At 48.8% G+C, this 279,464-nt stretch overlaps 12 protein-coding genes across 28 annotated transcripts; 8 read left to right on the forward strand and 4 right to left on the reverse strand.

Moving 5' to 3' along the window:
- Window positions 1-2,584: 2,584 nt before the first annotated feature.
- SUFU (SUFU negative regulator of hedgehog signaling) lies at window positions 2,585-101,235 on the reverse strand. Of its 4 annotated transcripts, none has more exons than XM_027738637.2 (12): window positions 100,969-101,235; window positions 95,199-95,333; window positions 71,267-71,403; window positions 48,924-49,066; window positions 46,380-46,465; window positions 44,199-44,271; window positions 39,450-39,603; window positions 37,899-38,010; window positions 27,280-27,414; window positions 25,704-25,842; window positions 12,517-12,585; window positions 2,585-9,340 (listed from the first exon to the last, which is right to left on the reverse strand). In XM_027738637.2, exons 1-12 carry the CDS (start codon window positions 101,148-101,150, stop codon window positions 9,251-9,253), a joined length of 1,455 nt encoding a protein of 484 aa, XP_027594438.1. In that variant the 5' UTR covers window positions 101,151-101,235; the 3' UTR covers window positions 2,585-9,250. The 4 variants fall into 4 exon arrangements, with proteins under 4 accessions (XP_027594438.1, XP_027594437.1, XP_027594439.1 ...); XM_027738636.2 differs by having other exon boundaries at window positions 39,450-39,606; XM_027738638.2 differs by lacking the exon at window positions 12,517-12,585 and having other exon boundaries at window positions 39,450-39,606.
- A 1,696-nt stretch (window positions 101,236-102,931) lies between these two features.
- ACTR1A (actin related protein 1A) lies at window positions 102,932-117,782 on the forward strand. Its single transcript, XM_027738622.2, has 11 exons — window positions 102,932-103,068; window positions 108,798-108,862; window positions 109,740-109,815; window positions 110,517-110,642; window positions 111,338-111,462; window positions 111,777-111,993; window positions 112,909-113,001; window positions 113,727-113,901; window positions 114,762-114,823; window positions 115,195-115,235; window positions 115,622-117,782. Exons 1-11 carry the CDS (start codon window positions 103,021-103,023, stop codon window positions 115,722-115,724), a joined length of 1,131 nt encoding a protein of 376 aa, XP_027594423.1. The 5' UTR covers window positions 102,932-103,020; the 3' UTR covers window positions 115,725-117,782.
- A 681-nt stretch (window positions 117,783-118,463) lies between these two features.
- Window positions 118,464-132,302, reverse strand: MFSD13A (major facilitator superfamily domain containing 13A). 3 transcript variants are annotated; one of them, XM_027738620.2, is made up of 9 exons: window positions 131,924-132,036; window positions 125,901-126,169; window positions 125,376-125,455; window positions 124,118-124,567; window positions 123,110-123,227; window positions 122,087-122,183; window positions 121,195-121,366; window positions 120,456-120,649; window positions 118,464-120,260 (listed from the first exon to the last, which is right to left on the reverse strand). In XM_027738620.2, the coding sequence occupies exons 2-9, from the start codon at window positions 126,063-126,065 to the stop codon at window positions 120,007-120,009; spliced, it is 1,530 nt and encodes a 509-aa protein (XP_027594421.1). In that variant the 5' UTR covers window positions 126,066-126,169; window positions 131,924-132,036; the 3' UTR covers window positions 118,464-120,006. The 3 variants fall into 3 exon arrangements, with proteins under 3 accessions (XP_027594421.1, XP_027594420.1, XP_039246607.1); XM_027738619.2 differs by lacking the exon at window positions 131,924-132,036 and adding an exon at window positions 132,233-132,302 and having other exon boundaries at window positions 120,007-120,260; XM_039390673.1 differs by having other exon boundaries at window positions 120,247-120,334; window positions 131,924-132,041.
- A 1,816-nt stretch (window positions 132,303-134,118) lies between these two features.
- CUNH10orf95 (chromosome unknown C10orf95 homolog) lies at window positions 134,119-145,794 on the forward strand. Its single transcript, XM_039390675.1, has 2 exons — window positions 134,119-134,168; window positions 144,166-145,794. Exon 2 carries the CDS (start codon window positions 144,230-144,232, stop codon window positions 144,902-144,904), a length of 675 nt encoding a protein of 224 aa, XP_039246609.1. The 5' UTR covers window positions 134,119-134,168; window positions 144,166-144,229; the 3' UTR covers window positions 144,905-145,794.
- Window positions 145,795-176,308: 30,514 nt separating this feature from the next.
- On the forward strand, window positions 176,309-206,813 carry SLF2 (SMC5-SMC6 complex localization factor 2). 2 transcript variants are annotated; one of them, XM_027738708.2, is made up of 20 exons: window positions 176,309-176,533; window positions 181,339-181,382; window positions 181,864-182,570; window positions 183,305-183,362; window positions 184,575-185,755; window positions 188,853-188,935; window positions 189,892-190,005; window positions 190,282-190,449; window positions 192,266-192,368; window positions 193,861-193,936; window positions 195,227-195,368; window positions 195,800-195,908; window positions 196,988-197,164; window positions 197,705-197,802; window positions 198,456-198,543; window positions 199,051-199,182; window positions 199,996-200,073; window positions 201,651-201,737; window positions 203,091-203,159; window positions 204,313-206,813. In XM_027738708.2, the coding sequence occupies exons 1-20, from the start codon at window positions 176,424-176,426 to the stop codon at window positions 204,346-204,348; spliced, it is 3,660 nt and encodes a 1,219-aa protein (XP_027594509.2). In that variant the 5' UTR covers window positions 176,309-176,423; the 3' UTR covers window positions 204,349-206,813. The 2 variants fall into 2 exon arrangements, with proteins under 2 accessions (XP_027594509.2, XP_027594512.1); XM_027738711.2 differs by having other exon boundaries at window positions 181,864-181,988.
- A 13,042-nt stretch (window positions 206,814-219,855) lies between these two features.
- Window positions 219,856-239,285, forward strand: SEMA4G (semaphorin 4G). Of its 3 annotated transcripts, XM_027738664.2 has the most exons (17): window positions 219,856-220,026; window positions 230,520-230,760; window positions 231,933-232,081; window positions 232,642-232,704; window positions 232,783-232,881; window positions 234,071-234,164; window positions 234,399-234,512; window positions 234,705-234,871; window positions 235,021-235,190; window positions 235,359-235,503; window positions 235,581-235,803; window positions 235,890-236,005; window positions 236,303-236,454; window positions 236,668-236,729; window positions 236,824-238,087; window positions 238,297-238,415; window positions 238,498-239,285. In XM_027738664.2, the coding sequence occupies exons 2-15, from the start codon at window positions 230,634-230,636 to the stop codon at window positions 237,666-237,668; spliced, it is 2,526 nt and encodes an 841-aa protein (XP_027594465.1). In that variant the 5' UTR covers window positions 219,856-220,026; window positions 230,520-230,633; the 3' UTR covers window positions 237,669-238,087; window positions 238,297-238,415; window positions 238,498-239,285. The 3 variants fall into 3 exon arrangements, with proteins under 3 accessions (XP_027594465.1, XP_027594457.2, XP_027594459.2); XM_027738656.2 differs by lacking the exon at window positions 219,856-220,026 and having other exon boundaries at window positions 230,233-230,760; XM_027738658.2 differs by lacking the exons at window positions 219,856-220,026; window positions 238,297-238,415 and having other exon boundaries at window positions 230,233-230,760.
- A 55-nt stretch (window positions 239,286-239,340) lies between these two features.
- Window positions 239,341-240,782, reverse strand: MRPL43 (mitochondrial ribosomal protein L43). The gene is made up of 3 exons (XM_027738668.2): window positions 240,247-240,782; window positions 239,760-239,866; window positions 239,341-239,573 (listed from the first exon to the last, which is right to left on the reverse strand). Exons 1-3 carry the CDS (start codon window positions 240,558-240,560, stop codon window positions 239,359-239,361), a joined length of 636 nt encoding a protein of 211 aa, XP_027594469.2. The 5' UTR covers window positions 240,561-240,782; the 3' UTR covers window positions 239,341-239,358.
- On the forward strand, window positions 240,441-244,924 carry TWNK (twinkle mtDNA helicase). Its single transcript, XM_027738665.2, has 5 exons — window positions 240,441-241,856; window positions 242,375-242,615; window positions 243,263-243,370; window positions 243,725-243,866; window positions 244,462-244,924. Exons 1-5 carry the CDS (start codon window positions 240,602-240,604, stop codon window positions 244,714-244,716), a joined length of 2,001 nt encoding a protein of 666 aa, XP_027594466.1. The 5' UTR covers window positions 240,441-240,601; the 3' UTR covers window positions 244,717-244,924.
- A 2,465-nt stretch (window positions 244,925-247,389) lies between these two features.
- Window positions 247,390-253,181, forward strand: LZTS2 (leucine zipper tumor suppressor 2). The gene is made up of 6 exons (XM_039390681.1): window positions 247,390-247,470; window positions 248,256-248,324; window positions 249,382-249,828; window positions 250,182-250,697; window positions 251,198-251,467; window positions 251,558-253,181. The coding sequence occupies exons 1-6, from the start codon at window positions 247,408-247,410 to the stop codon at window positions 252,230-252,232; spliced, it is 2,040 nt and encodes a 679-aa protein (XP_039246615.1). The 5' UTR covers window positions 247,390-247,407; the 3' UTR covers window positions 252,233-253,181.
- Window positions 253,030-262,007, reverse strand: PDZD7 (PDZ domain containing 7). Of its 3 annotated transcripts, XM_027738721.2 has the most exons (17): window positions 260,865-262,007; window positions 259,817-260,224; window positions 259,501-259,641; window positions 258,919-259,093; window positions 258,417-258,593; window positions 258,049-258,196; window positions 257,759-257,819; window positions 256,897-257,322; window positions 256,214-256,417; window positions 255,985-256,026; window positions 255,639-255,796; window positions 255,371-255,462; window positions 255,131-255,222; window positions 254,962-255,033; window positions 254,015-254,506; window positions 253,712-253,812; window positions 253,030-253,559 (listed from the first exon to the last, which is right to left on the reverse strand). In XM_027738721.2, the coding sequence occupies exons 2-17, from the start codon at window positions 260,007-260,009 to the stop codon at window positions 253,410-253,412; spliced, it is 2,724 nt and encodes a 907-aa protein (XP_027594522.1). In that variant the 5' UTR covers window positions 260,010-260,224; window positions 260,865-262,007; the 3' UTR covers window positions 253,030-253,409. The 3 variants fall into 3 exon arrangements, with proteins under 3 accessions (XP_027594522.1, XP_027594524.1, XP_027594525.1); XM_027738723.2 differs by lacking the exon at window positions 255,985-256,026; XM_027738724.1 differs by lacking the exons at window positions 259,817-260,224; window positions 260,865-262,007 and having other exon boundaries at window positions 258,919-259,088; window positions 259,501-259,637.
- On the forward strand, window positions 261,118-267,127 carry SFXN3 (sideroflexin 3). 6 transcript variants are annotated; one of them, XM_039390684.1, is made up of 11 exons: window positions 261,118-261,396; window positions 262,775-262,941; window positions 263,160-263,330; window positions 263,484-263,582; window positions 263,853-263,928; window positions 264,382-264,467; window positions 264,808-264,935; window positions 265,061-265,110; window positions 265,260-265,309; window positions 265,774-265,821; window positions 266,112-267,127. In XM_039390684.1, exons 1-11 carry the CDS (start codon window positions 261,265-261,267, stop codon window positions 266,206-266,208), a joined length of 1,104 nt encoding a protein of 367 aa, XP_039246618.1. In that variant the 5' UTR covers window positions 261,118-261,264; the 3' UTR covers window positions 266,209-267,127. The 6 variants fall into 6 exon arrangements, with proteins under 6 accessions (XP_039246618.1, XP_039246616.1, XP_027594529.1 ...); XM_039390682.1 differs by having other exon boundaries at window positions 261,120-261,396; window positions 262,684-262,941; window positions 266,112-266,208; XM_027738728.2 differs by having other exon boundaries at window positions 261,120-261,396; window positions 262,761-262,941; window positions 266,112-266,208.
- A 6,027-nt stretch (window positions 267,128-273,154) lies between these two features.
- Window positions 273,155-278,661, forward strand: KAZALD1 (Kazal type serine peptidase inhibitor domain 1). 2 transcript variants are annotated; one of them, XM_027738718.2, is made up of 5 exons: window positions 273,155-273,260; window positions 274,778-275,378; window positions 276,461-276,621; window positions 277,629-277,776; window positions 277,991-278,661. In XM_027738718.2, the coding sequence occupies exons 2-5, from the start codon at window positions 274,871-274,873 to the stop codon at window positions 278,074-278,076; spliced, it is 903 nt and encodes a 300-aa protein (XP_027594519.1). In that variant the 5' UTR covers window positions 273,155-273,260; window positions 274,778-274,870; the 3' UTR covers window positions 278,077-278,661. The 2 variants fall into 2 exon arrangements, with proteins under 2 accessions (XP_027594519.1, XP_039246614.1); XM_039390680.1 differs by lacking the exon at window positions 273,155-273,260 and adding an exon at window positions 273,466-273,533.
- The last annotated feature ends 803 nt before the right edge of the window (window positions 278,662-279,464 follow it).

The raw sequence follows: 279,464 nt of genomic DNA on the forward strand, positions 1-279,464 counted from the left end.
CAGGAGGCTTCCCTACAGTCTTTTCCCACTTCTGCCAGGTCCTGGATTCCTGCATCAGAAGGTGAGGCTGTGACTAGCAGTGGAGCAAGGATGCTTGCTGGCTACCTAGTGTCGCCGAAGCTCAGCTGTGGAGCTGAGGGTGCTTGTCCTGTGCCAGGAGGAGCAGCAGGACCCAGCCCAGCCTGGCTGCTTTGGGCCCCTCTCAGGAGCCTGGGGTGTTAATGTGTTAGGTCCTGCACACCGGGTTGTGTTGGGAGCCTTTCCTCTGCACTGAGGTGCTGCCACAGGTGACTGTGCCAGCTGGGCAAGAGAGCAAGCAGGAAAGAAACAAGGCAGAAAGAGCGGAGAAAGAAAAATCCAAAGGACCTAGTGTGCTGATCCCCTGCAAACCCATGTTTCTGGGTGCTGCATGACACATATTTGTGGTCCTGGGGGCTAAAGCATGGAAAACCCCTCCTTCCCATATCTGCACCCTCCTACCATGAGCTGGGCAACATGCTGTGGGATGGGGACATGCCATGGGAAGAGACATGCTGTGGTGGTGATGCTTTGGGAGGGGGCTTGGGAGTCAGAACCATCCCTGGGTGCCCAAGTACAGCACAACCAGTGCCCACGTTGGCTCTGTCCTGGGTGGGAAGGGAGCACCGCGGGAGTGGGAGCCCCTTGCCTTGGGAGATGCTCCTTTGTTCCACCCATGGGGCCCCATCTCTCATCCCATCCCATCTCCTCTCCTGCTTCACAGGTGCACCCTCTTCACCACTGAGGTTCCCAGGCACCACCATTCACTTTTCAGACGGGAAATGAGCCCCAGCCCTCCCTTTGCACTCCAGAAAAAAAACACCAAGAGAAGAGAGAAATAAACAAACAAATCCCTTCCCTCTCCTGGCTTGGCATCTGCTCACAGCCCTTCCATTATTAATTAGAGAAGCTGCCGGCATTATTAGCAACAAACCGCTCCTAATGAAGTTCAGAGCCGCAGATCCAGGAGGGGCTCCCAGACACTGCTTTTCAGAAACCTTAATTAAATTCACTGCCCGAAGGTGCTTTTGGCTGGGGTGGAGGCAGAGCAGTGAGGCTGCCGGAGCTGGGCATGGCCATGCCGGCGGTGGGGTTCGAGGAGAAGGGTGTCAGCAAGAGAGGGGCACCCCATGGTGCCGCAGCTCCAGGGACACCCCATCCCCTCTGGATTTGGGGCTGCACAGAGAAATCAGCTGGGATGCAGAGTTGCAAAGAGGGTGCTGCCTGGCCACCCCAGGAATGGGAAAAGTGGATCATTTAATTCATCGATTAAATCAACCGAGTGGCCGGTGATGAGGGTTCCCAGCACTATGTGAGCAGTGGGGTCCCTTGCTGGTCCCAGCTCTGCTGTCATTGCTGAGATGTGCTAAAGGGGTGACCCTGTGCTTGCACATGCTTTAAGAACTGGGAAGGCAAGAGGCACAGGGGATCTTTACCAATGGAACAGCTGTAGGTGGCCTCTCACCCCCCAAACCGCTACCTCTGTAAAAAACCTTGCTGGAGAACCCAACTGACTGGCAAGGTGTCCTCAAGTGACACGATGAAACCTGGCCAAGCTGCGGTGATGTTCCCTTCAGCATGTCCAGCATGGGCTGCTCTGCACTAGCAGAGCTTGGAGATCCCACTGCTTTGCTTTGGGGCTGGGGCAATTTGTGTCTAGATATGGCTGTAGGAGGTGTTCTTAAGGAAAGAATGGTTTTCACCCCAAACTTCAAAAGAAAACAAGTCCTTGCAGAAACCCGTTCCACCGATTGCTCCCCTTGTGATGCAGGGTGGGCTCAGATAACACCCACAAAGAGCAATGGCAAAACCTGCCCAAAGTTGGATTTTGACTCCCTGCGCATCCTTTCTTTCCCCTACCACCCTTCCTCTGCACGCAGCGATCTCCCTTCCCCCCCAGATATTCCACCCTTTCTCTCTGACCTTAAAGGCATTTATTACTGAGGAGTGTAAAAATATTACTGCAAAATCATTCTGCGTTACTGGGAAATCATTGAAACATTAGCTCAGTAATATTTTTTCATAAGTGTTTGCTGTGTCTCTTCCCTGACACATTCAGTCTCTGCGCGCACATCCACACCCCCACAAATCCCGTTGAAGCCAGGAGGTGCTTGGCAGAGTGCAGGATCACGGACCTGACCCGGCACTCACCCCAGCTCCCTCCTTCCCGTGCCAGTGGACACGGTTGCCATCCCTCAGCCAACTGGCTGCATCCTTGGACCCACGTGCAAGCATTCCGGATCCCAGCTTGTCCAAATGGCATGGAAAACTCTGGCTGTCAGGGCACTCAGGCTGCCTTGGCTCAAGGAGTTTTGCCAGAGGATACTCATGGAAGATCCTAAACCTGTTAGGGCCTGGGACTGGCTCTTTTGCTGAGTATTTTTGGGAAAAGAAAGATCCCCTTCCCTCTCACACTTGCACTCAAGAGGTCTGGGCAGCAGATCTCACTCCCCCGGGGCCAGGGGGAAAAGGTGCCAATGAGGAGAAGGGGCTGCTGAAGCAGCCACGGGGCTGAGCAGGAGACAGTCAGTCCCACTGAGTTGCTCACAGAGAAGGACACTGACAATTCTGCAAATACGTTTAATGCACTTAGAATACACGAGAGGAAAAAATCGTTTAGTGATTCACAAAAATATTACAAAAAGTCATGTGCAGGCGAAACACACCCAGCACTGCAATAACAATGTAAGAATTTACATTAGAAACTAATATAAAATATTTTAAAACCTCTGCTAGTTTAGCTTTCCATTTGTTTTTTGTCTTTTATTAAAAAAAAGGAGGAGAGAGGGAAGAAAGGCCATCTACAAGGTACTGATACACCGGCTGCAGAAACACAGGCTCCTTCCAGACCCCTCGGGAGTGTCCTGGGGTTCCTCAATCCACATGACCCTGTGCCCGCAGACCACACACACACACACACACACACACACACACACACACACACAAACACACTGCTTAAGTACAGAAAGGTTCACCTCCGGGCTCAAGGGCAGCCCCAGCGGTCAGGGTTCACTGTGGTCCTGGTCACCCCTGTGTGCCCTGCCCAGGGAACCTTGCCTTTGCTCTAGGATTTACAGAAATCAACCAGCACACAAAACAAGGAGTGTTCCCAGCGAGCAGCAAAACTTCTATAACTTTAATAAAAGGGAGAAGTTGGTATGTCCAGCCTACGCTAGATGAGAGAAGGGTTTTGAATGACTAAACTTGGGTTTGGAGCATGACTGTGGACAGTCTCAGAGTATCAGGACTACAGGAAGGGATGTGTGGAAGGAACATCCCAGCATGAGGGCCAGGGCATTGCTGTTAGCCCCTAGTGGGATGCTGCCTGCTTCCATGGGGTTGCACATTCCCACTCTGGGGAAAGCCAAAAGCTCAGAGCCCCCCAGCCTGTGATCAGCCCCTACTGGAATGACATGGCCACTCACACCCACTTCCCCTTCCTCTGCCCCCACGGGTTTTGCATCCCGCTCGCTGCCACAGGAGGAACGGTGCAGGAGTCTTGTCACCAGCACCACAGAGTCCTTCTGCGCCCATCCTGCTCCCAGCATTGTCAACACATGCCGTGTTTACGTAGGACCTACCGCACACGGTGACAGCTTGGTCCCTCCCACCCTCACCACTCATGCAGCAGAGGGTTTCCGGAGCCGCACTTTCGCTGCAGTTGGGCCCCAGGGAAAGGAACAAAGGAGCCATTTTCATCTCCAGCCTCGCTGGGAGTGGAGGGAGAGGGCAAGAGAAAAGACCAGTGTTTGCAAAACACAACAATCGGCAGGAAATTTTCCTCTGGCTTTTCAGGGTTGTTTTTTTTTCTCTCTCCCTCTTTTTAAAGAGGGCAGACACAGGATCAGGACAGTTTAAAAACAACCAGGCACTGGCCTGTCACATCTGCCACATGCAGCCCTTTCTGGGCTGATGTTCCTCTCCTGCTGTCAGGGCTCTAAGAGCCAAATGGTGAACAGTCTTTCAGTGAGGGAAAGAGAAGGGATACCCCCTTCAGAGCAAACTAGAAATGATGTTTCTGAACTGATCTGCCACTTAGGATGATTTTATGGTCTGTCAGCGATTTTAGGGGAAACAGAACTACGGTAGAAACGAAGAGGTGGTGAAGCACAATACACTCCAGGTTCTCTGCCTGAGAGAGACAAGTCAATGCGGGACCAGGTTTAAAACACATTTGCAACCTCAGGCCTATTCCCCATTTGAAATTTTGGACTCATGTCAAACACAAGGGTTGTTTTTTTTTTAAAGAAAAGAGAACAAGTAGACACTGCACAACAGAAAAAATGTCATAAGAATAGGAGGTTGAAAGAGAGCTCATTAGGTCCCAGAGACCTAAATCCAGCTTTAAAATCTTGGGAGGTGAACCTCAGAGGCAAATGTGGATTTTGAGATTGTTTTGGATACAGTCCGGCTGTTGTGCAGGCTGGCATTTATCGATAGGGACAGATGCACAGAAAGGAATTTCTGGTTGCCCAACAATTCGAGCTGCCCTTGCAGCCTCACTCACAAGAAAAATTAAGGCACAATGTATTCTCTCAGTGGAGGGCAGTTACGTAGAGGACCGAGTCCCCGGGAGGTGGAAGGGCTCTCCTGGTGCTGGAGCCCCTCCTCAGCTGGCTGTGATGGCGCAGGGGTTGAAGCCTAAGACTTCATACAGAGGAGCCACAAGGTGCAAGGCCATGCCCTGGGCAAAGGGAAAATTGGACACATGACTCTAAGGGTTTCCTCTGGCCTGTAGCTTTTCTCCTCAGTTGACACGATGCTGCCCTGCCCTGGCCAGATACAAGCTGGAAAAGCGGGACTCTGGATGCCCATCTAGGAGGAGGGAATAGTCATCAGGACAGATTAACAGCTGAGCAACCACAATCCCATGCCAACCTGTGAGCTAACCCAGCATCCTGTGAAACATGCAGTCAGCCAAACATTTTCCGGTGAACATTTTCCAACACAGCCGTTCACAGAGACATTGAACACGGTGGGATGTGCATGGCTGGATGCTTGCACCTGTGCTGGACCTCTGTGGGTCCTGGCATGGAAATGAAGACTGGCCTGCAGGGATCCCATGCTGTGCTGAGGGACTGATGATTCCCAGTTTGGTTTCCAGCTTCCCTTGCAGCTCCACTTGCAGCACCCGAGACGCGTAAGCACTGCACTGTCTTGAACAGGCCTGAGCTGTGGGTGCAGGAGGGGGGCTGCTCACCTGCTGCCCCACATACACCTCTCCCCAGCAATCTGCCCCCACAAGCCAAGCATCACTTTCAACTGGGTTTTTAAAAGATATTTCTACTGGTCACAGATGAAAAACAACACAACCCTCACTTCTTCCAAGACTATTTGATGACCTGATGGTGTAATTTCAAAAGCCATCCATGAGCAACTGAATATCTGAAGTGAAGAGCTTCAGAATATTTCAAATCACTGTTGGCAAATTCACATACAGTAGAACTAGCATATTACCATCCTCAAAGACATTAGACGCAGCAGGCACCACCTATCTAAGCCACTGAAAATATGGGCACAGCAGCTACAAGACTGACTGCTCCACTCAGATCACATCCTACATACTTTAATACTGAAATGATACACTCCTTGCCCTGTTTTTAATCAGAAATTGAGAAAGAGAGTAGTCCTGGCTTTTAGACCTTCTCCTGTTTCAGAATTGCTGTCACATGTTGGATTTTCAAGGCTCTTCATCTTTCGAAATATCCTGATTGACCTGCATCGCTGGATTTCTCCAGAAGGGAGAAAACCTGTACGTGCCGCTTTCATTTCCATCCAGGTCACTGTCTTTAGCTAACACAAGCCTCAGAGGTTTTGGTTCCATACAAACCTGCTTCAGACCTTCTACGCAATCTAGGAAAAAATCAGCACCAGTGGACCTACCATCTCAGCAGGTTTGGGCTAGAAAAATACTGTGGCACTTATTAACACTGATGCATTTCCCTGTTTCAAACTACTTGCTCACTAAAATACAAAGGTTTCTTTTCCATTTCCTTCACACACAGGCATATCCTCTTGCCCCAAGATGAAAATATCCAGACTTGACATCTCATTTACTTGCCAATGAGTAAGTTTGCACAGTTGCAAACTTGATGTGAATTGGGGAGGGGAGGTCCTGTGGGTGCCCAGCTCTTCATGATACAGAGTAATGTGCAACTTTCTTATTCTTAGATAACTTGCTGAGAGGCAGCGACATGACCTGGCAGCTTAAGGGCTGACTTTCACCAGCTTCTCTCTCATAATTGGTCTACCAATTAGACACATATTTCTATTTTAGCAGTTATTTGTCTAATATTTTCCCCCTTAACTAAATAGGAAGATTTCACTTCCTTCCCTTCAAGCCTTCCCCTCAATTGTTATCTGGCTACCAGCAACGATCTGTGAGAAAGTGTCTCAGAAATAGAGATTTCTGGCATGCCACCTGTTCATAACTCAAATACACAGAACTATATATAAATACATGACATGGAACAAAAATACACACACACAAGGATCCTGGGTGGATTATCAAAATGCATTCAGCCTGCTCCCTCTGAAGTCAATGAAAATCCAACCCAGAGTGTCTGATGAGAATAAATATGGTGAGGAAAACATATGCATGAGAAAGGCAGAACTGAAGCACAAGGCAGCTTGGAGGAGGTGCTTTCCCTGCATACAGCACCACATCCCTGCAGCGAAGGCTCAAAGAGTTCATAGGGCACGAGGTCCCAAGCTTTCCAGATGTGTGTCAGAGCTCAGAGAGGGTCTGATGGACTTCTCTCTGTTCCGTGCTGATCTCTGCAGGAACAGCAACAATTGACCTTCCCAATGTCCGTTCTCCACTAAGATGTGGATTTAAAGCTCCTTTTAATGAGAGCTAGCATCTGGAAACAAGGAAGAGCAGCCAGCGTGGTGGCAACAGGCCAGCTCTGCTGCAGGCACCCCCAGCAAGCTCGTACAAGAGCATCCATGGGCTACTGTTGGCGGATGGCTTTGGGACAAAATTGTAGTTGCTGCCCTTGCCTTTTCCCCCACTGCCACAATCATCTGTTTGTTCGTTATCTTGCAGCGGGACACTTGGGCACGTCGTTTTTGAAGCTGGACTGGTACATTTTCATGCCGCTTTCTCACCCACGCTGTCCCTTGCATATACGTCTACAGTACAGAAGGGATGCTTACTGCTAACCAGGACAATGAAAACTGGCCAAGAGATCCCACGGATGAATGCAGCCTGCCTCAGCACAGAACTCACTCTGGCTGGCACATGCAGATATCTGAAAGTTTGCTCTCTCACAGCAGGATTTTAAGATGATCCTCTGAGTTCAGACAAAATGACAAACTCATTTACATGTAAATTGCTTCGTAGCTTTGCAGAAAGGAAGGTTCTGCAGAGCAGTGTTGGACTCTGCATTTGGCCTGCCTTAAATTATAATATAAAAACAATTATAATAGTACAAATACTACTTGGTACACAAAGCACGCCCTCCCCTGCAAACCCTGGCATGCTTCGGTAGGTCCTACAGCCCTCTAGTCAATAATCACCCTCTCTGCACAGAGAGACATTGAGTGACTCGCCTGAGGCCACAGAGGAATTCTGTAGCAAGTCCAAGGAAAGCTTTGTGGCTCCTAGCTCTGCTTCTTGACCAACATTAACCAGCCTCAAATATATGCAAAAAACATCAAAGCTGACTGTGCCGGGAAGAAATTAAATCAGAAAACAAACAGAAAACCAACCCTGGGGTACTGTGAGGCCTCCTGGACTTTGCTGTTTGATCAGGGGAGTTAAGTGTTAAAAGCTTTTGTTATACTTGTATTATGATCACACAGCAATTGTGCATAAACCGCCAAGTTATCTTTTAGGCAGAAAGGGGTGGAAGGAAAGCTGCACCTCCCCTTGACAAGGAGTGAAGAGTTGTCACCAAAAGACAATGGGAGAGGAAGGCTGGGGAATATGCATCAGAAACAACCTGCAGCAGCAGCAGGGGGTAAAGCCTGCGGTGGTTTGCTGCAGCGTATCCACGGGGCCAGCAGCTCTATGCAGAGACACAAGCTGGCACTGCAGAGACCAGCTCCTCTGCACACCATGTTTTGCTCCAAGGAGGAAGCCACAGGGATCTAGAGAGAGGGTCTCTTCAGACCGATTTTGATGCTTTCCAGTTCAAGCCTATCTGAAAGGAGGAAGGTCAGCAACAAGAGCCACCATAGCGAGGCTAGAGGGGAAAAGAGCTGCATTAGGGCAGAACCCTGCTGAACAGGAGAATAGTTGGTTTTCGTGAGGCTGAGTCTCCTCTCTGCTATGCCAGGGCAGCGGAGATCTCCACTTCATATGCTTTCAAGCAGCCCCCTGGATCCTATAGAGCTGCTGAAGTTGTCCCTGTGAACAAATGATCCTTTCTAGCTTCTAAAATTCTGTACAATAGCAAGGAAAAAATACTTGACAGTATCTCTTTAAAGATAAACACACTGTAAACAGGAGATCTCCCCCGCCCCGGTAGCTTTCTTCCTCCTGCTTGTGCAAAACCAGAGGTTGCGACCTTCCCTGGGGTTCAGGCACAAGGACAGGATGCACGAGAATAAAGTTGCCTCTGTTTGCAGTGATACCATAGCTAATAGCACCAAGACCAACACTTAAAACATGCCTAACTTGAGGGCAGGGAGGATCTGGGTTTGTTTTTCTTGACTGAACTAGAAAGTTCATCTTTAAATCTGTTCAGCTTCAAGCATGTGAGCTTTTGGCCTCCTTTAAACAGGGGAAATACCATTCTGTTTCTGAAAAGAAAAAAAAAATAGCACATGGAAGAACAGTTCTGCAGTCAGTAAAAGTTTGGCTAACAAAAGGACTCCAGAGTCACGTAAAGAACATTTAATCCATGGATTATAGGCTCGCACCTGGCAGAAATGTATGTGTAAATACAGGCGTGCAGAGCGTCTACACCCTGGGCTAAGGCAGAGGGGAGTTCTGCAGCTAGAGAGAAAAAGGATTCTTACTACTAATTTTCATAGTTAAATATTTCTCACTCGCACTCACACATACGCAGGCTGCTCCCAGAGAGTTCAGCCTTGGGAAGGATAAAGGAAAGGGCTCAGTTCGGTCTGGGCTGGTGCTGAGTAGCTCCTCTTCTGTTTGCAGTGGTTGTGCAGCAAACTCTTTTTATTTGCAGGCAGAGTTTTTACTGCATTAATTATCCTGTGAGTCACTGGGTAATGGACAGTAACTTGGCTCTCCCAGTTGTTAGAAGAGTGTAATTCAGCTCTAATGCAGCGGGTTGTCGAACACGGCATCTGGCAAGATGGAAACTTTCAGTTTCTTTTCAGGCCAGCTGTACTCCTTTGGAAGTTTAAACTGTAAGACAGTAAAGAGAAACAGTTAATGCACATTGCTGCAACCTGCATAGAAAAAACCATACTTGTTGCAAAGGCAGGCAGCCCCATGTTATTATTGTTTTTTAAAACAAGAGGCCACTAAGAAAACATTTCCCCATCAGTATGTTTTGGACAGCAGTGGACATTAGATAATGTGGCCTGCGCCACAGCTGCCAAAGTAAAGTTCTGAGCTTTCAGCCCAAGTGCTGTTTATTTCATCAGATGAATGCTGGAGGGTTTCTGCCCCCCGCCCCCCCAATTTCCCCTTCTCAACCTCTCTGAAGATTTGCAGCCAGAAGTGTCTTCCCTCTTACCTAACCATGTCCCTTTCATTTCACCTACCCCAGCCCCCAGAGCCCACATTTGCTTTAAAAGTAGACTTCGGGCAGCTTTGAAAGCCCTGCTTATTCAAGGGTGGGATGCAGGTGAGCCAGCACAGCTCTGCTGGAGGACAGGCTTGCAAATGGCCACCACCTCCAGGAGGACAAACTGTATTGCCCTGGCTGTGGAAAGCCAGAGTGCCTGCACAGCATCTACAAAGGCTCCACGGAGCCATACAATGCCTCGTGCTCTCACAGGCACTCAGCTGCTCAGGCTGTTTTGCAAATTCTGGTTGAAGCACACAGAATGGAGATTTTTTGGCCCAGTCTGGTTTACACAGCACTGGCTCTGGCCAATGTTTCCCAAACAAGACAAGTGCACTGGTCCCATCCTGCCACTCCAGGGCACCCCACCTTAGGCTAAGAAGTCACTCCAAAATCTCTGATCCCAAACACAACCATGCAGGGAGAGACCTCCTAGGAGCCTTACCACCAACCCTTCTCACAACCACATGTGACCAGTGGTCATGCATTCACACAGGTCTCTCAAACACAGGTCTGTGGAGGGTGTGGGATGTGAGAGGTGGAATCTCTTAGGCTACAAATCTGCCCCATCCACAGCTGAATGGCAACAAGTTCTGCATAGGCATTTCACACCATCCCAGACTGAGGATCCAAAACATGTGGGGGATAGGTCTGGAAGCCAGTTTGCAGGATCATTTTGTTTTCAAAACTCTACTGCACCCAGTGTTGCACTGCCTTGCATTATAATATTCTCTGACACCCTGATGAGACTCCCACTGAGGAATCACACCAGTGACAATCTGACCTGGAGATGGCTAATTCAGAATGGTTATGGATACAGTGGTGCTCTCCTAGGAGAGTCCTCAGACCAAGGCCAGCAACACAATAGGTTCTCAGGGGCAACATGAATTACAGTTGGTACAAGAGGAGAGCAACCTGCAAATCATCCATCTTTATCCAATTACCTGTCTTTCTTTCCAGAAGTACCCTGTTTCTGAAGGACCTTAACACAGGCTCAGTGGCAGGTTCCTGCTAAAGCAGATGCCCTCCAGCTGCTGCTCCACAGCAAGGGCAGCTCTGTCACGAATTTGCTCCTGACCTTGCTCCACTTGCAGCTGCCCACGAGGGTAACCTGTTGTTAGTATCCATTGACCTTAGTATGCTGGCCTGCTGGTTCAGGGTCTGACCCATGATCTAGGGGCATGGCAGGAGGATTCTTCAGGATAGGGGCTACCATAAACTCCCAATCTTTATCCTCTAGGAAACAAACAGCCCAAGTCCCATTTATGGTTGTTTTTTATAAAGTCAAGCCCTGTGTACAGCTTGCACCATGTAACCTAGTGGCCGTGCACTGCCCAGGAAATTCTTCTGAGTTCACTGTCTAGGGCATGTAAAAAACATGCTAAAGATACTCAGACAGATTATTTCACTTAATTTCACCTAACACATTGCTCTTTATGCAGCAGTGGAAAGACTCTCCTCACAGCACTTTGTTCTACCACATGAACATCATCAGCAACAGTCAGGGCTGCTGAGGAATGCCTTCAGTTGGCCCAGCCTGGGATCCTGCAAGTTACAAATCCTTGGAGGAATCTGGATGCTGAAAGATCACATTTCATCTCAAGTATTTTCTTTTTTATAAACAGCAGTGGTTCCAAAGCAATCTTCTTGGAGAAGCCATCCTTTGCATTTGTTTGTTTTTCAACTTTTAATTTAGCAAAGTCACAGTAACTCGGAACCGAACACTCGGTCGCGGTGCCAGGAGCTGCCATGCTCCTTGCCTCTCAGCGGACAGCAGAGGAACATGAGCTGTCCAAAGCCTTAACTAAAGGGCCTTCAAACCAAAGTGCTACTGGGCTTCCATGTCACTAGCAAAAATGAGCTTCGGATTAGGTTTAACTGGATAAAAGCTGGCCTGAAAGTCACTGCACAGCCTGCAGCGTGCTCTCCCCACTCACACAGTGAAGAACACCCTGGCATTAAGTCAACTCTGGATTAAACAATTAGAGCCCTGAGATTTTCCTGGGGGGAGGGGAGCAGGGCAATGGATGGGAGGGCTTCTCTACAAGCCAAGGAAAGTTTCTTTAGAGTCTGCAGGGAGCTGTAAAAAATGGGATTAAAAATATTACATGTCATTTCTGCCACTGCTCTTTGAAGTCAAGCAGAATATTTATATGGCATGCATGGGAGACGGGGTGTTAAATGTTCCCCAGGAAGAGATCACATGGCAGGGGGAAGTTTAGTACCACACAGCAAAGCTTTATAAAGCTCCCCTGGCTGCTGCTGTAACGTTTCCAGGCTGGTGATGGTCCTCTGCACGCCGTGCAGGGGCAGCAGGTGAAGGCCAAATAGCAGATGTGAGAAAGCCCCTGCCTGTTTCCAAAACCAAAAAAAGAGGCTCATACAACAGATTGTTCAGCAGTAAATGTGCTGCCACCACTTCCAGCCTTTCTGAAAGCAGGGAAGGTGATGTACTTGGAGCTGCTTGCAAGGACACTATCTATGCATGGCATGGAGGAAACCCCCCACAGACAGGGGCTGCACTGGTTTGATTTGGGATGCTCAGATATCATGTTGGGAAAGATGCTGGTGGAAAGGAAATGCAGAATCTCTCTTAATATCTATCCCTGTCCTGTATTTCTTGCAATCCTTTCTCTCAGTGCCTCAGTTCACAGCAGATGTGAAGGTTTAGCAAGGCCTCAAGTCTGTGGGGCAGGCCCACAGCCTGCAAGCTGAGGGGAGGATCAAAGGCAAACTGCAGGATGGGCTGAGCTCTCTGTACACGGAAGATATGGGAACGATGCAGCCTTACTTCCTCTGGAGAATTCAGATCTTCTAAATCTTCCAGCATTCTCTCTACGAACTCTTCGGTCAATAGGATCTGCAATGGAAATACAGTAGTTTATGCCTTCACACTCTTAGTTTTAGCCAATTGCCAGGAGACAGCATGGCTTCTGCAGAGAGCAGACTGTACCAACTCACTCCTTCCCCTATGTCCTTCTTTCCCACAATACAAAGGTTTGAGGGCAAGGAGCTCCTAACTTTGCCTTCCACCCCAACCACTGAAAAAAATGTTGAAATTATACAGCAATCTTTTTTGACCCTCAATTATCTTCCTCAGTCTAAAATTAGAGGCTTGGCTTTAGACAGACAGAGTGGGGAAGGAGGAAAAAGGGTCAAGATAACAACTGTTGGAGAGAGTGGGAGACAGCCACTTTTATCTGATCCATTGAAGTTAAGCTCACAGTTTAATCAGGAAACAGCAGCACAGGAAGAGACTGGGACCTGTGCAGAGTTGGTGCTCCAGGCATGGGGAAGGCTTTGGCCCCAGTGCAGCACATTGTTCAGATGAACCAGATGCTGGCTATGGGAGGTGTTCCCAGAGGTGCCCATGCTCGGCACCTCCATGTTGGGATGGCACATGCCCATCTTGCATGCCTGTGCTGGGAAAACTTTTGGCTCATCTCAAAGCCAGCTGGCAAGCATGAAGCAGCCCAAGAAAACAGCTGCTGTCAAGTCAACAGTCCCGGATGCAGGCCAGGACCCCAGCTCCATGGAGTCCCCCAAGTTACAGAAACCAGAGACACCATGGGGGAAACCAGCCCCAGGAATTCAAGTGGAGGAACTCCCACCCTCTTTTAAAAACCACGTGATAGCCAAAAGCAAACACATCCTGCCCTCTTCACAACAGCCGCAAAGGCCAGAGCTCCAGGCAGGACAGCTGGTTTGGCACAGGAGCAGAGCCGGCAGTGCAGGACCAGGCAAACATCCCCACGCAGTGAGGGGGCCTTGGAGCAGCATTCCTGGGAGTTAGGTTGCAGCAGCATCCAGTGGATTATTATTCCCATTTTAGCCTACAGGTTTATTTCTTTTCCCCTGCTCCTCCTTTCCTTCCTTCGGTCCACCCTTTCCTCCATCTCTGGCATTACTTTCCATCCTGAAGCAACCACCATCCCCATGCCCCCTTTTGCACCCCTCCCTTTCCCTGTTCTTCCCAGTCACGATCCACATGCTCCAGAGAAGGGACCTGTCTAGCACTAAACACTGCTGGAACTAAGTGCCCAGCTGCACTGCTTCCCAGCTCACATCGGGAAGAGGGGCAGTCAGGCTGTCCCATCGCCATGCAGGAAGCCACCTCCCGTGCCCACCGGCAGCTTGGTGCCAGGAATATCAGTGGAGAGCAAGTGACTGCCAGGGTGCCACAGGCATGTGGAAGCCTCTGGGCTCCATTTTGGCAATGCATAGGCAGGACTATTGGACAGAAAGAGAAAGGGAAGATTCTGGTCTCCTTCCTTTGTTTGGCAAGAGAAGAGATCCAAAACCACCAAATCCAGATCCGAGAGCTAACAGGTGTGTGCAGTCCTCTCCCCTCAATCATGCCACCCTGCTGTCATTGTACACAGATTTCCCAGGGGACGAGGGAACCACTAGCTCCTTTCTCCACTGCATTCCTCTCTTCACTTAACTTCAATGTGCAGCAGGCTCCAGCCGGGGTTTATGACCAAGCTGCTCAATATGGATGCAGGCACCTTCACCAGGCCTTTTTAATCATACCTTGAACCTGAAAAAACCCTGCTTCAGCTAGGAGCCAGGAGCTTGCTGCTTTGGACAGGACTCTGCAATCTGGCACCAATCTGCAGACTGGCAAGCTGAGGAACGTTGCACTGAAACATGCAGTACCACCACAAACTGCTGCAGTCTCCTTGCAGGGGCCTGTAACTATTCTGCCTGTTGAATTGGAGATACTCATTTGCTGACTGTTTGCAGGAGGAGGGAGACGTCTGTCCATGTTGGAGGCAGGAGAGCAACCTGATCGCTCAGCTCAGAAGGAAGAGCTGGGTGGGGAGCCGGGGCTCTGCGCAGAGCAGATCGCTTTCTGCGGAGGTGCAGTCTGCAGTGGGGTGAGGGAATGAAAACAATTTGGCAGACATCAAAATCTACAGAACAGCCGGAAAAAGGAGGAGGAATTGGTATTCACAGCAATCAGGCCAAGAGGAAATGAATATTCAGCCATCCACGGATGAGTAAAAATGCCAGAGGTTGGGATGGGTGAGAGAGCAGGAATGAGGAGCTGCAGCTTTGGCAAGGAGACTAGAAGACAAGTGCAGCAGGAAGACCCCTGGGTGCTCCCAAGGTGCCAGAGGCAGGAGAGAAATGGGAACCACGTGTGCGAGGCAGCCAGCTGCTCTGAGGCTGGAGGAAAACAAGACACGGTATGAAGGGGTAAACAGCAAAGGGTGGAGACAGGGAAAGAGGGGACAGGTCAGGTCCTGGCTAAGCCACAGACTGCCAGAGTACCTACAAACCTATGTGGAGCACTGTGGCTAGCACTGAAACTAGGTGCAATGCCTTGAGATGGCTGAGCCCATCTGCAGCTCACTGCCCCCTCTCTGAATGCTGGTAATCCAGCTGAAAAAAACTCCCAAATTCCAGTAATGTACTGAGCTGAACTGGCTCCCTGAAGGGTCTGACAAGTGGAGTGGGACAGGAGTCCACAGCTCAGCTGTCTGGTGGACTACATTTGGGGGTTCAAAGCAATGGCAGCCTGCTCTACACTGAGGAAAGATCACAGTGCTGTTCTGCCAGCCCTGCATGGACAGTTAACTTTGGCGGAGGGCAGGAATCACAGGCTGCAATGACAAACTGCTGCAGTGACATTCACACACACAGAGTGTGTCTCTCAGAACCCATCCTTAACAGTCCAAGTCAGAAAAAAAACTCACCCCAAACCCTACTACCCCATGCTGCTGGGAGACCTGCCTTCCTTCCTGGAGAAGCAGGAAGACTCTAAAGTGCTGATGTAACCAAATGTACAAGCAGCTTCATCCCTCAATACAGGAAACTGATACTCTTGAGCTCTCCTGAGGATGCAGGGGGAAGGCATGTGCCAGCAGCTCACCAACTGCTGAAGAGGGCTTGGAAGCGAGAAGTATTGTCATCCTGGATTCGCGTCTAGACAAGATTTCTCCTGTTAGAAGTAGCACCGTCAAAAAGGCCCAAGAGCACTAAGGCCTGTGCTCATAGATCAGGCTACCATACCCACCTGCAATCAGCAAAACCACCTTCATGCTGGTGAGTGAGTCTTATGGAGAAGGATGAGAATAAATCCAATCCCATCTCAATGTTCCTCACTCACAATATTTCACATTTCCAGTTCTTGTAGCATGCCTGCTCCTGCACAGTATGGTACCCCATTACATTAACACACACACAGACACACACACATATTATATGTGCATGATATTAAAGGTGACATTCCCAGGAAATAAACATGACAGGCTGCCATTGCTCTAGGCACCTAATTTAATTTCCTCTGGGATTTAAACCTTAGAAGCTCAAATTAAACAAATAGGCCCCGTTCACTTTATACTTCAGACCTGAATCTACAGTTTTCCTCTGATGCTTTTAACTGATCTTATCAACAGGACACTCCACAGAGATCCCAATGATGAAGTAGCTTATTCCCTTCCCAAAGGAAAACAGAGCCTCACTGTTGTGCTGCAGCCATGGGAAAAGCCGGCGCAATCTGCAGGGCAAACGAAGCCATCCCATGCGCACTGAACAAGCCTTTTCTCCCATGAAATCTCTCGGCTGGTGCTGAGGAAGCAAAGGAGCGGTCCTCTGCGGTGGTGGGCGTCCCGGGTGCTGCAGCAGCCCAGTGCTCACAGGGTTGTTTTCACAGCCCTGTGCAAACACTTGGTCAGCCCAGCCTGCCAAAGCTGGTTACAGGGTGCAGCTCAGCACTGGCAATGGTCGTTTGTAGTATGAACAGTGAACGGCCTTGCCAGCCAGCTGCGGATATCTGAAACATCTCCTTGGGTGCTGCACAGTCCTGCTCGCACCAGGATCTCTCTGACCTGACCTAGAGAGGCCTGGACACATGCTATCCCATTGCTAGCAGATCTAGATTCCATTTGCCGTGTGTTTTGTGGCACCTAGTCATGCTACAGATGCTCGGAAGATGATCACTAGACAAAAGAGTTTTCTATCACAGGTACCTCCTGCACGGCTGAGGTCCGAAGTTTGGGTTCTCACGACTTCACTAACAGCTGCATGTGTCCAGACATGTTACAAAATACCAGGCTAGGCTGTCTCATTCAGGTGGATGTGTTCAGAGAACACATGCTGTCTCCCTCTCGTGGCAAGTCTCACCTGAGCTTGCTGAAATCTACTTCTTACCTACAGGGTTTACCTATGGGTCCTTACCTGAAGGAGTTTGTGTGGAAGCTTTCAGTGTGGAAGCTTTCATACCTGCAGCTGGCTGAGAAACCTGTACCGTGACTCATTACAGGTACATGGCTGCAAGTGTATGAAAAGAGGTGAAATCTAAAAAATGTGCACAAAGTCATGGGGCTCCAGATGAGTTCAGCTCACTTTGAAAGCAACTGGTGCTTAGTAAAACATTAAAGACTTTATAGTCAGCTTACAGGTACGACCCCACAGTTAATTCCCCATCTCTCGCTACAGGGTTCGACACTCCCATGAGGGCTTGAAATTGTCTGCTCAGAAAACGCTGCTAAGACCAGAGGTCACACTGATGTTGAATGCCTGGTACAGCTGGAAAGACTTCAATGAAGAAGTTGAACTAGGAGTTGAGCTGCAGCTCTGTCCAACCTCAGGAAACACACTTTGTCCAGGGCAAGACACAAGCAATTGGCCCAGGTACAGTGAAGCAGAGGTGCTTTTACTGACAATACTCTTTTCTTGCCTACCTAGGAAAAAACCAAACAATCTCACACTTTGCCCTAGTGCTTTGTTTGCATTAAACACTTGCTCTTCTAGCAGGTTTGTCAAAGAAAGAAAACCATGTTTTATTAGTTCTGGACTTAGTACAGAGCTGGCTTGTATGGCCTAGCCAGAGAAGGTGGGGACACATTGCAATAAACCCCTATGTAAACCATATCAACCCTTCTAAGAAATTGTTCATCCATCAGGCGCTATCCCTGGAACAGGTGGAGCAGTTGTATCCTGAGCCACATATCACCTGTTACATCTGCAAATATCCATCTACTTTTAGGAGTCCTTTGCCCTGAAAATGTTTCAGCTTAATTTTTGTCAGCAGCACAGCAAAAAGTGAAGTAGAAGTGTGTCAGCATTTCCCACTGAAATTCCCACCAATAAAATGCCCTGATGAATCACATGCTGTGCCACAGGCCCCCCCAGGCCCATCTCTCTGCTCTCCCCTTGACCCTGCCTTCTTTGCACTGCTTTGCTCAGACTGCAAGTGGTTCAGGGCAGAGGCCTTGTCACATCATTGTTCTACGTCACGCTCAGCCCTGACGCCGTCTGAAGAGGCCACCTTGCTGTGTGAATCCACCACAGCTCTCATTACAACCTCAAAGGCACCAGTATTGCAACAAACACCTTTGATGGGAAATTCCACCGTTGCTCTTCCAGGAAATTCACAACCCTCCTTGCAAGGAGAAACATCCACTCACAGATGCCTCAGGGACTCTATTGCTTCACTCTGCTATGTTACTACCCCAGAAGAGGAAGTATATGATGACATGGAAAGATTTTGACCTTGTGGAATCTCTCTATGACACTCCCAATTGCAAGGACCTGAGATCCTTAGAACCTAGACTGATGAGATCCGTATTGCAGACCAGGCTGCTCTGATTCAACACATAAGTTTTGGCTCAGTTGAGGACAGGGCTGACAAGGGAGCCAAGACAACAGGCAATAACAATTTTTTCAGAGAGAAAAAGCGAAGGAAGAACAGGCATTTCAAGGAATGCTCCAAGTGGGTGGAAGAAAACCTGTACAAAGTAGCCAAAAATGTAGTTTGAGTGGCAAGGGAGGGGCATTAGGTGGCTGGATAGACAGTGAGCTTAAGAAGGATGAAAGAACTTGACTCATCCAAAACTAGCCTGGACAAAGTACCAGAGAACACGTTGCAGGAGAGTTGATATCGGGAGGATCGTGATGTCCGAACGGGACATTTCTACCCTGGAGTAAGTTTCTCTCAGTGTCTCATTCAGCAGTGAGGGAGAAGAACACAAAGGGATAATGCAGTGAGGTTTTGAGGAGTGTTTGGGGAACATGATAAACTTACTGGAAAAGTGTTACCTTAGATTCCCATGACCTGCTTAAGGATTTGGGGGAAACCACCCAAAAGATTCTGAAAAAGTTTTCTTGAGTGGACAGCTATAACTTCTTTGGAGAAGACCAGGCTGCAGTTGTACATTTCTTAAAACAGCTTCTGGGTGTTGTCCTTGAGCTCACCATGCTAGGCATAACACCGCTATTCAAGTTTGTGGAGACCAAAAATCAATCCTATCTCTTCAAAAGAGGACTCAACCCATAGCTGCCACTCACAAGTGAGCATCTCAAGCATCAGAGTAGCTGTTTCAAATGTTGCTTTGAACCTCTGCTGCTGCCATTATGCCAATGTGCATAAATGATTTAACATGTGGTTTAGCAGAGAGAAGAACCAGATGTGCTCATTTCCAGGGGAATGTCCTGACTCTACTGGAGGAGAGTCATTCTCTTGTGCACTCTGTCTCTTGACTAATTCAGTGTTTTATATGATGTGGAACAACTCCAATTGGACGAGCTGAGGAAGAACCAAAATACCCTATAGTTATGGCACCCATAAAGCAAAGAAGTAGAAATAGGGGTTCAAATTAAAGGAAAGAAATAAAATATGAGTTTCTCATATCCTACGCAAGTATTATGTCCCTCAAGTATTGATTAGAGAAGGCAAAACTTCTAAACAACTCCAGCCCTATTCTGCAAAACTAGATTTTTCCCCTCTGTTTTTATTGAGGAAAACTTTCTTATTTCTGGTTTCATTCAACATAAAAGGATTTTATTTCAGCTTTTGGTCTCTTTAAGGCTTTTGTTTCAGCAAGAAAAACTGAAAATATTTCAAGATTGGCCTCAGTTTGATCTTCTTTCCCAGATTTTTCCCTTAGGTTGCCAAACCAAAAGAATGGATCGTCCCCCATGACCCTGCTCACAGTAATCCCCCCTCTGCTGTGACTGCCAGCATAGATAGCGCATGTTGATAGCTCCTGCATGCTGGATGCTTCCCACGGCTTCCATGTACCTATCCTGCCTACAGGCACATTTAACATTTTCTATGAGAGGTTTGACCTTGCTGTCCTAAGCCTCAACTTATTTTTCCATGCCGGATGCCTTGTTTTTGATTTTTTTTCTAAAGGTTTTTAGGGAAAAAAGGAATCGAGAGAGGTATTTTGGAAAAAGTGTATTTTGACAGGACTAGCAAATGCGTATGATCATTTTGTTGCAAAGTACAAGAACTACCCCTTACAAGGAAGGTGATGAAGATTAGCAAACAAGTGTTCTGGAGGACAAGTCTGACAAGCATGAAAATGCTTTGCTAAGTCAGAAGCCTCTGAAAGTACTGTTTGTCCACAGCCTTTCCAAGAAATGCAGAAAAATGTACTGAAGAGCCCTTCTTCATTGAGCACGTCCCAGCCCAAGGCAGCTCTGTCCCAAACACAGGGCAGAGGTAGCTAAGGAGTGATTTTCACTCTGATCATTCCTCTGAGCAGCAAGGGATTGCTATGTCACCAGGCATACCAGGATTAAAGGCAGGGAAACTCTCCAGTACTCTCAGTGTTTCTGTTGGAAGTCAGGCCATGTGGAGGAGCAGGAGAAGGAATCTGCCAGCTTCAATGAAGGGAAGGAGAAGAAAGCAAGAGACAGGCCAGGATGAGGGAAGACAGAGACAAAGAAAAACAGGATGAAGGTCAGATTAGAGGTCAAAATGGAGGCAACACAAAGGGCAAGGAGACTGGAGAACCCCATTTCCACAGCCTCAGCATCCACGTGCTGTCTGATGGACATTGTGAACCTACTGGCATAGGAATCAAGCAAAGAGCATCCCCCAGCAGTGGCTGGTGTCAGAGGGTAACACCCCACTACTGCTGTGAGCTCCTCGGCTCATGCAGAGACACAGACTTTGTGCTGAGAATCAGGGGGTGCCCAGTGACAGTGAACCATAGCCTCCATCTGCCTGACAGGATTCGCCCTGAAATCAAGTAAATTACCTGGAAAAAGACCCTCTGCACTCAGAGACCAGTGACATTGGGCGTATAAAGCTTTGGAAACTGCTGCACAGAATTTGTGCCATGCTAATTTGGCCCCAGCAGATATATCCGCCTCATGAAATAAATCTGCAATCACAGGATCACCTGCAGTTTTTCTCCCACAAGACCTCTGCCCTCCTCAGTCCTCAGGATGGTTCTGCCCACTAATGCAGCATTAGTCATCATTGCTTTTCATTATCATTCAACTTGCTTCTCCATTCTCTCTTACTCTCTTCCCTTTTATTTAATATGCTCCATCCAACTACTGTCAGCATGGATAACACTGGAAGTACCTCATCTGACTGTCTTTATCACTCTCATAGTCTCTGATGTGCTTGGCCTCACATTTCTGTGAGGCAGGGAAGTGTTGCTCTCCATACAGCAAATGGAGGATGGAGGCTAAAAGAAGGTAAGAGACTTACAGTCACGGAGAAAACCTGTAAGAGCAGGAAGCTGAATGTGGGTCTTTGACATGGCTCCCAGGCTGACCCCCTACCCCAGAGAGATCCTTTTTACTTGTTCTTGATCCTGACCTGCATGAACAAATTTTAATCTCGTCCTGAAATTGTTTCTAGTGTTCATCTGTGGAGCTGGAATGCCTGGCAAGCACTGAATTCATTACATCCTTCACAGGATGACTGGAAGGAGGTCTCCCTGAAGAGACATAGGAAAATCAGTGAAGAGAAAAATGAATCTGAAGGTCCACTTCTCATGGGTGCCCATCTCAAGACTTGCAGGTCTCTGTTTTCCAGCCCAATCCTGTGGGTCACAAGGATATCTGCAGGGGAATTCCTCCTGGCCTCCTCCTGTCACTGGGAACACAGATCAGACCTCAGGTTTTGAGCTGGGCATCTAGAAAATGAGCAACACAAACTCCCTTGCCGGGTGAGAAGTTTTTAGCTTAAGACACTGGAATAGCATCACGAAAGAAAAGTGCAGTAGAGGCAGAAACGGGATCCAATTCTCCAGGGCAATATTTAACAGGCTTTGCTGTAAGACTATCATGATTTTTCTGCAATTAGCTGCCTCATTCACTACACACCTTCCAATTTTGAAAAAGAAATGAAGTGGAATTCCTATATGCAACAGCCTACTTTACTCCACATTCCTGATTCATCCCCCAAACACACTGCATCTCTGTGCACTGAATGAGGCAGGCACACTTTGTTAAAAATAGCTGTAATCCTTCAATTAGATATTGTATTGAAATACACGTGTAACAGGGGCAAGGCTAAAGTGCAGAGATATTTCTTAAATTCTGTGTGCTAGATTTTAAAGTTAACAAGGACTCTTTAACTATAGGTTTGTTTTTATTGCACTGTATTGGCTCGTATGTCAGAGTCTGCAGCAATATCTGATGCGTAACATGTACGCTGCACATGATCAAAGACTTCAGTGTCATCTTCTTCCCTAGAACAATGAGTGCCTAAAGCAGCAGGAGCAGAAATTATCTAAAGGTAATGTTAAACAAACCTCCTTCTCCCCTCTGGGGAGAGTAAGCAGTCCAGGTGAGCAAGGCAGGAGGAGAGAACAGCATGCTTTGTGCTAGACAGGCAGAGAGCTCCACATAAAAGCAGAGGAGCTTTGCAGAAGCATGTCCTGACTCCCATCACTGGAGACTTAATGATGGTAATTCCCAAAGGATGATGCATGCTGACAGGCTTTGACACAAACTACCCCAGGATAATATTAATATGTATTAAAGGCTCAGGCAACTTTATTGGGACGGGCTTGATCAGTAACACATTTCAACACAGCGTCTCTATCATCTGTTGGAACAAAAGTAAGAGAGGGAGGGAGGGAGGGAGGGAGAATACACGCACAACCTCACCTTGCTTTGGGAATGTTTTTGAGACAAACAAGGTCAATCTGTGATGAATTGCATGCTTGGCACAGCTCAGACGTTGGACCAAGAACCTTGGACACTCCACCACAAATACGAATGTCACCGTGGGGCAGTTTATGTCGGAGTCTGTCTGCATGATACGCATCCTTAACCCTCCAGCATGGGGCCAGACATCTCCTGCACAGTCTTTGCCTGTGCATCTGGAACATCTACCCCTTGGAAAGGAGAGGTGCTTAGGAGGCAGTGTGGGGGCTCTGCTGCCACACCACTGGGGGGAGTGGAAGAAAGAACCCGCTGAAGCCTTTGATCATGTGTAATGTTAATGCAAGTGTTACACATCAGAGACTTTGCCACAGTAACTAGCATATAAACAGGAGTCTAGTGTTAACAAGGAGGACTTGAATATGTTTGTACATTTCTGAGTTAAAGCAATTTCCCTATTCAACAATACATGACACAGTGGAAGAAGTTCAGAAATAAACCAGCCCGACATGCTTAGACCTTTAATAGAATTTAGCTTCTTAGAACTAATTAAATGTTACTTAAGTGAAAAAAAAAATTCCAAGTACTTGGGAAAGGTGCCAATTTGACAGTTCTGGAGAATGAAATAATCTAATCATCCCCGGAGCATGGGCAGCAGCAGGACAGGCTTCCCCCACTAACATGCCTTAAACGTGACCTGGAAAGACTGTTGATACAAATGGGCCGTACAATCTCTGTGGTTGAATGACTCCTTGCTTTTTCTGCTGAGACTGCTAAAGCAGTTCCCACTGAGTACCAGCTGTGGTGGTGATATGGACACCTGTCTGGTAGGAATGGTGCTGGGACCTGCCAAACTCCTGTCATCTGCTAACCCTCCACTGGAGCCCAGCGACTCTCAGCTCATTGCTCAGCCTGGGCAGTGGGGGCTGAGCAGCAGCTCTCCGGGTGCAGCAGCTCTCCAGCCTGTCCCACCTTGGACACACTCCACTCCAGCCCACAGAATGTAAACAGGAGGTACTGTGTTTAGTCTGCAGGTTTGGGCTTTCACTGCACCAAAGCTCAGGCTCAAGAGAAGTCAGCCTCTGGCTGCTGCTGAGTCGAGGTCAGGATTTTTCAGGCTCTTATTTCTCCCCTAGGATAGGGAAAAAGTCCACAGGAGAAAAAGCCTGCCATGTCTCCTCTTCTCCACAGTTTCTTCATTTACTTGTCTTTGCAACAAGCCCCTGCATTGCAGTGATCTGCTTTCAGCCACCAACTCTCCTTGGAGCTCCTCACTTGCCTGGGGTCCCAAGCGAGGGAGGAAGAAAATCCTCTCTGGGCCTTGCTGTGAAAGCTTAGCAGGGCTTGCCAACTCAGCCAGCCCAGGCTGCAATGGACTAAACCAAACTCAGCTTGCCTCCTTGGAAATTTCATGTACCACAACTTCTTTTGCTTCTGAAGCAAAGCCACATGAACCTCCCCCTCCCCTGCTCCCAACACCACAAGGGACTGCTGAGCATGGATCAAGCCTCCCATTGCGTTCTAAGCCAAAAGCCTCAGACACTCCCACATGTATCTCACAACCGGGTGCTACTCCTGTTGTCCCAGGCTGCTTTCAGCCTCCCTTCCTCCCCCATCCAGCCTGTCCTCCTTCATATTCATCAGGACGGGGCAGGGGCCAAGAGCAGAGCTGGTCCTGCCAGACAAGAAGATCTAATACATTGACCTTGTGTAGGAGACAAGCGAGGAAACTTGTTTCTCCCTGCCATCTGAGCCAGCAATTCGTCACCTTTCCATCCCATCTTCGCCAAAAATCTTACACAGTTTTCAGCACCAAAGTAACACGCATGAAAACAACCAGGTTCATAAGGGTTAACATGTCTGAATGGTGACATAATTATTGCCATTCTTCACTGTTTACAGGTTACCTGACTACTCTACACATCAATACATTTCGAGATGTGATGTAAATGCAAACAAACACTCATGTTTGGAGTTAACACAGTCACAAGATCCTGTGTATCATGTGTTGGCAAGCACAGGAACCAACAGCAAATGACCCACCCTTAAACCTGACCCTTTGCTGTTAATCATTATAGGAGAGTTGCACTTTCCAGTCAGTACAATCAAAGCACACAGGTTCTTTGAAAATCCCTACACACGAGATGCTTCTGGCCAAGATCAGCTCCTTTACAAGTCATACAGCTTTCAAGGTATGATGTCCTCCAGACATATGAACATGGGTTGTGGAAAACCTTAAAAACAAGTCACTAGAAGGCAAACTGCAACACTGCAATGCTAAAACAAACCCCTGCCTTCAAAACAGAAGGGGAGGTAGGACTGCCACAGTAACAGCGAAGGCAGAGACATACTGCACACATAGTTCCTCAGAGGTGGACTTTTCTGCATTAACACATTCCTCCAAGCTTTTTTATTTCTGCAATATGTTTATAACCATGAAGAAATTCAAGGGTAGAATAGCGCTATGCTGTCATATCATTAGTGCATCACTGCTCCATAGGGCTGACCCTCAACACCAAGCAGATGGGGATTTTCCACGGAAAATCTGAGGTACTGAAAACATCTGGGTGCAGAAAACGTGTGGGTGCTTCAAGCCATCATGAGCTTTTGTCAAAGAATCAACAGGAAAGAGCTAAAACTGAACGAAACAGTGCTCTCTGTGCTGCTCTCCCATTTGGGATGATGTTTAACTGAGATTTTGGCTCTGTAGGATCACAGTCCCACAGCTTTCTAGCTCTTCCGCTTTGGCTCCATTCTTGTTTAGGTCATTCCACTCTGCCTCCCCAAATTCCTTTCTGGAAGAAATCAAGAATAAATACAGCCTGTAAAGTGTTTGCCATGGACTTCAGGAAATGGACACTACTGTATTCACAGATGATTTTTGAACTTTCCAGCCACTGCTTATCAATGTGAGTTCCATTAATACAAATAGTAACATTTCACCATTATTTTTTGAGTCCATAATTACCAAAATTATTATGCAAGAGCTATGAGAGATGTTGCAGCAGAAAATACAGGTTTGTTACACTTCTAAGTCACATAAGCCCTTAGCAGGATCATTTTTAGGACACAGTAAAGGAGGAAGGGGGAGAAACAGGAAGGAGGCTTTCTCACTTGTAACCAAGGTCCATGTGCTGCATAGGGGTGCTCCTCTGTAGCAAAGGCTCCTTCTACTCCTGTTGATACAAACGTGATTGCTGTATCTCCTGTAATACTTTTATACGTAAAGTGCCGTCCATGTAAGAGCCTTCCCCTGGAGAATTAAACATATGTGCATGAATTGAGAGGGTGTGCACAGCATTCAACACAACAATGAAGATACAGCACTATATAGTTTCTGCCATCAGCGTGGGAAACCATTTTGAAGGCAGTAACTGTTAATTTTTCAGGAATATATGAAAGATTTTCTCCAAAAAGCAGGTCACAAGCCTCCTTCTGAGGCAGGGAGCTACCCCTCATCTCTCTCCTTAATCTCAGGGCCTTGTTACAGAACTAGAATACATCTAAATCCCACTGCATGCCTATCCCCATGATGAGGTGCTTACGTAGCTAAGGGCAGGAGACTGCCAGTAAGATGAAAACTGCAGAAGAGAATCCAGACTCCACATCATGTGGGAATGTGAAGATGCATTTCTAAGAAGGCTCATTGCTGGAGGCAAACTTAACTACTATGACAATACCTAGTAATCAATTGCCCTGGTGCTTGACAAATGTTAGCTGTATTACTTAGGCTCATGCCTAGAAAATACACATACATGGCCAGCTACAGTATCCCTTCTGCTTTTTTCATTCAATGCAAGGGAAAATCATGGTTCTGGTATTTAGGCTGAGAGCATGTGTGACATGCATGCACGGCTGCTAACATGCAAGAGGGAAAACTTCAGGTAAGACATTTAGTGCCTAACAGAGTCACAGTTGATGAGTTAGTGCTGGCCAGCTGAGCTGTGGTAACTGATCAAGATAGGCTGTTTACACATTTATGATGTAAAATAAAATATGTTTGTATTAACTATCCCATTGGTTTCTCAACAGGCACAGGCAAGTGTGCACCTGCTGCTGATAACTCTGATACTACCAACATGTAACTCATTAAGCTGAAGTAACTCAATCACCTACAATCATTTGTCTCTACCCCACAGTTCATGTTAAGGACTACAACACTTGCACAGGTATTTCCTGACTGAAATTGTGGAAAACTAGAAGGCAGCCTGAACCTTCGAAAGACAACATGTAGAGTATGCATGCAATGTTTTGCTACTTCACTAATGTGACATAATTTGTCTAACAAACACACTCGTATGGATAAACTGACTGGAAACAGGCTTCGCACAACCACTTATTTGAGTCCATAAGTCAGAATTAACAAGTTAAGGGATTTTTTTGACAGAGTATGTTAAGACATCCCTTCTTTATCACACAGTTGCTAGCATTAGACTAATAAAACCCCCCCTATACTAACCATGTCCTGCTTCAGCACTCAAAATACACTGGAGGACATAAAAAGAATGAGAAACAATCTTGCCATAATGAACACACGTGCAAAGAATCATCTGTTTCCAATGTGTTTTGGCAAAATATGTCAGCTCTGGCCTTTACAGACCCATTGCATGCATGTCTGTAGGTTGAAACAATGCCACAAGGCAAAAGCAGCATGCTAGCAGAAGCTGAGGGGGAGGACAGCTTCACTCACCTTAGACAGAGGGGAATGAGTGCTCCGGACTCCTGGTTAAATTTCAGGTGTACGCTCTCCAGCTGCCTTGTGCGGATTAGCTCGTGAGGAATGATGGCTGCTGAGCTCTCGCTTTCTAAACTGTCCTTACGGCTTCTAAGAGAAGAGACAAAATGCACATTTATTCAGGATGCCAGTGCTGTGTGCTATTTCTGCTGTGTTTTGGAGCAACTACAAATATTGAAGGAAACAGAAACAAACTTATGAAGACACATCTAAATTTTCATCACCCCTACAGAGACAACCTCCCTCAGACTACCAGTCCCAGCATGCAGCTCTTCACCTTGATTTGACAATCTAGGATCTGAATTGATGCGTACATGCGGTGCATCGCTTTCCAGTACAAAAGAAATATTTTTTCTGGAAAGAACTGGAGCAAAACTATACTCCCTAAACCCCCAAACACAATAAAATGGTTTGGAAGAATTAACAGGTGTGCCCTCCCTCCTGGTTTTGCTTTATCTTCAGGATTTTTCAGGCAGTGGTCTGTAGGAAAGAGTTGTCCAGTCCTTTGTGTCCTTGCTCAAATATCTTTGAGGTCTGTGGCATCCCTACAGTTGTGTTCAAATCATTCCTTCGCACAGTTCAACCCAAAGGTTTTGAGAATCCCCTGCTTCCACCAGCATCAAGTGCAACAGCCAAAAGACAGACTCTACATGTGACGAGTAGGAGATCCACAGATTGTTTTCCCTTGTAAGTGGGGCTGCTTTAAGACAATGGCAGCTTTGCTTTCTTATTCATTCATTTCTGCAAGACCAGCATATTATGAAGCTACGACTAAAGGTTATGTTGTTATATGATTAGGAACGTTGCCAGACAAAATCCTCTAGATAATAAAATGGTCTATATCAAAATACTTGACCATAAACACTTTATATGTTCAAAGAGCATCAGTGTGATGCCTCACTTGGCAGTACAGAACAAAGAATGAAGGACAGGGTGGGGTACAATTTTATGGATGACATGGACTGATGTGAAGTGTTTGATATGTGATTTATCTTTTTGTCACCTGGCATTCCATGTGAATTTAACAGAGGTAAGACTTTTTAAAGATAGTTTCTATAGTACAGAATCATCAGAGGAGAGGGACAGGGAAAGCAGGAGGGAACTGAGATGCCACATTGAAATGTGTCTCCATTGTGCCAGACATATCAAAAGCCAATTGAGGCTATCAAGCTGTGGCCCCATTTGGGAACATTTAAGTGTGGATCCTTCCTCCATCCAAGTTGAACCATCTTTAATGTACATCTGGAAATGATTGTAAAGAAACAGCCTGACCCTTGTGAGCTGACCTAGATGACACCTTTACTTGATTTTACCTTGGAGTGTTGTCCCAAAATTACTCCCATCAACCACACACATAGTAGTGCAGTTCAGTGTGAATTCAAGTGCAGATGCTTCTGTCAGGTCACCTAGTCCCAGGTGAGCCCTTCACCAAGCAGCTGAGCCGCCCACTCTGAAACAAGCTAAAATCTGATATCTCACGGTGCAAACCTGCATTGCCAGGTCAGAGACATGCAGGAGAAAGATATCAGAGCTCAGCTCCCTGCAAGATAAAAACTGTAAAACATGTTCCATGTTCTGCTCTAGCAACACAAAAGAGCAATAATGGATCCAGCAGGGACACAGTAGGTCAGGACAGAGCTTATTCACAGGGTGGGCTGATGGACTGACAGTCAGCAGAGTATCAGTTCAGTGGGTTAACCCTGAAGCGAAGACACAACATGCTTTGTAGTCCATAGGTGGCACTTAAAGTTGTGTTTAATCTACTTCAGCAAACATTTTACAGCTCTTTGTAGGTGGGGTCTTCAAAGAGTGGAGTGGGCTAGCATTTTGCAGGCTGATTACCTGAGAAGTGCAGTTACAGTTGATTAATGATCAGTTGACCTTAAGCTAAGCTTTGTCTCAACTTCCTTATCAGATCTTATATACACAGTGAGCTGTGGGAAAGTCAGCCTGTGGTCTACAGCTTCCAATCATTCATTTATCAGCCCCTACCAAAAGGGTCAGCCATTAGCAACGCATGATTTTCAGGCAAGCCATAAGCTTGCACTCCTAAATGCAGTTCCAGAGCTTAGGCACCCTGCAGCGGATCAGGAGTTTTACAGCAATGTTATTGCTACAGACAAGAGACTGTGCCCTGCTCACAATAAGCATTCCGAGTGCGTCCCATAACACAGCTGTGGGTTCATGCTTCTGCAGGACAGACAGCCGCAGGACAGCTCCCCATACTCCTGGGCTGCAACCCCTCACCACGAGCTGAAGGTGGGTTTTTAGGTTTCCACCATGCTAGCCAGTACAGCTGCTACAATGGGGCTGCAGTCCGGAGGGGAAACAGCCTTCGGTTGTTAATGCAATAATAGGAATGACGACAATATTCTGGAGGCAAGGGGCAAAGCTTTCTAAGTCTTATTAAAAACAGCAAATGCTGTTTGTCATTACATGCTCAAGAGAAGATGTTGACTAATGTATAACTATCAAACGGAACTGTCATGACTTTAGGGCTGTCAATAATTATGACTTCACATTAATATGTAACCAGCCCTTCTGTCAAAAAGGTGAAGCAAAATGGTAGTTAATACTTTGAATGACATGAAACTATTAATCCTTTTCACAAAATTTTTCCAAAATAGTCTTTGTTTCTTATTTCACTTCAGTGGAGCTCACACAATTTCAGATATTTAAAGTTAAGGGTGAAACTTCAATAGTAGAAACCAAATAACCTTTTATCTAAGCTATACCTTTCTAAACAAGAATTATGTGTTGTGGACTGCAGTTAACACACCCAGAGGCCACAGTGCCATCACTTTCAAACATGGAAACATGTTGCATGACATGGGGACTCAGCAAGACCAATTAAAACTCTCTCTTTGGAACTGGAAATCCTTGTGCTGGCCCTTCCAAAGGATGATAGCCCAGATGAAGGGTTGGCAGGACCTCTAGGTTGTTATTAACAAAAAGTTCATGTTGTAACACACATTGCCATCTACAGCTTGTAGTTTTCAGACTTAGAAAAAAACCATAGAAAATGTTTGCTTTTTAACACTAACATGCCTGGTTTTACGACTGTCAGTTACTCCTAAGTCATTGCTTCCTCCACCCCATCACCAAATAAATCAGCAGCAAAAGTCAGTGGAGTTTTACTTGTTATGACTAAGATCTAGCTGACTATCACGTAAAATGTTGCGAACTTTGTCTATTCCAGATTTAATACTTCATCCAACCCACACAAAAAAATTTATGTTTCTCAGTGTCCAGAAAAAACAAGTCTGCAAAAGCCAGGGCTGCTGCATTAGGAAAGGCAGCAGATTTAAATGGAAGCAGCATGCCGGAAATGCCCCAGTTTAAGGACTACACATCTCATGTTTTGTGAAACTGGAGGGGAGTTGGAGAAGATTAAAGCACATTTCCCTCTGATTGGGGGCTTGTGGGAGGTGTAAACGTGGGCAGTTGTCAGATTAATTCTTTAGATGATTACATTCTTTTTGTTTCTTTAAAGCTGTTTGTAGTCGGTTTTGATGTCTCCTGTTCTGGGCAAGTGTATTGCTGCAGTTACCAAGGTGACTTTAGCTGACTTTCAACTATTTTTTCCAGCTTTGGTTTCTACCAGTAGTCTGCTTCTGGGTGGAGGAGAGCGGGAGGAAATTATGTTTGTTGTTTTTTTGTTAAATCTCATGAATGCTGATTAACATGAACTTAACCAAAGCCATATTTGATTTTTTTTTCTATTTTTGAGAAAGAGAGGGTGGTCAAACCATTGCAAAGGTGTCCAGTGTGGCCTGCAGCTTCCCCAGACCTCTGTTAACAAGGAAAGGGCCTGAGAATAATCCACATCCCAGTGTGCTGTGCTCCTGGAACGTGTAGCCTCCTGGGGGCCCTCTCATTGTATTAAAGATAAGGGTGGCTGCAACCTGCTTCATTTTATGCCAACTAACAGCAGCCCGTGGGGATCCTGGAAAATTGCCAATGTAATCACTGGATTGCACAAAGTTTGGATGTCCCCTCCTTCTAAGTCATGTTTATAGCAACCCCTTCTCAAGCAACAACTGGCAGTTATTTTATGGGATTCAAGAATAACCAGGTTGATCGGATTAAGAAAGGTTTATTTATTCTTGCACTTGCATTTCACTTTATGATCAGAGCACTTGATCTCATGGAGCATAATTTTGCTGCATTTCCAAGCTATTCTCTGGTACCAAAATCACTAGGGATATGCTGTTGGAAGCTGGCCGCGGTAGGGGCTCTTTGTAGGAGTGGGTGCCCACTGCATCAGCAAAGTTATTTTCTCTCACTGGTCTTTGCTTCCTCCATATAAAACCCAGCACTGTGAGTTAGCAAGTGCAAAACATCAGTGCAAGCTTACACAGCTGAGAGAGAAAGGTCGGACCACTTTTTCTTCCTTCCCCGCCCTTCTTCCCTTTCCAACCATGGCTATTTCAAACCTCCTCAATCCCTCACTAAGATATGGTCAAAGATCACTTAAGTGCCAACAATCTTCCAGAGTCTTTCCCACAGTTTCCCCTGAAGGGCAAACCAGCAGTTGTGGGAAAGAGCCTTAAGCATCTTGGCACACAGAGCTACAGCAGGTCACGAACACACAGAGGCAAGTGCAGAACTGGGGAGGACACGGTTACACAGCTCTTGCAGTGGTCACACTGGGACAAGGCTCGAGTGCTCAGACCTGGGTGCTCCTCAGCCTGGTTAAACAGGATGGTGACGATGTTCTGTGTGCATTTCCTGGCATGGAAGGGCTGCAAGGACAATGCCAGTAGCAACAATCCTCTTGCCACTCACATATCCCTTTGGAAAGCTGCATAATAATTACTGTCAGAGCTTGCAGGGGCCAGACTGTTCTAAGACCTGCAGCTGAACTGGGATTGAGAGATTTAGGCTGTTCCACTGGCACCCTGCAGACTCATGAGTGAAGTCAAACAACTCTTTTATGCTTCAGGTTCCCCGTCTGTAAAACCGAGACATTTTTCCACATAGGGGTGTTGCAAGGATTAAGTCAATGTTTGCAAAGCACTTTTGGATTCTTAGATGGGGAAAGCTATGCAAGAGTGCAAATTATTAGCATGGTGACTGCTCTGCACTTCTACTGACACTGGTTTTCCCGACATTTACGTTTTCAGTTTGCAAGCTTGTCACCCAGCACTCAGCCTCATGCTGAGAGACACTCCCTGAAGTATATCGCCTCCCCCCATTCAGCATTCCTGACTCAAGCAGGACACCACTGAATGGCATTGCAATGAGAGAGCATGCCTAAATAAGCAGGACTGGATTGGAAACTTACTGCTTATTGGTTGCAGAATCAGAAAGCCTAGCCAGAACCAGACAGTTTCAGAGAATGCTGAAATGCTCCCCTTTATGTAAAGTTTGCCTCCAAGAACTGAAGACAGGAAACGAGCTACACAGACAACAGCTTCCCTCCACCCAAGTGAAGCAGATTCAAAACCCAATGCAACTGGGAGAAGCAAAGGGCAGACTCGTCTCGAAGCAAAACCTACATCTCAGTATTACTGTCAGAGCTTCCTCAGAAATGCTGCTCAGATGGAGCTCGCTACCCCCTGACAGGAGAAATCCACACGCCCTATTTACCAAGTCAGAGGAACTACAAGGGCAGTGGACTCCAGTCCTGGAAGTGGTGCCACTATTACTCATGTGCTCCAAAACAGGCACATCGTGTGACAGTCTGGGGTTATCCTGGGAGGAATTCTGGAGTGACACAACTCCTCCTTCTTCCCACAAGCACCTGAGATGCTGAGGGTGCAGTGCTCCAGCAGATCACCGCCAGGACAGTCCTGCCAGCCCCACCTGCCGGAGGGGTGGTCCCTACTCTGATTGCCAGGAGCCTGCCTTCATTTCCCTGCACAGCTGCAAACTGGTCAGGGCTGGATGGTATATGAGCTACCAGATGTTCAAGTTTCCCTATACTCAACCTGTCTTTCTGCCTGGAAGTTGAATGTAGATGGGATTTGAGGTCTTTGTGGGTCCCTGGATGAATGATCACAGTGCATGAGGGGACCAGCACAAGCACAGTTACCTGGGAAATCCCAGACAGAAATATGAGAATTAGGCATATTGAACCACACCATTTGATCCTTCTTAAGAAGGGGGAGAGTGATAAACAGCAGAGACATGCTGGAAAAACCTTGTCAAAGTAATACAACCTTGGGAGACCTTTTTCTATCACTCAAACCTCATCTTCAGACACTGGGGATGTGCGTGGGCAATACCTGAATCCCGGTAATCCCAATGAAATGCAAAAATTACAGACAATTTTAGCTTCAACACGTGCAGTAATGCAGTGTGCTAGCTCTAGGTTTCTATTCCATGTCTCAGCTCGCTGTAGAACAGTCTGAGTCAGCCAAGAGGCAGAAAAACATCAATTTCAGCAATGCTGTATGATCAAGGGGACCCTTGAGGGGTAGAAAAGGTCAAGAATTCCCCTATCCCAACCCCGGTTCTCACGGCAACTGTGGCAAATTAACTCCTCTGTCCTCATCTGTAGCATGGAGATACTACTCACCTACCTCACAGGAGAGCACAGAGCTAATTACCAGGGACAACTAAAGACTCAGCCCCAGCAATTGTTACATCAAGATATTAAATAGTGAATGAAGCAAGATTCCACAGGTGTCACTGAACTTTGACATCTGGAACTTCCAGCCCACTGAAGTCTTAACAGCAGCAGTGTTTAGTCTGACATTTAAACATCCCCTATGGATAACAGCTCTCCATATCCAACAAGAGTGAACCTGCATGGCTCAGGAGACTGGGAGCCTTGCCTTTCTGTCTGAGCGGCACCTACTAAGCTGATGGGTCCTAGGAAATAAATAATGTGCCACTGAAAAGCACATTTGTATTCACACACGCCTTATTTTTCCAAGAGGTATTTGGTATTTGGTTACCTATGGTTGAAATGATTAGTCATGTTTCCAAAGATTAATTTACATGTTCTTTTGTTTAAGACGTATGAACTGATTTAATGACTGCTTATGAACTGAGCTAACAGTCATTTTGAGAAACAGATGTCCGATGCAGTTTTAAGCTTTAAGAGTGCTTTTATTCATATCCTTAAGAGAAAAAGGGCTACACAGTCTACAGTAATAACACTAATGAATCAAAGTACTACAGCTGCCCAACAGGGTTTTGACAGAAACCAGCTTTTTCTCAAAGGAACTTTTTTTTAGGGCTCTGGGACAGTGAACAACTAGTAATATGCATGCTACATGTAAGTATGTGCTTTGCTGGAGCCAAAACACTGAATCAAGCCCTATCTGCAACCAAACAATGTGAGGCTTTTGCATAAGTGGTGAAAACTGTAGCTACACAAAGACTAAGAAATCTGTATGGAATCTGGATCCTCTATGTTTTATATAAATAAATATTTGAAAGTTTGAGTGTTTCTGATACTATTTAGTGACACTGAAGGCAGAACAGGTTGTCTGCTTCAAGCCCTGATAGATTATTGTGTGTGGGTGGTAGGGTTAGGATAAAAGAAAGGGAAGAAAGCTACTAGGAAAGCAGTTGGTGGTTGCAAACCCATGATAAATAAACAGCACATTCCTCTTCTGCACAAAGCCATTAGAGTCTGTGTCAGACTTTACCATCCTAATGTCAGCTGGGTGCAAATTTGACAGCCTGGGGTTCTGCAGTGCTCCCTATGGAAAGCAGATTTGAAACAATTTGCCATGCCCCAACAGAGCATTTCTGTCAAGTTCCTAAAGAGCTTCTAATGCACCAGTTATTCACAGGACTCTTGCAAAGAACCACGGGTTTGATATTTTATGGTCTGGTGTGTACAGTGCAGGATATGATTACACACAAGCCTGCTTCCCATCAGCTAGCACCTCGTAATCGTTAACATATTTATCCTTGTGGTGCCTCAAGAAGATGACATTGTTATTAGTCCCATTTTATAGATTCAGAAACTGAAGCTCAATAGCTAAATGACTTGCCTTTGATTACACAAGATTTATAGTGAAGGACAGAACTGAGTCTCAGCCCTACCAGGCCCAAGCAATCCAAGCAAGGATCACACCAGAAGGACTAGATCTATGTGCAGAATCATCCTTCATCTCAGGTGCTCGTAAGTCCTACGAAATGGTTATATCTGCATTGGGATTTGTGCCTTTCGTGTCTCAGCCTTTATCCCTGTAGGTACCTATAGGGAACGTGGATGTAGATACATTACTGCATGTAAAAGCTGAGCTCGTAAATTACATTCCTCTGCAGCAGCTGGAGATGAGAGTCTCCATATCATACTCTTGTACTTAATAGCACATTGAGCAATTTCGCTCAAACGCATAAGACATGCTGAGACAGTGTATTAAGAAAGGCTGAGACATAATAAGATCTTCCTCTTCTACTTCATCTATACCACACTGTTCTGGAAAATATGTTGACTGATCAGTTTTAGCCGCAGTAAGGGTAATCATCAGTACCAGTTAGTTAGGGGTTGTGAGTAAACACTGCTTTCCAGCACAAACCAGCCCTTTCAGTACGGTCAATGCATTTAACAAGTCCCATTGTATCTGCTACATGAATTTGAGAAGAGAAGCCACTGCAAAAGTAAAAAAGACCTTTCTTAAATTCCTCTCAAAGCAGTCAGTAAGATGGAGGAAGGAAGTATTAGGACACACCACTGTTTTGAGATCTCCCCTATCCCTTCAATAGTATCACCAGTGTAACACAGCTGATAGCTCTTTCCTTAACTGAAGCGCTGTCATGGAGAAACAGGGTAGCTATCAGTTTCCCCTGTGGTAACCATAGACCTCAGTGAAATGTATTGATCTTCTAGGAGGCAAACACTGGGAACCAGCCATTCCTACCACTCAGGCTTCAGGCAGGGTAGGTGTGCAGCTGCTGCAGGTTAAGGGAGATTTGCAACAAAGAGCACTGTCACAGATATGAGGCTCTGAATTTGACCTGCCTTCCTCTCTGTCTCAGAACAGTTAAAAATCCAGGTAAATATTTGTGTTCTTCATCTTAGACCTCTGCTAACCTTTCATCACTCTGTCTCAAGCCTATCTCTGTTTATCTTACCCTCAGTAACGTAAAGCTCCCTTATCTAAGCAACAACAGCCTCCCAGCATTAAGGCTTACCCATCAGCTGCCTCCTCGACCTGATGTGCACCTGAAATGTTTCTGGTCATCCCCAAACACTGTGGACTCAGAGGTCACACTGGGCATGCAGACGCATGCAGGAGCCCAGCATCTGTGAGAAATCCTGCCCACTACTTTTGAGCCTTCCAAGTCTGCGTGTGATTTGTGCAAATCAGATGGTATAATTTTATATTTTTTTCAGTGCGGCCAGCGGGACCAGCCAATGATCCAATGTGACCAACCTTCAAGCAGGGAAATACTACTCAAAACCTGAGTCAGATCAGAATCTGGCTCAATTTCATTACTATATAGTAAAAGTAAGATTATTCCTAAAGCAATAATAAAGTCACTTGAGATTTTTTTTATATAAGCACCAATATCTCATATTAATTGTTATTACACAGCATCAGCAGTTGATATAATACTTCCCCCAAAGGATTAGGCAACTCAGAAAACTTCACATATAAGGCAAATCAGAAGTCACCCACAAAATGGAACAAGAAAGGACAGCTACGAGAAATATTCTTCTCATGAAATGTTTGAATCAAGAATGAAACAGGAATTGAAACAGAGCAGAATGCTGTCCCTGCCTGGCACTACAGGAAAGTGCTGATTTCATGACAATTTTACTCTTGGAACAAGAAAGCACAAACATTCATCAGAGACTAAGAAACCAAAGGAAATGGCAAGATGAAGGAGTGCAGCAAAGATGTATGTCTTTCTGTGTCATTTAGGTGAAACCATTAAAATTGATGGGAAAACACTTAACTAGCAACTGAAGCCTAAGAGGAGAAGGGGAGAAAACCAGAAAGACAGAAGTGCAGAAACTACAGATGGCTTGAAATCACAGGTAATTTCCTATGGATTCACTGTATTCAAAAGTTACAAATGAGAGATCTACAGGTCCACCTAGTCCCACTTAAATCACCTGTTAGACTACAGACTATTAGAGACTAGGGTGGTATTGGCGTGTAATTACTGACAGAACACACCTGTTTCAGCAAGGCAAGATCAAAGTCACTTGAAAAAAAGAAAAGAAAATCAACAGTTTAACCAAAAGGTTTGTAAGTTTGAGCTTGAAAACAATATACTCAGGCAAAAATATCAGCAGTCATCTATGCCACCTAGCTCCGGATACTGTAGCCCTTTTCAGCACGGTCCATTTTATAGGGATCATTCCAGTCTGATTTCAAACACAGTACACTGTGAACAGCAGGTTCTACAGAACACAGTCAGAGCCACTCTGCATTTGCAAGGTTTGTCCAAAACCCCTCTCAAAAGCTGCACTCCTGAGTACTAGCCCATTAATCCAACCTGAACAACTCTTCTCCCTCAGTCTTTGCACTTTGCAAGCATTCACTGCTAGTTTCCCTCTCCCCTTGCCAAGTCTTTTCCCACCCGCCTTTAACTTTGTTTTCCATGCTGAGCTCTTTAGCTTCCCTCTGCCACTGAGTGCGCAGGGTGAAACTCACGGTGCTCGGTCGTGGTTCAACCCATTCTGTCTTTGTGCATTGATTGGAGGTAGGACAGGTTTGCTGTTAATCTCAAGCCCTCTCCGCAAAGTCTCCCTGATTTGCTCTGTATCTGCAAAGAGAAATTTTTTTAATATAGTTTAGAGTCCCCAGAAACATCACAGACACAAGGAGATATCAGGTGTGTTTCATCTAAACTCTTCCCCTTCAGAAAGAAATGAAGAGATGCTAAGGGTTAATACTTAACTGCCCTTCCTGCACTTCCTTAGGAGTTATTTCACTTTATAAAGTTGGTTTAAATTCTCTTGGTTTGGGCTGTGATGGTATGTCAGGCAAGGAGAGCAAGGTGTTTGCTGTTTCTGTAGCTCTCACAGAACCTCCTCATACTTCCAAGCCTTTGTACTGGAAATCATTTTTCCCATTAGGCATAAACAGGAATTTGTTCCTTTACCAAACCAGTGTATGAAAATTTGAAAGGTTTTGCAATTGGCTTTGCAAATCTGTTGATTAATTTACAACAAGATTCACAAAAGAGGGGAATTTTACGCAGAGCAACCTTCAGCCTCAAGCGCACGTCTGAAAATAAGCTGCAAATTATGCAGTTCAGATGAAGTCTTTTTACTTCTGCATTTTTCTAAAATGCCTACTGGCCAAATACTTTCAATAAAGATCTTTCCTGCCTTTCTTAGAAGTTTCCTCATATTTTTTTGAGAAATGTGAGAATTGGGTAGACAAAAATATATCCAAATTATTTCAAAATTTTTTGAAGGATATGCAAATTTCACCATGTATGCCTGTCTTTGGCTTTTCCTTTGCAAAGCTGAGGAAAAATCACCTTTTTAGATCCAGTGCAGGTCAAAATATTTGCACAGGAGCCAAAAAGAAACTATATATGCATTTAAATAATTTCTACTGTGGACTAAAGAACAAGTAAGATACCATTTTTGTGCAAACCGTTGTTAATTCCAGGAAATCTCAAGCCCTCAAATTTTATGTTCCTTCACCCATTTGAAAGGTAACATGTATAATTTCAAGCCAGTGTAATGGCTATGACATCTGTACCCAAAGAGGGCATCTCACTGCAAAGGGGAACTCCACTGTATTTTATTTCTTCTTTCCAGAGTTCCGTATTTGCGAGAATGCCTTGAGTTCAGCTGAATCAGTGCAGAATGAGTCCAACTTGCCACCCAAGAAGTGACAATGTTAATAAGGAACAAAGCCTGGGAAAATACAATTGCTTCACCTTGCAGGTGTTTACAGTCCTGGTTTCACCAAGTGCTCAGTTTAATTTTGCAGATTCAGATTACAATTTGCTTAAAAACTGAAAAAAGCATTTAGACAAAACAAGGCCAGGATCTCTTTTCCTCTCTCCTGCCTTCCTCAAAGAGGCCACACCAAAATTCATTTCACTCCCCTGAGACACACTGAGCCTCCCAATTACTTGGGTGTTTGTTATGAACTCGAAGATGCTGCATGACTCAGTGCACTGCCCAGACCCACCACAAAACAAGCCAAAAGGTCGTGACAGTGACTTGGCCCAGGACATCTTACCCTTTCCAGAAAGCCGCCGGGGCTGCGTCCCAATGCAAATGCTCCTGCTGTCTTCATCATCCTCCGGTGGCCGGCTGAGGTCATCCCAGGCACATTTGGCACTCACTCCACTCAGGTTTGAGCCATCTGTCTCAATCCCTTTATCGACTCTCTCCTGCTTGAAAAGATCCCAAACACCAAGACTTTTTTGGGTGTGGCTTGAACCTGAGCAGGAACCCACCATGGTGCAGCCCAAACTTCAGCAGCTCCTGCAGATCCCTCTTTGTGGACAGTTTCCACCCTGTGGCCCCTGTGCTTTGCTGTGTCAGCAAACAGTGACTGCACCTGGAGCCAAATCTGGGAGCTGGTCAGAACTGAATAAACCTTTTCCATAGCCCGTTGATCTGAACTTCCACCCCTTACCCACTGCTTCACTACATGGTCCTGGCAGGCCCAAAGGAGGGTAAGAGAAAAGTGGAAACCTGGGGTGTACAGGGTTGCCTCTTTCAGTGTTAGCACTGATTTACACCAACTCAAAGTATTTAAGACACTACATTACACACTCCTGTATGAAGCACAGCTTGGCAGTCGATCTATTACATGTCAATGACAACAAATCCCTGAATAACTAAAACTGCATTCTGTTTTCAACCTTACCAAGGAGTCCTACAATGCAAACAGCTCACGGAGAGACTAATCATTCACAAGGGTTCTTCATTTGCAAACTGCCCAGACAGCCCCTGCTTTCCAGTGTGCTGGGGTGTCCCATCAAGGACAAACGTACAGGTTTGGATGTGCAAGGAGATACAGGTTTGTTCCCAATGTCAAAGCTTTTGCATAGCTTTCTCTATTGGCAAATAAACAAACTCCCTCCCTCACAAGCTGGACTTTCCAAGCACACAACTAGCGTTTGGGCGTTGGAAGGTGTCACATACCAACCACAAGCAGTTGGATGCTCTCAGACACCGGGCATTTTCTCCACGACGTGCATCTGCAAGACTGCCCTAACTACAGCCAAAACTTTCACAGGACACCACCTGCTAGGACACTGGCATCAGTCTGACTTTCTACCTGTGACCCACAAGGGGGTAATGTTGAGCTGAACAAACTCGGGGCTGAGCTTCACCGAGGACCGGCTCTTACCGCTGTCACCTCTTCCCTGGCTCCAAACCAACCTGGATTGTTTCCCCCTTTTCTGAAGGGGTACCTCTTCTGGTGCCGCTCAGTGGCACCAGCAGGATCTCCATCTCTCTGCATACATCTTGGTCACCTCAAAACAGGCAATAAGCCCCAAGAAACATTGAAGATTTGAGGAGAGAGCAGAGCTGTGTTAGACACAATGCTCCACGTTACTACTCTCCAGCTTCACCTTGCCACTGGAGACGAGACACTGTGTGAGTATTCAGTGCTTTGCAAAATCTGTTCCCTAAGAAAGTTTCCAGACTAAACCCACATATATTCCTCCCCTTGCCCAACTGTGCACACTCTGCCCTAGGAAGAGCATGGTCTGTTCTTGTGATCATTCAAGAAAGGATCTGAGCAGCTCAAAGATAAGCACAGGCACTCAGGGTGTGGTTGCACAGCGGTTTAAGTTGATGTAATTTGCAGTGACTGCAGTCCCACCCTCCTCCATGTGCTCCTACCCCATTCCTTGAGCCAACTCTTTATTTTTTTTCATCTGGATCACCTCCCAAAACCCACTCTTTGGCCCAGAAGTAGAAGCAGGAGCCTGTGGCTGGGGGCAGGACCAGAGCAGTCTTGACTTAGACTTAAGCATTCAAAAGACTGCCTTCGTTCCGTCTCTCTCCCTGAAAGACTGTTCCTTGTCAGGATCTTCCTCCGGCGTCAGGGGAAACTGACTTCTTGAATGCGTAATAGGAAAATCTGAGAAATAATAAATCTGCTGGGATTTTCTTTTGTTATATCCTAAATATGAAATCAGTTGCATCACCCAGAAATAGAAGTTGTGGAAAAAGAAATAAAAATACATCCGTTCCTACATATGCAAACAATGCTTTAAGTGAGATTTAGCACGTGGCTCCTCCGGGAGCCCTCTGTGGTGCTCTGCGAGGACCCAGATCAGCTGGCATGGGTGGGTGTAACTTGTCAGCACTGTTATTTTTCATCCCAGTCATAGGGGAAGCATGGGAGAGCCACCAAACTTGCCCTTGAGCAGGGAGCAGAAGAGCCCAGAGAGCCCTGAGGCTCCGGTGGGACCTGCTCCTCCATCCCTGCAGCCAGGGCCCCGCTCAGAGCCACAGCCGGGCCCTGCGGACAGTGCGCACAGCCTCGGGGAGGGGGAAAGGGACTCTCATCTGCAGCTCAGCTGGCTTGCAGAGCACTTCCTCAGGGGAAGAAGTGCTGCTCTGTTGGCATCCCTTGGAGATCAAGGGGAGCTGATGGAAACGAGCTGGCTTAAGGCAGCCTGATTTGCATGCCTGTTTTATAATGTTTGCAAGTATTGATGTTGAACGGGAAAAGTCCAAAATAACCCCAACCAGGTCAGATTCATCTGTGGCAATTCACAGTTTTACCCCATCTTTAGCCAGCAAAGATTTGCTTGGACTGAGGGGCTGTTCTTCCCTTGAAAGGGCAGCCTGAGCAGGAGGTTGGAGGAGCCCAGGGCAAAGGAGGTTCAGCTCTTTTCCTTCCTCAAAGGATGTTTCTGTCCTATTTTCCTCTCAGCATGTGGGAGGGATGCTCTGAGGCTCTTATAAGTCATTGATCCCTTTTTAAACGAGCCAGAGCACTGCAGTGTGACCCGCAGAGCAGCAACCACAACTCAGGAAATTCAAATCAGCTTTATTCTCTTCTGAGATATCTGTTAAACAGAAGCAAAGCACTGAGAATCAGTGCAGAGCTGGGGACCGACAGGGATTTTTTGACAGTGCTGCCAGAGAAATCTGAATGGCCTACAGGGAAGCCTTGGCTGAACAGAAAACAGCCAGCCGTTGCCACAGTGTTAATTGCCGACATCCTGGGATGACATCTTAGTTGGGATCCATTCTCAGCAACTCCGAACAGAAAGTACAGCTGCTGCTGCCAGGGCTGGGTTTAGGCCTCAACCAATTCCCACAAGAGACAATGCAGCCACCAAACAAGCTCTGCCTGCTTCCCAGGCAGACAACATGCTTGCTGGCTCCAGGAAAGTTGTCCATTTTCTCTGCCTGCTCCCTCCCTCCCCTCCACCTCTCTTCCACTGCTGCCTTTCTGGTCTCACACACCCTGTACCACCACTAAGAAAATAACACTTTATTCTTTCCCCACTAATTAGAGCAGGAGGCACATGATGTGGCTGAACCCAGCCTGGCACAGCCTTGCTCCCTGCACTCAGCAAAGGCTCTTTGCAGGACCCAGCAGTGGGTTTTGCCCTATGAATTCCCAGGGGCTGTGGCAGCAGAACAGGAAGGAGGTGTGCACACACACACCTGAACATATGGACTTCTGCAAGGGCAAGTGAGAACAGAAACAGGAATGTCTTCAGTGTGAAGAAGTCCGGAAGGACCACAGACATAGCAGCTTTCAGCAGCAGGACGCGCTGGTGAGGCAGAGGTACTCTTCATTTGCCTTAACTTGCCTTGGCTGACTCAGATTCCAGTTATTTTTCATTTACAGTAAATTGAAGAAAACCCTATTATCATTAGGAATCACCAGTGTGCAGAGAACAGAAACACCTCCAGGAGAGGAGAGGGCAAAGTTCTGAAGAGCCTAAAAACTTTATGGGACTTGCAGTTGTATTAGCTCCCTTATTGTGGAACATTTGCTGAACATTTTTTTCCTGAGTTTCTCAGACTGGGGTTATTTTAGATGAACAAGTCCTTAAAAACAGTAAAAGTAGAATTTGGTTTTGTTCTTAAGCTTTCAAAATAAAAGATGTTGTGAGGCAACTGAGGGTAATCAGATGCAGACATGCAGACCATGAGCAAATGCAATAGCTTGTACAAAACGTGCACATATGCACGTGCCCTACCAGGCTAAGCCATAAGTTCTCTGTTAAAGGCAAATACTCAGTGATTCACTGAAACATGGCCAGCACCACACTGGATTTGCCTGTGACCCATGTACTCCAGAACCATAACTACGCTGAAGGGATGCAGAATTGTCCCTCAAATACATAGAAGTCCACAGGAGAGCAACCTCTCCATAGAGGTCCTATTCTGATCTTTAAATGTCAGAAATTAACTTGAACTCTGAAGAAGGTTCAGTATATCTTCCTGCATGGATTATTAATAACTGCATGTGATACTTTTGGCTTCCCATTATTTCACTCCACACTAACTACTTGGCCTCAAGTGTCATCCTACGGGAATAAGCAACACTATCACATTTGCTGCGAAAAAATAGGACTTAGGTGGGTTTGAGTTTTCTGTATGTTATATCACCTTATGCTTGCATATAAAAAAAAGGAGGAATTTCCTGGTGTACCATTTTAAAATATTTTATTTTTCTATGTTCTGTCATCTTCTATTTTCCTCCTTTCTAAAACATCCAGTCTAAATCTTACCAATTTGTTTCACATAGGAGATTCTGTTTTCCTGGTCTCCCTTCTCTAACTTTTTTCCTAGGCCTGCCATCCACCTAGGGCTGGACATGTGTTCTCTTGAACCACCTCTGAGAGGGAAAAGAGTTTCTAGGACTTTTACAGGATTATTGCAAACACTGAGAAGATCAAAGCACCTTTAGAGAAGATAATAGAACTGTTGTATATCATTAAACCAATTCTCTCTGGCTACTAAAAAAGACACGACATTTTACAAACTAAAGACATACTTGCAGATGTGGGTCAATCTCGAATATTGTCTCCCCTCTTCTCATATCTGTTATCAACCAGGGGCCTCCAGCTCTACAAAGAAAGACAGATAATGAACCAAACAAGTCCTTTAGCTCCTTAGAGTCCTTAGAACTCCCCAACAGGGTCCTCGGAGTGGAGCTGTACTGGAAGGAAGACAGAAAGTTTAAAACAAACCTAGAAGCCCCTTTATGCTGTATATACCTCCCATAGCATGCATTTACCCTTTACATTTCCCAAATACTTAATAAAATTACTTAATACTTAATAAAAGCCCTCCATGACCTAGTGGTTAATCTGCTTAGTGTCTGGCACCACCAAAAGTTGCAGAGCAGTCAGGACTGGTACACGTTATCATGCCCTGTGCAGGCCAACTTAGTCATACAAGACTGAGCTGGGTTTTAATCTTTACAGGTAACTGAATTGGGACTGAGAAGTCCAGTGTAGCCTGGGTCTAAGACAGATAGGCAAGGCATGAGGTCAAGATTTATACCTCTATTATGTATCTAAAGATAGAGCAGGGTCCCAGTGGGACTGCATTTTTTGCCAAGATCATCAGTCAAGTTCGGTACCATAAAGAGTTTATTGCTCTGATAATACCCTTGCAACAGGCATTTTGCTCAGTTGGTACTTAATGGCCAGGTACTCGGATGGTTCAGGAAAATCTTTGTTTTCATTTCATAAGCAACAGAAGTTGGAAGGGTCAAGATGTTTCCTGACAAAAGTGATAGAAAACAGGTTAATGTGAAGATGAACTACTAGGAGACTTTGCTTTGGGTCTCAGTGCAGCCAGACTGCAGAAGTCAGCCCTAGATGGTGCTTTCTTCATTTGAAGTAAAAACTTAAGTCTCTTGGAACTGCCATAAAAAAATTCATTTTTTTCATGAGACACTTTGTTATTGCAGTCAAAAGCCCCCTCCTCTGGCCCAGTCTGTGTTAGTCTCCTAAAGCACTTAGAGTGGAAGCAAGAAAAGTTAATGTTTTATAGTTTTTCAGATGCATCGATAGCCACTCTTTTTTCACATCACTTTGGAAGCTGTGAATTATTAACTGCAGAGGTGTGACCTGCTTCAGTTCCTCACTGGGATGCAAGAGAATTTTACCCTGACTCCACATCAATGGCTTAGTAGTTTGCATCTTTGCCTTCAAATCATGCACATTTGGGACTTATTTTATTCATGGAAAGGTGCTTGTACCACAGCACAAAAGCCAAAACCCAGCATGGGAACAGACTGAGGAGAGGGGTGCTATATCTGCACTGACTTAGAGGAGCTAAGGGAGCTTCAGAAAGTGTTTATTGTCTTAGGGACCCAGAAACAAAGCTTGCAGCTGGACTAATACACTTTACTCTAGGGCATTTGCAAGAATTATCTGCACTTGTGCCTAAAAAGGGAAAAGTTCAAGTTTAAGAAGTCCAGCTTTTCCAAATGATCAATCAATTCAAGGCTATTGTGACACTAGAGAGTGTACTATTGTGCCCAAAAACGCATATACAGAAGTATTTTGTTTAAAAAAATGTCTTTTGAGCTACAATCACATGGCAACAACTTCCACTAAATTTAAAAATATTTAAACAAAACACCTGCAAGCCAAAAAGGCTTAGCTGTAACCTGGCACCAAATAAAGCATCAACATATCATTTACCATTTAAAACCCATCTCCTCCTTAACCCAACAGCATCTTTGTTATTTCTCCCATGGCGAAACAATGAACTTCACTTGCATGAGTGCTCCTCCTGTTGCAAACTGGCCCACCAAGAGTGGGACCAGCTTGAGAGTGACTTTCTCACTTTCAGACAGTACCCAAGCTTTGTAAGCCAGACCCTCTCCTTCCTTTCTTTTGAACTACACAGAAAGGTCACCAGTAACAGTTATCCCAGCTCTCTCAGGAAGAACCAATGAGAAAACCCTGGAGGCATGAGAGGGAGGAAATTAAGCTTTCAAGACCTCATTCTGTTTCACCCTGAACATGTGGACTTCCACATGCATTAATTTGCCATCTAAGTGTCTGTGCGTGAGAACAGATTTGCAATGAATTCCCATCTCTTGCTACAGCACAGATTAAATAAGTGTCATCAACAAGTTAAAGACTGTTAATAAAAATAAACAACTGAATTGTTCTCTATGGAAATGCTCCCCTATATGGGCTATATGACCACTTACACTGGGACAGTCCGAAGCAGTTCCAAGATCCCTTGACCGTTCCACTGCTGAGCCGCATGCAGTTCCTCCGTGCAAACCCCAACAATCTGGAATAAATACAAACAGAGATATTAAACTGGATGGGAACCGTGCAAGAACTGTAGAGAAAATATACCACATGGTACTAGACCAAACAGTACAAATACAGAGAAGCACCATTTCTTTAATCTAACTAGATGAGCTAGGACAAATGGAGCCTGAGACAACAGTGGGATTCTGCAATTCCTTACGCTCTCTCTACACTTACCCTGAGAAGCACCTCAGTCATGTAACAATCTTTCACAGTGTGTGAACTTTACAATGAGGATGGTCTGGTGACAAATCAGGGTTTATACACTAGCCTGCTCTGACTTTTCAATCTAGTCCCCACAAGACAGGACTGAGCAAGACAGGTTAGGGTCTGAGCATATGCAAACACTGCTCTTTCAGCCAACTGTTAGGAGCCAATGCACAAGCAATTGCAACCAGGCAAGGGACTTGCTGCCATACAGGATTGCTTTGGTGCTCATAAAATCCTTGACCAACTCAGTTTGCTGACTGGTTACATCTTACCCAGCACCACAAAGCAAAGCTGCTTACACACCACATAATCCACTTGTCACTGCAGGCAACTGCAGACTTCTGCCTTCCTGTATAAGGCAGGATGTGTTTGCTTTTCAGGATAGGAGCTGCCACACTGAGCCATACCAGATGTCTCTCTCATAGCAGCTGAGATCAGCCGCTTCAAATGAAGGGGTGAAACACCCTTCAGCTGATAGGGGAAGGCAATTTCTTCCTGCTTTATCAACCTCTGACTTGTGCCTTTGAGCACAATGATTCACTCGGAGATGAAAAATTATTTTATCCACAGCCTTCTATTTTCTTCCTCAATATTCTAAGCCTTTTCCAACAACACTGAATTTTTGGTCAAAATCTGTTCAACTGATGTTTTATCAGAAAATAGGAAAACTAACAACTGGAGAGCAGCAAGCAGAAGTGCACAACGTGCCTCTGCTGCAAGCGTGTATCTGCACTGATAGAGATCTGTGTGGAAAACCATCAACGTCAGCATGTACCCAGCTCTGCACACCCTACCTCCCCTGCCCCTTGCAGAGCTCACTTTCTCAGGATCCAGCCCTTGGAGATGCATTTCATCCCCACCCATCTCCCAGGCTTCCTCCATCAACAGCCTGAATCACCCTTGCTTCAGGACACCCCTCCCTGGGCCTTCACTCAATAATTACACATAAACAACAAGATTCTAAACAGGAAATTATTTTGTGTTCATTCTTTGCTTTTTGCAATCATTTATCCTCATGGGTCAAAAGAAATCCATAACAACAAGCATCAAACAAAGGGGAAAAACAGGTCAACTGTATGTGTTGTGGAAGATTAGAGTCCAAGGGCCTCAGGATGAAGCAAGTTGAATGTCCTTTGATCCAGGACAGCTGGGCACTAAAGAAGAGATAAGGACTAATGCAGCACAAACTGGAGAGTCAGCCAGGAATTGCCCTGCTTAGCTGGGCACTCTGCCTCTCCTTCCAGGTCCCACAACTCACCTTTCATTAATTAATCAATCTCACACCTATCTCTTTCTTGTTGATAAAACACAGACTTTTGGGCACCTCAGAAAACTCAGGAAGTTCTCTGCCCTTGCACAGCAGTTGCCTTGTCAGGTTTGTGGTAACAGAGGTTCGCCTTACATATTGCAAACTACAACCAAAGACAAATGGGAGCAACTTGAAGCTTAAATTGTAAAATACAGACACTTGCATTTTCCCACAGGATGGAAGCTTTTCCACCAAGCAGGGAGAAATTAGCAGTTGGCATGAACTCTTCCACTAAGGTTATTAACTCCATATGCAATTTAAAAGTATCCAAAGCAGCCTCTATCTAAGAGACATGGCTGAGAAGAAGGACTTTGGGAAAGCAAGCAAACCTGTTTGGCCACAGAAGCTCCTCACACTGAACAGCAGGGTTAACTGACAAGGGATTTTTTAAAATGTTTTGTTTGTAAAGCAAACCTGAACATTTTTTAAACAGTAGATCAATGCAGAAAAACTCAGTTTCTAAAGAATCTTTATGCCAATGCTTCCATTAAGCTGCTAACGCAGCTCCAAGCTCTTCCTTTTCTGGACCTCAAACCAATGGATCAGTTACCGATACTACCATAGAATCAATTTGAATTTATCTTTACATTAGTTTTTAAAAGTGTTTCGCTTAACATTTTTTCCTACGCTCACGTTTGAAATATCAGAGCAGTAATCTAATATTCATTTCCAGGTGGGGTGTAAATCTTCTCCCTATCTCAAGACCTCTGTCTTGAGAACTGCATGTGCCATTGCTCAGTCCTGGTAAAATGCTTACAGAATATCTCCAGAGTAACAGCTCAAAGATGAGATCCACAGTAATTAAATAAGGAAGAAAGCTGGAAGACAGGATAACAAACATCTAACTTATCCCAGCTCAAAGCAAGGTTAGCTGCATTCCATGCCCAGGAGGTGGCAGTCAGAGCCAGAGTCATACCTGTAGGAAAGTAACGACCCCAAAAGGAGTCTGCACCGGCTGCATCTGAGGGTCTTCTGTCAGTAACATATGCTGGATTCTAGATTCACTGTTATCCAAAGGGCTATGCCACGATACATGGTCACCGCTGCAGAAGGTGTTTTCTGCAAGGAAGAGGAACAAGAAATATTTAGTCTGTGAAGTCTGTTAGAATATTCCTTCTGTTGGCACCTGCTCCTGACCACTGTCAGGCAGGGACCCCAAGCTGGGCCCAGGACAGTCACTGGTGGCTATTCACAGGGACTGCCTCCAGCCACCTCTGCTGAGTCTCTGAGTCACCTGAAGCAGGAGTGAAGTCTCATTGAGCCATCTGAGTTCAAGCACTGTGAATTAACCACTCTTGAGTCCTGTGGCAAAAAATAGTGTCCTACCTTGATATTAAGCCCAACATAGGAATACCAAAAAATAAAATTAGTCTGTCTCTCACTTACTGTTAGTCTCCTTCTGTAAGAGGGCACAGAGAGTCATTAGGCCATACTGGGTGCCCATGGGACAGCGATTCATACTTAATTTGCAGCTCTAATTTGCCGCTGAGAAAATATTCTGAAATGTGAATTAAACACAAATACTACTCTGCTATATCTAATAAAAATCCATATTCTGCTGCCCAAATCGTGACGGTCTAAGTCAAAATCACTGTCTCTCCCAGTTGTCTGGCGGCTTTGGTGCAGAATAATTAATATACTCCTTCTTTCTCAAACAGTGAGAAAACCAGCAGGCTATAAATTTCACTCTATGTCTGCATCAAAACAAAGACCCAGATATTATCCTTCCTTCTTCGTGACTGTAAGCATTCCTTTCTTTTCCTCCTCTCCTACTCAGAAAGACAAAACCTCAGATAATCCCATGTTCCACACCTAGTGCATGCCAGAAGGCACACCAGAACCCATCTGTATAATGCTGCCCCATCACAGGAAAGGTTAATGCTTGCTTTCTGAGTGAACTAGAAGTAAAACAACCAGCCACGACCATGTTCACACCAATTAAAGCACGTTCCATTTGCACACAGTTTCCAGAGCATGTGTGCAGTAATGCTGCCCAGCCGACTGCCTTGTTCTCGGGTCTTGTGTTTGCCCCGCTCCAAGTACAGCTTTTATAGCACATACAAATAAACAGCCTGGAATACATATTCTGCTTCTGCAGTGCTCCAGGGATGTACAGAGTACTGCCCATCTTCCTCCAAAGTTAGTGGCAGGCACAGTGCCCCTCTCCCTGACCAAACTCATCGATGAAGGCAGTCCAAGCTGCTGTCCTTACTTTGGCCTCTCCCAAGGCCACACTTACAGGACAGTGGGAAAGGAGGCCTTGCCCACCAGGAGGACTAGGACTTCTGCTGCAGACTGGAAAATGTTAGTGGTTACTTGAGTTGCTGTCTGTCAAGACTGGGGCATCTTACATGCTACTGACTAGGATCCAATTCAAAGAAATGCTCTCTGCCTTGCAGCTACGAGCAGATGTGGTTCTGGATCTTCACCTAACCTTCCCACACCACATGCCAATAGGACATCTCTTAAACAACTACAGGACTTATCTGAGAATCCATGGCAGCTTCTGCAGCAGCAAGAGAGAAACAGCATTTGCCAGTAATTGCAGCTTTATTCCCAGTCACATTAAACAGCACACACCGAGGAACTGGGCGCTTGCACACCACCCATCGTGCATCAGCACTGCCACGACTGTGTGCACGCACTTGTGCAAGGGCAGCAAGGGCAGGATGCTTTGAGGGAGCCCTCAGCAGCAGGCAGGTAAACTAAGGAGAGTTCTCTCGGAGTTGCTGTCGTTAAAAATACTCGCAGTTGTCTCCCTGACGAGCCAACTCGTGCTCGCCCACTCCTGGGTGTAATGCAGCGCGTCCTGGACAACTCGGAGTGTCTCCACTGGGTGTCCCCATTGGTGTGGGTTTGAACATTTACTATATATGTATTTTCAGATGAATTTCCCGGACAGCACATTTGATTAAGAATTTAAATGAACTCTAAATACCATAAGGAACTTGGCCTGAAAAATGAGGCATGTAACAGAAGTGTTGTGATAAGTAAGGGAATGTTTTCCGTAGTTAAAATTAGGAAAGAAAGAAAACATAGTGAATGCAAGCTCCTTGAAAGAAAGAGTTTATCAATATGTACACTAAATTACATGCTTTCAGCTCCGTGACTGAAAGGACTAGTTCAGATATTACTTTACTTTTAGAGTTGAGGAAATATAAGCAGACAAATCAAAATATGATTTTTTTTTTTAGTATCAAAATCAGATTAAAGAAACAGTACTTAGAACGTTGGATCTTGCATATTTTCCAAGTTATGTGGAAATGTGACTGATTAATTTTTTTTTAAATGATAAAAGCCTCTCAGTCACAGTTTTCAGGAATGAAACAAAGCCACAAAGAGCTTATTCTTGGGCCCTGTCTTTATACCACAACATTTTGCCCATCAAATGCTCACACAATTCTATGCTGATCGATCGCTGCGTTTCACTGTTGGTGCTGCTTCTGCTGGGAAAGCCCAGCTCGTTTAGAGAAGGTTTTCAAATGCAAATGTCTCTGCTGGAAACCCACCTGTTTATGTCCATGTGAACACTGAACACTTACAAAATCTCCCTCTCCTTTGCATGCACAGGAACACCACAAAATTCACACTGACTACTCAATTAAATCACACACAAAAAAATTTCTGCAAATAACATGAAGCCAAATTGAAACCTGTGAGAGTGCAAGAAATTTGGAATTACAGTCTGGAATTCAGCTTTCCACTTGTGGCATTGTCACCCATGTGGAATGTAAGATCAGCTCTTGTACAGAGACCATTGCAGCACTGAGAACAGCCTGAATTGCAGGACTTGTAGCCACAGAAGCTAAGAAGTTACAGAAACAAAGGACTAGATAACCACTTTCTATTGCCTCATGCTGGAAACAGGGAAAAGCATCCTCCCATCCCACCTTTCACACTCACGTTTTCAAAACAGAACAACCAAAATATTTTCAAGTACTTAAGTTTTAAACAATGTTTTAGCTAGAAAATCTTGAAGTTTTGATAGATGATTCCTCCAAAGTAAATTTATAATGAAATTTGCGCCTTTTACAAATGTTGAATTAGAACTTAAAACTGATAAATCCTCAAAGTCATCACAGCACAGATGGATGTGGAAAAGTCTCCTGTGGTTTTTGTACCTTTCTATCATTTGCAGTGGTGTCAATAGCACACTGTACAACCTGCCTTTCATCCACAATGTGTGCCATGTGCTAGTATTTGTGACATGGACACAGGTGTTTTCATAACACCAAGAGGTGGGTAGGCACAGGATACATGCACTCATCTCAGGTACGTGAGGAGCACAAACACCTTGCAAGGAGCAAGGTGTTTGCAACACACTTCAGGTAGATATGGCTAAAGACAGGTCCTTTTGTTCCCAAAAATGCATCCCCACATCTTCCATACCATGCAGACTGACTGGAGAAACAGCCTGCCATCTCCAAACTGATTTCCGAGATCTCTGCTTTGCACTGCTCTGAACCCAGCACCTGTGGCACAGTTTCTTACTGAAGCACAACAGATGTTAAGGAAGTCCTTTTGTACTGTATTTATTAATGAGATGAAATGCATTTGCATCCAGCATCCAGGAAAAGTTGAGATGGCCTTCAGTGTTTGCTGTGAAGAATGATGGGCTTCTACTGAACAAGCACCTTCTCTACTGTTCCAAAAAGGAAACGATCGGTCTGGGAGCAGCAAATGCTCAGACTGGTGTCATTTGCTGCTGCAGGTTTCTGCTTCTTTGAACTTCTGTGTTATCTGAATCCACAGCAAAGACAAAAAGAGATGTGACATGTCCAAGGAAATAACTGTATATAATGGAAGGAGTTTGATATATTCATGTAATAAATAGCAAGCTTCAAAGCAGCTGGTGTGTTCCCATGCTCAGGAGTAAGGTTGGAGAAGACTTCTATGAGCAGGAGAACTAGGGACACTCTTCTCTGCAGATGGACCCATCATTGCTTAAGGAGGAAGGAGCTCTGACTAAAGTTTTTACTGCATCTGTGGCACAAACAAGAGGACCCTATCTAGGTTCACTTGTGTCTAAGATCCAGTGTGACACATCTCCACTCTTCTCCACTATAGGGGCAACAGCGTTTTCATTTGTCTGCTCATTTTTACAATCCTTTAAACACCAAGTCTCTCCAAGAGCTCTACCACTCTGTTATGTCTGACACTGGCCAACAGGTTCAAATACCATTAGGGTGGCACAGTCAATCTTGGAGGCATGAGAACACCATGACTGCATAAACCTCATCTTAGATGAACACAGCAAAAACAACAGTCATCAGAAAAAGTACCAAGACATGACCAGGGAATTGTTAAATCCGTAGGACAGGTGCCAAGGCACAGAAATGATCTAGCCATCAACAGGAGAAATTAAATAGCCAGGGAACTGAAAAAAAATATGTTAAAAATTTGAATCCGAATTATTTTAGTGTATGGATAAATTGGCAAATCCTCAGGAGCAAACTAAGGCTCTGATTTACTGCATACAAGCTGACTGCTGCTGAATACTTCTGTCTCATGGTAAACTTGAGGTGGCTACATGTTCCCTCTATGGAAGGAAGAGCTAAGCTACCTTATCTGCCCCAGGATAAATTCACTCCCTTCAGCAGTTACCATGGGAGCATGGGATGTGTTGTAAATACACAGGTTTGCTCACAGTATCCTCTGGGACATTTGCACCCTTCCTGCTTGGCAGGGCCACTAACTAGTCTCAAACCTAGCACAGCAAGGTGACCCATCCTCACAGTTTTGAAACCGGTTCTTTTCTGCAAGTTTGTGTTTTAACAAAACTCACTGATTTTTCTTTCTTTCTCTTGGGGAATAGTGATTCCTTGAAATCCAACTGCTTCATAGGGAAACTTGATTTCATAAGAACTCAACAAGGAATTCAGTAAAATATTTAATTTCAAACTCACTATTTTATTTCATAATTTATAAAAGCAAATCTGAAGCCTCTCTCTAGCTCTAAAAAAATGAAAAGTCTCTAAATTTGCCATAGACCAGCTTTTATACTATTCTATTATGCAAAAGCAGCATCTATAAGACAGTTATACTAGACCACTCTGTTCAACTAGCCATATTTTGAAGTCTTTAAAACGTCATTATTAATTTTCTTTTACAGCCCACATAAAGCAGGTGAGGTTCCTTCATGCAGCAACGGTCATAATTCAGCTGCACAATCCCTCCTAACTTTACTACCCAACTGCTTTATAATGAGAACTGGGGAAATAACTCAGAAGGAACCACTGCACTATAGACTAGTAAATTTTCTTTGTCTAACTTTGCTTATGTATTTTCTCAGAGCGCATTCCTCCTCCCTCCTTTAATTTGGCTAAATATAGCTGATGCCTAAAGAAATAAAACCAAGTCCTATTCTTGGCCTCAAGATGTTTTATAAACAGTGTGAGGTATGCAATCTATGCTCAAGAGGTGTTACTTAGCTCTAGACACAAACACTGACTACTTCTCACTGTATTTTCAATTTCTTTTTTAAACCTGCCAGTTGGGCACATATGGCATCCTGTTAGGAGTCCTTACTCCCTTAACTGCCACAGGGAGCAAGTTGAAAAGAATGGCAAACAGAGGGGAGCACTGGGAGCTAACAGAGCTGCATCCAAAAGCTGGATGCATTGGGCTGAAATTGGGTCAGGGAAGATCTCCAGTGAGCTGGCTACCTTGCATGCAGACCAAATGGCAAATGGGCATCTGGGAGTTAAGTATCTTCTCCTGCACTGGAAACTTAAGAAGGGAAACAAAGAGCTGATGCTGTTCTACCAGCAAGGTGACAGCAAGGGCCTTTCTCCTGTCCATAAGGACATGCATGGCCTGGCATAAAGTCCCCAGACTGTCTGGCTCTGGGGCAGTTTGGACTGCACCATCCTGGTTCATCCAAAGGCCATAAACTTGCTCCTTCTGACATGGTCACACCATGTAATTCTTAAGATAAATTTTCAAATTAGGAGCATAAATTTGTAGCCTGACTGTTCCTCTGTATCTCTTCTAAGACACCTCCTCCTTCCAAATGCCAGCTAAAACTGGCAACAGAGGGGTTAAACTGCCCTGACTAATCAGTCAGATAAAACTGCCTGGACAGTGTGTTACAGGTTAGGAGGTGATACTGCATAGAGTGGGAGAAGCCCTAAGTACATTAACTGCTAAGTGTCCTTGGTTTTAAGAAAACAGCTTCTCTATTGCACTCATATCTTTCAAAAGCAAGTTTTTATGTTCCTCCTGTTTCTAGGGAAAGCCAGGCCATTATTACAAGGTCACACATAATATTCAGGGATATGTGCAAAATTACACTGAAAGATATAATCCTCTTTGTCCCCCTGAGACAGCAGGGCTACTTGGATCACCTCCTTGAGGGAGTGATGTTGCTTAGCTATGCTAGCACAACAAGGGGCAATTCTCCGCTACCTTGGTCTAAAAATTAAAACCCCAATAAATTTGCATGTGGCACTGGGGATGCTGGCACGCAAACAAGATGACTACATCCTCACACGAGCCAGACCTACATTATCTGCATCATTCAGCAGCTTGAAAACTCGCTGCTCTAAGGGGTACAAACATGCATTTTGTATTTGACCGAGAGATCTCAGTCAAACTGCAGGCAGCAAGTCACAGATGTCAGCCTGCATAACTCAGAGAAATTCTGTATTTGAGGGCAAAGGAGGATTTTTACTCCATGACTTATGGGTGCAGGAATGTTAAAAAGGCCCCCAGTGACTTCCTGACCAGTATGACAGTGATGCAGCCAGACATTTAAATTGAACGCAGCTTATCCAATACTTACAGAAACAACGTAATTTATTGCATTGCCATTACCCCATGCACAGTCTGGATAATTTATTATATAAATGTATTTTCTCCAACACATTTTTAATCTTCAGTCTGGCTTTGTTAAAATAAGTAATCTGGCAATCTGTCGCAAGTAAGATTTGATACTGTTTTTCAGTACCGTTTCGCACACCGAACGGCTAAAATTAATTGTGAGAAACTAGGGGCAAACACAAGAGTCCAATGCTGAAATGTATTAACTATATTTTTCACCAGAGCTACTTAATGTATTTCTAACTAGTTCAATAATGGCTATAAGCACGTATGCAAAGATGTTAGCTATAATAAATAGATACAAAAGCTAAAGATGAAAGTTGTGTTTAAAAATCTCAAAGTAATACTGTTATTGCAACTCATTAAATAGATGGAAATTTTTAAAAAACAGAATATAAAAGGAAAAGACTTTATTTGGACTCATTTGCCAGTCATGTTAAATTATGATAATTAATGCTAAATTCAGTCTGTCTGCTTAGTTTCCTAACCTAATAATTGGGATATAATCTGTAGGGCCCACTGGCAGTTAGTTTAAAATTTTGTTTTCAAGTCAAGATGAATGTGTTTTAAGAATATACAAGGAATTAGCAGAATCCAAGCCATGATGTATTTGCATTACATTTAAAAAACACTTTTCCTCCATGTTTTTCTTTTTGAGTTCAGTTTTGCTGCCCCATATCTCCTGCCTGGGAAACAGGAACTGCCCCAGCCCTGGCACTCCAAAGAGGTGCAAATTCACACACTGCTGCTGCCTGATGCAGACATGCAGCATAGACAAGATGCCTTAGGAAGAATTAAATCCCTGGAGTACAATTAAACAATAGCTCCGCTGCAGGGATTCAAATTGGGCTTTTAGAAACAAGGGGCCTAGGCAAAAGGTTCTTTAAAGAAAAAAAGCGGGGTAAAACCCAGATTATCACTACTGTAAGGACTGCTTGACCTCTGAGGTTTGAAGACAGTTTCAGAACGCAGAGAAGTGTGATGCAAATTTTTTTAAAAAAATTGTTTAGCAGGTTGAAAATACAAAATTGGTTACTGCACAGCTCCAAGGTGTTAAATCTGGAAAATTATCAGGCCTACCAAAAAGCCCCATCAATTTATGCAAACACATAAAAACTTATTTGATCACTTAATTCTCCTGGACTGAAAACCCAATGAAGAGCCTTCCACACCTATCCAGTAAGACAAGGTGATTCCTCACTTCTGTGTGCCCTGCTCAGAGCCATCACCTTACTACTGGCAGTGAGATGGTGGAAAATGTGTCTCACTGTACTGCAGCTTCCACTGATGGAGTTGCAAATAATACTTTTCTTATCACAAAGTAGATCCCAGGCACCCAGATGCCTCATGTGACAATGCAGAGTGCAATATTTTATCCAAAAAAAAAAAAAAAGAAAGCTTCTGTACAGTAACCACATTGGTTCTGAGCCTCCTCAGTCTTCTGTTTTTCAAGACACTTCTTTCCATCCCTTACACATCTGCATATCTGGCTTGCTCCTTCTCCCTGCCCATTGCTATGTGTGTACACAAATTCCATGACTGCAGACTCTGGGAATTTCTCACACAGCCTCCCAGAGAGTGACTCCCATGCCCAGGGCAGGGCATGCTCCCACCCTCTGTGAGCAGTGGGCCTCCTGTCCTCTCCCTGACTCTGTACAGCCCTGCTCCATCAGCCACTTCCTCCCACACTTCCTCTCCTCCCCACAACTTTATTCAGCTCTTCCACTCTGCTCCTTACAGCCTTCTCCAGTCCTTGCAGTCAGTAGAGGCAGGAGCTGGCATCCCCTCAGTATAAGCATTGCCCAGGGCAGGATGCATCTCCCACCTTGCTTTTGCAACAACAGAGTTCTCACCCATCTAACAGATTTATGTGCATGGATCCCTCCCACAGGGAGGGAAAGCTGGAGGAAGGCATGGCAGCATGAAAGGACTTACCTGGCATTGCTGGGTATGGCAGAGAAAGAAAACGAACACAGATGTGAGTTGCTCCTTCTGAGCCCCACTTAAGTTTCCTCCTCCAAGCTCTTCCTCCTCTATACCCAGTTACTCAGACCCGTGTCTCTTGGGTGCTGCAAGGCTGGGCTGCTTTCACCTCCTCCAGTCTTCCCCTTGCCTTCTCCACCCCCCATCCCTGCAACCTCAAGGGAGCAGGAGTGATGCACTTGCCAAATTCCAACAAAGATCCTTCCACTTCTGTCCAGCTGTGCTGCCACCAGCTTTCTGCATCCTTCACCTGAATAAGATGTGCTTTGCAGTTTCCCTTCAAAGGATGGTAGTTATGCCTTCAATAGTTTGAGAAAGTGAATAGCCTGAGGATGAAGTGGAGGTCCAAGAGCAGGAAAGGATATTATACAGCAGGATCTCTTGTCAGATAAGGACTCAGCTCAAAACAGGTATTTAATGACAGTTTATTTACAGATCATGTGGTCCTAACATGGCCAATCTGAAGAGATACTTGCCTGTCATTTAAAAACCCTATCCTGTGTTCTGAAACATGAAAGCCTGAACCTTTCCCAGCCAGGTGCAACTAGAACAAAGACTTATACCCACTGCATTTAGCAACCTTTAGGTGTCCTCAGTGAGGGAAGAGAATTGTAGCAGGTTTTCAACCTTTTTTCCTTGTCGTTGGACTCTTACATACTTGCTCAGGTGCAGGGCTCTGAGAAGGGAGGATGCTTAGATGGACACACAAGCACCATAAGCCCGTACAGTCACTTGTGATCTTCCCCTAGATATGTACCTATACGACATTCCTGCTGAAGAGTTTTCAAGGAGCTTGAAAGGGAACCAAAGGCAATATCTGCTTCTGAAGAACCCAAAGAACGTGCAAGCAGCTCTGTTTAATAGCCCTCATAACACAGACATCTGACAGAGGGACAGCTACACTGCACTAGGGTATTATTCCTTTCAGCAAAAATGACTCAAGAAAGGGCAAGAAAGGGGAGATGGTCTGTGAGAAAACATCCACAAAGTTATCACATCATAACCCCTTCAGAAGAGTTCTGATTACCCAGGCATTAGTTCTGGGGCTTGTAATGGACAAAAGGGCAGAGGTCTTTGAGAGAGCACTGTGGCATTTTTCTCAGTGGTTGATTATTTTCCCTTAAATTTTCAGGAATTTAAAGCTTGCACAGGCCAAACTTTTGTTTTACTTTGGCAAAGCAGGAGGCTGAAGGGCAGGAAACAGAGGAACTTTGCATTCACATATACTTGCATAAAAGTTATGCATTGAGCTCTATGCACCCATTACAGTAGTATAAGAGAAACACACTTCGTCCAAGAGTTGTATTTATGGTTCAAATGCAAAATGGCCAGCCTCTTTATGGTGCACCTTTTGAAATGCCATCCCAAATGTTCTGAGAAGACTCAGAACTTAAGCCCCTAATTTTAAACCAAAAAGCACAGGAGTCCACTTTTCTCAGGCTCTGGGCAGCCTGCAGCCTCTGAATATACTCTCCCAGTTTCTCTTCCCCACCAAGAACAAAATGCTTCCCCTGCTGTGCCCATTTGCTGCCTCCTGGCTTAGCAGGCTGCAGAGGATCTTTGCATCTGAGGCTTTCAGAAGACAGTCTGTAATGAGCTCCGCACACTGCCACTCTCACAGGCAGAGTGAGTTAGTCAGAAAGCACAGTTTGAGCACCACTTGCTGCACAGATCTTCAATAGAATGTGTAAGAAGGTGGATATGTAACAGTGAACCCAACTTCCAGCTCAGTTCAGTCTTCTTTGCAGTTTCATCTAACATGGGCTCGGCAGTTGTCAAGGGAAAACACAGTCCTTTTCAGAAGGCTACAGTACATGTAACCTTCAGACTCTCTTCTGTGCATCCCAAACAATTGCACACAGGCAGTGAGAGAGGATGCTCCTGCGACTGCGGAACAATCCCTCTGTGTTGTGGCTTTCAGCTCCTCCATAGGAGGAGGCAACACTGTTCTCTGCAGAAGCTTTTAACTACTAAAGCGGCTGCTTCCGTTTCCCAGGAAAGGCCGGGTGGGACAAAGACCTCATATATAAGAGGCCAAAGGACCTCACACCAGCAGGAGGGGGAGTTTTCTGCCTTCCCCACGCTGTTTCCTTTGTCCTGAATTCCTCCTTCAGTACAGGGGACAGAGCCTTTGTCCGAGATTGGGCTGACCATGTGCAGCTTCTCCCCTGCCTCCTTATCCCAGGATTAAGAGATGCTCTTCATAACAGGGCTTGCTGGTCTCCATCACGTGGATTCCTCCTCATCCTCCTGCAGCAGGGAGGCTCCAGGCAGGATGGAGAAAAGGCTTCTTCCTGCAGAGAGCTCAGCTCCCCTCCACTTTGGGCAGAAAGCATCAGCAAGATCAGTCCCGATCCTGAACTGCAGCCCCTCCAGATGCATACCTGCTAAGGGCCAGCACCCCGGCATCCCAGGGTGTGGGGCCTGCTGGCTGTCCCTCTGCCTCTTTGGCTGCTGCAGCCCTGCACAGAGATGCCTCACACAGCTTCTTCCGGGCCTCTGTGTCAGCTTCTTTCCCCCCTCTCCCATAGCAGCTCAGGTGCAATGTGAAAACTAAACCAACTTGTGCACTTATAAGTGTAACCATGTATCAGAGTTAAAAGTCTTGCTGCTCTGTCTATCCCTGACATTTAGGAGCAGAGCCAGGGCACATGGACTGATGCAAAGCAGAGAGAGATAAGAGAGATTTTTGACTCCCCCATGCCCCCCTTTTTTTTCTCCCTTTCTTTTTTTTTTTTTTTTTAACAAACCAACTGAATGAACTGTACTGAACAGCTGAAAAACAACCAGCCAAGTTCAGTTCCCAGGCAGGAACAGGACATGAGTTGACAGAATTAAAAGGGACAGCATCAGCTGAAATCCAGCCAAGTCAAACCAGGCCTAAACCTACTTTATCTAAATTGCAGTAGCAGCTACAAACAAGCCTTCTCTTTCAGGCTGCACTGAGATCCCTCACTTACTGCCTAGAAATAGTATGCAATCAGTAAAGCAGTCGGGGAAGACAGCTTTTCTTCTATTTCAACAAAGTCTTTTATAAGGAACAAAGACTTTCTGTGCCTCTGCTCCTGGCACAAGGTCTCTCCACGCCTTAGTGTCAACCTATCCTTTGGGGCTGGAGAAGGTCAGAAACCTGTTCCCAGCCAAGAGCTAGAAATTGGAGAGACAACAGTAGCTTCCACGGCAAGGCACAGGAAGTAACCTGCCTGACCCATGAGTCCTGCAGGAGTGGAAAAAAGACCAAACTTCAGAAGATTAGGGAGGTGGAGAAGAAAAGGCTTTAATTTATGTTATATAGCCAGCTCACTGACAGTGTAACACATAGACTTTTCATCCTCCAAGTCAAATGAGAGTACAGATGTCCTTGGAAACTCTGGGGTTTTCAGTCATGCTTTCCTACTGCTGCACTTCTGACTGGGAGGAAGCTTGGAGGAGCCCAGCCCAGGTTCACATCACCAGTGCTAACATAGCAAAAGGCAACGTTGCACAGCAATGGTGCTGGTCCCTTCCTCTCATATTCTTGAGAGAGTGTCCTGCACTTTTTAAACCTGGTCAGAGGGCTGCAGTGGCTTTTTTATCACTGCAGAAATAGAAATTTTGTGGAGAAGAGATTTGCTGGTGTGGCAAAAGGGCCCAGCAAGTCCCAAATTAAGGCCACAGAGATGCTACTCACCAAAAGCAGCAAAAGCTAAATAACTGCCAGCTTGTGCCATCAGTGGCTGATGAAGGGACAGTGCTTGAAGGCACAGGGCAGAACTGAGCCTGGCACTGGGGTGCCTCCAGTATTGCAAAAGGGCAGCAGCCTGCCCATTCTGAACAGGAAGAGAAGTCAATATAACCAGCAAAATCTAAGGCCATGCAACTCCATTTATGCTGTCAGGAAGAACAGGGGCACACCACCCACGTGGTGGCATAACTGCACTCAGCAGCATTCACAGCTGTGTTCCTGCTCTATGTGCTCAGCTAACCACCCACACCTGAAACCACTCTGACCAAAAGAGGACTCACAGAGAGGAAGGACAGTGTGTGCTAGTTCACAGCCTGGGAAGTCTCAGCCATGGCCAGGGCCACTGCAGAGTTCCTCTCTTATGACTGGCAAAAGCCTGTGCCTCAGCACCCACCAAAAAAACAGAGGTGGGTGTTTCCCTTCCTCACAAGTGAGGATAAAAGCACTGGACTAGGAAGGTCCCACAGATTAGTCATACAAACTGACAAATAATATTAAACTTTGCCAGCCTGCAGAGAGGGGCTGCATTAATTTAATTTAGGGAACCCAGAAGCACCTCTGCATGCTGACCCAGGCACCAGTCTCAGTGTCACCAGCGCCAAGATCTGTCCTCTCCATCTTTTTCAACTGAAAAGCTCCCTCCACTGAGGAGCCTGGGTGTTGCAAACAGTCAATACGGGTACAGCTGGTCCTTACAGACCCCTACTGATGGTTGGCAGGACCACCTTAACGTTTAAAACAAGTGCTGGAAATTGCAAGTTTCTTGAGAGGGGGGAAAAGAAGAGCTATAATAATGAGTTCCAATGAGTTCTGCTGGACCATACCCAGTCACAGAAAAAAACCAACATGGATTAGAGGAAAAAGTTTGATACCAAAGACTAAACAATGAGAAGGTTTCTTAAGACTTGCTATGCCAGGAAAGCGGGTAGGACAGAAGCTGCCCCATTCTTCAGCACTCAAAGAAAAACACAAATAAAGCCACACCACAACACTAATGTTTCTCCTCTGAGAGCTCAGGTACACAGTCAAGTCAGCATGCACGCACAGGTTGAGATGGGTGTGAGACTTGGCTCTTGAGCTGCAGGAAGGGTTTCTTGCATCTGGCACTGCTCCTGTGCCAGCTGAGGGATGCACTCACACAAGGAGAGCAGAGCTGCCACAGTAGGATGAGCCTCATCTGGCGGGACATGCAACAGGCATCTGACATCCAGCATTGGACAGGGCAGGGCACGGCAGGGCAAGCACACAGCAGGCAAGTTCCAACCCTTGAGCATCCTGAGCAGTAACAGCAACAAGATGGTAAGAGTAAATCTGGTCCCATCTTCAGTGTTTTCCCTGCACAACCCTGGGACAGTATTTCAAGAGAAGATGCATTTATGTGCTTGTGGAACGTCTGCTCTTAGAGTCATCCTTTCCACAGACAAAAACATTTTCCATGAGGTCTCCTCAGTGCTGTCTGATTGACAGCTTTGCAGACAGATGCTTCTCTCTGGATTACTTGCAGTGCTGCATAAGATTTATTTGTGATCTACAGTAGGGAGTAAAAAGGGCCAGGTCCATCTGCAACAAGCACTTTGCTGCAATGCTTTTCAAGGTCCATCTGCAACAAGCACTTTGCTGCAATGCTTTTCAAGGCTATTTACAAGAGTTACATTTGGCAATTCTCTCCCTGACAAATTCAGAGCCGCCAGCCAGCTCTGGAGGAAGCCAGCAACAGGTTTGAGACCAAAGCACGAGCTTGATAGCTGCCTGTCGTGCCCAGCACATCAGCCAACCATTCTGCACACCAGCAACCGGCTTGTTTTATCAGCCAGCACATTATTTGGTACTGGTCACAGCACGTACGTCCCAGCTGGAAACGAGGGGATGTGACAAGGCTGGCTTAGGAGACGAGGGGAGGGATGGGAAGCATTGGGGAGATGGGCTCACAGGCAGCAGTATGAGGAGAAGGGGATTTGTTGCAGCAGTGCAGAACACAGAGGGGCGAGTGCACAAAGACACAAGGACTAGGCTTGATCCGAGCTGCTGCTCACAGAACAGCTTGTTTTATGGGAAACATCTAAGAGGAATTAGGCTAAAACCCAACCAATTTCTCATGGACCACTGAATAACTATCAGATGATGAGAGCTTTTAGCCATGACAAACTTGGGTTAAATTGGAACCAGTGACTTAATGTTTCCATACCCCTTTGCAGAATAAGGGCATGCAGCCTGCACACTCGGGTGAGTCCTGTTCACCTACGGCAATTTACTGTGCTACAGTTTCAGTGTTTGCGGAGCAGAATTCACCACGCAACAGGTTCTGCTGAAATGAAATTGATGTTGATTTATACTTTGTAGAGCTAAAAAATGCAGTTAATCCCCCTCCCCCCCCCCTTGTTTTTAATCTAAAATCCTGGAATACTACGGAGGAGCCAGGGCCAGCTCTACACTGGAAACGGGTCAATATTACAAACAGATGATAGAAAAAATATATATATTTTACAGAGCCATAGCAACCAGAAGAGAATAATAAATCAGCCTGGGGTTGGGGAAAAAAAAGATAAAGGCACAGTCAGGGAAAAATATATATGAATTACTGGGAGATTTTATTTGGCTTTAGTCATCCTACTGGGAAGAAATGAACACCGTTTTACAAACAAGCTAGACAAGCTTCATTTGTATTCAAGGAAGCAAGAAGTTTGTTTTGGGTTTGGAGTTTGGTTGTTTTGGTTTTTTTTTTTTTCCTTTTTACATACAGAAATTGGCCTGTGTCAAGAATATTTGAAAACATGTTGGCAAAGAAAGAGTCACTGAGGCTATTACACTGAAGCTTTTGGACTCCAGAAGATCTGAAGATGAGGCCTAGTGGTTACGGCAGGGCAGCAGGTGTCAAGTTATCTGCTGGCTTAATGGCTGCACGTCTGTGACCCCAGTCAAATCACTTAATCCCACTGAGCCCCATTTTCAGAGTAAAAGTTATAGTGCCTGTCAAACACGAAGTGCCTCTGTGGCTCAGACTAAACTAACTTGAATCAGATGAAAACTGCTGAATAAGAAGAGTGCATCTATACCTGCAGTCCTTACAACTTCTGAAATGACCCTTGTTTAAAAAAGAAGGGGGAAACTGCAGCATACAGAGATAGCATAATGGCCCCAAACTGATGCACTGGGACATCAAGCACGTGGGCAGGAACAGTGTGTGCGTGTGTGTGTGTGTGGGTTTGAGTGTGTGTGCTCCCTCAAACTGGACACAAGCTGTCATAAAATAATTTCTACCTAAAGAAAGTATGACATGTAAGAAATTACTAAGGAAAGTTAGATGTACCCCATTTTGGGCTTGCTTTTGAGCCTGGAGGCCGGAGGCTTATGCAGCTGTGCTGCCTCAAGGCACTTGCAGGCGTCAGAACCATCCTCCTTTCCAGCTTTGGGAAATTGGCCCACAGACTTGAATCGTGACAGAGGATAGAAGCTCGTGGATACTAAGTCCCTACAGGTTTCACAGAAGTAACTAAAGAATAAGAGAATATATTTCATTGCTTATACTCTGAAAAGGGAAATCCTCACTATGACAGTGCAGAGGTGTCTGCAGGGAAAAAAACTCCACATAACAAACCAGCTACAGTTAGTTAGATCACTGTTTTGACATGTTGTTATCAACATGTATAACTCACTATGTACCTACTGGAATTGGTTGTCCAATCCACTTTTCAAAAGTAATAAGTTTTCTAAGAAATAATTAATGTAATTTTCTCCTGAAGTAATCAGCTGAAATCTACATTAAATTGCCACTGTTGAACTTAACATCTTGCATGCTTACTTTCTTTGCCTGTACATTTGGTTACTATTGTTTTGCAACCCCCAAGACACAAACAGCTTCCTACTACTGATTAGTCAAAGATTAAATACTAAAATTCAACTTTTAAATTAGTTGAGACATCAAACTCACATTTAAATATCTTTCAGTGCACTAGTAATCAGGAGACTATGAAAAAAGATAAATTATATATTTATGGAAACATAGAAAATTATATTTAGAAGACCTAGTCATTCAAGACATAATTATAATATAAAGGAGACTTAAGAAGTCTCCTTCTTTGCCCTCACCTAAAGAAAGATCAGCTCTTCCTGACAAATATCCACAAAGAATAGTTTGACTTGTTCTCAAAGGTATGCAGCAGTAGGGAATCTGCAACTATTCAGTGCTTCACTGCACTTGCCATTCAAAAGTTTTCCTAATGACAAACTTTAAGCCTATTTTACAGAAATTTTCGTATTGATAAGTCTCTCCTATCCTCAGTAGGGGATTACTTTATTTATTACTTTGTTCCTTACAGCAACCTTTTGCATGTTTGAAGACTGTTCTCTCATCTTCCTTCCATCTTCTCTTCCCTAGACTAAACAAACATAACTCTTTTGATCATTCCTCCACAGGTCATATTTTCTAGACCTCTGGATCATTCTTACTGGTCTCCTCCAGGCTCTCTCCAATTGGGATGCATCTGACTTGAAGCCTTTCACCTAAAATGAGATATAGTGGTCTCCCTTTCTCTTGCAGTGCCATCTATCATATGCCATACACAGAACATTTCTATTTGTACATCAGAGTAATTTCACTTCTATCTCTCAGTGTGAAGAGGATGTTGGTTTAGGTATAGCTTATTGGTGATAGTAACTCCAAATAGTTTTCCTCTCCTTTCAGATCTTCTGCCTTTCCCCAGCTGATTTCACTGGATTACTTCTGTCAGGACAGGACTTCACACCTGTTGCACCTCCCTGCCCTTACTGCACATCGGACTGTTTCTGTAGGTTGTTGGAATTCAGGCTGTTCTGAATTCCAGCCCTCTGTGCCATAGTGCTTTGCTGTGTCTGCAGATTTCATCAGGATACTCTGCATTTCATCATCCTGGTCGATACCAAACTGCATGAGCTCTACAAGAGATTTTAGAGGAATCCAAACTCTACACAGCTTTTGTGGTTGATGACTACACATTGCCAATTACTCAGTCTAAATATCCAACCAGTATTGTATCCATCTTCTTTACCTTTTATCAAGATCACATTTCCTCAGCTCACTCACATACTTGTTAGAAAGGACAATTAAAAAAATCTCACTACTAACAAGGTAACCAACATTCACTGCTTCCCACGGTGCCTGGTACTTTGTCACAATTAATTTGTTCTGATTTAATCTTGATAAATCCATGCTGGAACAACCTTTTTTTTTTTTTCTTTTGCATTTTGGGGGTTTGGTTTTGTTGTGGTTCTTTTTGTTTGGTTGGGTTTTTTTCCAGTATATTGCTCTCAGGACACATATCAGTCAGGCCCTTGAAAACAATCTAAATTTACCTTAGAGAGAAAAAAAAGTGCAGATTTTAATTTCAGAAAAACACAAACCATAGTCTCTCTATAGTGAGCAAGTATTGTAATACTGCAGTGCATAAAGAGTTAAGCTCTGGATAAGCTTTCTTCAGGCAAAGCGTTCCTTCTTTTTCATTTGAATTGAAGTATAAATTTGTTCTACCATGAGATATTTCGAGTATAGCCACGAACCATGGCAAGCTAAGGTCATTGAATTGTGCAGTTTCATTTTCAAGGTTTGAGGGTTTGGAGTTTTTTTAAAACTAAAAATAACAGAGTTGGAATTTGTGGTCATGGTCAAACGGTGATAAAATTAAGAACAGATAAAGCCACAAATAAAACTTTTTGAGACTTTCAAGCTTGGTTTTGTTGAAGGAGGGTAAGTAGTGCCCTTTAATCAAAAGCACAAAGCATCAAGTGCTTGTTACAGTGAACAGAGAAGCCAAGGCTCAAAGAGGTTTGAAATTCAATGCAAAAGACTGCTTTTCTAAAGCACAGCCACAGCGCAGGAGAGAGAGAAACAAAGGAATGCAACATTCATTTGCCTGAAAGTGTTTGTTACAAAAATACACCTTTTGCAATGAGACATACTTTGCAACTGCAATACACAGGAATAATATTTAGGACAGCAGTAGCTGCTAGATGAGTATTCAACTCAGTCATCACCACCTGAAAACGCTCAGGTTCAGCAGGAGTATAACTATACCTTACTCTCCCCCTGCTTCAACTGGACTCAGCAAAGCGCCTCTCTGATAACTAAAAAGTTGGCTTTTATCAAGAGATAAGAATTTAGCTCTTAGCATAGCTTTCAGAGTAAACAATCTTTTGACATGCGAAAGTGCTTGGAGCCTATCCAAAAAGTTTCTGCCGGTTTTATTCTTTTTCTTAGTTCTTGTTCAGAGTGGATTCATAAGCATTAGTTGTTTCAGTTCATCAAATGTTTTTAAGGCTACTTTGGAGTATTAAAGAGACTCCACAGATATTTTTTTTAAACAACCAAAGAGGACAACGTTAAGGTACGTACACCAGAGGCAAACAACACTTGTCACTGTTGCATTTGACAAATGCTTTAAGTGGTACAGTCAGAAAGAACTTGAGCAAAAAGAAACCTTTCATCATGCAAAACAATGCTGTTGTGCCACAGCCTGCCTAGTGCCCAATGAGCTTCAGAAGAGCCAACCTCTCAAATACTTGAGAGTTTTAAAGTTTTGACATCTAATCAGAGAAGTCCTGTTAAAAAAAAAAAAAAAAAAAACCAAGGAAAAAAGATGATGGCAGAAGCTCACTTGGCTTTTCAGAGTGAGAATGTCAAATTAAGGGAAATCCTATTAGGCCAAAAAAACCAAACCAGTAGCATTGCTGAGGAATAGGTGCCTGGTTACCCAGGAGTGATGCAAGGGAGAACATGGGAACTGCTCTGAAGATTGCCAGCCTTAGAGGTGACAGCTTGTGGAGGTAAAGCAAAACAAAGTGGGACACAATACATGTAGCAGAAGGATTCAGGACTCTGAAGAGCAATGGAGTGAGAGTGCTTTGACTAAATTAGAAGCTTACTGCATCTAGCTGTGGTCAACTGGTATGGCCCTGAGAGATCAAGAAGAAACATGATAAAGTATGCCCTATTACAAGTCTTAGTTTTAAATGCACCATCTTGTCAGGATTAACCTTGATGTCTTTAGAAGATTTGAGTCTGAGAAGGTTTTTATTCAAAAGAGACATGATATCCAATTTGTACTGAAATAAAACTAGAGCTTGTTCACTTGTTGCAACAGCACACAGATTCCCTTTTTACAAGGCAAGGAATGGTTGGTAATACTTGGTGATAGCACAAAGCTGCTTGCTTAAGGGCATAAAGCACTATGAAAAAAAAAATCCAACACTTCTGTAATATTTTAAGAAGCCTCTGCAGGTCTCTTGTCCAGCCTGCCTATTTGAAGTGGAGCCATCACCAATGCTAGATCAGGGCCAACTTGGCTCTTTTGAACCAAGTTCCGAACATTTTCGGAAACAGAGATCCAGCATCTCTCTTATAAACCATTCCCTGTCCTTTCCAACTCTCCTTGTGCATGAATTTTCCCTGAAGCCCTTCCAGGGCCTCCCACACTGCAATTCAGAGCTGTAGTCCCTTGATGTATTATCTAGGGCTTGACCCCACAATCTTGTAACTACTCTCCCAACAGCTGTAGGCTCTGATTAGATCACCCTGGCCTTCTCTTCCCAGGCTAAACCGACCCTGCTCCCCCAGCTCTCCTCATAGCTTATGTGCCCTCGGACCCTGATCACCTTGGACTACCTCCAGTTTTTCAGTATCTCTTAAACTGGAAGGCCCAAACCAGAACACAGTATTTTAAGTGAGGCCTCCCCAGTGCCATGCCAAAGAGTTAATAACTTCCCTTAATCTGTTGCTCATGCTCTTCCTAAGGTAACCCAGCATGTGGTTTGCCCATTGTCCAATGAGTGTAGTGTTGGCTCATACCCCATTTCATAGTAAAAGAAAAAAGTCAATTTATGATTCATACACTCTTGTTTTTCATAATGCAAATTGAGAGCTAAACACCCAGAGGCTAGAATCCATTAGCGTGTATTGGAGCAGTGCCTTTAAAGAGTCATGGTGGATAGAAAGTCAAAACCAGCATGGATAAGCAGTGGATAACACTGGAGGGCCTGAGAAGTTCACGCCAGATTGATATGTATGGGCACAACCACTCTTTTCAGTCTAAAAACAGTTCTTTGGCTTTGAGGTCAAAAAGGTGGGACTGCATTAGGGCAGGAACCAAACAAGGGAAGTCTCTGCCTCAAATGCCAGCTCAGCCACCAAGAAGTTTGCCCTAAAGTACCTTACCAAATCCTGTTTCACTCTGCAGACCTTCTCTCACCCACGAAAAGACAGAGACAAACAAGCAACTGCTATAAAGAGGCTGCTTAGTGGGTGAATAGAAGGCATGGAAACTACTCTATCAAAGAGACAGTTATGAGAACCTACCATGGACTAGAAAATTTAAAAGCCTCCAAAAGGGGCCTTAATGTAAGATAAGTTAACATGAAACATGTATGTTATTTTATATCTAAGAGGGAGACTTTAGACACAGATGTTTTCTTTGGACTCTGCAATCATTGCACAGAAAATGTGGGTATGAATTCATCACTGCATGGTCAGTATCAAAGAGCTATTGTACAATACAATTTAGGCAGGAATGGGAACCTCAAACAATGGCAAAAATAATGACAGTCACATGGATTCAGATGCTTAACAGTAGCAAAAATCAAGACAGAAAGGTGAGCCAAATTTTGGATGGCAAATGGGGAAGAGAGCTACACAGCAAAGGTTACAAAAAGACAAGCAATTGTCTGTGCTGGCACTGGTCTACGTCAGTCAATATTTAGAAAAATACCCCACAAGAGTTGCCACTGCCTCAGAGATTTGTCACAGATGTTAGCTGAACAATCCTGTTCTTATCCAGACCTTTTCCCTTCGAGTCAGCCAGCTGACTGAAAACCAGTGACAGAATCAGAAGTTACTGAGCAATTTATTAACTAGTAGAGCAGGTACCAAATGTTAAAAATTCAATAATCATTGATTTAGAAGGTACTTTACCTGCAAAGGACCTCAAACTAGGTTAAAAAATGTTCTTCACATGTTTTCATTCAGATCTTGTGATGCTGCAAAGTGCCTTTTAAGTACATTAGGAACTTAGCCATTCCACAAGTCTTCATGTGCTAACACTGAAACTAACATTCAGTCTACTGATATAAATGAAACCCTGAAAGAACAGTGCAAGAGGGTCATTTGTAGGCACCTTGGTTCCCAGTTTTCTGGCAAGTCTCTGTCTGCATTAATGATTCACAATTGTTAATTCCTTGGCCCCCTCAGCCTTAGCATCCCTTAGGACTTTTACATTTTCACATCTCAAGAGCTCTGTGTTTACATACATTGCTACTCCTCAACTGCAGGAACCATTGGAAGAGATTTGGTTGTCAAGGAGCTGCAATGTTTTTGGAAGTTATAACCCTTCTGCTGAGAAGTGAGACTTTATCAGATGGCTGCTCCTGAGCCATTCAGGATAAGCAAATGTACTTTTCTTGCTGAGAGAAGATGAATCCAACTATGCAGAAAAGAAACAAAGAGTCACTGGGCAGAATTCCTATAATTACTGGCTGTTCTGTACCTTCAGCTTTTCAGTACTTGGGACTTGCAGTTACCTGAACAGCAGTGCGCTCTGTCCCAGCAAGCTGGGCTGATGGAAGGAACACATTCTTTTGGGTTCCCACACAAAGACAATTCTTAAGATTTGATTGGGTGCCGATGAGAAAAGCGTCACACGGTGTAACAGATGTGCCCCTTCAGAACCAGAGCAGGAAAAAGCGAGGCCGTGTATCGAACCCTGTGGTACCTGACTGGAAGACGTATCTGGCCAAGCCCTGCATCAGCTCTGCTGGCCACGTGGGCGGCGCCGACTCCCCTGTTTCTCTCTTCAGTCGAAATGTCAGCTCAAATCCGAAACCACTTGGTCCATCTGTTCCCGTAAACCTGGAGGGAACGAAAAGAAAAAGTCACAACGTACTTCTTGTAACCAGAGTAGGCTTTAAGCTTAGGACCGTGGAAAAAGGATGAGTGTTCTCCTCATAGAAAAGATAAATTTAGAACTTCTCTTTCAGCCTACTTTGGCTCAAATGGCATAACACGGTTAGATTAGCTGAGGCAATACAATTTCAAAGATAACTATCAGAGTAGTGTTTTCAGTTAGAATAACGCAGCCTTGGAACCATGACTTCTTTCCTGGGACTGGTGGGATTTTCAGCAACCTGAATTTGTTTTTGAAACATCGTTGTAAGTTTTGCACTGATAGCTAAATGGGAACACCGAAGAAAGTGCATAACAGAAAATAATGTTATTCCACCCTTGTGAATTCAAATTTCTATGCATTGAGAAGTGGCATGCAACTGAAGTACTGGGTAGAAGGTTTCTGGGTTGAAACAGCTGAACATTCTGATGAACAACACACAATTTCTATGTTGTGGATGGTCAGTAGGGGAGGGAGAAACAAGGAGATGCAGGCAGAAAGTTAATAAACTCTCCCACAATGCACTAATTCCTAAATCCCCAGCAGCTAAAAAATGCCACGTTTGCCTGTGGAAAATAAGAAACCTCATGGAGAAATATATAAGCTTGCAAACTTGAAAGCAAGTTGGGAACATTTATATGATTCCTACCACTGTCATTTCATCCCTCGCTCATTTGCTGTAACTGTTCCACAAAGGCAAAGGAAAGAAGGAAGGATTTACACTGAGCATAAAGACACCTTACAGAAGCTTTCATAAACTAGTATCATTCTGCAAGTTCAAATCTCCAACACCTGCAGCCACTGGCAAATTCTCTGGAGAAAGTTTGCAGATGTCTTGGATGCTCCTACCTTGCTGGCACATATGAAAGATACGATGCATAAAGGTTTAATAACACTGTACTACTTCTAAAAGCAGACAAACAGAGCAGTCTGGAAAGTAACAAAAGCACTTTCCATTTGAAAAACACAGCTCACCAGCAGTGCAGTGACCAGCTGCAAGTGTTGGAAGGACTGTTCCAGTAATACAGGTTTGAAGCAGAAATGATTTATAATGACAAGGACGAGTCTTAAAACTGATCAGACTTAAGCATCGATGCAAATCCACCATGCAAAGTAACTCTGAGGATTCTCCAAGGAAAGTGTGATTGTAGTTGACTATCAAATGTTGTAATAAAAGTAGCTGAGAAACAAACCCTAGGACAGAACTAGACTATGGGACAGCCCAAAATGGTAACAACAGTAATTATAATTACAATGCATCTCAGACGATCTGAGATAGAGCATATGCAGGAAGGAAACCTCAAAATTAGTATTTTTTACCTGCATGTGGCCCCAGGTACAAAACCTGAAAGCTGCAACACAGCATTAAGTTTCTGTGTTAAGAGATCTGAGTATTCCACATGGTTTGCTTTATGCTGAACCCTCCTGTTTTGAGTGAAAGCTTCTTTTTTTTTTTTAAATGCTAAGGAAAAAAAATTTGGAAAAAAAATCTGTGATTGAAAACAATGAAGTATTGAAAGTCATTCTGACATCTGCAATAGAGGAATAAACAATATAGCAAATATTAGTATAACAATATACAAGATGCCCATTTTTATTTCTCTCAACATTATCCTCAACAAAGAATTTGAGAATTAATACTCCAGAAGCAAATTCTCTATGAACAGGGCAGAAAACCCATTTCAGAATGCTCAGCTGGTACATATAAAACCTCTTTTAGGAAAGAAATACACCTTTAAGCAACAATCATTACATTTGGTTCTCAAACAAAGCAAGAGATTATTGAGTAACCAGCCATCCAGGAGTCTGGATGTGCAGTGAATCCTGTGTCCTGCAATCATGGAGGTCTACCAAACAGACTGATACAGTACAGTGACAGCCTCACCAATGCAAAGTTGTACTTTGTACATCCAAGCACCCCTCTAGTATTTTATTAGTTTCACATATCAGCTAGCAAAGGAAAAATACAAATATTTCTTAAAGGGAGAAACAAAAACGCTTCAAAGTGGATAATTTTCAAGGATTGATTCCAGGAAAAACCAGAAACTGAAACACATTATGAATGGGTCAATTTTAAGAAAGATCAAAGTCAACAAAAAGCCTTCAAGCGGATCTTTCACAGTTAAATTTTTTGGAAAGTAAGATGGCTCCCTATTGAATTTCCTCCTTTCAAGGCATGTTCTGAAACAACACAGCTTTACTTCTAATATGCAATGAGCTAGAGTTTAGTGGGCTTTTTTTTTAACTTCTTGGATCTCTGCTTCTCAAAAGTAACTGTTAAAAGGAAGACCACGCACGCTCTATATTGATCCCTATGAAAGTTACTGATTAACAGAAGTGTTCAGGTGAGCATCCATCAAAGCAACATTTAGGAGAACATTGCTGCTCAGCAACATACCAGTAGTCACAAAGCAGTAAAACTGACAGGCGATGTCACCTACATCGATTTGTTCATATAGCAGTGAAAGTCTCTAAAACAGAGAACTACTAAATAGTATAAAAGATAAGGAAACAAGCACTAAGTTACTTCTCTTCTAAGATTTTAAAAAATTCCTGAAGAATCCATATGTATCTTCCAAAGAAAACTCAGAATATACAGCAGCATCAGTATACAATGCTTCTAATTTTCAAATTCTTAAATTACCAGTTAAATATTAGAAAAATCCTATTTGCACATAAGATTTAAAGATTAGATTTAAAATGTTTTTGAATAGTTAATGGTCACAGTTTGCTGAAAATACACAGCTTTGTTACAGGGAAAATTTGAATGCATGCAATTCACTTGCTCTATGCAGCTGTTCTGAAGTAACAGTCTATAAAGTAAAAGTCTTTGATCTGTTTAATTTTAGGTTAGTAATCTGGTTTTGAGGAAACTGTGACACATGGCTTTAAAAACTTCTGATTATTTTGGTAACTTTTTGTGTCTAATTTAGACGAATCTTTCAGAGGAAGAAATATTAGTATTCAGAATGTAATTAGGACAGTAATTTTCAGCTAGTATTTTTTCCAAAGCTTTTGCTTTTATCCTCCAAAAAGGTCTTGTATTTGACAGTAAATTGAATGTAGTTTCAACAGCTGCCATGACATTTCTGTCACTAAACAACGGACCATAATCCAGGATCAGAGCTCCTGGCCGAGGTTAGGAGGATGCACCTGAGAATGGAGGCAGACACGAGCTTCAGGAGCTACACAAACCTGGTAACCTTACCACATGCTTCTGACCCTTGGTCTAATGAAAATCACCGAGAAGTATCCAGTAGCCAAGTTATGCAGCTTGGCTTCTCTTATGGAAGTCCTTTTCACTCAGATGCAAGTGCTTACACTAGCCCTAACTCCAAAATTTGCCAGTGTAAGGATACATCAGTCTCCTGGTGGAGAGGCAAGTAGTAGGCACAGCCATCAAATGCATGGGAAATGATTTTGCCCAGTTAGAAGCCCAAGATCTCCAGATACATGTGCCAACGGAAGACAGAGCAAATGGCTCATTATCCTTCACAAGGACAAAGAGGCTCCTCCCTCATATTCCATGTGGAAACACTGGAATCTCATGGCAGCCTCCTCCTCGCAGAGTACGCTGCTTGAGAATTATCTTAGGGGGATGACAAGGAACTGGATGAAAAAAGGACCACACCTTGCAGGCTTGTGTGTGTTTGAACTCATGCTTCTTCCCACAAGTTCCAAATTTCCCTCAGACTTCCAGAAAACTTCCAGAGAAGTCAACCACCTTCAGCCAGCCACAGTGAAAGAACAAGCTAAAAAAACCAAACAAGAATTCCAGAAGAGAAAGACCAAACAAGCCTCATTTCCACAAAAAACTGAGTAGAGAGGTGAGGATAACCCATAGATGGAAGAAGTCCTGCTAAAGCACACGGAAGCTGTTACCTCTTCCTCCACTGACCTTCCCAAGTTCACTGCTACCTGTACCTGTTCTAACTTGCTCCCTTCCCCACCCAGCAAAGTGTCCACAGCAGGTCAGTCTAACCCCAACTCCTGTGTCAGCTGCAGAGGCAACACACTTTGATTACACACTTTGTGATGTACAGCAGCAAGATTCTGGCATTATTTTGGGTTGGTTTCTCTGCAAGTTAGGGAGACGAGGGTGGGATTTTTTGGTCACAGTTAGGTTGGTTGGGTTTTTTTTGTTTGTTTTTTTTTGGTGGGGTGGTGGTTTTCTTTGTTTGTTTTTGTGTTTTTGTTTGTTTGTTTAATCTGAAGGTAACTGATTCAGACTAAAGCCAATTTAGATCAAAGGCTTTGGAGCTCAGTTCAGCATCTCAACACTGAAGTGCTTTGCAGGTCATTTCTTCAGCAAAACGATTACAATGTAGCAGTCCAAAAGCGCCTCAGTTTTACAGCAAGATGATGATCTGAGGGCGTGCAGGAAGGAAATCTCAAAATTAGTACTTTGTGTCTGCGCGTGGCCCCAGCTTCGCAAGCTGAAACACAGCATTAACTTTCTGCACTAACAGATCTGAATATTTAAAATAGTTTTACGTCCTGGTTCTGGTGAACCCTGCAGTTTTGAGTGAAAGTTTCTTGTAAACACTTCTAAAATGCTAAGAAGGAAAAAAAAAATAAATCCATATATTGCCCCAAGACCAAAGATGCTAACTATAAAGAGTCAGCATGGGTCATACTGTGCCCACCACTGCTTTGCCCCCTCCAACACAAGGACACATCACCTTTATAGGCAACCCAATTGCAAAGCAACCAGCTAAGTTTTCACAAAAATAAACACTGATGGAGAAATTCTTGGCTTGCTGCATGGCCACTGGCACATATCAGATAGTTTTATATTATGACTACAGCGGTAATGGAAGGCTCTGGTATCTGCCAAGTCAAATCCAACCCTATATTTAATATTAAAACCTTATTTTGTCGCATGAACAAAAATAAACCTTTTGAAAGCCAAGGTCATATATTACATGCCATTCTTTGGGTTAAAACTCCCTTTATCTGTTCAGCAAATCAGCTCAGCAGAACAAACCACGCTGCAACACTGCTCATACGCTGGAGGAGTCTGGCTTGTTCCTTTAATGAGGTAAGAGTTTCACTGATCATGATATTTAGTTCCAGCAAAAGAATCCAAAGAAATAGAGGCCCCTTTATTTACAGAGCCGTGCAGCCGGGCCCCCCGAGCCCCCCGCCACCCTGTGCTCTGCCAGGCCTCTCCTGAAGCCACACACAGAGAACTGAAAAGCTGCTCCCCTCTGCAGCAGAGTACCCAGGGTGTTTTTCACATCAAATAACCCAGCTTAAGAGGATCAAAAGCCAAAGTAGCCCTTTGCTTTAAAAGCAGCTCTGAAAACCAGAGGCTTTTCAGTTTAAATCAAAGCTATTTGCCAAAGCATTTTCATTCTCACTTCTGCAAGGAAGGAGAGAAGGTTTGCCTCACTGCAGTGCAAATGGCTGTATTTCTGCAACTCTGTTTTTGAAAGCTACACAGCTCTGGACAAGGAACAGAGTGTACTAGATGTTTATTTTTTTGAGAGTTTAAGAGTACGTGTATATAAATATATTAGGTGAACCCATCCCGAAAATGGGAGTCTAGGTAGGGAAATGCTGGCCCTTCACTGTGATTATTTCAGCCAGGGAACAACAAGAAAGCCCTTTCAGGGTGTTTGGGGATGGTTAGGACTACACTTTCAGAAGTCTTAGCTGCACTCCCAGCGGCTCCAGGGAGATAAGCCAGGTCTCTTCTAGGAAGTGAGGTGAGGCTCACAGTACTCTGGACTGACTTGTCCCAGCTTCAGTTTTCAGCTCCATCACCACTACTTTCGTGAAGCCACTTAAGATGCCTTTTGCTTCAACTCCCTAATTGCATGTCCCTACATCATCTACAGAGACAAAGCTCTGCTGCTGGTGAGCTGCTCCAATACCATTTTGAAGGCTGCAGAAATCACTACATTCCTAAGCCTGATATCAGGAAGAGCCGCTGTTATTTCCATCAAGTAAGCAGTTTTAATTCTACCCCCAATACACATCCCACCCCCCAAAAAAACCCCAACACAGCAATTGCCAATCCACAGCTTTCAGTACTCCAGACCAGCCTATTAGGACCTTTTAGAAGTTCGAGACACTGGTCAAACCAAGCTGAGGGGCAGTATCCACCACTCTGCTTGACAACACCAAAGCACTTCAGAGCCCAGCCCTCAATAGTGTAAGACTGCAGATCCAGTACCCATTCCAGATTTTTCTATTAGCTAGCAAAGAGACTACTGTTAGCAACACAGAGGACTGGCATAACAAAAAGCATCAGGGTACCCACTGACTGACTTCACAGGTCCTCACTGAGAGAAATCAAGAGAATCACTTCCCTTTCACTGCCCACATCTGCTTACAAACAAGCAACACAAAGGGTGACCTCCTCTTTAAAACCCAAGAAGAAGCCTCCAGCAGGCTGTTACAGCCACTGAGCCAAACACTTTAGTTTTTCCATCTCCTAGGAAGGACATCGGGCAAGAGCTGTTGTGCCCCGAACAAGATAATGCACAGTCGGTCTTCAGAATTCAAGCTCCAGGTGCATTACACAATATCTACCCACTATGAGCTAATGACTCTCAGATTCCAGAGCTTCAGAGGGAAAAAAAAAAATAGGGGGGACTCTACCTAGCGCTTCCAGCATCTTGCCTAACAGGAAACAGTTGTTTTTAGTGCAGCTGTCAAACAGTATAAAACTCTCATCCGAGAACCCCGACGGCAAGCTGGGAGGCTCCTGTGAAGCAATTTCATAAGAAAACAGTCACAGCAGCCCCCTTACATAAAAGATTTAAAAAGTATCCAGAAAAGTTATTTCAATCAAAACCTACCTGCTTACTCACATATTCTCCTGGATTGTTTCCTGGCATTCAAAAAAGCATCACTTCACATAAAGACATTTGAGAGAAGCAGGGGTGGTTATCTGGATGTCAGATGGTTATCTCTTCACAGTGCTCGACAGGAAATTCCATGAGCTCTTGCCACCCCAAACTTGCGTACACGATCTTACTGGGCTCCTTTCTAGCTCAATTTAAGAAAAATCAAGCATAAACAGGGCAAATACAACTATAATAGGAACCCATGTTCAAAGATTTCTCTTCATATAAAATCAAGGTTAGAAAGCAAGTGACATAGTGCTCAGAGATGTCAGTCCATGGCAGTTGCTGCTTAGAGCTTTCTCTTGCAGTACCTCATATCAAATGTGTAAGCCATCAACCAAATGGAAAACTCTTCTAGAAACAGCAAGTTAAATTGTTTTTAAAGATTTATTCCAACATCTAAATCCAAACATATGCAGAGGCACTCACTCTGCAGTTATTTGGTGATGGGTTTCTCAGCTTTCTGAAATGCTCATCTAGGATCCACTTAGAAAGCTTACATTGAGATAGATCTGAGTAAAATTTGTGAATTGATTTGTGCTGGCCAGTATGAAAATAGAGCTGTGATTCACTGACCTACCATTCAGAGAGTGAAGGGCTATTACAAGGCAGAGGGGAAGAGGAGACAAGTTACAGTTTCACTCACATATACACAACACAGATTTCAAAGATTTTACTATTCAGCTTCTTCAAAACTCATCTGGTGACAATCTTGCCCCTGAAGCCTGCAGACTCACAGTTTAGATTTTGCTTTTACAAAATCATTTCTGTAAATAACAAATGTTGACATGACAGATAAATTGATTTTTCCTCTAAACCTTCATACTACAGAGTCAAGTTAACCTTATTCCTAACTCTGTAGACATAACTGTCTTATGTAATGTCACTAGATAGTGATCAAACTCTGGAATAGGATCCAGGGATGCAATCCAGGGAAGTCAGCCCTCTGAGAAAGCATCAGTTGGAAACTTTCAGAGGTCCCTTGCAACCCAAGTGATCCTATGAAGCATCACAGCCAAGAACACAGGGATGAACTTTTACTACTGGTACCCTGTATCCAGAACTGAGCTGGCAGGACCCACAGCTGGTAATTCTCAAACACTTAAGTTAAACTCGTTTTGAGAGCAGTGGTTACTGTATTCAGCTTCTGCCCAGCTACATGGGAAACAGCTCCTGAACTACACTATCTTCAGCCTAGGATGTTAAAGTAAACCACCATCAGTTTTCTGGTCACTTTAATGTGTTGGGCTGCAAGTTAAGGCAGTTTAGGGGTTGCTTCTTTGAGGTTGCTGCTTGCTGTCCCTGTCATGAAAGTAGTAGCATTTGGAAGGAGGACAGGATCATGTTTAGCTGCTGGAGGTTAATTCCTTTGAGCTCTAGAGGCTTGGAAGCATTATTGTCTCACTCTGGAGAGTGCCAACACACAGTCACACACATAGGGATAGTGCAGGTAGACCAAGGAGAAAAGGCTGCAAAGGCCCTACTGGTGCCAAAAGGATCAATCTGCTTCATTACTAAGTCAGGAAACTTCAGATGACTCTTAAAGCGCTAAAACAGCACCCACGCAAGCTAAGTCTGAATCTCTTGTCTGCTACAAAGTTCTCATCCTCCTCAACAAGTTACTCAGGAATTTGATTTTCAGATGTAAATAATGATACTTCCTTGCTTCAAAGAGCAATGTGACACACTCACCATATAGGAAATGCTTATATACTCCATTTATCAAGGTCACAAAAACTGGGAAATTAACTCCACATTCTGCACAGCATGGACAAATGAACAAGGGAAATAACTAAAACAACAAAATATGAAACAGGAGGTTGCATGGGATGTGTCACTCCCCACTCCAGCAAAAGATGTTCACATGAGGGCAGTTTACATTTTATTTTCTTGATTTTATGGTGCACGGATGAGCTATACCAGTAGGTGATGGTTTACTCTCCCATTACAGTCATAGCTAAACTGAGAAGACCAAACCATTTCACCCTCATGATTACCAAAATAACTTATTAAAAATAAATGAATCTATGTGAAATTAAGTAACTAGAGTACTGATCATGTGTTTCAGCTCAAGGGCTCACACATTTCTCCACAGAGCCACCAATACGGCTTCCCACCTCATGGCCAGCAGAACCAGTCCCAACCCAGCCCAGGTGTCCCTGAGAGCAGTTTCTGAACCACCACAACCAGCACCACAAGTGAGGCTGTGCTTCTTGGCAAAGAAAGTGCAAACAGTCTCACTGCAATGGTCTGGGGAAGTTCCGGCAGAGCTGCATCATCTTAATGCCCACTAAAAGGATCTGGAAAGAAAAGGCTAGGAGTACAATAAGGATTTACTATTGCATTCACAGAACAAGGGCCAGGGCACCAGTGAAATACAAAACTTATAAAGATCTGCACTTTAACATTTTACTTAAGCTCTCTATGCTGCACCTCAGAACTACTCATCCTTCATTTCTACATGGTCCAGCAGAACAGTGCTCACGTTTGGCCTGAGCTGAAGGTGATTCTGCAAACAAAGCACACAGTCACTGCATGACACAGTGCACTAGGGAACACAACCTTTCATCTGCACATGGATCTTGTTTCATATAGGAACTGAATCCTCAGCTCTGATACACAGGGAATGGTAATGCACCTCCACAACTTCACCTAAGGGCTCAGCTGCAACCTCACCAGGCAAGAGAACATAAGCAAAGGGCCAGTTTGAGCCTGTGTGGCTGGGAAGGATGGCATTGCTGTGCTTGGTGAGCAGCTGGGAGAAGGGCACCAACTTTCCTTGCAGTGTCTGCTGGCTCCTTCCTAGCTCCTGCTGTGGAAAGTTCTGCAGCTGCCGGGAGGAACCATTCGCATAACAAAAGCGGCTTTCAAAAGCAGTATGGGAGAGTGGAAAGAATAAGAGAAAAACCCGAAGCCAGAAACTACAGTGACAGATAGAGTTATTTTTTTTCAGCATTGCCTAAAGGTCTCAAGTGAGGATCAGGGCTCCATTATGTTACATAGAATATAAACACTGGTGTCACCCATTACTTTCCTGCTGGCTAAAGAACATGTTAAGAAAAATCACACAAGAAAAAACTTTAGCATACCCTTGAGTACATTTTTAGAACTCGCATATAATTCATTCTCCACTGCGCAATAAATGAGCTTGAGGCATAAAAGGTATTTAGGAGCTTTAGAAGCCTGAAATCCAACAGATTTTAAGGAGGTTGTGGGCACAAGTATTGTTGATGAAAAGCTGGCAATGTGTGCCTGCAGCCCAGAAAGTCAGGTATGCCCTGGGTTGCACCACAGGAAGTGTGGCCAGCAGGTTGAGGGAGGTGATTCTGCCCCTCTGCTCTTACAAGATCCCAGCTGGAGTGCTGCTTTGGGTCTCCCATCATAAGAAGAAAATGGACTTGTTGGAGTGAGTCCTGAGGAGGGTCATGAAGATGCTCAGAGGGCTGGAAACATGCTGAGAGAGTTGGACCTGCTCAGCCTGGAGAAAAGGCTCCAGGGAAACCTTAGAGCACCTTCCTAAAAGGGCTACAAGAGAACTGGGGAGGGACTTTTGACAGGGGCATGTAGTGACGTGACAAGAGGGAACGGCTTTAAACTGATAGAGGGTAGGTTTAGATTAGATATTAGGAGGAAATTCTTTACTGTGAGGCTGGTGAGGCACCGGCGCAGGTTGCCCAGGGAAGTTATGGTTGTCCTGTCCCTGGAATTGTTCAAGGTCAGGTTGGATAGGACTTTGAGCAACCTGGTCTAGTGGAAGGTGTCCCTGCCCATGGCAGAGGAGTTGGAACTAGATGAGGTCCCTTCCAACCCAAACTATTCTATGATTTTCTGATCATGATGCATCTGGAATTTAATCCCTGATCTTTCACTTCATTAGCTATAGAAATCAAGACAATACTGCCTTACCTGAGGAGCTGTTACATAGTCTCATTTCATTGCAAAGGGTACACTCAAAAATATACTGATGAGCACCATGAGAGATCTTAATCAATTAAACAGGCAACGAAAGGCCCTTGGAGCTTGTGCTGTAATTGCAGGGAAAAGAAAGCACCAGATTGCTGGTTAAAGACTCCCAAAAGGGAAACACGAGACAGCTGCAATGAAAAGTCTACTCTAGATACTTTCTTTTTCAATCGGCCTTTAAATGTTAAGCTTCTCCTGTAAGACTATCTTTCCTTTAAAGCATTTGAAACTTCCAGAGGTAGGCTGATATTTTTGTTCTATAGAAACAAACACTTGGCTTGTGAACATTACAAACTCCACTTGTTGTAAGACAAAATCCAAAAGGATAAAATAGGTCTTTGCTTCTTAAAAATCAAACAAAAGAGGAAAGAAATCATCATTCCCCACCTTCCTTTCAGTGGCTCCAGGCTTACCCCCAAAGATTCTAATAGTGGCAGAATAGTGTTGCCTCTCAGCCAAACCACTTCAGTTATGGAAACTGCAAAATAGCTCAGCTTGTCTTTCAAACAGGAATAAAGTTGGGAGAGAGATGTCAGGTTACAGCATATTTCAGTACTGCTTTTTAGTGCAGTAAGCAGAAACATGCTCCTCACGTTCCTGACCACTTTAGGAGGAATAATCAGCCCAGTAAAACACAGAGTTCAGCGTACAGCTCATCACAGCCACTCTGCTACAGAAAATCCCTCATCTATCTCTGAACACTAAATTCTTTGCTTTTCTGCTTAATGTTACTCTTCTGGGTAAAAAGGAATTCAAGGCCCAGAGACATATTATTTTTGCGTAATAAGGTTATACATATGGATTCAACTTAGCTAGGAAATGTCAACTTAAGGCTTGTCTTCATGAGGAAATTTACTGTAACTAGTCTACCAGTATAATTATATTGCCGTAGTTCTACTGGTAAAATTCCCCTGTTGAGCCTTATTCATAACAACAGCTGCCTTTATGGTTTATTTTTGTCGACTATGCCAAAAAGGGCCCCTGCTCCAGAAAGGCCACAACAATTCACAGGGGAGGAGGGGAAGGAGCTGTGCCAGTGCAACTGGAGAGGTAGAAAGAATAACAGTATAGAAATGGCAGTATATCTATATACTAATGAATTATTTGCTACAAAAAACCCCCAAATCCTATCAGAAAACTATACTGTACATCAGATATCATTGCAGGTAAGGTATGTGCCAGTTTCATGATGCATTTTACGGTTTTGGTAAAGGCCCCTGAGCCAGACTGTGCTCTGCATCAGTCCCTCCGTGCACATCCTTTTGTTCTCGCCTTGTCCCCAGGTGCTGCAGTGCATTTCCCAGAAACCTACTCTTTCCTCCCACTCCAGCAGCCCAGCAACCACCCAGGGCCCCCTGGACAGAGCACTGACCATCCAAAATAAATGGGTGCTAAAGACCAGCCCCTCTAGTTTACAGTTTACAGGGACCAAGGATAGCTGGAAAGCAAAGAGCACTCTTTGCATAAAGGATTTTAAAACAATTGCCCTTTGCTTAGGCAGTGCAAGAATGCTGAGCTAGACAAAACAATGAGCCATCTGTGCACCCTTCCCTCCTTCCCTTGTCTCTATCCTCCGAGCTTAAATCAGAGCTCCCCAAGAATGGCTGGGTCCCCCTTCACCTCCGCCCACCCTGTTTACAGCCTGCAAAAAAAGCCAGTTTTTTGGCCTCTTTTTTTTCTTCCTTTTTGTTCTTAAGAGCCCTTGCAAAATCTTCCTTTAAACCTCAGCCCTTTGTCAGGTGGTATCCCATCTACCCAGCTTTGTCAAGTGATCAAAAAATGCCTCCCACCAGCGATCCATTCCTTGTTTACCAACCCTGGAGGCAGAGTGGCACTCAGGAGCCCTAGTCACTCCTTTGTCCAAGGAAGGGAATACCATCTGAATGGGAGACCACCAAGATTTGCAGCCCTCTTTTGTTAGCCTGGTGTCACTGCCTATTGGGCCTCGATTCAAAATTGAGATGACAGTAGAGAGGCAGCGGAGTTAGGTAATCGCTATGGAGTTCCCAGCTTACAAGAGAGAAACACCAATAGCTTAAATATCAAATAACATTGGTAACTTTATTACCAATTATTTGTTGCTACCAATTGTAACCATTGTCTCATCAAGTAACATGTACTATTCTAGTACTAGTACGGAAGGCATGTTCCCACCACTAAATCTGGGTTGAGGAAAAAAAAAGGGGATTAATAACATTCAGCTCTACCTCTTCAAATATCCACTTTGTTTGTACCCCTATTCCAGGGAGCAAATCGATTAAAAAAGTCTACTATCCTTTGATCTCGCAGCTGGTATGGCCACACAGCTCAAAAATGCTTTTACCTTCATGTCCCACTGAAAAAAAAAAATCTTTTAATTCTTAATTTTTAGAACATCCTAAACAGATCTTTATCTCATAAAGCAATCTTTCACCAGAAGACCCAATTTTGATCCTCCCCAGTCACTACTCCTCCTGGTAGGCTGAACTTAATGGGAGAGCAGAGTTTGAAAGCTCTCCCACATCATCCAGCACTAACCCAGCTGGGAGGTGAGAGTAAAGAAGCTCTGCCTCAGATCAACTCTCCTTCCATGTGCCAAGATCATAAACGTGGAAGTTCTGCTGGCCAAAAAAAAAAAATAAATAAAAAATCATCCAGTTTGAGCACTATGTCCCTTCCCCTGCATGGCAGCGAGAGGCTCATCTTACTGGGATGTACAGGCACATGTACTACTAAACAGGAAGTGGGGCTTGCCTTCAGTAATGCTCAGCTATAAACCTACTTCCAACTTTTTTCCCCATTTTCTTTGATTGAAAGCAGTCCTTCTTGTAAATGCTAAATGAATTTCCTTCAATGCTTCAAAAAAACATTCCAAATCTAGCACAGTCCAAGCATAGTCTCATCCTACAACCTGTGCAGGCAAACACAGATAGACCTCAGCACGAAGAGCGCTGCTCTCCGTAGGTGGCCCACATCTTTCATTTCATTAAGGGTACTAACTACCGCCAACAAATGACATTTGGAAGCCAAGTGCCTGGGAGGAGGAAAAAATATTTCCCTTTGGTGACCGTAGCTTCAAGGGAGGTCTGCCTCCAGCAGTCAAACACAAGGCTTAGAGGGTTCTGGTGTATTGCAAAGTCATTCAAGGGACACCCTCAATGGGGCACCTAAACAGGCATAATGCTTGGTTTAACTGTTTTTTTTGCCTGGGAAATAGAGAATTAAACTTTACAAGATCACATTTGTGCATATGCTTCTTTAAAATGTCTCCATAATTTTTGAACTCATTGGTCAAATTCAATCAAGTCCTTCAAAGGAAGACTTGTCCCCAAAATGTCACATCTCTACAAAGTACGCAAAACCAAACAGCCAGACAGAACAGAAGGATGTACAGGTGCTCACAGTAATCAAGTTTCAGTAGAAGCACAACTGTATTACCAGGCACCAGACAACCCACACAGGAGAGGCTTATTTAAATACCTTCATTTTGTGAAAAGCTCAGTCTAACTCATTATCTTTATAGGCATGAAAAAATCTAACCACAATTTAGCTGTAAAATTAAGTACTTTATTAGAAATTGTTAGCCATAGATAAATTCTATGTATTTTAGACTAAGAATTTTAAAAGTAGAGTGTTAGCTCTCATATATTTTAGCTCTCATAAAGAACCCATATATTTTAGTAAGGTTGGAAGTTCCCAAGGGAAAGTGCATAGTTTATAATTTCTTGAAAAGATTTGTTACAGGCAAGAATTTTGATAAAACAGAGACGGTTGCTTGCACCCATGAAGAGATGATAAAGGTGAGAAAGAAGACAAAACAGATGAGATAAGACTGGGTTTAGGTCTTGAACCAGGTCCAGAAGGCAGAAAACTGCACCAGAACCAAGGAATCAAGGGAAAAACAAGTGATTTCAGGGGGGCATGCTGTGGGGGAAAATGGGGTGGGACACGTGAAGTAATCTGTAATTAGAGAATGGTATAAAGTTATGAAACCTGTGTGACTCCAGATGCACCCTCTGGGATTTTCTCCGATGGACCTGGCACTGCAATAACTGTGTGTGCTTTTTGGCTTTCTATACTCAAAATGAGTCTAGAGAGTTTCTTCTCTGACTTTTCAGCATCAACAAGACAAATCCATTAAAAACCAGATCTTGTCCCCCCATGCAGCTAAACTACTCATTCCAACTCTGATAGATTCTCAAATAAGCTATCATTAAAAGAAAATAGCTTTTTTTGTCACAGAACTCCCTAATTCCATTGCCTCTGCCTTCCCACTCTGCCATGAACCTTCTCCTTCCCTCTGCCTCAGACAAAAGACCAAACAAAAAATAAGCATTACATTTGTGGTCAGTCTTTGATAGACAAACAAAACCTAGGAAGAAAAAGGAAGCCCAGAGTATGGTCCCCACCTGGGACTCTCTCTCCTCCAAGTCCTAACTTTCCTTAAACTGATGCTCACTAATATCCTCATCCATGTTATTCCCTTTAGCTGGGGCAGATGCTCCACCTCCAGCAACTGTATGAAGAAGAAAGATTTCTTCAGTACACTGGCTTAAGTTCAATTCCCCCAGATGAAGCCAAGGCAACACAAAGCAGGAAGTTATGGAGACCTAGAAGAAGCCTTTCAGGGTGACTGTAAACCTCTACAAACAACCTTTCACATCATCAGCATCACAAAATCTGACCCAGGAACAGAACCACTGTTTCCTGATCTTCAGTTTGAGGATATGTCCCCAGTACTCAACCTTATTTCCCTGTTCCACGTGCTGAAGTAGCTACCACACAGCCATCCCTGACACAGCAGGTGTCCTTTAACTTCAGAGCTAACAGCCTAGAAAACAAAACAAGGATGAATAAGGAAGGGTTTACATATCTATGCAATTATTTAAGAAAGTCCTCAGGTTCCTCTGTGTGAAATATGCTTCAACATTACACTTGAAAGCAACTGGACACCATGGAAAATGGAAGAAAACCTTGACTTTTAAACTATTTTCTTTGAATTCCAGGCTCAACTCCCAAACTAAAGTGATTTGATCTTTAATCTCTCAAGGTAGACATACTGAACTCTAAAAATCTTGTCTGAAATATGGATCCACAACAAACACCACCTCTCTCTAACTTACTGTCTTCCAAAAGGCCCCCTATTTTATCCCATTTTCATGAAAACAAAGACGGGCAGAGTCAATCTTCACCATTTTTAAAGCATTCACTGTCACTTTGGAGTTTGGTGTAATATTTCAGCAGTTCTTTAGGCATGTGGTTTATAAATCACTTAGGGACCCATTAAATAGCAAAATTTAAGGCTAAAGGCTGGCAAGCTGAGGGCAGTGAGCTTTTAAATTTATGAAAGGCTACAGAACTAAGAGGCCACTAAAGTGACAGCTGTCAGCACCACTCTGTCCCATATTCATGCAGGTTCAAAGGAGAAGCCAGCACGCACTCAAAAGAAAGAGAGCACTTGTTCCAACTTTCAGGCTATTTTCTAAATACTCTTTTCAAACTCCTTTTATACTCAGAAAAAGCCTTCCAGAAAACATCCACCCCTCTGCAAGCCTTGCATTTGTTACCTGATCCAGTTTTGCGCTCCTTTTTCTTCTACCCGGCTCTAACAAGCATCCTTGCCCTTTTACAAGTTAAGATCATTCAGAGGATCTATACAAGCAAGCAGAACACAAGCTGGACTGGAGATCTTGAAAGGCTCATGCTTACCCTCACCTTTAATAGGGAGGCACCACCCACAGAGACAACACATTATCCCGGCATGCACCGCTCCCTCCTGATCCAAATGGTAAGCAGCACAAATCAAAAGGACCACAGCAAGTTGGAACCTGTTGTCTCAGCGGGTGGTACCCTGCATCTGTAATAGAGACGAAGGCAGCTGTAATCTCTTTGGGTTTATGCAAATGGATGCTGCACTTCAGCTCCTGGCCAGCCACCATGGAAAAAAACAAAACCAAAAAAACCCCAAGCCCCACCACACTTGTCAATCTGAGGATGGTGTAGTAAACATCAAAACACAGCTGATCTGTTTCTTCTTGGGATGTGGGAAGGCCACAAATAAAAATCTTATCTCTTAACCTAGTCATAACTTAAGCTTTGCTTTCTATTGTAGCTCTGAATTACAACCCTGCAATTTTAATACAAATAAGACTATTGAAGGTGTTCAGGAATTCTATCACATCATGGTTTTCATTTTCCATGCACTTCTTTAAATTGTTAACAAAAAGGGTGAGCACTGAAATGCCAGAACAGTTAAGTGAAGATTCAGCCTTGGCCTTAGAGCAAACTGGTGACAGAAGTCAGTCTGATGAAAACGCACATCCCTTCTTAGCTCCCTGGACAACCCTACAAACCCCTGTGTCAGCACAATCCAGGGCTGGAATACATCCTGGCACTGCAGTACCACAGAATGGGTAAGGCTGGAAGAGACCACAGTGGGTCACCTGGTCCAACCTCCTGCTCAAGCAGCGTCATCCTAGAGCACATGGTACAGAACTGCAGCCAGACAGTTCTTGAATATCTCCAGTGAGGGAAACTCCACATCTTCTCTGGGTAATCTGTTCCAGTGCTTGGTCACCTGCACAGGAAGTTGAATATGAATTCTTCCTCATATTCAGGTGGAACTTCCCATGCGCCAGTTTCTGCCCATTGCCTCTTGTCCTACTGCTTGGCACCACCGAGAAAAGTCTGGCATCATCCTCTTCACATCCTCCCTTCAGACACTTAGACAATGATGAGGTCCCCTCTCAGACATTTCTTCTCCAGGCTGAACAGGCCCAGCTCTCTCAGCCTTTCCTCATAAGAGAGATGCTCCAGTTCCTTAATCATCCACATGGACTCACTCCATGTCTCTCTTGTACTGAGGAGGACAGAACTGGCACAGCACTTCAGACTGGGACTCACTAGGGCAGAGTAGAGGGACAGGATCACCTCCCTTGACCTGCTGGCAATGCTCTTCCTAATGTACCCCGGGATACCATTGGCCTTCTTGGCCCCAAGGATCAAGGACATCTTGATCACAAGGACACACTGCTGGCTCATGCACAGCTTGTTGTCTACCAGGACCCCCAGGTCCTTCCTGCAGAGCTAAATTCCAACAGGTCATCCCCCAACCTGTGCTGGTGTCTGGGGTTATTCCTCCCCAGTTGAAGGATCCTGCATTTGCCTTTGCTGAATTTCAGACAGTTCTTCTCTGCCCATTCCTCCAACCTGTTGAGGCCCTTCTGAAGGGCTGCACAGCATTTTGGGGTATCACAGAATCAGAGAATCACAGAATATGCTGACTTGGAAGGAACCCACAAGGATCACTGAGTCCAACTCCTGGCCCTGCACAGGACCATCCATCCCCAAGAGTCACACCATGTGCCCGAGAGTATTATCCAAGCGCTTTTTGAACTCTGTCAGGCTTGGTGCTGTGACCGCTTCCCTGGGGAGCCTGTTCCAGCACCCAACAACCCTCTGGATGAAGAACCTTTTTCTGATATCCAACCTAAACCTCCCTGAGGCAACCTCAGGACATTCCCTCAGATCCTGTCACTGGTCACCACAGAGAAGAGATCAGTGTCTGCCCCTCCTGCCAGCTTTGTGTCATTAGTGAACTTGCTGAGGAGGCATCAACCCCTTCAACCAAGTCATTGATGGAGAAGTTAAACAATACTGGGGCCCAGTATTGAACCTTGGGGGACACCACTAGTGACAGGCCTCCAACTAAACCCTGTGCCACTGATTATGGCCCTCTGGTTGTTCAGCCAGTTTTCAATCCACCTCACTGTCCACTCATCCTGAGTTTGCCTATGAGGATGTTGTGAGAGACAGTGTTGAAAGCCTTGTTGAAGTGAAGGTAGACGATATCCACTGCTCTCCCTTCACCCATCCAGGTAGTTGTTTCATCATGGAAAGCCAGGTTGGTCAAGCCCAATTCACCTTTAGTGAATCCATGCTGACTGTTCCTGATCACCTTTTTGTCATTCCTGTAAATAGAGACGGCCTCCAGAATGAGTGGCTCCATCACCTTTCCAGGGATTGATGTGAAGCTGACTGACTCATAGTTCCCTGGGTCCTCCTTCTTGCCCTTTTTGAAAACTGGGGTGACATTTCCTTTATTCCAGTCTTCAGGCACCTCTTCCGACCTCCGCAACCTTCCAAAGACAATTGCGAACGGCCTAGTTATGCTGTCTACCAGCTCTCTCAGCACTCGTGGATGCATCCCATCAGGGCCCATGGATTGTGGATATCAAGTTTTCCTTGGTGTTCTATAACCCAATCCTCCTCGACCAAGATAAAGTCTTCCTTCCAACATTCCTTTATCCTGGTCTCCTAGGCCAGAGATTCCCAGAGGCTGGTCTTGTCAGTGAAGACCAATGCAAAGATGGCCTTCAGCAGTAGCTGAAGTGATGTTGCCACTGATGGAGTCAGATTCTGGCTAAGTCTGCTGATGCTGCCTTCCTCAAGCACCTGTTCTCTATGTGGAGCTGTAAAATTAAGTACTTTCTTAGAAAATGTTAGCCACAGAATTTATGTATTTTAGACTAAGTATTTTAAAAGGAGAGTGCTAGCCATAAAACCCATGTATTTTAGTAAGGTTGGAAGTTCTCAAGGGAAAGTGCATAGTTTATAATTTCTTGTGAAGATTCTTTACAGGCAAGAATTTTGATAAAAACAGAGATGGTTGCTTGCACTTGTGAGGAGGCAGATAGAAAGCGAGAAAGACGATAAAACAGGTCCACGGGACTGGGTTTAGGCCTTGAACCAGTTCCAGAAGGCAGGAAGCTGTGCCAGAACCAAGGAGTCAAGAGAAGAACATAGCAAGAAAGACATTAATGCCTGGCATCAGGGGTTGCTTTATGACCTTCGAAGCAATTCAAGGGGGTGGGTGGAAAATGGGCTGGAACAGGTGAGGTAATCCTTGAATCTGTAATTAGAGAGTTGTTTAAAGTTATGAAACCTGTGTGATTCGGGCTGCATACTTTGGGATTTTTTCTGGTGCACCTGGCGTTGAAATAAATGTGTGTGCTTTTTGCCGGCGGCCTGGCATCGGAGCACGAATCTGCAATTGCCAGCTGAGGCACAGTGCTTTGTGCAGATGCACGGGGATACGTTCCCTGCTGCTGGCATTGCTGTGGGTGTTGCTGCTGGCAAGGGGTGCAGAAGGGCACAGGACCCGTCATCTCCTCTCCTGCAACGGAACTGGCCAAGATGGTCCCTGCCCGCTGACACGCTGCACACACACTGACCACTGCGGTGCAGAATCTCCTCAGAAAGCAAGAACAGTCTGATAAAAGGCTCTACTTTAACCCTGCCGAATAGATTCAAGAAGTTACACATTTGTTTTGATTTGAAAGGAGATTTAAAAAAAGCTAAAACCAGAGTATAACTTGCAAAAACATCCTGGAAGGATTTCTGCTGCCACTCAAGTTGTGCAACATGTTCAACTGGAGAGACTTATTTCCATGCAAGCAGCTTGGCATGAAATCCCACCAAAAGGCCTGTGGTTCCCTAATGCTGTCATGACGTCATGATTTAGGATTTTTAGAGCTATCAACCCAGCACAGCTGGTGTCATGGTTGCAATTATACCATGAAACACTGAGGGGTTTTAAATGAAAAAGGTTTCCCTGTTTGGAATTCTTAGATTTCTTCCATGTTATTCTGTGGATTCTTAAAGCCAGACCAGTTCTGTAAGCAGAGCATAGCTGACATTTAAGCAGAGCAGGAAACAGTGCTGCTTTAACTGAAAATAAATCTGTCAACAAGGAGGCACAGGGAGAGCTCCACTTCAGACTTTTCAGGTTCTTATTAAAAAATATAAATTAAAGTCAACATTTTCACATTATTTGCTACATCTGTTTGCTATTCCATTATAAATAAAAATACGGGGGCCTCTAATTCAGTGTTAGTTCACCCAAGAAAATCAAAAAGTCCTTTTCATTTAATACTGCATTATAATTGTTCTAGATTGTACTGTATTACCAGAGGAGGCCCACAAGAAATAAGCTATGCATTACCCAAAGTCAAGCTGGACAACTAAAAAGACCTTTGTTAGTGTACTATTCTTCCCTTGCTAAAGGATGAAGGACAGCAAGGTTATGGAAGCACATCCCTATTGTAGGAACCTTGCTGACTGCCACAAGCAGATCCATCTCTCCAGTCTTTGCAGAGAGAGCTGGGAAACAAAAAAACCCACAAACTCACTCCTATCTCCAGGGGTCAGGGCAGATGAGCAGAGTTCAGTGCCACACCAGCTCTAAAGGAAATATGGCAAAGATTTAAACAACTCCCCTGTCACCCTATGCTCCTGCCAACCATTCTGCAGCATGTTTTACCTGGGACAGTAGAACCCCAAAGCCCTTCAAGCAACAAAGAGACTGATACCCATTTTCTTAAACAAAAGCTTTATTAAATTCCCTGTTGGACAACAAGAGCTTCCTGAGTGCATAGGAAATCCATCACATTCCTGCAGTGTGCACCTAGGTCTGGTCTGGTGAAGTACAGTTCCCATTGCCATCACATTTCAAGAGCAGTTGGCGAACAGCAATTGCTCTTGGGAGTAAGAATTGCTGGTGAGTGCTCAGCTCCTTTGAAAATCGTCTCTCGGGCAGTCTACAGTGCTCACCTACCTGGTGACAACTTCGGCTTCAGTGTTTAAGAGATGTGTAGGTCTTGACAGGTCTACCACATGCATAATTGTATATTAAGACTTTTGGACACAAAAGCAGAACCCACCCACTTGACAGCACAAGTAGTATTAAGTTTTGTAGCCCCAAGAATGAGGCCAAATTAAAGGTGACTGCAGACAGCTTAACATCTCAGGGCAAGTGCTCTGGAGCCAGGAAGACTGTTCCGGCCACACAGAGTGAAGGGAAACACATGCATGTACTCAGGGCACAGAGATCACTTTGATGGATCTGAGCAGGCCTGTGCTGAAGAGGTTGCAGCCAATATCCCAAAAGCAGCACAGCAATGATGGCTTACTATTTGCATGCAGTGCCCAGCTGCAGCAGCCTCTGGCAGTGTGGTGCCAGGGGCAGCCAAGGCACACCAGCTCCCTTAAGCTTCCACCCAGGATCACATCCAGGCAGGGCAGTCGGGGACTTCAGATCTCCCAGAGCATGGCACAGGCTTTCCTCCTGCTTCACTCAGCAAGCCTTGGAAATCACCTGCAGCTTATGTCTAGAGATGGGAGTTTAATTCCTGTGCCCTGCAACCAGCAAAAGGCATGTCCCCCTACCCCAATCCAAATTTCCAGACCAAACCATATGACAGTATGAAGAGTTAGGAGGTCTCATGCCAGGAAGTGATGTAAAGTTGTGACATTCCACCTGTGTGACACTTTCGATCCTCCACCCCCAAGTTTTCCACTATAAAAGCACAACAGGTTTTGGGAGTGAGAAGTCACAGCACGTACCAGGACAAAGGAAGCTGTGTCTTTACAGAATTTGCATCTTCATTCATAAAGCCACAACACCCTTCATGTCTTCGGCTGAGACCCTCATGTCCACTCCCCGCTCTCACCCAAAACCATCAGAAAAGAGTCTGAGCAAAGAGAACAGTCTCATTATGGGAAGAACTCGGGCTGACAAGTCACCAAAGAAAATAAGTCAGCACAGCTCTTCTCTCTCTAAAATCAGTCTCATCACAAGGTGGGCAAACATAGGTCACCTAATCTTGGCAACCTCAGATTTTCAGTGGCATAGATGAAATATCACGATCTGAGAACAAAGGCACCATGTGAAGGCCTGCATGTCCATGCTAGGGTCTCTTGCAGAAGCAAGGGGAGGAAGCCTTTAATTTCATTTCTTTCACTTGCCCTACTTTTCCTCTGCCCCTGCTACTAATGACTGGAGTTAGTTGTTAGACGTGTTGGTTAAAATGTCCCCGGCACATCCCTGTGACACCAGAGTCCTGTATAAACTCCAGTCTTAAGAGACTTGTCTTCTGAAAAGCAGTTCTGTAATCACAAACACAAGGAGGAAAAACAAAACAGGAGAAACTGCCTTGAGGACATGGGTAAGGTTAAAGAGACTGCCTGACTGCTGCTGTTGCAAGAGAAGCATTTGGGTGAAAAAAAAATGGTGGCTGAATCTTAACCAAGACAAACAAAAGGAGGAAAGCTTGGGTGAGCAAACTGGGGCCTTTGCTGCAACATTCGTCAAGGACATTTACCCTGCAACTATGAAACAATGCATAGAGAGTTTCAATAAACAGCAACAGCAGAAACTTTGTGGCATTTCTGGCTGGATAAAAGGCCACGTTCACAGCCCTGAGATCATGTCTGCTTAGCTACTGCTACTCACTTTAACTGGAGTTAAGAAGCAAGGTCAATTAAAGAAAGACAAGGGTAAGATTAGCTCACGCTGCCTGCTTGGTCTAAAACAAAATGTCTGCTAGAAACCATCCATACCAAGAAGCTAAGATAATAATTTAATTACTGGAGAAAAGACAGTCAAATAATTAGAATTTTAGGCTTCTAATACACAAATTGGCACTTTATACAGCAGCCACTGGGGTGGCAGCCTGCTGACAGTAACACTGCTGCGCCAGCAATAGCAAAAATGCCCTTACAGCAGTTTTCCAGAGGAAGGCATTTAACATGCACAGGGAGGGGTCAGGATTTAGGCGTATGACCATAACAGACTACCAAGAGTGAAAAACACAACAAGACAGACAGTTAAAAGAAAATTTCCCAACCAGTTAAAAGAAATAAAAAAATCCTCTAACAAAAAAACACTCGACTTAACACTGAAAAGAAATATATTGCATTCAAAGCCTGCAGAGGGGAACATAGAAATTCTTCCACATACAAGAACAGGCAAACCTCAGCCTTTGAGAGACCAGGGCTGGGCTATTCTCAGCAGAAAACCAGCTGTTCAAATAATATGAACAGCAGGACAGGGTTTTACCTACATGGCCCCAAAATGCAACACAAAACACAACATGCAGCTACAGAACTTGAATGGCACTTACTCATGTACCCTGTTGTCTCCATACAAGTCACTTAACCCAAAGCTGACGTAGTGCCAATGCTCAGGAACATTCAGTGCTGGATTTCCCAGGTTTCTGTACATGCTAACATAGTCCAGAGGGTCAGGTCCTCCCAACCTGCATTAAAAACAGAAAGATTACTAGATAAGTTAGTTTATTCAAGACAAATAGCAAGTCTCCACAGGTGCTACAAGAGGTTGTACAAAGACCTGGTTTTAAACACGGCTAGTGACAAAAATTAAATTAGCATGCTCTAGTTACCTCTAAAAAAAAAAATAATTGAGGAGAAAGGTTGGGTTAAGTCCAGAATGATTCAAGCACAGGAAGGCAAAGCGCATGTGTGCAACATACTACAATGTTTTAAAAGTTAAAGCATAAAAACCTCTGGAAAAATCATATTAAAGCTTCTACAAAACACAAAGAAAATTGGAAAACTGTACTAGTAAAGAGCAATAGCTGTATCTGTATTGCAACCTCTTAATTCAGTCCAGAGGCACATACCTCAAAAAAAGTGATGCTATTCCTCAAAGTAGAATTTGAAAGGGCTAAGTTTTGAGGAGAGTACTCCATACTTCTGAACACAGAGAAAGAAGTTAAAAGAGTGGAGGAGAAAAACATTGATTCAGAAGAATTAGCATCGTAACTTGTAAAATACACCACTTGCATTAATCAAGAATGAATAAAGAGCATCACTGCATCCCCTGCTTCAACACTAGGATGTGTTCCTTAAAATAACATTACTTAAAAGTCAATGCAGTACAGCCAGGTCACGTTAAGCAGTAATCACCACAACCTGCATCCACCCTTCCTGTTACAAGGCACAGGGAAGTGAGGCCAGTGTGCCAGCAGAGAGCATGGCATGCTCCTCCTGCCACTCCTGTCACATCTGCCCGTTCAAGGCAGGACAACTCCCCACTGAGGGAAGGATCACACCACGCTGTTTTGCTTGCAGTTCACTCTGTCAGTCATAAAACACCTACCACAAGCAGTTACAGAACGGTGTGAGCAGCTGTTTAACTGTTTCCTGACTACAGTTCACTTTGTTTTCAAGTAAAACTCTCAACTGCTCCAAATAAGAAAATCCAAATTGAAACCACACTAATTCCCCTCATCTGCATTGTCTGTTCAGACCCTGACACAATCATCCGCAGGTTGCAGGGCACACCTGTGCTTCCTTTGCTAGCCCTGGGGGTTTGTGTATCACCATCAAGCAGTCTCTGTGGCTAGACAGATGGATCCAGCCCTAGTGCAGAGAGACACACAATTTGAAATCCTCTGCCATCTTCTTTTGCCCAACCTTCAAGACTGTCTGAAGTAGCATATCAGCCTGTTATATTAAAGGCTCTTTCCACAGGTGAGCTGTGCTGCCTCCCTCCTACTGCTGCAGGAAAAAAAAGCAGAGCCTTTATCTAACAAGTGACTTTCCCTAGGACAGCTTCCACCCTCTGAAGTCACATAAGGCCACCACGGTGGCTCCAGACCAGTTCCAGTTTCCCCAGCAGGTCAGTCAAGGATGCATCCCAGGATACTGGGGCAGGACAGAGGGGATGAGTAGCCCACCCCCAGTAATGGCACAGAAGTCCATTGGTGAGGGCTACATCACAACTATGCAGCCTTCTCGTATGACAAGCAGCGTCTTCATGGAGTAAAAGGCAAACTGGTGAGCAAGCTCAGGGAATGCAAGTTAGAACCCGGGATGGAACAAAGTCTGATTCTCAGTAGCCACCCGGGAAACACTCATTCTCAAAATCTAGCAATAGTTTGAAACACTCAGGAAAAAACAAGTCCCCTGTGACACACCCATTCCCCACTTGTTCCCTCTTGCCAGCACAAGGTCGCAGTGGAGGCTGGGATCTCTACCACAAACACCCATTCCGGTGGTTCTGTTCAGAGTGTGGCACCAATGCCACAGTGCTCAGGCTCCCAGGGATCCATGATGGAAGTAGCCAAATGGAAGAAATTCCAGTCAGGACACTCATTCCCAAGGAGTGGCAGTGAATAGCAGCAGCCACACACAATTACCACCCTGACTGGGAAGACTCCAGAGCAAGGGAGTGTATGGATATACACTGACCAGCAAACCAGTGTGAGAGATTAGTGAGTGGTCAGAGCAGTTGTGTAGGATTTGCAATGAAGGGACCACCTGATAAACAACCAGCACCTCCCACATGCAGAAAACCTGCTTCCAAACTGGGTTTAGTAACACCTTTAGATGTCAAACGATCCGTTCTGGAACACTGCTGACACAGGCACTCTGACATGGACAGCACACAAGACAAACCCTTACACTGCCCTTTTTCAGGACAGCGACTGTTCCACGAGTACATGCTTTCCCCTAGGGTTACTCAAAGGTATTTGTCAGGTTTGATGCAGATGAAAAGTCCTGCCTAGACTGCACCAGGTGAGGCAGACACCTCTCTCTCACTCCTGTCAGCAGCCCTGTGTTTCCTTCCAAAGGCCAAACTTCTCTGGGCTATCCAGGAGGTGACCACAGCGATGCGGCACCAGCCTGCTCAGGGGAGCCAAATTCTGTCCTGTCCAGAGCAGACCCGGACAGAGTTCACTACCCACTGGTTTACATGCTGCTCGATGATCCAAGCAGACTGCCTTTACTTCCTGAGAAATTTGGTAGGCTTGGAAGAGAGGTAAACAAAAAGCCTGCAATGGTGGTGACTAATTCAATTTTGAAAAACACATATCCAAGCCATATACCTATCCCAGAACCACTGCAACTGCAGGAGCATCCGGCACGAGCTTTAAGCCAGCTACCTGGAGCACAGCTAGTAGTGTACCCAAGGCTCACCAAAGGTTAGTCAGCACAGATATTCATCCAGTTTCGGTGGCAGGTTTCATTGCTCTAAGGTTGGGCGCCACTGATGCCTATTGTGGTACATCCTCCCACCCACGGCTGCCGTGGCAGGGTTCGACCTTGAATCACAATCTACATATCAGTACACGGTTCACACAAAGAGCTGGAAGCGTTGGAGGATTTTATTAGGAACAGCTGAACTTCAAAGCCAGAGGTACAGTACAAATTTGTTACATTCTCTATTCATGGAGCTCATTCACAAACAAGAAGGGCAGCCTCGGGGGAAACCCCCGGATTTGCATCTGCACCAAGAGTCTTCTTTTGACTGACGTTTAGAGCGCTCTGAAGTTTCTGTGGAAGCAGGCAGAGGAAATAGATCCACAATGGGAAAAAATTCAAAAATTCCCAATTCATTCACCCTGAGAAGTCCTCAATGCATGGTTCATAGTCACTTCCCAGCAGGTGACAACAGGACTGCTTTTCACAGCTACCTTTTGATAACCCTTCAGAAGTAATCCACAATCCCCAAGTGGCTGCAGACCACAGGTCAGTGCACTGTTTTTTGAATATATGGCCTAAATTCAAGACAGGTGATGAAAAACCAACAGTCCAGCCCAAAGTATGCCTGTTTCAAAACCTGTCACAAAGGAAAGTACATATTTGTTTGTTTCAGCAGCAATTCTGTGCAACAAGATATTTCACTTAAAGATACTCAACCATGTTTTATAATAAAAGCGGACACTGGACATCAATAGAGAAAAACTTCATCTCAGCACATGGCCTTTATAAACACAGCCAGAAACTCTTCAAAAAGATTGAATGACAAACTCTCTCCCAAGATATGCAAATAGCATTTAAAAAAAGACTAGTTCCATTAAATAACTCACATGGCTAAACTCCTCCATGTAATAGGCATGGAGTTCTGCAGATTCTCCAACATTACATAGTAAGGATCTGCTCTGACACGCAAGCTGAGGACTATGATTTCAGCTACCAGAACAAAAAAAAAACACCTCTGTTAACCATAGAGAAACTGATACATATAATTAAAAGCTGATTTAGTGTTACAATATTTCTCCTAAGGCAGGGAACTTAGTTCAGCAATTTCCTCTTTTAATCTCAACCAGCTAATAGCTGGCAGCTCGGGCAGAGGAGGACAGATTAGCAGAGAGTGAGCTGTGGCAGAAGTTATTTTACCAGACTTCACAAAACCAAGCTCCAAGTTTCACCTTACAAAGGAAGAGAAAGTATGTGCAGTGTCCACATAGGCTTCACCTTGCACAAGAATTTCCTGCACAGGATAGCAGTAAGAATCTCACCTCTGGTTTCTACAAGCAAAGCTCTCGGCTCTTGCTGCTGAGTTGACAGTCGGAAGAACCACTACGTGGAAAGTGCCAGGATAAACAGGCCTTCACATTACTTCTTACTTGCAACCTGCCATTACTGCCAATAGCGGTTTTTCCAGTGTTTGAGCTCCAATTGAAGTGAAATCCTAATCAATCCCTTAAGTAAACAAGCACCAATGTTTCTTCCCAAACAAGGGTCTCTGCCATTTTTCAATATATACCTAAATTTCCCTCAACCCCCACAAATCTTACATCACTCTAGTCAGTGTTGTTTTAAGCTGTTGACAGGAAAGAAGTGCTGACTCCCAAATCGAGGTGACTGGAAACTCCTCAGGATTGAATATCTGAGATTAGAAATGGGTATAAAGACAGACTGATCAGACCATCACCAAAGTACTGATGCACACAATCAGGAAATTATTTGTATTTTGAAGTCTCAGATTTGCAACATCTCAGCCCATTGTGTCAGTTTAAGTACAACCCCCCCCCCCAAAGCAATAAGGGCTAACAGTACTGTGAAAACCAACAGCAATAGCTTGTGTGTCAGAGCAGCATCAGGGAGGATGTTATTCTGCTGTTCCTCAGGAATCTAACCAGATAGAGTTAAAATGAACTGTAAATAAAGAAGCTGAGCATTGACTAAAGTTTTTCCAAGTGGTGGAGTAGGGACTGGTCAATGTCAGGTACAGCAAACTCTCGGGGGTGACTTTATCGCACTCCTTAGGCCCAGAAGAGGCGGCTGAGCAGCAAAGCGATAGTAAAAAGCAAAAGGAACTCCTCTTCACACGAGATTAGATGCTAGACACTTACTCCATAGCTAAACATCCGAGTGCTTCCTTCATGCCACTCTCCCACATAAACAACGGCTGTTCCCAGTGTCAGACACTGTGTCAGCAGACACTGAGCAGCAGATTCACAGTCTGCGATAACACATGGCTATGCAAGGCCAAGAGGAGCTGGCACTGCCCCGTGGGCTTTACGGGTATGCACAGCGTGTGTCCGGCCTGGGGCCGGAATGCGGGATCACTCCGGTCAGTGCCGGCCACACGGGAACCCCAAGCTCCCGGATACAAGACAGAGCTCGTGGCTCCTGTCCAGGAGGGGAAACTCCAGCCCCTCACCCTCTGTGGGAATCTTCCAATGAGTAACACACACTCCCCTTTTGTACGACCTGCCCCAGCCACGGCCTTCATCAGCCACCTCTCATTCACGGACCCTTCAAATCACCCCAGAAGCCCCAGTACACCCTCCTGTCTTCACTGCAATCCTCCCTACAGCCTTCCCCCCTATTGCCAGTGCATCCTCCCTAGGACGCCCCCAAACACACCGCCTGGGCACCCAATGCATTCCCAACGCCTCCATCCCATCGCGGCCACAAGAGCATCTCACCCCAAACTCTGGGCACAACTCGCGGTCCCTCTCCCCTTGCTAGGACCCTATCCAGCCCCGCGGCCTCACTCCCTGCAACGTCCCCAGCCCCACTGCTGCTCCCAACCCCACTACTCCTCCCAAACCCTCTCCTATCCCACACAAGGCGCCGGCCCCACCGCTTCCCCCAGCTCCACGCGAGACCCCGGCCCCATCCAGGCCGCCTCACCAGTACTTGAGGATGGCGGTGACCTGGAGCGGGTTGGGCTGGTCAGGGTAGAGGCGGCGGCACTCGCCGTAGATACCGTGCAGTCCCGGCGGGAACAGAGACGGGAAGGACCCGGACGCGGAGCCCGAGCCGGACCCCGGCCCACCCGCGGGGGGCCCCCCGCCCTGCCGTACGCCCTCCATGTCCTGGAGACGACTGGTCCCGGCGGATCCCGGCTGGTCCCGACCCCGCTCTGCTCCCGCCCGGCGCTCCCGGCCCGGCCCGGCCCGGCCCAAGCGGCTGCGCGGGGCCGCGGGAGAAGGGGGCGGGGCCTGCTGCTGGGCGGAGTGACTGACAGCGCGGCTCGGCCAATGGCGACGCCGTGCGGGGCTCCGCCGGGAGGGGGCGGGGCTCCACCTCCCGGGCGCCGTGAGTGACAGCGCGGCTCCGCCAATGGCGACACGCGGCGCGGGGAGAGGCCGCGCCTCTTCTCCCTCCCTCGCGCGCCACGCCGCGAGCGCGCCCTCTAGCGGCGGCGCGGGGCACCGCGGGGGGCGGGGCGAGGTGCCGTCGAGGGGCGGGGTTACGCAGGTGGGCGGGGCGATGCGATGGGTGGTGGTCGAGGGGCTCCCTCATGGGGAAGGGAAACCCGTGTGCGAAGCACAGTGACGGTCTGGCTCGTTCCCGACCTAAAACTACACTTGCAAAGCGTGTGGTTGGTTCGTGTTTATAGGCCTATATACATAACAAATGTCTCCTGGCATTCACTGAGGTGATGCAACACTGGCCTTGAAATAATTTAAAGCCCTCCACATTGCTGCCCCTCTTTTACAGTAGGTGAATGGTGAAGATCCCTACAGGTAAATATCTGAGATTAGACTCTCAGCCTGGAGAAGAGGAGACTGAGGGGAGACCTCATTGCAGTCTCCAAGTTCCTCATGAGGGGAAGAGGGGGAGCAGACACTGATCTCTTCTCTGTGGTGATCACTGACAGGATCTGAGGGAATGGCCTGAAATTGCCTCAGGGAGATATCAGAAAAAGGTTCTTCATCCAGAGCATTGTTGGGTGCTGGAACAGGCTCCCCAGGGAAGTGGTCACAGCACCAAGCCTGACAGAGTTCAAAAAGCACTTGGATAATAACTCTCGGGCACATGGTGCGACTCTTGGGAATGGTCCTGTACAGGGCCAGGAGTTGAACTCGACGATGCTTGTGGGTTCCTTCCAAGTTGGCCTATTCTGTAATTCTGTGATTGTCTGCTTGGGCTAAAGGCAGGAACGACAGGAGAAAAGTCCATATCTGCAGGAGAGATGTGGGACAGGACAGGTGAGTTCTGAATCAGCCTTCAGGTGCACTCACTGACATGGAAGTTCATTTTAATTAATTTCAAGACCTCACGTTTCAGTCATCGATCATTTCAAGTGCTTTTAGAACATGTAGCCAATGGAAAACAAGAGGAAACACATTGTTCACCACCAAAATACCTGTGATGTGTATCCTTTATGCCAGCACTTCTTTTGTGGTTGCCGTGCCTCAAAAATGCAGAGAAACAGGCATTTCTCGGAAGCAACAGATGTGTTAGGACCAGCAATTTGTAGAGATAATCCCATGAAATGATGAGACAATAAAACACTTTCCTTAGTCATAGATGCCCTCTCCAGAAGTTGATGGGATCACCTTTTTCTCCCTTCTTATTAGAAAAAATTAGCGTGCAAAAATCTATTAGGTGGAAACCCGCCAATTGTGATGTAGCGTTTTTGGTGGAAGTGCCCAGTTCCCCCTTGGACCGCAACATCCACCGGTTTCCCGGCCGTGGATGTGTCCGAAGCACTTCCTTTTTCAGAACTCCGCCTCCCGGCGCGCCCCTCTCCCGGCGCCGGACTACAACGCCCGGCATGCTCCGCGACAGGAATGTCGCCTCACCGAGCGTCACTTTGCGCCGGACTACAACTCCCGGCAGGCGCCGCGGCCGCGGGAATACATCACCCAGGCGGCGCCGCGCCCCCGCTCCGCGCATGCGCCGCCGAGGGCTGGGCTGTTGCTCCCTGACGGGCGGCTGCGGCGGGTCCTCGCCATGGAGTCCTACGACGTGATAGCAAACCAGCCCGTCGTGATAGACAACGTGAGTGCAGCCGCCCGCGCGTCACGGGAGGGGGGGGCTTTCTTCTTTCTGTTCCTCTGCCTCTTCGTTTCTCTTGTTCCTTTTGGTCTGTTTAAGTTCTTTTTTTTTTTGTTTGTTTTTATTTTTTTTTTCTCTATCTTCTTACATTCTTGTGTTGTTTGTTTTTTTTGTTTTTCCCGGGGAGGGCCCGCAATCCCTTTGTCATCGGGGCTTGCCGCGCCCCGCCCGCCGCCTCCCCCCCCCCGGCCGGCCCGGCCGCCGCCTCTGGCCCTCGCAGAGCGCCGCACGGCGTCCTCGGGGGGCGGGGCCGCCGCGCCTCGGCGCGCCGCGATTGGCTGGGGCGGCTGCCACTCACCCGCGGCGGGGGCCGCTGCCCCGCGTTGGGGGGCGCAGCCCCCGCCACCGCCGGGCTACCACTGGCGGGGAGGGGCGGCGCGCCCCCATTGGCTGCGGCGGCTGTCAGTCAGCGGGGCGACCCGCTGGTACCTGCTGGAGCGGGGCGGGACCGCCGCGGCAGCACCTGCGCTCATTGGCAGTGGGGGCTGTCAGTCACGCGGGGCTGCCCCGGCCCCGCCCCGCCGCTCTTTGTGCCGGGGGGACAATGGGGGTGCTCGGCCAGGCTGTGGCCGCACTCCCGGCGTGCTCTGCGGCGGGATATGGCCGGGGGTCCAGCGGGCTCCTGTCAGGCCTTGGGTGGACCCCCACGCGCTCTGGGGGTCCCCGCTCCTCCCGCGGCCCGTGCGGGGCGTGGAGCCCTGCATCCAGGTCCCCATCACAGCCCCAGCGGAGGGGAATACACCCCCAGTACTGCACTTCCTCCAGTGCATCCAGCACGGCGGTCACAGCAAGGGAGTGCCGCTCCCAAGGCCTGGATTTCCGTGCTCCTGAAGGATCTGCTCCCAGCACAGATTGCATCAGCTGTAGTTTGACAGCGTGGTGTGGTGTTGCAGATGGCTGCTCCAAGCTGATGATACTGCTCAGCACAAAGCAGACATGCACCTGTGTGGGCAATAGCTCGGCTGGAGATGAATGACAGTGATTCCATGCCTGGTACTTCTGGGTCCAGTTCTGATTTGCCTCATCCAAGCTGGCCTCCCAGGAGGAAGGACCATCCAGGAAAGGGTGGGAGGGCGTATCTTGGAGGGAACCTCCTCCAATGTAGTGAGTCACAAATCCATGCTCCTCCCTTCTGACCTCTACTGCCAGGGATTCAGATTTTGTTGTTTTGAAGGGTCAGTATTGTGCTCCGTTCTTTCTCCAAAAGCTTAATTTCTGCTGAATCTTTTTGCTGTATGACATGTGGATCTGCTAGCCTGACACTTCTCAATTTATTGCTTTATGTCCCCATAAAGTGAGTGATTGTAGGTGTTCTCAGATCAAGCCAGTTATTCTTCTGACGCCTTCTTTATTATTGATCCCAGTTTCCTCTCTACGCATTGAGCTCTCTGATACAGTTTTGGCGTTGTTTCTTTCCCTGGAATCACAACAGAGAGATTTAGGTTAGACACTGAAGGAAACGCATTGAGCTCTCTGATACAGTTTTGGCGTTGTTTCTTTCCCTGGAATCACAACAGAGAGATTTAGGTTAGACACTGAAGGAAAGCATCTAATGGAAAATGAGATTAAGCAGTATAATTGACCATGTTGAGGAAAACATGTATCTCCTTTATTGAGGATATTAAAGAGTGTGTTAGGTTGATTTTTCTTAGAAATGACTGGAGCAGCACCGATCCTGCTGTGTTGTCGAGTGATTAGCTGACCATTAAAGTTATTTCTTGGCCTTCTGGTGCTGTGAGGATGAGTTTGTGGAGCTACGGTCACACAGTAACAGCCTGTATCTAATTTCAGCATGTCCGCTTACTTAGCACAATGATTGCCACCCCTGCATCAGAGCTGAAGAAGGGCTCATGTGCCAGCAGCTGACTCTGTGTCTTTTCTCATTTTATCAGCTGGTCTTATAAAAGCCAATTCTTCCTCTTGCCTCTCTGATAAGCGAGCTCCCTCCCTTCCCCTCCCTGCACAAGCAGTAGAATGGAGCAGTTGTTGTGACATCTGCCTCAAACACTTGCAGGCCGTGGGCAGAGGGGCCTCGTGGTGACTCTGCATTTTTGGTACTCTTTGGAGTTCAGGCAGGATGGGAAGTGGAGCTGCACAGAGCAGGTACTGCCGTTCCCACGGCTGTTCCATTGCTGCTTTTCCTCAGAGAGGTGTGTGTGGCAGGGTAGGAAGGGGTAAATGAGATAGTGAGCCGGTGAACGAGCTCGACCCCCTCTAGTCCCGGCTGTGCTCTAGTATCTGTGTGTTCCAAAAGGCCATTAAAGGATGTAGCTAAAAACTCAACAAGGATTTTTTCCCTTCCCTTTACCAAACAGTGCTCTGGTTTTCAGCAGGGAGAGTTTTGTAATGTAACAGTGAGAGGTTGGAGCTGTACCTCAGCACAACCTTAATGCTCTTCATTGTCTAATTCTTGAGAGTTGTGTTCGTCTTGCAGTCCCAGAAGCTCTCTCTGTGTGATTTGGGAGCCCTGCTGAACCTTATGCACATGTAGATAGTTCAAAGGTGGCCTTAGAAAGCGCAGATTCCTTGACCTCTGTGAAATTATCCCTCGTTTCATAAAAAGAGGATAAAATTTGGCTTTATAGTCTAAGTGGTGGCATTTAAGCGGCTGAGCTGTCAGTAAGGGCTGTTGTGTCTTTGGTTTGTTCTTGATCTTACAAAATCTGTATCTAATAAAAGAGTTCTATGACAATATAAATGTGCACTCTCCGTAGAAAGTGCTATGCAGCAGATTGACTCTTGGTGATTTCTGTTTAAATTCATGCATCAAGATGAATGTATCCATAAACTGACTGGCTACAGAGCCAGAGGATGAGGCATGTTCAGTTACTTCATGGTACTCACAAGAATTTTCCATGAATTTATCTTCCTTGACCTTTACATTTTACATTTAGTTTTTCTTCTTTTATTCTTTTGCTCATATTAAAGTAAAAAAATAAATAGTAAAAAATTGGATGAAAGCTCAGGCAGGATAGTTACTGGTGGAAGCATATAAACTTGTAAATTTTCTTTTAAGTTCTAGTAAATCAGAGTTTGTAGCAGAAGGGAAGATGCATGGGTTTTTTCTTATCTGAAACAAAAATGGAAAAACAGGTCTTTAAACTTTCTGAATCAGGGTTATTTCAAAATTTAAATGTTTTCTTCATATTGTGTAGGAATCTCAAACAGGTCTATAATAAACACATTTACTCAGTGCACTCGTATCTGCAAAGAAGTAAAACGTTTTCAAGAAAAATTGAATAGGTCAGAAAGTGCTGTCAGGTCTTTGTAGTGTGGAGATAGCAAACAGCTGTGCTTGGTTTATTCCCAGGCACTTGGAAGCACAACTGTGTTGAAGCCCCATCGTACCACATTCAAAGCAGTCACTTGTTTTTGACTCCAAGTAGGAGTTCTGAACTACCGGCACATTCAGTTAACTTTGAACTTCAGTATGTAAATCTTAAAATACATAACTTGCTGGGAATCTCAGCAGGACGTGCTGGGTAATTTTTGGTCCAGCATAAGGAAGTTTTAATCTCTAAATTAAAATAGGAGCATCATTGTTCTCCTGAAACCAGTTCCCAGCAGCAGACTGTGCTGGCAGCAAGATCAGTCATTATCTTGAATAAAATATTCAAGAAGTGCAATATTCTGATGTGGTTAAGTTATTGCATTCAGCTTGTTTGCTCTGAGACTCGACAAAGTATGGTACTCTTTCCCAGGTAGAGAGTTGTTTATAAGCTGTGATAAGAAAAATGAAAGCAGTGGTTTTGTTTTATTCCTTGCTTCACTTTGAAGGGAGTAGCCAGAAGAGAGTCTGTCTCAGGGGAACTCTTTTTAACACTTTACAGGCCAGTTTGACACTGGTATCAGTTAGTACAGACCTTGGGATGCAACTGGAGCTGAGTCCCTCTTGCCAAGAGGGAGCAGTCCTGCCCAGATGCCGGCTTGAGTGTGCTCCTGGAGCCAGTTTGGGTGCAGGTGTTTATCAAGAGACGAGATTTCAAGCAATCTACCTTCCATATGCTTTATAACTAGCTAGGTCTGGTCTGCAGAGTGTTCCTGACACTCATCTCCTACAGATGTGTCCTGGCAAACCTGACTCTGGCGGTTTCAAGGCAGGAGCGCCCTGGCTCATGTGACAGAGCACACATGGCTCCGTGCAGAGCCCGGCTTCCCGGCTGAAAATGCTGATGGAAGTAGCTTGGCAAGAAGGCGCTGGACTGTGAACAGGAGAGGCTGGGGACACCCCACATTCCTTTCTGCTGAGCCTGCTCTGGCTGGTAACCTCTGGCACTGGGATGGCGGAACCGCTGCAGCCAGGGCTTGACTTGCAGAGCCCTGAGCAACTCATGTGGCCTCAGCCTCCTGACCCACGCAGAGGTGGTGAGAAGCAGAAAGCTACAGAGGAGCTGTGTTACCACTCATTTTAAAATGCTCTGAGGCAGCCAAAATGTCTTTTTTTGGCCTCAAAAACAGAGCAGTCCTGCTGCAGAATCCTTGAGAGTGAACAGGCACTTCACAGGTCACAGCTTTCAGTGCAAACTCACACACTTTGCTCCCAGTATGGGGTAAAGCAGAATTGCTTCTCTTTCTGCAGAAGAGCTTGCTGCCATGGTAGTCTGGGATTAACAGTGAAATGGCTTATCCGAGGAGATCCTATGAAAATCTGCTCCTTACCAAACTTGGGTGTTCCTGCAAGCTGCTCATTGTTTCAAGATGTCATTCCCTTGTGCAGGGAGAGGAAATGGAGGAGGGGAAGGAGTCAGCACAGATCCAAGTTGATGATGGGGTTTCCAGGGTGCTTCCGGACAGGGACGGGAGCTGCAGGGCCAGATGCCTGGCACTGACTCCCTGCCAGGGCCTCGCTGTGGCTGGTTTTACCCACTGTGTTTGCTGCTTTGAATGTTGTAGAAGGCTCTTTGGATTTGTGCCTTACTGACTGCCATACCTCATCTCTTTTTCCTTATTCCTTTTGAACAAGCCATATTCCATCAGCTGCATTTCCTACCTCCAGCCTTTTCCTTTGCAGTCTGACCAACACCTTTGTCCTTTCCAGACACCAGGCTGGTTGGTTTCCAGTGTCTTTTCTAACCACATTTCTGTGGCCTGCCTCCTTAGTACCACTTGATCTTCTTTTCCATAGTCTCCACTCAAACTGTTTCCCACAGTCCTTTCCTGCTCCCTTCTCTGACTTTATCCACCTTCCCTCCATCCTTTCCAAATTTACTTCTGAGAGGCCTGTAGCCATCATCCTCCCAATACCCCCTGAAGCTGGCAGGGTTCAGTTGCACTTCCCTGGCTTTCTGGAGTACTCTCCTCCACCCAGAGAGTATCTGAGATTGATAGAAAACTGTGGAGCATAGATTCAGCCTCCTGTGTTTCTCACAGTAGCACTGGGTAGAAGGATACTGGTCTGTACAGAGCAGTGTCTGGGTGTGCTCATGGAGCAGTGCCAGGGCCCAGGTGATTGTGCTGATATTGTGTGATGTGTTGCTGCCTGTCACCCCCCTCCAGTGGCCAAGCTGCCACTTCCCATCCCCAACCCTGCCCAAAGAGTCAGTCCCTAGGGAGCTTTATTCCAAGTAGAAAGGAAGGGATCTGGCAGTGCTGATGTACTTTGCTACTCCTCTAAACTTATGAGGATGATGGAGTGAATGATAAGCTCATGCATTTGTCTCTTGCTCCCACAGGGCTCGGGTGTGATTAAAGCAGGTTTTGCAGGCGATCAAATACCAAAATACTGCTTTCCCAACTAGTAAGTATTCTACTGGTCTTGGTAAGTTCTTAGTACTGTGTACCAATTTTCTGATACATAGAGTGGAAGAATGGTCCAGTTTTGTAATTGGAGAAATGAATTATTCTTTTCTGCCTGCTGCAAAGAAGCATCAGCGAGAGGAGATCTCTGCTGTTAAGTACTTTGAGATTTTTGGGGGGGGACACACACCATAAAAGATGACATCACTTTGTCAGGTTCAACACACAACCAAACCTGTAGGGTTCTTTAGACTGTAGACATAAGGAAAAGGACCTGGAAAAAGTCAGAGCTGGGATGAGAGGTGTGAAGACCTCTATATTTCTTTGGTGGTCCAGTATCTTGATTCCTGACAGACTTCCTTGGAAGTTTTCTGAGAGTTTTGCCAGGATGAAGACTGCAGGATCAAGAACTCTAATTAGTCACTGGCTTTTATTTTCAGTGGAGTAGATTTTTAATGAGTAATTTTTAGTTTGTTTTCTAAGCAGTGTGATCTGTAGGAGGTGGTGGGGTATGGGACCAGAAATGTCTAATCTCAGAAGCCTGCCTGAGATCAGGCAGTTCCATGTGGATCTGTCAGCTCAGACAATTGCTCAGTCTAGCCATTGGAACAGGTAAATCCTGAGTCATCAACGAAAATGTGGCCAGACTCAGATGGCTTGTGTCCCACCAATTCTAAACTCTCTACAATCTGTTCTCTTCACCTCTGATTCTGAGATTAGCTTTGAGCAAACCTGGGTTTATCTGCACCTGGTAGTGCCCCCAGACCCACCCATTGCTTTAGAGAGTGTGGTTAGGACAAAGAGGAACACAGAGTACATAATGCTTTGGTGCATCTGAGCCCTCCGTAGAAACATTTATACTCTTGTCTCTGTTCCAGTGTGGGCAGACCAAAGCACGTTCGTGTTATGGCTGGTGCTTTAGAAGGGGACATTTTCATTGGTCCAAAGGCAGAGGTAAGAACACCTGTACACTCTACTTCTCCATATATCTCTGTATGATGCTGTAAGGAGGGGTTGTGGTTCCATGGTATCAGTGTTAGACCTGAAGAACAGAACAGATTGTCACTTCTAAGTGTGTCCAAGGTGAAGTGGGAAGCTTCATGAAATTCTTGTGCCAATCTGCTGACCACAGACCTCGTTCCCAAGACCTTCTATATCTGTCTTTTTTTTTTTTTCTAGGCTACTTCTAGGTCTGTATCATTACATCCCCATCTTTTTGACTGGGAACTTTAGAAATGGACCCTACTTGATTGCCTTTATCTCCTTGGTGTGGACACAAAGCTTGCTTTCCACAGTTCTGTTTCTGTCAGCACATAGTCATACGGTCTCACACTTCTTGTGAGCCCTCTGAACTGCATTCCCCAGTACCACCATTTGATAGGTGTCTGTGTGTTGGCTTGAAAAGTGTTAGGATGGAATGTGCTCTGCAAATGTCAGACTTTTCTACTTGGTATAAAAAGGCCTTGTCCGATCTTGTGAATACTTCTCTGGGAGAGATGTTTGTGATTAATTTTCAGGTTTTTCCCTGTATGATAGAGATAAGTTATTTTGTAGTGGAATGCAAACTCAAGTTGGTCTGACATTAAATCATAGTCACAGGGCTCAGAAATGTGACTGAGTTTCTTGATGTTCTCTTGTCCTTTCTGTTTGCTCAGGAGCACAGAGGTCTCCTTGCGATCCGATACCCGATGGAGCATGGCATAGTGAAGGACTGGAATGACATGGAGCGCATCTGGCAGTATGTGTATTCTAAAGACCAGCTTCAGACGTTCTCAGAGGAGGTGAGAGACCTCATTATGTAACGGCACACGTGTCATTCAGTGCATATGTAACACCAGGAGCCTTGGAACTCTGGGACTTTTCCTTTGCCCTTCTCTCTAAATGTGTGTCTGTCATTAAATTAGGTTCTTTCACCTCTCAGGCGATGCTGCACAAGAAGTTCCAAGCAGAATTCCTCTCCTGATATGATGTTCTGGCCTGACTGAAAATCTACCTTTCACATTTTCTATTCACACTCTCTAATGATTGTGCTCTAGGCCAAGTGCTTCTAACCTTTCCTGTTCTGCCTGCACATCAGGCATATCCACTCAGCAGTGACATGATTTTGTATAAGTGGAGTAGGAATATTTCTGTCTGCTCGTACTAAGACCATGTGCCTTCACCCTTTCTTAGGGTCTGTGTATTTCGGCTAATCTGACTGACTTCTGCCACTGAGAGTCTTGTTCGTCCGTCATGGGGCAGAGTTACTCACAGAGTATGATTCCTAGCGCTTCTTAATTAGACCAGAACCCTGCTGGTCTTCCAACCTAATCGAGATTATTCACAGTCTAATACAGCTCAGTAGCTGAAATGATTCCTTTCTACTTGTCCTCTTGCACCAGTGGTTCCAAAAGTGAATAAATAAGCAGAAATTTTCAGGACACACCCCTAGCTGCCTCCTGGTTATTGCAGCACAACTCCTCCTTCTCTTTGCCAGCATCCTGTGCTGCTGACGGAAGCCCCCCTAAACCCGCGCAAGAACAGAGAGCGTGCTGCTGAGGTGTTTTTTGAGACCTTCAATGTGCCAGCACTGTTCATCTCCATGCAAGCTGTGCTTAGCCTGTAAGTGTCTTTCGTCTTCGATTTGTATTTGTGGAATGTTGCTGTGAAATCCATTCTTTCACAAACCAAAAAAAACCCGTAGAAGATCTCACTGATGTCTGACTTGTCCCCTTTTCATGTAAGAACTGAAACTCAGTTTCTGTAATGAAGAGTTTTCGGGAATTTGCTGAACTGTGATGAGACCTCAGTTTTTGATGGTTTTTTTAGCCTCTGTTCATGTGAAATCTCTGCTCCCTGAGTTGAGTGTGGATGTGCTGCGTGCTTGGGCTCACTTTGAGTTGCTTGTTCTGACTTGACTCTTTGTCCCTGTGTAGCTACGCGACCGGGAGGACCACAGGAGTGGTGCTGGACTCCGGGGATGGCGTTACTCACGCGGTTCCCATCTACGAAGGCTTTGCCATGCCCCACTCCATCATGCGGATTGACATCGCTGGCCGCGATGTCTCACGCTTCCTGCGCCTCTATCTCCGGAAGGAAGGCTATGACTTCCATACCACCTCTGAGTTTGAGATTGTCAAGACCATCAAGGAGGTGATGCCCTGTCTTGTTTCTCTTTATCCAAGCGGGTATTTCTTCTCAAGGGAAGTTGTGGCTTGTGGAATCTGGCGGGAAGTGCCAGCCTACTGAGCTCTGCACCTAACTCCATTATCTACCTGGGGGAGTCTAGGGTCACTAAGATGATTAAAGGACTGGAACATCTGTTGTATGTAGAAAGGATGAGAGAGCTTGGACTGTTGAACCATGAGAAGAGATGGTTGGGGAGTGTCTCATCAATGTATATAAATGTCTGAAGGGAGGCTGCAGAGAAAACAGAGCCAGGCTCGTTTCAGTGATGTCCAGTAATAGGACAAGATGCACAAACTGAAGCACAGGAGGTTCTGTCTGAACATAAACTTTTTTAGTGTGAGGGTAATCAAGTGCTGGCACAGGTTGTCCAGAGGGTTGTGGAGTCTCCATCCTTTGTGATGTTAAAAAGCCACCTGGATGTGGTCCCAGACAGCCAGCTGTAGGGGACCTTTCTTGAACAAGGTGACTGGACAGGATGACCTGCAGATGTCCCTTGCAACCTCAGCCATCCTGTATTCTGGGTGAGTTATAGTCAAGGTCACATTAATCACTATTGAGGGGCTGTTAACATGAAGGTGAAGATGGGCTGGTGGTTTAGAATCCATTTTGCGTTTATCTGTGCTGCAGTTTCTCTGGGTTTGATGTCTTTCACTAGCGTTTGTTTACCCTTCAGGGCAAGGGTCTGCAAAATCTGTGGCAGGTAGGGACCACGACTGGGATATTGCAAGGTATTTTACCTGATGTCAGTTCTTCGACACAAAATACTGTTAAAATTGGTCTCCCCAAAGGGATACATGGATTTTGATTATTAGTGAGAAAAATATTTTACCAGAGGTATATGGGTTATCATCTCCCTCTCCCTGACTGTTTCCTCTCCAGCGTGCCTGCTACCTGTCAATAAACCCGCAGAAGGATGAGACTCTGGAGACTGAGAAGGCTCAGTACTATCTGCCAGATGGAAGCACTATTGAGGTTTGTAAGGACCACCCTGGAGAATTCCTCATGTGAAGCACAGGGTTTCCAGAGCAGCCTTCTACCTAGTGATGGGAAATTTCATGTGGTGTTAGGTGGCAGGGGATAACTTTAAAAGACCAGAACTCATCCTGGGCTGTTGAACTGGACACTAGAATTTTTAGGGAAAGAAAACATTATGAGAAACCTTAACAACTTCTGGAAGTCCTGGGTAAGGATGCAGCATGACCATGAGCTGTTTGAGTGCAGGCTCTGATCTAGCAAAACTTTATGCAGATCATTTGTGGAGTGTGGGTGGTTGTCAGCTCACTAAATTCAGCAGTGGTTTTATTTGTGGCTTTTGCCCTGCCTAGAATTGTTTTCTGTGCAGGAACAGTTGCTTTGATTAGTGAGTTAGGAATATTCCTCAGAAGACTGAGCCCACTATAGAATAGTTGAAGGAGAGGAAATACAGGTCTTACCTCCAGTACCAGGGCTGGATTTGCTCCCTTTTTGTTAGTGACCTACTGTATAGAGCTCAGCAAGCTTCTTTGTCTCTTTCATCTACAGAATGCAAATGGTGCCCTTTGTAGGAGCAGTATTGGCATTCACTTGGGTTCTAGTGATGCAGCATGAATGTCCAGGAGACTTCATTACTCTGAAGTTTCACCTAAGAAAGGCAGGCCCAACTGTAGGCAGTGAACAGCCACATTACTCTCTTCCCTCTGTGCTAACTTCTCTTGCAGATTGGCCCTGCCCGTTTCCGAGCCCCAGAGCTCCTATTCCGGCCAGACCTGATAGGGGAGGAATGTGAAGGACTCCATGAAGTGCTTGTTTTTGCCATTCAAAAGTCAGACATGGACCTGAGGCGAACGCTGTTCTCCAACATTGTGCTGTCTGGAGGATCCACGCTTTTCAAAGGTTCCTGCCTCTTCTCTTTCTGTGGGCTGTGCCATACATGATCTCTTGCTTTCTTCTCATGTGAAACTGGGAAGATAACCCAGATCACCCAACTTGACCTGTGGGGTGAGGACTGTGGGAACTCTGCTCTCTTGGGGCAGTTACTGCCTGATTTTTCTGAGTCCTCATCACAGTCTTCTGGGTATGCTAGACACCTCTGCCCTCACACATCACTTCCTGGACTTAAGAGCTTTTATTGTTTTCTTCAACGTTTCTGCCTGTGTCAGGACTGAATAGCTGTGTTCATTCCTTTTGCTGTAGCTCACGATATTTGAGGCCAGGTACCTGAAAGGCTCTTGCATCTCCTAAGGTTCCTTTAGGTCTGTAGTGTGTGAAAGAGTCCAACAGTCCTGGTCCTGCATGAAGTGTCGGCTTTGTGTGTGCAGAAAGGTTTCTACCCATCCCCTCAGGGCTCAGCTGGTACTCACTGACCTGAAGATAACCCTCTGCTAGAACTCATCAGTCTGTTATCCACAGGTTGACATCTCCAAATAGGTCCTGGTCTTCCCATTCAACCCCCTGTAAAAATGGGCTGTACAGAGGAGGAATGCCTAGGGAAGGAAGAGGTCCTAGCTAAAAACCTGGTTTGCTTGACTCAAGTTGCTGCTGAGGGAGAGCCTGTTGTGCCAGTGTTTGACATCTCAGTGAGACAAAATCCCATTCTCTCACTGGCTGTGTTATGTGCCTCCCCAAACTTAGTCTCTCTGTAAGATCTGGAGTGGGATATTTGAACAGGGCTACACAGGACATGTCCACGTTGTTAGTGGATGGAATCTGGGATTTTGCTGAGGTGCTCACATTACACATTTTGTCTTGTGTAGGCTTTGGTGACAGGCTGTTGAGTGAAGTGAAGAAACTAGCTCCGAAGGACGTCAAAATAAGGGTAGGAGCAATCTCTTGTGTTTAACACTTACTACCTGTGTTGTTCTGTGACCTTGAAAGAACCTTGTTGAGAGTGCAGCTGCCATTTGCTTCAAACCAGAAATGACTTGACTGGGACAGCCCACCAATTTGCTGTTGTGATGAAAACCAGTTTGGTTTCATCTCTGAGTAGATGGCTTCTCTGACAACATGACCCCTGTCCAGGATCCTGGACCACAATGGCTGTTTTGGGGGGACTGCCCAGGTGTCTTTCTGTTGGGAGAGATCATATCTGTGTTTGCCAGGCGTTAGCTGGAGCGAAGTAGGGGCAGTGGGTCAGGGAGAGTAGACTGGAGCTCAGGAAGGTACTGACTGATTCTCTCTTTCTCCCAGATATCGGCTCCTCAGGAGAGATTGTATTCCACATGGATTGGGTATGTACTGCACAGCAACATGTCTTGCTGTGGGAGGGGACTGGGGAGAGGCAGCCCATTGTCTCCGATGCTGTTGTCCCTCCTGGTGCTGTGTGTCAGGAGGGTTTTGTTGCTCAGCTGGGTGATTCTCAGTGTGTTCCTGGAGCAGCAGTCAGCAGGTCGTGTGGGAGGGGGCAGCTAGTGCCAGGCTCTGTAGTGCCAGCACGTTTGCCGATAGAAGGAGAGGGAGTGACGGCAGAGAGCGTTTCTGTCACAGGTAACTGTGAGCCTCAGCACCTTTCTCACATGGGCAAGTGTCATGATAGAAACAGTCCATCTCTGCAGAGATATGATGAGAGTGCCCCCAAAGTTTTCCTCTAACCCATAGCATGCCTGTCTCTCCCCAGTGGCTCTATCCTGGCCTCTCTGGACACCTTTAAGAAAATGTGGGTTTCGAAAAAGGAATATGAAGAAGATGGAGCTCGTGCCATCCACCGAAAAACCTTCTAGCCCTGGGACCTGTCCTCAGTCTCCTCCGAAGACTCACTTAAACTCGCTTTTCTGAGTCTGAGTGTCTGAGAGCTGCCTGTGTGTGTGTGTGTGCGCCAGCATGCCCCGATGTCACTGAGCAAAGACGACAGCAGCAGGAGGGTTGTATTAGTACTACTAACTTTTTTATTTTATTTTTTTTTGTTGTTTTTTTTTTTTTTTTTCTAATGGAAAGGAGAAAGTACCAATCTGAATTTCTCCAGGACGGCCCATTCCTTTTTCATGTCAGTCCTTTATTTTCCGTATCACAGTCACATCTGTCACTGTAAAACAAACAAGCAAAAACAAAGGGAACAGCTCATAGAAACTGCCTGGCAAGCCAGAAGGGAGCCAACCACTGCAGACTGCTCGTGCAGGCTTTAGTCAGCCTAACTGCAATGCCTGGATTGTCTGGAAACACACAGCTGAGACCCCATAGCTACTTCCTTCTTTAGCAGTGTCTTCTCCATCAGTAGGTTTTTGAAATTGTTTTTAATATATTTTTTATTAAGAGAAAGCACATTCTCAACAGTTAAGCCCATTTGCCCCCACTGTTTTTGGTGTGTGAGTGCGTGTATGCGTGTGTAACTTCTTAGCCTGATGTGGGGTCTGCACCACAGCTGGAGAAGTTGGCGATAGGACTTAGTTTGTATTGCATGGAGTAGAACAAAGCAAATCTAATCAGCTATCGTTGTACTAGACGGTTATTCTCTCGTATCTTGTTTTAAATACCTTTTCTCCTCTGGAAGCAAGTGCCCCGGAATGGGCGTGAAGGCACTTGTGTGTTCCCCCTCAACCTGCCAAGATTTACAGTGCTGACTTCTCGTGTTCTTTGTAAGAGTTGAGGCTGTTTCCCTCCTTCCTGCCATGTCAGGGCAAAGGGAGCATGTATTCACAGCCAGGCATAACTCTTGTGTACTTTATCCATTCTGGGGCAAAATAATAATTGGGAAGGTGCATTGTAATGTAAAAATTGTTTTATTTATTGAAATGTCTGAGGTTATCTCAAATACTGACCACAGCACCTGGGAATTATGCTTTGGGTCTTCTTTAAACACCTGTCACCCAGGTGTTCGATGTTCGCACTGCGCACCGCACACACGCTTAGCGGAACGGCCAGCCCTGCACCACCCCCCCTCGCTGTTCTCTAGGAGTGAACCAAAGGAGAGGACAATTAGCTCCACCAGGAGGTTGGTGTGAGTGGCAGGTTTGTGAGCAGGAAGCTGTCCTTCTGCTGCACTGCGGTGCCTTTCTGCTCACCTGGTGACTGCTTTGCTTCTACTGCTCTAACAGCCATGGGCAGCCTGCAGACCCGCTTGTGTTGGGGCATGCCACTGTTTCCCCTTTAGGTTTTTCTTGTGCATTATTCGGTGCTCTTCCCCCCCCCCCCTTGTTACTTTTCTGCAGAACCTGGCAGTAGCAGTGGAGCGGGAGTTGCTTGGTGGCAGTTCCTTTCTGTTCATCACCAAACATCACCTTGGGGTCACTCCTGGGCACAGAAATAGCGTAAGAGCTGGAGGACTGCCACAGGGGTGAGGGTAAAGCCCCAGCTGAGACGAATGTAAGCAGCAAGTGGTTGCCACTGCAGGAACAACATTCTTGGGGCTCACCAGTGGGCTCAGAGAGGCTGTAGGCAGGCAGTTGTGGTGATCTTTCCCAGCTGAGGCCAGGCTGCTTGTTCACCTACCCCCATCAGAGCAGACTGTTTTTTAAGCAAGAATCATCAGTGCTCAGCCTTCTGCTGGAAAATCAGTTCCATTCTTGCTGGTTTGCTGCAGCACACAGAGGGGAGGCAGCAAACCCCTCTCGATTCCATGACTATGTGCGCCAGGCAGTGTCAGTGCTCTCCATCCCCCCCAGCCCCTCTGCTGGCCTTGCAGCAGCAATGCTCCATTTTGTAACCTGCAGTGACTGGACAGAACGGTGCTGTATCCGGTCTAGCGTGCGTTTGGTCTTGCCTGACTGTTCCCTCGCACACTGTCCAAACCATGTTGCCTGGTGGTGCCCAGCATACTTAAATAAAATCATTCATATACAACCCTCAAGCCTCCTGACCTCATGTTCCCACATTTGCAATTTTAAGGAGGTAATAACTTGTGTTCTTCTCTTGCCTGTGCAGAATTGTTGCTGGCCAGACTCTGCAAGGAGACACCATCTCTGGTCCAGGACTGCATTCCTGGCCTGGCTTTTGAGCTGAGTTAGAAGCTTCCTGGGCTGCAGCTGTAGTGTCCAAAGCTGCTCTCCCTCCTCTGCAACCATTATCTCTTGAGATCCCTGTCATTGCAGACAGAAGGACTGGGGGAGGCAGTAAGGGCAGCCCAGGCTGAGTAGGGGTGAGGGCAGTGATGCCACTGTCATTGTGAGGGGAGCTGTTGCCAGCCCGGGTGTTTGCAGAGAACTAACGTGTCAAGCTGTCCTGGCAGGGCGGGCCTTGGGAAGGTGGCGCAGTGCCTTGTCCTCAGCAGAGGTGTAGAACAGGACAGACCTAACCCTGGGGCCTTCCAAAGCAGAAGGGTAGGTGACACTTCCCCCCAAAAGGCAGCGATACCCACCCCAACCTACTGATCCCCTCTGCCCCTTGCAGAAACAGCCAAGCCCCAGCACACAGTTTTGTGGGGAGGAGCTCTCCCCTTCTCTCCACGCAGCCACAGCTGCGTCCCCACAGCACCACATGCACTTGGCCAGGTTAGAGCCACTGGCTAGAAGAAAATCATTAAGCAATTCAGAAAAAGATCATCTTTAATTTATGAAATGAAGAATCATTCTTGAACTTGGTTAGAAGTTGCACAAATAACTTATGATTGAACCATCAAGAGCTACAGAAGCCTCATGGCAGGAATGTCTTGGTCCAAGACAGAAGGCAGCTGTGCTCTGAGGCAAGATGGCAGGTTGGCAGGCTGAGACCCCAGAGGGAACCTGGCACTAAAAAAAGAACAGCACATCCCTCAGTGTGCAACAACACTGCCTGCCTACCCTCTTCCTCCTGCAGCAGACAGACTTTGGCACATCCCTTCTGCCTGCTCCCAAACACATCACAGGGATTGAGGAGACATCCCCTTACCTCAGGGACCCCTTTGGGTCCCACCCCTGTCCCATCTGTTCCCAGCCAAAACCAGGGAGACCAAAACACCTGCTCTCCTCCTTGGATCCCTGTCTCGGCAGCCAGGTGAGATGATCAAACTCTGGGGCACTGTTTAAAGCACAGAGGAGCTGAGGTGTCTACCTCTCCCCATGGCTGTAAAATCTCAACCCTGTGACTGCCCAGCATTGTGTCAGACAGGCTCCAACAAGAAACTGAAGGCACAAAAGCAAGACCTGGTGTTCCTCCAGGCTGTGCTCTGCAACAGGGGACAGTGCCAGGCTGCCTCACCAGGTCACCTGGGATGGCCCTGGGCAGGGAGGCACTTCCATTGGCTCATTTAGGGGTTGGTTCCCTGACCTGTGCCAGCATGGGAGGGGGCTCATGGCACAGCTGTGTGACAGCACTGAGTGGAAGGGACTGGAGGGGAGAGGAGGGATAAACATAAGCAATGTTTATCCAGCTCAAGGCTCTGAATCCAGTTCAAGCCCTGCACCTTTCCCAGGCTGGCAACAAGGCCTTCTGCAAGGCCACAAAGGACGGAACCTCAGCATAAAACACAGCCAGCAGATCCTGCCTGTGCAGGATATTGTCCTGGAAACAAGAAATGTCGAAGAGTGGATTTGGTCCAAGAACTGCAGCACTGTATGTGGGAGGGTTGTACCAGTTGCTGAGAAAGGCCTCTGAGGTCCTCTCATCCTGCTCCTGCTGTTCTGCCATCATCCCCTCAAGTCACTTAGTCCCTCGGGAGCCTCCCACTCCACTCCCCAAAGCTGCAAGGCTCTAGCAAGGAAGGACTCCCTGTGCAGTCTCCTCCTGCTCAGCCAGAGGCTGTGGCTCCCCAGGGCCATGCTCAGGGCAGAGGAGCGCACTGGGGACGTGTCTGCCTCTAGCACACACTGCAACCCAGCACCTCCTCACTGGAATGAGCAGCTCTCTGCTCCCTGGAACAGGCTGGGATAAAATGTTCTTGCTCCTGTGGCCAAATGATCTATCCCAGGCCCCTCACATGCTGAACTTCTCTGCCTTCCACAGTGACCACCTCCTGGAATGAGAAAACATTGGCATCACAGCGTTTCACAGTTGAACCGTAAACACCAGGCTTTCTCAGCCTGCCATCCCTGCTTTTCGCCTGCCCTCCGGCACCAGCCTGGAACCAGCAGCACCCCAGGGGCTTGGGCACCCCTAGATTGTTTTGACCTCTGGTGCTCGGCCTTGAGTCAGGCTCTGCCGCTGAGCCTTCACCATCTGCAGCCGCTTCCCGTGCAGGCTAAACTGCGACCAGCTGAGGAGCTGCAGCAGCGCACATGTGATGGGCACGAAGACGAGGAGGTAAAAGCAGCCCTGACGAAGAGTTGGCTCCAAGGCCATGGCAGACTCCAACTTTGGCTGGGCACTCACCACGTTGCTCAGGGGGTTGCGCTGGAAGATGTCGTAGCCTGGTGTCAGAGAAGAGTTTGTGAGACTGGGGACCGTGGGGATGGACCCTCGTCCATTCTCTCTGAGTGACTGGCTGTGGAAAGGCAAGGACCAGGCACAGCTCAGCCACTGGACCTTTGTCCCCAGGGGACAGGACACTGAATTCACAAGTCTGCCCTCTCCTGCCCCGCTGCTTTCCCCAGGAGCATCCTTACCTGTGTATGCACAGAGCAGCCAGGTGCCAATCAGAGGGGCAAAGGTCTGGCCTGGCTTGGTGACCAGAGCCACCATCCCAAAGAGCAAGGCTGAGGCTGCCTGCTTCCTACGGTTTAGGACTAGATCCTCATCCACTAAGTCGGTGACCACCAGGTTCAGCAGCTTACAAGTCCCTTCTGTGAACACACGGTTGCTGCAGAACAACAGGCAAAGCACTGAATAGGGGTATCGAGAAGTGACAGGAGTAGGTGAGAGATCAGAAAAAACAAAGTGTGAGAAAGGTTTCTCCACACTTTAAATAAGAATTTCAGAAGCCCAGGTTACAGGAGGAGAACACCACTAGCAGTAAGACTTTGTGCCCTGCAGCAATGCCTTGGATCATTCCTGACCTGCCACACAGACAGGCCTGGGGAAAGGACACACCAGGCCAGGGGCTAATGGGCAGCTGCAGCACACACTGAGGGCTGTGGATGAGGAGAGGAGCTCTCAGCAGCTGGGAAAGGCTGCTGCAGGCTGCTGCCAGTCCAGCTGGTCTGTGCCCTCCTGAACATCGTTGCCTCCTTCACAGCCAATAGATTCCAGTGACCCATCCCACATGCTATCAGAGCTGGAAATCACATGGTTTATGGGTGACCCTGGCTATTGTTCCCAGCCTCCCACCCCTCTCCTTAAAACGGGGTCAAATAATTTTGCTTCCCAGGTGGCAGAGGGCATGGGAAGCAAGTGCTGCCTGCCTACCTGGCAATGAAGATGCAGAGCAGATACACCTGGTCAGGTCCTGCCAGGAGCATGACAACACTCAGAGCCAGCTTCAGGAAGAAGAGTCCTCGGACTACAGCGTAAACCCCACAGCGGCGGCAGAGCGACAGGAAGTAGAGGTTGTTGAGATGGGGGGCAATGTAGGAAACACCTGAGCAGAGACAGAGGCACAGACAGCTCAATGGAGTTTCAGTTTCCACCATGCCCCCAGTTCTGATACTGAGAGTAAGAGAACAAGGCTGGCTATTGCCAGCAGGACTCTAAGACACAATACAAAGCATCCCCTATGCACACACAGAAGGCTGCAGCAGATTTACTCTGTGGCTTTGTGGCACAGCACACACTTTCCTACAGAGGGAGGCCTTCTCCCATCAACCTCATGGGCAGGAAGGAAGAAAAGATTTGCCCAGCGTCACACAGAAGCTGCGACCGGAGCAAAAATCAGAAAGACAGAACTGCCTGACCAGACCTAGCCTGCACGGAACCCTCCTGTCCACATATCTGCGGCAGCCTGGAAATGGTCCATATGCTGTAGAGGGAAAGGGTTTAAATTCAGGGCTCTGTTCCCTGCTGCATCCTGGGGACACTATCTGCAGCCTCTAATGCTCAGAGCAATACCTCCGTGGAGTCTGGCATCCAGCATGCCAGGCTTGTTATAACTAGAACAGGCCCCAATTTACTTCTGTGCCCAGGAAGGACAACTTGGAGGTCCCAGGGAAGCATGTGGGCTGTGTGCATGTGTGAATTTTACAGCCCAGAGACCTGCATGTGAGCACACCTCTCCCCAGACAGAGTGTGCAAAGAGCAAATCCAGACTCGGGCCAGGTCCTACCTAACTCAGCTGCTCCCTCCAGTCCCACCTGAGACTCACCAAGCAGGAAGGATCCAGTAGAGACAGAGATCTGGTCTGACAGCAGGTGCTCCAGGAACAGAGGGAAGAAGTTGCTGTTAAAATGGCAGTGAAAAACCTGTGAAGGCAGCATGCAGACGAGCTGGTCAGCAGGAACAGCAGTGAGAGAGAAGAGAGAAAGCCAACAGCCCTCTGAGCTCTGTTGTTCTAGAAGCCCCATGCCAAGGGACCATGCAGGATGGACCTGGAGTACTTCAGAAAAGCAAGAGCTTGGCTGTGGAGTTTCTGGCACCGTCAGCTGAAATTGCAAAGCTGCCATGCCCACCATGTGCCCAGGGTCAGCACTGCTGCCCAGCTGCCGAGGCTTGGCTCGCACAGCACAGTGCTGCTGGGGCAGGCAGGGCCAGCAGGTGACAGCAGTGACTACAAGGCTTTGGGGACACAGTGGCATGGCAGGAGGGAGGAGGCTGCTGGCAGGACACAGATAAGGCGGCAGCAAGGCTTGAACACAAAGATGCAGACCAGCATCAAGAGCCTGCCTGAGGGGAACTGCAGGATCCCCAGGGAGCCGTAACTGCAGCACACAAAGCTGGGCAGGCTGCCGAAATTTGGTAGTAATCACTGAAGAGGATGAAGAACAGAAATGGCAAAGCCAGCTGGGAGGTAGATCCAGCTGGACAGCAAGAACATCGATGTGAGCCTCAGGAAAACGGAATGGGGAAGGAGACTGTGCTGACAGCCACACCAGCCAGCCAGCCCTGTGCTTCTGCACCCCAGATGGGCTGCACAGAGCTCAGCCAGCCCCTGTAATCCAGCCTACACTCCAGAGAGGAAGAAGCACCCCACAGCTTGCTCAGGAAGTATTCTGTCACAAGCAGGGAGAGTGGCTACCAGCTGCTTGATGTGCAGGAGGCTCCAAGAGCAAGTGGGCCCTGAAAACATCTCTGCCCTTCCTGGGGAACTCACACACTGCTGAATCACCATGTCAAACAGCCAGAGCCAGTGCTCATCCTCTTAATCACAGTGTGTCACAGCTGTGCCTACCTGGACGAGATTCATGCAGACAAACCAGAGGAAGTTGCGATGCCGGGAGAGCTGCTGGAGATACTCTGCCAGGGTGATCCTCTTCTCCTGGGGGACGGAGAGTTTCTCAATGTACAGCCTAAAGGGAAAGGAAAGAAAACAGCAACCATAAATCCCTCACAGGAGGCAGGACAGAGCCGCCAGCTCTTCCTGTGTAGTTGCAGAACTGTCTCTCCTCAGCTCCCAACCCGGCCATTCCTCTTCCTGGACCAAAGTGAAACAGTGGAGTCTACAACAATGATTGCTTATTGCTAGCAAGAACCGCAGGCAACAGGTCTCCCAAAGTACACCTGTCTTCCAAAAACAAAATTCACATTTCTGTCTATAAATGCATTCTCCTCTTATTAGCCATTCTGCTACATACACGCTCCTCTTCCAGGTCCCTGTGGTTAGCTCACCCGGCAGATCTCATCAGGATCCGCTGCTACGACAGCATAATGCTGGCAGCTCTTAACAAGACGACAAGAGGGGCAGCCCAAGGAAAAGCAAGGAGCTAAACAGGGAACATCAGCTGCATTGTGGCCTACCAACAGCCCAGCCACTACCAGGCAGCTAAAGCGAGCAACAGGGCAAGACATCCACTTGTCCAACTCCATAGGGAATGGGCAGCAAGGTAGTCTCATGCTCAAGCAGAAATGCTTTCATAAGCTGCATCTGACATTTTGCCACTCACAGGCCTCACTGGGTGCTCTAGATATTAACTCATTTCATATTCCAAACACTGGGTGGCCATACAGCAGGTCAGGGATCTGCCTCCAGTTTAGGCCAGGAGTGTCACAAGATAGGTTTGTTCTATTTTCAGAGGGCCTTCAGAGCCAGTGTAACAGAGCTGATCCTGGAAATTGTATCAATAGACAAGAACCACAGATAATTAACAAAAGTTTTCCTTGTACTGGATCTTCCCACACATTCAGTTTGCTGCAGACCTATGGTAGGCTTTTGTCTCCGCTGAGAATTGGTGACACTTACTCTTTTAGGGTTGATTCCTGGTCCCATTTCTCTTTCCCATCAGCCTGGAACCGCTGGCGGAGCAACTGTGTGGACAGGGTAAAACCAGTGATGGAGCAGAGGGCCAGCAGGACGCAAAATATGCGAAAGGAAAAGAAGTCCTCCTTGTTCCACACCGCATAGGACATGAAGACAGAGAGGGAGCCTATGGCACTGAAGAGGGAGCAGTAGAAGTTGAGGCTAGTCCTGTCTTTTGCTGAAACAGCCAGGTCTGCGAGCAAGGCGTTGTGATGCAGGTCGACCATGGTGAGAAAGCTGTCATACATGCAAAGGCAAAGGAGGAACTGCAAACCAGGATGAGCCCAGGCAACCCAGAAAGCCAGGAAAGAGATGGCAAAGAGGGGGCCATTGTGGCTTAGTGCTCTGAGCCTCTTCAGAACTACTTCAGGGGAAGAAATCTCTGCTCCTGGCCTGCAACAGAAGGAAAAAAAATATTTTAGACACCTGGACAAAGCCCTGCATAACCATGTATTCTTCCTCTCCAAGGGAGTCATGTAAGTGGCACAGACACAAATAGAGCTTTTGCTCACGTACCAAGCACCCACATCAGACACCTTCTCAGATAATGTGTGAATACACTGAAAGTATGGGTTTAAGAAGGCCAAAAAGTGTGGAAAGGGACTTTCTTTTCTCCAGAGCAAGTCTCTTCCTGACAGCGCTGTACTGTCTGCACGTAGCACAATGTCAATGATTTCAACGAGTTTTTACTAGTTGCAGAAAGCCACACCGTGATTTTCATTAAAATATTGACGTAAATACACAAGAAATGCTAATGGCCAACAATGCAGAGCTGTCTTCCCTCAGCTCCCATCCCAGAGAGTTTGGGAACAACTGGTCTGAGGCATTCCATGTGGAAATATAACTGTCCTTTTCCCCCTTCTGCCTCCCAAACTACGTACAGATGCTCTCCATCACCCCATTAAGAGTCTTGCTCATATAGCAGGGGCTTGAGATGTTAGACGCCCACGTTTTAGGTTCTGCACCACTCCTGATTGTTGAGGGTTAGGGTCACATCCACCCGATAGGTGTGTGACTTCCTCTATATAGCCGGGTACTGAAACATTAATAACTTCAAAGGTGCCAGGAAAAGGAGGTATTTAAGAGTCCTATACCCCAGAAACCATTCTCTTGCCATCATTTTAAAGCTCCCAATTTCACATCATCTTCCCCAGAGAATAAACAACTTCCCAGCCTCTGCTGGAAAAGGAACTTCACTTACTGCTGTGTGCTAAGGAACACTCGGTCACTCAGCCAGCCGAACAGAGGGTCATTGAGGCTGTTCCAGATCAGAAACACTGTCTAGGAAAGAAAACAGGACAGTGAAACAAACCCCAGGGCAGCTCCAACAAAGACTCAGTTCTGCCACTGAAGCAAGCAATGCTGAGCTGGCACAGTGAGCCACCAGCAGGAACTGTCCCAGCCCACCCTTCCTGCCCTATCACCACTGTAGGATTCCCCTGTTTTGAGCAACTGGCAGTGAGGCTAGTGGTTTTCCCTGCCTGTGAAACACTGCAATGTCTCCAGAGAAAAGGCAGTCTTAAGAACAAAGTATCCAGGTTTTCTATCCCAGCTTGTTCTATCTTTATATAAGTACGAAAAACTGAAAAGCCCAAGTTAGCACTTAGAAGGCTCCCAAAGGGGAACACTGCTGTTACAACTAACACTTTTCACACGTCTAGCAAGGAGCAGTCTTGGTTTCAGAATTCCTTACTTAAGAGGGCAGAAACTTATGGAAAAGACTAACCTCTCCTATCCAAAAGGACAGTTTATCAATCTTGTAAACAGAGACAAAGGTGTCCACGTAGTACAGGAGGAATACGTTGTGCAAAATGGAAACAAACAGCGACAGGGACCCGTAGATCACTGCAGTGGGCAAATGGAAAAGACAAGCCAGCACTCGCAACTCCATGTTGGTGCAGTCAGCATTCAGCTCCCACAATCACCTCCATTTCAGGTGAGATGTCTTCTCCCAACACCTGATACATCTTTGTTGGGGCCAATCCATTGTTGCTCCTGCAGGAGAGAAAAAATAAATAAAATGAAATAAAATGAAACCAGGTTCAATTTCTTAAATGAAGTAAAGGGTGAATCAAGTTAATTGGTAAATCTTTGTCTGCAGAGATCAGAATTCATATTGCTTTGAGTAGCTGTTCAAAAGTGGATTGGAGGGGATTTAAGAGACTAGAAGCTCTCTGCTGCACTAAAGCTGTTTCATTAAGCTGAGGCCAGGCTGCGAGCTCCCGGCAGTACGCCCGGTCCTTTACCCTGTAATGTTCTTTGTTATCCAGCAAGTAGCAGATTTATTTAAAGCTCTTTAAAGGCAAGGTCACAGGAGCAATCAAGCTCGACAGCTGCAAACAATAAAGCAGCTTCAGAAAACACACCTAGTCCCTGACGTTTTTAGGTACCAGTGTAAATTTTTAGCCAAATGAAAATGACAACAGCTGTGATGCAACCTCAGACGTGCACCCTGCTTTGCGTGGGCAGCCACAGCTGACTGCACCTGGGCTAGCTCAGACAGGAGTTATTTATGGCAAGCAGTGCTGCTGCTTCGTGGCATGAAGAGACACGACCAGAGCATGATGGCACACAGCAGACATGCTGCCATCACATGATAAAGGTGACCAGAAGTGCCTTAGCAGCTCTCCAGCTCTTCTTGTAGTGGCCTAGATTTTAGGATTGGAGTCTGAAATAAAGATGCTTTGGCTGGACAACAATATGTACAGAAATAAAATCAGTGGAAACAGCAGCCTTAGACCAGAACAAGTTGCTGGATGTTCACAAGGGGCACCTGTGAGGAGAGGACTCCTCACATCAGCACTGACTGGAGCTTGCGGCCAGGAGATGAGACCAGCATCCTCCCATGATGTTCTCTCGTGCTTTTCAGGCTGAGCCCCCTCTCATGCTCAAGTTGCTACAGACTAAAGGCAAAGCACAAGGCCCCTCTTTAGAGGGACTTTTGTGAGATGTTAAGGGTTCTTAAATCGGTGCAAGCCAGCTTCTCCAGCCCATGCTGTCATAAGAAGGCCTGTTCAGAGCACATATATGAAGGGTAACAACAAGGTCATGTTCTTCACACTGTCAAAAGCCAGATAAAGGGCTCATAGTCACTTCCATTTCAGCCCTCCACGGTCAGCACTCACTCAGCTCAGACACACTGCTGGGACTTTGCAACACAGGATTAGAGTGAGCACATAAGGAATGGGAATCTATGCACTGAGCCAGCCTTGCCGGGCTTCCAGCACCAGCTGCAGCATGTCCAAGCAGAAGATCAAGCGGAAGAATAAACATCTGGGTATGAAAACTGATGAAATGCCAGTCCCATTCAGCATTTCCCTGAAGCCATGAGTCTGACCACTTCTAGGCAAGATTAGAAGAGCAAAAATAACCATCCGCTCTGCCTAGGCCAAGGAATTCCTCATAACTAGTTCAGAAAGAGGAACAGTATTTGTTCCAATTAATTACATCACTAGATTGAAACTGCACATCGGCTTCACTCCCAGACAAAGCACTAAACCTCAACTGGATCCAACTGCAGAGCTCTTGTCAAGCTAAGTCACCATTCTGCATCCCTGCCATGCCAAAACCCATGGCCAGATAAAAGGAAGACACTGCTTGGAGGCAAATTCAGCCAGACAATGAACTTTTATAGGTGTAATTAAAGACAGACAAGCCTCAAGGGGAAATTGCATTTTGTATGCAATTGAAAAGGAATCATGATGTCTAAACATAAAGGTTAAGAAGGGAGAGCTAAGCCAACTGTCCCACCACTAAGTCCTCTGTCTCTCACCAAGAGCCTTCTGTGGAGGACTGGCTCAAGGGCAGATGAAGGCACCAGAACTCAAGGCACTCTCATGAATGGGATGGAGAACAAGGGAACAGCATAATTTTGCACCATGTGAAACCTCAGTGTATCCAGCCCCTGACCACTGCGTGCACATCCAACCTCACTACAAACTTCACACAACATGGAGATGAGGGAAAACAAAGTAGGGCACCTAAGGTGCCCAAGGGACTGAGGCAGCTGCCTTCTGAGGGAAGGCTAAACAGGTGGGGCTCTTCAGGCAGAGAGGAAAGGCTGAAGGGGGACGTGACTGAGGTTTACAGTTCCATGTGCAGGGAATAAGGTGAATGTGGAACTGTCAGGACACAAGATCTGGGAGCACTCACTGTAACTAGCAGGAAATCAGTTTAAAATACACAAAAATACTTCTTTACCTGGCAGGTAGCAAACACCTGACATTTGCTCTCAAAGGTTACCGAAGTGGGCAACAGGTTCAAAGACAAATTCATGGAAAAAAGCTGTGCACAAACAGCTACTAAAGGGAGCAGGCAGGGAAATCCCCTCCAGCAACTCGGAACCGAGGGCTATGCAGGCTGCGGGTGGACAAGTGGGAAGGCCACAGATGGTGGCCCAGCTCATGTGTTCTCCCCCTAAACAGCATCTCCTGCTACCGTAGGAATATGGGAAGAGACAGACTGACAGTGTGACCCACAAGAGCAATTCTTAAACTGGACTTGCCTTTGCTACCCAAAGCCTGTTTGAAAGCAGAGCCCGCTCAGGGTTTGGTTCTTAGTGCTGCACTTCACACTGTCCCCATTCAAACGATGCTTCCCTGAGCACGTGTTGCACAAACCACAGCTGCTGAAGTTTTCAGAGACACCTAATTTTGTCATTTACATACTACAGTGCTGTTCAAAGAGGGTGAACTTCTACTTCCTTTCCTTCCTCTCCCTCATCATTCCCTCGCAGATGTGCAACCCCTCCAGCCAGCTGATATTTGTGATTTTTTTGCTAGGATAATTGTTAGGTCATTTTATGTGCAGTTAAAAAGAAACAAATCATAGTTGTCTGTGAAAAGCAGATTTTGCTTCTACACCCAAAGCACTGCATTATTTAAGCTTGCCACACTGGTATTTTCATAACCTTTTCCTTGGGATGGAGAATTACTCATGGAGTATGTCAGAACTTTTCAACATTTCAACATAAGGCTGTAAGTAGTAATGGGAAAAGGAGCTGCAGGAGGGAATAGCTATTCATTCATGCTGAACTTCTAACACACAGTCATAAAGCAACAAGCTCGTAAATTAGAAAGAAACGAGCCTTTATTTGAGGAACTTCCGCCTCCGCATTTGACATCTGGCTCCTGCCAGTGACGTCTGCAGATCTTATCTTCCTGAGAAGGATGTTTGAATACTGGCTACCAGGAAAGCTCTGCTTTTGTTGGAGAGTTCTGGCATATGGCAGCATCTGGAAACACACCACAGCTCTCGCACATCTGCTGTAACTTCCCAGCCAGCTCACAGCTGGATTCACAAGTCCCTGTGTCCCATCATGATTCGGCAACACTTTGGGCTTTCAAGGCTGAGCTCCAGCCTTCCACAGCAGAAGTCACTTATACTGAGCTACCAGCAGAGCCATAATGTGAATCTTGGCCCAAGCCAGCCTTTTAAGCAGGGCCAGATGATTTTTATGTGCTGAGATTGCCACTCAGGAGCCTGAAATAGTCATCTGCAGACCTGACCGCAGTAACAGGATGACTCTCACATTCATTCTCCACTGTGTGGGTAACGCAGGCTGGATTGTCCCAAATAAAACCTCAGGATATGTCTATGCTTGCTTCAGCTGTAACTACACTGCTTCTGCTGCACATCCTGGATTTGGGGTGTTTTACTAGCAGAGGGCCAAATACACCAGCTCCGTGTTTCTGCAACTGCCACACAATAAATCCACCCATCAGCTGGAAAAGTCACCTGAGAGAGGACCCTATTTCTAGACATTGGTCATGGCCAGACAGGACTGGGATGCTGGCAGTCCAGTCCCATTCATAGGGAAGCTAGATTGGAGCTGCACCTGTGAAAGAGCTGATGCTCTGTGACCTGTCCCAGCAAAGCAGCTGGTGCTGGGCACATCAATTCCTCCCAGACCCTGTAAGTGACAGTCACAGGTGTCTTCATCTGGTCAGGCTTATCCACCAGTGACAAGTTCATTCTGGGAGCACAGAACAGGTTCTACACACTCCTTCCCCAGGAGATGTCCAAGACATAAGACACCTCAGAGGGTCCTTAACTCAGGAAGCTACTTGGATTCTGGCAGGACTCTGTCAGTAAGACGGGAAATCCCTCCACAGAGCTGAATGAAACTGAAAGAGCCCCCTCTTAAACAAAAAAACCACTTTTAAAAGCCTATTCCTATCCCAGGAAAGCTCCTTCCTAGACACACAAAATTTAGGCTCCTCTGACCAAACTTTGATCCTGTGCACCCTCTTAGAGGTGAACATAGGTCCAAGGCTCTGTTTCTCCATCGTACTACTTCTGAAATCCTCACTCCACATTTCCTCAGATAATCCACTTACTTATGAGGGAGTCCCGAGGGAACACCAAACAGAGTCCTGTGTGAAACATGAAGGAACCCCCTGACAGCATACTCCCAGCAGCCTGGTATTGGAAGGGTGAAGCAATAATGCCTTTGAAACTCTGAACCACCTGGATCAGGCATGGAAACACACCTGGAAGAGGCTATGAGGGTGTTTCCCAGTACTGTTTACCAACTGAACAATCACTGATAATTGTGTATCATGAGGTTTAGTAACACCCTTCTTGTTACAGGCAATCATGTGCTTCCATCAGATGCTTCCGTCACTCCTGCCAGGCTCATACACGTAAACACAACTGCCACGCAGACAATTAACATCGCAAACCAGCTGGTAGTTTCTGTGGAGCTGTGTTCCAGCAGAGCAATCTCCTTCAATCAGATCTCACTCCCTAACGGGTACACAAGGTTTGTTAATTGAGGCAACTGGGTAAATCTCATAGCCTCGGAACTTGACAAGTCTTTTAACTTAACAACACGTGGTATCCCGTGTCTAAATGATTCATTGTTTTACAGTGTAAGGGAAGTGTGTTAGATGTACTAAAAATGATGGGTCTCCCCATCATTTACTGTCAATATAAGCTCTGATCCTGTAGAGGACCTCGCAGCACTAGCATAGGAACCACTGGCAGGTAACTCTGCCCTCAAATTACAAAACTGGAAGTAAATATGAACTCCTCATTGAAAACAATCCCCAAGAGTAGGATCACAGAAGCTACAAGAGGGGATTATTGCACAGATGCCTGTTCTTTGTTAAGACTTCAGAGGAAGCACCAGGTGAGAAGCCCTTTTTACCACCTTGCCAAGTGCAGCCACCAGGAGTTCCTGCTATATGCCTGTCTTCCCAACAAGGAGTCTCTTCACCTGTGCAAACCTCCCAGAGCCAGTCCCCCCGCGATGCCCCAGTTGCAGCCACAGGGCCACACACCACTAACTGAAGAACTGGAAGGAACCCAGCTGCTGAGGCCACCAGGGATCTCTGACAGCACTAGGTCAGCAACTGCAGCTGCTGATGTCCCACATGTGCAACAGGAGCACAGGGAGCCAGGCAATACCTGTGAAGCGAGGCCGGAGATGGGGACGCTGTGCCTTTGGACATGGCCGAGCAGCGCCGCCACCCCAGCGCCCCATCCACAGGGTCCCCCACACTGAGGAGAGGTCTGGCAGCCCTGGGAGAAGAAAGGGTGGCCGGGCAGGGGCACTGCCACCCTCCCGCGGTGGGCTCTCCAGGGGCACTGCCACCCTCCCGCGGTGGGCTCTCCAGGGGCACTGCCACCCTCCCGCGGCGGGATCTCCCGCGGGCTCCATGGCAGTGGGTTGTGCTGCCACGTGAGAGGAAGGTGTGACAGGGACACCAGAGCCCCACTCCACACTCCAGGGCCGCCTCTCCTTACCGGAACCTGGACTCCGACCGACTCCACAAGGACCAAGACTCCCGCCCACGGACACTGACAGCAGGGAGCGAGAGAGGGTGGGCACCCCCCGGCCCAAAGTGGGACCGTCCAGAGTAACGGGGGGAGGTACGCGCTCGGGCTCTACCACTGCAGGGAAAGGGGGAATAGCTCCACTGGGGGGGATGTCTCCCCCATCCCACCCGAATTGCCTTAGAGGAAGGGGGACCCCCCACACCACCGCGTTGCGCTGCAGGCAGGGAGACAAACCGGGGCCAGCGATGGGGCGGGAGAGCCCCCAGCACCTCCTACCTGTGTCCGGTAAATGCGCTCCCCTGCCGCTCCGCCTCCGCACGGCGCGCCCGCGCATACGCATCCTCCCCACCACGCTCCGCCCCGCGGCCATCTTGTGTCCTGGCGAGTGAAGCCGCCGCCACCTCCCGGCCGCCATCTCGTGTGAGGTCACCCGGCTCCCTCATTTGCATAGCCCCGCCTTCCAGCGGCACGAGCCTCTCTAGCCGGGCGGGCGGAGCCTTCTCTATGGTCCGTCCGCCTGTCGCCAGGGCTCCAACGCTTGGAGTCAGAGTCGTGCAATCATAGAATCATCAAGGTTGGAAGAGACCTTTAAGATCATCCGGCCCAACCATCAGCCCAGCGCCACCACTGTTACCCCTAAAACACTAAACCATATCGCCCAGTGCCAGATCCAGAGGCTTCTTGAACACCTCCAGGGATGGTGACTCCCTGGGCAGCCTATTCTAATGTCTGACCACCCGAACACTGGAAAAATAAAATCTGATATCTACTCTGAATCTCCCCTGCCTCAGATTAAGGCCATTTCCTCTGGTCCTCTTACTGCAGGCATAGCAGAAGAGACTGGCCCCACCATATTACACCCTCCTTTCAGGTAGTTATAGAGAACTATGGAGTCTCCCTTAGCCTCCTTTTCTCCAGCCTCCAAGGAGCGTGTGCCAAGCTGCAAAATGACACAGTGGAAACAAAACAATGTACATGGCTGCTTGGGGGCAGGCAACCTTCCCTGAAATCCATCAAATGCCCTGTCTGTGGTCTTAGTCATCAGCTACTTGCACTTCTTTCCCAGGATTCATTTACAGTCATCCTGTGTATGTCAGAACACAGGGAGTGTTGTGTCCTTTATTATTTAAGATCTCTCTGTGTGCCTTTCTCTCAAAGAAGCAATTCCTGTGTTCAGCATAAGCATCACCTTCCACCTCTCACTGCAACAGTTGCTCCCACCCAAGTATTCTCAAATTTAACCTGGTAAAATTGAGGCAAAAGCCAATTTACGATATGTAATACAATAAAGGCCAATTTGTATTATTGCATTCTATTACTTTCCAATGTTTTTGTGCATTAGACTTACTAGTGGTTTCCTAAACAGGTCATTTTTATAAATTCATAGAAGCCAGGCAACTAATTGCAATCAACAGTGTTTGTAATTAAAGAGTGATTTGTAGGTGTTTAGCTTCAGCTATTGAGATCACCTGCAGCAGAACAAGGTATAAGGCATTAATCAAAGAATCATTTAGTTTGGAAAAGACCTCTAAGGTCATGGAGTCACTAAGTATCCCTAAGGAGCATGTACTGTTGCTGCTGTTGTGCTGAGTAATGATGAACTGACCTGAAGACCAAGGAGATTAAAACCCCTGTGGAGATTTCTATCTCCAAAGGCCCATGACAGTGCAGGTGTTTACAATAAGGTAGTGCTGATGGGAGCCATTGATACGGCTTCTTACTTAATTACAACCTACTAGATGAGCAGTGAGTACAAATAGCAGCTTAGCTATAGCTGAGTGTGAATAAAAAGCCTAGGGGTAAAGCAAAGGGGGGAAAAAAAAAAAAAAAAAAAAAAAAAAAGCCAGTAGTGTTCATTTCTAAATGGTGGGCTTCTTTCTATGTTATTCAGTCTGTTACTTTAAAATTTATAGTTCTTTGGGTGTTACTAATAGTGTTTTGCTGACTTAAGAAAGAACCTGAGTTCTGATGAGTGCTTTTGAGGTTTTTCCATGCTGGCTTTACGTGCTGATTTTAGCTGTTTCTTTACCTGTGTCCTCTATCCTTGCTCCCTGTCTGGGCGTGAAACTCATATAATTGCTGAAGGAATGAGCTTCCTGTTGCTTTTTTTTTTTAGGTACAAGGGCATGTTCAGACAGGTATTGCAGCCCTGGTTACCACAGGAAAACTTCCACAAGGTGTGATGCAGTATCTTAATACATCTCCTGGTTCTGTAAGTATGTTCATTAAGGCACGTCAGTAAAGAGACTGTAGAAAGCAGGCTGCCTTCTTAAGATCAGGTTGTTTCTTGCTCCTCTGTTAAGTGAAGGCATCATCCCAGATGTTTTTTCTCAGGATGTGAGTACCTACACACCAAAGAAATGTCTGTCTTTGTGTTCTGCGCTTATGACTAAAGACCAATCTGTGTTGCAGTGGTTTTTCCAGTAATGGTGGCAAAACAATACTGGTTCTAACTTAAATGTGTGCTGTAGCAGCCTACGCCTGAGGTGTTCTGAACTTTCTTTGGCTTTTTGGAAATACAAATACTCAAATACCTCTGGAGATGGTGCCTTTTTCATCCTGGCACATCTGCTTTTTGATCAAGTGGATGAAAGTCCACATATAGTAGCGTAACTTGGTTGTAGCATTGATTCATGTCAATGCTCTATCCTGTAACGTTCCTAGCACCACCTGCTTGTGAAAGATACTAATGTCAATTGTTATTGTTGTGTCATGATAGGTTTTAAAGACTTTAGTTCAGAAAAAATGACAGAGAAGGGCCTCTCTGAGTGATTGTCTTCTTCAAAGCACATTATTGTCTTTTGATTCCCATTAAAAAAATCAATAATGATATTTGTGAGCTATGTTCTGTATTGTCTAAAGAGCGTTAACAGAAGGTAGTTGGATTTTTTTTTTTTTTAAAGTTATTAGGGAGTTGTAGATCAGCAGATGCTGTGGCTGTCTGCCTTGGGGGATGCAAAAAGCAACATTCCCATGGGTTATTCTAGCTCCGATGTTTGAATTTACACTAGAAAGACAGTGTGTGTTGCTGTTGTAACAGAAGATGTTTTTATATGCTGAATGAATATGTTGTATGTAATACAACCCCAAAATCTGGATAATCTCTTTTCTGCCCTGTTCCTCTGTTTGAGGTGACGATCCCATGGGAAGACCTAGTACAAGTGCATAAGACTGTACTTTCAGCAGTTCTAAACATCCATTCTCGATGCAGGATATGTGGGAATGGGATCTAAGTGTATTTAAAACACAAGTAGTTAAAATGCAAATGTTTTGCTGTGACATTGGTGTATGTCAAACAGAGGAAACCCACTGTGGGTATAAAGTCCCTCTGGAGAGCCAGGCTATGTAACCAGCTAAGGCCTTTGCAGGACATCAGCACTCTCCCAAGAACACTTCAAGGACAATGACTTGTAATCAAGCAGCTGAGAGAGCGGGATGCTGTGTAAGTGCAAAACATGTTGCTCTGCTATGCGAACTGTCTGTGTGTGAGATAAGAAAGTGCTGGGAGGTAACTGGAGCTGGGCACGGGAATCAAGGCTGGAGCTGAATGATTTATCTTGGAGTGTGTAAAGTCAACAATATATAACCAGGAGGAACTAGATAATTATAGGGGTGTCTGAAGCAGCTTTTGCAGGGTAGAACCTTGCAAGGCCACCCGCACCATATCAGTAATACCATGTAAGGCTGAGATTGCCTAGGTAACGATATCGAAAGTGTCAGATTTAGTTATGGACATAGCAAAACTGAGACCAATGAGGAAGAAATAATTAGGGGTGGACTGTCTGTTTGGGAGGAGACTGGAGTAAGGGAGGCATGAGCGTGGCAGAGAAAGCAGATCCTGAAATAAGAGAATAAGGTATAAAATGAGACAAAGGCGGGAGCAGCTGATTGCAGGAGTGCAGACATCTACGGATGATAGTGAAGCCTGAGGACCTGAGCACACTGGAATGCTGAAGTGATGCTCCTTTAACAACCTGCTGGACTCTCCATCAGGTCTATGTTGGAAAGACTTGGGGGAGGGTAGAGCAAAGAGGGCTAAGTGGTGTGGAAGGGAAGGGTGGCACTTGTGACTCAATAGCATTGTGTGTGGTTCATAAGACTTGATTAGTAGCTTCATAGCTGTGTACAAAGTGATAAAAATAACCGTGAGATAAAAATAACTGGTGGTGTGTTAATGAGGTTATTGATCATTCAGTTGATTTACTGGTGTGATTGATTGATAAAACAACACTCTCCTGAGTGTTGTCTCAAGACTGCAATCTGAAGGGGCAGAAGTGACAGCTGGGGCTTGACCATGATCTCCTAATTTGGAAGTTTGAGCTAACTGATACTGGGAACTTTTCTTTGAAGAAGAGAGTGTGGATGGAGATGATGGATATCACATGAAGTCTTCAGTGAGAGGAGGAGCAGGTCTGTGTGCAGGCTGTGTTTGAACGTGGAGGGGATCATTAGGACTGAACAGTATGAAGTGCAGATTAAAATGTGCTCAATTAAAGAGAATAGTGTTGAAATATGATCTATGTCTGGGCAAAGCTTTAGATGAGGAAAAAGATGATAGCTTTTGGTAGCGCTGACTGTGATCATGAGACATGGGCAGATCTGAACCTCAGGTGAGGAAGACTTCTGATGCAAAGGGTGCCTGCATTGATTGCTGGGAAGATGAGTGGTGGTGGTGGTAGCTTTAATAACACAGAACTTAGGCTGTGCCAGAAGTAGGAATAAGCTTGGAGTGTGTCCACACTGTAGACTTTAGTGCACCGGACACATCTACCTAGGGAGAGGTTAAAGGGGTGATAGTGTTGGGATCACCTTGGCAGCAGGCAGGGGTAGTTTCCAGAGCCTTGCCTGCTGATGCAGTCACCCTGTGGTAAAACTCACCATGTTTTATTATTGGCAGTGCAGCTGTTCCAGAGCTGCTGTGTTATCCAGCAGCTGCAGTCAGAATAGGAGTGGCTGCTTCAAACATCTCGGTCACCAGCAAGTTGCATTTTGACTGCTATTAGAGCACAGTTATGCAGGGGGTGGGTTTTGGATCATTGGAGTCAAGTAAAGTCTTGCTCTGCCATGACTAGGGCTTTTCCTGGTCTTTTGATCTCATACAGAGTCTGGGCTTTGCACAAACCTCAGAAACAAATGCCAGACCCATATTAGACTTCAGCGCTTTCTGGGAATGTTGCTTTGAATAGCTGAAACGAATCTACTCCCTCTTCAAAGGGTCTGTATAAGGGGTGACTGACTGCAATATGCATTAGCTGCTATTTCCACAGTTACTGGTGCCAGCTGAAGCTCTTCTCTTTGTGATGCACTACTAACAGCAGGATGAGACTGGTGTCTTCTGGTTTCAGAAGTTAAATCCTCCTGCTTGGCTGAGCTGAAGGGATTGTTCATGGAGTTTTGGTATCAGCTGTGCTTGTGGTATCTTCTCAGTTGGCTTAGGCAGCTGTAAGAATTTGGACAGTGAAGTAATTCCTGATGGAAAGGTCCCTCCCATGGTGTGAAAGGAAGCAAAGTCAGAGCCCCAGAACTGCTGGGGGAGTTCCTCAGACTGGGTCAGTGGTGTGGGAACAGATAAGGCTGCTTGAAGGCCTTCTGGTGGCAGAAGTAGGGGGTCCTGCAGCCATCTGCATCCATCTGCTGCCTGTGCTACTGCTTTCTTCGATCCAACCAAAATAACTTTGTATTTACCTTCAGTAAAAACATACAGAACCATCTGGATTGGTGGGTTTCTTCTGTTTGTACTGATCTCTACTTCTAATCTCTCTTAAACCCTTTCTACCTTGCAGCTTTACTGTTCTCTGGGGAGTCATGAAGCTTTCACTCAAAGTACCTGCTCTTGCCTGCAAAGCCCTTTTCTTTCTCATGGATTGTGTTCAAGCTGCTTTCAGTATCCATTACCTTCCTCTTACATGTTACCAGGTTACCACGGCAAATAACCTCACGCCTTTTCTGAGAAGCAGAAGCTGTGTATCCTGTCACAGTAAACTTCCATCCTGAAATATCCCAGAGGATCAATGTAAGGAGAGATGCTGGTGTGTAACACCAGCACAGCTCCTGGTAGGCAGTGTCAGCTCTGCCTGCAGGAAGCAAGTTATTGTTACGTGCACTGTGGCTTTATAGAAAATGAGTTGCATTCAGAAACCTGTGACTGTGGTGGCACTCAGGGCTCAAGTCTGAAGGGGAGAGCTCCTAAGCTGTGCTGCCTGAGCATGGGAGCTGTCGGGCTGCCACCCTTATCCAGGCTGTGCTCTGTGCTGCTGGAGAGGCCACAGGGATGAAGTGTGTGAGCAGGAGTGGGGCAGAAATGGCCCCACTTCACCTCAGCCCATCACACTGCATCTTTCTCCCTTTCCAGATGTAAGAGGTCACCTCTTTCAAGAAGTCAACTCTCCCTTCAGGTTGTGGTGGGCTTTGCCTGGCAAAGAGGCCTGTTCTCTGCAGCCCTGGGTTACACTCCTGTTAATCACTACTGCCTGCTGGCACTAGGCATGATGTAGTAACCTCTTGTGGAAGTATTTAATGTTCCTTGCTAGGAGTGTGTGTTTGCTCGGACAGTGTAGGTTTGCTTTTCTCTTGGAGACCACAGCAAACTGTGTGGTGCTGTTTTACCTTTGTGGGGTGGGTGTGTCTGTGCAAAATCCAAGTTTTTCCATTATTAAGCAGCACTAGCATGGGAATCTGCTCCTCTAGATAAAAATTAGGCCTGAAAAGACCCAGCTTGTAACGAGTTATTGCACTTTCCTTGAATTCCTGTACTGCTGCCAGGCATGTCTGGCTAAGAGAAAACATTCCCTTTAGGAAGCCAGCCAAGTGCCTCTGTCCTAAGGATCAGTACCGGTAGTGGAGGATCAAAGCTATTGTGTGGTGCTGTGTGGCTTTTTGTGCTGCTCTCCCACGTCTCCAAGAAGTACTTGGGAGTCTTTGTCTGGGTGAGTTTTTCTTAAAGGACTTCAAACCAAGCATGATCTTATGCTGGCAATAAAGGGGTGGAAGTGACAGGGAAAAATAAGAAACTGCTTTATTGTGATCTTCTCCCACTCACTATCAGGATGCTGGATAAGTATGTGGGACTCTGAGACCAGAGCTATGAAAGACAAACCTTGGCTCAATAAGAACATTCCGTTTTAACCTTTCACTTTAAGCAGCCCTTGAAGTTTTGGGTTTTTTGTCCAAGGCAAGCCTTTGCCAAAGCTTTGTCAGATGGCAGCAATGTTGCAGACTCTGCTCAAAATGGGGAGACTAACTGGAAATAACTCATGAGTTCTTCATTCCCTTGGCTGGGGGAATTTGGTGCTTTTGCAGTATTCATCCCTGTACCCTTGGGAGTTGCCACAAAGCAGTGGTAGGAGATCTGTGGTTTTTCTGGGATGGGGAGAGGAAGAGGGCAAGAAAAAAACTAGAAAGAATAGTCTGAAAGCTTGGGTGCTGGAACAGTGGAAAGGAAAGGGTAACTTAATGGGATCTTCATTTGGGAGCTGATCACAGGGCAATGGAATGAGGCAAGAATAGTCTTGATTGAGAGTTACAGTAAAATAGATGGCCACGTCCTCTCCTGTGGGCCAAGGTGTCTCTACAGTTGTGCTGAATTTATTCATGCTCCCTAAGGAAGCATCCAAACCCATTCAAGCTGCCAGCCTGACCTGGGGACCCTGCTGAATTTGGCCGCTGCTTCAGGTGGACAGAAGACTTGGTGACATTCTTTGAACTGTTTGTCTTGGTGACACCAAGACTTGTATGAAGTTTCACATGTTAGATACTGTGGGAGACCTTGTATGTTGGTCTGTGTCCATGCTACGGTCAGGCTCACTTTGCACATTCTCTAGGAGAGAGATTAGTCTGGCATGGACTTCAATATTTACACTTTTCTCTGTTTTCTGCAGCTCACAGTGGGTTTTTTTGTGCTTTACAAATATCTAAACAAAAAGCTCCCCAAATTCAAAGCTAGCTCAGGTGACAGTAAAGTTCTACTGCCTTGAGATATGTCCAGAAAAACTGTGTATTGCTAGGAGGTAATTTCTGTTGCTTTAGATACCAGGAAAGCCCTACCAGCCTTAGGCATTTCTGTTTTAACTACTGGTGGATTCATCACCTGTAGTAACTGAGTAAGAGTGTGGTGAAACAAAAGCTTTTCTATACTTGAGCTATCAAATGTCCTCTCTGGTTTTGTATTGCAAACATTGCTTGGTTGCTCCAAAGCAACTCTGTCTGGGGCAGCTGGCACTGAAGCACGCTTTACTTGACATATCTTTTTTGGGAACTGTGGTGTCAGTCTCCTTGACCTGCACCAAGAGGTGTGAGGAGGGAAAGGCCCTGCCAGATGGGCAGTGAATAAGGGAATTGCTGGAGTCAGCTTTGGCAAGCCTGGGAATAGCCTGCAGTATCATGTTCTCACCAGAGATGACAATCTCATTTCAGTTGTCTGTAACCATCTTTGAAATTTTCTTGCCTTTTTTTTTTTTTTTTTTTGTGCCTAGTATCTCATTCATCTCCAGTCAAGTGGCATTGAACCCTTTCCAGCAAGACCAGAACTGCTGGAAAGGCTTAAAGGGAGAAGCTGCCTTGTCTCGTGCTGTGGCCTTTCTTACTGGGTCGGTCCCTTGTTGCTACCTGCTGCCAACAACTGCTCCCAGTGCCCTGTCTAGGGGAGGCTTGGCTCCCACGTACAGCCTGGTGTCTGCCATCTATGTTTTCAATCTCTGGCACCGAAAAGCTGGCATGTATTGTTGGATGTCAGTGGCTCTCAGGACCAGGGAGGCATTTAGCAGGGCTGAGCTCAGGTTTTAAGGACTGTTTTGCCCTTTTCCTGCTCAGGAAATCTGAGTGCCAGGCAATGGATGTGGTGATTTTTTCCCCAAGGCATATCAGAGCTTGCAATTGGAGCAAAGGAAGAAAGTGGCTGGTAGTCCAAAGAGCCAGGATCCCCTCTCCATTTCTGGTCCTGCAGTTGATCCTGAAGAGCTGGCAGCTGTCAGATGTTTACTTCCAAGGCCAGGCTGGCCTCTGGCTGTTGACATGGAGGAACAAGGGAAGTAGGAGGAGGTGAATCAAAGTATCGTTTGGTTGGAAGGAACCCTAAAGATCATCCAGTTCCAATCTCCCTGCCATGGGCAGGGACATCTTTCACTAGACCAGGTTTTTCAGAGCCCCATCCAGCCTGGCCTGGAATGTTTCCACAGATGGGGCATCCACAGCTTCTCTGGGCAATCTGTGCCAGTGCCTCACCACCCTTAGAAATTTGTTTCTAATATTTAATTTAAATCCATTTTCCATCAGCTAAAGCTATTACCCCTTGTCCTATCACTGCTTGCCCTTGTCTGAAGTCCTTCTCCAGCTCTCCTGTAGACTGCCTCTAGGTACTAGTGCTCTAGGGTCTCCTCAAGAAGAGGAAGGAGAGAAGAAACTAGGGGTTGGACCCTCTCCTCAAGTGGTACCACTAGGTAATGTTGGTGTTTGCAGTTGGTTTTCTTAAGCATCTGTCTTTTGATGCCTTCCAGCCACCAGATGGCCTGACAGAAGATCACCCTCCGGGCAAACCCTGTTTTCCCTGAAATACTACCTGCTCTCACTTCCCAGTGAGTGTGGGACAGAATCATGCAAGCCGGTACTGGTGTTCTAAAAGCCTTTTCCTGTACACGTGAATTTATCACAGTCTAACTCAGCCCTGCAGAGTCTAGCAGGGCTTTGCTGCAACTGTGGTCTCCCAAATCCTGTCTCTGGAAGCTGAAGCAGCCTGAAGGTCAATTTGAACAACAGGCACTTACGTAAAGGTGGCGTAAACTACATTGTCTGCCCCTGGGAGCACCAGGCTGCAGCTCTGGAGGGGCAGGGCAGGAGCATTGTGCCTTCTGCATACCAAAACCTGTTGCAACACACCTGAGGATTCAAAGCAGTGCTGTGCCCTGCAAGCCAGGAGCTGGGGTTTGGTGCCCTGTGCTAGTGCAGGTAAGCCTGTGTCGAGGCAGTCTGAGAGCTCTGTGCTGGGGCACAGGGGAGAGCTCTGTGCTGGGGGGGCAGGCAGGGACAGGGCAGTGCCAGGCAGCTGTGCACTGAAGCCCAGCAGAGGCAGTGCCCACCTGAGCCCTGGACACCCAGCCAAGGCTTGCAAACCTCCTCCAGGGCTGTGAATTCTTGTCTACACTGTGGGACCTGTCAAATCCCTCCCCCCGGGTGATCTGCTTCCAGGGAAACGTCTTCACTTCTGTGGTGGGGTGTGTGGCAATGCTGTTCTGGAGTGCTCCCAGCCCTGCTTAACCCTCATCTTGTTCCCCCCTCTTACCTCTTCAGTTTGCTTTCTCTTGTGGGTCATCCTGCCTGGCTGAGCCACCAGCTTGTTCCCCTTATCTTTTTCCAGTGCAACATCAAAGCAGTTAATAGCTGTGCTCAGGCTGCCTTGTAATTTAGATGGCCTGTCAGCCCTTCTCCTTGCAGCTGCCAGGAAGATCTGGGAGGAATGATGCTGCCAGCCAAAATGCAGGGTGCTACAGCAGCTTTTGAGCAAGAGCTGGTCATCAACTAGGGCTGTCAAAAACTGGCATGGAGCAGCACACTGACCCAGCAGGGGAGGTTGCTTTGTTTCACACAATGGATGCAATAGCTGCACACTCTCTGTGCAGACCACTTGTCTGAAACACAAACACTCCACAGAAATGATCCTGTGGATCTCAATAGGGATGCAGGGATGAACTATTAAAAGGGGCACTGAGACTGGTTTTCAAGAAGACACCATTTATTCCATGTACCCACCTTGTGCTGCCATTGACATACAACATTCCTTTGGATTTCTGTGGTAGTTCTGAGCAAGTTAGGCAAGTAAGCTGTGAACTTCTTTGTTTGATTGATTCATTTCCTCCTATCTGAGGGGGTGATGGCTATGACAGGCTTTGGCTTCTAGGCTGCAAGTCTCATTTTAGGGTGCTGCCTAGTCTTGACTAAATACTCTTGTGCTGTTCTGCTGTTCCCTGTGTGGGGTGAAGACTTCTAGCCCTGGAGCTGTGGCAAAAGCAGGTTTGAGGAAGTGCAGATTATGAACCTCTAGGGACAGAAGCAACTTGTGCTGGTTAAAGAAAGGAAAAACCTCCATTGTTCAGTACCCAGCATTGCTTGTGTCAGGCAACTCTTAGGGGATGGCTGAACTTCTTGTTAGGCTGGAGGAAAGCACAGGAACTGAGGGCTGAGTTTCACCTCTCCTTCTTGGTCACCTGAGGGAGAGGCAACTCTAGTTAAGGCTGATACAAAAGCAGTTTACGGGATCTGAACTCCATGGAAAAAAAATTACCTGACTTGCTGCCTTTGGTTCTGTTCATGGTCTTTTCCTGTCTCTGGTAACAAATTTAAAAAAAAAAAAAAAAAAGACAAAAAACCCCCAAACCCATGCTATATACAACTTCCCTTCCTGCCCTTGAGGAGAGGATAATGAGTCATGGGAGGACATTGCTTAAGGCCCTAGAGGGTGCTTGGATATCTGGCTAGGAACAAATTCCACCGTAGGTCAGAGTTGCTCAAGGTGAATGCACACTTAAATGTGAATTATAACTAGTGAGATCAAAAGGAGATGCTTATACATGGGAACTCATCAGAAGAAATGTAGATGTGCCTGGATTTTGCTCTAGAAACAAACAGTAGGTACAGCTCTTTTGCTTATCAGAGTAGAAGCAGGGCTTTAGGAGGATGGGAAGAGAGAGTCAAGGACAGTTGAAGATCTTTTTATTTATTTAAGACTTCCCAGTCTAGGCAGGATGGCAGTTGAAATGACTGCAGCAGGGCTGGGCTGTTGTCTCTCCTTTCTTTGCCTGCTTGCTTTGTTTTTGTTCTTTCACTTGTGCTTGCCTTCCCCATTTTCATGCTTGCTCAAGGGCCTCCAGCTTCTTGCAGTCTGTACTGCTGCCTCCCAGCAGTGCAGAGATAAGTCATGAGGACATGAGGTGGTTTCTTTTGCCCTCAGTGGTTTTTGTCAGCTTGTTCACATCCCTGTAACTCTGAGATGAGTGGGTTAAATGGCGAGTCTTGCTGAGCAGCTAACAGGCAGTCATTGGCAATGTGGCTCTGCTTGTTCTTGGCAGGTTACTGCCCCTGCAAGCTGCAAGGAGCTCCTTTTATTAATTATTAATTAGTTGATATGCTTACAGTGCTAGGCATATCTCCTTATTCAGCCTGGTTCTGGAATATTTTTATAACCAGTGTAAATTGTTTCTCTTCCCCTCCTGTCCTCACAGCTTTTGAGACTCTGCAACTTCTTCAGAGAAGTGCCTGCTGCGTAAAGCCCCAGTCTCCTGTACAATGTACCAGTCCAGCTTTGTGCCACGGGAATATTACCCAGGCATGATCCCACCTTCTGCCTACGCCTACCCACCGCTGCGGCCTGGGAGAGCAGAAGACATGACCAGCTCCGTGATGTTCCCTCCCATCCACATGCACAACTTCTACAGTCGACCCATCACCTTTGTGGTGGACCAGAACAGCTACCCTGACTATTCAGGTGGTCAGGTGGAGTATCATCATCTCTATAGTGCCTCCAATCCCTATATCCATCCATACTACACCTGGCACTTCCCTCCCATGGTCCCCATCCCTTTCTACAATCCCTATGCAAACTACCATCCATACGCTGCCTACCAGAGGTCAGATCAGTATCGAGACACGTGGCCAGAAGGCTTTACAATGAGAGGGGAGCTTCAATGGGGCAAGCTTGGAAAGGTGTTTGGACCAAGGAAAGACCTCCCAGAATTTGTGAAGGATGATCTCCGGAGGGTTTATGGTACCTACCCACGGACCAATGTCTCCATATCCTATCGGAAAGGAGAGTTCTTGGTCAAGGGAGACCCCAAGATAGAAGAGCAGGAATATGCAGTGGAAAAAAAAGTCATCCAGCAGGCTGTGACCCCCAGTGCCAGTGAGGCAGATGACAGCAGTGAAGACCGGAACCGTAAGAAGAAAAAGAAACTGAGACATTGATGTAGCCAGTCCCCCAATGGACAGGTGCTCCAGTGCCCTCATGGGAGCCAGTTGACAGCTGTTCATGGTGCATTTGACAAGTAGCACAAGCAGTGGATGCCACCACTCCTGTTAATTTTTAACTGCTCCCCATCCTCCACAAGCTTATGGCAGCTTTACTCTGTTTGATACACAATGCCCATCCTTTGAAGAAGCCACGTGACACTTGATTGTTGGATCAGCTCATTGGTCCTGGTTTTGAAATGAACATTTGGTTTCCACTGGTTTGGTTGAGTGGTCACAGTCTGGTGGGGGGATCTCCAGACAGTAGCCCTTGATTAGAGAAGATGGGCCTCTTCCTACTTTGTCCAAGGGAAGGGCCTGTGAGGTGGTTCCCTTCCTGGAGAGATCAAAGCAGGATTTCCTCCAGGCTGAGGGCAGCGCAGGTCCCAGAGGACAGAGGGGTTCTTGAATACTCTAAAGAGCAATTGTCTGCATATCTTGTCACTGCTGTTTATGATCATACCATTGTGCTTAATCACCACGTGATGCCTGTATGCAGCACTTCCCTACACGCTGACAGAAGGTCCTGGTGTTCCCATCCTCTTACACTTGGTAACCTGGTGCTCAGTACTGCTGGCCACATGTCCTTGTTGAAATTGCTGCTTGAGGCCCTGCTCTGGGTCTGACTTGGCTCTGGTTGAAGGTACTGGCTCTCCAATAATGTTACTGGAGTTGTGTGAACCACAGCACTTCCACAGCTTAGTGGTTGTGCTGAAAGAGTTGTGTTGGAAGCCTGGAGGGCTGTTAGGGTCTGGGTATGACTTGCTTGCAAACTTCTGTACCTTTTAAATTACTATAAACAATTAAAAACCCAAATGCAAATGCTTATATTTCTGATTCTTAGCTACCTGTCCTGTGAACAACTTGCAATCAGATCTGGCACCTCTTGCAAAGTTAGGGATGACTTCTGTCATGGCTTGTGCCCAGCCACAGTGGGTTATTCTGCTTGTCCTGCTTGGCAGTACCTTGCCTTGCCCCAGTTTGTTGCCTGTCAGCTTCTTCTTTGAGGACCAGCATGGACTTTATGAGCATACAGGAGAAATACAGGACTTTCTCTGTCCCCCTGTAGGCTCCCCCTGACCTGCCATATGGGAGAAAGGCCTTCTAATGCAGGAGGGAACTAGGAATTCCCCATCTGCATAGCAATAGCGAAAGCCTGTGAGGGTGAACCTGGAGGCCCTTGTTGGCTCTGAATTGCTATAAAGTGAAAGCAAGCGGATTTTGTTTTTTTCTTTTTACTTAGTGCAACAGGTTTTGTTTAACCAATTGCCAAAATGTCTCAGCAACTGTCTGGATTTCTCCTTCCCCAATTAGCTTCTTGGAAATGGGTTAACTCTGCTGCCAGACAAAGCTGCAAGAGGGCTGAACCAGAAAAACTGTTGCAGCACTGAGTATTGCACTCCCTGTCCTTCCAGCAGCAGTGGCTTCCTTGGGCAGTGAACCCAAAATTCATGCATTGGATCCCTGTGTGGATGAGGCAGCCTCCAATGGGGTGCTGGAAGGAGTTCCTTCCCCATCCCCACAGCTGTTGTGGGACACATCTGGGCTGTGGGAGCTGGATGCTGCCTGCCATGGGAAGGGGCTGCTTTGAGTGAAATGCTGGAGGACATGCAAACCACGTCTTCTAGGCAAGGTGAGAAGGAGTGTGGGGTTTGTCCTATGGTGATGCTGAGATGCTACCATAAATTAGCAGACTTTCACAGTAATTTATCCTAAATGCCACTCTTCCAGCCAATAAATTCCTGGTGGCAGGGTGACACTTGTTATAGTGGAAATGTCCCCAAAACTCAAGGGGTGCAGCCAGTGTTTCCCAGACGTATATGATGGATGGGTGAAAAGAGAGCCTGTTGCCTCCACAAATACTTTCTCCAAGTGCCTATTCCTGCTGGGGACATCTGCAGGGTCCATGGGGAGAGAGAGGGCACAACTCCTAACTTTACCCATCCTGTCCTGTTTATCTTCTCCAAGTTTTGTTTGGTTTTGCTGCCTGGACTCTGAACAGAAGATTGCTAGGCACACCCAGGCTGTTGTTCTGACAATGTGTATTTTTAGCAGAGGCTCACAATCGCATGTAGTACATCAGGAGGTAGCAATGTATTTATTTTCTCAAGTGCCATTTCACTTCCAGAAGGAAGAAAACATTCTATAGTTGGGCTTTTTTTCCCAAGAGAAAACCTGCCACAAACAGGCAACACTTCCACCAGCTCTCTGATAGCAGGTTTTCCTGTGGTGGCCATAACTCACCTCCATCCCTAATCTGGTCTCCGTGCAGGAGCAAAGCTTTGCACTTTCATTTAGGAACAGCTCTCACAGTTGCATTCTCTTCCTGGAGGTTTGAGGCTGATTTGCTGCCCAGCTGCAGAACTGAATCCATAGGGCATTTTTGGAGGCTGTAACGCCTATGGAATTCAGTTCTCAGAGCCAAGCAGCCAGTGCACGTCAGCTTCCCCTGGCTCCAGCCGGCTGTGTTTCCATCTGCAAGGGAGGAAAAAATAGTAAAGAGCTCATCATGTCTCTGACACAGTGCAGGCACTGAGCTGACACAGATTTTTGCAACTGGAAGCTGCCACAAGGAGAAGACTCCGGCACCTCTCGCCCCAGAAGCGGTGCAGACAGACAGTTTTCTTTGGAAACTTTGTTCAAGTTGGCTGCTATTTTTTTCCACTGCTTCCACACATCATTCGGTCATCTGGAGTCACTGCAAAGCTTCAGGTCAGCCCTGAACTCTAAACCTGCTAGAGCTGTAAGAGAAACACCATTTCGGCGATTTGAGGCTGGTATTGGCAGGTGTGTTGGGAATCCCACCTATGTATTTGCTCTGTGCACAGGCCTCACACACCCCTCAGTCTAAACTGCTCTTCCTCTGTGTGTGTGTGTCTAGAGAAAGGGGCACAGCTGTGGTGGAGAGATGCTCAGAGCTGCAGGAGCATCCCTGCAGTCCCAAGCACTGATGCTCTGCTCCATTCATATTGAATGGGGAGGTGCCAGCTGATGGGAATGGTTTGTGTAGCACATGGTACCACGGGTGGACCATGAGGTGCAGGGGCTTTCTGCCCACTTAGGACTGGGAAGGGACACAGGGTAATTCTGTGGCTTAAAATGAAGAGTGGAAGGCTTTTTCCAGGCAGCTCAGAGAGCAGGTTCAGGGAGGGACCAGTCTCAGTCTGAGTCAAGCTCGGACATGCTGGTGCATCCCACAACTATGCACGTGCCCTTTGCTGCCCGCTGCCCCCACCCTCTGGTTGGGGCTGCAAAGCTCTCATGGGACCGAGCTGATGGCTGAAAAGCTCTTTTTGGCTCAGCAATAGTTTGGCACTGTTGTGATAACAGTGGTTCGGGCAGGAGTAACCACTTGGAGAGGATTACAGCCCTTTGCCTGTATGCCAGCAGTGCAGGAGGGGAGCCCTTGGGTCTGATGGATCAGCAGAAGAGACGGGAAATGACACACGCTACTTTGGATCACAGGCTCCAGTGGGGGAAGCACCGAGCAACTGTCACACGAGGAGTGAATTCCACGATTGAGCAACAACTGGCCTGGGGCTCTATTTTAATCCATCTGCAGGGAATTAGAGTTCAGTGGGGGCAGCATGAACTCACCATCCTAATGCGTGTCCCGAAGGAGCCAAATCCTGTTGCAAAAGCCATGGAGTCCCAGGCTCAGGGTGCCAGCCCTGGCACACCCCAGGGACCACATGCAGCAGAACTGCAGGGGCTATCTGGAAGGGCAGCAGCAGAGGGAGATGGGGTAAAGCAGAGCTTACACCAGGGTCCCCTCACCCTGCAGCAGGTGGTTGGGGTCAAAGACGTGGCTCAGGGACCCGGCTGCACATTGCACTGTTTTTCAGAGCACTGTGGCATGGCAGGGAGTTTTCAATAGCTCAGTTTCAAAGCTCAGAATAATGGGGTGATCTCCCTCCTCCTTCTCCCCCGGCTCTGCAGGCAGGCACCTGTGCAAGTGAGTGGGCAGGAAGGCAGCCTGCTAGAGGTGCTACAGCCAGGTGAGAGCAGACCTGCAAGCCTGGAATGTCTGGTAGGGTTGGGATGCTTTGGTGATGCTCCTTGGCCATCTCATGCCATGACGTGGTCACCCTGCAGTCCCTGGGTGTTTAAGCACATGAAAAGCCTTTGTGCTTCATTTTTTAAGCTGTAAAACTCCCATTTGAGGCATTTACCCCACATTGTTGGGGCTGCTGTTGAGAGTGCCGCCTTCAGCCCTCTGCCACTGAGCAACCACTGCTTTCAGGAACCCTGTAGGCCAGGGAAAAGCCTTCCTCCCCATCTTCCTCCATGGGCTGATTTGCAAAGAAAGGGGAAGGGTTTCAAGCAGGCAGGAGGGTGAGCAGAATGGGGGCCAACCCCGAGAAACCCTCCCTGATAGTGCTTTGGTAATTGTCCCCCTTCCTTTGCTCCATGGCCCCAGAGAGGTGATGTGGGTGCTAGGGCTGTGTGGGACAGCCCAGCAGCTGTCTGGCATGAATCCCACTGTGTCCTGTGTCCCTGCTCTCCCCGAGATGGGGGCAAACTACTTTCAGTGTTCTACCTGTGGGTGCTGGGACTGGGGTACTCCATCACCAAAAGGCACCAGTTTGATCCAGGTGCAATGGAAAGCTCTTGGGGAATGAGCTGGGAAAGGAGTTGAAATGCAAACTCAGACAAGCTTCAACTCTTTGCTTTCACTCCTGGCTGTTCCTGAAAGCAACGTCCCCATGACATGGCATCCACAGCACCCGTGGGTGCTCTGCCTTTGCTCCTTGGCATTCCAAACTCCAGTTTTGTCCCACATTCCTTCACCCAGGCAGAGCCAGGGCTGGATTTGGCCCTATGTCTTTGAGATTATCCCTTACCCCTAGGGGATCTGCACTGGAGTGGGGTGCCAGGTAATGCCAGGAAGGGCAGGGATGAATAGAGAGGTGGGAGCCACCTGGGTGCTGGGTATTTTGTTACTGTGAAGGTGTCCTGCCCTGGTCTGACTCTGTGTTTTCCTGAAGCCATGACAGGGTCCGGCTGTAGCACTGAGCCATGGGGTGACCAGCACCTGCTGAGCCCATTGCCTTGGGGAATGGGCTCAGCCCCAGGGAGAATTGCATCAGCTGCTGGCTCTGCAGGTGAGGGTTTCATAGCCCCACTGCAATCTGCCTCTCCTGACTCAAGGACAGGAGCCCTTGGCAGCCTGCATTGCTTAAGTCCTCCCTCTCCCCGGCTTGATGCATGTGGGGGTGACCACACATGCTGGTTCTGGTGTACATCTGCCTCTGGTGCCTGCTGTTGTGGGCTTGGGTCTGGATTTAAGAACCTGATCTTGATCCCAACAGCTGGGTGATGGCTTGTTGAAGCTGACAGACCAGCTCAGGAACAGGTACCAGGGAAAACATTGGCTCCAGCACAGGAGCCAGAAGGCTGAGAGCTCCTCAAGGCTCCTGAACTCAGCCCAGAAATACTGGTCAGTTGAGAGACACCCCACACAAGCAGGTGCCCAGCAGGACATGTGGGCTTTTCTGCATGGAACACAGCAGAGATGGCCACACAGGCAGACTTCCCCATGGCAAGCCACGTCGGAGGTGATGGGAGGACACAGGGAAGCAGAAGCTCACACATGACCAACCCTGCCACCGCAGAGTACTGCACCAGTTCAGCCCTGAGCTGCCAGTGGCAATTCGCCCATTCCAGCTTTCGCCCACCCTCCCTCCCTCCTGTGGGGGACACGGGGCAGGCTGGAGAGCTCCCCTCTCCCTCCCTGGGAGAGACAAAGCACAAGTGGCTGCTCCAGAGGGGACGTGACTCCCAGGCAGCGCCACCGCTCAGCGGTTAATGATTTATTGCTTTACGTCTTAAAAAAAGCAGCAGCGTCCTCCTTTTGGCATTTCCAGCTAATTAGCCCGGAGGTTACTGATTAGCCAGGACGTGCTTGGGACCAAGCAGCGGAGTCCTGTGGATGCTGCACAGCCACAAGCACCGTGCTGACATGGTGGCTGGAGCATTATTCCAGAGGGTTTCACTTTGTCTTCCTGGGAAGTTGCCGAACTGTTCCATGCCTCCCGCTCCCCGCCCTTTAAAATCTAAGAAGCACGAGTCTGGTTTTGCAGATTACCAAAAGAGTCAGGGATAGAAGTGAAGATGCTCTTGCAGCACACACGGGGTCTGACACCTCCTCTCCCCTTCCCGCAGCCGGGAGCGAACGCGTTCCCATCGGCCGTGAGACGTCACCGCGTCCCCCCTGCTCGGCACGGGCAGAGCCGCCCTTTGCAGCTGTGGCTCCTTGGGGAGAGCAGCAGCCGAGAAATCACCCCATGCCAGCCACACCAGTCCCCCCAGTCCGGCGCAGACCCTCCTGTGACCCCGGCACTCACCCGACAGCTCCGGCTCCCGTCGAGGCGGGTCTGCGGGCGGCGGGGCCGGAGGCACTGTTAAATATTGCAGCCGACTTACTCACTTCTCTTCCTGGACGGCAGCGTGCAGAGTTTCCACCCACTTCTTTCACCTTTGGTTTCCAGGCTTTCTGAGAAAAGGGGAAGCCGTGGGAGGGAGCAACCAGCATCCCCGTGCCAGGGCCACGGCCCCCAGCAGCCTCTGCTTCCCGGGAAGGGGTGGATGCCAGAGGGGGTTGCTTTCCCGGGAAGCTGCGGCATGGTTGGGAGTGTCCAATGCTCGTGCCTAGCACTCTATGACCCTCCTGGGTTAGGGAGATTTTCCTCCTCAGCCGAGCAGAGGGGATGCCTGAGTCCTGCCTCCCTGGCACAAGCTCAAGGGTGGCTGCCTGGCTGGCTCAGCCTCCCCCACTGGGAGTGAAAATCCCCCCAGGACACAGACAGATCCTGGCCTCAGCCTGCCAAAACCCCATTCTTTAATGTAATGCCTCTGCAAGTGATGACAGCACCGGAGTGGGGTTCACCTACACTTTGCTGACACCTGTGACCAGCAGTGTCCATCCCCAGACCACAGAGATCTGCCAGCAGCAGGTGCTGCCATGGGCCCAGCAACGTGCCAGCCAGTGTCCCACCCAGTGGCACGCCCACTGGCACCTCAGGGAGCTGGTTGGCCTCCCCTGGGACATCGATAGATGGTTAGATATTCCCTGGGACATTATGGCCAGGCAGGTCACCCCCACCAGCTACTGCCAGCTCTGCTGGGTGAGCACATGTGCCTGGGTTGGACTCCTTTTCCATAAAGTCCTGTTCTCCAACGTCCTCTTCCCATCCTTTCCCCCCAGTGCCGCTGAATGCCCAACCACTGTTTTTGCTCAGAAATGACATCACGTCCCCAGGGGTTCCCCTGCGCCAGCAGTTTGGGAGTGAGAATCTAGGACCTCAGCACAGGCTGCAGCACTGAGCTGATGGTGAGGTGAACACCGCTGCTCCTTCTATGCCACAGTGAACAAATCCATAAATATTCTGGCAATTCAATTGATAAGGAGGTGGTGAGGTGCCTCACACGCCTGGCTGCCTGCACCTCCCTGCCTGGGCTTGAGAGCTGCTCTGCAGGTTCAGATAACGTTTACAGAATGGTTTTGTCATTTGGAAGCTGCCATGTGTTTTTGGGGTGGGAAGCACCTGGAAGGCTCTGTCCTGGAGGTGACTGGAGCTGGAGCCGGAAATTTATCCATGGAAGCCCCCAAAACAAGTGGCATCAGCAATTCAAGGCCTCAAGGTATGTTTTCAGGCCGTCATGTGTGGGCTTGGCTCCACGCCCCACCTTTGCATGGCTGCCGCTCTCTGCTCCTTTTCTCTGTCGCAGAGGGGCCAGACGGGAACTTTGCTACATGAATCAGAGAGCTGAAATATCTCTGATTTCTCAAGGCTGGGTTGCCCTCCCGCTCGCCTGCCGCAGGTCCCACCCCAGCATGGCACAGCTTACAAGCACCCACTGCTCCCTCCCCACAGCCATTGCCTTGGCAGCTCCCGGTACCGCACTGGAGGGCTGGGTGTCTTCCTGCTCCTTCCTTGTGGCTGCTCAGCTCTTCCAGAGCAGCGCTGAAGCATCAGGGCCATGACACTGATGTCCCCATCAGGGATGGGGTCTGACCAAACTGCTCCCCAGTGCTGACTGCATTACCGCTCCTTACTGCAGTCAGACCTTGGACATCCTCTGGCCACTGCTCCTGGTGCCTTCCCTGGGACAAGGTTTGGCCCCAGAAGGGTTTTCCCCTTCCCAGTACAATGGCTGGCCTGGCCACTTCTTTGTACCACTCTCCTTGGCATGTGCTCCGCACGTGCCTGCCTGCTGGGAAGAGTCTGATGAGCTCCTGAGTTGGAAAACTGCTGGGGAACAGGATGAGAAGCAGGCAAGAGAGAGACACAAGTAGGGCAAACAGGGAAGTCACTGCAGGCCTGACGCCAGGGGGATGGACAGCAGGGCAGCTCAGACCCCGCATGGGTGGGAGAAAGGGGGTGCACAGTTTTGCTAGTGCACAACTTTGCCAGCTCCCACAATGCAGGTTGTGGGAGGAAGAGGAGGAGGAGTGTGCTTGGAGTTGGAGTGACCACTCAGATCCCAGTTTTTATGGGTCTGGTCAACAGAGATGGGCAAGCAGAAGCAGACTCTGGGGCTCACACTGCAGTATGTGGGATCCATCCCTTCCCTGTGACATTGGCACAACTGAGATTCCCTAGTCCCTAGTCACCATTTCTCCAGATTCTCCCGGTCTCCCTTTGGCCAGGGAGGAGCAGCCTGGCCTGGCTCCCTGCGGAAGCACAGCAGCTCAGCATTTACTGGGGGGGGGAAGTGGGAGCTTCCTGTAGCCTTGCTGTGCTGGGAGCATGGGCAGGCACAGGGATTTGCCCTTGGGGGGGGTCTGAGGGAGAGGAGGTAGGAGGACAGCCCACAACAGGGCTGGGGCTTCACCCTGGATGGAGAAAATCCACCTTCCAGCTCTGGGAAGGGGGCAGAGGAAGAGACAGCAGATGGATTTTCCTGCCTGTCCAAAGAAATATAGTTTAAAAAAACCCTACCTTTGAGCTCCCGTGACTGCAGAGAAAGCCAGCCAGCAGGACCAGGGTGCATTTTAGGACTCAGAAATAAGCCAGCAATCAAAACACCTCACAGTGTTACTGCTGGAAGCAGAAGTGGCCTTAGGGAAGGCTGAGCCCCACAGCACTGCGTGGTTTTGGATGAAAGCTGATGCAGCTGCTCAGTGCCCTGGGGAGGACACTGGAAAGGGGACCAGTGAAACAGCTGCAGCCTGTGGGACTGTCCCAGTGCCAGCCACAGCCTCTGGGGCTGGAGTGGGACAGGGCCTTCCCCAACTCTGCTGCTGTCTGAGATGTGGTCCCTTCCCAGGAGGCTGCTCTAGGATGCAGTTCCAGGCTGTGCACAGAAGGGAGGCTGCAGCTGGCGGTGCTGGGAGGTGACAGTGGCTGCTGAGCCCTTTAGCGGACATTAGAGAAGCCCACAGGAGTGCCCAGATCCAGGCTTGTGCCCAGCCAACTCCTGCTGCCCCTCCCCAGGCAGTTTCTCACAGGTGTAGACTCACAGACGTCTAATACAGAGCTAATACCACATTTCAGCCATAGCTGAGGCTCTGTCCATCTGCGTATTTAAACCTAGAAACATCAGTGGCTCTTGTGTGTCTTTCCTTTTCCCTCTCCACTGAGCCAGTAAATCATCTGCAAGCCACTGTTCCTCCACTGAGAAATGTCATACGTGGGGGAAACCACATCCTTCATCCTTGCCCTTGGGATGAGGGATGTGGTGCTTGGGGCAGTTTGGCCTCAGCAAGTACTTTTTCTGCTGTGAAATCATGACAACATAAAGCCAGAGATGCCCTCACTGAAAGAGCTGAACAGCCTTGCCCATGGAGTCTGATCCTCAAAACCAGGAGGAGCTCATCTGTGGTTAGAATGTGGTGATGTCCTGCAAGAAACCTCCCCCTGCAAAGGCCTGGCAGCGGTGGGTATTTTCCTGCTATGGGGACTTGCTTTGCCTCTCTCCCAGGGTTTCACTCAGGCTGTGTCGCTCTGAGCTTGGGCTCTCCCTCCACCTGCCTGGCTATTTTTATCCCACGTCAAATTTTTGCATTCTTTGAGACCACCTGCCCTCTGGCCACCTGGATAGAAATTGGGTGAGATTTCGTAAATGGAAATGAACAGGGGACATGCATAGGAGTTCAGCTGGTGTGACCACCATAGTGGCCATTTATCCCTCTAGAGCAGCTCCTTCTGCCACTGAAGAGATGCTGAAAGCAGCAGGTACCACACACAGCTCCTCACTAAGTGTGTTCTGCCAGCACAAAACAGTCCCCTCCATGCTGGCAGTCCTGGCGGAAGCATGGCTAGGGGGAAAGGGAGTTTCTCGGAATGTTTTTCCCCTCAGGGTTCCTGTTTCCCCTCCAGCTCTGGTCTGTGGATGCTGGCAGCCCTCTCCATCTCCATGTAGCTTTGCAGAGGGAGTAAAATGAGTGGTTGGGGCTGGAGAAGTCCGGGAGATGGAGGACGGCTGAGGAGAGGGGGCCCTGGGGAGGCAGGGTGCCCCCTTGCCCCACTGCTGGCACAGTCCTGCCTTCCAGCAGCCCTGAAGCTCTTTGGGAGTCAAATCTGCTGGCAAGAAAGGGAGGAAAACCACAGAGCTGAGTCACTGCTTGGAAGGCATTTGCATCTGGACAAGTTCCAGCTGAACGCCCCTCCCACTACCTCTGTGTGGGGTGTCACAGGCAGCTTACAGGAACGGCCACATCCTTTTCCCCCAGGACGGAGCCTCCCTGGCCGGTCACACTCAGCCAGAAGCTAGGCAGCATCCACTGCTGGCTTTGGCAGGTTTCCATCAGAAGGCAGGAAGGCTTCCTGGTGGGAAAAGCTGTGCTGGTGAAGCAGAAGCGAGAGTAAAGGCGAAGGGGGCTGCGAGGAAACCAAGCCTCTTACCAGAAATGGCAAAGCGGGGTGTTGCCTTTCAGCATCTCCTGAGAGCACCAGGCTGGGGCTGGTCCTCCACCCAAGCTTTCCGTTAGCAAATGGGGCAGGATTTGATATGACAGTCTGCTCCAGGGATTTAGGCTAGGAGAAGAGCAGCATGTGAGGAGGATGGAGGACTGGAAGCAATCCAAATGCTGCTCCAGCACCTGCAGAAGCCCATTTTTGGCAGGTGTGGCAGAGTGATTGGGGGAAAGGTGGCAGGGGTGGAGTTTTCCACTGGTGGTGGGGCTGGCAGGAGCAGAGGAGTCACCCAGAAGATCACAGGGTGGAAACAGCTTCTGCAGGAGTAAAAGTGCAACAAAAGGGTGTCTAAGGACTCGGCATTCCTCCCCCCTCAGAAACATCGTGGGGAGCTTCTCACTATGCACTGTACCCACACCTGACATTTCCTCAAGTTTCAAATTCCCCTGATGTGCAAAATTATGTTCCTGTTTGAAAAGACCTTTGCCAGGGTCAGGTGCTGTGCGTAGCTGGAGCAGGTTGGGTCCTGGGATCGGTCCCTGCCCAGAGCTGGGCTCAGGTACCTCAGGGTGAGATCTCAGGGTCCACGTCTGGATCTGGGACCCGTCGCACACCTCCGCAGCTCTGTGCACCATCTCGACATGTCCGATCTCCCTTTCCTCCCTCTAGCGGCTAAAATCCCGGCACCGCCTTGGGCTCCTGGAGCCCCCGGTAGCGCCCGGGGCTGGGGCACAGAGAACAAAGGGATTAGCCCTACGCTGGGGCAATGGGTAGGTGACCCCAGGCTCTACCGTCCCTCCTAATAGGGATGATCCTGCCTGCCCCAGGTCTCATCTGAGAAGAGATGGAGCTCTGCAGAGGGATTTTGGATTAGGGACTACATTATGTGTAAAGGGAGACTTTTTCCTGGTACAGGGCAAGCATCACGCTGGTTCCCACACTGCTCCATGCTCACAAATGCCCTATGAGCAATACCAAGGGAAATGTCAGCTCTTCCTTAAGTAATTCCTTTTGGTTAGCCTTGCAACTAGTCCCTTGAAAAAAAAAAGATAAAAGATTTTGGGCTTTGCCAGCACTCCACTTTGCAGATGCTGCCCTCGTCTTGTAAGTAGGGCACAGTGGGAGGCAAGAGCCAGTTAGCTCTTAGCACTGAGCTTTCGGCAGACAGCATGAGGTGGGTGTGATGAGCCTGCCTGGGTGGGCTGCACTCCTGCTTGGGGAGGGGAAAAGGAGCCTGCAGAGGCTGAGTGGATGGTGAGGGGTGCACGGCAGTGAGGGGTGCACGGCAGCTCGCCTGCATCCAGTGACCCGAGTCAGGGCACTCTGGGGCTTCCTTTCCCCTCCACACTCCATAAGCGTTTTGCAGGTGTGTGTGAACCACAGGTTTGCCCCTGCACTTGTGCTTCCCAGCAGGACAGATTGGAAGGATGAGAAGAAGAAGGTGTGGAGCTGCTGCTCCCTGAGCCCAGAATGGGCGCCGTGTTGCTCCCGGAAATCCAGCTGGGATCCACCCACTGTTTACAGAGAAAAGTGAATCATCTGTGCAGGGAAGGGAAACACATCAAACTTGTGCCTTTTTAAGCTTTCCGGGCAAGTGAAAGCTGATGAGAGGGCACTTGACTGGGAGCAGACCTGGCTCAGCAGCTGGGGTGCCCCGAGAGTAGATGCCAGGGCTGGCTCTGCACGGAGAGGTCTGTGTCCTGGGACAGGACACCTGTTTCTACCCCAGCCCACTAAATATATGCTAAACCCATTGCAGCTGGCAGCAACAGTGCTCTGCTCCCCACTGGTCATCCCAGGGGGGCTCCAAAGTGTGGTTTTCCAGGGAAATATTCTGGCTGGTGGGGAAGAGGTGATACTTGAAAACAAATGCTTTTCTGTAGACATGGAAGTAGGAAAGCATCGATCTGGATATGGGTTTGCTATAGCAAGGACTGGGCTGCTACAGCTGCCTGAACAAAGAGACCAGAGCCCTTTAAGATAGCCTGGGGTGCTCCACCTGGCCTCCAGGACACAGGTCTGGCAGGATCCTCTGGTGTCTCTGACAGCCCCCTGGACTGTCTCAGGTGTCCTTTGGTGCTGGGCAGATGCTCAGGCAGCTAAACCAAACCCTCAGCATCACACACAAGAAAATGTTACTTCTATGTGAGGTAGATGACAGGTGAGGGAAGGCCTTTGCATCTGCCAAGAGCTGAGTTACCTGCCAGCTGTGGCAGCCAGAGCAACTGCTCTCCCCATGGATGTGGCCTTAAACCAAGCTGCCCAGTGCTGAGACTTGTGTGCTGTGCCCCCAGGTCTGTAGCAGAAGGGGAAGGTGGATTCAATTAGCACCTGGAGAGCCTCTGGGATGGAGTCTCAACCTCATTAGGAGTCAGCAGCAGGAGACTGTAAGAGCAGACTGAGGGCACCTGTGGTCAGCAAATAAAGATCATGGCAGGCAAACCCAGCACCTTCTGTGGCTCTGGGGAATAGCTGGGTGTGCTCTGAGGTACCCAGAAGTGTGCTCTGAGGTCTTCAGACAGTTGCCAGGAACAGAAGGTGGAGGTAGGTGGGGATACAAGGGGAGAAAGCCCCTAAAATCCAACTGGGATCCTAGACAAGGGTGGAGACAGCTGCTGTGTGGGCGGTAAAGGGCTGCAGCCCTGATGCCACCTTGGCTGCCAACTCAGCTTTGAGCCCCTTTGGGGTTAGTGAGGAAGTAGTGCCAGAGAGGACAGGGGAGCTGGATGATGTGCAAAGTGTTAAAGTGCAGCAGCAGTGAAACTGGAGCAGAGACGCTGAGGAAGCCTGGGTTTCTTTGCATCCCAAGTCAGAGTTGATGCCATTGTTTAAAGGGAAATCTTCTGCACTCATGGCTAAGTTAGAGGAATCAGAAAAGAATGTGGGCTGATGGGGATGTTACCCTTCAATACAAATGCAGGTATGCCAGCCCTGCATGCTGAGGGAACGTTTGTGGCTGGATGGAGCTGGAACAGTAGAAGGTATAGAGGAGAGAGCTTCTGGTCTGGCCCTGCACACAAAGGCAGTTGAAACTAAAAAAAAAAAAAAAAAAAAAGAGTTGGAAATTAGGAAAAAAAAAGGTGCCCTGAGCCTCAGGGTGCAAAGCCCATGACCTGCTGCCCATCAGAAGGGGTTTTGGGAGAGACAGGTCCTCATGGCAGAGAGGTGGAAAGCTATGCAGCTCTGCAGAGACGTGGCCACTGGTGTCAGTAATGTGGCTGCCACTGGGCACTAGAGGGCTGCACATTCCCGTTGTTGCTGCCAGAGGTGTCTCACACTGCACAGCCTGGTGGAAATGCTGATTAACTTCTGCCAGACTCAGTGACCTGAGAGAGCTGTGAATAACTTTGAAGAACAGCAGTTGCCCACTACGTGGCCGGGGTGGTGATTTTCTTCATTTTAGTTGCACTTTCCCCAAGATATGCTGCTGCCAGGGCAAACTTGCAAGGTGAAAAGAATTAAGTAGTGCATGGGCTTGGTGCTGAGGGGGCATGCTGAGCTTGCCCAGTTCCCTTAGCCCCTGGAAGCTTCTCCAGCGCAGCCCTTGCTCCCAGGAAAGCTACGTCCTTGGCAGAAGCAGTAGACTCCTTGGGTTGTTTAGTGTGACTGGGGGTGGTGCAGGCATGGCTAATCCTGCCTCAGGTCTGGGCAATCCGCTGGGTTCCCTCCCAACATGGGAACGTGGCAGCACTGAAAAGGCGGAAAATTAAGGCACACTTACTCTGAGTCACCTAAAGTAATTCTGGAGCAGTGTTCACATGACCAGTTATGTCCAACTCTCTCTTTTTTTTTTTTTTTTTTTCTTTTCTTACCTGTTTCTGGCTGTTCTGTTCCCCTGCAGAAAGTCCCTGCTCCTTTGGGGCCAGCTGTGGCCCCCTCTACCCCACATGCAAGCTCTTCTGTGATTATTTGCTATACTATAACCTTCTGGAAACTCCCACATTGATGCAGTTGTGCATGTTACTCCCAATAAGCTTTCAGTGTGCCTGCACTCTTGTAGGTGGGCCTGGCCTGGCATCCTGCCTGTCTGCTATGTGACATGAAAGCTTAGCTGCAGTTTGAGCACTCTGTGAGAAGTCATCTCCAGATTCTGCATGAAAGCCCATGTTAGCAAACTTGAGGGCATCCAGGGGAGCCCTGTGCTCCTGGCCAGGCTGTACCTGGCCAGGAGCAGACCGTGGAAATCGTGATGTTTTCATTAATGCACCTCAAGGTATATGACATGTTTGCTTTTAGCTGAGTGAACTCTGTCTCGGGGTCATTTTCCTACTCTGTGCTGCTGAGAACAGAGGGTGAAAAGGCTCCCTCTGTGCCTGCTCTTGCCCCCAGCTGCGTGATAAATACTGATTGCACCCCACAGCCTTCCCTTCTTTAAACAGGGCTGTTTGAGGTCTCGCTTTTTGTCTCCTGTTGAGAGTCCTGGCCAGGGTACTGTATTGTATGGCAAGAGGATCACCAAATTTAGACTTCTTTCCTTTCTTCGGTTTGCTTTGCTGTAATGAACCAGCTTTAAAGCTGATGTCTGCGCTGTAAAACCCTTCTGAGACCTGCTGGGGGCACCAAACCCGGGGAGAATAACTCTGCCGTTCTGACCAGCTCCGCCTCTGCCAGTGTTGCTTGGAGAGTAAGGCTGGCTTATTTCAGTTATTGAGAGGTGCTGGCTTAAAGTGCCCTCACACTTGATTGGACTGAAATTGGCTCGATTTGACAAAATGGGTCGGTTGATGTTCGTATTAATGGCCATACCAGCCAGTCCTTTGGACTGGGGAAAACGTGTGGTCAGTAGTTCCATCAAAAACCATGGTAAAGGGGTAGAAGAGGAGATTAATTTATGAGAATGGAGTTTGTTAACTCTGAGGTGGTAACTATATGTGGTTGCCATCCTTCCACCGGATGGGAAAGTTTGTCCAGGTGTTCAGAGGTGTACAAGGTACCTGACCCTGGGGTTATCACAGGCATCGACATCAGCCCAGAGAAGAGAGAGGAAGGAAGTGATGATGAGAAGGGGCTCTCACCTCTTGGGACCGTGAAACTCATTCCTTCACTGCCTGTGCCACCTCTTCTGACAGCACTGACCTCCCATTGGAGCACACACTGGTGATAAAGGTCCCAGACAAGAATCAATCATGTCTGTGTTGTGGGAACTGGATAGGATGGATGCTGGGACTGACTGAACATCTCAAGAGATTGCATGGGAAGAGAAAGATTTTGTTTGTGTGCCAAATATGGAAAGACAAATGTAAAACATCACAGCATTGCCTGCCATGTTCCATGGTGCAAAAAGGGATCACAGAAATGACTCCTGCTGAGGTCTGGGTGTATGAGGTATATGGGAAAGGATTCAAAATGAAAATCAGCTTAGGACAACACAAAAGGCTGGCCCATCCAGTTGTCAGGAATATTGAGTGGATTGCTGCCTGCCACCCCAAAGAAAGATCTTTGCAAGGGGCACATCAGCAATACTGGACCAAGGAGAAGGTGGAATTGTTGAAAAAGCTGGACAAGCAGCACAAGGGGAGTAAGAACAACCAGGTTGATTGGGGAACATATTCCATCAAAAAATCTGAAACACGTAAGTTTTCATATATACCAAAAAATGGTATTATATAAGAGCCCAGTGAAAAAGAAGGGGACTGATCTGGAGTAGGGAACATGTTGCTGTCATTGAGTTGCATGCAGCAGGTGAATTGAAATGTCGCTATCAAAGAGTTGTTGCAGATTGGTAACCACCTGAAGAGCTGCCTATTCTTCAGAGGACCTTTGAGAAAGTGATCACATATGTTTGTTACTAAGTTGTAGCCTCTTGCTTCTATTTATTAAAACTTGAAATAAATTATCAATTGCAGGTTAGATAGAGATGTCCTGCCCCACCCCTGTGTTGGATGCCAACACAAGATCCAGCATAGATCCAGCTACCAGGAGTGTACTTTCATGAAATTCAACCTATCCCACACACACACAGACACTTGAACTGGTCTGAGCCAATAATTAATATAATAATCCAGTGTCTCACAATAGCACATAGATAAATCTTCAGGTCCCTTGTGAGAGACATGGGCTATCCTCAAGTATACAGCAGGGACAGCATGAACTGATGCACTCTGCATGTATTCGTACCCTGCAGGGGGTGGGTGAATAAAACCTCTGTCCTCAAAGGTGTCAGTGGTGTGAGAAGAAGGCATTTATCAGAGATGGTCTCCATATGAGCTCATCAGGCTGAGTCCTGCCTTGTTGGCTACAGGAGGGGAAAAGGGAAAAATTCAATAGCTTTGTCCCCAGAAACCTTATATACATGTAGCGTGAAGAAAGAACTGCAGGAATACATGAGGATGAAGATGTCTGCAGATATTGCTCAGGGCACTGACTGAGAATAAAGGTAAAGGAGGAAAAAGCCAGCACTTTCTTGGGAAATTAGATAAAAGTCAACCTGCTCCAGTTGGTCATGCTGGGAGAGTCCAGCCAGAGTGTAATTGGGTCAGGTGGGAGATATTAAAGACTGATATTTTTCTACTGCTTGAGAATTGTGATGCGGCTTTATAGAAGTACTCAACCTCTGTTTTCCTGTGACATAGTGACCAAATTTACTTGGCAATACTGGTGTTGGTGGGCAGAAGACATGCAGAGATTACACACTCCTCCTTCCCAATGCTAAACTTTCTGGGAGATGGCCTAGCTGAGATAATGGTCATGGGAGCAGTATGAGACACGATTATCCTTTCGTACAGAAGCCATTTGATTTTTTTCTGGGTAGAAACTAAGATTTGTTGCCTAAATTTGTGTGCAACAATAAAAGTGGATGAAGACCTAATAATTTTTGTGATGAGAGTATTTTGCTTAGACATCATGAAAGATCAGAGATTGTTAACAGTAACACTTAGCTGTGTATATTGGAAGCTTAAGCAGCACTGCAAAGATTGTTATGTAGGGCTGTAAAGGAATATGGAAATTAGGCACATTGGAATTCAGAAAAAGCAGATTTATCAGAGGGCTCGTCAGTCCTTTCCCAAGTTGCCTGTATGTGCTCCCTTTTTGGTTACCTCATCCTAGCAGCTGATTGATAACCAGAGGGGTGTGGGATTTGGTAATTGGGATTTGCTTTGTCAAAGCTTCTTACTGATTCTAGTGAGAAATAAGAAGCAAAGATAGTATTTTTTTGCCAAAGGAAGCATTCCTTGGGTTTGTGCTGTGGTCTAAATGGGGCCTCCAAAAGTGACAAGTACTTGTGGGTTCCATGTCTAATCTGACTGTCAAACTGTAGAAGAAATTACAGAAAAGTTGTGTTGTCATAGAAGGGATAGTGGTATAATAATGAGGGATAATGTATTTAGGACACCCAGGATCAGTTTTGTTTGGGATGCTTGCTTGAGTGGAGCAGAAGGGAGAAGAACCTGAATTTGTTTCATGCCCTGGAATGATAAAAGTGGAAGGGCTGGGAATTGCACACGGCACGAGCTGGCATGTGGCACTCAACAAGCAGCAGACTGTGTGGATGCAGTGGTCGGTCAGCAGTGGAACACCTCATGTGGGACTAAATAACAGCTGTCTCCTGGTTTTCTGTGGGTGCAGGATGTGTGTGTGTGTGTGTGTGTGGATCCAAAAGGAATTCTTTATTTCCTTCTGGAATTCAGCTCTGCAGAACGGGCAGAGACCATTAGACCCCATGGACTGACCTCCCATCTTTCACAGGCCACGCAATTTCTTCATGTTTCTCTTTACATTAGCCCACTGATTTATGCTGGACTAAAGCACATATTTTTTCCCAAAAAGACAGATCTAAAGACATCAGGAAATGAGAAAACCAACATTTCCCCTGATATTTTTTTCTGCTAGTTAACCACTGGCATTCTTTTCCTGTTTCTTACTTCTCATTTCGGCCTGTCTGTTTTCTGATGCTAAACATTAGTTCCTGTTATAGATATCAGGAATAAATCAAAATGCCCTCTAGAACAGTACCTGCTTTCTTTTTGGAATGTGGGATATGGTAATTAAATCTCCTCAATTTGTCTTGGTTTTTCAGAAGGCTGGGGTTTAGTGCTACTGTTGCCAGGGAAAAAGCAAATCCCATCCTTCCCTCTTAACTGGTTTGTGCCCTCCCTCTCACACTCTGTAATGCAGCAGGGCAAGGAACTGGTTTTGTTGAAATATATAAATTTCTTGTTGTCTCGGGGTTATTTTGAGTTTTCAGTCTGCTCACCACAGGGCTGTAGGGGTGTCTGGATTTATGGTGCTAAGCCTGGCATGGTGAGGAAGAGGCTGGAAGTGTTCCAGATGGGATATTGTTGCAGCAGATCCCACTATCAGGGATCAAACTGCCTTTTGCTCAGGGATGCTTTTCCAGTCCTCATCTTAAAAGAAAAGCAAAAGGCTGCTGTGTTTAAGCAGTGCCAAACTGTAGTGCTACAAAAGAAACAGTAACAGAACAGTTACAGATAATAATGAAGCAAGCAAGGCTTCTTGAGTGTATGAAAGTGAAAAATGCCTTCCTTGCCTGTCAAGAAGATGATTTTGCTTCCTTGCCTTGGAAGACCCACAGCCACTCACTCTGAGGGCAGAAATATATGAAAATAGAAAAATAGAAAAATAAGAAGAGCAAGTCCGTATTGCAAAAGTACACCCTGATCCTCTTGAAGATTTTGGCTGATAGAGGGGGGGGGAACATAGGCAGACCTTTTGAGATAAATGCTTCTTTCAGGATCAACCCATCAAGGCAAAGGTGAATTAACTTATGGAAACTCAGTTAAATTAAAGCACATATGAGCTGGCGCTATTGGTGGGAAAATGCAGAAAGATTTTGTTTCTACACACAAGCACTCATTTCAGTCTCAAAACAATCTGGATTAGCAAAAAGGCTATTTAATAAGGCAGGAAAAGCTACTTTGATGGAAATGGGGGAATGTGTGCTTAAAGTACCAGAATAGGAGAGCTTAGGAAGTGGCAACCTTTAGTAGAGGGCAGAGAGCAATGAGCTACGTTGTACAGCTGTGACCGATAAGGAACATTAATGAAACTAAATTATTGGATTGATTAGAGTCTTATCATCACAAACTAAACTCTTTCCTAAGAAGAAATTAAAGGAAATTCCTTTGGACCAGCTGAGGGAAGTATAAGAATACCTGCTAAGTTATAACCCTGTCTTACATTTTTGTGGCCCATTTAATGAAGCTGTAAATGATTCATGCTTTTTATGACTCAACTCTACCACCTCATAGTTTTAACACAACAAATGGTTTCTAGGTGAGTATCATACTTTGTATATTAAAAAAACCCTCAGTTTCTTCAAGGCTATTACATGAGAAAAACTTTTAAAGAGTCTTTATGACTTTTTTATTAAAAAAATTAAATCTTAATTATTAAAAGTTAATTATAGTCTGGGGCTGTCACACAATATAAAGTTAAAGGCATATCTGAGCTCCAAACCACTGCCTTATCAGAGATGACATGCAGATAATCACGCTCAGCTAACCTGTTGAAAATACTGACCTTGTACCTACAAATGGAGTTTCTAAGGATTAAAATGCCAATAGGTGTTTTGGAAGGTCACTCATATTTCTCAAGGCTTATTTTAAAACTGTGTCAGTTTGTCTCAGCTCAGGGTTTGACCTCTGAATCAGCACAGACTATTTATGTAGGTTCCAGAGTCAACAGCTGATCATTAAGTGACAGGTAAGCCGCTGAGAAAAACACCGATGGGTGTCCCAGGGTGGCTCCCTAGTGTCACTCTGGAAGATTTGGTTGGAAGCAGGAAGCTTCCAATTTGAAGCTTCCTTTCCAGCTTCCTTTCCAACTTGAAAACATGGAGTAGAGCAGGGCAGAAGAGTCTCTCCTTTTTAGCCAAGCTGGGGATAGTGAATGTATACACATATGATGTTAAATAGTGTGAGAATTATTGGCATGAAGAGTGTTGCCTCTATATTTCTTCTAAATCTTGCCTCTGATAGGGGTCACCTGAGATTTAAGTGTCCTTATGTTCTTCCACTGCTTGATTTATCAATTTAACTTAGTTGTCACTACGCCTTGAAAATCCAACATTTGCAAAAAGCAGATTTATTTCTCTGAATGCTCTTGTTGCCTTTTGCTGCCTGATTTTACCCTGCGACTTGGTCGCTAGAGTATATTTACACATAAGCACCATGAAGTGCAACTCTAGCTGGCATAAGTACACCTGAAACCACTTTCAAGCTACCAAGCTAAGAAATCCCTAACAGTGTAGCCCTACAGAACAGAATTTGGCAAGTTATATCTGTCTATTTGAGTATGTGCCATGTACAGTTAAGTGCCTGTCTGTCCTGACATGTGGCCTGCAAAACTGACATGGGAGTTTTTTGCACCAGTTGGTGCACCTAAATTGCACCAGGCCATCTGTATCTATCCTGTGATCATTTGTACTTAGGTGAGTTGCTGAGGCCTTGTTGCCAGAAGAGTGGGGTTTATTGGCTACTGTTTTACAGGAGCCTGTCCAGTGTCCAAGGGCATGCTATGTTTCATTCAGAGTCCGCAAATGGCATCAAAGGTATATATATGCACTAGGTTTGTGGAGTATGTTTGTTAAATTGTTGTGAATTTAGGACATATGGTGAGCACAGGAGAACAGGATCAGAGTTAAAAGTTATCTTGAGGAATAGTCTAAGGAATGCAATGAGGAACAGTACAAAGGATTGCAGTGAGTTAAAGCAATGCAAGACTGTCAGATGGAGAGCGACTGTTCAGCAACAGCTCTACCAGAAATGATCTGCAGGTAATAGCAAATCACAGCTGTATTTGAGGAGGGGGGAAACCCCCCCTCCTGTGCGAACAGGATTTTATCCTGTAGGGATGGGGATAGATGTTTCTATCCCCTGTATGTGGAGCTGCTGTGGGAGTACGGTGTGCAGGTTTGCAGTCTGTTCTTCAGGAAAGCTGTAAATTTCTCAAGGGAATTTAGAGAAGTGCAATTAGTGGTGTGCTGTAGCAATAGCTGATCTTTCTTAAGTGGAAATGGTTCTGGCCAACCCGGTACGCTGCCCAGTTTTGTGCATTTCTAGCAGTGATTTGGCTTTAGATCCAAGAAAGAGCCTATGACTCATCTCAGCTATCTGATACGGGCCAGTCTGGGGGAGCTGGCTGGAGTGCTAGGCTAGGAGGGTGTAGAAAAGCATACAAGACTCATAGGAAGATATGTGCTGCACTTGCTGCCCTATGCCTGTAAAAAAAAATAATGTAACAAGATTTAGTGTGAATCTTAATGAAAGAGGAACTTTAGTTTAAAGAGAACTTATTTTATTTGCTCATTGTCACACGTTCTACTCACATTTTCACACCTACATACTTGTGGATTCCAAGACACCTGTCAAAACTCACAAGAATCATTTGCGTAACACTGAGGATGTGATGTTGGCTTTCAAATACTTGGTCCATATTTTAGGTTCCTCTTGATCATGCTAGATGTAGTTTTTGAGCTGGTTTGAACCAATTTTTAGAATGTCTTTTACTTCTTTAGGAAGTCAAAGTCATTGCAGTCAATTTGTCCCACTAAGAGTCTTGCTTCTTCCTCTGTAAATCTTGGGCAAGGTGGCTGCCTGTTGTCTTTGCCTTGTTTTGAGTATCTTTATGACCAATTTGCCTTTGTGTTAGGACAGCAGAAAGCAATGGCATGAACAAGGTGACACAACCTTGTCACCATCCTCCTGTTATTGCAGCACAGGTCTCTTGGTGTTTTTCTTTCTGCTGTTGCCTTATCAGAGAACAGTCTTTAGGATGTAAACATCTCATTTGTCAGTGTTTCACTCTGATTGGTGCTGGTCATGTGCTTTGTTGTCAATATAAAACACTCTTCTAGCCTTTGCTCAATTAATAGCTTTTGGTGGTTGTATTGGGTCTGGCTGAGCTGGAGTTCATTTATTTCCCCGTAGAAGCTCTCACAGTGCTGTGCTTTGCCTTGGTAGCCAGAAGGGTGATGATAACACACTGGCATTTTTGCTACTGTTGAGCACAGCATCAGCACTGTAACATTTCTTCCTCAGTTGAGGGCAAGATCCTGGGACGGGACCCAAGTAGACCAGCTGACCCACACTGACCAAAAGGATATTCCAGACCATATGATGTCTGCTCAGATCTAAAAGCTAAGGCATGGAGCAGGAAGGCAGGCATTCATTGTCTCCAACGGCTGACTGCTGAGGAACCATCACACGTACCCAAGCCCTGCTTCTCGGGAGTGGCCGACCATTGCTGCTCATGGGAAGCAGAGAATAAACCCTGCTATCTTTCACTTCGCTTCGCTTTTGTGCGTGCAAGCTTCAGCTTTGCTTTTTGCTTTAAATAAACTGCCTTATCCCAACCCACGAGTTGTTTTTCCACCTTACTCTCTCTCCTGTCTGGCTGGGAAAGGGAGTGATAGAACAGCTGGGTGGGCACTTGGTGTCCAGCCAAGGTCAACCCACCACAGTCATGCTTTCCTTCATATCAATATTAGTGTTGCTGTTATGTATCTCGGCATTTCTGTCAGACCGCCAGCCTTCCTGGCAGAGGCGGAGGGATGTGGTGTGTTGTGATCGGTAGCGTTTTGTAGGTGAGAGATGATTCAGAACTGATGTAGGAGGAAAAGGTCCCTTCATGGGCTGCCCACAAAGCTTGCTGCAGCTCCAGTGTTGGTCACAAAACTGAGACTCTGTATTAACACAAATGCAACCTGTAAGTGCTAAGCAGCCACTGTCTTTGCCAGTTTGCTTAGCGTCCCTAACTAACCCTTCCAGCGGAGTAATTATGTCTGTTTTTGAAGCCAGCTGGTATCCCAGGCATATTTGTGATGTCAACAACAGAAATAAAAAGAACCCAAGCACTTCCCTGTTACCAACACTTATTTCAACAGCCCAGCTGGTTAACTTGCTGGCCTAACATCTGGTCCTATTAGCATCTGTCTTCTGCTTTTACAAAGCCTATTCTCCACTCTCACCAAGCCATGATGCCATCCACTAGGTCTTTTCCTCACTGAACTGATAGCCATGTGGTTCCCTGGCTTCTAGTTGAAATGGCTGGTCCTGCAAATTTAGCTGGTTACTAAAGAAAAAGTTCTTTAAAGATTTGCTAGTGTGTGCCACTACTGGTATATCAACCATCCATTTGTTCACTCACAGACATGGAACTTAGGTTAAAAAGAGTAGTAAGTCAGTGTAGGCGGTTTTACTGACTGATTTCATGTCTAGCTTTTGAAATATAACAGTGTTTGCTCATTTTGGCTAGACATCACTTGTCTTGTCTCTGCTTACCTGTGATGGAGGCCCTGACTCTTATTTTCCTGTCCAAGCAGGCATTTCCCAATTAGTCATTTTGAAGGCTGAGCAGCCCACAACTTCATTAGATCTCTGACTGCAAAAGAAATATAATATTTGAGGCTGAATCAGGGATTCCCTCAATCTTTGCAAAGAGTTTGGTCACACATATAAGTGGAAGAAGATAAGAGAGGTCTGGCAACTTGATTACCTAACTGAACTTAGCAATTAAAATTTCTGTTGCTTGTTACACTGAAAGCAATGTGTTTCTGTTGTGTAGGGAGAGACAGAGAAACACTGATAAACTGCTAAAGGAAAACCCTTATCAATGCCTGCTAGTACTGGATTGCCCCTCACCTTTTCTTTTTTTTCCTCACCTTTGTGTCAAGAATGATTAATCTTTGCAGAAACAACGAGTGATTTACAGGAGGTTTACCAAGCATATAGCACTGCTCTTCTCCCAGAGACAGCCTCCATAGAAAGGGAGCAGAATAACAGGAATTAGCTTTGGTGAATGTTAATATGATAGATGTCTGCTGAAGAAGCCACAGGTGAAGGCCATTTTCATTTTTAATTTGCTTAACCTGTAAACCAGGCTGTTCCTATTAGTCATGACAAAGGAATTTTGTGTATGTAGTTATACGGCTCTTGCCTATGAAGCTTTAAGTATTGAAAATCCTGGTATTCACAATTTTGAAATGCTTGAATAAATAAAAGGTAGGGAATAGAAATAGAACAGATGAAATTTAACTGACCTAGACTGACTTGAAGTTTTCCATGAAAATAATTGTGGGAATGGGTATGCATGTCAGGAGAATCATTAGTGTGTGTTAAAGGTGTGAACAAACTATGTAGTGATTAGTAAATGTAAATTAGTGTAGTAGAATTAATATGTGCACAAAGCCATGACATATTTTCTACACACCATGTCCTCTTGATGCATCAGTGCAGCGCTGCCAGCTTTTTGTCCAGTCAAAAAAAGGAACTAATGTGCTAGTTGAGTTCCTGGTTGGAGATGCTGATTCCCTGGATGAAGCAGCCTCTGAAAAGCACAAATGCTTCACAGTCTTGAGATACAAACCCTCCCCACTGATGAAATTGTTATTGGAGTTGAAACTGGTACTGTAAATATGAACATCTCTCCAGATGTTCACCTAAAGGAAAGGTCAATCCTCTGCTCGGTGGGCTGCATGTCGAAGTACCAGTGTCTGCTTGGTAAAGAAGGTGTAATTGGTTCCTGGAATAATCAGCAGGGAGCATTTGATCTGATAACAGCTGGGAATTAGTGAGAAGGGGAGAGGTTCTCCAGAAAGATGGAAGAAAAAGAAACTGGGAATGCCAAGGAATGTCTGTGTCTGAACTGTGCTGTAATTTGTGGCAGTGCTAAAACCTCACAGCAAATTGGTGGTAAAGGGAACAAAGAGCAGCTGAGGCAGGCCCAGCTAGGAAGCTGAGTCTGGAAGTGCCTGGAAAAGTACATCAACTTGATGAATTTACACAGGCTTGGCTCAGGCATGTTCATGTGAGCTGCAGCTATGCTTCTGGCTGTGTGCTCAGGTATATGTTTCAATCAGAGGAAGCCAGCCTAAGCCTAAAGAAAACATTCTTATTCTGCTTTCATGAATAGATGTTTTTCTACTTAAAACAAACCCCAGCTGGCATAGCACTCAGCAGTCCCCTTTCATTTGTAGTGCAAAGAGTAGTGGCTGCCTACATCAGAGCAATTCCACATGAGTGTGGACTTTATCCCTTCCACCAGTTCCACAACTTTTTTCAGTATCTGTGTTCTCCCCAGGAAAACAATGAAAATCTAAACATTTCCTCTCTATATCCATTCCTTGCCATATATGCATTCAAATTTGTCACCTGCCTTCTATTTCTTCCTATCTTTTCTCATATATGTGACATAAAATAGTGTATAAATGGATGCTGAGACAGCTGATCTTTCCTTCCTGTACCTCCCTCTCTCTGCTATTGTATGGGCAAATCAAAGCAATGCTGTGACAGATAGGAAACCTCATTATTATGGCTGTTTAGATGAAATAAGGGGAAGCATGAAAGCATGACTAATAAGCACCTAGGTAACAGACTAACATGCAGGTATCTGCAGCCATCACACATAATACTGTCAGAGAACACCTGTAGTCATATATGAGAGTGTCTGAAGATAGCACTGGGAGATACAGCATGGACTGCTAGCAGCTAGGCATTAAATATAGCTTGAAAGCATGATTTATGCCTGTGTAATTAAAATAGCTGATGGAAAACTGTGTGGTAGAAGATAATCACAAGCAGGAAAATGCATCATGCCATTAATAAGAAATTATTTACATGCCTATAAAGGAGAGTGGTGGATGAAAATCTTTGGGTTTGGGTGGTGAAGAGTTGATTTCTTCCCAAAGCACATCATTATATTGTCAATAGACAGTGTAGTGATTTGTGCTGCTGAAAAAAGGCAGTGTATGACCAGAGTGGTGGCACGCTGAGCTTTGTGGGTGAACAGTGTTCTGGAAGAGCCAGGTTTGGAGATGGATTTGGGAATCTCTGCTGCAAATTGTGACCAATATGTTCATAGTGACTGGGGAGAGAGCTGCCTGTGCTGCACCTGGGAGGGACAGCCCATGGTGTAGATGGAGCACTTTGGTCTCAAAAACCCCCTCTGAATTTAAACAGACTCCACAGGTACATCTAGATGCACATGGATGGGGAAATAGTTAATAGTTATCAGAAAACAGGGAGCTGAAGAGGAGAAGGATGCACGCTGAGAGGCAGTGTGCAAGAGTGTGCTGGGAGCAAATAAACTCGAGAGCAAAGAGGTCTTGCTGCATCCACAGCAATGGATGATCCCAGGACACCAGCACACATGCCATCAGCAATGGCATATGAATTGTGCTACATCCAAGAAGGGAGCGGTGGCTATATGCTGACAAAGATTACAGGGATTACATGAGCATCTGCAGAAACAGATGTACTTTCTGAGCATTGACCCTGAGGCCAGTGACACATCAGTATGTATCTGAGAAAACCACTGTGGTCAGCTACCCCTTCCCTACTGGGTATTCAGTGAGTGACAGCATGTGTTTGAATCATGAAAGAATAACTGAATTTACTGTCTGGATAATGAGCTACTATTAATAAGTCTACTATGCCAACTTAATAAAAGGTATGCTAATAAATATTGGTTGATCTGTTTCTACACAAACTTGATCCTGCATTAGGGAAAAAGCAATTTACAACATTTAATCTCCAAGGGGATAAGACTTAATGATGATACCTGTCTTTGCCCTTACCTGTCATTCCCTGTGGTTTCTTAGAGAAATCTTCCTTTTGCAGCTTCACTGCTCATGTTTGCTTCAGTTCTTGTTCTTAATGTTCTAGCAGCGTTTCACAGTCCTTTGTCACTTCAGCAATCTATCTTGCCTTTTCACCCTGATTCCCTTGAGGCAGCACAAGGTCAGTGATTTTTGAATAACTAGACTTTGCTGTGCTTTTGGTAAGGTCAGGCATATTAAAACAAGGTGGAAACAAACCAACACATTAATGAGGCAGGAGATCCGTGGAATTTCAAAGAAACGTGGTTAGGGTAAGTATTTCATATGGAGCTTTGGAATAGTCATGTTACAAGGTGGATGCAGGTCCATGGCTTAAGATGGCCATGCACATGCAGTGCCCCACTATGTGACTTTACAACCTGCAGCACCTCCTTTTTTCTTTAGGTCAGGGCTGCAAATCACCCCCTGGAGAATGGTATTCATCTCACAAACTGTGAGAAGAGGAAGTTCGAGCTAATGGTTGAACACAGGTTTTAGACCCCCCGATTGCTGAGGGTGGCCCCATTGCAGTGACTGATGACCCACACCCCTAAACACCCTTCCCCAGGAGTGGCCTGGTTCACTGTGTCTCAGCCCTGCATGGCCACTCTGGTTGCTCCTTTGCGAGAATGCAGAGGAACCTAACACAGGTGGTAGCTGCAGCTGTTGGGAGCGATGGAAGCTGGAGTGTGTGTCTAAGAAGTTTTCTTCTGCCAGAGGAGTGGGTGTCTCCACAGAACCCCTTGGGCGAGAGATCCACTGGGGGATCTTCCTTTTCTACAAATAATTTTGAGTTGTTAACTATCCCTGTGGATTCTGAAATCGAAAACGAACAAAAACCGTTCAGGAAATGTGGGGTTTTGACAGTATGGTTTCAGCTACCATTTGAAAACTTCAAAAATACTTAGTTTCTAGTGTTAAAGCAGGTGGATTCTGCAGTTATGGGCGGTGTTCAAGAAGAAAGGCTGAAAGTACTGGTGTATTTTAGTGAAAATTGGAAAATCCTGAAGTCCAGCTATGCTTTCAAAAGCCTAAAGGCAATTTCTTCACAGATTAGAAATGGTGCTTTCATTTTGCTTCCTTCATTTCTTTGACAAAAGCATGTGGGCCCCATTCCGATTCAGGGCTTTTAACTCTGTTTAGAATATTTATATTAAAATGGTGAAGATCACATAGTTGTGACTGGCAAATTTCAGGTGTTAATGGATGTGGCCAAATCACAGTAGTTCATTATGATGTAGCTGCACTGTGGGCAATGCATTTCCCTGTGGATACTGCTTAAAACTTCTGCACTCTGCGATACTTCCTGCTTTTGCTTGAAAATAAAATCATGAGTCATTCTGGAAGGCAATTAAGGAACAGATGAAATAAATAGGAAAGAATGACTCTCATAATACCCCAAGTATACTTCTGGAACTACTTGTAAATCCTTATAAAGTCTCACAGTTTTATACTTTTTCAGAGTTTCTGGTTATTTGTGGGTGTTCAGACTGCATGACGGGAAGGACTAATAGAAATTAAAATCAATAGCACAGGACTGGCAGGAGGCAAATGATTTTTCAACTCTTTTGAAGCGGAGCATGAGGTATTTTCTAACTTTTGCTTAATTTCAAGGAAATGAATTGTAAGCACTGAAATGCTCTCAAATTGTCAGGCAAAGTAAGATTCCTGCTTTCTTGGGAAAAATTGGCATCTATAGTGATTAGTGTTATTCTAATTAAAATAAGTTTAAGCATTATGATTACTTACTGATAGCTATACTTGTAAGCCCAATGAGTGCTGTAGCCTATTTATTTGAAATTAAGGCCTGCTGTAGGGCATGTATAAGTTTAAACAGTGTATGTGTGTACACAACTCTCCTGCTTGAGGGGAAAAAAACACACAAAACTGAAACAAGCTGATACCATTACAGCTGTTTCACCTTTTTTTAAACTTCCCCCACTGTTCTTAATGCCACAATACCCCACTTTCTGCAGTAACTGTAATTCAGACACTTGCCATAGGCAGGTTATTGTAAGCCAAGTCATTATTTGTGTAATCATTGGGGTTTGTATCCTTACTTCTTATGATAAACAGCTTCACCTTGTCATCACCAATGATGGAATTGGACTTTCTGTTGAAGCTGCTCTGTATTCAACTCTTTTGTTGTCTTTTGCATATCTTTATGACTCCAGGTCACTTAACCGTAGAAATGCCTCTAGGTCTATTGCAATTTTCCAGGGTTAAAGTATTAAACTGACAGGTAAAGCAAATGTTTATAGGACTTCAATTTCATCTGCTCCTTCAACGTGGCATAAAAATATTTTTGGAATTCCCGGCTAACACTGGGCATGACACTTTACCACTTTATTAACAGTAATTCAAATGCACACTACTGTCTTTTCAAGAAAGCAAGTCAAAATGTTCTTAATTTGTTGCTCAAGGAAGTTAGACCAAGCATAAACATGGATTTATTGTACTGTTGTGCGTAGTGGGTCGGGAAGTGTGTTGTCAAACAGTGGGATCCACTCCTGGAAGATTCTTTACAAACATAATACTCATAGATGGTCCCCGGGGCAAAGAGCGTGCAGCTGAAGGCAGGACGTGTAAGATGGGTTCAAGAAAGTAAGAAGCAAAGTGTATGTTGTGATGGCAGCCTGTGTTTTACACTTTTGAGGATGGGTTTAAGAGATCAGATGATGAAAGCTTTTGAAAAAAAGAGACTGAGGGATGGGCATGACGAAAGGGAGTGGAGTGCATAGTACAGAGCAGACTCAGACATTCAGGTGCTCAAAATGCAGTTTTGTATTTTGTCCTGTGCTTTCACTTCTGCTGCTTCTCCTTTGCAGCCTTTCCCTAGGCCAGACTGCCTTAGGAAGGGTGGGGAAAGAGACATGGGATGGGTCACTCCTTTTCATTTTGAGTCAGTTGTCTCCATGTGTTTCTGGATCCAAGAAAAATATTAGAAAAACAGTGGCCTTGGTCATCTCTACTCTTAGGTAAAGTGCTAAACAAAACCTCAGACAAAACAGATTTCAGCACAAACTGTCCCACAAAGCCTTCAGGGCATCTTAAATGTCTTTTCCAACCTAAACGGATCTATGATCCCGTGATCTCTTCTTTCTGCAGACAACGGGCAGGAACTACCTTGTACCTGTGCAGCACCTGCTTGGAACTGCTAAAGCAGGTAGTGTAGAAACATTTTGACATTGCTAATTTTTATAGACTAGTTATGTGAATTACAGATAGCAGTACTGGCATTCTCTAAGCTTCCAAACCTGGTTCTTCAGGTTTTCTGGACTGAGTTTTCGTCCAAAACGTTTGCCATGTGGTGGTGCAGGACACAGGGGGTCGCACCGAGGGTGCGTTTTCAGGGGAAGGTCCGGGCACGGAGTGAAGCTTGCACAGTACGCTTAGGATGGGAAGGCACAGGGTTTGGTGGCGATTTTGAAAAAGTTACACCCATCCCAACTTTTTAGCCTCCCAAACATTGTCCCGCGGCTCTGTAGATGGGTGTGCAGCCTGGATCTTCTCACGGATGCAGCGCAAGCCCCACCACCTGCAGCTCGCTGGCGGTCCATGTCCGATTTTCTTCGTGGGACGGTTCTGGTCGTGGGTGTACCCCACCAAAGTGCCCCCAAAGTGTTCCCAAAATTCCCCAGTTCGCGCCGGGGAACCGCGAACGGCCGGCGCGCAGCGGGCGCAAACCCTCGCGGAGGATGGGAGAGCCCGCCCCGAGCGCACCAATCAGAGAGCGGCGGGGGGTGAGTGGCACCAGACCGAAGCGCCAAACCACCCTTCCTCCTCTCAGCCCGCCTTCCGCCTTCCCGGTAGCCAATCATAGCCGCGCTCCAGCTCCCTGTCCCGCCCCCGGAGGCGAGTAGCCAATGGAAGGCGCGGCTCCCGCAGCCGCTCAGCCAATCAGCGGCCGAGTCTTCCCACTGAAGGAACAGCGGGCACAGCCCGTCCCGTAACCCCCGCCTGGAGGGACTGTTCGGCCCGCGGCCCCTGCGATGGTGCTGGGGGCGGCCGCACCCGCCGCTCCCCTCGCCCGTGTGGGGCCCGCCGGGCCGCCCGCGCCATGACCCGCCCGCTCGGCGAGGGGCTGCCGTCGCCGGGCCCGCCTGTCGCCATGTCCCGACGCCATGTTACGCTGGCGGCCGCGGGCAGGGAGGTGGCCCAGGACGGCAGGTACCGCAGGGGAGGGTCGTCGCCGCCGCTGTCGCCGCCCCTGTCGGCGCCGCGGCTTCCGGCGCGCCCGGGACGGGTGGCAGGGGGCGTCCCGGCGAGGGTTACCGGGGCCGCCCTGGGAGCATCCCCGGCAGCCCCCCGGCGCTCGGCGGGCGGGGTGTGAGAGCCCCGCGGTGCTCCAGCCGCGGAGGGGCCGGTGCCGCCTCATCGGTACTTGCACGTGGTGCCGGTGGTTCGTTGGCCGAAGGGAAAGGGGTCTGGCAGTGTCCAGCCGAGTTCTGGCTGGCGTCTCCAGCACACCCTTCAGGATGCTGGAGTCGTCCCACGTGTGCCCGTGTGCTCTCCCGTCTCACGCCCCGGTGCTGGCGAGCCCGTCTGTGGAGCTGAGCGGCTCCAGCGGTTCGGCTCTAACGGAGAACTTGGGGTGCCGTGGGTTCCGCTGCCAAACCCGCTCCGGCCGGGACCTGTGCCGCTAACGGTGCTGCGGGACACGGTCTGCGGTGGAAGCAGTGGCAGTCAGTGACAGTTTTTAGAACCTGTCTGCTAAGTAGAAATCCAAATTCAGATAAAGAGTTGATGAGGTTTTTTTGGAGGCCACCGAGTTAAATAACCTTTGTTTCCTACAGAATGAGACAAGTAAAAATTTTCTTATGCCGTTAGCAGCGCCTTATTTTGTTCTGATGCTCTTTTTTTTGATAGCACCTACGTCTAAAGAAAGGGGAGAAGGTAAAAGTTCGGTTCGTTTTGCATCCTTTCTTGCCTGAGAAAGTGAAACTATGTAGTTTCAGTTTTGCTGCAGGTATCTAAAACACTGTGAGGTTTTCTGTGTGACTTTCTATTCTGAATGGTTTTGTTGTGTTTGTTTTTTTTTTCTATTTTTGCAGTGCTTTTCAAGACGCTACATCAAAGTTGCATCAAAGATGTAACTTCTTGTAGTTTATCCCTACATTACCTGGATTTCTTTTCTCTGAGCTGTTGCTAGTGTTTCCTTTTAAAAGGACAGTTTTTATCCAGTCAGAGATTAGCACTATGGGGCTGTAAAAGTTGGTTACTTCTACCAAATACTCAGGGATTCGTCTTTTTAGACAAGTGAATTTCCTCCTTTCCTCTTTCGTGCGGGTTGTATCCTTAGTTTTGAAAGGCCGAAAGGTCTGTTAGGTTCCTCTCCTAGCAGTGTAGCGTTTTTCTTTGTCAGGCAAGATCATGTATTTATGGCTTTTGCATTTTCTCGGGGGTTTTTAGTGGTCTCCTTGGTGTCTCAGTCAAGATGAGAGATTTCACAAAAATGGGAGAGTAATTCTGGAGGAGGGATAAAAGGTTTTGCTGAATTTATATATTTTGCCATAAAGTGTTAACCAGAGCTGTGTAGTTGTTGATAAATATACATTAAACAACTGTGATTTTCATGTTAGGTAGTAAAGAGTGAAACCTAGTAACTTCTTACTAAAACAACTTGTAAATGGTTTGTGAAGAGTCAGGGCCCCATTCACATAAAAAAAAAAATCACATGTTCTCTTTGTACTTTCACATGTATGTGAAAAGCAGTTGGAAAGCCCAGTTCTTTCTCATGTTCTTCCCTGTACTGCATTACATGCTTTTTTTTTTCTCTTTTCACCCTTTGTTTTGTCTGAAATTTCTAGTACACTTCCTTTACTGAGATACAATACAGAATCCTGGTTGGACAGTTCCTATCCCTTGTACTTCCAAAAAGCAGAGTTACAAATGCAAAGGAGAAAATAATATTGGTGGATAAGTACTTTCAAACCAGTAGTCTAAGGCAAATCACTCTCCATCTCTTCATTCAAATAAAACTTATCCCAGGGAAAAGTGCTTCCATTCCCTCAGTTATGTTGTACAAGGCTTTGTATAATTATGGAATAAACAAGAGTTTTGCTACAGAGGTCTTGCATTTAGAATGAAAGACAGCTGTGTGAAGGACATAAACAGTCATTCGGAATCAGTGGCTGTGGAAACAAGGACAAAGATGGTGGAAGGCCTTGGTTTTGGTTTTGTTATGACCCACCTCTGAAGGCAAGAGTAACACAAGATCCCTTGGGGTGGATTAGAGTGAAAGGACACTGAATGACCGGTGTTTATATATATGTATACATATATATATACACACAAACTTTTTTTTTTTTTGCCAATGGTCGATGGTTTGAGGAATTAATCTTTAACTGTTCAGTCTTTCATGGTTTGTCTTCCAAGATTAGGTGAAAAGAAGAATCTGAAAGGTAACTGAAGATGAGATTTGCCCTGCCAGTGGTGCTTCGTATGTGGATGGGGCTTTAACTGGGCAGAAAGTTCAGTTGCTTAGTTAGGAAAATAGAAAGGATTTGGAAAGACATGCAGTGTGGAAAGCTGTGGGCACTGGATGATTTTGCAGCTTGAGAGCAGTCCATGCAAGCATCAGGTGTGTCTGAGGAATGTGAGGTGGAGACAGCTGTGTTTTGAGCAGGTGAGGTCAAGGTGGTCTAGGGCAGAAAGAGAAATTGGTCGGCAGAAGAGAATAAACCTGCATTTGAGCCTTTTGATTCTTCTGCTGAACTGAGATGTGGAGATCCTGTGTGCTGAAAATTTTGTATTATTTGAAAGTAGCTGAGCGCTGAGTGACATAAGCAGCAAGAGTTAGGCCACAAGTTGAACTCTACTTGTACTACATGGCTCTGTTGTGTGAGTGAAAGATGTATTATAGCAAAACCTGGTGCTAACACCCTGAACATTAGTGAGAGTTAGAATAGACAAAGTTAGCAGCTTAAATATTACTTAAAAATTAATAGCTGGAGTGGACAGTATATGAACGTATGTCGTATATGAACAGTAACAACTGTATTACAACATGGACCACAGAATTGTCCAAAAAAGACTGAAGGGGATGTGAAGATGATCACACAGCAACCACTGAGTAATGAAACAGTGAACCAAAGAAGAGTGAGAAGACCCCAGACCCTTAAATCACTATTGGTCTGGACTCCCGTGAGGGATGGGGAGTTTAGATCATAAGGGTGTAGTTGCCCAGGGATTTCCTTTTTTTGTGGCCCATCTTTTGAGGCACCAGCTTGGGCTACCAGATGACTGATTTGTGCCAGTAAACCTATCTAATGGAGTTGAGAGCCTGGTGTCAAAAATTTCTTTAACACTGTTGTAGCATGTGGGAAGAACATGCATATTTTGCCCTATGTCAAATTGAGCTGAGACAGATTGGAGGCAGCTAGTCTTTGACAAGTAGTTTTTCTGGTCTCTTTGGTAAGCCAAAAAACCCCCAGTTTTATGCACTCACACATTCTGATTACAGGTGGCTTTTCATTAAATTACAGAATTTTTAAACATCACTGCTTGCCAGTAGCCTGATCTAAGAAGTATCAGTGCATTATAAACAGCTTTTTGTATTTCTATAGGTGCTAAAAATGCAAAAGCCATGTGAGAAAATGCAAAAGTGAAAGTTACAAGCTTAAAGAAAGATTAAAAATTAAATCCAAATTCAGTTTGTATGAGCGAGCAGTGGGTTCTTCTGGCCTAAACTTCAAAAATGGTTACTGACTCTGTGGGAACACAGGCATGTATGGATGCTTGAATATGTTAATTTAGAATCTGGAATAAGTAAGTGTTTCCCTGGTTGTCACTGTTGCACTGTTGGGAGGTACAGAAAGATAACAAAATAGGGAAGAAGGTCTTAAACCAATCTGTGTTCTCGCTTTCTCATACCAATATTTTGTTTGAAGAGACACTTCCAAGACAGGCGTAAGTATAACCTTGAAGTCATTAGTAAACTGTGTGGGAGAAGATGAAGATAGCAAGTTCATAGATCCTGATGTATTTTAGTGTTCAAGTTGCACATTGCTCAGACAATCTGCCCATTTTTAGAAACAATATTCTCTAGTGGAGAAACACCTTGGAGTTCGCATGTTCCACTTGTTCTTGCCAGAGAACATACCTCTGAATTAAAACTATTAATTGTCTTGTAGGTGGTTGTGGTTGTAGACTGCTGTTTCTGTTGGAAGCCAGAAAATGCTGGTGCTGGGTGCTGTGAGGGAGACCACTGACATGTGTGCATTGTTAAGGGACAGTGCTGGTACAAATCCTGCTGAGCAGTCAGGTAATAGTGCATATAGGAATTTGCATCCCAGCCTGGCACCAGATGTATGAGAAAGGCAACAAGCAGTGGTGCACAAAGGCTTTTAGATCACAAGAAGAAGGTTACGTGATTATGTGAGCTTTACAACTTGCAGGTAGGACTTTGTGGCACAAGAAGGTTACAGGATTATTTGAGCTTTACACCTTGCAGGTAGGACTTTGTGGTTAGACCTGACTGAAACCAATAATGCATCGAAGAGGGTTTGGTCACTGAGGGCAATGATGAGCCCGGCTTTATACCACTGTAAACCTTAAAAAAACCCAAACAAAAACTAGTAGTAGTTATCAGTTCAAAGTGATAGTGGAGATGGGGAGGTTGTTAAATGCCGTCACAAAAGGTGCTGGCGAGGTCTTGCCTAGAATACTGGATGCAGGTGAGGTCGGTCCTATTCAGGAAAACTTAGTTTAAGCTGGAAGAGTAGTTTAGACTTGTTAGAATGATAAAAAAACCAGTTTGAGTGAGGAAACTGACAGGTTGACTTCATTAGTCAAGCAGGGTGAAGGCTAGAAGGTGAAGGGGATGATGATGCTTTTTCTGATTTATCAGCACTAAGAGCTATTGGCATTGAAAAATCCGTAGAAATAAATTACAGTATTTTAATTTTATTAATATTTACTGTATGGGCATTTAGATATTAAAAAGATAAAATTATATTTTCTTTTCTCTTCAGAAACCAGACCATTACAGAGTTCTTCAAACCAGTTTTAAGTCAAGGTAAATATGTAGTTTTCATATGGAATAAATTTATATGAATTTTAATTATATAAGTGTGTAGAATTATAGTCCAATCTCATTCCAGATTGGTGCAGCAACACAGTGAGTATAGCCTACCAAATAGGTCAAAATGTGCACATTTTAATTTTTTTCCTAATAATGTAACTGAAAATGTCAATTTCCTATTAAAATTAATTTCTTTAAATAGTGATGTAATTATTATTTCAAGTTATTGTCTTGCTTAAGGTAGATTGTTTATAACAATTGAAGCTATGTTGTAGATCACGTGATTCTTTGATATGAAATAAGTCACATGGCAATACCAAAACTGAATGATTAAGTAAATTTACTTTGGATTATGTGTGAGAAAGAGATAAAATATCAAGTAATATAGTACGAGAAGGTTTGTTGTTTTGTGGTTTGTTTTTTTTTCTTCCAATATTGTATTTGTGAATAATTTGTCTTTTCTTTTCTCTCTTAGACCTTGGCCGTAAAGACAGAATAGTGCTGTGTTCACCAGACAGAGGAAATGTAAAAGATGCAGGAATGGGACTGTCAGTTCTACGTGCTGAAGGTTTTGAAAGGAAAATATCTTCTCCAAAGAAGGTCAGAAGAAAAAGATGCCAGACCGAACACCAAACAAGTCCTGTGCTAGATGCCTTTCGAAAAAGAATTGAGGAAAAGGACAGCGTAAATATTTTAGAGAATGGCAGAGTATGGAAGGCATCAGGTTCATTGTGCCCAAAAGTTGAGATTAAGAAACTCTTTGTTGCCACAGGGTCTCTGAGCAATTTCTTGGCCAAAGAGGATAAGACTGTCAAACCAGAACAGGAGAGAAATGAGAGTTTTCTGGGTGTAGGAAGAGCACCATTGTCTTATGGAAATAGTTGGGAAGAGAAAAATGACTGTGTGGATATAGCAGACACTAGCTCAGACTCTGACAAATGTGTTTCACCACCAGAAGCTGATGCTCGAAAAGCTTGCGCTAGAAATACTGGCACTGTGAGCACCACATCTCCGTGCCAAAGCCCAGGTTTCCCCTTGAAATTGCCCTGCTCTCCTACTGATTCTGCATTTAGGTTGTCATTGGAAGCTCCCCGCAGAGAAAGGGAACAGAAGAAACAGGAGCTGAAACACTCTAAGCCACATCCTGTAAAACCATTCTCAGGAACAAGTGTATTGCATCAGGTGTGTTTAAAAGGGTCATTAAAGGTTGAAATCACTGACCCATTGTGCATGTGAAGTTTTAAATTTTTTTTTATTTTATTTTTTTCAAGTTTGCAGTGTAGGAGCAGATTCTTGGTGCTGCCTTTTTCAGATGTAACAAAAGTTCATGTTCTTTTGCTATGCTGTTTTAAGTTTTAGGTCATGCTTGGGTAAGCCAGTTCTTAGTCATTTTACAATAAAAGAAAAATCCTAGTTTAAAAGCGGGGAAGCTATTCTGGGCTAGATGTAAACATGGAAATGCAATAGAAATTGTAACTTGAAATTGTATTTTGTAGAAAAAAATGCCTTTATCTTAAAAGCCTTATAACCTTGTGTTTTCCTACAGTGTAGCTTAGGGAACAGACTGGCAAATTTCTGCTACTCAGAAGTTGCAGTTAATAGCAGTTCAGATTTATGCATTTAAGCCACAGTATTTAGAAAGAGATGGGAATGGTCCTATTAAGAATGTAGTATTTCATTACAGGTTGAGTTATGTTCACTCTTTTAATCTGAAGAAAATGCATACAATTTGGGTTGAGTTCTTTATTTGAGGTTTTTGCAGCTTTGTTTTAAATTTGTCTTGAAATGAGGTCTATTAATGTATTTCTGGGGATGTGTGGAACTATGTCTGTGCTGGATTCAACACTTGGCTCGAGATGTCAGCATTTAAAAAGCATGCAATTAACTTTTTTTCCTTCCTCTGTCTTTATTTTTAGGGAAATGGGTGTCCTTTAGGAAAAATACCATGTTTTAGTTCAAGGGAGACTGCCTCAGGTATGAGCAGTGCTGTTAATATGGAATTAATTAAACAATCAGATTCATCACTTAGTGTCTCTTTTTAATGGCTTTTTTTTTCTTGAAGTTATGTTTTCTGTTTTATCTCACTAAAAAAATAATTACTGCTGTATGGTCAGTGTTATTTCTAATATGGCAAGTTTGAAGTGATTTAAAAGTAATTTGTGATTTTAGTGTAAAACAGATAATTTGTAACTTAATTAGAAGTCATGATATTTCATTGTCTTAAAACCTTAATCTCAGATTATTTTTATGGTTTCTCTTGCATTTTGGATAATCCACATTTACTGTGGTGGTTAATAAATTTTGCCTTTCAGCTTAATCCAAAAAGAACATTCTTGTTGAACAAATCACTAAAGTTTAGCTGGTATTCTTGTTGCTTTTTGTCCCTTTTAACCACATCATTTTGTTCAGGAGATAGATCTGAATCTAAAAAGCTCACATGAATAGAAGCTTGAGGTAGGTCAGTAGGATAAACTTTAAAAAAAAAAAAAAAAAGAAGAGTCTGTAGCTGTGGAAACCCACCAGACTCTTTGCTGCTCTGCATCACTTTGCACTTGCAGAAGCACTTGGCCAGCAGTGCCAAAATTGAGTTGGGAAGTTCTCAGCCACATCAGCTTCATGAAGTAGCTCTCTGTGATGTGTCCAGGTGCTGGTGCCAGCTTGAGACAGGAAGCAGGAAAGCATGATGAGGAAGGTGGCTCTGATTCCACAGAACCATAGTCTAAAACCAGATTTCTTTGTATTCTGAATGCTTTTTTTTTATGCCCACGGTTAAAATTATTGAAGTATTTCCAAAATACTTTTCATGCTGCTTGTTATTTATATCTATAATATGGAACTTTATTCCAGTCCCATATTTTAACTGGGCTATCGTCTCTTTCCAAAGACCGATTGATTCCAGTGTTTCTGTGGTGGCTACTGAGCTGCTTTATAATAAACAGATTTAAATTAATTTCCAAATTAGTTACAGTAATAGCATTACAGTATCAGCTAAGTCTTAATTGTGGTCCATTGTATTCAATCAGAATGGAAGTTTTGTAGTTTCTGATAAAAATTTCAGTCCTAGTTGACTTAAAAACAGAAGTTAGTTCTTTAAAGGGTAAGCTGTTATACATTTGATTTTTTTATTATTATTTTTATTTTTAAACATGACAACTGTGTTTTACTTTTTTCTCAAACACTTCATAGATGACCCATCTCAACCAAAGCTAAAGCAGGTTTTAAAAAACCATGAGGCATCTTCTCCACATGCATTTAGAACATCATCTGACATGACCTCTGGTTTGCCCAAAAGCCCAGCTGTTCCTTCACACTACCTTCCAGCTAAGGTGTCTTCTGGGACATCCAAACAAAGAGACTCTCCCGGGAAAAGAAAACAAACTGCCATGAGTGTGGATGAAGACAGTTCAGATCAATCTGATGTATCGAATTTGAATGACCCTGCTTTTAGTAGATTATCTTCAAAATGCAAGAATAGGAGGACTGACTTTGTAAAAAATATCCTTTTAAAGTCTACTCATGATGGTGTTATACAACTGAGGGATGTTGCTGCCCTGTCTAGACATGATTCTGCTCTTTCAAAGGAACACCTTAACTCGAGCGAGGAAAAGGAGAAAAATAATTGCTCTACTGTAGGTTTACCATCTTCATATTCTGCACACAGACCTGATAAAAATAACCATATTTCTGTTGTGGATACCAAAGAGAATCAATTGCAGCTGGCTAACTCATGTTTTCTCTTGGAAAAGTCCCTTCCTTTTTCTCAGGAAAAAAGTACTGTGTTGCCTTCTCTCCACTGCTTAACACAAACAAAGAGTGTGAAATCTCCTCTCAAGATTGCTGGCTTATCTCAGGTACTGGATGCTTCTAAGAAAGAGCAAGATGGGAAAAAACCAGAAAGACATGAACACAATAAAGCACACATAAACAGTATTCAATACAGCAACAGTTTTTCAAAAACAAAACACAGGACTTCAGGAAGTGCTTCTGATTCTTATACAATGGAAGTATCTGGGGAACTTGCACCCTCAGAGGAGACTGGTAACAGTGTTCCCCTTTCATTGCCTTTGAGAGAATGTTGCAAGGACAGCAGCCATACGTCTTCACAATCCTCAGGAGAGTTAAAAGTTGAAAACACCTCTACAGACAAGTCCAAACTGAATGGAAAATCACAAAGCGGCTTTGATAGTGAAGATGAGTTTTTGGAATCTGTTCTAGATTATGAGGAGGATGATGATGATGATGATGAAGAAGCATTCATGCCACTGCAAAAAGTTCTCTGCTCAGGTCTCAAGCCACAGATAGGGACCCCAGAAAAATCTTGTGACAGTTTTTCTCAGGACACTGTGACTCCATTCTTGAAGCTTCATGTAAGTGTCTATAACCCAAAAAAGCATGTTCTTTTAAGTATTCTTTTATGGGTGTTATTTGCAAGAAAAATAATACAGATTTTAGCACAGTGCAAGGCCCAGTGAGTGCTAAATTGTTACCTTGTGTTTCAAAGTTTAAGAGAATGAAATTTTACAAAATCCACCAAAACACAGACAGAGGCCCTGTTGAATGAAATCTCATACTCAAAAATCAGTCATCTGCAACCTCACTTGTTCCAGCTGATATAGACAGACAGCAACTTGTTCAGCTGTTCTAGAGAACTAATTTCTGCTATTCAGCTCAGTTTTATAAGCACATAACAATTTGCTCCAACATCTATGTCCAGTTCTCTTCTAGTACCTATTCCACTACCATCCACAAACCATGACTATTTACTCAATTTTTGTTACAGAGACATATTGTTGTAGAATCAAATAGTCAAGTTTTTGTCTTAAGTGGTGTCAGTAGAACCCCTTGGTAATAACAGTCAGAATGTGTATGACTGATTGATAACAGTTATTTTACGTGAATTTTAATCAAAAATCTATTCTACACCTCTTGCTGATTGTCATTATGCCCATTAAAGCTACAGCAAAGTGGAATGAGATAGCAGATAATCAGCTTTGTTTTGTTACCTTTTTATATGGTTTTCCCCCTTACTCATAATGCATGAAAATTCAGAATTATTTGCCTGTAAAACTGGTTGCTTGGCTTAAGGGTCCTATACTGTACAGTTACAATGTAGTCGGAGCAGGGATGTGCTTGTTACTGTGCTTGTCCTTGGAATGTCTGAAGGATTGTGCAGCCAGATGTAGACATTGAGAGATCTGTGTGCTAGGCTCCAGTCATATATCCTTGACACAGTCAGATTTGTGTACAAGTAAGTGTAATGTTTTCTTTCAGGTTGTATTTCATGGAAATTGGAAGTATTTCAGAAAGGATTTCAAAAAGCTGAATGACTTCTGCTCATAAGGGATAAATGAAGTGTTTTTCAATCCCTGTGTACAGGATATTACAGTGATGAATTGATATCTGTTTTTAAAAATTAGGTCATTTGTTCAATCAAAGCTTGTCAAATAAGTAGTGATTTTGAAGTTTTATTGTAAAATAATGTTTTAATAAGGAAGGTCCTGCAGTAGGTCTTAGTGTGTGACATTCCTGATGGCTGGTACAGGTTGGAAATGGCTGCATTTAAACAAAGGGATTTTGTACTGAGCCTGGCTCGGTTGGAGTTAATTTTCTTTGTCACAGCTGTATGGTGCTGTGTGTTTCAGACAAAACTGGTGTTGGTAAGAGACCAGTCTTCTACCTATTGTGGAGCACTACTTGCACAGCATCAAGGCTTTCTCTTCCTCCCACACTGTCCCCATAGAGTAGACAAAAAGTTGGGAGGGAACAGGGCCTGGGAAGCAGACCCAGATGACCAAAGGGTATTTTCCATGCCAGGTAGTGTCATGCTCAGCAATCAAAACCAAGCAGGGGGTGTTGGTCTGGCATGTAGCCATTACTCAGCCTAGCTGGGCATCCTTCTGCTTGTGAGAGGTACTGAGTGACTGCCTTTGAATCACTTTTTCTTTTCCCCCTTATTCCTTATTAAACTGTTGTTATCTTGACCGATGTGTTCCCTTGCCTTTATTCTTCTTATTCATTGCCCAGCACGAGTGGATGGGGAAATGAAGAAGCTGTGTGGTGCTTAGCTGCTGGCTGGGGTCAGCCCACTTCTAGTTCCTGCAGTGGAAAAGGAACAGCAGAATACCTGTAAAAATATTCTCTTCCCTCTCCCCTTCTCCTCATGTTTTTCAGTCTCTGGAATGGTTTGTTTGTTGACTGAGTTACTATCTCCATGGGCAGATGTTGAAGAGCCATAATTAATTATTTTATCTGTCCTTCTGATTCATTATGCAAGAGTGTTATAGATCAGACTTCTGTGGTTACATACATATTCCACAACCTTAGCCAACGTGTCTACGTAATTAATGGTTAAGCCTGATAAACAGATGCAGCCTAGATCAAATGTTTGTGGCATATGTATGTGACCACAACATTTGGCCTGGCCTACATAATTGATTTCCAAGTAAGACAAAGCAGTTAGAAATTGTCCCAACATTTTCGTGACCATGGTTTTTGCATGTACTAACATTCTTCTCTTGTGTTGTGTGAAGGGGCATATGTCCACATTGGAATAAAGTTTTGATTCCTCAGTTGATCAACAGTCATTTTAGACATTTTAACCAGATATAAAATGTGGGAAAGCTGAAGACTTCTTACCTTAATATTTCTCACACTAAGTCATGCTGCTTGTTACATTTGAAAGGTATCTCTGAAGAGCAAGGTGGTGTCAGAGGGGCTGTGCTTGTCCAAAGAGCGTAATCATGACCATAAAAGATTTAAAATCTGTGTCTGCTACAAGCTGAATAAAAGACTGGCCACTGAAAACCAAGCCACTAGCAAAATTAGTTAAGACTTTGCATGTTGTTCGGTTTGTGGGTTTTTGTTTTTGTTTTGTTTTTTTTTAATTCTACTTATTAGCTTCTTAATTTCAGTTTTTATTAGGATTTTAATTGGAAGTTTTGGTCTGTCTGATGGTTTTAGAGGTAGTTTAACAAACACTGGTGCTTTGCCCTCCAGGGACTCTGAAACTAAGAAAAGGGTCCTGAATTATTTTTGAAGTTTCTTGTCTTGTGCACAAGAATGGAGATTCCCAGGGTCTCAGTGGCTGACAATAATAAAGTTGTGGGGTCAAAGGCTTCTGATGCTAATGCTCTTTGTGACGGTTAGCTGGAGGTCAGCCCCAGAGATGCAGATTTTTGCTTCGCTGTTCAGATCTATTGTGAAGAGTAGTCATTTCTAAATTAGTCACTGAGAGAGATTTGACTATTACGTGAAATTGTCAGGGGACTGAGAAACCTAACCTGTTAATCATCCTGTTTTGCAGGGTCTCCTTTGCAGGGTCTCCTTTGGGTTTTTATCTGCGTGTAAAATATCATTGAAATTGGAAGAGGTTTCTATTTTCATTGTGTTTATTGTCTAATACAATATTATGAATGAATTGATAGCTTGTGGTATTTTTTTAATTTCTTACTATTTCATTTACAGCTTTCTAAGACTCCTCCTGTGACCAAGGTGTCGTATGTGAACAGCTTAGAAAACCTCTTGAAGGAAAAAGAAGAATCTAGGAGGTTTGTTTCTTAAAACTGGTTTGAAAAATTTGGGATGGTGTTGTAGAAGCTTAGATTTACCTCATCTCCCCCAAACTGATGGAGTTTGATTAGCAACAAGCTAAGCTCTGCCTGCTGATGGTACCAACATACATCTGACAGGACCTACAAGTGTGGCTTAACTCTAAAAGCTGAATGACAGGCTCCTTCCAAGCAATAAGGAGTGATTTGTGATGCGTCTGCCTACCCTTGAAGAGCCAGACTAAATTTACTGATGTCTTCGTTGTAGGTCACTGAGCCAGCTAGCAGCTGCTGGTCAGGCATGAAATAGGAATATTTATGTAGACTGACTGTACTAGTTTCTTCAAAGGTATTTGTAGCTCAGTTTTGGTTCCCAAAGTTGTGTAGACTATTGGTGTCTGAGTAGGCTACACAGGTCAGTGAACAGAACTAATGAGTGTTCTTGCAAGAGATCTTTTGGGTAGGAAGTGAAATGTGCTAATGGCAAGTAGTGGTGATAGGTATGTATGTGTGATTAGCTGTTCTGATTAAAGAATCTGACCCTTGTAACTATGGGCTGACTGACTATGGAGTAATGAATACTCCTGTAACTAATACTGTTTAACAAATAAAGTATTTGTTTGGTATTTTTAAAAAAAATATTAAAAATTCAGCCACGAGATTGAAAATTTTGTGCAATTACAAAAAAATTTATCAGAAGTTGGTTGAGTGTATTTGTCTCTGACAAACTAGTGGTTGGTTGCACTGTTGGAAATTCATTAGGTTTTGGGAAACATTCGCTTTGTGCCTTGGAATAGCAAGATGCTTGGTTTTTACACAGATGCAGTGTCTCAGGTGCTTTTGTCATGTGTAACTGGCTACTGACTCCTGGGTTCACATTCAGAGCTTGGATTTTGTTCTCTTCTGTTGGAAATACAAAATGGTGACGATGTGCTCTGCTGCTATTGTTATTTCAGGGTAGATGAACTAGAAAAGCGGTTACAGGAAGACATAGAAAGAGAGGACAGTGTTTCCGATGGAGAAAATGAGGAGAATGCCAGTGGAGATGAAGATCTCTCAGAAGAACACAGGTCCTTCCAACTCCAAAACCAATTAAATCTAGTTCTTTGCTTTTCTAGCTTATTTTTTCCAAACCTCTCTTCATTTACAATAGTTGTTGTTAATATGTTTAATGTGAACCATTTTTATGTCTTTTGGGGTTGAGCGGGTTTCCCTGGGTGTTACTGTGTTTTTAACAATTCAGCTTTCACGTAAGACTGATGTGTTCAACATCTGCAAATAATTGTCTCAAGCAGCAAATAGCTTCTCAGTATTTGAATTAACAAAAGCAGTTTTCAATTTTACAGGGCATTTACGAAGAGATTTTCAGTAGTAGTCAATGCCATACCTGACTACCACCCTGGAGAAGATATATTTGATTTATCAGCTTCTGGGCAAATCTTCAATCAACATAACCTTGACTTGAGGAATTTTTACCTCATCCCTCAAAATCCTGTAGAAAATCTGCTTCTTAAGTAAGGATATCCTCTTTACTTTGTTGTGTTTACTCATACAATTTTGTTCAGTGTTAGCAGTTTTAAGATAAAATAGTATCTTTGCATATAAACGTGCTCTGTCTTACTAAGTAGGCAAGACTAACTTCCTTTCCCTGGAATTTTCCTTGCTCGGTTAGCTTTACAGAACAGTAAATTGTAACTTGAAGCTTCCTTCCTTCCTCCTCTGCAATCGTTGAAAAAACCTCTTACGTGAGACATAAAGAAACAAAGAGCTGTTCTGGCCTCTTCCATATTTCTGCTGCATTGGGCTATCGTTGATAACCTGACCAGCTTGTGGAAGATAAATGCAGAAGTGAAATGTTTAAATGAACACAAGCTTAACTATCCCCAGATAGAAAGAGGACCTTTGTGGTGAACTGATTTGTGACCTTCTAGTGTCACACTGTGTCTGCTGAAAGACTTTTGGTGCTCTGTCCTGGATGGGTCTGGGACTTGAGGCTTCACCTAATGAGGATTGCAGAGTCATAACCTCTGACACCTGCTGGACTCAGTCACTCACAGGCAATCAGTGTGTCTGTGTGTATATAAACAAGTGCTATGGAACTCATAGGCATTTCTGTTCTATATATACAAGGCTGTCAGACTATAAATAGCTGGACAAATTCTTGCCTAATGCCACAAGTGTAAATCCTGAAAAATTCTGGTTATTTCAGTTGGTATTTGGTTGCAGACATGTATCAGTGGAACTGAGAGAATTCTCTTACTATTAAAGGATTTTATATACATGTGTATGTGCAGTTGTGGGTGTGAAGAGGAGGAGAGTGACTTCTCATCTCTTGAGGAAGTGATGTTTGTGATACACTCCTTTGGCTTCAGGCCTTTCTATTAATATGTTTTGGAGATCACAAGGATATAAGCTTCAAAAGTATCTTGTAAATCAGTGACTGGAGGAATGAGAATTAGACTAATCATCCCTTGCAGAAGGCAAATATGATTTAATTGCTTATGCATTCTGTCCAGTTGGCACAGCTGGCACGTACTGGCTGCCCAGTTGGCACATGGAGGTCTTCCCAGTCAGACAGGTAGAGGGTGTATGTAGGAGTTAGGACACAGATCTCTCAACAGAGTTACCTGATTTAGTAGATACAGAGAGTAGAGGAAACTAAAGAAGGGTGTGTGGGAAACTGGATATCATTAATTCAGCTGCTTTTTACATACCTAGCTCCCTAAGGAAGACTAAAACTAAAATAATTCAGTGATAGCAATGACATACTTTCTGTTCTTCTAACAGCTTTTTTTTGCACCTCACAAATTTGCCCAGTAAGATTAGGCTGTTTGATTTTAATTGCCTTCAGACTCTTTATTTAAGAGTATTTTAAAAACAATGTTTTTTCTCTTTTCTTCTGAAAGTGTTGGTAGAGGTCATTGGACAGTTAAAAGTCTTATTCACTGGCCTCAGTGAGCATAACAGCCTGTCTGTGCAGTCAGGCATAGTGGTTCACAGTACAGTAGTGTAAATCAAGGATTATTTGAAACTTTTATTCTCTAATGATATAAATGTTTCCAAACTGCATGTTATGGCATTCTGGAGAAAAAGATAGTTGTTCTAAATGACATTTGTAAATTTGATTGCTATTACAAATCAAGGTTTGATTACTAGAACATTTTATATAGGTAATAGCATGTGAATAACATCTGGTTTGGATATTCAGATCTTTCTTTGCAGTTGATGATGATCTGAGGGGTGGGGAAGTTCTTATGCTTTTGCAAAAGTAATGATTCAACCACTAATTGATTTTTATCCTCTTTCCTCATCCCCATCCTTCTCTTACAGTTCTAGTATAAAGCAGCAGCTTTATTTAGCTGTCGGTGGTTTTTTAAGTTCTTCTTACAGTTGTATATTGTGTCCCATACCAATTCTGAAGTGGCTTTTCCAGGTAAGTCTGTGCTATTCATGCAGTTATACCCTGTGCACGTATAATATATTTCCTGGAAGCCAGTTGTAGCAGGAATAATCAGAAAAGTTTGTGAATCTGTTCCATTAGGTTAACAACTTCTAAATAAAAAAGTCTTTTTTCTTTCCTTTTTTTTTTTTCTTTCCTTTTTTTTTTCCCCGGGTTCTGATTTGTTCTCCGGTCTTGAATACTTTGATTGTCGCTGGGGGTAAAATAGTAGAGATAGCTTTTTCTCCACACTTTGAGTGAATGCAAAGCTGCACGTCCCTGTCCATGTTCATATATGCTACTGCATTTGAAAAGGACACAGTAAATGCTAGGTGAGGAGAGACTTCATGATATTAATAGTGTGGGCCAAATCACAAGCTAATGTTAATTGTATTTCCTTCCACCCTTTGAAAAAAATACATGCTGCAATATGCAAAAGTACCATTTCTGCATATCACCTTCTAAATCATCAATGATACCTGCATTGTCAGATAATCTTCCCTTGGAAAAGGTACCTTATGGCTCAGGAAAAAGCCTAGAGTCATTCTCAAAGGAAATGTGGTAGCTGTCTCCTATCTAGATGTCTGTATCTGAATCCCCAGGAATTTACAAAGTGCTGTTACTCACAAAAATGCTTCTCTCCAACCTCCATTCTATTATTTACCACGTTCGAACTGTACCTGAAACAAAAAAAGAAAGCTGGGCCACCTTTAAAATTGCAGCCTGGGTCTGTTGTCTGGCTTTCTACATTTGCCAAAAGGGAAACATTTTGCTGTTCCATGTCCTTTCCTCCAGCCAGTAAAAAATTGCCTTGCCCCCATTCTGTGAGCCCTGTTGTTCCTCTAATGAGGAGGAAGTGTGAGCCAATTCAGATCACTTACAGAGGAGGAAACTGTCCAGCACTTGGGGGAGAAAAAGATGTTTTGCTGGGCTAGTGAAGTGCTCCAGGAAACCTGAACTGTACTTCATAGTCATGTTTTTGTTGTTAAGAGTTCTGTGAAAAACTACGAATTCATTGTTTCAGTTTAGTATTCCATATGTTCAACTTGCCTGTGACTGGAAAAGGGTGTAGTTAAGTCCGTTGCCTCCACTCCTGATCAGGAAGTTCAGTTTGATCACAGATGCAAATGGGTTTCAGAAGAATCTGTGATACTTTCCATTCTTTTAACCCTCAGAACTTTCTCATGAACTAACATGGGGTTACAGCATTCTGATATGGTAAATAATTAATTTTAAAGTATTCATAGCATCTTTGCACTGCTTCAAATAATCCCTATTCAGAGTATTCTGTTCTCCTTGGTATATCTTGCTTTAGAGGCTTTGCAGTTGTTTTTTGGGGGTTGGGTATTTTTTTAATCTGTTACTGTTTCTTATTTTTTCTGCCAAGGAGTTGTAGGTTGTTTTTGGTTTTGGGGATTTTTTAAAATTAAAACTAATACCATCGTGCAGCTTGGTTTTTCATGTGTTGTTTTTTTTCTCTCCACAGATGATGTCTATTCATCCTGACCATTGTGTTTCCACTCAGATTTTAGACAGATTGATGGAGCTAACACTAAAAAGCTGTAAGTATTTGAAGGGTGGAAAAGTGGCCACCTAAATGAAGGCATTTCTCCACTCAAGTTTAGAAAAGTATTGGTGAGAAAGTAAAAGGTTCTAGTTCTATTCTGTGATTCTGGCATGAATGTAGGCTCTTCTCTTACTTACGTAATGCACAAATACTGGGGGTTGGTCTCGACTGAGTGTGTGCAAGCTGAACCACAGTGTGTGGTCCTGGCACGTACCTGCAAAGCAGTGCATCCAGTACAGAGCCTTTTAAATTCATGTCTGGTATTTCACAAATAGAACTGACCTGAAGAGAAGCCCAAGTCTGCTCAAAAGTTTGCGCACCTTTCCTTCTTTTACTTTGGAAGATGCAGACACTCACAGCTTAAGGACTACAAGATGTTTTTCACATTGTCATACTCAGTGTGTAGCACTGCATGGTTTACTTTCCAGATAAATGGCAAAAGTGAAGAGAATCATACACCTGCACAAAAACACTTAGAAGGATCTCCTTCAGCTCATACTGCTGCCGATGTCGTGTGTATTTGCCTGCCTTCATGTGTACTCTTAAATACTTCTCCACTACAAGTTCTTTTGTACATCCCCTATGTCTTCACTCAGATCCATCAAAAGTCACATTCATTTAAGGCTACCAGTTAATGTTGTTAAAGTGACGTGGTTCTCTTGAAGTATTTGCTCAGGCCTCTCCAAATTGGACCCCATATTTTAATTCTTGTTTAAAATGAGACTGTGAGCTGGTATAAGAGGGAATGTAGCCTCCTTTATTTTGTGCCTTGCTGGCATTAGGCTTGATTCTGAATGAACAGTTCAAGATGATGAATGAACATTCAAAGAATTAAGACTGGGAGAGATCCTTGTTTAGCACTTTGTTCCAGAAACCTTGCCTATTTTCAAATCTTACTTAGCTTCCTTCCAGTCCCACTATGATAACTCCCTCTTACCTTTACTTATACAAAACAGTAATTTATGTATTCTCTTAGAAATAAATATTGCCGCCTTGCTTGTTCTGCTGTTCATGATGAAAGAGAGCTGCGATGGAAGATTGGTGGAACTTGAAAGTAGTCGAACTGTTATGTAGTCAAGATGTTTCTCTAGTGTAAAATACCGTGTTAGACTTTTTTTACCCTCTCCTCGTTCTGAACACAGGTGTATTGTTCAACATACCGACTCTTCTGAGATGAGAGCTGGTAGAACTGATGCAGATTGCTGAACTTATTTGTTTCCCTTGAAAGGAACTAGTGCTCAGAACTAAATTTAAAACTAATCCATTCCGTGTCTTTTATTTGTAGCTTCCATCAGTGATGAACACTCTAAACTGTGGATTCCTTCAATAGCAGATATATCAGTTGTTTTTGTCAATATGGGCGTTGAGTTTAGATCTCTCTTTCCATTGCAACATCTGCAGCCCAACTTTAACAAGCATGATATTTTGTAAGTGTTTTCCTTTTGATATTTATTCCTTATATCCTTTGAAAGCAAATCTTGTGCTTAGAATGTAGAAGAACCTTAGAAGGTTCTTTTTTATTTCCCCTCCCTTCCATCAAGACATACTTTTCTTTAAGTTCTCAGCTCAGGTCTTAGTAGAAGTAAATAACCCAGAACTTCAAACCTAAGTAAGGGTTCAGCAAACCAGAGCATAGTCCTTTGTCCTGCATCTTCCTAGTGGAGGTTTACAGGAATGTTGCTTAAGTAGCCCAGCAGCTACAAATTGAGTTAGACGTGTGTGCTCTGTAACTGACCATTGTTTTGATTTGAAGGCATTTTGAACCATGCAGGGTTTTTTTTCTTCAGTTTGATGTAAATAGGCCTTTATGAGCTCTTAAATTGTTCATTTATTGCTCAGATTGTGTCTCTTTTATTAGAAGTCAGGTGCAAGAAGCAGTGAGTCAACAACAGCCAAGAGAAGACTTAGCGTCTGCCAGTCCAGCCTTCTCCAGTCTACTTGAAAACAATTTAATTAATGTGATTAAGGTAAAAAAACCCAGGTTTTCGTGAGTTTGGTTTCTTTTTTGTGTGTGTGTGTTTTCTTCTGGGAGGAGGAGGACTAGGTTTGCAATCTAGTCCTGAGCATGTTTTGTGAGTAGATGCTGTCCTGAGGTTTCAGCTTCATGTTCAGCAGTTTATTGCAGGCTTGTTGGAAACTTCAGTTTCCTGACTTCCATTGGCTTCACTCACAGCTGCACAGTTTTGCTGCCTCTCTTTTCCGGCTGTGGTACTTTATCAAACATCTTGGCTCCCTCATATAGAAGAAACTATTAATTTCTGTGTTCCAGTGGAAATGGGAAGAGGAGTTGATGCTGGCTCATATTTTTTATGTTGCCTCAATGTGTTAATGCAGCTTTCAGGGTTATGTGGTTGGTCCCTGTGCAGTGCAAGAGAAATGAGGTGGGACCTCATGGAGAACAGGTGGAACTGTGGCTGACTTTCCTGTGGAAGTGAGCTGTTAGATCCATGCAGTGTGTCCTGTAGGCTGGATGAGTGCTGGTCACACTTCACAGGCTAGTTCCCTGTGATTAAAGTTGTATGGTGAAAATGCTGACTTTATAACTGATTTCAGTGTTCCTTATGGAAATATCTGAATCCGCCTGACATTATTTGTTTAGAGATTTTTTAACTATAAAATCTCGTAGTTCAAAAAGAGGCACTTGGAGCATTTCCACCAGAGACAGAATATGTATCTCTTGATTAATTTGTGTTCTCCTTTACACATGCATCCTGTATTGTAAGTATATGTGATAACACCTGGGTGGGGAAAAATCTCTTGATTTATGTTTTCAGTATTACTGGTGCATTTAGAAAATCTGTGCGGTAGAGAAGGATTACTGTCTGGGAAATATTGCCATTGTTCAAAAAATGAGCCTCCAGCAGGTATAAAAAAAAACTTTGAGTGCTGTTACTAGGAGATGGGGAGATGTTAGTACACAAGTGTTGCAAAAACAGTACATCGTTTGAGGTACTTTTAATGTGAGGGTGGAAAGCTTGAGTTCTCATCGTGCTTTAAAATAAGCTAAACCAATTTCAGATGTTAATACTTCATATTTCTTTTAAAGTTTCTAGGTTTCTGTACAACAGTAATTCAAGATGGATATACTGATGAAGAAATATGGCTGCTAATTCTGTTGCTATTTAAAATAAGCTTGGAGAAACAGCTGAAGCGAGTTCCTTTGGTAGATCTTCAGTGCCTTTTTGTAAAGCTTCTGATGAGTATAAAAGACTGGGATACAAAGGTAACTTCATAAATTAATTGTACTGGATTTGTGAAACCGCAACTTCTGTTTTGAAGTTTTCATTTTTTTTTTCTTGACATATCAGAAAAATACTGCTTGAAAATGTAATAAAAAATTTTGATAATAATATGTATAATAGCAAAAATTTGAAGCTTTGGGATTGTGTGAGATTTATGAAATGGGTGGGTATACTGAGAGGGTTTTTGTTGCATGACATGCTTGCCTGTCCACTTCTGCAAGAGGACTGTTATATTTATCTTGAGATTGTTTACTAAAATAGCTCTCTGAAAGAATGAAGAAGTTATTGCACTAAGCTGCTAAAATGTCATTAAAAGCAATCTGATCTCAACTACCCTACTTAAAATAGTATTTAGCAGACTTAACTACAGGTGCAATGCAGAAATCTCTTTATGGACATCATATGTTAGATCAGTTCCTTTTATCCTTTATGGTATGTTTCTAGGGAGTAGATGTATTCCTTGGCAAATAAAGCAAACAACCATTCTTCAGTATCAGGATGTTTTGTTGTTCTTTTTAAAGATGCCAGGGATCTGTGTGGCAGTGAGTGAACTTTCTGACCATCACCATAATCTCCTGTGGCTGGTTCAGCTCGTGCCAAGCTGGACAGTGCGTGGACGGTAATGACACTGTAACCTCAGATCATTAACAGCTGATTTATCTGTATAAGCTCAAAGTCTGATAAATGCAATAGGTATTACATGGCACTTCAAAAAAAGTATTTGTGTTTTCTCTTGTGATACAGATGTATATGCAGTTCTTGGTGTGCATGTATAGCTTCCTGATCACCTCTGCTGTGAAAAAGGGTTGTTAAATTTTATATGTAGTTTCTGGGCTGTGCATTCCTGGTACCTTGTAGTAAAGACAGACTTAACTTCCTATTCTGGCATCCATCACCTACTCTAATTCTTGTCTGAATTACCAAAAATTAAATTTTCTTTGAGTGATTCATGTCTACATCTAAGCATCACTCTGAGTTCTGTATCTTTGAAAATAATAAATTAGAGTGTATCTGAGCAAGGAGAATTAATTGGGTCATCAGTTTCAGGCTTAGAGACAAGTATCTAGCAGTGTGTACTTGTGCAGAAGCTAAGATACTTCTGGTTTACTGGCCTCTTTACTAGTTTAATAGCATCTATATTCAGAAAATCCAATTTAATAGTTGTAGGCAAGTTTATATCTAGGGAAGCCATGCATAGCCTCATATACTTTGTTGAAACAGTGTGGATTTGAGAAATTCTATGGGAAATAATTTTTTTTAATTGTTTTTCAGGGAACTAAGACGACGTCTTAGCCTAGTGATAATTTCAAAGCTTCTTCATAAAAAGCGTATAGAAATACCTGATGACAGTGATGAGCAGGTACTGCATATATATGTTGTGTTTATATAACTTGGAAGTTTAGAAAACTTGTATGTTTGTGGTTTGTGTTTTATGTTTCAATATTGTAAGCCTCTTCTCAAGAAACTTGCAAAATTACCAATTAATAATTTTCTGTTTAGATTAGTATTAAAAGTATATTTGCATGTGTGTGTAATCTGCATGTTCTACAGCTTGTAAGTGCAGTATTGTTTGTGCCTAAACATCAATTTTAGACATTGGAAAGAGGTCTACATTTCTTTGAGTCTTCCTTTTATATTCATGTGGCGACACTCTTTGTTTCATAGGTTTGATTTTTTTTTTATTGAGGTGATGTACAAACACTTTAGTCTGTAAATAGTCACAAATCACTCAAAGCATGAAAACTTCCTTTTAATTAAGAATCCCCTTTCTGTTCTTGTCTTAATGGACAAATAATGTAGTGTCACTCTGTTTCCAATTTTCTGTTGCCAGTAAACCAGTCCATTTTGTTAATGTTTGTATGTGTAGATGTCTCTTCTACATCAGTTTGTGGTGTGTATGAAACCTTCTGTGCTACTGAAGAAGATGAGAAAGATGAGAGAAGGACTGGAGGAGCAGAATGCCTATGAAGACCACCTTAATGTAGAACTAGAACAGGAGGTATATAGCCAATAGTGCTTTTTTGCATTTGTCTTTTTATGCATCTTCTACACTTCTGAGAATGTTTCTTTTAATTTTTGTTAACTGCTGACAGTTCTGTACGTGGAACTGCACGTACACTACTTTGTTGCTCTACATCTTTAAAATATTATTCATATTCAATTTTGATTATAGTCATGGAGGAGGGAAAGAAGTAGCATGTGATGGCGGAGCCTGTACTGGGCTGTTTTACAAACAGGGAAATGGTCAGATTTTCTGAGTCACATGGATTTCTTGAATCCTGACTTCTGTAATCAGAGGGCCGTCTCCTCCCTCCCTTCTGATGTAATCAGTGGCAACTGTTTGGCGCTGAGCCAGACCTTCACCTGCAGGCTTCAGAAAGATATTTATGGATCTTTTATTAATCTTTTCTCATAAACAAGTGTTACAAAGATTTAGTATTCTATCCATATAAAAATGGAATATTGGTTTGGTTATTTGAATGTTATCATGGAATCTCTTAGCAAGTATTTTGATCTGGATGTAGACGATGGGAAAATAAAGCCAACTGCTGAATTTAATTTCCAGTTATTAAAACCGCAGAAATTTTTACCGGTTACTTAGGTTGTGTATAACACTGTAATACCATTTTAAAATGTTCCTAATACATGGATATACTGTTTCAAATTAGTATTTAGGCAGATGTGTAGACCTACTTATCCATTGGCCTGGCTGTTGGAGGAATCATTCCAGAAAGCAAAGATGGTGCTGTTTCTAGATGTGAAGAGCTATAATGGTGCTTTGACTGCTAAAGCTGTTTTGATTTCTCTCCAGGCATACTACTTAATCTACGTCCTCCTTCATCTAGTCAGTGAAGCCAGTTTCTTTGATGTTGTAAATTCTAATCAAAGGGTAAGTAACTTCAGTGGCTAGACCTTTAGATTTTAAAAGACTGTTTTTCATGCACACTTGGTCTGTTTCGGTAAGAGCAATCGTGATCACCATGGATAATAGCACTGGGGGAAGCTTTTGTTCTGATGCAAGGTAAATGCAGAAGAGCTTGCCTGGGCTTACTGCAGAGAAAGAAACCTCTTCTGCATTTCTGTGAATAGAGTTACCTCAAAACATAAGGCTGTGGATGAGCAGGCATTTATTGTGTTAATCGTTCTCAGAAAGTATCCGGAGATTAACTCAGCACAGAAATTCTAAGAAGTCAAATGATCCTAAAGTAGGGTTGAAATTTTTCAGTGTAGAAAAAAGCCACTTTAAAAATAGCTGGTAAAATGTGTTCAAACACATTACGGTTTTCTGTGCTGGAGTGCAGCCATGCAGCAAGTGAAAGCTAGGACTGTAGCTCTTCTCTGTAGCGATAGTTCCTTTGTGCTGTGTTAAGTAACATCTGTTAAGTAATGGCTTCTGCTTAGCCTTTCAGTAATCCTGTTCAGATTTCTGTGATCACTTGCTGGGAGTTGCAAGGTGTTTGTGTAAACCTTCTGTCCTGTGGAATCACTCTTGGCATTTAAGAAATCTGTCATGTGAACTGTTTGAGAGAAGTAAAGCAGTAATGTTTGGTTACATTTGGAGACTTAAGTGTCTCAGTTAACTACTTAGATTTGTGGAGAACTTGATCTTTTCAATATTTTTTTTTTAATGTCTCAATTTCTTAATGAAGAAAGAGTCTGTTATTCACTGACTTGTTAGCCATCAAGTGGCCAGAGGGGTGTGGCTGGATTTTGTGCAGACCAGACTTGTGTAAAATCAATCTAACTATTTCAATTCTGGTCCTCCCTCAGTTAGGTGGGGTAAATTGTGGCCGTGAGACACCAGCACATGTTTATAAGTAGAATTTCAGCATGTCTCACCTGTTCTGCATAGCAGAGCCTCTTTGCAGCTGTTCGGTGAGAGATTGAAACCAGGAACTTTATGAAGAAACTAACAGAATGTGGAAGACCTTGGGAGTCATTATCAGGAGATTATGAAGTGGCAAAACTGCTTTATTAAAGTAATCAAAAATTTAGAGACAAATAACAGTTCAGCACATAAGCCTTGGATATATTTTACCTGCTCAGCCAATTCCTACAAAAGAAATTACCTGAGTCATCATCACTGAAAGGTTATTTTTAGCTATTGTAGCTTCAGAACTTTTTTTGCTGATAAAAGATGTGAATGGCACCGCACTGTGTTTGCTACTTTGGGGACAGAAAGGATTTGCAAATTAGCTAGAAAACTTTAAAATTTGTGATGTATAGCTCTGCTATACTTTGAAACTATTTTTAAAAACAATTAGACCTGGTTTACCAGGTGCACACGAGCAACTGACAGAGGATCTTGTGATCTTGTTTTCTTTCCTTTCCCTTTCCTTCCTGTGTATTTCTGAGAAAAAAAAATCAAACCAAAGCATATAATTTTTAAATTCATATAGTATTTGAATAAAACTTCTAGTACTGATATGGAGGATTTAATAGCTGTACACTTTTATCTTTATTTAGCAACACATACTGAAGCTCTGTCGTGCCTTAGATAGGTACGTAAAAGGTGATATCAGGGAAGATGCAAGGCTGTTTTATCGATCTAAGGTAAGACACAAAAGTTGATATATTTTGTTTTGGTTTGGGTTTGTATGTTTTTTAGTGTTTGTGATGCTTGTTGTTCCCTCATCCCAGCCCTGGAAATTCCAGGAGTTCCTTATAGGTTTGAGGGTTTTTTCTGTTTTTTCTATCTGCATGTAGCTAAATATATGCTCATTTTAATTCACTGTAAACATTCCTTTTGCAAACAACAGGACTCTTTAACAGCTGTAAAATGTGAGCTTGTCTTTCTTTTAGCCATGCCTCTCAACTTCTAGGCCCACAGAGTTGCTGTTTCTTTCTGTGGCAGTCACTGATAGCTCATTCTAATTGTAAGAGCAGAGCCTACATGCAGGGCAGGATACAGAGGACTGAAAAAGTAGCCTATCTTGCATGAGTCTCCATTTTATCTTTCAAATGAATGAGTTAATTAAAAATGTTGTGGCTTTAAGCCAGCATTGTATGTGATGCAGCATCAAGCCTGGACAATTTCCTTTTGTTTGCTTTGTGGCACGGGGCTTACTAGTGGTAGTCCTAATTTTGTGACCTTCATGCTTTGCCTGCTGTCCTAGCAAACCAAATAAATCAGCTCAGTGATAAAGTGTTCAGCCTCAACTTTGAAAACCCTTGGCTTCTTCGGCTTCAAATCAGGCCTGTGCAGTTGTGTGCTTTCTTACCTCTCTAGAAGATTCTTCTTTTCTTATTCAGCCAGATTAGTGGAGCATGGATCCCTTTAACAAGTTAATTACTCTGGCCTTGATTGTTGTGACTGATCACTTTCACTTTTGTTTCCACGTGCCCTTGCACTGGGAGGGAAAAATCTTACTCAGGTTTTCTCCATCACTTCATTTATGTAATAGGACAGTAACTTCCAGAGGACACCACTGGGCTGGGTTTTAACACCGCATATGAGGCATATCTCAGTGTGAATGGCCTGGATTAAACACCTGCTTGTGGTTGGTTATGAAAAAGCACAGTTTACGTATAAAGAATTTATTTCGGAAACAGCCGAAGCATTGTTGGCTTTTGTGATTGCAGTTCTAGGTACAGTCAGACTTGTGGAACAAACCTCACTTACCCAAAGATGAGATAGTGTTTGGAGGCCAGAGGTTTGCATGCTGATTCCAGACATTTAACATGGGGAGTCATGTGCCTGTAATGTGTTTGTGTGGAGTACATGACTTGGAATTCAGAGTCCCAAATTACAGGGACCTGAAGTTGACTTAGTGATACTTTGTGCCAGTAAACCTTGGATGTTGGGTTATCTGGGGTTTTATGAGTTTGAGGCTGGTGGGGGAACACAGGGTATGATTTGGGCTTTTTTTAGCATAAATGGCTAAGCTAATCAATCTGAATTTGCAGGTAAAAGACTTAGCTGCTAGGATACATACCAAATGGCAGGATGTGATACAAACCACTCGGCTTACTCAGGTACTGTAATGAAACCTTTTTCTCTCTTTCTTCCCACATTGTGGGGTGCATTTAACTCATTTTTTAGCACTTGAAAATAGCATATTCTTTTGAAGAGATTTTTTTTTTTTCTTCATAAGTGGCATGGCTGTGGAATACACTTACATGTATTAGAATAGATTTTAATTAAAATTCTTACTTTGCTGACTTCAGTAAAACGGACGTGTCATCATCCTTAAAAGTGATACTTTTGTAAATGTGTGTGTAGTTACAGTGAAATGCTAGTACTGAGTCGAGTCATAGGGCCTGTCTCTGATTACAGTTATTAGCAGATGCTTCAAAAAGGACATTGGGGCAGGAATGCAGTGATGCACTTCCTGCTGTGGTCTGGCAGCACGTGACTTCAAAACTACTTGAGTCCAGGGTTCTATCCACATATATTTAAGGGCTTTTGATAACTCCTCCTCCTTTGAATGTGTAAAAAATTTTATGCAATGATTAGGCAAAGCCTTTTATGCTTTGTAAAAGTATGCAGTAGTATAATGCCATGATAAGTCTCTCCAAAATATTTGCCTTCCTGACATCTAGCTGGACTTGGTGAAATAGATGAATAATTTCTAGTGATACCTAGAGTTCAGAGCCATTTCCTCCAGCCTTGGCTTGTAAGGTTTCTGTGGTAATGTGATCAGGCCAACTGTTTGAGTCCTGTCTTGAAACATAAAGCTACCTGTCTTGGAAAAGCTTAGCTTTCCAGTAATGAGGGTATAATTTACATAAAATTTAAATTGTGCTTATATGCTTGGTATTGATTGCAGTTAAAAACTATGTAATCAACCATTTGTCTGTAAAGAGTCTCAAAAATGTGCAAAAAATATGTTGTGTGTAGTGTGTGATATTTCTTATTATAGAGGAGGAGGGAATTATAGTGTAACTCATGGCTGTAGAATCTGCTTAGCAATTGATGAAAGTTGATAGTGATGCAGCTCTTTCAGAGTTGGTTTTTCAGAGATATTTGGGGTTGATTCGCATATGGGAAACTGGCAAGTGTGTCAGAATAAAATTCTAGGGACTTGCAACACAATGTGGTGCTCCCAAGCTAAGCACCTGCCTACTCTACTCATTTTTTCTGACATTGGTTTTCTGACTTGTGTACTGATTTGTTTTTACTCTTTAGGGAAAACTGCATGACTTCTGGGAGCCAGATTCATGAAATCTTTCCTAGTTCAGGGAAAATAACAGAAAAACTCTGAAACCAAGGAAGATGTAGAATGAATGAAGCTTCACCTTGTTTGGAACAGAAGAAATCAGTCACCTGAGTTAGAATTTGAGCTTGATGCAGACAAATAATAGAAACATGAGGATCTAATTTGGTTAACGTTGGCTTTTAATACAGACGCTCTACTTCTGAAAAATTAATGTGGGTAAACTGAAAAAAAAATCCATTTCTATAGCCTTCTCAAAATTGGCTAGAAATATTTTACCATATGGAAAGCTGAGGGAAGTTTTCTTGTTTTCAACATTAATCACAAGACATATTTGAAAACAGTATGTATTCATTTTCTTGCCATCATATACCTGCAAGCATTGTTTTAGGTTGGCTGGGAAAGAACTGCCCTGTGATATGGAATGTGAGTTCAGAAAGACTGTTAGACCTCTCCTGAGGCGAGGAAGAACTGGGCTGAGTCGTGTTAGTCTGCAAAGCAGAACTGGTATGAACATCCACTGTCTCTTAAAAACACAAAATATGGCAGTTGCACATGAACCAAGTGACTGCTCTTGTGTTCACTTGAGGACGGAAGCAGAACTTAAGAGTGGTTGTGTCCAAACAGTTCAAGTGGAAGCTTCTTTCCTCTGATTGTGTTTTATCAAAGAACAAATGACATTTGCTGTAGTGAAGTATTCATTTTTAACTTACCCTCCTCATCTTCAGGCGTGAATTTATGCAGTGAATGTGACCACACAGAAGTGTTTCTATAAGACTGAGATATAAATGAGATCTTATTACACCACTAGTGTATCTGACTTTGCTTCCTATTAATGGAGAAAATACTAATCCTAAATATCAGCTCAGTGGAGATTTGAGATGAGCATTTGGCTCACCTGTGTAAAAGCTGTGAAAGCCATATGATGTCTGAATTCCTTGGTGAGAAGTCCTGCTGCACACACAATATGTGCTCAAAGCTTCAGGAGCTTTTATAAAATAATTGAAGCTGTTTGTGAAATAATTAAAGGAAGATATGATTTCCTTCTGTGCTCTGTGTGCAAATGCTGTCGTTTAAATCTTACACTGTGGTTTGTTTGTAGGATGGGTGTATATAAGAAGAGAAAGTTAAGGTATTGAGTAGCAGCACTAACTCAGATTCCCTTAGTGAGATTTTTAATAACATCACTATGTGCATTTTATAATACGGTTTCCTTTTAATTCTTGGAGATTACCCTGTCTTATATGATGAATCCCCTATGGTAAGAATATAAAATAAGGCTAAAAAACCCTGCCAACCACAAAGCCTTCAAATTTATTTATGTATATTTTATATAAAGGAATGGGCATGTCTTATAGGAAATTTAGTGTGAATTTGCAAATATTACATGTTTTGTCTTTCATTTCAAGTGTTACATAGTTGTGTCAGTGCCATCTCTTGCTCTACCTTTGACAGCTTATCTGCCTTCCCTCTCGTAGCAGTTACTTACTCGTTGAATATATCGTATGAATATATTGTATGTAATTTTATTAACATTTATATTTTTTCTCACTAATGTTGTATAAAGTTTAAAAAATACAGAATGTTTACTGTGTTTAATGTGTATATATTTTCTTACCATGTAAATTTGATGTTGCTGTCCTGTATATTTTGGAGAAGGAAAGGGGAGGGGTTTAGATGAACAGCTTTTGTACTGCAGTTCAAAGCACATTGAAACTGCTGAGGTTTTTTTCCACATAAAATAACAACTTTGATATTTACTTTTATTTACCAGAACAATGAAAAAATAAAACCAGACATGCCTTTCTAATTAAGTGTCCCTGGACAAAATGAGCATTCCTCAGCTCTGTTTCACAAAAAGATGGCTGCAGGTCCTATTTTGGTCTTAGGGCACATGTTACAATTCTAGGGTTTACAGCTGATTAGCTTACTATAAATGGAGACAGTCTTGAAATCATTTTCAGCTCAGCCAATCCTGTGTTTCTGTGCTTAATGCCCATGGATACACTTATACATTCTAGCATTTTCCCCTCTCTCCCCCTCCTACTTTGTGTGGACTTCTCTTCCATCTGTGTTGTAGCTGAGAAGTAATTCTCTGAAGACTAGACATGGGTTGAATTAGGACACATGAGAATCCTTACAGAGATGGTCCCAAAGCATCACTAGTGAGTCTTTACAAGGGACTCCTGGCGATGAAATGGCAACGAAATGGCAAAATGGCAAAACACAGCGGCAGCAAGTTTGCCAACTCATTTGTTAGCCCCCAGCCAGAAGTTACATGCATTGGAAAAGGCTGTTAGCACAATAAAGGTCTTAACTGCTTTGTTTGTCTTACAGATAAGCATTTTGCACTGAGATCTATCTTTTAATACTATGTTGGCTGTACTAAGAGCCATGTTATCTCATTTCATGTGGAAGTAGGTGCACTTTATCAGTAATCACAGAAAACATTAAAGGCTGATTATAAAATAAACATTTGTAGTTCTTTGCCTTTTTTTTTTTTTTATTATTTTCTAACAAGCTTCTCTGTGGCTTAAAATAACCCAAACACTTCTGGTTTTAAAGATGAAGAAACCTGCCAGTGAAATTATTTGTGCATCTCATATTCTCACTTTTCCCGTTGTGGAACTTGGTAATGGATGGGGATTTCAGAAGTGATTAATGACTTGCAGGTAGGTCTGGCCGAAGGTCAGTGGGACACTTCATTGATGCAGTGGCTGCAGGAACTCTCTGAAGTCTCTAAAGCTGATGATTTAGTTGAGGGTGTCTTTGGGAAAAGCAGGTGACTGGTACAAACACCTGAAGTGTGGTGTTATTCTTGGTGGAGCATCGGATTAGACTGCAGTGAGGGCATTTCCATGGGGAAAAAAGACCATTTTTTAATACTGAGGGATGGATACTGCAGTGTTAATTTTCTGAGCACAGACAAGCTAGGTCTGTCTCTGTTAAAGGTGCCTGTGCTCAGCACTGTCCAGCAGTCAGTTCTGGGTGCCCGTGGGCTGACAGTCCAGCATGTGGGCTGTGAGAGAGGCTTTGCTGTCTCAGAGATTCAAGCAACTACTTCCAAGTAGTTGAGTTTTTCTGCTGACCTTGACCCTAGCAGGAATACTACAGCTACAGTACTAACACTAGTCTTGTATGTTTGTTTTCTTTCCCAGGAGAAATGCATGTATAGCGTAGTATCCCTGGCTTTGGGTTTGTATTTTGATTTTTTGTTTGTTTGCCTTCCACTGGCTTCTAATGTTTGTGTGACTTTTTGTTTCACTAGAAAGGGCATATTAGATATGGTGCTGCTGGGGATGACTCCCCTAATTTTTCTGGGGTCTGATTCCTTGGGTTTATGAGCTCTTGGAAAACTTCTTGCCCAAGGTTCCCCCATGGGAAACATCGCACTCTGCCAGAGAGGCAGCTATTATTACTGACATACTAGTGCTTGTTTCTGCATCCTGAAAGAGAGAAAAAGGGACTCTTGGGACTGGCTGACATGGGACAGAGAAGAGGCTTGATGAGCTTTTAGGAGCCTAGGCAGCTGCTGAGGGATCCCTTGGAGTTCCAAAGGATCTGCCCAGGGAGGTCAGACAATCATGACTGGATTTAGCTCATTCCTTGTGGTTTAACTTATCAGAGTGCCCTGATGTTCAAATTGCTGTTTTCCCATCTTCCCCCCCAGGCTGTGAAATACCTTCATGTTTTGCCTTGTGGATGTTTTGCCAGCTTTACTGCTGGGGCCTCTTCTTATCTCATGTTGAAAAGGGCTTTCAGTGCTGGAGAATGGCGTGGGCTGCTGATGGGGAGGATCCTAGAGGAAGTAAATTCCTCGAAGGGCTTCTCCTTGTAGAGATGCTTTTAGTTTTGCCTAACTGATGCTTTTTTCAGCCAGTGCTTCCTCGCCTTTGCAGTCAGGAATTTGAAAGGGAGTGTTTTATCTGGTATCAAAAGCAGGGCTGGGTGGTAAGAGAAGAAAAACATTTGCATTTTCCCATCGTGATATTTTGGTCTGGATGGTGAAAACCAGTCCCAATGCTTTCAGGCTGCTTTTAAGTGGCATTCGGTTATGTTGTACTTTTTTCAATGCCTCCCATGTCTTCCTGAGGTGAGCTGCTGCTAATGTTTCACCTCCTTCAGCTTTCCTGACGCCTCCCAGTTCCTTGTAGGGAGCTCATAGGGGAGGGGATGGAAACTCCACTGGAATTGCTCCCTTCCTTGTCATCAAGGCAACGTTGCCACCAGCCTGGAGGAAAACCTAAAGCTTTTCAAGGCAGGTTTAGCCCGTATGGTATGTTAGGGTGGATAAAGGGACCATTTTCACAAACCCTCCTCCCAGTGCTTCCATTTGGGTTTGCATTTGCGGCTGCAGCTGTTCTGAAGCCGGGTGAGTGATGCTCCTTCTCTCTTGCAGAGAGAAGCAGAAAGGGTAAATGGATTTATGCTGCTTTTGTGCTACGGGGCGAGTCTTCCACCTGAGCAGTGAGTGAGCTGTAGGCTCAGTGGCTGTGCCTCTGGGTCTCAGGCACTCTTTTCTCGAAGCCTGCTTGAAGAAGAGGCAGGAGCAGAGGGTCCCTTTCCTCTCCAGACTGACCAACAGGCTGCAGCTGGAATAAAAACAATAGCTTAAAGCTGCCAGGCACAGCAGTGGGGAGAGGGTGGCTAGGCGTTGTTTCATGCTTTATTGACACTGCTGGCTTTTATAAAGGCAGTGTAAATCGTGCAGGGCAGCCACGGGCTCCTCAGACAGCATCATTCAGGCTCTCAGACATACAGATCTACTTGCTGGAAACTAAGCCTGTCCCATTTGCCCTAAGCCAGGCTGCAGGGACAGGCCTGCCAGGTGAGGATGCCGAGATGCTGCACTGCATATCAGCTCTCCTCCACATTTGTGGAGCATTGCCTGCCTCCCATGTGTACTAACCTATTTTTTCCCCCCTGTATTTTAGGCTCCAGCATTGTTATGGTAAGCTTTGCACAGCACAACATGTTTTTCTCTCCAGTTGATTTTCTCTTATTAGCCCATTTTTCCTCTTGCCCTCATTCTGTTTTTCCCTGCAGTATGTGAACGCTGTTTGCTGAAAAACTGTGTCAGCCTTCCTCTAATTAAGAGTCTGGCAGGAGCCAGCGCAACAGTAATTTTGGAGATGACGCTTCCAGTTTGGAGCTGACACTAAGCTGAGGTGCTGCGGCAGGGGCTTGTGCTGGGGATGCAGGAATGTTCTCCGGCTGAGCAGGGCAGCGGGACAGGGGGACCCACGAGGAGCCCGGTGCAGGAGCAGTGAGTACCTTGTGTACATCTCAGCTGGGGTATTTAAACTGTGTCCTCTTGAAAAGCAGCTTTGGGAATGGTTAAATCCCAGGTTATATCACAGGTTTATCCCTTTGTGAGGGTGTCTGTATGTGTGTGTAAAGGACAGGAATAAATTGCAGTGGCCCTAAGTTGGCTGCATCTCTTGGAAATAGTTGTCATGTTGGAAAGTAAGATGGAGAGCTCGACAATCAAATGGCCTGAAAAAGGGCAAATAAGGAGAAGCTATTCAATGGCACTCTGTAATATGGCTTCAGACTCCGTAGTTCTTTTATTAGCAAGAAAGCTCAAAGCAAACAAAAGGAGACAGGAACTGGGGATCTGCTTGCCTCAGGATGTTGTGGATGCTAAAAGCTTAGAGGTTCAAAGAGCATTTTGTGGCAGAAAAATGCAGCAGGGGTCTATGAAATGAAAGCAGCTCTCCCTGGCTGAGAAGGCTTCAGGCTGCTGATCCCTGGAGGGTGGAGTGTGTGCTGGGGAGATATCCTAGATGTCCATCCTGTTCCTGCATCCCCTGCAAGGTGCTAGGACTTTGGTCCAGCGTGGTGTGCTGCCTGTATGCTTTATGTGAACAGCTGAGGGATTTCATGTCAAGTCATCTCATAGTTTCCAACTTGTCTGTCGTGTCCATGGTTGTGTCTCTCCTTCCACTCCTGAGACAGAAGTTGCTGTTGAAGGTGGTGCCAGCCCTTGCTCTGAAGGAGCCTAGTGAGGTGTATGGGAACAAATGTCTCGTGGCTGAAGAAAACTCAGCAATATTTTTTTATCTTTCTAATGACCCTGTGAGCGAGGCTAGGAAGATGAGTTGTGTGGTTCAGGAGCTCCAGCAGAACACAGCCAACCACATGCCAAAGCTGACCTCCTTCCTCTCCCCTCCCATCCCATCTATAGGTGTTTGCAGCTGGAGAGAAGTACAAATAAGAGCAGATGAGGTGACTTTTTAAAAAAAATCCTTCCTATGTAGTTGGTACCTTTAGAGCAGAATTCAGCATTTTGCCTCTCTACTTGCTGTGTCAGATTTGCCTCTTGGGGGCAACCTCACCCTACTCCAGCTGAGACCAAAGGGAGTTTAAGCGCTTGGGGGGCGATGACTCACTGCACATCTCTCGCTGCCACTGCATTATCTGATCATTTTTAGCAGTCGAGGTCATTATTTGCTGAAAGGATTTCAGGATTTAAGGCATCGAGGTTGATTGTTCATGGCTTTTCAGAAATGATGCGATTGGTTCTTGAAGGTCCCTTTCCAGGCTTGGAGTCCTTCAAAGTTTTTTCCTGCCCTGGTGTCCTTCGGAGAGAGGAGGATAGCATGGAAGGACGTGTGTTTTGTGGTTCTGGTTTAATGGATAGAGCATAAATCTGCGTGAGGAAGATTTACAGCGTTCTCCTGGCTCTTTCGCCTGGGATCGCTTGAGCTGTCACTAAGCCTGTTAGTGCTGCGGATGTTCTGACCTGTGATGGGGAAGAGAGCAAACTTACTGCTCCAGCTCTGCTTCAGCCCTGTGTTCCTGAGCAGGCGTCTTGTACAAACCTCGTCCACACATAACCATTTGCATTTATTTAAGGGGCGTTGAGGTATATGATGGAATAAAGGAAGTATTATTCATGCTTCGTGTTGTGGTTCCTAATGGTACTTTACACGCTGATATGACCTACAAAGCTTGTTGTTTCGTGCCTGCAGTGCTCTGATGTTCCTCCTACCCTGAGGGTCAGAAATGACAAAAAAAAAACAATTGTGATGAGTGTCTTACAATTTCCTGCTCTCTTGCCTTGGAAGTGTCCTTGCCAGGGCGCAGCTCAGTGACCTTGCCGGCGCAGGCAGCAGAGGAGGCAGTGCTTTTGTCCGGCCGTGGGAGCGAACGGGGAGGCCTTTGCATGAGACGTGAGGACAGATCGATTTATCCACACTCGTGTTTCACCTTCTCTCCAAAGCACAGGGATTCAGCTGGGGCTGGGCACAGGGATTGGCCCAAGTCCAACACACAGGACCCCTCCACAGGATTGGTGGAAAATACCAGTGGATGAGGCTGGAGCAAGAGGGGTTAACCATGGACCCCAGAGCACAGGGACTACATGAAAGAGGGGTGCAGGACACTGCAGCGTGTTTCTGCCCAGTGAAGGAGTGAGTCAGTCCTGCTGGGACAGCAGTTCCTGGCTCCAGCCAGCCTGGGTGCTTGGACAGCAGCAACCACGCAACTCATTAACCCAGCCCTCTGGCACTCGCTCTGCTGGCCTTGACACTGTCCTTCTTAATAGCTCCTCTTCTTTCCTTTTTTTTTTCTTAATATTTAATAAAGGTAAATTAGCTATATGGATATGCAGGTACATGAATCAAAGGAATTCAGCTGACTCTAGAACATACTGTTTGTACAGAGATGGGCTAAAGCACCAGGACGTGATGGACGCAGCCTGCTCAGAAAACACCTAAGGATGAAAACCGCTTGTAAGGCATCTCACTGCAGCTTCCCAAAATCTGATTATGTAGGGGGAGGGGGAAAAAAAAAATCAGATTTTGGAATACATTAACTTAGTTGAACAGTACAGGGAGAAGGTACAAGCAAGAAGCAAATCAATTCCCAAGGGCTGCTGGGAAATTTCACTGACTCGGAGCTTTAGAGAGAGGCTGGCTGCACTTAGAAGAGTTATGTTTCACCTGAAATATTTAACATTGGACATTTGAAATGCTTTGTGTATCTAAAGAGCCCACCAAAAATATGCTTACAGTGAGCTTTTAGAGGAACCTTGGGCCCATGCCATGCTGTCGATGGATTAACCTAGATTTGGGTTGTATGGTTTTGTTGGGTTTTTTTTAAGGAAAAGCATGGGAAGGATAAGTTTCTGGCCTCTATCACAGGGAAGCAAAAATTACCATGTAATGAATGCTGGGCTGCTTTTGGGACATGTGCTGATAGATCTGTTGTTAGGAGGGATATGTTTCCATGGCAAAACCATCATCCTAAATGGCACTGTAACTCATCAGAGATGCTGTGGTGGCCCCAGGGACCATCTTCCCCGTCCATTCTGAGCATCCTTCAAGGGAATATGGGAGTGCAATGATGGGGGGGGGAACAGGGCAGCTCATGGTGATGCTCCCCACAGTACTGCTGCAGCACTAGGGCTATGCTGGTGAGGCTGTCAGCTCAGCGTTTTTCAGTCCTTTCTGACTTTAAAAGAAAACTACAACAAAAGGCAAGCTTGAAATAGCTCATTTTACCTCAGCAGACAAACAGCTTGCTTTGAGCATCATTGTCACTCAGGCTAAATTACTTTTAGATGTTTTTAATGACCGGGTAACGTTTTTCAGCTGTTCATTCTGCAGCACCCTGCTGGGGGACAGTCCATCTATAAAGACCAAGGACTCCAATATTGCGGTTGTTCTTCCTGACATTAGTTTGGGTTTATTATTTGATACGTGATTCCCTGTGGCAGGGATGTTTTTAGCTAAATTTACAGCTACAAGCTCTTTTATTTGCACAAAGGGGATCTGTTTCCAAAAGGGTTGGGATGCTGGATATGCACGTAGCAGTGCAAGGTCACAAATGTAGAGGAGAAGCTCTGGGAGACTGAAGGTGACAGTCCAAATCCTGTTTGCACTGAGGGTGACATTACCTTTGGGCTGGAGGGATTTTTACCTATCATTTGTTACTCCTACCTTTCATTTCACTTGTAATGCACGGCACGGAGAGCTGTGACTTGCAAAATGATCCCAACGGGAACACAGTTTGCGACATCAACCATGCAGGTCTCCCAGATCCCTCTTTCAGAAGCAGGCATAGCTTTTGCATCCATTCCTGAAGGCAACTTTTAAGCCACTCGCCTTCGCCATCTCCGGGTTTTGCATTGCTTCTAGGAGATGTATTTTTAAATCCAAGCTCATAAATTTTGGAAGCTCCTCTCCTTCCCCCACCCCCTCACCCCTATCAAAGTGTCAGAGCTGAAGAAAAACTGTGAGAATGATAGATGCGCCCGGCACTGCTTGCCAGTGCTCTGCCTGTGTGTGGGGGGGTTATTTACTGCACTGCTGGGTTGTTTCTTCTCTGGTGGCAGTGATGGCAGCATTGGGGTTTGGTGCCTGGGAAGGAGAGGCAGGATGCCCATGGGTCTGGCTGAGCTTTGTGCTGGAGCAGGCAGGGCTGGGGAGAAGTCACTTGGGCACAGGGACACAGAGGACCAAAAGGTCCCTGGGGACATGGATCCTGGCTGGTGGCTTGGTCCAGAGGGTGGATGCTGGGGGCCATAACACCTTACTGGCTTTAGCTCTGGGTGGTGCAGGTTAGCTCACCCAAAAGAGCAGCTTTTAAAAGCCACAAATCTTATCCCAGCCCTCATGCAATCCCAGGGATGTGTGTTGCTATTCTAGGCAGTTTGTGGCAGGGACCTGACCTGCCGTGCAGGGGAAAACATAGGGCACTGTGCCCCACTGCAGAAACAAGAGAGACACCCCTGTGCTCCCTGACCAGGCTGGAGCCCGTCTGCTTTTACTGGGAGCAGCTGGGATGATGGGCAGAGGGGTTGCCGATGTCTAGCTGAGCCAGTCACTTCTCCTGGACCCGGAGCTGGAGCTGTGTCTGTGCCTCCTCCCTCCCTGCAGCCACCTTAGTCCTGCTCCTGCCCCAGAGCTGGGACAAGACCCCATGTTGAGCCCCAAAACTCCACTCTCCTAGAGGATTTCCAGTGCCTGCTGGCATTTGACCCCCATTCTTCCAGGAGCATCCCAAAGCAGCTCTGCCAGTTGAAAGGCAGGTCAGGACCCTTCCCTACCACAGTCTCACCAGCCCTTCCCTTCGGGCATGCTGCCGACAGATCCTGAGCCAGGAAGATGCTTTCCACTGGCTCAGAGAGTTTTGCAGACAAGCAAACCAAATCCTGCCAGCTCCCTGTGTGAGCGCCTGTCCTCTGTGAACTCCCGTGCATCTCTTGCAGCCGGGCTTGTGGGAACGGATCGGAGGTTGCTGTGACTCAGCTGCTTCTCCCTTGAGAAAATCTGCCCTGGCACCGTGCTTGGCTCTGCGGCTGGGGCTGCCGACACCTGGCAGCCTTCATCAACAAATGGCCTTGGGCAAAACATCCCAGTTTCCACTGCCAAACATTTACTGAGGGGAAATGCAGCATCTGATCTTGCAGGAAGTCGAGGCAGCAACTCTGTTGCTGTACTGAGCTGGGGGGAAAAGTCCCATCCCTACCTGAAGCTGAGCCCTGGGCTGGATGGGCTGTAGCATGGTCTGGCTGTTCTGGTCTGCCCCTGTCTTTTTCCATCTCCTTATAACTTTCTCAGACAAATTCTTCTGCAATTGTAATTTTCCCTGCTGGCTCTCAGCCTGAAGAAACGGTGGTTTGGAAAGTTTGCTCAATGACTTGAAGGGAAGAGGCTCCCAAGCCTTTCATGCTCTGTGCCCACTGGAATATTTTTTTCTCCAGGGCTAATCTGTGGAGCATCACGCTTGGCTTGACGAGTCCATGACGCTCTCAAGGAACAAAGCCAAGCTTGATGAGCGTGTACTCAGCTGCTGCAAAGCCCCAAGTGCTGTTAGACTCCAGTCACCACCATCAGATCTTTTCTGCTCCTCCACTCCACACAACACTGCTGGCCTAGAGTCCGTGCAGGCTGATCCTGGGGCAGGCAAAGGGGACTGACGTGATAGCGAGTGCTGGAGCAGTGAGATTGACCCCATGGTGTGGGGCTGGTGTGCTCCCTGCTGGGCTTTTTTTCCATGGAGGCAGGTAAAGCAGTGATGTAGGTCTCACAGCATAGCTGATGGATGGAGGAGCCTGGAGAAAGGCAGGTTTGCTTGTTGCTTTCTCATGTCGAAAGGGAAAAGTACCCGTTTTTCCGCTGGTGGTTTTGACTTTATAACACGCCTCTCATCATGGTGCGAGCTGGCACGGCTTTAGCATGAGTTTCACAACTCTTTTGTGGGTTTCATAAATCCCCAGCTGCTGGAGTGCTATGATTGTAACTCCCAACTGGCTTTTAGACCAGTCTGGAGAGCAGCTTGAAACGGTCAGATGCCTGCTGCCTCTTGGACCACAGAGGCCAGCAAACCAAATCCCAGATCTGGGGCTTTATCTCACTTTTCTGGCTTGGTGCAAGGGAAAGGCAGGCTGCAGGCACTGCTGAGCAGAAGCCAGGTCTGCCTTGGGAAGCAGTTTCCTACCAAAGGCTGGAGGTCCTGGTCAACCCCATGGGTTTGATAGGTGCTGACATCCCATTGGTGCTGCAACCCCCAAACTGGGCCCTTTGTGACATACTGCTCTTGTGCTGTGCACCCCTGCCAGTGTATTTCTAATTTAATTCTGGCTGCTATTTGATCCTGCTAAGTTGTTTGTATTTACACCTCTGTGATCCGTAATGAAATCCTCTGTCTGACCAAGCCTGGTTCCCAGTAGTGGGGGAGGGGACATACAGCAATGGGGAGGGCAGGGGTCTCCTGCCAGTCACCCAGGACACCCCTGTGTACGGGATATCCCCTAAGGTCTTGACTGTGCAGCATAAACTTGAGAGGGGGCAGGGGGGCTGGAGCCTGGGAGCTGGCATGTTTTGGGGCTGCAGGCAGCGTGGGGGTCCCTTGGAGTCTAGGGTGACAATGGGCGCTGAGTTACAACCAAACCAGACGATGCTTCATCCCCAGCAGAGCCTGAGGCACAGTGGTGTTGTGCATTAAGCACCTAAAATCCTGTTGTGTGCTCTGACTGGGTCCCCATGTCCCTCCAGGAAGGCTGCATGCTGGCGGTGGCTGGGAAGTGTCTCTGGCAGGGAGCACCTGGCAGCGCCGCAGCCCCAGGCACTAAGCTGCAACCTGAGTGCACGCAGGTTGCTGTCTCCCAGGCTCGAGGGAAGTGCAGCATGTGCGCTGGGAGAGCTGATCCGTGCTAATCCCATCAATATTTCACGGTGTTGTGGCCCTGTTATAATTCCTCGCATCATTTGGGATGCTGGCTGGGACGTGGGTGCGGTGCCAAGTGAAACATGAGAGCTGCCATTGCTTTGCCCTGGCTCCCTGGGCATCAGAGGGGTGAAAGGGGCTGTCTGTGGTCATTTCTACCTGCTGCTGTGGGTAGAGTTGTGTGGTAGAGACAAGTGAACCCAAACGTGCCGGCTGAGCGTGGGCATCCGCCTGGTTTTGCCATGTGTTGGAGTGATGGGGCTGTGCTCTGACGGGCAGCTGGCCCTGACATGGATGAGGCCGTGACATGGGAAGAGCCTGCTCTGCCTGGCCCTCTCTCTGTGGAACAGGGTGTTTAAGAAGAAATTAAACAGTAACCAGTCTCTGGGCTGGTGATCAGAGCACAAAAACATTTCCTTTTCCTTAAGGCTGTTTGGAGTAACAGGGAGAGAGCATTACAGATAAAATCTTGCGTGGTTTTGGGGAGGGTGGTTTCCCAAGACGCCATGTCATGACCCATGGGGTCCCCTGCTCTGGGCTGTCGTCTGGGCTAGGACAGGGGTTATAGGGCTGTAAGTCATATGAGGAGTGGCTGAGGGACCTGGTGTTGTTTAATCTGGAGAAAAGGAGGTTCCAAGGAGACCCTATTGCTCTTTATAACTACCTGAAAGGAGGTTGTAGCAAGGTGAGGGTCAGGCTCTTCTCCCAGGCAACCAGTGAGGACAAGAGGAAATGGCCTCAAGCTGCACCAGGGGAGGTTCAGGCTGGACATCGGGAACAATTTATTCTTTGTAAGGGTGGTTAAATATTGGAACTGGCTGCCCAGGGAAGTGGTGGAGGCACCATCCCTGTAAGTGTTCAAGAAACGACTGGACGTGGCACTTAGTGCTACGATTTAGTTGACCGGGTGTTGTTTGGTCAAAGTTTGGACTCAATGATCTTGAAGGTCTTTTCCAACCTTAATGATTCTATGATTCTAGGCTGCTCCAATAGGATATTTCTCTTCCAGCCCCCTGCTGGCTCTGGGGTGAGGTTGAAGCAGAAGCCAGACCTCCACAATCGACAGCATGATCGCCTCCGTGGGGCAGAGGGATGCAGGTGCGAGAGATGGTTGGGTCTGGAACCCACTCTGACTCTTGGGAAAGCTGTACAAATAAGAGGAAAGCCCTGGCCTTCAGCCTCGTGGAGCCCTAAATTCCTTCAGTTAATCTCATGGGGGCAGCAGAGCAGGCAAAGCTCTGAAAATAGATCTCTTTCCAGCTGCTGATGACTCGTGTTAATTAATTAAAGCTTCGCAAGCTTGGGCCTGTAAAAGCACACTGCTGGTCGCGCCAGGCTCAGCCTGCTCTGCGCTCATGCACTAATTATCCCGCTGCCAGGCCAGCAGCTAATGAAGCTTCAATTTGTGCTGGGTTCGGCTTCCAGCCACGTGGGAGGCAGGGAGTGCTGTTGCAGGACAGGACAGACACAGCACCCTGGAAAAGGGGGGAGCCTCAGGGAGCCCCATCTCAGCCCTGGCACCCCCTTCTCCAGCACTCACGGACCAGTTCTCCCCATAATTGGCCCCGCAGCCTTCAGCTGCACCTCTGCTAAGGTAGGGAACGGGGTTCAGAGAGGGTGTGAGGGACCGGCTGCCTTGCAGCACCTGAACCCCCCAATCCCTGGGTAAGACAGGCTAGCCAAAAACATCCCTGCCTCACCGTCCCTGCCTGGCTCTCAGTGCGTGGGCATCGCACTTCCGCAGGGTGGGCAGAGAGGCGAGGCGAGGTGAGGCGTGGAGGAGATGCTGGAGTTTTGCCCAAGGACAGGAGGAAATGCTAATTATTCTCTGGAGCATAGAGAAGGTGAGGGCGGGAAGGCAGAGAGTACCAGAGTAGTCTGGTAGTGTCTCTGCTTTGTTCTTCTGGGGTCCCTGGGAGTGCGAATAGGTCTTGGCATATCGTACTGGGCAAGGGAATAGTGGCTGCTTGGTGAGTGTGTGCAAGGGTGACAGAGCCACCGGTCAGCAGGAGCACCCAGATGGGTCCCTCCTCAGCTGAGGACTGGGGGGATTCAAACCTCTGCTACCCTCCTTCCCACCCACAGTATTTGTAGGAGGCAGGATCCTGACAGTTAGAGGCTTTGAAAACAGCATATGAGTCAGATTCCCCCTGGGAACACCCTGGCCCTTCCACCCTTAGTGATGCTAAAGGGTCCAGGAGTGGTGGGAACACAACTGGGGCTGACCCTTATTCCCAGACTCCCAGTGCTCAGCAACTTCAGCACAGCTTACTCAACTCTAAGCCCTGTTGTAGGTCTGGCTCCAGGTCTGCAGGGTGTGGGGTCAGGGTGGTCCTTCCTGGAGACCTCACCCCTTGAAGGGGTTGGTGTGGAGTGGAGGGGTTGAGCCAGGATGGTGCTGGGACTGGGCACCACATGGCTTTGTAACCATGGGCTGGCAGCACCCCACCACGCCACTAACGTGCACAGGTACAGCATCTCCCCACCTCCCACTCCAGCTGATTTCCAACTGCCCTAGATCCAACCTGCTGATTACACACAGCTTTCAGGAGGCCTGCTGAAGCTGTGAGGGGTGAGGAGGGAGGGTTGGCCAGGTGCTGGAAGCTTGCGAAAGGTAAGCAAACACAGGCCTGAACCTGGCAGCTCCTGCTTGTGGGGAGGAGCTACAGAAGCCACCCAGGATAAAAAGGCTCCACACAGGCCCCCAGAGAAACCATTACCTGCCTGTGTTTCCAAACAAGCTTCCACCATGGGTAAATGGGGAGACGCATACTGAGAACAGAGAGAAGATGGGGCATGGTGCCTGAGTCAGGCGTGTGGTGCAGGATGCCAGGGTGGCTTTGGGGAGCAAGGAACCTTGGCAAGCACCGTGGCACCAGCTGAGGGCTGCACTGTGCTGACACTGGTGGCACTGACTGGGGGTTGCAGTGTGATGGAACTGGTGGCATGTGCTGTGTTGCCAGAGCAGGATGATGCTTACCCTTGTTTGGTCACGCTTTTTCATAGTCATCAGCCCACAATACCGGCCCTCTGCCTCCCTGGTCTCGCAAAAGGGTTTGCACACAGACCTTTTTGGGGCTGCATCACCCAAACCACCCGTGCTGAGTGAGTCCCCAGCCCACCCCACATGTTGGGTGCTGACCAGAGGCTGCACGGCAGCATCCCCTCCCTGTCTGCCGAGGGACATGCTGCCACCTGGTTCCACCCAGCGCAGGCAGGGGCAGCCCCGTCCCGCTTCCCTTCTTTTCCTCCTCCTCCTTCTCGGCGCGGCCCCGCGTCGGCGGCTGCGGGCCGGGCACGGCCGGCAGAGGGCGGTGCGGGGGCCCCGGCGCGGCTCGGTCCGGCTCGGCGGGGTCGCGCACAGCCGGGCTGCGCTGCCGAGCCGAGCCCTGTCGAGCTCTGTCGTGCCGTGTCGTGCCGCCGTACCGAGCCGTGCCGGGCCGCATCGCACCCTGCCGCGCCGTGCCGCCCGCACCGCCCGCACCTGCTGCGCCACCGCACCGCACCAGGCAAGTGCCGGGGAGACGCGAACGGGGCCAGCCCGGCTGGTGCGGGTGCGGGGTGCGGGTCCGCAGGCCGGCAGTGCTGGGTTTGGGCGCCGCGTCCGCCGGCAGGATCCGGAAAGCTGGATCGTGCTGCTGGGTGCGGGTGCTGCGTGCACAGGGAAGGGGGCTGGGGCTCGTTGCTGAGTCCACAGGCGAGATCTGGAGTGCTGGGTGCGGGTGTTGAGTCCCTTAGTAAGGCCGGGGGTGCTGGTCTGGGTCTGCAGGCAGGGTTTGGGGTGCTAGATCCGAGTGCTGAGTCTGCAGGCAGGATCTGGGGTGCGGGGTACGGGTGCTGTGTACACAAGCAGGATCATGGGCGCTGAGTCTTGGTTCAGGTCCACAGGAGCATTAGGGGTGCTGGGTCCAGGTGCTGAATCCACAGGCAGGGTTGGGGGTGTTGGACCTGGAGTGCTGGGTCTCAGTCCGGGTCCACAGGCAGGATTGGAGGTGCTGGGTCTGCGTGCTCGGGTGCTGGGTTGGGGTGCTGAGTCCACAGGCAGAATCTGGGGTGCTGGATTTGGGGTGCTGGGTCAGGGTCCCTTGGTAGGACCTGAGGTTCTGTGTCTGGGTCTGCAGGCAGGGTTTGCAGTGCTGTATCTGGGTTCTGAGTCTGCAGGCAAGGTCTCAGTTCAGGGTGGTGGGTTTGGGGTGCTGGGTCTTGGTCTGGTTCCACAGGCAGGACTGGGGGTGCTGGGTCTGCATGCTTGGGTGCTGGGTCTGGGTTCTGAGTCCACAGGCAGAATCTGGGGTAGTGGATTCGGATGCTGAGTCCACAGGCAGGATGTAGGGTGCTGGGTGTGAGTGCTGCACGCCCAGGTAGGGTCCGGAGAAGGAGGAGCAGGGTTCTGACCTGCAGAGGTTGAAGTTTATGCCTTGGGGAAAACAAGAGGGCAGAGCCTTGGAGACAGGATGGAGAGGGGTTCAGGGTAGGTCTGATGCAGAGTGAGGATTTGGGGGTTATGAGCGGGAGGGGAGGTGGGATATGCTGGATCTGATGGCAGTGTGGGGAGTTTTCTCTGAGGACAGTTTGGGGTGTGGGGTGAGATGGGGCTGGGGGACCTGAGTGGGAGTGACAGGGGGACATGCTGAGGGTGTGAGGGAACACAGTGATGAGAACTGCAGACAGACAGGGCACCAGCTCCAGGAGGAGAGGGCTGGATACAGCCCTTCCCTTCCCCAGCCAGCTAGGGGGATCACGGGTCTGCAGGGAAGGGGACTACTGGGGAGGCTGAGTGTTCCTTGGGGGCAGCTGGAGTTTCAGATGGCTGGGACAAGATACAAAACCGGTGCAGATGGTGCAGTGCAATCCCTGTCCCCCTCTGCTTCCTTTTGGGAATCAGGGGGTGATCATAGAATGTGGCTTGTCTGAGCCTTGACTCTTTGGGATTCATCTCCTTGGGTTGCACTGCTGTGGGGGCTGCAGATGCCCCTGGGTGAAGCAGACCAGCTTATGCTGGGGGCTTCTCTGCATTGGGGTTGAGCTGCATCTCTGTACTAGTCTGAGGGTAGAAGGTACCTGCTGTGCAGCCAGGCAGCTCTGGGATTTGGGGCTCTTGTTTCCCTTTCCATCCGTACCCACGTGGGCCGGTGACTTGCCCCTGGCCTTTAAAACTGAGAGCACGAAGTGGGAGGGGGAACCATGATAAGGCTCTTCAGGTACCAAGAAAAACGGTCTCCAAAGACAAAGAGGCTTCCCAAAATGGATGAGGAGTGCAGATTCACTCAGATGGAGGGAAATTATTAATAACAACAGCGGTGTTTTTGGTGCTAGTTGTCCTGCCACTGTGGGCTCTGGCTGCTTTGCCTCCCCCTGCAGCGGGCACAGGCTGGGGCCCCCCCAACCTGAGCCCCAAACCTGAGGCAGGATGACCCTCACGGCTGCGGGGATGCTGCCCCGCAGGACAGGTCTCTCCTTCATCTCGGTTTGGCCGGGCTTGTTCTGCCCAGAGGGATGAGGGGCAGGGAGCTGCCCCCAGCAGGAAAGATCCCTATCATGTCTTTGTTTTTGTGTTGCAACCTGAGGGGAACAAAAAACCCCAAACCCCAACACCCTTTCGGTTCCTGCAGATGAGGCTTTGTGTTGTAGTTTTGTTCTCCCCCCCTGCCTTTTCCAACATCCATTTGAACCTTTCACCACTTTACCCACCAGGAATGCAGAGGGTTTGCTGGAGCTGGGAGGTTTATTCAGCAAATCTGGCAGGTCATGTGCTGGGAAAAAGCATCCAGGTGTGCTCAGCAGGGCTGGCAAGGGGGGCTCCTCCGGCAACCTGTGCAGGAGGGCAGCAGTGGGTGCATTGGAGACGTGGTGCCAGCCTCGCCTGGCCGCATGTGGGGAATTTCCCTCCCTGTGCTTGCCCGCCAGCTCTGCTTGGCATCTTGACGAGACCTGTTGGGAAGCGGCTCATGTGATGGGCGGTTTTGTGGCAGGGGGGAGCCTGTCCCGGGGGACCTGCTGCCTCTTGGAGGGGTGGGGATGATGCCCTCAGAGCTTTTTATGTATCCCTGCTGCGAAAGCCCCCTTCCCTCCCCCCCTCCACCCCCCCCTCCCCCCCGGCAGTGGTGCGGCGCCTGTTCCTGTTCAAAGGTGAGAGCTCCCTGCTGGGTTGGTGCTTCAGGAGGAAATGCTGCTGCCGTCATCCCTCCCTGCCTGGCTGTGCCACCAGCTCCTGGTGATTTACAAGCATGAGGGCTTTGCAATAACAAGGTCATCACCAAATCCACCCCTCCTTCTTCCCAGGGCCCGAGCTCTGCTGTTTGGAGATGAAGGAGGATGAGGATTTCAGGTACCATGTTACCGACTGGTGCGGGGGCCGAGATGCAGCTTGTCGATTCAGGGTGTGCTCTGGGTTCTGCTTTTCTTGCTGCTTAAAAGCTCCCTCAAGGTACAATCCCTCCTCCGTTACCTGATGGAAGGCTCTTTTTTGCCTGTTGCAAAGCCCAGCCCATGTAAATAATGTGGGGATTTGGTTTTGGGGCAGCAAAGCTGGTGGTATGCAAACGACTGTGGGAAAGGCCAGATACTACTGCTTTTTGCTGTGCAGTTTTGAATGCAAGCTTGAATATCAAAACTGGGTTTGACCGCATATTGAAGCTTTGTTGGAGGAAAAGTGAAAGAAACAAGAAGAGGTTGATGAAGCTGGAAGCCCTAAAACTGCTCCCATCGTCTGGTTTTGCTGGATGTTGGAAAAGAAAACAGTTTATCTTTGGAATAAATAAAAGGCAGAGGGACAAACTTGCAGCAGAAAGCCCCATTTTCACGCCAGACAAGCTGGGTTGTGCTCCACCTCTTGCCCCCGCTTCCAAGGGGAACCTAGGTTGTGTATGATTTCTGAGCCTCTGTTTCCCCTTGGGAAAGCCCCACACCACACCAGCGGTGGGAACCCCAGGCATTGCCAAGAAGTGTCTTTGAAACTCAAACCTGGCTTTGGAAAAAAAACTGGAAGACAAACCGGCTCTAAACAAACACCCGAGTTAATTCCGTGTCTTGCATTGTACGAGCCCAGTGAAATGAAACACAGTGCAGCCATAGGGATGAGCAAATGGATTCAGATGCCTCAAAAAGCCCTGAAATCTGCTGGCTTTGAGTTGTCCTTTTACATTTAAGGTTGGGATTTTTCTCTCATTTTCTTTCTAATTGTTCCTGGGAATTTAATTCTACAATTATTTTGCTGCTTCTGCCGAGGAGACAATGTGCTTCAGCCACAAAGCCTTTGAAGGCTGAATTGCAGATTGCATACACAACTGAGCCACTTGGATGCAGACGCCCCCTCGCTGGGAGAATTTGCTGTGATGTGGAGGGCTGTCTGTCTGTCTGTCCAGGCTGCTGGCAAGTGGTCATGCTGCAAATCAGGCAGGAAAGGATAGAAGATGTTGGGGTTTGGGGTGATGTTGTTAGCATTGAGCCTGCCTCTTCCTCACAGTGGAGGAGGTGGGACCCCCAGGGATGTGCACCCCACATACCGGGGCTTGCTAGCTACATTCTGCCTCCCCCATGGCCTGGTGTGGAGGTGTGCTGGTGGTAGATGAAGTCAGAGCCAGGCCACTGAGTCTCAGCAGCATCTGGTTACACTTCCCATTTCCTGCACGACTCCCTGCTGGGCTCTCAGGTGCTCCTGCGCTTCGGGATCACCCCAGGGCTCTGCTGTGGGGTTTCCACAGGGGGGATATGGGCTTTAAAGGAGGGAAAAGCCATGGGGACTGTGTCCTCCTTGCTGTCTTGCAAGAACCAAATGGCCTCCAGCATATGGGGAATTGCTCGGGTGAGGGGAGATTTGCTGCTCTGTCCGGGGGTTCCGTATCTAATCTGGCTGTGGTATCCTTTAGTGCTCTTGGTCCCACCGCTGAGCTGCAAGGGTTTGGCCTTCAGCCTCCTCTCCTACCCTTCCCTCCGAGGCCAGCTCTGAGCAAGGGTTCTGGAGCTTGTCAAGGAACTGTTTCAACTAACAGCTGGTGTTGGTGGGTTTTCCATTAGGGTGGGCAGTGGAGGAGTGCTCTGTTCTGCCATCCTGGGCACTGTGCTCTTGCCATCTGCTTGTGGCATGTCAGGAGCAGCTGAAGTGAAGCCATCCCCGTGCCTGGCAGAGACAGCTTTAGGCAGGTGATGCCTGCCCATGGCACAGGCTGGAGCAGCTTGCTTTATTTTCTCAGTTGGATTTTTTGGGATGGGTTTGGATGGGAATGGCTGGAGAACTGTCATGGAGACTTGGCTGTGAGCTCTGTTCCTGCCTGGCAGCCTCTTTGAACCTCCTGCTCCACATCAGACTCGACCTGATGGAGGAGAGGAACAAGTTCTTGTGAGATTAGTGAAAACAGGGAGCCTGGGAGAAGCTAACACACCCTGATCCCTGCAACCATGCAGAGGAGACACAATCACTGGTCCCTGCGCCTCGTTGGGTGGACAACATTCCCCAGAGGAATGCTGCAGGGGGATGTGGTGCTAGGGGCCAGGAGGGTGAATTTGTCAGAAATTGGGCTGTTGTTTTTATTGCAGAGGGATCAGTTTGTCTTTTCAGGGTTGTTTAGATGTCTGGCTCCCATCGGCGCTGGTGCCCCTTAAACTGGCCCACATCCCTGACTGTCCCTGCTCCCTCTCCCATCCATCACTTTTCTCCTTCCTGTGTTTCCTCCCTGCAGTGACGTTGCTGGGATCAGAGCTGGGTGCTCTCCTCTGCCGGATGTGCTGGGCTCTGCTGATGGCAGATGGGGGCTGTGCTGTGGAAATTTGGAGCTCGTTCCCATGGCCTGGAGTGCACCACCCACCTCCCTGGCTCGATGATGGCTGTGCTGGGGGGGGGGCTTTGCACAGGGAGCACGGCAGGATGTTCCGTGAGAAGAGCCGATGTTGCAGCTCTTCTTCCCTTCCTCTGTGCCCAAATCCCAAATTTGGGTAAAGGAGAGATATATATGCTTCCTAAATAGCGGAAGCTCTAGTGTGTGTCTGCTGAAGCACCTCAGGGTCAAGCATGGTTTTGTTTAAAGAAAGCAACTAAAATAAACCCAGTGAGGGGCTCCCAGGAGGTCACTGTGCTCCTTCCCTCCCCGACCCAGCATGGATCCCCTCTTCCTGGAGGGCTTTCAGCAAGTTCACATTTTTTTCTCGCTGTTGTTGACAAAAATCCTGGCTGGTTGAGAAATATCTGTGCAGCAGCGCCAGTCCAGTCCCACGGGTCAAATCCTGCCCCTGCAAATCTGTGCCGGGAACAGTGGTTCATCTCAGGCTTCGGGAATGCTGCCGGGGGACCAATGTCCTTGCAGGGCAACCCAGGCACGAGGCCATGAGCAAGCCCCTTGAATAGATGGATGGACAGATGGACACCACTGGCTCGAGGTGGATCTGATGTTTTATCATTTGCTGGTTGGGCTCTGCAGCAGAGGCAAAGTGCTGGAAGTTCGTCAAGGGCTGAATTAAAGTTGCCTGGCAACCTCCATCCCGTCTCCTCTTCCCGCATCTCGCAGGATTTCCCACCCAAGGTCTGCCGCCTCCGGGAAAGAGGGGCCCAAAACGCATTGCGCTTGCAGCCAGGCCGGTGCCAGGCTTGTCTCCCATCCCCGATGGCTCCTTTCCCATAACTCAATGGCTGTTCCCACGCCTGGGAGCTCTCCCCATCTCATCCCCTGGGGCTGGTGCCTTTCCCCCCACCCGCAGCCGGAACGAGTTGGGCTGTTTTGGCTGAACCTGAGGGCAATTCGTGCAGGTCCCTGGGGGGAGGTAAAACAGTGCAGGGCCAGTGGAAATGTGGCGGGGGGAGTGAGTGGTGGGGGAGCTGAGGGGGCTGCGGGGGCACGTGCCATGGTTGGCCCCAGTGAGTAAAGTTGAGTCAGCTTCATGGGGTTTGGAGTGACTGGGCTGGGCTGCCATGAAAAAGCCAAGTGTAAGTGGTATCTTCTGGTGCAGTCCCTGATGGGTATGTTGTTAAGGCTGGTTTGCAACCCCATAACCTGTAGGAGACCTACTGGAAATGTCTGGCTCCCACTGGGAAGCCAGCAGTGCTTGCTTGTGGTGGTCTGTGATGCTAAGAGGAGCAGCCCATGAGAGGGGAGAAATGTTCAGCAGCCATTCTGGGAGCTTACTTGGGCTTTACTAGATCTTTGTGGAGCAACCACGAGCTGTTTAGGGAGTGGTGGGATGGGAAAGACCGATCTCACTCTGCAAATCTCTGTCCTGCCATCCAGAATGGATGCTGAGGGTAAGCCGGAGAAATGCTGCTCCCACCCAACGTTTCCACTCTTTCTCCTGAGTTCCTTTGAAATTAAAAAGCTGACATAATTTTTAGCTGTTCTGCCAAGGAAACAGCCATGGGGGTCCATAAGACCCCGTCTGAGGTTTCTCCATGTTTGCCAGCCCCACAGACAGTGCAGCTTCCCTGCACTGCAGCTTGCAGACTGCTTTTGCTCCTAGGTTTTGCTGCCTTTTGACTTTGGGGGCCACGGGGCAGTGGGAAGGGGCCACCATGTGCTGCAGAAGCTCCTGATGCAGTTGCTGTCGAGGCGTGTGGCAGCTTTGGCTGGTTTCCTTGGCCAGTTTCTTTGGTCGGATCCAGGTTGGCGAGACCTGCCACCGTGAAATTCACTCATCAAAAGCTTTTTACTCCTCCGGAGACACTGGTCATGGGGTTTTTAAGGAGGTGCCGGCTGGGCCAGCCCGTTTGGGTGTGCTGTGCCGGCTGGCTGCCGGTGGGAGGCTGATGCCGGCACAGTCATGCTCACACAGCTTCCGTCGTGACCCAGTAAACCCAGTCAGACCTGACCGGGGCTCGCTCGCTCCCCTGCGCGCTCGCCCACGCCGGCACGCCTCCGCCGCCCCGCTGCTTTCCTGGTGTTCCCAAGGGACCAGCAAACCCACCCCACCGGTGAGAGATGGTGCCTGGGTCTGGCTCCATGCTGGGAGCTGCGGCTGAATCCTGTAGAAGTACCGATAGCCAGCCGTAGGAGGGTGAGCTTTTGCCTCCATGGATGTTACATGCTGCGACTAGAGTGGCTGGTTCCAGGCTTCAGCCCTCTCCAGGCTGTGTCCTGCTTCCACCATCCTCCTTCAGTGTCGCCAGCCAGGGTGAGAGCTGAGGTCGGATTTGAGGTCCTATGTCGGCCCCCGCTGTTCTGGGAAGTAGGTGAGGTGCCAAGGGGCTTGGGAGCTCACTCCTGGGTGGGGGGGCTGGGCTTTTCTGGGCAGTTTTTGTCTGAAACCCCTGGTTTCGTTTGAGCTGCTGCTGCTTTTCAGCCTCTCCCTCTCCGCTTTTTGTTTCTCTCCGCTAGAAAAAACTCTGTGGCTTTTCCATTTCCAGCTTTTCTTGATTTCCCATTGAAGTGCTGTACTTGAGCAGCTCAGCTGCCCCCAGCCCTACCAGTGTGTCCCATGGACCATGACCTCCTTTGCTTCCTGCCTGGGCCCTTGGCTTCACCCTGAGTTTAGAACTTGCATCCTGACAAGAGGGAAATGATGCGTTTGGGGGTGTTTGGTGTGGGTGCAGCCCGGGGTGATGACCTGAGGGGAGCCAAGGATGGTTTCAGTTCCTTCTTGCTCTTTCTCCCCCACTCTAGGTATGAAAAATAAAAACTTGAAAATAAAAAAAATAGGGAAGCTTGGAACAGCCCTTCCCTTTGAGTAAAATATTAACTAGCTCTTACAACGTAACTGATTAAATGTTCTTTAGGACAAAGTTACATCTGATCTCGGGCAAAGGAGTCTTTGGAAATGGGTGTAGCTGCTTCTCTGAAAAAGCAGAGGATCCAGCCCTGGCAGCATGGGAGGCTGCTGCCCCCTGCCTGGCTAGGAATCCTGCACAGACCCCCAGCTTAATTTATTATTTTTGTTTTCGTCCCCCTGTGCTGGCTCGGTGCTCTCAATGGTTAAATGTTAGCCGGCGCTGGCTCACAGCACAGTGCTTGCCCTTCGATAAGCACCATCCCTGCCTCCCTGCCCAGCCCTGCTCCCAGCTCCAATCCCCACCGCATCAGGAGCCAAGCAGCAGGCAAAGTTCAGGGATTGTTTGTCCAGGGCAGATAGGGTGAGGACGCCTGGCAGCATGTAGGGTTGTTACTTGTTTATTAGAGATCATTGTTTGCCTTGTCATAAAAAGTTTCATACTCCCCTCTACCTTCCCATCCCAGGTCCAGCAGCTGTTGTGGCTTATGCGTGATTCCAGGCTCCTCTCCCTGTGTGGGGTCCTGAGGAAGGGTCCCTGCAGCTGCCAGAGTGGTCCTCTGGTGGAATGGAGAGGTGTCAGCATAGGGCTGGCCAGTGGCTTTGGTGCTTCAGGTGTGACCCCACCACTTGTTTTGCTCACAAAGCCTGGTGGGTTTGGCTCATGCTAGACGTGATATCACCAAAGCAACTGCTTTCTCGTTGACCTCCATCTGCACTCACCTGCCTTGCATTGTCCTGCCAGGCCCATTGTTCATGGGCAGATCCTCGGTCTGGACAGGGCTTGTCCCAGAAACAGGAGTTACTTAGAGGGAGGATGCTCTGGGATCTGCTCTCCATGGAGCTCAGTCCCACAGGCAGCACCCTGCCTGCACCCAGGGTGGGGTGCTCTTTGGGTACTCTGTGCTTGTCTGGTTCCTGGGGGGCAGGGAGGTAGCAGGGAGCAGGGGGACACATTTCCTGTCTGCCCCATTCCTGAAATGCTCTGGAGCAGTGGCCAGTGCAGGTGTGAGGTCTGGGTCTGAACCCACTTTGATGCAAGCTGCAGAACTATGACTGAATCCACATGCAGCCCTTTGCTTCTCCTTTTTGGCCCCAAAGCTCTTTTCACTTTGGTTTCACATTAGTTTTACCTCCCCTTTACCCGAGACACAGCAAAGTATTTGCTTCAGGGAAATCGTCTGCACTGAGCATGTTTGAGCAGCTTCTCTACAGGGCCAGGTATTTGGTTTTTATAAATATATAAATGTGTATATATATATATATATATATATATATTTATAAGCCCTAAGCAAACATAGAGGTGCTTGTTGCTTCTGGGGAGCTCTGTCTCAGAGATACACAGTTGTCTTTTAATGCCTGCAAGATGAACTGGGGGCTTTGCTCAGTGCAGCTGGGAGAGGTGGGGGCTTATTTGTGAGGAATCAAAAATGCATGAAAGTGAGAGCCAAAGTAGATGCTGAGCTTGGGATGAAAGAGAAACTGAAATCTCATTGAAAAACACTGTGGGGGAAAAACTGTTTCCGCTTGAAAAGGCTTGATGGAGATGCCAAATAGTTCCTGTATGGGTTTTTCTTCACCTTGCGTCTCTGCATGCCTGAAGCGTCCTTCCCATGCCTCTGTCCTCGGGAGTCTCATCATTTCAGGAGAGGCAAAACTGGGGACAAGTATCTTGCATGGCAGGAGATGGCCAGCTGGGCTTTTGGGAAGGAATGGAGACCTTGGGCTTCCCAGGACCCCCACTGCTGCCCATCCTGCTGCAGCCACTCTGGGGAGCAGGACTTGGGGTACCCAAGTGTACCAATGACCCACAGAGGGGCTTGGGCCTGAGCTCTATTCTTTAGTTTTGGAGGGCAAATGTGCCTGCTGTTTGGGTGTGAAATGCAATGGAGGATCAGCTGGCTGTGCCAAAGCATATCCTTCTGTCAGGGGGAGCTGTAAGAGCAGAAGTTTGGGAGCAAAGGAGGGAGTAGCCTGGAGGAAAATGAGTCTCTGAGCAGCTGACCCAAGCAGTCAGTAAGCGACTGCCCCCACTGTGACAGAGGGGAGGGAGGTCATCCTCAGGGGGATGCTGCAGGAGGTCCCTCCACTCCAGCTCCCTTCCATGGCCTGTGCTGGCTGCAGGCTCGATTCCTTGTACCATGCCTTTGTTTCCCCTTTGGCTAATGAGGGTTTGTTTCTCCCTGAAGCCATCTCTGGTATGAGGCCGTGCCTGGTCAAGCATCCATGCGTCTATGCAGCTGGCTGCTTCTCAAGCCAGCTTGCTTGTGAGGTGCTGGGACAGCAAGAGTGTCTGACTTGGTGTTCTGTGTTTCAGGAGGGTTTGGTGGCCAGCCCTGTCCCAGGGAGCTGGAGAGCCTGTCCCGAGGATCAGCTGTGCCAACCTGCTGGCAGTGGCTGGGGCAGCTGCCCTTGCCACAAGAGCAGGAAGATGAATGGAGATACGGCACATGTCATGACGACTCTTGTCATGGCGGTGGTGGCAGCGATGGGATACCCATCACGGCGGTCTGCCACCGACCTGGATGCCACTCCCAGGACAACAGTCACCTTTGATGGTAAGGGGGTGTGGGTCCTGGTGGCAGCAGTGAGGTTTGGGATCTTGCTAGCACTGGCTTTGGTGCACCATGACTGCATCTAATCTTTGCCACCCTGCTGGAGTGGGGGGCTCAGCATGGTTTGGTGGCTACAAGGGGTCCTCTGATCCCCTGTGCTCCAGAAATCGGAGACCACATGGCTGTCTAGCTCTTGGTGCCTCAAGTCATTTCCCCAAAAGCCAGAAGGGGACAAGGACATGCAGGGAGCCAGCCTTGGCCAGCCCCTGGCCCTGCCCAGCAGCCCTTGGAGGGTGTCCTTAGCTGGGCATCACACCTGGGCTGGGCTCTTATGGCCCAAATAGTTGGAGCTTTCTTCTTGATTTTCTCTAATTGCCACTGGGCTTTTGACATCCAGCCTGTGTGTTGTCAGTGAGCTCAGAAGTGTCATTGTCCCTTAGGCATCCACACAACTTCATTGACCTCGTTAGTGAAGCTCAACTCAACAATCAGTGGTGGGAGAGAGTTTCATTAACAGTTGGGGTGCCCTTTTCTCTCCTGGCAATGCCTGCTTTTATGGTGGGGGGTAGTAATTACCTTTGCAGCTGCCTCCAGAGTCCCAAGTCTCATGGGATTTTCTCTTCCTGCTGTGGGAGGGTCCAAGTCTTATTTGGGGTCCCTGTGGCCAGGGCTGAGTCCCACCTCACAATTCTCAGCACCTCAAATTGGGTGGTTTCTTTGGTTTGGTGGGCAGGAGTGCCCAGCCTCACTGCAGAAGCCCTCCTCTTGCATGGCAGTCTTGGTTCAGGTTTTTTTATCCTTCCCTTTGGGCTGGCTGGGCTCAGTTCAGAGCCGGGGGCACTGCCGGGATGTTTTTGCTTCCTTCAGCAATTCCCTGAACACCATGGCAGGTTCGTGCTGGGCATGGATATCGCAGCTCCCGCCTCTGAGCTGTGCTTTAATTAGTGGGGAGAAATTTCTGCAGTAAGCCTGAGCCCAATTAGTGCCTTTTACCTCCTACCAAGCCTCCTCTCTTCCTTTCCTCCTGCTGTAACTGCTGGCACCAAGCACTGTCTACCTGATAACTTCAGCGGGTGCCTTCCCGCCCACTTCCAGCTCCGTCCTCTTGTCTTTTCCCAGTGGCTTGCGCCGTGCCTGCCCCGGGGTCCCCCCTCAGACCCCTGTTCCCTTTGCAGAGCTGTCGGGCGTCCGGCGCTTCAATGCACACACCCTCAACTACAGCACCCTGCTGCTGGAGGACGACCGGGGCATCCTCTATGTGGGCGCCAGGGGAGCCATCTTCGCCCTCAACTCCAGTGACGTGGCCGACGGCTCCCACCGCACGGTGAGCCCGGCCTCTGCCTGCTGCTGGCTGGTTGTCCTCTCCTGTCCCACGCTACCCGATCCCTGTCTGAATCATGGCCACTCTATCCCTGCTCATCCTCCCGCTCTCCATCTCAGGTCTTGCCTGAAGGGGATGTCTCCAGGTCTGTCCCCAGATCTCCTGTGGACTCCTGGTGCTTCTCCCCAGCCAGGCAGTGTGGGAACAGCGGTGGGAGGCATCTCCAAGCTCAGAACTGCCTGCTTCAGGGATACCCCAGCAGAACAAGAGGCAGGGGGAAAACTGCACCCCTTTGCTCCCCCAGGGAGGGACACCCCAAAATCCTCCAGGCTCCTACAGATGCTCTGGGGTGTCTGCCCACTGGTTGGGGGGTGGGACCACTCTCAACCTGGGCTGGTTGGATGTGTGCAGAGTGTCATCTTGTGCTCTGAGGAACCGTACCCTCTCTAAATAAAGGAGGATTTTGTCATTTCTGATGGCTCTGATAGAGGCTGGAGCCTGCAGAGACAGGGCACCACACAGCAGTGGGGATCACACAATAGCAAACTCACTTCCCCTTGTAGATCCACTGGGAAGCCTCCCCGGAGAAGCAGATGGACTGCCAGCAGAAGGGCAAAAACAACAAGGTAGAGCCAGTGGGTGGGTGCTGGGAGGGGCTACTGTTGCTTTCCCTGGCTTGTAATGCCTGTGCTCCCCGTTCACAGACCGAGTGCTTCAACCACGTGCGGTTTCTGCAGCGTCTGAACAGCACCCACCTCTACGCCTGTGGGACCTACGCCTTCCACCCGCTCTGTGCTGCCATCGTGAGTACTGCTCAGCCCCACAGCTGTCACCTGTCCCCTGCCACGATGTCACCCTGGGGAGGTGCAGCCCCCTGTCCTCTCCTACTGTCTCATCCTGCAGCCCCACTCCCTTTCTGCCCCTGTCCCAGCCCCTCTCTGGCTCATGGGGGAGGCAAGTGATCCCCAGGCTAGCCTGAGCAGGTTTGAGGACGCGGCCACCACAATGCAGATGCGCAAAGTCCCCACCTCGGCACTGAGGTTGGACTCTGACCCCATAATGAGAGAGCTGGGGGTGGATTGGTGCCATGGAGGACGCATGTGGGCTCAGCAGGATGGGCTGTGCCAGCCCTGGAGCTGGCTGGTCCCCAGCACCTGCTATTGCAGGGTCTCTCCTCAAAGCAGGGGCTGCAGAATGGCCGATAGCCAGTCATAAGCGTGCCCAGGAAGGGTGACAGTGGTGGGGCTGACTCAGAAGCCCCTCCCTAGGGATTTTCTGGGCCAGGCTGGGAATTCCCATATGGCTGTGACTCAGGGCAGAGTGTCCAAGAGCAGCCTTGTTCACTGGCAATGGGACTTTGACCCCCTTTCAGTAGCTCCTTGAGTCAGTGGAGACTTAATTGCCCTTTGTTCACCTCCCTCCCTGGGTTGGGGGAGAAAGGGTCCTGGGGCCATGTCCCCAGTGTGTTCAGGGAGCCCTGGAGAGGCCATGCTTGTTCCCATGGCTGTGCTGCTGGTCCGGTTTGGCCATCGCGCATACTGGAAATCAGGTGGAGGAGCTGCCAAGCTGGAAGGGCCCCATCATTATTTGACATGCTTTGAACTGCAAACCCCAAAGAAAATAACTCCTGCCATGACAGGGACAGCACCTGGGGGAGCCCAGCCTGTCTGAGCAGCGTCTGCCAGCCAGGCATAGCCTGGGAACATTGGCTGCGCTGACTGGCTCGTGCCCAGTGCCCACGTGATGCCTAAGTGGGGTGCCAGGTCTCCCCTCCCCTGCAGAGCCCTCTCCCTGCTGTTGGCTGGAGGCTCTGGCTGTTCATGTGGTTTCTGACCAGCTGGAGGGTGCGGGGGGCATTCGTCTTGCCTGGACAAGGGCACGGCTGGTGGGCACTGCTTTGTCCCTGCTAGCAGCCTCTGCAAAGAGCGTGAGGCTGGCAGGTAAGGCACGTCTGTCCCCTCCTGTTTAACCAGGTTCCCTTTCCCCCCCAAGGATGCCAACAGGTTCATGTTGCCGTCCCACTTTGAGGAAGGCAAGGAGAAGTGCCCATATGACCCTGCCCGTGGCTACACCGGCCTCATTGTGGGTAAGTGGCACCTTTCCAGGGCTGGCGGGGACATATGGGATGCCAACAAATCCTGGCCCCATCCCCAGCACCCCTGCAGGTGGTGCCAGCCAGGTAGGCCCTGCGTGCAGCGGCCTTACCAAGCCAGGACTTGATCCTCCTCTGCCTCATCTGCCTGGGGCATGGGGATGCTGGTGGCCTGTGGGGCTGTCCCCAGGGTGCAGGGCCATGCTGATGGGTACCTGCCCTGCTCAGACGGTGGCTTGTACACGGCCACGCGCTACGAGTTTCGGAGCCTTCCTGACATTCGGAGGAACCTGCACCAGCGACCACTGAAGACAGAGGAGTCCCCACTGCACTGGCTAAATGGTGAGATGTCCATGTCCCCCCCAGTCCTGTGACCAGCATCATGGGCTGTGGGATGCTTTGGAGCGTGTGGAGCAGGGGTGGGGAGTGGTCCTGGAGTCCTGTGTGGTTTGCAGTGAGAGGAAATTGAGGCAGGGAGGGATTCTCCATCCTGTGGTTGGTCCCCAATCTCCACTTCTTGTTCCGTGTCCCCAGATGCCGAGTTCGTGGCATCTGTGCTGGTCCGGGAGAGCAGGGACAGCCCTGTAGGTGATGATGACAAAATCTACTACTTCTTCACGGAGAGGGCGGGAGAGGAGACCACATCCTTCTTTGACAAGAGTCATGTGGCCCGAGTGGCTCGGGTTGCCCGTGTCTGCAAGGTAGGCATGTTCCCAGCCAGAGGGAGCCAAGCACTGCTCCTCTTGGTGCAGGGGCAGCATGCCTCCATTTGGGGGGAAACTAAGGCATGGGTAGAGGGGAATGCACCCCCCCACCAGCCTGTGCAAAAATGCTCCCCGCACCCTCCCAGAGTGATGTGGGGGGGAAGAAGATCCTTCAGCGCAAGTGGACGTCCTTCATGAAGGCGCGCTTGGTCTGCTACATCCCCTACTACGAGGTGCTGCGCAGCGTCTGCAGCCTGGATGGAGGTGGCTGGGCCAGCACTGTCTTCTATGCTGCCTTCACGCTCTCAGCACAGTGGTGAGTGAGGCAGCAGCCGAAACAACTGGGGCTACAAATCTACAGCACAGGGGGGAGGGAACCAGAGATGCTTGAGGGCATACACAGGCATGTGCTGCACACCTGTGGGTGCATTAATTGGGAGCAGTCATGTGTCTGTCCAGACTCAGGTGAGGTTCTGCCCCTCAGGAGGACCATGGAGGCCTCGGCTGTGTGCCGCTACAGCATCTCGGCAGTGCAGCGTGCCTTTGAGGGCCCCTACATGGAGTACCAGGACTCGACTCGCAAGTGGGCCCGCTACGATGGTGCAGTGCCCGAGCCCCGGCCCGGCTCTGTGAGTGCCAGGGGGTGCAGAGCAGGGGGGGCACGGGACAGCCACATTCCCCTCTGACCCCCATCTCCCCTGAGCAGTGCATCACGGACCACTCCCGCAGGAAGGGCTACAACTCCTCGCAGGACTTGCCCAACAGCGTCCTGGACTTTGTCAAGCTGCACCCGCTCATGTTTGAGGAGGTGAAGCCGGCTGGCGGGGAGCCGCTCCTGGTGAAGAAGAGCGTGGCGTACAGCCGGCTGGCCGTGGACAGAGTGCAGGCCCTGGATGGCCACTCCTACGATGTGCTCTTCATGGGGACAGGTGAGTGTGGGGTAAGTTTGCCAGGACTGTGCTGGACAGGGGGCACACCACACATTCCCTCTTGAACCCCCCGCTCTGCTCTCCAGGAGACGGCTGGCTTCACAAGGCTGTGGTGGTGGGCTCTGGCATCCACATCGTGGAGGAGGTGCAGGTGTTTAGGGACCTGCAGCCCGTGGAGAGCCTGGTGATCTCTCACGCCCAGGTGAGGGAGAAGAAGTAGGGGGCCATCACACATGGGGTATGCTTGTGCTGTGAAGCTGCCATTGGGCTCTTTGCAGGAGTGGGGGGATGTGACTCCTGGGTCAGCCCAGCTTGGGATATGTGCTGGAGTGCAGCAGGGCAGCCTGGCCTCCTTGCCAGCTGCACCCACTGGCACTGACTGTGACCTGGGGGCCCTCTTGTGCATCCCCATCAAGGGAGAGCTCTGCTGGGGGCATCTCTGGGCACCATGGGGCACCCCATAGCCAGATCAATGCTGAGCCAGTCTTTTCCCCATCAGAGAAGCCTGTATGTGGGGGCAGCCAGTGGGATCGTGCAGGTGCCCCTGGCCACCTGTGCCAGGTACACCTCCTGCTATGACTGCATCCTCGCCCGGGACCCCTACTGTGCCTGGGATGGCAGGGCCTGCCGTGCCACCGCCACCATGGACAGGTAGGGATGGGTGCCTGTCCCCAGCCGGGTCCCCACAAGCCTTCCACCTGCCCCATCCTATGCTGCTGTGCATCCTCCATGGCACAGTCACCCCAGAGCCACCCCCAAAGGTCTGGCCAGTGTCTGGTGGTAGGTCTTCTGGTGGCCATGACCTCGTAAAGGGTGGGCTGTATGCACCGAGGCTGTATGGCTGAAGCTCCCCCTGCCTTGCAGCACAGGGCTGGTGCAGGACATTCAGAGCGGCAACAAGGGATGCCGGAGCATCTCCGGGCGAGGTGAGTCTGCCACCCCTTGGGACCATGGGGATGCTGGTGTCCAGCGTCCCTTAGGGTGGCCAGGACAGGTGTGAGGCGGTGTGTGTCCCCACAGGCTCCCTGCCATGGAAGAACCGGACAGTGCTGCAGGGAGACGATGTGCTGCTGCCCTGCGACCAGCGCTCCAACCTGGCCCGAGCCGTGTGGCTGCTGAATGGCAGTGAGGTGCTGGGCATGGGGCAGGACCGGCTGCGTGTGGGGGTGGATGGGCTGCTGGTGACAGACACGCTGCCCCAGCACAGCGGCGAGTACCGCTGCTACGGGGAGGAGCGGGGTCTTCAGACGCTGCTGGCTGCCTACAGCCTCACTGTGCTGCCCGAGATACCCCGCAGCCCTACAGCTGCCACCCCACCCCACGCTGCCAGCCAGGCAGCCAACGACATGAAGGTGGCTTACATCTCTGCCATTGTCACCTTGGTGGTGCTCTGCGCCGTGCTCAGCACCGTCCTCCTCTACATGTCCTGCCTGGAGAAGCGCAAGGGCAAGTACGTGCTGGGGGAGCCACGGCCATCCAGCGTGGAGCTGCAGACCGTCTCAGCCAACTGCCTGCGCAAGGGCCACCGGGAGGAGGAGGAGGAGGAAGAGCTCACCTACCCTGATGGCTGCCTGCGGATCATCCCTGGTGAGGCGCCCACGGCTGCCACTTCCCCCGTCAAGGAGCTGCCGGTTGCTGTGCCCCCGCTGCCGCCCCCGCTGCCGGCTGAGCTCACCAACGGCATGGGGGCTCTGCCCAACGTCCTCCGCAAGATGAACGGCAACAGCTACATGCTGCTACAGCAGCAGGAGGAGCCTCTGGTCTCCCCGCTCTACAGCGCATCTTTCACTGAGGAGCTCAGCAAGATTCTGGAGAAGCGGAAACACACACAGCTGGTGGAGAAGCTGGATGAGAGCTCCGTGTAGGGGCTGGGGAGGGGGGTTCTGCCAGCGGGACCCTCCTCCCCTTCAGCCCCTTCTCCCACCCCTTTGCCAGCAGTGTTACAAGACTCAGGCGAAACTACCTCCTGGATGGCAGAGCCGGGCCGGGCCCGGGCTCAGCCGTTCCTTTGGCTTTTACTCACTTTTGAGACTTGCTGTACAGAAAAAAAAAAAGAAAGAAGCATCTATTTAAATTTAGAAGCTCTATTTATGTATAAAAACCCACTGATGGTGGCCACAAACTGGAGATAGGAGCTGGCACCTGGCTGAAAGTGGACACTGGGAGGGAGGGCGAGTTTCTGTCTCTTCATCCAGGCGTGACAGAGACACTGTCATGGACGTGTGGACTTGGCTGGCCCTGCTGGGTGTCCCTCGGCACATGGGAGCTGGACAGCTGCTGAGAGGTGGGTGAGGAACAGGGAGGGGGGCTGGGGGCTGACACACTGTGCCTGTGCCTCTTGCAGGGTGCAGGATCCCTTTCCGGCATGGGACTGGCGGGTTTCTCCTGCTGCCCGCTCTCAGGCAGGAGAGGGGCAGTGGACACATCTCACATTGTGGGGGCTGGCCTCGGTGGCTGCCAGCCTCTGCCCGCTCTCCCACGTCTGCCCCCCAGGGTTTCCTCTCTGGGAGAGGATGGTTTGGCAAGGAACAGAAACATGTCGAGGAGCTCACTACCCGAATGCATTGGAGCAGCTGGTGAAGGGGTGTGTGCCCCCTGCAAAGAGGCCACAGGTGAAATATCTGGCTGGATGCCCTGGGGAGGTGGCATCCCCAGGCCCTCTGATCCTGACAGGGCTCTGCCCCCTCTCCCCAGGGCGCCGGATGCAGCAGCAGGCAGCAAGATGCACTAGCAGCAGGACTGGCAGCCACCACAGTGCCCTACAGCATGACGAGGGACCAGCGCAGCACCCACATCCCCTTGATGTCCGCAGTGCCCCTGTGGCCCCAAGCACGTGTTTCTGCCCTCCTGTGTGGTGCCGTTGGAGAACTGGGGTTCAAGCACAGCCCTGTCACCTGTGAGACAATCCTTGGGTGGGGAAATGTCCTCATACAGTGAGGAAGAAGAGCCCTGGACAAGGGTCTGCCGGTCTGCCTCCCTCTGGAGCATCCTCCTCTTCATGGCACTTTCCAGGAGCAGCCATGGTCCCTAAATTCCCCCAGCTATTTCTGCTCCTGCCACCTCCTGGGGGAACCTGAGAGACTGGTGACAAAAACATTTCATATGGTGACACAGGAGAAGCTGTGGAAGGACAGACTTGCTGGGCTGTGTGTCCTCCCGTGTGTTCCTTGCTGGCACCTCTATGATCAGGACATTGCCAGCTCAGCCCTGCAGGGGAGACAAGAGGGGGGTGGCAGCCCCTGGGGTCCCTCATGGGCTACAGCCCAGGCCTCCTATTTCAGGAGAGCGATGCTTAGTGGGAAAAGGCAAGAATTGCACACCTGGCTTCTCCCATCCTGCCCCCACTGTTTTTGCTGCAAGAAGGGAACATGAGCCACCACCAAGAACCACCCCCACCCTCCAAGGAGGGGTATCACCCTGTGTCTGACACCCCTCGTGCACAGCTCCATGTCCCCTTGGCAATAAACATGGCTCTGTCTGGACATGGTGTGACGGTGTCTCTCTGCAGGCAAGAGAGATGGATGCAGACGCATAGGGTTGCAGGTGGAAGAGGCTTTATTGGGGCTGCAGGCGTGGGCCCTGGACAGTGAGGATGGAGGGTTTGTTGGTGAGGGGGTGCCACTGGCCCTGGACACTGGGATTGTCGGTGTGGAAGGGCTTGCGGATGCGGATGATGTCCAGGCCGGACTGGTTGGCCAGCTTCGTGACCAGCTGCACGATCTCCTCACTTGTCTTGCTGGCGATGAGCTCCTCCCGCACTGTCCCGTTCACTGCAGCAGAGCGAGGGGGTCAGGCCAGGATCCCCCCACTCCACAGGCCTCCGGGGGGCAGCTGCTGATCCCCCATCCCACAGCAGCTGCCTCAGCACCGCCTGCGCCAGGCAGAGGTTGCGCAGAGCCAGGGCACGGCAGGGACAGCCCCATCCCCATTCTCTCCCCGCGTCCCCAAGCACTCACAGTACTCAGCCCGCACCAGCGGGGCCGTGCCCGAGCCGGGGCTCACGTAGAGAACAACATCGGGGTGCTGCCGAGCAAAGTCCTGTGCTGCCTCCTCTACGAATTGCCTGGGGAACAGGGGGACCGTGAGCCCCAGCCAGGCCAGAGATGGGGGAGGGTTGTAGCCCCCACCCCAGGGCGAAGGTCACAGGTGGGGTCACCCCTCCCATGCCCTGCCCACGGGAGGGGTCACAATGCAGAGGCTGGGGTGATGCCCCCTGTGCCAGGGCGGAGCTCAGGGGTCACCGGTGCCGCCTTCCAGCCCCAGTCCCGTCTCGCAGGAGGTTCGGCGTCCCACTCCGCCGCTCCACTGTGGTCATGGGGCTGCAGCCCCGTCCCCTCCCCACGCTGACAGGGCAGGGGGGAGAAGACCCCCCTCCCCCAGTTAAGGGGCTCCCCGGCTCCCCACTCCCAACCCAGGAAGGCGGACGGGCGCCTCCGGCGGTACCTGGCGCCGCGGGCGTCGGCTGCGGTGGGGCTGAAGAGGAACTGCAGGCGCTGGAGCTGCCGCACGTACCGACCCACGCCGTTGTGCAGGACGGCGGTGAGGAACCGGCTGGGCGACCCGCGGCCCGTCATGGTTCCGCGCTCACCCGGAGCCGGAACCGCCGGAGGGGCGGGACGGGGAACAGCCGCCCCCGCCCCGCCGGGAAGTGACGCTCGGGGAGCGGGACCAGGTAATGGCGGTGTCCGTGTGGCCCCACGTGGGGGCGGCGGCCTGAGCGGCTCTGCGGGGCCGGGGGCCGCGGGGTAGCCGCCCATGCGGAGCGGCAGCGGCGCGGGAGGGCGCAGGGGCGGTCAGGATGGCGCTGGTGCCCCTGCGGCCCGGCAGAGCCGCCGGCCGCCTCCTGCCGGCGTTCTGCGGGGGGACCAGGAGCAAGGGAGCCTCGCTGAGCCCTGGGGTGCCGGGCCGCCTCGGCCAGCGGCGCTACAAGAAGGACGTGCTGCCCTCCCCCGAGGGGCCCGCGCCCTCCGTCTCCGTCACCGAGATCCGGCAGTACCTGCGGGCCCACGACATCCCCTTCCACGACGGGTACAGCTGCCTGCACACCCCCAGCCTCTTCACCGCCGGCCACGCGGACCAGCCGCCGCAGACAGCCGGCAGTGCCCCGTACACGCTTTTCATTGACAAGACCACGGGCAGCTTTCTGTGCACGGCCACCCTGGCCGAGGGCACCTGGCAGGACTTCCAGGCCAACGTGGAGCTGCAGCACCGTGGTATTCCCCCTGCCAGCTCGGAGGAGATGGAGGAGGACATGCGACAGGCTAGCGAAGATGCCCGCTGCATCTGGGACCGGGCTCTGCCGCTCTGGGAGCTGCTGGATGAGGAGGAGACCAGCAAGACCAAGGCCATGTTTGGTATCTCCCTGGTGTCAAATGCCACCCTGAAACGCTTTGGGGTGCGTTATCTGAGGACTGCCAAGTCCCTGGTCTTCCCCTGGTTCAGCCCCCGCAATGCAACCCTGAAAGGCCTGAAGCTTGTGAGGGTGGAGAAAAAGGGGAACACAATAGCTTACTTGGAAGAGACTTTACCCCGCATCGATTCCTATCACAATCTTTTTGGGCTGCCCCTGATCGGCTGCCGAGACACAGAGCTGGTCTTAACTGGGTGGGAGCTGGATGCCCTGGCCTTGCACCAAGCAGGGGTGGCCAGCCTGGCCCTGCCGCGGGGGACCACCTGCCTGCCTCCCGCCCTCCTCCCCTACCTGGAGCAGTTCAAGCGCATCACCCTGTGGCTCGGTGAGGACCTGCGCTCCTGGGAAGCTGCCAAGCTCTTTGCCCGCAAGCTGAGCCTCAAGCGCTGCTCCCTGGTGCGCCCTGGGAACCTGCAGCCCCGGCCCTTGGAAGCTCTGAACCAGGGCCTGAACTTCACCAAGATCCTGCGTGCTGCCCTGCCCGCCAGCCACAAATCCATCATCTCCTTCCGGCAGCTGCGTGAGGAAGTGTTTGGGGAGCTAGCCAACACCGAGCAGGTGGCTGGCATCAAGTGGGTGCGCTTCCCCGAGCTCAACAAGCTCCTCAAAGGGCACCGCAGAGGGGAGCTTACCATCTTCACAGGTAGGGGGCACAGTGGCTGGTGGACAAGGGGAGCAGAAGGCTCTTTGGTGGCTTCACCCTTCTGGGGTTGATGCCTCATGCGTCTTCCAAGTCTCTCTGCTCTTGGGTTTGGCTGAGCCTGTCTCGCAGGAGTGTGAGAGGCTGGGGTGCATTCCTCAGTGCTGTGGGACTGGGCATGCCGATGTGGTGATGGGCTCCCTGCCTGGGGCAGCACAGGAAGTCCTGGACTGTCCCTTACGCCTGCTCCCCGCCTGCCACCTCCTGTCTGAGCCCTCCCTGTGCCCACCCCACCGGCTGCCCAGCCCTTCCCAGGGACCCACAGGCTGTGGGAGGCAATGTCCATGCACCCAGGCGTGCAGTGTGGCATGAGACGTTGTTTATTTATGATGCGAGTACTGTGGATGGGCCTCTCTTATCCCACTCCCTGGCGCTTCCACCTCTCAACAGCCTGCCAGCATGTTCAGGATGGGTAGGATCATCTCCCCAGCTAATTCCTTCTGTTTCTGTTCTTGCACCAGGCCCAACGGGCAGCGGGAAGACCACCTTTATCAGTGAGTACGCGCTGGACCTGTGCATGCAGGGAGTGTGCACGCTGTGGGGCAGCTTTGAGATCAACAACGTCCGCCTGGCCAAGATCATGCTGACGCAGTTTGCGGGTCGGCGCCTGGAGGACCAGCTGGAGCTGTATGATGAGTGGGCCGATCGCTTTGAGGACCTCCCACTCTACTTCATGACCTTCCATGGCCAGCAGAACATCAAGTATGGTCCTGCACCTCCATCCCCAGTGGCATTTACCCCTCACAGCATGTGCTGCAGGGCCTTTGGGAACTGGGGCTTTTCCCCTTCAGTGAGTCACAGATTTGGGGCTGGCAGGAGGCATGTTGGGACTGTTCAAGTCCTGGAGTTGGCTTGTGGGGACCTTATGGCTCAGTCAGCTGCATTCCTCCTATTGTGGAAACTGTCACAGCCTCCCTCTGGGGTGGGGGTGAAAGGAGGATATGTGTCCCTGTGCTAGGACGTGACCCTCCACACCCTGCTCACCTGGCAGCACTGTCCTTTGCTGAAGAGGTAGGACAGGCACCTCCAGCTCCTTCTATTCATCAGGTGCTGCGGCACCTTCACACATCCTCGTGTGCTCTTAGGGTCTCTGTGGGCTGGGGGGATTGCAGGGCAGTGGGCAGAGGCTGTGTGGGCAGCAGCTCCTGATCCCAACTGCCTTTACTTGTGTGGATGGGGCTTTGCCTGTCCTGCAATGGGGAAGATGCAGAGGTGGGATGGGCTCAGCGCTCATCAGGACCCAGCCTGGTACCTCCCAGCTCTGTTTCTCTGTGTCTCTGTGCCTGGTTCAGCATCCCCACCCCCACCTCTGCTAATCCCTGGGGCTGATCCTGGTCTCCTCTGTCCAGGACGGTGATTGGCACCATGCAGCATGCTGTCTACATGTACGACATCACCCACGTGATCATCGACAACCTCCAGTTCATGATGGGACAGGACCACCTCTCTGTGGACAGGTAGCCCTTCTCCAGTCTGACCTCTCATTCCTCTGCCACCCTCACCTCTGGAGCTGTCCCTGTCAGGTGTCATGATAGGGGCTGGGGACCCACTCAGGGTGTTTCCTTTACTACTGTCTGGCCACCCTGTTTCTTTAAAGGGTGATCACTGCCCTAGGGAGGAAGAGATGGGAAAGGGTGAGCAGGTTACCAGCCATCCCTGCTGTGCCACATCCCTTTGCCTGTGTGGGCTCGGCTGTCTCACAGAGAGTGATCCCACATTCCTGGGTGCTTTCTGCTATGGGGATGAGGACCTTGCTGCACCCCGTCACCAAGCAGTGCCAGCCCCTAACCCTGTTCTTGCTGCTGTGGCAGGCTCATTGCCCAGGACTATGTTGTTGGTGCCTTCCGCAAGTTTGCCACGGACAACAACTGCCACATCACCCTGGTCATCCATCCCCGCAAGGAGGATGATGAGAAGGAGCTGCAGACAGCCTCCATCTTTGGCTCTGCCAAGGTGAGCTGGGCCAGTGCGTTCCCAGGAGGGGCTGGGATACTTTGGGCAGTTGTTCCCGGCTTCCATCAGCACCCTGAGTCATCACTGGGGACTTGAAAAGAGCTGAAAGGGATGGGATGTCCCCAGGAGTCCTCATGCAGGCAGGGAGCAAACCCATTGCCAGCTAAAGCTCTGTTGGGGCTTTAGGTGGAGTTAATTAATAGTCATTGACTGTGAGTGGGATGTACTAGAAGATAATTAAAGAAGCAGGCAGGGAGGGTGCAGGGATGGGCTCTCTGAGTACTCTGGTCTCTTCCGTGATGCTGAACAACCTGCAGTGGTGGGCAGGAGGTGCTGTCTGTGCACGGCCCTCGTGTGTTCCCATTTCCCCAAGATGTCCTGTGGCTTCAGCTCAAGCCTATCTGCCTCGTGGGTCACTGGGATGTCCCGGAGGAACACAAGGGGTTGGTTTTGGGGAAGTGCTGGAGTTGCTGTGGCCTGGGGTGCCCCATAACAGGGCTCGAAAGAGCTGGGCAGGCTGTCTGTGAGCAACTCTGAACCCTGTGATTCTGGCTGTATCCCTGGCACTCTCCTGGAGATGTTTTCTTCTCCCCAGGCCAGCCAGGAGGCCGACAACGTCCTCATCTTGCAGGAGCGTAAGCTGACGTCAGGGCCCGGGAAGCGCTTCCTGCAGGTGTCCAAGAATCGCTTTGATGGGGACGTGGGCATCTTCCCTCTGGAATTCAGCAAGACCTCGCTCACTTTCTCGTCCTCCAAAAGCAAGTCCAGGCTGAAGAAGGTGAAGGAGGAGAAGGAGCTTTTAGCCAAGAAAGCTCTGGAGGGAGGTGTAGGAGCCTCCAAGAAGCCATGAGCCCATCAGGTCTCTTCCTCTGTTCGTCTGGAGGGATGGGGACTAGTGCTGGCAGCACAGGGCTGGAGTATGCCAGCTCCTCTCCCTGGGAGCAGCAGCCACGTGCCACTGTGGCCCCTCTTCCTGCCTGAACCAACCTCTTGGCCACCAGCACAGTGTCTCTGAGTACCACTGTGAGAGGAGGAGTGGGCTAATCCTAGAAAAGAGTGACCTGCTTTGACAAACACTGGCTGCTCCATACTGGTGCTAAGTGCTGGGAGCACAGTGGGAATGGAGTCAGCCTAGGCTGGATGATGGTGGGTATCACCTCTGGCCCAGGGACTTGGGTATCTCTGAACCTCTGACAGGTCGTTACCTTGTGGATAAAATGGAGCCGAAATCATGAGTTGTTGCTAAGTGGGAGGGACTGAGGGGGGCAACTGTGTAGAGGGACACATACTTGAAAAACCCCCATCATGAGTGGGGTCTGAGGGCTCAGTCCTGGCTGGGATGGAGTCAGTGAAGGAAAGATGGTGAAGTGTGAGAGACGTGGATGGCTCATGCCCTGGAATTGTGTGCTCTTGGTGGGACATGGTGGGAGTGGGTGCGATGTGGCACTCCAGCTCTGCCCCCTCGGCTGGCACCTGACCTGGCTCCCTTTGCTCAGGATCTCCCAAGCCCCATTCTCCGGGCATCACCAGCAATAAAACCTCACAGGGAGCAGCCCTGCCTTGCTCTGCTGTGTTGGGGGAGCTGCCACCCCCCTGCCCTCTGGGCTGCAGGCAGCAAATACTGTGATCTGGCCAGTCCTTGCCTTGGTAGGATGAGTCCACAGCTGGATCTTGGTTTAATCCCTTCAATTTTTTTCCCTTCCTATTTTTATTAAAGAATAAATGTGAGTGCCTTTTCTGTCTCTCTGGCTGGAGGACCCTGGGGCTGGGGGGGGTACCCTGGCCAGGGGGTGCCCCCCCGAGGACATCCATGCTGCACCCAGCATCCTGCCCCGGCCCTGGCACACGGGTTATTAGCAGCCTCCGTGCTGGGCATAGCTTTAACCTGAGCCATAATGAGGGGCCGGAGCAGGCAGGCGGTACACACCCAGCCCCGGGTTTCCGGGGTGCACCTGCTCTCCCAGAGAGCACCCCTGGGTGCTGTCAGTGCAGGTGTGAGCACCTGCAGGGCAGGCTGGGGGCAATGGTTGAGGATGGTCCTGGGGAAGCGGAGGTAAGATGGGAGAGCAGAGCTGGGTCAGGATTTGCATGGCAGTGTGGAGTGCGGGGTGTGTGTGGGTGTACCTCCTCAACCCAAGGGCCCCCTCCAGCTCACTGGTCCCCTTTCTCCAGTCTTACTCAGGTCAGATGTTGTCATGGGGCTCTGGAGTGGAAGTGAAGCAGTGGGGTAGCCCAGGACCCCCATCTCCCACCCATCTCTCCTTGGGGCTGGGAGGGGATGGAGGAGCTGAACCTGTGGGGGGACCCTGGGTGACCCCAGGCTTTGGAGGACAGGTGGGCACCCATGACCCCCTGGGGTGGGCGAGTTGGTGAGGGTTTATTTTATTCTCATTTTTCTCCCAGTTTGGGTCTCTCCGAAAGTTTGGGGGGTGGCATTACCTTTAACATCTCATGGAGAGGGGGGGTGCAATAAGTGGAGCAGAGCCCCCCAGCCCCCTTAGCAGAGTGCTGAGCTCACCGAATAATTGGAGAAGAGTGAGAGGGGCATAAGCTCGAGAGCGACCTTCATCCCAAAGGCCTGGGGGTGCTTTGGAGGTGAAGAGCCCCGACCTGGGGGGCTTGGCTGGGGCAAAGAAGCAGATGAGCTCTGGGAATACCCCGGAACAGAGGTGACTGGGAATGTACCGGGCGAGGGTGGCCCGCGCGGGGGGTGCCCCACGTACCCCACTGTCCCCTCGGCCCCTTCCCGCGGGGGGCGGGGCCTCGCAGGGGGGGCGGGGCCTCGCAGGAGGGGCGGGCCCGCGGCGGGGCGGGGCCGGGGCGCGGCGCGGCGCGGGAGGCGGCGGCGGGGCCGCGGTGAGTGCGGGGGCCGGGCCGGGGCCGCCCGGGGGTCCCGCGGGGCCGGGGGGGCGCGGCGGCCGCGGCGGCGCTTCGGGGAGTTGGGTTGGAGGGCGCTTCGGGGGGAGCTGCCGGGACTTGGGGTCTTGTAGGGCCGGGCCCCCCGGGGCCGATTTGGAGGGGTCCGGGGCGCTCTGGGGGGCTGCGGGGGCGGGGGCGGCCCTGGGGCGCCGTGAGGTGCTTTGGGGGTGCTTCAGGGGCACGTGGGGAGGCCCTGCGAGTGCAGAGGCCCAGAGGGTTTTTGGGGCAGTTGAGGGATTCTCGGGGCACTTCGGGGGTGCTTTAGGTGCGAGCTGTGGGGCAGTGAAGGCCCAGGCATGCTGTGGGGCACTTTGGGGGTCTTTTGCACCACTTTGGGGGTGGTTTAGGAGCACTTCGGGGAGGTGTGGGGCAGCAGAGGCCCAGGAGTGCTGTGGAGCATTTTGGGGGTGTCGTGAAACTTTGGGGACGGTTTAGGGCACTGTGGGGGAGCTGTGGGGGAGCTGTGGGGCAGCGGGGCTCACAGGCGCCTTGGGGCGGTTCAGGATGCTGTGGGGTTGGGGTGGGTGGAAGCACCGTGGGGCAGGCTGGGTGCTGTGGGGCTCAGTGGGGCGGGGTGGCTCCGAGCGAGCAAGGGGAGCAGCACCATCGAAGGAACCTCAGGATGCTGGGGGAACCAGAGAGGGGCCCAGCTGGGCATGGAGGGTGTCCATCCCACATGTGCCAGGTGTGTGGGGAGGGATGAGGGGCTGATTCCCCCTGCTCTGGAGTGGTCCTTTGGTGCCGTCGAGTCATGGGGGTCCCTGGGGGCCCGGAACCCCCAGCTGCTCAGAGTGGGGATCTGGCTGAGCAGGGGCCGAGCCTTCCCTTGACATTTCGGGGTTGGAACGGTGGGATCCGGCAACGCTGTGGTCCAGCCGGAGTGGCTGGTGGTGACGCCACCCCAGTTGCTGACTGGTTTTACTGGGCGGCTGGGCAGCCCCTCCCTCCCCGGACAGTGGTGGGACCCTCTCGGCGGACCCGGGGGCTGGCGGGAGGGAGAAGATGGAGTCTGTTCCCAGCACCTGCTTGGCAGGGCCCCGTCAGAGGCAGTGCCCCCTCCGGGCTGTGTGGGGCCCCGCTGTCCCCGGGGGCGTCCGTCCCCCTGACCCGCACGTCCCAGGGGCGTTTCGCTGGGGTGGGGTACTGCGCCTTGGCTGGCTGCCGCTGGCGGGCCATGAGATGTCCCTCTGGGGGTCCTGATCCCTTATTCCTGCTCTTCCGGCAGCAGCAGGTCCCTATGGCGGGCTGTTGTCCCCACCCCCCTCCCGGGGTAACCGCAGCTCACCCGGGGTTCCACCCTGGAACAGCGCACCCGACGTCGGGCTCCCCTGCCACCCTCAGTGACACGCTGGCACCATCTGCCCTGGCCCCGCCAGCCGGGGGGGCTTGGACGGGGAGGCAGCGGGGACACAGGAACCCCTACTGCCGTTCTGTGCCCTGACCCTCTCCTCTTCCTCCTTCCTGCTCCAGGGGCCGGCGGAGCCGTGTTTATGGTGTGGAGGCCTGAGTGGACCGGACGGATGGGCAGCGGCTGGCGAGGTGAGCGGAGCCAGTGGTGGGGGTCACCCATCTTCCCACCCAAGGGTATCAGGAGCATGGTGTGAGGTCACGGTGCCTGGGGATGGCACGTGCCGGTGGGGGTGACGGTGGCGGGGGGGCTGGCTCGCCGGCATCTCTCCGCTGCTCGCCCCTCCCCGGGCGCTGGCAGGCAGATTGATTTCAGGTGACAGCTCGGCGGGAGAGACCGTGCGGGCAGCGGCCCCCCCGCCCTCGCCCTGTGCCAGCCGCAGCCCTGTGCGAGATGCAATGAGGCAGCGGGGGATGGATCTGGCCTGTCGGCCGGCTCCCGTCACGCAGGCGTATGGCATGGGTTGGAGCAGGGGGGGCACGGAGGTCACAGCAGAGCACTGGCAGAGCCCCCCAGCTGGAGGGGATGGGAACAAGCCCCCATGTGTTAGGGCTGGGAAAGAGCCTGGTGCCCACCAGACAACTTCCCCCTTGGTTGCCCTCTCCAGGGGACCCTGTGCCCCACTGTGGTTGGTTGGGGGTGGGGGGCACCCTCTATGGGGTCACTGCAGAGAGGTGAGGGTTGTGGGGCCGAGGAGGTGGCTGACACTGGAGTGTGAGTCTGTCCCTCACTCTCTGCAGGGCTGCACTGGTGGGTGCCATGGGGCAGGCAGGCGGCGGGCTGCACATGAGCCGGCTCTCTGCAGGCCTCTCGGGATTCGCCTCCAGTCTTGGCACGCTTCCCATGGCAGGGTCACGCCAGGGCATGGCAGGAGGCAGGACCGCATCACTGCTGCCCTACAGTGCTACCAGCACCCCACAGCCCCTGGCAGCCCCACGCTGCTCCACCGGGGTGCTGAGCACAACTTGGGGGGTGCTGGTACTGCTCCTCCAACTAATCCCAATTTTGTTCTGGCTCATTTGGCATCTCCTTCTGACTGCTTCCCCTTGGGCCAGCCCATGCCCACAAGTTAGGGGATGGTGGCTGGGAACCTGGGAGTGCCCTTGTGCCCAGCTGGGGATGCTGGCAGCCGGTGGGGCACAGCCGGTGGTGCCCACAGCTCTAATACCCTGTCTCCCTTGCCTGCAGGCTGCCCGTGTGCCCCTGCCTGCCGGGGGGCCCCCCGTCATGGCCATCGTGCAGACTCTACCAGTGCCCCTTGAGGCCGCTGCCGAGGGAGCCACACAGCTCCGTGCCGCTGCCTGCTCGCCCCCTGCCACCATGGGCAGTGTGGGCAGCCTCCTGCCCGTCCGGCCTCGCCATGACCACACCAGCCAGCCCTGTGATGGGGACCCCTCCACCACCTTCTGCAAGCAGGAGGGGCTGCTCCAGGCCACTCCTGAGGAGCCCCGCGTGTCTGTGCCCATCGTCACCCACTCCTATGCCAACGGTGGCTTCTGTGGTGACTGGCTTGATGCCTCCTCTCCTGCCAGCCCCTGCAGTGACTCAGATGAGCTCCGTGATGACCAAGCACCAAGTGATCACCTTCGAGGGCCGCCCCCCAAGCTCATCCCTGTCTCTGGCAAGCTGGAAGAGGTGGGGGGGGCAGCAGCAGGGTGGGTGGGTGCTGGGGTCTTGACTTTACTCCCCATGCCATGCTGGGACTGTTGGCTCAGATGTATGAACTGGGGTCACATGGCCACACTTATGGTGTCCTTTGGGAAGTGGTGGTCCCCATGCTCTTAATGTCCTTTCTGTGCCAGGGGGTTTGGGGAACCCACTTGGGCACCCCATGGAAAAGGGGTGGAGTGAGTGGTTGACTGGCCTTTGTCTTCTTTGGGATGTGAAGGCATCTGGGCTGGGAGCACCCCTCATCACAGTCCAAGGCAGCCTTTCTTGAGGGTGGTGGGTCCTCCCCAACCCCTCACTCTCCCCTGTTTTCCTGACAGAATGTGGAGAAAACCCTGATTCGCCCCATGGCCTTCAAGCCAGTGGTATCCAAGCTTCGGAGTGCCCAGCCAGGCACACGCCTGGGGCTCTCGGAGAGCCAGGTGAGCCTCACCCACTTGCTGGGTGTTGAAAAGCCTGGCTCTCTGAGCTGCCGTGCCAGCACCCTCTCAGACTCTGGGCGCAACTCCCTCTCCAGCCTGCCCACCTACAGCACGGGCTGCAGCCAGCACCCAGAGGTGGGTGCTCTGCCGACCACCCCCCATGGCCCTCTTGATCCACCGGTGGGCTGCCGCCCTTCCAACTCGGACAGCGGGCGCTCGTCCTCCAGCAAGAGCACAGGCTCGCTGAGCGGCCGGGGCCGGCCCTCCTCAGAGAGTGGCTCCTGTGGGCGCTCGCCTCTGCCTGGTGAGGAGGCCATGCTGGTGCGGGAGCTGGAGGAAAAGCTGCGGGAGAGGGAGGCCGAGCTGCGGCTCCTGCGTGACAGCCTGGACGAGAATGAGGTGGCCATTTGCCAGGTATGTCCCTGATGTCCCCCTGTCCTGTTCTTGTCTCCCTCCCTGGGGCATGGGAATTCCCTTGGCTGGGAATAGGGACCCTTTACAAACTCTTGTAGGGGGTGCTTTTTCCTGTGGATCTGGGTATGTGGGTTTTTCTCACCAGCTGAATGGTCCTATATAGTCCCTGGGAGGGTCTTGTATGGCCCATGGGACCAGTTGTATAGACTGGGGTACTTTATCTTGGGGTGCCCTTTTTTGAATGAGCCTGAGACTTGTGGCTTCTCCCTGCTGGTGATGGGGTTGAGGGAGCCCTGTAGGCTCTGGGAGTGCTGACATGGGGGGGCCCATCATGCAGAGGGATAGGGGGGCACAAGGAGGTGTGTACCACACTTCCTGGACCCTTCCTCCATCTGGGGGAGATGCACTGCCCCCTCTATGTGATGCCGATCTTGGAGAGGACAACAGAAGTGGGGCCACGCTGTGCTGCCTCTCCAGCACCTGTGCATCCTATGGCCCAGGTGTATGAGGAGAAGCAGCGTCGGTGTGAGCAGGAGCTGGAAGGGCTGCGGCAGCGCTGTGTGGCCCAGGCGCGGCAGGCGGCACACGCGGCGCAGCGGGGGCAACAGGTCCTGCAGCTCCAGGTGCTGCAGCTGCAGCAGGAGAAGAAGCAGCTGCAGGAGGACTTGGCCCAGCTTCTGCAGGAGCGGGAGCTGCTGGAGCGGCGCTGCGCCTCCTTCCAGCGGGAGCGCACTGAGCTGGCACCCCGGCTGGAGGAGACCAAGTGGGAGGTGAGTCATCTGGCAGCACCAGGCATGTCAGGGGGTGCAGGCTGTGGTCAGGGGTTCCTGGCTAGTGTCTGAGCCCCACTGTCCCCACAGGTGTGCCAGAAGTCGGGGGAGATCTCTCTGCTGAAGCAGCAGCTGAAGGAGGCGCAGGCGGAGCTGGCACAGCGGGGCGCAGAGCTGCTGGGGCTGCGGGCTCAGCTGCGGGAGGCACGGGCGCAGCTGCAGGCAGGCGAGCGGCGGGCACAGGGGCTGCAGGAGGCCGCCCGCCTCAAGGCGCTGGAGCTGGAGGTCTGCGCGAACGAACTGCAACGCCGCAAGAGCGAGGCTGACCTCTTCCGTGCCAAAGCCGGCCGGCTGGAGCAGGAGGTGGTGGGGCTGCGGGAAGCCGCCCGTGGGCGATGCCCCCCGCCCAGCGAAGGGTGCCCCCCACCTGGCGAGGGATGCCCCCCACCCGGCGAGGAGCCTCGGGGCAGTGCGGGGCTGCGGCGGCAGCTGGAGCGGCTGCGTGCGGAGGTGGCCCTGGAGCGGCGGCGTGGACAGGAGCAGCGGGATGCCTTCGAGCAGGAACGTGGCACGTGGCAGGGTGAGAAAGAGCGGGTCATCCGCTACCAGAAGCAGCTGCAATACAGCTACATCCAGATGTACCGGCGCAACCGGCGGCTGGAGCAGCGGCTCCAGCATCTCCGGCTTCAGGGCGAGGACCCTCTGCCCGAACCCTGTGATCCCCCTGACCCACCCTTTGAGGAGATCACGGCCACCGAGATCTGAGATGCTGCCTGCCTTCACCCCATGTTTGGAGGGCTAGAGGGGCCTCCAGCCCCTGTGATTTTGGGAGCTGTTGGGCTGTGGAGGGCCCCTGCTCTCCCCTCAGCTCTGTAGACTGCTGGCACTGTGAAGAGGTAGAGGGGACTGCAGGTGCTGTCCCCTCCCCAGCATGGAGCTTTTGGGGTGAGGGTGCATCAGTGCTCACTGCAGTGAGGGGTGCCCGTGAGATGTGAGGTCAGGTGGGTGCCGAGTCCTGGCCTTGGGGCCGCCCGGAACTGGTTCCTGCTGATCCTCTTAGTGCCTGGGGATTAGTGGCGCTGGCTTCAGCCAGGGTCACCTTGGGTAGGGGGAGGGCTGGCTTGTCCCCTCCCTCTCGTCCCTGCTGGCACTGTCACCCAGTCACTTGGCATGTGCCCTGTCCCTGCCCATGCCAGCCTCCTTCATGCCCCTCTGTGTGTTTGTCAGGGAATTCGTTTCTGTGCCATTTAAAAAAACTCTATTTTTATAGGACCTACCAAAACATATCACCCTCTCCCAGCTCACACTCCACCAGTCTGTGCCCCCTCACCCCTGCCACGGGGCAGTTTGCCCTCAGTGCCTTTCCCATGCCCTTGCCCCCAGAAGCCCTCTGTTTCCTGCCCCCCCAAAAGAGCCCATGCCCCTGTGATGCCCAGCCTGCCAGGGGAGAGAGGTGCAATGCTGCGTGTGCCAGCTGGGGACACTCTGGGGACACCCCCGGGGTGGGCAGAGGGGGGGAGCCCAGCTGGGCACCGAGCAGGGATCAAACCAAAGGAAACGTCTGTCTGTGCCCCGCTGTGGCTTGGTCACCCCTGGCTCCAGGGGGGGATTTTTGTACTTTATTCCAGTCGTGTCTCGTTCCCAGAGCCTGGCTCGCCCATGTACCACCCAGAAACGGCGATTAAAAAACAAGCCCCTGGCTGTGTTTTTTTCAGGACTGTGTCTGTGTGTCCAGAGAGGGGTCAGGGGCCACCTGTCCATCTCCTGTGTTGCCAGTGGTGCTCTCCTTTGGGTCCTGCAGTGGGCAGCTGCTCTGTGCCCTTGAGGCGGGTCTGGCTCTCCCACCCTCTGGCTGTGCTGAGACCAGCCACAGCTCAGTGTAGAAATAAGCCATCTGGCTCTTCTGGAACATGGGATGGCTCCTTGAAGGGAAGGTACAGCATCAGTCTGAGGATGCTCCAGGCACCCGCACCACCAGCTCCATGGGCTCCTTGGCTTTGTTGCGGTAGGCCTGGCGGATGATGTCCACAGCCTTCTGGTGCGTGACGTTCTGCAGGCTCTCCCCGTCCACCGACACCAGCTCCTGTCCGGCCTGGCTCCCGCAAGAGAAGACAGCAGGGTGAAGTGCAGCTCCTTTCGGGGTGCCTGGGGACCGCCACCAACCCAGCAGTACCAAGGGATGGGGGTGTCTGGATGTCTTTCCACCCCATGGCATGTGCTGGGTCCCCCAAGGTTCCCCTGTACCTTGAGGATGCCACTGAGGAAGGCGGCTCCACCAGGGAAGATCTTCTCAATCTTCACCACTGGCTGTGCCCTTGACTCGATGCCACCGGAGATGCTGATCCCTGTGAAGGAGCCGCAAGATCCTCGCACCCGGGTAGGCTGGGACCCCCACCCGCTCACAGGCATGGCACTGCCTTCCCCTGGGCAGCTGCACCTCCATCCTACCCTGTTTTGGTAGGTCCTACATGGATGAGGGGCTGGGGCAGCTTTTCCCCCCTTCTAGTTTTGGAGGAGTTTTGACCCTTGCAAGAGGGTGCCACCCACCCAGCGAGTGCTTCAGCTTGGAGAGGGTGACAGTGAGCAGACGATACTCCTCCTCCTCTTCTTCCCTGCTGGCATCCTCGGGGCCATTGATGGCTGCTCCAGCCTCCACCTCACCCCCTGTCCTCCCAAAGAGAGGGGAAAGAGAAGCCCGTGCCCGCCGGGGCTTCCCCAGCACCTCGGCCCCTCTGTCAGGTGCCGTCCCGGGGGACTCCTTGCGCCAGGTGGCCCGGGGGCTGCGTGAGCGCCCGTGCCTCTTGCCTGGGGGGGGCTCAGCCAGCAGCCAGTTGGGGGGCCCGGGGCCAAGGGTGGGCAGGGGGCGGCTGGTGCAGGCATAGGCATCCACTGGCACGTCGGGGAGCGGGGTGTAGGTGCGGGGGTGAAGCCGGTGGGGGCTGGGGGATGCTCTTGGACGGGCTGGGCTTGCCTGCTGCTCCCCAGCTTCCTCTAGCTCTGGGGTTCCTGCCGGCTTCAGCAGGAATCCGCCTCGATAGTCTGAAACGAGAGGGGCTCAGGGATCTCTCCAGGACCCCACAGCCTTGCTCCCTGGGACCCCTGTCACCCAAGGATCCCCTTGGACCCCTGCAGCCCCACTCCCCATGACCCCTGCCACACAGGCATCCCCTGGGTACCCCAAATCTTCCTCAGATAGTCAGACTCCCCAGCTCCCTCCCTAGGGCATCTGACATCCAGGGACCCCCAGACCCCAGCTCTCTCCAGGTACTCCAGATCCTCCTCCCCAAGACTCCTTGGCACCTAGGATCTACAGATAATGCTGCTCCAGGTCTTCCCAACACCCAGGGACACCAGGTGCCCTCTTCCCTGGGACCCCCTGCACCCAGGCATCCCAGCTCCCTTTCTTCTCTCTTAAACTGCCCCTATATCCTTTCCATCCAGTAAGGGGCTCCACAGGCAGCCTGGTGTCCTGGCTGTCCGTGGGTGGCACTCACCAGGCACTGGTGTGATGAGGTGTCTCTTGGGGGGGACATCATGGTGGGCTGGTCGGAGGGCAGGTGAGCGCACTGCGGTCAGGAAGAGCTCCCAGTCAACCCCCAAGCCGCACTCACCCCTGCCCACTACCTCCCCCCACTCAAGGTCCCTGGGGGATCTGGGCTCCACCTGAGCGGCTCTTTAGGGCGTCGAAGGCTTCCAACTCCAAGGGCATCACCATGCTGTCAAACCGGCCCAGGTCCGTGGGGGCCACCACACTCCTGCCAAGGCAAAGAGGGAGGACAGGTTGTGGCAGCCTCTGGGATGGAGCATGATCAGGGCTGAGGAGTGTGTCTGAGAGTCTAGGTTGATCACACATCAGGCTGGGCAGTATTGGGGTACACTGAGATACTCCCCAGCAGCACTCACCTCACATCCCGCAGCAGCAGGACCTTCTCAGGCCGGTCCAGGATGGCCAGCAGTGGCCGCACCAAATCCTCCACACTGCCCTCGTGCAGGTACTGCAGGCACAGGAGGGGTGTCAGTGGATGGATGCCCTACCCCCACACCTCAGTTTACCTCCCAGAGCTCAATGTGGGCACATAGTGCTCGCCATGCCCCTGGGATACAGGAGCTTCCCAGGGATGAGCCCAGGGTGGCAGCACTTCCCTGCCTGTGCTCTGCCTTTGGTGCGTACCCGGGAGCAGTGGCGGAGCACGGCTGTCACCTCGTCGGGGCTGAGGAGGCGTGTGGCGGTTTCCTGGATGTGCGGGAGCCGGGCCTCAGGATCGCTGCCATTGGGCTGCAGGGTGGTGATGCCCGTGGGGCCCAGGATGCTGGCACGCTGGCTTTTCTCTGGGGAGGCACATTAAGGAGGGGTGGCCAGCGGGGCAAGGACTGTCCCAGGCAGCCCAGAAAGCTCCCCATGCCCCCCACCCCAACAGCTCGCTCCACACCAGAGTGGGACAGGTACACACAGCACAGGGCCAGGCACATGCAGAGCCTGCCCCACACCCCCCTGGGCACACGGGCACCCCCGTTACCCCGCTTCAGGCTCCGGATGACAAACTTCTGCACAGCACCTACTGCAAGGGAGATGGAGAGCGGTGAGCACCCAGGGGAGTCAGCAACGTCGCTGCCCACTGTCAAAACTGCATGCCTGAGGAACCCCTCCCTATGCCCCCTCCATGCCAGGGATGCCACAACAGGCCCATACAAGGGGGGACCAGTCCCAGGTTGAGTCCCTCTCTGCCCTGTCACCCAGTCCAGTACCTCTGTCCCCATCGGAGCGCCCTGGGGACTTAGTGCGTGCCCGGCGGTCAGAGGCAGGGGCTTCCTGGCTTGGGAGGGCCCAGCTCTGGCTGGTGGCACGGCCCCCCTTGAAAAAGAGGTTGACAAGGGTCTTGGACCGGTGCAGCCCTGGGGGGGCCCCCCGTGCCCCTTGTCCGTCTGGCTTCTCCTTCTTCCGCTTCTCCTCTGTGGACAGAGAGAGGGGGTCTTTGGAGAGGCCAGGGGATGCCACCCCAAACCTTGTCTGGAGGCAGGGAACTCTGGGGGATTGGAGGGGCTACTGGGAGACATTGACTGGGAAAGAGTCCTGCTGTGGGGCGCAGTGGGGCTCCAGGGGACTTGGGGCTGGGCTTTGGGGTGCCTGGCAAGCCCCATTGACAGGGTTGCAGCTATGTGGGGCTATAGGATACCCAGGGTTAGTAGTCAGGGGTCCATATGGGCTATAGGGTGCTAGAGTAAGGACCAGAGAGTTTGACTGTAGGAAGTCCAGGAGTAGGGTCCAGGTATCCATGTGGGTCAGGGACTACGGGATGCTCGAGCAGGAGACTCACTCCAAGTGGGGCAGGGGTTGAGCTGCGAGACTCCCAGGGCTGGGGGTGAAGGGTTGGAGGGGGACACCAGCCAGGGGTGAGTCCCATTGTGTGGGGCTATGCCCCAGTGCCTACCGGCAACGGTGAGGTCACTCTGGGAGCGTGTAATGGGCTGCCGTGGCCGGCTCAGCGCCAGCAGCAGTGCTGTCTTGGGTGAGTGGGTGAAGGTCCGGCGTGGGTGAGTGCTGGGGGTCTCGCGGGTGCCCTGGCCCCGGATGGCCGTGTCCCGCAGCAGCTCAGGGGGCCGCACCGTGCGCCGCGTCTCCGGCAGCCCCTCGGCGGCTGGCTCAGTCTGCATGGCCCGCTCAGCGCGCTCCCGCACCCAGCTCCGCCGCGGCCCATCCTCCGTGGAGATGGCCACATCCACGGTGCGGGCTGGGGGCCCTGGGGCAGCCATCCCCAGCCCGTTTACTGTCCCTGGTGCTGGCCCCGAGGAGTAGGAGGAGATGGAGGAGCTGGTTTCTGAGGTTTGAGACAACTGCTGCAGCTGCCCGTTGGTCACTGCAGGCATAGCATGAACACAGTGTGACACACTGTGGGCCACCAAGGGTTCCACATCCCCCCCAAAACAGGGGACGTGTGGGGACTCATAGGGCCGTGGGCATTGCAGGGCTGCTGGCAGGCACATGGGGAGTTCTGCGTTCTTGACGAGACATGTGGAGTCCCACAGAGTAATGGGGACCAGTGGGCTGCTGGCCACTGCATAGGGATCATCATGTACTCTCCAAAGACGGGGACATGTAGGACCCTGCGAGATCGCAGGGCTGCTGGCTGTGGCATAGGGGTCCTAATGCCCTCTCCAAGGCCATGGGATCCCATGGTATGTGGATATTCTCCCTCCCCAGAGTGGCAAGACACCAGTTGCATGGGGATCCCAACCACAGCCCTGCGCCCCAGCCCCGCGTCCCTGCCAGTACCCGCAAGGCACTGCCCTTACAGCGACTGAGCCAGCAGTACTCGGCCACCAACTCCTTGTAGGCAGGGAACCGGCCTGTCTCCTACACACAGGGGAAGAGGACAAGGGGGTCAGTGAATGCCGGCTGTCCCAGCGAACCCGATCCCGTGCCAGCCATGAATAATGCATCGCCCCTTCCCACCCACCTGAAACCCAACCAGCCGGCAGCTGCACCAGCCCCACGGGCACCGAGCCGAGCTGGGGCAGCGCCAGTATGGGGACACACCAACCCTTGCCTCACCCGAGCATCCCATAGGCCTGGGTGCAGGTACCTTGATGGTGAGCATGATGTGGGTCTGCCCCTTGAGCACCTCCACTGCCTTGCTATGGCTTATGTCTTCAAACTTGACTCCATTGGCTGCAAGGACTTGGTCTCCCACCCGAATGCCATTCTGCTCTGCCAGTCCCCCAGGGTCCACCCTAGGCACAGAGGGAACAGCATGGGATCAACCCTTGTCAGAGTTCTGCTCCTGCCCCACACCTCCACGTGGGAGGCCCCATGCCCCAGCACCCTTGGTGGTGGTGCCCACAGTCTTTTGAGGGTGGGGAGCTCAGCCAGGGAGGCGGTGCTGAGCCCCAGTGTGGGCACAGCACAGATTGGGGCGCTGTGTCCCCCTCATGCCCCCTGGGTCAGCCGTACTTGGAGACATAGATGCCGAGGCCAAACTCCCTGCCACCACGGATGTTGAAGCCCAGGCAGTAGTCATCAGAGGTGGTGTAGAGGTGGACAATGCGCCGCAGCCCATCCTCGGAGCCACTCTCCGATGGCGTTGAGCCGCTTTTCTCCACCACCAGGCGTCTGTTCACCACATCCACCCTGGAGAATGGGCACAGTGTAGGGGGGCTTGGGGATCTGGCTCTCATCTTCTAGCAGGATGGGGCCATTGGTGTTACCCAGTGGAAGAGAGTGATGGGGATGGGGAATGTTTACGATGGGGCTTGCACCCACCCCGCCTGCTCCAGACCTTCCTATCTCATCCTGCACCTCACCCTGGTCTCTCCCCACCTTTGCTAGAGAGTTCTGATGCCCCCCACCCTGGGGTTCCCCCAGCTCTGGATCCTTCTGTCATCCAGCATCCCCCACCAGGCCTCTCTGCCATGCCCTCCAAGGGGTTGGGTTTTGGGGTGCTGGCCCCGCTCACCATGCTGTCTTCTCCTTGGAGAACTTGATTCCTGGCACACGGCCCATCCGCCGGACCACCATGCGGAGGCGGTTGTTGCCGGTGAGGACCTTGACAGCACTGCTCATGGTGATGTTCTCCAGGCTCACGCTGTTCACCTCTGTTATCTTGTCACCAACACACAGCCCAGCCTGCTCTGCGAGGGGCACACAGCTCAGGTGGGCACCTGACTGGCACTGATGTCTTTGTTTGGCAACCCCTCCCTAAATGTGTCCTCGACCTCATTTGAACCCCATGGGAACAGAGGTGGGGATGCCTGACAATCACACTGAGACAATGGCAGGCATGGGTGGCTTGCCACCTCGCTGTGGCTTGGGGATGGAGCTCAGAGTAATTGGCACACAGCTGCCTACTCCTGTTTCCTGCTCTTCTCGGTGGGCAGCCTGAAAACCCCATGGCCAAAAGGCAGTAGGGAGCAGATGGTGGCTTTCCACCGTGAAGGGTGGCATTGTCGCTGCGGCACCATGTCAATGTGACCTTCTCAAGAGGGTCTTGCTGGCACATACCTAGCCCCACTGGTGTCTCTTGCCCTGTCCCTCTTACCGGCAGCACTGCCCTCCTCCACTTTGCTGACAAAGATGCCCAACCCATGCTCGGAGCCACCACGGACACTGAAGCCCAGTTTGCCATCCGCACTCTTCTCCACCGTGATGGCATTGATGATGTCACTCTCATTGCTGCTGGCTGTGGGGACAGGGGAATGGATGAGTCACCCAGGCTCAGTGTGAGCAATGGCTCTTTCTTACTGGGGATATCCCCAGTCCCTGGACAGCCCTCCCTGCCCCCAGACCCATGGAACCCTGCCATCCCAGCCCTCCTGGCCATAGGGGTGGGTGGAGGGCTGGGACACACCACGCACCTTCGATGGGGGCATTGATGAGGATGACACGGCCCATGGGGGAGGTGGCGCGGGTGCTCCGGGTGGTCCCATTGAGCAGGCGGCTCTGCTTGCTGAGGAGAAAGCGGGGAGCCAGGCTGGCCTCGCTGCTGGAGCTCCGCGACCGGCTGCCCGCCGTCATCCCTGACAGCACCGCCTCCCAGTCCTGGGCCATGGTGGTGCTGGGCACTCCGGCGTCCCGGCGTCTGGCTCAGGGCTGGCTGTGTCCTCACGGGGCCAGGGCTGCCCGTCAGCCAGCGGGGGACATGGCATAGTCCAGCAGCACATGCCCAGGCTTGGGCACCACTCTCTTTTAGCAGCGTGATGCTGGGGACAGCTGGCGTGGGTGCTTGGTGCTGGCAGGACAGGTCCCAAATTCAGCAGCACAGCCTGGAAAGAGAAGGAGCTTCGTGACTTCCTCTCCAGCCCAATCCCCTCCCGTCCTAGAGTGTCCTCGGGGTCGAACTGTCGCATGACTCCTGGGTAACACCATGGGGGTGTGGGAACAGGCTGCCCTGCCCTGGAGCGAGGATGCTGGGGTGCAAAGGGGCTCTACCTAGCAATGCAAATCCGGAATAGGGGGTGCAAAGGGGCTTTACTTGGCAGTATAAATCCAGAAAGGCTCTGGAGAGGGGACACGGGGACATCAGCTTTACACCAGAAAGCGGGACCTGACCCCTCCGGCCACTCCCCACCCTCCCTAGGGCTCCTCTAGATTCCCAATGCTGTAGGGCAGGAGATGGGTGCGCTGCTCCCTATGGCAGTTCCTGCGGGGATTTTCCAGGCGTGGGTGAAACGCCATCACACTGCACCCCCCCGCTTCGTCCCCCGCTCGCCCCAGCCTGACCTCAATAAATAAGTGATGGCCCCGGCTCAGGGGACACTCTGGTGTCCCCACTGCTGCCAGCCCCCCACGGCACCCACCCACTGCCCCTCTCGAGCATCAGCCGCCGGTCCCCCCTCCTCGAAGGGGTGCAGGGGAACCCCCTACCGCCGTCGCTCCCTCCCCCTCGTCCCGTGCCCTCCTCACCTGTCCCCATGGTGCCACCTGCGAAAGAGACACCTGGCAGCAGCGCGGGGGGGATGGCGAGGCCGGGGGGCAGCACCGCCTCCGGCCCCCCCGCCCGCGGGGATTGGCTTTCCCAGCGGGACCGGCGCGGCCATCGGGTGCGGGAGCTGTCAATCGAGAGCGGCCGGGGCCGGCCTTGCAGCTGGCGGGGTGGGGCAGCCCCGTGCGTATCCCCCGCCACGGGCAGGGCGTGGGGGTGCCCCGGGGGCGCGTCCCCCCACGAGGCTGCGTGGGGCAAGGAATGTGGTGTTCCCCCTCACCTCCTCCCTTTGCGCGGAGCATACCAGAGCCACACAGGGGAAACTGAGGCACGGCCAGGGGAGGAGAGGTGTAGCGTCCCCCCGCTCCACTAACTCCGGTGATGCGAGCCGGTGTCCCCCCGCGTCCCCCTCCCCAGGGGGGAACGCTTCCACCCTCGATCGGCCGTGACCCCCCGGACCTCCCGGAGGGGCCCGGCCCCTCCAGCGCGAACCCGACACCGCGGCGGTTTCAGGTGATACGCGGCGGCCGGGGGGGCTGCGGGAGGGCGGCGGGGGGGCGGCGGGGGCGGGGGCCGGCGCGGGGGGGCCGCCCCGGGGCAGCGCCCCCCGACAACGCCGGGGTGAGGGGCTGGGGGGGCACGGCCGGCGTGGGGACACGCACCCACAGGCACACGCACCCCATGCACTCGCACCTCCACGGCATGCGTGTTCGTGCCCTGCCACGCACTCACAGACCCCGCGGAGCGCCGCCCGCGCGTGGACACGGCCCCGCTCACACACACGCGTGTGCCCGCACGCACCGCCCAGCGCTCGGGCCGGCGCCCACTCCTGAGGAGGCGCGGCCCCGCGCGCGCTTCCGCGCAGCCGCCGCGCCACGCGTGGACGCCAACGCGGCGGGTGCGAGCGCGGCGCTACGGGCACGCGCGGGGCGCAGGCATCGAAACTCGCGCGAGCCCGCGGAAACGCGCGCGCGCGGCTGCTGAAACGAGGACGCGCGGAGACCGCACGTGAACACCCACGTGCGAAGACGCGCACACGCGAGCACCCGAGCGAGCGCGGAGGCGCCGACGTGAGCGCGCACACGCGCGCGCGGCCACGGGCATGCACGTGAGCGCCCACGGACACGCCCACGCGCGAGCGCTCCCGCGCGTGGGCGCCGCGTGCGGCTCGGCACGTACCGCTCCCCCCGCCGCCGGCCCCGGTCACGCGTGGTCCCCGCCGCCCCCCGCGCCTGCCCCGCCCCGCCTCGCCCGCCGCGGGGCCGCCCCCCCGTGACGAGACCGAACGTCACCGCGCGCCGGGCGGGAGCAGGGCGGTGGCGGCAGCGCGGGCACGGCGGGCGCTGCCCCGGGAGCCGTGAGTGCGGGGGGTGCCCCGGGTCCTTACGCGCGGGATGTCACGCGTGGCGGGAGGGATGCTCGGCGCGGGGTGGGAGGCTGCTGAGCGCCGCTTCTCGCGGGGAGGGGCGGCCGCGGAAATAGCGCCGTGCGGGGTGTGGCGGTGCATTCCCCGGGGGATATTCCTCCGTCCCGTGCCCTTCCGTGCTCTCCCGCTGCTGGCAGCACCTCTAGCCCCGAAGTGGTGGGTCCCCGTCCCCCACCGGTGACTGGGGTGCCCTGCCTGGGTGGGGGGGTGTCCGTGACTTCTGGTGGTCGTTCGGGGGGTTCCCACTGACAGATCGCAGTGTGCAGTGGTGGGGTCGCACCACCCACGAGCTGCCCCATCTGGTGGGTGGCCTCGGGGGTCCCTGCTGAGCTCCATTACAAAGAGGCTCCCTGTTCACCCCTTTGTCCCCCCAGGCTGGGGGAGCTCCAGCGCTGCCCCAACAGGGCTGTCGGGGGATTCACAGGCACCACATCCCACATAATCCTTTCAGCCCCACCCTGCCAGAAGATGCCACCATCCTTGCCTGCCTCCATCAACATCCGTGAGCCCCGATGGGACCAGAGCACCTTTCAGGGCCGGGCCAAGCACTTTTTCATGGTGACAGACCCCCGAAACCTGCTGCTCTCGGGGGCCACACTGGAGGAAGCCCGACGGGTGGTGGAGGACTACAGGTACCCGGGGAGAGGATGGGTATACCCTTGGCACTGCTCCTGGGCAGGATACAACCTTGGGGCCATCCCCAGAGGTGGGAATGAAAGCTGTAATGACCGTCCCCCCAGCCAAAGCCAGCCCCCCAAACTCCCTGGCTGGTCCCTAAGGTTGTGGGGGACCAAGTAGGGCACGTATGCTGGCAGAGGGTCTTTCAACAGGTACTACCCTTATCTGGCAGGGCGGGCACAGTACCCCCAGGGCTGACAGAGGATCAGCTTTGGCGGGCAAAGTACATCTACGATTCAGCTTTCCACCCTGACACGGGTGAGAAGATGCTCCTTGTGGGACGCATGTCTGCTCAGGTCCCCATGAACATGACCATCACCGGTTGCATGTTGACCTTCTACAGGTACCCGTCCCTTCCTCACCCCAGGGCCAGGAGGATGCCCCTCCCAGGCCCTGGGGTGAGGAGGGGACATATGTCCCATACCCCACGGTGCACTAGTGCTGTAGGAGCACAGGTGGCATCCCCCAATGCCACCAGCACCCTTCTCTCTGGCAGGACCACACCGGCTGTGCTGTTCTGGCAGTGGGTCAACCAGTCCTTCAATGCCGTTGTCAACTACACCAACCGCAGCGGGGATGCACCCATTACCCCCAGGTAAGCATCTCTCTGACCAGGTTCTTGGGATACCCCAAAATGCCAGGGATGTGCCTTGAACAGTTCCTTGAATAGTAGGGAGCTGTGAGAGAGGATGATGGGGACCTGGCACAACCAGAGTTGGACACCAGTGGGGCTGTCAGAGTTAGTGGTAGAGCTGGGAAAGGAACTCAGGTTTCCTGGTGCTCTTGAAGGGCACGTTGTCCCCTTTGGAGGGGGAACTGGGATGAGGGGATCATGGCTTATGGGTGTCACTTCCTGCTCTTGCAGCCAGCTGGGGACAGCCTATGTGAGTGCGACCACGGGGGCAGTTGTCACAGCACTGGGGCTCAAATCTCTCACCAAGGTAAGGTGACCCTTGGCCATCATGGGTGGGGCACCTGGACCCTTCCCATGGGATCTCCCTGAGCTCTGAGCTGATCAGCAGATTCACCCCATCACCTGGGGTGGGGAAGAAGATGGAGAAAAGGGCCTTGATGGGGTCACCCACACAATACAACTGCTCTCCTGAGTGAAGGCTGTGGAGATGACCTGTCCCTCCAGCCTTGCTCCAGTTGCATCTCTCCAGGCTTCTTTCACCAGTCAGCCTCTGTCCAGGGCTGGGGTGGGATGTGGGACCCCCCCACACCCTTTGGGCTGTGCAGCTTTTACTGGCTGGGAGTTCCAGGGGAGGAGAGAATGTTTTTCTCCAGTGGGGCTGGGACACCACAGGGTCTTCCAGGAGGATGGTTACAGACCTGGGAACAGCCAGCTCTGCCCCCAGACCCTCTGCATTACGTCCTCCTGCTTTTCCCCCCAGCACTTGCCAGCCATCATCGGCCGGTACGTTCCTTTTGCGGCTGTGGCAGCTGCCAACTGCATCAACATCCCACTAATGAGGCAGAGGTGAGCCCCTGGGCTGGGCTGGGGTGCTTGGGGTCATGTCAGGGGTCACCAGGCACTGTCAGGGAACTCAGGGACTTCCCTTGCTGGCCCTGCTCTCATCCCTTAGCCTGGGGGGTTGGCTTGAGGGTACAAACACCTGGTTGCATCCCCATACAACCCTCTTGAGGACCACTCCCAAGTGTGAATGTGAGTCCAGCTGAGATCTCCCGCAGTTTATTATGCAGGCAGTGGATGGGGATACAGGAGGATGCCAGCTTCCCTTGGAGACATGCACCTGCCCTGTCTCCTGATCCCCCCACCCTTGTGCCCTGGGGCCCCTTCACTGCCTCTCTCCCTGCAGAGAGCTCAAGCTCGGGATCCCAGTCACAGATGAGAATGGGAACCGCCTAGGAGAATCCACAGCTGCAGCCCAGAAGGCCATTTTCCAGGTGGTGGTGTCCCGCATTGGCATGGCAGCCCCAGCCATGGGTGAGTGTTCTCTCCTCCATCTGTGCTGGGGGACTACAGCTGGTCCCTGGCAGCATGGAATGGGGTCCCACTGCTGCTGGGGGCCTGTGAGCACTGAGGGCTCATCTATTTCCCCTTGGCCTCAGCCATCCCGCCAGTGATCATGAACATGCTGGAGAAGAGAGCTTTCCTGAAGGTACTAGGGGTCCTGGGATGGGAGGGTGAGCATAGGAGCACCCCTCGAGCTTGTCACATCGCTGGCACCCCTTGGAGCTGGCACACCATCAGAAAATAGGCACCTTCCCACCCTGTTCGCCGCACTGACACAAAGCCTCTCCCTGGCAGCGGTACCCGTACCTGAACGCTCCCCTGCAGGTCGGCCTGGTGGGATTATGGTAAGTCACTCTCCACCCATGGGTGGCACTGCCCTGGGCACAGACTGAGCCCAGGTATAGGGGACAGTGCTGCTGGGGTCTCTGCTTGGCAGGCGGGGTGAGAACTGCCCCAGAGTTTCTTGGGGGAATGCCAGAGCTCAGTCAGGCTGGTAGCTCCCCAGCAGATAGGATGGGATATGAGGTCCTGGGGCTGGGAGCTGTTTTGCTCCATCTTAATGTCTCTCAAGCTTGCCGTGGGCTCAGGCTCAGCGTTGCTGTTCTCCCACACTGATGGGACAGACTTGTCCCACTTCGGGAGCCAAATGCAGGGTCTGGAGCTTGGAGAGGGCATCTCTGTATCCATTTCCTGGCTGAGCATCTGGCACAGTTCTGGGCTGCCTTCCTGCTGCTGTGGGACCAGGACATGGGTGGGTGTGGGAGATTTATGCAGCCCAGCTTCTCCTTTCATTGTCTTTCCCTTCCAGTTTGGTGTTCGCCACCCCGCTGTGCTGTGCACTCTTCCCGCAGAAAAGGTACAGACAAACACCTCGCCTACACGTGTGGCTCCCATGGGGCAGGGCTGGGGTGTAGGCAGGGGGTGCGTGGGCTCCTTGTGCTTTCTGAGTCCCAAGGGATTGTTTTGCTTCTGTGAGTGGTCAGAGGCTTGAACCCGTGCACACGTCTCTGCGCACACACAGCAGTGCAGACCCAAGGGTCTGTGCTGTGCCATGGGAACAGCATCCCCAAGAGGTACAGCAGGTGGTTTTCCAAGCTGAGGCCACCAGTATCCCCTCCATCCTCTGTATCTGTGTCCCCTTGGCAGCTCCATGGCCGTGAGCAGCTTGGAGCCTGATGTCCAAGATCAGATACGGAAGAAAGACCCATGGTTGGAGACGGTCTACTTCAACAAAGGGCTCTGAATGGGGGTCCTGGGGCGGCCGAGATGTGTACCACGGAGCTGCCGGGCCAGCGAATTGCCGAGCTTCGCCCTTCGGATCCCTTTGGGGTTGCTGCCGCTTTCCCTTGGCTGTTGCGTTTCCATAGGTTCCAGGTGCTCAGCCCTGCTTCCCAGGGTGCCGGCAGCCATGCAGCACCACACCAAACCCTGTCCCCATGCCTGGGTCAGCCCTGCTCAGGGACCTCCTGGCTGGCACCCCGGTGCATTCCTCCTGTGCTTACCCTCTGTGTGCCTGTAGCTGTGTGCAGTGCACAGGGGAACGTGGGCAGCAGCACCAGGGATCTCGTGAGCGGTGGTAGAGGAAAAATTGTGGAATAAGGAAGAAAATGGTGCTCCCCAGCTTTAGGATGCAGTAGACAATCACAGCAATTGAAGGTAGAACCCCTATATAAGCACCCTGTGGTCCCCAGTGGTTTAGCAGCTGGTGCTTGGGCATGGCAGAGCAGCTTTCAGAGAGGAAAACTCCCCATACTCAAAATAGCTGTGGGTGAGTGATGAAGTGCACATAGTGGCTTGAACTCGGGGCGGGGGCGGCTCTCCCGGCCCAGGCGTGTGCTCCCAGCTCACCTTCTGCTCTCCTCCAGGCTGCTCTGGGGATTTAATCTGGCTTTCTGCTCCTTCCATCCCTGGAGCGAATGGCACATTTTAATCCCAGCAGAGTCTCCATTTTTATTCTCATTTTAATGCCATCTCTGTTCAGGGCTGGGCTCCCCCCAAGGGGTTACTCTACCCTCTTCTGGACTGCTTGCTTTCAGGTGGACCTTCTCAAATAGCTTTAAATGCACTGTGGTTTCCTCTAGGTTTTTTGATATACATATAATGTACCTATATATACACCAAACAATAAAGGCAGATTGTTTATACAAAACACCAACAGCAAAGAGAAGCATGTTGCTGCCAGTTTCTATGTGGTGGAAAGGAACTGCCACTGGGGCGAGGATGGGAGCAGGAGGGAGGGGCAGGTTGGCTTATTGGGTGCCCCTGTGCCCCCCAGGGCTGTACTCTGCTCCCTGTTTTCTAGTCCACTGCCTTTGCAGTGGCTCTGGCTGGCCCGGCATGTGTTTAAGCTTATCCAGCTGTCAGGAGGGCTTTTTTTAGTACAGTCGGCTTTGGACTTCGCTGCTGTGCAGAGAGCTTTGCTAAGCTGCTGCCCTGGATGTCGCTGATTTGAAGAGGCCAGAGCGTCACCCTGGCTCTGCCCACACTCACACCCCCTCTTCCAGCCTGCTCATAGAGCACTCTCCTTCAGTGCTGGCCCTGGTCCTGTGCTTGCCTCTCCTGTGGGGCTATTTTTATCCCACTTTCTATGCACGGCTATCAGAGAGCACATTGGAGAGCACATCGCTGCTGTCGCAGGACCCTGGCAAGGCTGCGGGCAGCAGCTGCCTCCCCCCTCAGCTTTCTGTCTGACCTGGGCAGTCAGAAGGAGTGATGGATGTCCACGCAGGGAGAGGAGGGATGGAGGCAACCATGCTCTGCAGTGCCCTGTGCTGAAGGATGGAGGAGTGAGAGCCGCTGCTAAGCCCAAGATGGGCAGATGCAGCAGTGGCGAGATAAGGGCCAGGCAGCCCAGAGCCACCCTGTGCCACAGCTTTCCCAGCGGGCAGGGACTGGTAGAGGCCAGGCTGTGGGTGCTCCCCTCAAGGAGCAGCCAGGAGAACATCTGCACAAAGCACCCACTCAAGGTGGGGGAGTGGATTGGGAAAGGCACGTCAGGGGTCTGTCCCCCTCCTTCTCCCAGCTCCAGAATATTGCAAATATCTCCCCTGAGCCAGCCATTGGCGGCTTATAAATAATGCAGCCCCTTGCCGTGCAATAAGGGCTTGTCAGTAGCTATTCTGCTCTCATAAATTAAAAATGAAAAGGTACAAGGCTCTTGCCAGAAAAATGAAGACAAATTTTTAATAGCTTGCCAAGACACAGGGAGATGGAGCGCACAGGAAAAATGAATTACGTTTTTATTATGTGTTTTATTGTGGTGTAATTGAACGGGATTATCTGAGAACACAATATATTTCCAGAGCAGTGCAAAGAAAACAAAAATAATGATGACACCTGCCTCGTCCCACACACACCACTAGGCTGCGTGGGGACACCCTCCATGTGTGCACTGGCTGGGAGCTGGCCCTGAGCTGCTTGTGGCCACAAGAGGCAGAGATGGGAATGGGAGGGACATGGGACCAGAGGTGGAGGGGCTTGGGGTGGCTGGGTCTGAGTGAATGGCCAGGCAGGGGCTGGGCTCAGCCCAAGAGCCCCCAGAGCTCTTGGGGATGGGATACATGGCAGGGTGGCATGGCAGTACTTGGCCACACAGAGCCACTGCATGTCTTTCACCAGTCCCCATACTCCCAGCTGCTTTTACCCCATCCCTGAGATCCCCTTGGTCTGTACCCCACCTGCATAAGCTGGCGTTGCTAGGCTGAGACATGACAAATTTACGTCTGGTGGGCTGCAGGTCTGGCATGCTGCCCTGCAAACCAGCCGTGGTGTCTGTCTTCTCCTGGAACTGGCAGCACTGCAGTGAGCGCCCACAGACTCAGTCACTTCGCTATGCCAGGAGGGACCTGTTTCCATGGGTGTCCTAGTTGGGGGCAGAGAAAACTCACTTGGCCAGTGAGTTCTGGGGGGCTGACAAGCCCAAAGGTGACAGCGCTGCCTCTGCAGGGGAGCCCAGGATGCAGCAGTGGATGCAGGGGAGCAAGGATGCTCAGTCCTTTCCCAAGATGGCTCATCACAGAGGTCAAGGGCCAGTCCCAGAAAGGCAGCAGCTGGATGTCACCAGGGGTGCTGGGGGTGTTGGGTGGCGCTGGGCTAGGGACATCGATTGGTCCCTGGCATCTTTAATGAGCTGCCCGACCACAAGCTTTAACCTTGCCCATAATGAGGGCGAGCAGCAGCAATTCCTACCGCCTCAGCCGGTTCCCCCAGCCTTAATGAGCTAATCAATACTTGTTCTCAGCTTAATTTCCAGCTAATTGCTCTTTAATGACGCCTGGAAATGGGCAGCCTCTTGTAGGGGGGGAGCGGGCAGGCTCCCCCTCCCCAGTGCCCATCCCCAGTGGCAGGGGGTGCTGGGGCACTGGTGGTGGGTCACCTTTCCTGGCTGATCCCAGCCCTGCTGGCACTGCTGGAGGCTGGGGAAAGGGAGGGTGGCAAAGAGAACAGCGGGCACGGTGCCACTGAGCTGGCAGCACCCTCTGGAGCAACCCGTCTGGGGGGTCCATAGAGCCCTGAGCACACAGGGCAGCCTGAACAGAGGATCCCCACATCCCAGGAGGGTACCCAAACCCCTCAGGACACTACATTGCGGTGGGGGTTTCCAGGCTCTGCTCCTGGCGGGGCTTTTAGCGTTCAGGGGAATGGGGTGGTGGAGCTGAGGTGTCCATGCATTGCCCCAGGATCTGCAGCCTCCAGCTACAGGGTCAGTGTCACTGCAAGGGGACGAGGCCGAGGCCAGCAGTGCCCTGGAGGTGGCAGCAGAGACCCCGCAGCTTCTTGCCCGCACCGCCTGCCCGCACCCCTGTGCGAGGTAGCGCCGCGGGCAGGACCGGGGGGAGGCAGGGACTGCGGGGAGTGCTGCGGGGTCGGGGTGCGGGGGGAGCCAGGCGGGTCACGGGGCGGTGGGATCCGCTCTTAACGTAGCACTGTGCCAGCACGGGGATATCCCCCGGGAATGCAGCCCCCGCTGCCTCTTCGGTTCCAGACCCCGAGTTATATGACCTGCTCTTAGATGGGGCTTATGGGAAAGCCCCACGAAAGCGGCGGTATTCCTCCGGGGATAGAGCTGATAGAGCTGGCCGGGGACGCTGGGCAGACTGGGGACCGGAGTGTCCCTTACCACTTTGCCATCGCGCCTCGGGGCCGCCTGAGAGCCCCCGGCCCCTGCACACAGCTGCAACTGCTTCCCCAAGAATTTGCTGACGGATTAGTTCTTCAGAGGAATTCGCTCTGGAAAAGCCTAGAGAAACCTGAGCCTGGCTGCTTCCCAGTGGGTTTGGCCTGGCATGCAGATGGGGGGGACCTGCCTGCTGCCCATCCCTTGTCCCTGCAGTGGAGCCCCAGAACATGGCTTGGGACCCCTCGAGAGCTGCGCAGCCTTGGTGTGGGCTGGCCAGAACCCGGCTGTGTCAGGCTGCTCCAGATGGCAGGAAACAGAGAGGAGCAGCAGCGTTTGACGCAAAATGAGAGAGATTTGGTGTATTATCAGAAGGAGACCCCCTTGGCCCCAGGCAGTGTGCTGGCAGCATTCTGTCCCAGCATCTCCGGTGACATTTGCTTCTGGCGTGACACAGGCCACATTCTCATCCCCACCAGCCCAGCTCTGATGCTGCTCACCAGCCCTGCCTGACATGATGTGCATTGAGTCACTTGGCCCAGAGCTTTTTTTCCACAGCAGATTTTTTTCCTTGGCTTCGTCTGCCGTAAGCCCCAGATCCCTGTGGGGTGGTCTGGGAGATCAGCCCAAAGCTGGGGGGGAGACACGAGCAGTGTGGAACCCCTGATTGGCCGTGATGGCTCTGTCATCAGTGTGTCAATCTGATGACAGAGGTCTGGAGGGATGCCATGGATGTCGGTCTGCCAGGAGCATCCATGGACTCCTGGCTTCAATGGAACCATCACAAGATGGGAAAACAGTGGTATGGAGTAACCCAGCAGGGAGAAGGAGGAGGCTTTGGTGCTTGAGGCTTAATCTTCAAAGCCCAGTTTCAGGAGCTTCACTGGGCTCAGGAAAAGGGAGGAGAAAGGAGAAATAGATAGCTAGCACAGGTGGGGAGCCAGTAATGCAATTTATCCTGGTGCCTGGCCATACAGGGCTGTAAGCACACTTTTCACCAGAAAGCTGTGCCAAGCAACACAAGCCCCAAACCCCATTTGCAGCCAGGGGCCGCGTTGATTGACTCAAGGTGTGATTGAGCAGAACTCCTTGTTAAGCACAGGTTTAGATCTTCCACCCCTCATTCATACCTGCTACTGTTCATTAGCACATTCAATAGTCTCATCAAGCAGCAGGTTTAATTACCTGCCAGGTTTGAGCTCCATCTTGTTGAGTTGAGCTGAGGTGCCCATGGCTTTCAGGCTGTGGGTTGTGTTGCTCCATGGCTGGAGATGTTCCTGCTCAGATCTGAGTCTGGATTTCACCTCTGGCCAGGGAATCTACATCTGGAGACTTGGCCTCTCCCCACCTTGTGAGCAGCTGATGCTGCAGTGATGCTCAGATGAATCCAGCCACCCAGAGGTCTTCATGGTGACCCCATGAAGACAGGGACACACCAGGTGCTCGAGCCATGGCACATGGCAGAAGGTCCTTCCCCACATGCGTGGAGAAGGACAGCAACATCAGGGCCTGCTCCCCTTGCCCTCCTGCCAAGGGCAAAAGACACAAATAACCAGGGACCATTGATGGCCTTCTTTTCAGTGGTGCCTGGGATTTAAGCACTGGCTCTATTTCTGTGCCAACCAGGAGCTTTGTGGGCAGAAGGTGGGGCCAGGCTTGCCCCACTGCTTTGCCCCCTGGATGGAGCAGGGACAGGTGAGGGTGTTTTTGGTACAGGGATGCCTGAATGTGCAGGCAGTGCTTCACCCCAAGGTGGGAAAGGTGGCATGGTAGGGATAGCCCTGGAGGCTCAGCACCCCTGTCTGGGTCACCTCCAGTCTGTCTCCTCTCTGCTCAGGCTCTGACCCAGCTCTGGGGGTGCATGTAGGAAAACGTCAGCTCTTTCTGATTTTTTTCCTGCTCCCAAAACAGCTGCAGCCCCAGCTGCTCAGCAACTCATGGATGCCGGACCTGAAAACTTGTGGCATGTGAGGACCGAACTCCATAGGCTGGGCAAGGGGAGCCAGAGAGGGAGGCAGCCCTGAGCCAAGGGGCTGGGGGCCACAGAGGGGGAGTGGGATGTGAGACTGAAGGCAGAGCTGCCAGGAAACCCCCTCTGCAGTAGGGGCCTGGAGGGGGGGTTTGGCTGGCAAAGGCGGATTTAGGGGGGCTGAAGCCTGGCGCATTTTCCATCGTTAGACACGGCTGGATTCACAACATGACTGAGCGAAAGCCCTGGAACTCGGAATGAATTTGCAGGAGGGTGTTGGAAAGCAAAAGCAGATTTTTGCAGCGTGGTGAAGGAAACCAGATCCTTAGAGGGGTCCTTCTTTGCTTGAGCTTCACCAGGGAAGTAAATCCTACAAATTCCTTGCCTGGAGGAGAAGAGCTGGCTGTGTGATCCCCCAGCATGGCATGCGGAGCAATATGCAAATGTACAGCTTGTTTGTGCTGTAAAGTCACACGCTGGCTCCCCCATTCCTCAGAGCCAGGGAAACTGAGGCAGGGAGCAGCAAAGCAGCTTGCCAGGGAGGTCTGGAGCCCCAGCCCTGTGCATGAGGGTTTTGCACTGCTGTGGTGTGCAACATCCCCACCGTTGCTCCCAATAGCTCTGCTCCAGCCAAGGTAACGCCATTGTTGGCTCCCCTATAGCCTCTTCATACCTGGTTCCTGAAATGGGGCAAGTGCAGATACCCCCAGGAATTATCCCCCATTTACTTACAGCAGCTGCTCAGCCTGTCTTTCCCAACCAAATTACAGGTTGAGAGATGCTTTTGACCACTTCCTTAGCCATGCTCACCCCGCCCATTCACTTGTCCCCAAGGACCCCTGCAAAGTTGGTTTCTGCCCCCCATCCCATCCCCTACTGCCCCTTGGATGGAGCTGAGCATTAGCCCAGCTCCCGCACACGGCCAGGGGTGACTCCTGCGTGGGGGTCCGGGGGGAGGTGCCGGGGGGCTGAAGCGGCAGAGCCCCAGGGTCAGGGTGCGGTGCGTGTCGGGATCCCGGCAGGGAAGGGGTGCCGGCCAGCCCGTGTCCCGGTCCAGGGACGGGCTGCGGGCCCGGAGAGGGGCGGGGGGATTCACGTTTCGCTGACATCACGGCGGTGCTGGAGCGGCCGGGGGCCAGCAGCCCCGGGGGCCAGCAGCCCCGCCGCCACGGCCACTGCGCACCCGCGGCCACAGGCACCGGCGCCTCCGGTAAGTGGCGGCTGATGGCGGGGTGGCTCCCGGGGGACCCCAGGGGACGCCGTGCCCCTTCCCAGTACTTATCCAGGATCGCCAGTGTCTGCACTCCCAACGTGGGGATCCAGAGACCAACTCTGCAGTTACTCACCACCCTTTCTCTGGCCCCCCACATCCACCGGGGGATGCAGCCTTGCTTCGTACAGACTGGGGTAGAGTGGGACGGGGGGGCCTCCAGCACAAGGACTCCCTGCCCCTTTCCACCCCTGGGGGGCTCGGTGGTCTCAGGTAAACGGGTCAGAACTTCACGGTTTGTTATCCGGGGGGTGCACGTACGCAAGCCACTGTCCGGGCCATCCTCCCCACCCCACCCCAGCTCTGGGCTGCGTTAGTGGGGGGTGGTGCAGCTGGGAGGGCTGCAGCCTGCTCCTCGGTGCTGTTCCCAGCAGGAGGGGAGGGGCTAGCCCGTCCACCTGGGTCCCCTCCTCAGCCCCGCTCGCTTATGGTGGGTCACCCTGGGGCAGGGGACTATAATTTCACCTCGTCTCAGGGAAGGCAGCCAGGGTGTAACTGAGAGCAGGGGAAGGATGTTCACAAAGGGGTTTGGTTCATTGTCCCTCTCTGGGGACAGGCTCTGAGACTCCACATGTCCCCCCCAGCAGAGATGAGAAGCCTGGGGCAGATCAGCCCCTGCTTACCCTGGGTAGGTAATGCAGGGTTGGGGTTTGGGGACAGGGACCCCGCCGTGCTAGTACAGGCTGACCACACTGGGCGCTGGGTCTGCTGTCAGTCCACTGGCTGCCCATCTGTGCACTGAGCTCCTCCATGCTCAGCCTCAGTTGCCTGTGTGATGACTGACAGGGTCACAAAGCCTTCCTAGGGGGATGTTTTTTCCCCTGCTCAAGTGGGTGATGCCTATAAAGAGAGGTTACAGTGCAGGGAGGGAAGGAGAACAAAAGCCAGGCATGACTGGGAGCATACTCCTGGCTTGGCTGCATCCAGCACAGAAAGAGCACCTTGTCTGCAGGATCAGCCACTCCGTTGTGCTTGTATGGATGGCAAGGGACAGAAAAAGGGCTTGTGACTCTTGAAAACTGATGGGTAAAGAAAAGGGGTATGAGAGCAGCTTCCTGAGAGCAGTGAGCAGGGGAGGAGCAGGATACAAACCAGCTGAGCCATAATGATGTAGAACAGCCTGTTCAGTGCCCTGCCAGCCCTGTGGCTCCTCAGGCCATGCTGGGGTCAGAGCAGGCTGGACTTTGCACGCTGGTCTGCCAGGGAAGAAGAATGAAACCTGGTGGGGCTGGGGTCAGCAACTTCATCCGATTAGAAGTTGTACAGCATCTCAGGGCAGGAGCTGGCTGGGGAGCTCCAGGGTGTGAAGGATGTGGCTGCGGTGCTGGGGGTGAGAGAGGTGGGACCAACCCTCCCCTGCACATCAAGCATCACTGCCACTCAGGGCAAGACAGCCAAGAGCCAAAGGGGTGGGAGACTCTTCCTGCACCAATAACACACCTCCTCCCTCCTCACAGGCCAGAATGGCTCCTCAGATCTAGACAGGGAGGCCAGAAAAGTGCCAGAGATACCCATCCAAGTGACAGTGGGACTGGGATAGCGGAGCTATCATGAGGATGTCTGAAGCCAAGCCCCTCAGCTCCTCTTGCCTCGTGCTTTCCTTGCTCTCCTTGCACTGGGCTTTGCTCCAGCTGGGCCAGGCTTTTCCCAGCACCTCTGACTACCTCCAGCGGGGCTGGCAGCGGCTGCTGGAGGAAGGGGAGGGCTGCGCCGAGTGCCAGCCGGAGGAGTGCCCGACACCGCGTGGGTGCCTGGCTGGCACGGTGCGGGATGCCTGTGACTGCTGCTGGGAATGTGCCAACCTGGAGGGACAGATCTGCGACCTGGACAACACCAACCACTTCTACGGCAAGTGTGGGGAGCACATGGAGTGCCGGCTGGATGCTGGGGACTTGCATCATGGAGAGGTGCCTGAGCCCCAATGTGCCTGCCTCTCCCACCTGGCCCTCTGCGGCTCCGATGGAAAAACCTATGCCCAGATCTGCAGGTTCCTGGAGGTTGCCCACGCCCACCCTGATGCCAACCTCACCGTGGCCCACGAGGGTCCCTGCGAGTCAGGTAGTGCCCCTGGAGCTGCAGGATGGATGGAGGCTTGTACCTCTAGGGAATAGACGAGCAAGGGGGTCCGGCTTAACTGTTTCTCCTGACAGCAAACCCACAGTGTCCACAGGGATAAGGCAGCAGTGGGGGCTGCTCCATACAGTGTCAGTGCTCCCCTAGTCCTCCCATCCTGCTGCTCCAGGGCAGCCCTTGTGGATCAAGCTCTTGGAGAGGTCTGGGAGCAGCTTTGCCAAGAGGGAGTGGGGTTTATGGGAAGCAATGAATCCTGCTGGAGCAGATGGGGAAGTTCCAGGGAATTGTTAGCGAATTCTTGGCGGCAGTGCTGGGTTCACACTGGCCCGTTGCTCCCGAGAAATGCTCCTGCCTCCTGCAAATGGAAACCTGGGTCTGTTTGACTTGGCTGTGTGATTTCCATCTCCCATTTAAGACTTAGCTGGGGGCTGAGAGGGACAGATTGGTAGGGAGGCTGTGTCCCAGCCTGCCCAGTCTGGCACAAGTCACCCAGTGCTGTCACCACAGCCTGAGGGGTGTCAAGGTTGACTTTATTTTCTGTAGATCATCATATTCTTGAGTTTTTTCCCAGGTGTATTTGGAGGGGAAGACTTCCCTTGACCTCTGGCTCATGCTATGGGCCAGATTGTGGAACAGATGTGGGTTGGAAGGGTAGTCCTCACTCTATCTCTCCAGGGAAGGGTTGTGGAACCTAGAGATGTTGGCTTTATCCAGCAGCTGGGGACCTGCTGACTCCCTTCATTGCTGGCATTAGCCCTGTGTCAGAGCAGAGGCCTTATATGGCTGGAAGCTCATCTACCTCATCCATCCCCAGCTGCCTTGGGCTGGATGAGCACCCCAATGGGCTGGGGAGGGAGTCCCCAGTCCCAGCTGTGAGGAGCGACCATATTTTGGGGAATGGTGAGAGTCTGCCACGGGTGGGAGAGGAGGGGCATGGGAAGGGTCCCAGCATCTCTACGTGAACCAAATGCTGCTGCCCAAGAGACCAGCCCAGGAGAGCCCATGGAACCTGCCAAGGGTGGAACCTCTTCTGAGCCCACCCTGCTCTCCTGTACCCCCCTCCCCAGAGCCCCAGATCACCTCTCCTCCCTATGACACATGGAACATCACTGGGCAGGACGTCATCTTTGGCTGCGAGGTCTTCGCCTACCCCATGGCATCCATCGAGTGGAGGAAGGATGGCACAGACATGCTGCTGCCTGGAGATGACCCCCACATCTCTGTCCAGGTGAGTGGTGTGCCTAGGGCATTGAACACGGGCCAGGGGTGACCCAGTGCTTCTCAGAGCTCATGGACAACCGGACCTGACAGTGGTTGGTCATACTCAGGAGATGGCCAAGCCTGGCTGCCTGGGAATGGGAAGGGGTGACTGGAGGCTGCATACAATGAGGACTGGCTGAGCCAGGGCTGGTGTCTTGGTGATAGGAGCCATCAGCATAGCTCTCTTCTGCAATTTCCTCTAGTAGTTTTTGAACTTGTTCATATTTTTTAGAGTCCTGCAGCAGGTAGTTTCCCACCTCCCTGCCTTTAGTTTGCTCTGCTTTTTGCCTTCATTTGCAACCCTACTGGAAGGGCTAGAGGAGAGGCCCTCCTGAGTGCCTTCCAGCCTGGGTTATCCTCTAGTCCTACAAGCATATCCAGGCAGTCCCTGCCCTTTTTTTCACATCAGCAGGACTCCCCTCCCAGAGCTGACAGGCCAGGGGTCAGCGTCCTGCCTGTGGCCAACCCCAAATATAGTGCCCAGCTGGGCACACCTAGCTATTAGAGGGTGTGGGCAGAGGCATAGGGGCTGTCCACCTCAGCCAGGCACCAATGGGGAGGAAACTATGGTGGGATGGATGTGGGAAGCCAGGAGAGCTGGTGGAACCTGGCACCATTGTGGTGTGACATGCTGGTCCCCTTCCATCTTTCTGCCCTTCAAGCCTCCCCACAGCCTGTTGCAGGGTCCGACCAAGGATCTCCACCCCAGCAGGGCTACCCTGTCTGGTTGGAGGAGACTCTACTATCCTCCACCCCTGGCCACTGCACCATAATAGCAGCCTGCAAACACAGCTGCAGCACAGCTGGGTCAGGGAAAGCCTATTTATTCCTGTGGATAAACAGAAAATAGCATGGTTGCTGCCAGAGCAATCCTGGGACCTCACTGCCTGCCGAAACAGGGGACTCTGGACTCTGTGGCACAGATGCCCCCTTGTTTTTGCCACAAGAGCTCACCGAAATCCCTCTTTCTTGCAGTTCAGAGGTGGCCCTCAGAAATATGAAGTGACAGGCTGGCTCCAGATTCAGGGTGTGCGGGTGACAGACGAGGGCACATACCGCTGCTTCGCCAGGAACAGCGTCGGGGAGGTGGTGGCAGTTGCCAGCCTGACTGTCTTCACACCGGGTGAGCACTGTGTCCTTGTCCCCATGCTCTTATGGGGACGAGGGAAGGGATGTCTGGGCCGAGTGCAGCAGTACAGCGGGAGCTGTTGGAGCACAGGGCTGTGCTGGGGATGCCCCAGCAAGCTGCTATGCATGGTTTGGCTCTGGTCCTTGTGGGGAAGGGGACAGGTACTGTAGAGTGGCAATGTCACATTGTCCCCATGCTGCTGTTTCAGACCAACTCAACCTGACAAGCTTTTCCCTGCCGAAGGCCCATGTGACACCCGAGGACTACGGGGACAGTGAGGAGGACTACTACTAGCCCAGAGACAGGATGTCTGGCTGCAGGGATCACCTTGCCCACAATCACGGTTCCTGTGTGTTGGGGACATCTCTGGAGCAAGCACCCTCTAGCCCAAAACTTCTTCTCAAACAATCCTGGCACACCAGCCTGTTTTTTAGGGTGGGGGATAGGGTGACACATCGTTTCAGGGTGCTTGGGGAGGGGATACTGGCTGGTTGGTAGCACAGGGCTGGGACCAGGGGCAGCTCTGCCTGGAGCAGGGTGGGTCTGTCCTCTGGCACTGAGTGGAGACACGGTGGCAGTTGGGACACTGCAGGGACAACTGTGCTGTGTGTGATGAGGACTTGGTGCCGGGGGTGGAGACAGCTCCCTTTGGGAGAGTGAGGGCAAGGCAGGGGCATCACTGCCCTGTAAAAAGCATTTTTGGGGAAGCTGGAGCAGAGGGTTAGGACCTGGCTGTGGTATCCAGTGTCATCCCCATGTCTGTTCTGTATTCCTTGAGCACAGAGACAGCCCGGCTTCTCCCCAGGATTTAAGGAACCTGCTGCCAAAACATCCTTCCGTTTTGTTTTTAACCAGAAAAGTAGTGATTTGAGGAAACCAGACACTTGTGGCTTTCAGTGCTGTCTTTTCTCCAGCCCAACTATCCTTGTGGTCAGAAACACTTTGGCTTTTTTTGACTGACTTCATGCTTTCCCTTCCATGAAGCTCTTTTCTTTGCCGTTTCAGTTAATGTTATTTAAAATATACACGTAGGTCAAAGCCAAGAGGCCAGTTGGCTATCCTACATCCACAGGGATGATTATGGGGGTGAGGGAAGGTGCAAACACTGTGGATGCTGCCTTGTTCATTGCAGGGGTGCTTGAGGCGAGGAGCCCTCCTGCCCATTCTGGTGCTCACAGCTGGTCCTGGTGTGGGTCCTGCCCTTCTCACCCCACATGGGGATGGGGGTGCCATCTCCTGTGCAGTGGGGATTAATCAAGCCATGTAATTGTACCCCCATCAGTTTGGATCCTATTCCACTGCCTTCATCTTGGGGTCCTAGGTTCTGTGACACTGGGGCCTCCATCAAGGTGACCACAGCCCTCTCAGTATGGAGCAGCTCTGTGCCTAAGTGGGGAAGAACAGGGAGGCACCAGTTTCTACTGGAAATGCTATCTTTAAAAAAAAATATCCCACCTACCTCCCAGAGCTGGTGATTTAGAGCAAACTTTCATTTGTGGGAAGCACGGAAAGGAAGCTCAGAGCTGCACTGTGCTGCTCTGTGCCCAGAAAGGGCTGTCAGGACCCCTTCCATGGGCATTCTGGGGCTGAGCTCACACTCAAGGGATGCTTTTCCCCCCAAACCAGCAGCATATACAGGACTTCTGGGGCTCAAAACCTCCATATGGACCAAACCACTCCCA

The sequence above is a fragment of the Pipra filicauda genome, unplaced genomic scaffold (assembly GCF_003945595.2).
Source record: "Pipra filicauda isolate LSUMZ 115617 unplaced genomic scaffold, ASM394559v2 scaffold85_size2586006_pilon, whole genome shotgun sequence".
Lineage (NCBI taxonomy): Eukaryota > Metazoa > Chordata > Aves > Passeriformes > Pipridae > Pipra > Pipra filicauda.

Bases quoted from the DNA above. Each gene is read 5' to 3' on its own strand.
- SUFU (XM_027738636.2), bottom strand. From the start codon at position 101,150: ATGGAGGGCGTACGGCAGGGCGGGGGGCCCCCCGCGGGTGGGCCGGGG. The intron at 46,466-48,923 runs GTATGACTCTGG...TATTTATTCCAG, and splicing joins GGGTCGTTACTTTCCTACAG to ATTGTTGGGGTTTGCACGGA. The intron at 38,011-39,449 runs GTAAGATGTCCT...TTCTCTTTGCAG, and splicing joins CCGGCGGCTTTCTGGAAAGG to ATACAGAGCAAATCAGGGAG.
- ACTR1A (XM_027738622.2), top strand. From the start codon at position 103,021: ATGGAGTCCTACGACGTGATAGCAAACCAGCCCGTCGTGATAGACAAC. The intron at 103,069-108,797 runs GTGAGTGCAGCC...TTGCTCCCACAG, and splicing joins AGCCCGTCGTGATAGACAAC to GGCTCGGGTGTGATTAAAGC. The intron at 109,816-110,516 runs GTAAGAACACCT...CTGTTTGCTCAG, and splicing joins TCATTGGTCCAAAGGCAGAG to GAGCACAGAGGTCTCCTTGC.
- MFSD13A (XM_027738620.2), bottom strand. From the start codon at position 126,065: ATGGAGTTGCGAGTGCTGGCTTGTCTTTTCCATTTGCCCACTGCAGTG. The intron at 123,228-124,117 runs GTAAGTGTCACC...CTTTCCCTTTAG, and splicing joins CAGGAATCAACCCTAAAAGA to GCTGTACATTGAGAAACTCT. The intron at 120,261-120,455 runs GTAAGGATGCTC...CTCTGACACCAG, and splicing joins GCTGCTCTGTGCATACACAG to GCTACGACATCTTCCAGCGC.
- CUNH10orf95 (XM_039390675.1), top strand. From the start codon at position 144,230: ATGTACCAGTCCAGCTTTGTGCCACGGGAATATTACCCAGGCATGATC.
- SLF2 (XM_027738708.2), top strand. From the start codon at position 176,424: ATGACCCGCCCGCTCGGCGAGGGGCTGCCGTCGCCGGGCCCGCCTGTC. The intron at 176,534-181,338 runs GTACCGCAGGGG...TTTTCTCTTCAG, and splicing joins GAGGTGGCCCAGGACGGCAG to AAACCAGACCATTACAGAGT. The intron at 185,756-188,852 runs GTAAGTGTCTAT...TTTCATTTACAG, and splicing joins CTCCATTCTTGAAGCTTCAT to CTTTCTAAGACTCCTCCTGT.
- SEMA4G (XM_027738656.2), top strand. From the start codon at position 230,271: ATGCTGCAGGAGGTCCCTCCACTCCAGCTCCCTTCCATGGCCTGTGCT. The intron at 232,082-232,641 runs GTGAGCCCGGCC...TTCCCCTTGTAG, and splicing joins CCGACGGCTCCCACCGCACG to ATCCACTGGGAAGCCTCCCC. The intron at 236,730-236,823 runs GTGAGTCTGCCA...GTGTCCCCACAG, and splicing joins CCGGAGCATCTCCGGGCGAG to GCTCCCTGCCATGGAAGAAC.
- MRPL43 (XM_027738668.2), bottom strand. From the start codon at position 240,560: ATGGGCGGCTACCCCGCGGCCCCCGGCCCCGCAGAGCCGCTCAGGCCG. The intron at 239,867-240,246 runs GTACCGCCGGAG...CCTGTTCCCCAG, and splicing joins GCCGACGCCCGCGGCGCCAG to GCAATTCGTAGAGGAGGCAG. The intron at 239,574-239,759 runs GTGAGTGCTTGG...GCTCTGCTGCAG, and splicing joins GCTGGTGCGGGCTGAGTACT to TGAACGGGACAGTGCGGGAG.
- TWNK (XM_027738665.2), top strand. From the start codon at position 240,602: ATGGCGCTGGTGCCCCTGCGGCCCGGCAGAGCCGCCGGCCGCCTCCTG. The intron at 241,857-242,374 runs GTAGGGGGCACA...TTCTTGCACCAG, and splicing joins GGAGCTTACCATCTTCACAG to GCCCAACGGGCAGCGGGAAG. The intron at 243,867-244,461 runs GTGAGCTGGGCC...TCTTCTCCCCAG, and splicing joins CCATCTTTGGCTCTGCCAAG to GCCAGCCAGGAGGCCGACAA.
- LZTS2 (XM_039390681.1), top strand. From the start codon at position 247,408: ATGCTGGGGGAACCAGAGAGGGGCCCAGCTGGGCATGGAGGGTGTCCA. The intron at 248,325-249,381 runs GTGAGCGGAGCC...CCTTGCCTGCAG, and splicing joins GATGGGCAGCGGCTGGCGAG to GCTGCCCGTGTGCCCCTGCC. The intron at 250,698-251,197 runs GTATGTCCCTGA...CCTATGGCCCAG, and splicing joins ATGAGGTGGCCATTTGCCAG to GTGTATGAGGAGAAGCAGCG.
- PDZD7 (XM_027738721.2), bottom strand. From the start codon at position 260,009: ATGGCCCAGGACTGGGAGGCGGTGCTGTCAGGGATGACGGCGGGCAGC. The intron at 257,820-258,048 runs GTACCTGCACCC...CCCTGTGTGTAG, and splicing joins ACATCATGCTCACCATCAAG to GAGACAGGCCGGTTCCCTGC. The intron at 256,027-256,213 runs GTACTGGACTGG...TCTCCCTTGCAG, and splicing joins GCGCTCCGATGGGGACAGAG to TAGGTGCTGTGCAGAAGTTT.
- SFXN3 (XM_039390684.1), top strand. From the start codon at position 261,265: ATGCGAGCCGGTGTCCCCCCGCGTCCCCCTCCCCAGGGGGGAACGCTT. The intron at 261,397-262,774 runs GTGATACGCGGC...CCACCCTGCCAG, and splicing joins CGACACCGCGGCGGTTTCAG to AAGATGCCACCATCCTTGCC. The intron at 265,822-266,111 runs GTACAGACAAAC...TCCCCTTGGCAG, and splicing joins GCACTCTTCCCGCAGAAAAG to CTCCATGGCCGTGAGCAGCT.
- KAZALD1 (XM_027738718.2), top strand. From the start codon at position 274,871: ATGAGGATGTCTGAAGCCAAGCCCCTCAGCTCCTCTTGCCTCGTGCTT. The intron at 275,379-276,460 runs GTAGTGCCCCTG...CCCCCTCCCCAG, and splicing joins CGAGGGTCCCTGCGAGTCAG to AGCCCCAGATCACCTCTCCT. The intron at 276,622-277,628 runs GTGAGTGGTGTG...TCTTTCTTGCAG, and splicing joins ACCCCCACATCTCTGTCCAG to TTCAGAGGTGGCCCTCAGAA.